We start from the raw sequence: 288358 nt of genomic DNA on the forward strand, positions 1-288358 counted from the left end.
GTTGATTCACTCATTGTAAGTTTAAAGAAAACAGACACTGCTCGAGATAACAGGAATGCTGTTTTACAGATACCTCAATAATTACTTCTTCAAATGACTTTCGGCATGCAGCTAGCATGGAGAGTGATATATGGTCTGATTGAACTCTAGCTTATCAGTAACTAGGCCCCTTTGGGGGATACAAGGGACATCTCTAATTCATCCTGAAACCTTGTAGAGTGACAATATATCGAGAGATCCTTCTCTAGCTCTAGCTAAGATAACATGCACATAGTGATAGCCCAGTCTGAGTAACTACCTCCTGACGTCTGCTAAGCTCATTAAAATCCCACATGCTAAACAAATTAAAATTCTTTCTCTATGCCATCAGTTTCTCCCATGTCTGGTCTTTGTGTCTTGGCCCAAATTCCCATCTACCATTGTGATGTAAAATTTCTCTTCCACACTCACTAAATTCTGTGCTCTCTCCTCTGATCTCCCCTCTTTCCCAATCTACTCAACTCATCCCAATCTCCTCGCTCTCCTCCATTCTCCCCATCCCCAAATCTCTTCTTCCACTTTGATCTTGTCTTTCCCTGCTCTGATCTCAACTTCACATGATCTCCCCACCTTGTTCAATCTTCTCATTCTCTCTCTTATTTCCATCCTCAGCATCCTTAATCTGCTCATCCTCTCTGAACAAGCATCACATGACAAGGATTTAATACAGAGATAATAAGAACTGCCGATGCTGGAATCAAAGATAACACAGTGTGGAGCTGGAGGATCGCAGCAGGTCAGGCAACATCAGAGGAGCAGGATAGCTGACATTTCGGGTTGGGACCCTTCTACAGAAATGGGGAGGGGGAAGGGATCTCTGAAACAAATAGACAGAGGAGGAGTGGGGCTGGGGAGGTTAGGTGGGATGCTGCTAGGTGAGTGCAGGTAGGCAGTGATAGAGATTGGTCAGTGAGGTGGGAGAAGTGGATAGGTGGAAAAAAAATGGACAGGTTGTGTCAGATCAAGGAGGTGGGGATGAGAGGGAAGGTTGGTTATGGGTTGAGGGGTGGGGAGATTTTGAAACTGGTAAACCCCACATTGGGTTGTAAGCGCCAAAGGCAGAATATGAGGTGCTGCTCCTCCAGTTTCCGGGTGATGTCATTGTGACACTGGAGGAGGGCCAGGATGGACATTCATTCAGGAAGTGGGAGGGTGAGTTGAAATGGTTTGCGACTGGCAGGTCTTGCCATTTGTTGCGAATAGAGCTCAGGTGCTCTACAAAGCAGTCTCCAAGCCTCCACTTAGTTTCCTCAATGTAGAGGAGGCCACATCGGGAGCACCGGATGCAGTAAACCACATTAGTGGATGTGCAGGTGAACATCTGTCTAATGTGGGAGGTGTTTTTGGTTCCTTGTATGGAAGTGAGTGAGGAGGTATAAGGGCAGGTGTAGCACATCCTGTGGCAGCAGGGGAAGGTGCCAGGGGTGGTAAGGCTCATGGGAAGTGTGGAGTGGATGAGGGAGTCGTGGAGAGAGCGGTCCCTACAAAAGGCAGATAGTGGTGGGGAGGGAAATATATCCTTGGTTGTGGGGTCAGATTGAAGGTGGCGAAGCGGCAGAGAATGATATGTTGAATCTGGAGGTTAGTGGGGTGATATGTGAAGACAAGGGGAATTCTGTCTTTGTTTTTGTTGTGGGGAGGGAGTGAGAGGGCAGAGGTGCGGGAAATGCAGGAGATGCGATTGAGGGCATTTTCGACCACTAAAGGATGAAAGTTGTGGTCCTTGAAATAAGAGAACGTCTGGGATGTTCAGGAGTGGAATGCCCCTTCTTCGGAGCAGACGTGGTGGAGGCAAAGGAATTGGGATTAGGTAATACTGTAGTTTTAAGGCTGGAGGCTCCAGCTAGGCATTTCTGCAGCAGCAACACCAAGTAGAATTAAGTTTAGGATTGACCCTCAGACTCAACACCTTCAATCACAGATGATTGTCTTTCAAAACATCCCCAATAATAACTTGCTCCAGGATATAGGAACACAGAAACATGAATAAGCTATTCATCACCTTAAGCTAATTCCACAATTCACTTTGGGCATCATTTAATTCCATCCTCCCAATCTGTGTTTACTGAACTCTGTCTTGACAGGTTTTGAGGGAAGACAATTCTACATTTCCAGGTCATTTTGCTTTCACTCTCTGAAGTACATTCCAGGGATATCCAAAGTGACAAAGTTCTCTCCTTCACTGGACCCTTAAAGAAATATCAATAATAAATACTCTGCTTGACATTGTTACTTGAAGGAGCACACCATCCTTGTTAAGTAGAGGTAACGGGAACTGCAGATGCAGGAGAATCCAAGATAACAAAGTGTGAAGCTGGATGAACACAGCAGGCCAAGCAGCATCTTAGGAGCACAAAAGCTGACTTTTTGGGCCTAGACCCTTTATCAGAGGGGTCTATGCCCAAAACGTCAGCTTTTGTGCTCCTAAGATGCTGCTTGGCCTGCTGTGTTCATCCTTTTTAAGTATATCTTGCATGTTTGTGTATTGTGTAATGCTAAAGTGATAGATCTTTCTGGGGTGAATGTGTAAGCAGTAGCACTCTTCATGTAAATCCCTGGACATCCGCTGCTGACGATTTTTAAATCAGAGTTTTGGGACCCCACATTTCAGCCTTTTCTGAATTTTATTGATTACAAACAGAAGAAACCAGGAATTGGGGATTTCAGTTTATCTATCTCGCTAGCCAGAACATCTGTTTCCACAAATATAAAGGCACTTCTCTCTCCAAAATTGTGGCTTATTTATCCACCTGTTCTTGTCTGTAATCTTTCAATTTCTCTCTTCATTTTTTGTAATGATCTTCCTGCTATACCATTGACTCACAAATAATAAGAAATTGATTTTCCACTAATCCTAGTTTATGCCCTCAAACCCTGAAATGGAGGTTGAGCATATAACCACCTGACTAAAGAAGTAACAATGCTCGTGACTAAACTGACATTTAAAGACAGTGTTAGCCATGGATCAGATGATAACACTCTTGCTTCTAAATTCAGGACTCACTCTAGAAGACAAGACAAAGACAGTCATTCTAGGTGCCATTTTTGTGGATGAGACTTTATTTCTCAGGTAAAGGATTTCATGAAATTATTTCAAAGAAGAGTAGCGGAGGTAATCTCTGGTGACCAGCATTCCCCGGTAATTTTCTTCCCAGCTGCAAGGACCTCCCAGGTCTGTGCAAGGCAGTAATTTCTGGAACCAATTACTGTGCATGGAACCTTGGAGTGACTGCACACAAAAGCAGCCATGCAACTTAGAGGGAACGTTGCTGGTGTCTTGTCCTCTGTTTGTCCCTCACTCAATATCACAGAAACAGATTATCTGGTCATGGTCACATTGGTGTTCGTGGAAATCTGCTGCGTTTCCTACACTATGATACATCACAACTATGACTACACTTCAAAAGGACATTGGCATGTACAAAGGTCGTGGAAAGTGCTATGTAAATGCAAGTCTTATTTCTTTTTAATTGACACACTATTGAAAAGAAAACCAATGTTATTTTAAGAAATGGCTATGTAGTCAAAAGTATGATGTATTGCTATTACCTGTGCTTGAGCTGAGTATCACAGACTAACAAGAAAAGAAACGAAAATCTGGGAGTTCATCTCATCATTGGAGCACTCCAACATAACATCTATTAATGGCACTTCAGTGTTTCTGTTACTATTTTGCATTCCTTTTGAGAAAGTGGTAAAGTATTCACCTGATTAATTTACTAACTATTTAGTAAGATGATTTTCTTTGCAACAGCCGTCAAACATTATTCCAAAAATTAATTTTTATTCATTTAGTTTTCTTTTGGAAAGCTGTTGGCTTCATTTCACTTTTTTTTCTCTTTGAGGGAATTGTTGCCAAATTTCAGCTGCTTTAAATGAGCTTCACGTTTACCATTTCTTTCTGTTGACACAGTGGAGGGACCAAAGACTTTATTCTCTGCAAAGAAAAATACATTGCACCAGAAGATATTTGACAGTAGGAAGGTCAAAAGATTTCTTTTTTCAAATTTGACCAACTCATCTTCTTAAGTGAGTTATTTTTAAAATCATGGGAAGTTCTTCAGAAAACATTGAGGATATAACTGATTCTAAGCAGCAAGCTGTGTTTTTGAGAAAGAAGGTTACCTTGTTTCGATCTGTGTCACTTTTAATTGGCACTATAATAGGCAGTGGAATATTTATTTCACCCAAAGGAGTTCTGATAAATTCTGGCAATGTTGGGATATCCCTGGTGATCTGGTTGGCTTGTGGGATTCTCTCGATGTTTGGTAAGTGCACATTTTTCTTAATGTTTGTGGAGATACAGCAGATTAACATCTCTGCTCTGTAGCACAAAATTTGGGCAAATATAGAACAATGAAGTCTCATTGGTTTAAAGTTAGGCTCTTCATAAATTGTTATATTTATTTTCTTACTTCCATATATTAACTGAAGTATTCACCCACTTACTTGTCAAAACACATTTAAAACCTGTGCATTCATATTTCGAGAAAAACATTTTGAAGCAAAGGCTTCCATGTATTGTCATAAACCTTTTGGAGTTAGTTATCAAAAGCACTAAATACAGTCAACGGTACTGCATATTTTCTCCATTATCACTGTCATGCAACCATTGAAATCACACGAAAGGAAGACAGAACAACAGCTGAAGACCCCACAGTGTTATAGCCTGTATCTGAGGAAAATTTAAAATATTTTAAAATGTGTTGAAAATAGAAATTACAATTTATAAAGCAGGCTTCAATAAACTGCTTAAAGTGTTGGGACACGAGATTCAGATCAGGATCTCTGCTGAGGAAAATTGTCTTTTGAAGGTGTCACTGAACAGTCACCTCCTATGTAACTCACATAGCAAAACAGCTGGAGATGGAAGCTCATCCCTTGCGAGTGCTGAAAATGACCAAATGTTCCCTTTCATGATACCACATAGCCTTTTGACTAATATGCCCATTTGCCACAAGTAGGTGATGCAGGTCCATTCAACAAATTTCATTTTATTCATAAAAGATAAAATATTCAGCTGCAAGATGAGCCTGGTGCTAGCATTCCTTTAAAGGCCAGGCATCCAGCTTGCAAATAAGGTTACTTTGAAGAATTTCTGCATTATAAAATCTCTATATATACTGCACGCTTTAATTTTGAGGTATTGTGGAGAATTCCAGAAATTAACAGGGAGCGCTGCTGCATTCTCACAATGATGGGCAGAGGATTTGGCTATCTGTTTGCACAAAGGCTGTAGCAGTTATTGAGTAGCATTGGCTGCGCCTTTGAGTTGGAAATATGATAGGGAAGTGGAGCAGAGGTGAAGGAAAGGACAAGCTATGTGCAATGCACTTGTTTGCACTTAAAGCTGGAGTCCTCTGTTGTCCTTCTCAGCGACAAAAGGATATCTGGCAGCCTTGCCAGTGCATCAAACACCTGAGAGGGCACATTCACCAGAGTTTTATTGTATCTATTGAGTTTCCCAACTTTACCTGTAAAATTTCTGTGTTTTTGTTTCAATGAGGCTGGGAACAAGTAACTCACGAATTCTCATTATTGTACCTAAAAATATGGGAGACAAGAGAGGAAATTACCAGAGCCCATAATTAAAGGTAAAGTGATTAAACCTTTGAAAATGCTAAGCTGATCAGAAAGAGCCAGCATGGATTTTTAAAGGGGAGTCCTGGCTGATTATTTTTGAAGAAATGACTAAAAGTACAGACAGGGAATGGATCTTATTTATATGGACTCCCAGAAGGTATTTATAAGAGACTGCTCCCTAAAGTTGAAACAATGAAATTTTAGACAAATTATTAACCAGCTTCAGAAACTGACTGAGTGCCAAGAAACAGTGAAGGGTTAATGAGCAGGTTTTATAATTGGCTTGCAAAAGAAGCTATACTTGGGCTAAAAAAAATCATGGTATTGATTAATTTCAATGGTGGGATAAAAAGAATCCATATACTCAAACTTGTTGATAAAACAAAGAAAGTTGGTTTTGTTGATGGAAATGTAAAATTGTAAAAATGGATCAATCGACAAAGTGAATGGGCAACAATGGTCACGTGGAATTCAAAATGGGCAAACTAAGGTCAGACAGTTTGGATAGAAGGCTAGGACAGAACACATTTTAAATAGTAAAAAAGCTAGAAACAGTGAACAATCCACTGAGACTTGAGAATCCATTTACTTAAACTATTAAGTATCATAAATGGGTGAAGAAGGTAATATAAAAGGGGAATAGATTGATATCCTTTGTATTGAGAGACCTTGAATATAACTCATGTTTCAGCTTTGCTTAACCCTGATTAGACCAGGGATGGGTCTCCTTCTCAGCGACAAAAGGATATCTGGCAGCCTTGCCAGTGCATCAAACACCTGATGCATGTGTTTGATGCACTGAGATATCGTGTAAGCCAACCTGAGCACCATATATTTGGATGGATATAATGATCATGGAAAAAATGAAATTTAGATTTATGAGAATGGTTACCAAGTGTTAACTTATAAGGATGACATTATACAAATAAGAATTGCATTCTGTTATCAGAAGATTAAGAGGTAATTTCATCTGAATTTTTTAACCATTAAGGGGAACTCTTACGATTACAGAGCATGGGATAAGCAGATATAACACAGGCCTCAGATCCAGATCTTTCAGGAGTGAATTTCGGAAACGCTTCTATACGCAAAGGCTGATTCATCTGTGAACATCAGTTGACGCTATTAACAATTGTTAGTTTTAAAACTGCGATCGCTAGATTGCTGTCATCCAAAGATAATATTTGATATGGGCTAAAGACCAGTTGAAAGAATTAGGTCACATATCAGGCCTTGATTTGATTGACCAACGCTCCTCCTGTCAGTATCTCTCAATTTAACCATTTAAATCCTGAAGACCAGGAAGGTATGGTCGTCCTTAATTGTCAGCTATGTCAGCCAACTACGCTACAAGGGAAGGAGTCTAAGATTTAGCTCTTATCATGGGGAATTTCAACTGGTACAAAGAGATATGGTCTAGCACAGTACATCAACACATTTTCACAGAGTGACACCACATGAGGATGCATCTATTATTCCTACACTTATTTTTGCATATGATCAGTTTTTAAAGGTTTACAATAAATTAGCTTGAATTGCTTTAGAGCGAATCCAGAGCAACAGAGTAAGATGACAGCCAATGCCCCTCACTACTCACTATATAGAAAATTTCTGGTTTGAATCAGAATTATTAGAAGAGGGAGACAGTTAAAAAGGGAAACAAAAATAGAAGTCGCTGGAAAAGCTCAGCAGATCTGGCAGCATCTGTGAAGAGAAATCAGAGTTAACGTTTCTGGTCCAGTGACCCTTCCTCAGAATCTCTTTGCCTCATTGGAGCATATCCTACCATGGGAAGAGTCGCAGAATGGCCTGTGATGAATAATCTTTTCTTCACCTTCCATGAAGGCATTTAGAGACTTAGAACAGAGACCTGATAAAGATGCACACACCTTTGGATATTTGGGAATAAATTGTATGTGGAAGTTTTAAGGAATTGAAAGAGGGAAAAAAAGGAAATAATTACATTCAACAGCAAATTGCAACTTCTGTCATAGAATGTGATAATACCATTTGCTGATGTCCTTTCAATTTACAATGCATCAGGAGCTCTGTCTTATGCAGAACTTGGAACAAGCATTAAGAAATCTGGTGGACACTATATCTATCTTATGGAGACTTTGGGACCACTTCCAGCCTTTGTGCGATTATGGTGTGAAATCATTGTAATCAGGTAAGATACCCCCAGGCAAGATAATGCTAATAATCTCATACTTTCTACCAAGTCAAACAATTAGGAGGCTAAACTGGAAATGGAAAAGAGGATTACAATGCACAATTGACCCACATATTACGTTAATGCAGACAGACAGCTAAAAGAAAAAGGCTAACTTCATGCTGTGTTTCCATTTCCATGATTGTGCCAACTGCAGCATTCCTTAGCTATGGACATCAGCAGTAGTCCCAAAATGAAGGCTTCATGACTGCTGTGAGAATATTGGGTATTAACCTAAATGATTTACTGTCTATGGTCACTCACCAGCTGGGCATTCAGGGAGTACAATCTCTTTCAGTTCTGCTGCAGGGCAGAGTTGACATGTGGCTCTCACAAAGCAGTCTGTTTTACAATCAATGCATCTTGGGGAAGCTTGCAATCCTAACAAATCTTAGCTATGCCTGCTTGTCTCTAGCAAGTTAGAATTAAATATAATTAACTCTCTTTAAATAAAGAGCACTTTAACCTTGGACAACAATGAACAAACAAATATGCATACAAATTGCACATATCTTCATCTCCAGCATAGAATGCTGCACTGATGTGAGACCTTCCAAACCTCTGAATCCACAAGTATTCACATGTGGCCACTTACCCACTGCAAAGCACGGACTCCAAACTTCAGAAAACCGTGTGTCAAGTTAGAGCTGACTCCCCTGTGCTCCTTATAAGACCATAAAACAGAGGAACAAGATTAGACCATTCAGCGATTCGAGTCTGCCATTCAATCATGGCTGATTTGTTTCTTAACCCCATTCTTCTACCCTCTTCCTGCACCGTTGATCCCCTTGCTAATCAAGAACCTATCATTGTCTTAAATACAGTCAGTGACTTGGCCTCCACAGCCTTCTGCAACAATCAGTTCCACACAATTAACCAGCCTCTGTCTGAAGAAATGCCTCCTCATTTCAGTTCTAAAGGGTCATCCTTCCTCTTTGAGGCTTTGCCGTCTAGTTCTAGACTCTCTTACTCATGGAAACATCTTTCTCCATGTCCACTCTATCTAGGCCTCTCAGTTTACGAAAATCTTACCAACATCCTTCACTTTGGCAACCCTCCTGGTGCCTATTGTCATCGCACCAACCATTTCTGTGCGAATGCAGATCAGGAGTTTTCTGTCCATCATCCCATCAAAGTCCTCATCCAAGTCCTCTACAGATGATCTCATGTGCAATTATATTTTCCATAAACTGAACTAGCTGTTGAATTTTCTCATCCTATGCCACTGTGTCCATGATTCACCCTGTGCTGATCTTGACTCAACACAACTCTGCTACATATGGTCAGTGTCAGTGTTTGAGCTGGTGGATATGAGGGGCGGATGGAGTTGGTGTTTCTCCCTCTAGGCTTTTAGCATCATGATCCATTGGCTGGATATCTGAAAGCAGAAATGTGACAGAGCAGTGTCAGAGTGAGGGTACGAATATAGCAGAAACATAATAAAAAAAATGCTTACAACAGTTGCAGCTTCTACATTAAAACAGAGAGTCCATTGATTTGGGAAAGACCATGATGCAGGACCATGAAATCATCCTTGATGACTTCAGCACTACTGTTGGCCACTGTACCATCGGAATGGCCACTCCATTATCCCTAGCACAATTTCTTTCAATAAGGTCAGCTCACACCAAACCTGTCCCCATCTGTCTACTTTTGTTACTATTTATGTTGGCAACATTGTCTACAAAGGAAACTGAAGTATATCAGTGAGCATGTTTCAATGTTTTTGGGAGATGTGCATGCTACTATTGAATAGCTGACTGCATGTGCCAGCTGTGAGACCTGAATGGGCAACTGGCAGAGATGCTAAGTATGTGAGGGTGAGGTGAAGTGTGTGAATGTCAGGTTTGAATCTTTTTGATATAGATTGTTAAGTGGGTAAAGGAAATATGGTGAAAGGAGCAGTGAGTGAGGCAAATTGGCAGGATTTGGAATGAAAGGATATATTCACTAACTTTGATCACTTGTGTAAGGATCAAATGTTAATAAAACTGCATTCAAACTCAATGCCAAACTGGTGGTACCAAACATAAGATTTAAGAGCAGAGAACATGCAAACTTCTCACACGACCTCCTGAGGGAACAGAAACTCCCTCCTCCAGGCCATCCTTGTATTAATATCTCATGGCCATTCTGTTGTAATGGGGCTTTTCCTGAAGGCCTAATATTGCTCTGCTGCAGCACAAATACACAGCCTATTAAAGAGATGTACAATTTGGCTTTAAATCGTGCTGCTGGCTTAAACAGTTCTAACAAAGTCTTATGTGGTGCTTCAATCATGGACCCAAATTCAGGAGCTAGCCCATAAGTCCCAACAGAAGTAGAATACACATAAATTATGCACTGTGGGACCATGTATGGATCACTGCACACAAATATTCTCTTGAACCCAACTGCCACAGCATTTTTAAAATTCATGAATGAGAGATGAACATTTAAGGTCCCTAATTTCCACTGAGAAAATGTTGGTAAACCATCTTCTTGAATTTCTGCATTGCATTTTTTTAAAGTCACTAATAGGATATGGATGTCATTGGCTGGGCCAACAATTACTGGCTAACCCTAGTCGTGCATGACTAAATGGTGGGGTGCTGCCTTCTTGAACCGTTGCCGTCCATTAGTTTTAAATAGACCCTCAATGCATTTAGGGAGGCAGTTCCAGGATTTTGCCCCAACAACATCGAAGGAACGGAGATTTGTTCCAAGTCAAGATGGTTAGTGGCTTTGGAGGGGAACTTGTCAATGGTGGTGTTTCCAGGTATCTGCTTCCCTTGTCCTATTAGGTGGAAGTGGCTCTGGGTTCAGAAGATGCATCCCTCTGGATGAAAATCTTTTTCTCAGATCCCTCTAAACTATTTACTCCTTCCCTTAAACATATGCCCTACAATCTGAGACACATCAGTCATGGGGAAGAGATTCTCATTATATAGTCTGTCTACACTTCTCATAATTTTGAATGCATCAATCATATTCCCCGACGGCCTTTTCCGCTCCAAGGAAAACAATCCTGGTGAATCTCCTCTGCACCCTTTCCAGTGTAATCATGTCTTTCCGATAGTGTGGTTACCAGAACAGCACACAGTATTCCATTTGTGGTCTAACTAATGTGTTATAAAGTTGTAACAAGATTTCCTTGTTTCAATATTCTATGCCCTGGCCAATGAAGGCAAGAACCCTGTATGCCTTCTTTACCGCCCTGTCTACCTGCGCTAATACCTTCAGGGACACAAGGACTTTTACACCAAAGTCCCCTTGTTTATTAGTACTCGCAAGAGATCTACCATTCATTGTTTGTTTCCTTCCCTGATTAGACCTCCCAAAATGCATCACCTCATAATTATGGGGATTAAATTCCATCTACCATATTCTGCCCTAATTACCAGCTGATCAATATCAGACAGTAGCCTGAGACCTATCAACAATACTACTAATTTTCAAGTCATCTGCAAACCTAGTAATTATACCATCTACATTCATATCCAAGTTGTCAATGTATATAACAAACAACAAAGGTCAAGATTTCCAATCACAAATAAATCTCTCCACTATCACCCTTTGCCTCCTATTTGTATTCAGTTTTGCATCTAATTTGGCACCTTGTCTTTGACCCCATGGATGCAGCTTTTGTACCAGCTTTCCATGTGGGACTGATCCACGTAAACCATATCATCTATGCTACTCTCATCAATATATTTAGTGATCTTTCCAAAATATTCAAGTAAATTAGTCAGAAAGGATGTCCCTCTAACAAATCTGTGCTGACTAACCCTGATCAATCCCAGCCTTTCCAATCCTGTCTGTCAGAATTTTTTTCCAATAATTTCCCCACTACTGATGTCAGACTAACATGTCTGTCAAGCCTAGCATAGCCTGTAAGCTATGAAATAAGGTATGGTGCACAAAAACAACTGGATTTTATTTGACTCTGTCTGTTAACATAGGCCAGCAGATTTAAATGACATGAGTAGTGCTCCATGGTTGAATTCACAAGGATTCCCTGTTCGCTAAGTTAGCATAAGGGCTGTAAAGAACCATGCAGGGTGGGTGGAGGTTATAAGGGGGCTGTTTGTGTGGGGAGAGGACTATAAATGAGTATGGAGAGAATGGGAGATGGAGATGGGTACAGTATTTGAATTGGCATCAATGTAGCATAGGAAGCATTGCGGAGCCGTGGTGTGTGACGGATGAGGGCTGAAGAGTTGATTTTGGTTTTATTGTTATATTTTTGTTAATCTTTCACACAGTGCCAGTTCACATTCAGGATTTCAGCTAAGCCACATCCACAACAGAAAGCCTCCATCCTTGTTCCATGGTCAGTGAGCCCAACTTCCAAGCAGCCCTACTTCTTGGGTCAGATTTGTGGAGCTAGGAGGAGTCCCATCTCTGTACATCTGATCTGGAAGTGAAAAATCCAGACCAGAGTAAATTTTTCAGATGACATGATAGTTATGTGTAGGCAGTTTGTGATTCCTTGCAGATGCAAAAAATTAATACTGCAGAAAATCCGTGACATCTTTTATTGTGAATGTTGGCTTGCATAAGGAAAGCGATGTAATGATTGCCTCTGGCAAAGAGAGCATTGGTGACCTATTTGCTGCGTCTGTGAATTACAGAGTGCGAGATGAACCGGGCTTTGTAGCACATTGAAATGACCTGAGGCAAAGACATTAAGGACAATGGTAACTGTCACTGCTGCAGGCAGTATATAGGTACAGAAAAGTAGATCATTTTTCAGGGGGCTTCAGAACTCACAATTCTGCATGCACTACTGCTGAGACAGAACCTCAAAACTTGCTACTGACCTGTACTCACTGGCATTCTGCATAGAATTCCTACAGTGTGGAAACAAGCCCTTTGGCCCAACAAGTCCACACTGACCCTCAGAGCATCCCACCCAGACCCATCCTCCTATAACCCACCTAAGCTATGCATCCCTAGACACTATGGGCAATCCACCTGGCCTGTATGTCTCTGGATTGTGGGAGAAAAGCGGAGCACCCGAAGGAAACCCGCACGGACACAGTGAGAATGTGCAAACTCCACACAGCCGCCCAATGGCGGAATCGAACCCGGGCCCCTGGTGCTGTGAGGCAGCAGTGCTAACCACAAAGCCACCTGCTACTGATCTGTAATCTCTGGCATTCTGCAAGCAGCAGCCCTCATACATTGCCTTCAAACTGACTGAAACACTGATCTGCTTTTCCACTTCCTATTTATGTGACCCAAACACAGCAAGGCTGTCAGGAACAAAAACAGAAGTTGCTGGAAGCTCACCGGGTCTGGCAGCATCTGTGAAGAAAAAATCAGGGTTAATGCCTTGGGTCCAGTGACCCTTCCTCAAACCTGTATCCTGCAGTTCTTTCAGTTTCTCTGCAGCAAGGATGTCACCCAGGTTCAGCTTTGAATGTTTATTCATAGAGTTTAAGAAAAGTAAAATCTGAAGAAGGAACTCTCCAAATTCACTATTCCTTTGTCATTTTCTTAAAAAAAAGGGCAAATCGCAATGAAATAAACAATGAGTGCTACCACTGTTAGAAACCTATTCACTAGGCTTCACTTAGCTGGGTCAGCATTGGGCAGATTTCCAACTTTTCAAACTAAAATAGCATCATGATTATAAAGGCCCAGGCTTGACTTAATTCATGAGGCAGACACCCCAGGTGACAAAAAGAGAGTATGGTTAAAGTGATGTCAGGCACATATTTTCTGGAACAGGATGAAAAGTCTGCTTTTCTGGCTTTAACTTCTGTGCTACCAATGTTGCATGATGGAAAGGGAAAATTCTCCATAACTTATTGCGCAATCTGTAAGTATACAATTTGTTGTGAATTTTGTTGTGTATGTAGATCTGTAGAGACAGATGAAAATCACATACTAAGAATGGCGTTCGTAAACATTAATTGTTGAAATGGATGAGTTGGAATTTCTAATGTATTTTTGTTGTGGTGTTTAATCTCCACAATTTCAGAAAGGCGTTCGATAAGGTTCCCCACAATAGGCTATTGTACAAAATGCAGAGGAATGGAATTGTGGGAGATATAGCAGTTTGGATCAGAAATTGGCTTGCTGAAAGAAGACAGAGGGCGGTAGTTGATGGGAAATGTTCATCCTGGAGACCAGTTACTAGTGGTGTACCGCAAGGGTCGGTGTTGGGTCCACTGCTGTTTGTCATTTTTATAAATGACCTGGATGAGGGCGTAGAAGGATGGGTTAGTAAATTTGCAGATGACACTAAGGTCGGTGGAGTTGTGGATAGTGACGAAGGATGCTGTAGGTTGCTGTAGAGAGACATAGATAAGCTGCAGAGCTGGGCTAAGAGGTGGCGAATGGAGTTTAATGCAGACAAGTGTGAGGTGGTGCACTTTGGTAGGAGTAACCGGAAGGCAAAGTACTGGGCTAATGGTAAGATTCTTAGCAGTATAGATGAGTAGAGACATCTCGGTGTCCATGTACACAGATCCTTGAAAGTTGCCACCCAGGTTGACAGGGCTGTTAAGAAGGCACACAGTGTTTTAGCTTTTGTTAAAAGAGGGATCGAGTTCCGGAACCAAGAGGTTATGCTGCAGCTGTACAAAACTCTGGTGCGGCCGCACTTGGAGTATTGTGTACAGTTCTGGTCACTGCATTACAAGAAGGATGTGGAAGCTTTGGAAAGGGTGCAGAGGAGATTTACTAGGATGTTGCCTGGTATGGAGGGAAGGTCTTACGAGGAAAGGCTAAGGGACTTGAGGCTGGTTTCGTTAGAGAGAAGAAGGTTGAGAGGTGACTTAATTGAGACATATAAAATATTCAGAGGGTTAGATAGGGTGGATAGGGAGAACCTTTGTCCTAGGATGGTGACGGTGAGCATGAGGGGGGATAGCTTTAAATTGAGGGGTGAAAGATATAGGACAGATGTCAGAGGTAGTTTCTTTACTCAGAGTAGTAAGGGAATGGAACGCTTTGCCTGCAACGGTAGTAGATTTGCCAACTTTAGGTACATTTAAGTCATCATTGGACAAGCATATGGACGTACATGGAATAGGGTAGGTTAGATGGGCTTGAGTTCGGTATGACAGGGCGGCACAACATCGAGGGCCAAAGGGCCTGTACTGTGCTGTAATGTTCTATGTTCTATGTTCTATGTTCTATTACTGAATGATGTTTCATATTATAATTTCAAGAAGAAATTAAATTAAAGGTTATGTAATTTTTATAAAAGTGCCAGTTGATCAGTCTGCTTCTCTCATAAACACACAGATACTCTGTGTAATCGAGGTAATGGGAACTGCAGACGCTGGAGAATCCAAGACAACAAAATGTGAGGCTGGATGAACACAGCAGGCCAAGCAGCATCTCAGGAGCACAAAAGCTGACGTTTCAGGCCTAGACCCTTCATCAGAGAGGGGGATGGGTTGAGGGTTCTGGAATAAATAGGGAGAGAGGGGGAGGCGGACCGAAGATGGAGAGAAAAGAAGATAGGTGGAGACAGTATAGGTGGGGAGGTAGGGAGGGGATAGGTCAGGCCAGGGAAGACGGACAGGTCAAGGAGGTGGGATGAGGTTAGTAGGTAGACGGGGGTGCGGCTTGAGGTTGGAGGAAGGGATGGGTGAGAGGAAGAACAGGTTAGGGAGGCGGAGACAGGTTGGACTGGTTTTGGGATGCAGTGGGTGGAGTGGAGGAGCTGGGCTGGTTGTGTGGTGCAGTGGGGGGAGGGGACGAACTGGGCTGGTTTAGGGATGTAGTTGGGGAAGGGGAGATTTTGAAACTGGTGAAGTCCACATTGATACCATTAGGCTGCAGGGTTCCCAGGCAGAATATGAGTTGCTGTTCCTGCAACCTTCGGGTGGCATCATTGTGGCACTGCAGGAGGCCCATGATGGACATGTCATCTAAAGAATGGGAGGGGGAGTGGAAATGGTTTGCGACTGGGAGGTGCAGTTGTTTGTTGCGAACTGAGCGGAGGTGTTCTGCAAAGCGGTCTCCAAGCCTCCGCTTGGTTTCCCCAATGTAGAGGAAACCACACCGGGTACAGTGGATGCAGTATACAACATTGGCAGATGTGCAGGTGAACCTCTGCTTAATGTGGAATGTCATCTTGGGGCCTGGGATAGGGGTGAGGGGGGAGGTGTGGAGGCAAGTGTAGCATTTCCTGCGGTTGCAGGGGAAGGTGCCGGGTGTGGTGGGGTTGGAGGGCAGTGTGGAGCGAACAAGGGAGTCCTACTTCCTACAGACTAAGGGGGTGGCCATGGGCACCCGCATGGGCCCCAGCTATGCCTGCCTCTTTGTAGGTTACATGGAACAGTCCCTCTTCCGCACCTACACAGGCCCCAAACACCACCTCTTCCTCCGGTACATTGATGACTGTATCGGTGCCGCCTCTTGCTCCCCAGAGGAGCTCGAACAGTTTATCCACTTCACCAACACCATCCACCCCAACCTTCAGTTCACCTGGGCCATCTCCAGCACATCCCTCACCTTCCTGGACCTCTCAGTCTCAATCTCAGGCAACCAGCTTATAACTGATGTCCATTTCAAGCCCACCGACTCCCACAGCTACCTAGAATACACCTCCTCCCACCCACCCTCCTGCAAAAATTCCATCCCCTATTACCAATTCCTCCGCCTCCGCCGCATCTGCTCCCATGACAAGACATTCCACTCCCGCACATCCCAGATGTCCAAATTCTTCAAGGACCACAACTTTTCCCCCACAGTGATCGAGAACGCCCTCGACCGCGTCTCCCGTATTTTCCGCAACACGTCTCTCACACCCCGCCCCCGCCACAACCGCCCAAAGAGGATCCCCCTCGTTCTTACACACCACCCCACCAACCTCCGGATACAACGCATCATCCTCCAACACTTCCGCAAACCTACAATCCGACCCCACCACCCAAGACCTTTTTCCATCCCCACCCCTGTCTGCTTTCCGGAGAGACCACGCTCTCCGTGACTCCCTTGTTCGCTCCACACTGCCCTCCAACCCCACCACACCCGGCACCTTCCCCTGCAACCGCAGGAAATGCTACACTTTCCCCCACACCTCCCCCCTCACCCCTATCCCAGGCCCCAAGATGACATTCCACATTAAGCAGAGGTTCACCTGCACATCTGCCAATGTGGTTTACTGCATCCACTGTACCCGGTGTGGCTTCCTCTACAATGGGGAAACCAAGCGGAGGCTTGGAGACCACTTTGCAGAACACCTCCGCTCAGTTCGCAACAAACTACTGTGCCTCCCAGTCGCAAACCATTTCCACTCCCCCTCCCATTCTTTAGATGAACCCTGCAGCCTAATGGTATCAATGTGGACTTCACCAGTTTCAAAATCTCCCCTTCCCCAACTACATCCCTAAACCAGCCCAGTTCGTCCCCTCCCCCCACTGCACCACACAACCAGCCCAGCTCCTCCACTCCACCCACTGCATCCCAAAACCAGTCCAACCTGTCTCCGCCTCCCTAACCTGTTCTTCCTCTCACCCATCCCTTCCTCCCACCCCAAGCCGCACCCCCATCTACCTACTAACCTCATCCCACCTCCTTGACCTGTCCGTCTTCCCTTGACTGACCTATCCCCTCCCTACCTCCCCACCTATACTCTCTCCACCTATTTTCTTTTCACTCCATCTTCGGTCCGCCTCCCCCTCTCTCCCTATTTATTCCAGAACCCTCACCCCATCCCCCTCTCTGATGAAGGGTCTAGGCCCGAAACGTCAGCTTTTGTGCTCCTGAGATGCTGCTTGGCCTGCTGTGTTCATCCAGCCTCACATTTTGTTGTCTTGGATACTCTGTGTAATGTTTACATTCATCTTCACAATAAAATGTTCCCCTTGTTTCTGAGCAGACCGGCAATCACTGCTGTTGTTGGCTTGTCATTTGGACGCTATATTGTTGAACCATTCTTTGCCCCTTGCCAAGCTCCAGTTTTGGCAGTAAAACTTCTCACAGCTGCAGGAATCTGTAAGTAACATTGTTTTATCTATCAGTCACGGAAACTTGATTTGTCTTGTGTCAGGTTAGCACTTGGGCCTGAAGTACTCATGTTTTTTGACATGTATATATTGTAATTTGAGTTGTGTGGTTGAGCAGGTCTTATCTCTACTGTTCGGATTTGGTAGGTTTATTGTTGAAATGTTGCTATGAGCTACAGAGAGTAGCACCTAGAGCATAAACATCCTATTTCTTTTCATTTATCTATTTTCAATTTAGAAGCAGAAGTGGGCCATTCAACCCCTGAAGCCTGCTCCGCCATTTGATAAGCTCAAGAGTAATCTGTTGTGGCTTCAACTCTACTTTCCAGTCTACAGACCTTTTGTCTTTCTTCTTTATTTTAATTAATTCATGGGTGTTGTTGGCTGACCAAGCATTTATTGCAAATCCTTGCTTGCCCTTGAGAATGGGTAGCAAGCTGCATCCTTGAAGTGCTCAAGCCCTTATTGCTGTAGATAGTCCCACAATGCAATCAGGGAGCGATTTCCAAGTTTTTGACCCAGCGACACTGAAGAAACAGTGATATTTTTCCAAGTCAAGATGCTGGCTGGCTTGGAGGGGATCTAGCAGATGGTGGCATTCCAATGTACCTGTTGCCTTTGTCCTTCTAGATGAAAGTGTTGTGGATGTAGAAGGTGCTGTTTAAGGATTTCTGGTGAATTTTTATGGTGCCTCTTATACATCATATACACTGCTGCTACTGAATATCTGTGGTAAAGGGAATTGATATTGATGGCTGTGCTGGATGGTGTCAAGCTTCTTGAGTGTTGTTGGAGCTACAGTCATCTCAGCAACTAGAGAGTATTACACTGACCTCTTAACTTACGCCTTATAAATTGTAGGCTGGCTTTGGGTAGTCAGGAGAAGAGTTACTCACTGCGTGCCTCCCAGCCTCTGATCTGATATTACATGATAGTACACGTAGGACTAGTCCAGTTCACTTTGTGGGCGAGAATAACACCCAGATCGTCCTTCTCTTTTCCTTCTTGATTTCGAAGTATTTTTGAAATGTTATTTGTATCTTCTACTGGCCCGATGTATCCACCACAATTTCCTTATTTCCCATTATTAATTTCCCACAATCTGCCTCTTGAGGAGCAATGTTCACTTATATTACACTATTTTTTTCTTTTTTAAATACCCGTAGAAACTCTTGCTATCTGTTTTATATTTCTAGATAGCTTTCTAATATTTTCTAATATATTCTCCCTCCTTACTTTGCTGAAAGTTTTTACTGAATTTTAGCATATCAGAAAGAGTTTGCTGTCTGGTTGGCTTTAGAATGTGTAGTTCTAAAACAATTGTCCACCACCTGGGTGAATTCCCAGCAATGATCTCATTTGGTCCACTGTGTGAGCAAGACCTCCCATCCCTTCCCCTACTGGTGGTAAAACTGAACTCCAAGTATTTTCTAAATTCTTTGGTTTTTAATTATGACATTTTAAAACTACTGCTGGTTTTATTCCCTGTCTTATACAAATGTGACAAAGATTTTCTTTTGCGTTTTGTATCCTGCAGCTTTGGTGGTGTATGTAAATTCCTGCAGCGTGAACTGGACTGCCCGCATTCAGGTCATTCTCACAATTTTGAAACTGCTGGCAATAGGTTTGATCATTGTTCCAGGGATGATGGCCTTGGCTGAAGGTATGAATACATGTAAAAAAACTTCTTTGAAAATCTTTTCATGTCATACATATACCACACAGAAGATGTCATTCAACTCATCTTTACATGTACTGGATCTCTGAAACAGCTATCAACAACTTCTCACATTCACCTATTAGTTTCACAATTCTTTAATTAACTTGTTCTATTTCAATGATACTCTCCCTTTCCCTTAAAAGTTACTGCGCAATTTGTTTCCATGACTGTTTAATGTAGGATATTCAATGACCAAACAAACCTCTCCAGAAACAAAATCTCCTTTTTTTTGTTCATTTGGTGACAATGTTAAAATTAAATGTTCCAGTTACTGGCTCACATATTATTATAAATAGCTTTTCCCAATTTATCAAAATGTTTCATTCTGTTGGACATCTCTATAAGATCTCTGCTTTACCTGCTGTTTCAATAAAAAATCTCCAACTTATTTGATCAAAAGGTATAGAGCTGGATGAACACAGCAGGCCAAGCAGCATCAGAGGAGCAGGAAGGCTGACGTTTCGAGCCTAGACCCGAAACTGAAGAAGGGTCTAGGCCCAAAATGTCAGCCTTCCTGCTCCTCTGATACTGCTTGGCCTGCTGTGTTCATCTAGTTCTGCACCTTGTTATCTCAGATTCTCCAGCATCTGCAGTTCCTGCTATTTCCAACTTCTTTAGCCTTTTCATATATTTTTATATTTGTTCTCTATCCTATCCTTAACATTATTCCAACAAAAACACAACCAAATCTGGATACACTATTCTATATTTGGTCTATTCAATATTTTGTATACGATTAATACTATCCCTTTGGCTATGTATTCCATTGCCTTAATTATAAAAAGTACTTTATGACATGATTTTTATTTACAATGTTTTCATTTTATCCTACAAGCTTTATGCAAAATAATTTTTATCTGAATCCTAAGTATCCTCTTCTAATAGGTTACCATTTATGGCATATCAACTGTGCTTATTAAACCTCCCTAAATGCACCATGATGCATTTCTTGGCAATTAATTTAATCTGACATTTATTTTATCAATCTACAAACCTGTTTGCTTTTCTTCCGTTTTTGATTTTGTTCTTTGTTCCTACTCTTTTTGTTAATTGCCAGTCTTTCTTCATCTTAATCTTAATTTCCTCTTAATCTTACCATTTTTTTTCCCTATATATTACCTCTATATGGCTTGATTGAATTTGTGAATTATTGGGTTTATATATGTTATATAATCTTTATGGAATTGTTTTATATAGAATCATAGAATCATTATGTTGGAATGCAGATTCACACTATTTGTGCACCTGGATATTTGGCTGTTGGTAGCCTTGATTCAAATGAATTTAAAAAATGCATCTTAGCACGGATGTTTCGTGAGGCAGGCCTAATTACAGGTCATTTATCCTTGTCTTAAGAGCCTGAGACATTTTGGTTGGGTCAATTTCTTTTTAATTCACTCGTAGGATGTGGGCACTGCTGGCTGGGACAGTACTTATTCCCTTTATAAGGTGATGGTGAGCTGCATTCTTGAATCATTGTAGATAGACAAGTAATTTTGTTAAAATGGAATTCCAGGATTTTTACCCAGCAACAGTGAAGGAACGTGAATAGGTTTCCAAGTCAGCATGGTGAGTGGCTTAGAGGCATGGTGTTCCCAGGTATACATTGCCTTTGTCCTTAATGATGGAAGTGGTTATTGGAAGTTTGGAAGGCTCTGTACAAGGAGACTTAGTGAATTTCTGCAGTGCATCATGGAAATGGTACACACTGTTCCTTCTGAGCAGTGGTTTGGAGCGACTGGATATTTGTGGAGGTGGTGTCAATCAAGTGGGCTGTTTGACCTGGATAGTGTTCTGCCTGTTTAATATTGTTGGAGCTATACCATTTAGGCAAGGAGGGAGTATTCCATTTTACTCCTTGCACATGATGGACATGCTTTGGGGAATCAGGCAGTGAGTTACTTGCTTCTGTGTTGCAAGTCTGTGACCATCTCTTATAGCCAATATAATTATATGGCTAGTCTAGTTCAGTTTCTGGTCAATGGCAACCCCCAGGTGTTGATAATGTGAGATTTTGTGATGGTAATGCCATTGAATGTCGAAGTGGTTAGGTTGTCTCTTGTTGGAGATGGTTATTGCCTGGCATTTATGTGGTTTGAAGGTTACTTACTAATTTTCAGTCCAAGCCTGGATATTCTTCAGGCCCTACTACATTTGAACATGTACTGCATCTCTATCTGTGGAGTCATGAATGGTGCTGAAAATTATGCAACCATCAGCAAACATCGCTATTTCTGATGTTAAGATTGAGGGGAGATCAGTGATAAAGCAGCTGTTGATGGTTGGACACTACCCTAAGGAAGTCCTGCAGAGATATCCTAGAGCTAAGATGTCTAATCTTTGACAACTACAACCATCTTCCTATATGCCAAGTATGAGAGCCTTCCCCTTATTGCCCATTGATTTCATCTTTGCTAGGGCTTCTTGATACCACACACAGTCAAATACAGCCTTGATGTCAAAGGCAGCTGCTCTCACCTCAGTGAGAGGGTCAATGACCGGGTAATTACACAGCAAGTGGTGATTGATAACACTATTGATGGCATCTTCTATCACTTTACTGATGACTGAGAAAATATTTTTGGCCCAGTAACTGACTGGGTTGGATTTGTCCTGCTTTTTGTGTACAGGATGAAGTGATTGAAGAGGTTAAGCTGACCACATCACATTGGTTATTGGATCATTGGGGCAGACTGTATTTTGTACTGTAATTGTATTCTCTTGGGTTCATGTCATCTGAAGTATGCATTATTTGTCTTTTTATGTATTGTAAATTAGTCTCAGTATGCATGGAAGTTAGTAGTAAAATAAAACAAAGAACTGCAGGTGCTGGAGATCTGAAACACACAGAAACAGAAAGCACTACAGAAACACAGCAGATTGGCAGAAATAATGGGAACTGCAGATGCTGGAGAATTCCAAGATAATAAAATGTGAGGCTGGATGAACACAGCAGGCCCAGCAGCATCTCAGGAGCACAAAAGCTGACGTTTCGGGCCTAGACTCTGATGAAGGGTCTAGGCCCGAAACGTCAGCTTTTGTGCTCCTGAGATGCTGTTTGGCCTGCTGTGTTCATCCAGCCTCACATTTTATTAGGTTGGCAGAATTTGTGGAAAGAAAAAAGTTAGCATTTCAAGATCAGAGACCCTTCATCAGAACTGCTCTGAAGAAGAGTCACTTTAGAGTCATAGAGTTTAGTGCAGCATAGAGTAATACAACTTGGTCCTTTGGCTCAAAGTGGCCCATGCTGACTGTGGTGCCCACTCAGCTAGTTCTAATTGTCTGGATTTTGTCCATGTCCCTCCAAACCTTTCCCATCCATGTACCTGTCCAAATGTTTTCTCAGATGTTGCTATTGTACCTGCCTCAACCACTTTTTCTGGCAGCCCATTCCATATGCACACCACTTTCTGCGTGAAGAAGTTGCCCCTCAGGTCCTTTTTAAATCTAACCCTTTTCACCTTAAACCCATGCCCTCTAGTTTTCAATTCCCCATCCCTAGGGAAAAGACTATAACCATTCATCGTATCTATCCCCCTAATGATTTTACATACTTCGATAAGGTCACCCTGCATTTTCTCATATTCCAAGGAATAAAGTCCTATCCTGGCCAACCTCATCCTATAACTCAGGTGTACTAGTCCTGGCAACATCCTCGTAAATCTTCTTTGCACACTTTCCGGTTTAACTGGCTTTCGTGTAATGGGGTGGCCAAAACTGCATGCAAAATTCCAAGTGCACCCTCACCAACAACTTATAAAACTGTAACATAACGTCCCATCTCTTATACTCAATATCTCAACCAATGGAGGCCAGCATGCTAAATGCCTTATTCACCATCCTGTCTACCTGTGATGCTGCTTTCAATGAACTATGTACTTGTAATCCTAGATCCCTCAGTTCCACAACACTCCTCAGGATCTTACTATTTACTGTATAAGTCCTATCTTGGTTTGACTTTCCAAAGTGCAACTTAATACCTCACATTTATCTGTCTTGAATTGCACTTGACAATCCTCAGCCCACTTCTCTATCTGATTAAGTACTTTTTGATAATCTTCTTTGCTATCAACAACACCTTCTAATTTTGTATCATCTGCAAACTTACTAATCATGCCTTAAACATTCACATCCAGATCATTTATGTAAATAACAAATAATGAAATTCCCTGCACCAACCCGTGTGGCAACCACTAGTCACTGCATTTGAAATAATAACATACTGAAACCATGGTGGATTTGTGAAGTATGGTCCCTGAATTCTTACAATAAATCATGAATTCAACAACAAAAAAGCATATAATCATAGAAAAACATGTGATCTGACTTGATTGTGTATTCATGTTAAACAGTGTCTTGAGATTATTAAGGTTAAAAATCTGATTCTACAATTGCCAGTTATTGTCTGCAGATAAAGTAATGAAATAAAATAGCACAGACAGCAATTCACAGATTAAAGCAGTGCAGGCAGATATTTGGTCTATTGAGCTGTGCTGACTCTTTTTAGGCTGTATTTCAATTTTAAGTTCTTTACTCATTGAACCAGCTCAGTTTTGCCATATAATTTTTACTTCTTGTGAGAATAGAACTGGCCCATTCCTTCATTTCCTCTTTCACCATTCACTATTGTTATATAATGTTTCATTTGTAAATTTTTTTCCTAATTTTAAACAAACTTCTCATTTCCTTTGCAATGGTGGTGCTTTTTGCTTTTTGATTACCTTTATTGCTTGTTACCTGTTCTTTTCAGGCCTTATGCCAAGTGTAATTACATGTACCTCATTATGTCTATCTACCTCTGTTCAATGTTACCTGCATTGATAGACCGAACTACAAGCATAATCAAACACACATAGCTTTCCATAATTTTTAGGGAACTTTTTTCTTCATTATATCAATAATTAAAGATTTTTCAAATATTGACATGACAAATTCCTAGTTGAGACATATTTGTGGTCTATAACACTTTAAAATCTGTGAATGTTCATCCTATGTTAAACTCAGTTTCTGTTCTTTACAGGGCACACTGAAAACTTCCAAAATGCTTTCGACAGTAATACAGTTACACTAGACAGAATTCCATTGGCTTTCTACTCAGGCATGTTTGCATATAGCGGCTGGTATGTAAGCAAATTGATAATATCCAACATGCACGATGGCGTAAGAGGAGATGCATGTTTACACACTTGGGCACTGCTCACTCCATTTGCTTTTCACTATTTTTAGCAGAGAGCTGAACTACAGAGTTCACCTTTATTTAACTGTCTAAAGTTATTTCAGTCAACAGTTCTGTTCAGTTGTTATGAAGTCGCAAAATCCCATTCTGCACTCATTTCAAAACACAAGAAACAATAGCTGTCTTTGTAGATTAATAGGCAGTTATAATTCAAGCCTGTGATCCAACTGAGTGGATGCTTTGAAGAAGGGACTCTACATTCCTCTGATTAACAATGAAAAGAAATATGATACAGAACAGTTGTTAGCAATATAGTATAATGTGGAAAAAGCAGGTTGAGCTTTAAAGATATGTGGTACTTAAATAAGATTGTGCGCATATTATATTTACAAAAAAACAGTGAATAAATTCAAAGGAAGTGAGGGAGGATGAGTGCGAGTGAGAAAAGTAAGTGAAGTGAGTGAAACTTATCGAGAGAAATAACAGTGTGAACTGAGAGGCTATGTGCAATGGGGAATGAGGGATGTGTGTAAAAGGCACACGAACAATTTCAGGGATACAAAGATCGATTATGTGAATAGATTGAGGAGTGCACATAAAGAATATAAAACTAGAGTGAGAGCTGCAGAAGTGATGTTCGAAAGGTTGAAAAATCAGCAAAAGATAAATAGAAAAAGGGAGAAATTGGTTGATAAAAGACAATGAAAATGTCTACAAGAATATAAAAGAGAAAAGTGTAACTAAAGGGAATATTGAACTCTTAAAGGATGCAACTGGAGATCGATAGCAGGAAATGACAGAAGCTTTGACTAAATATTTGCATCTATTTTCACAACAAAAGACAGGAAAAGCATTGCAAGATTTGTTGAAAATTAAGAGGCATAATGCTAGGAGGGACTCAAAACAATCACTATCACTGGAGAAAAAGTGATGGGGATGTTCACCAGACTTGAGACTAACAAGTCCTCTGGACCAAATGGTCTGCAACCTGTGTCTTGAAAGAAGTGGTGGGGAGACAATTGATGTATTGGTTGAAATCTTCCAAAATTACTGAACATCTTGAAAAATTCCAGCAGATTGGAAAGAAGAAATGCAGAAAACTGCACCACATAGCCAGTTAGCCTAACATCTGTCATTGCAAAATAATAGAATCCATCAGTAAGGCAGTAGTATGTCATTTAGAAAATCATAATGAAATCATGTGGAGTCAACATAGTTTTATAAAAGGGTGTTCCAAATTCTGCACCTAATTCAGATATTTGTACATTTATAAATTCTGTTCGACTAATGTCTCAGTTATTTCATGGTAAATATTGTGTATTTGGATTCCAGAATGCAATTTGATGAGGCACCACGTCAAATATTACTACACAATATAAGAGTTTATGGTGTCAAGATGATATTGTGTCATGAATAGAGAACTGACTAACAAATAGGAAGGATGAGTCAGAATGAATGGATCATCTTCAAGATTCCAGACTGTGATTGGTGGAGTACCCGCAGGGATCAGTAGTTGTGTCTCAATACTACCTATCACATGGACAAGGAGATTGACTGTATTGTACCTAAATTTGCTGACAATGTGAAGATAAGTAGGAGGCAAAGATTCTGCAAACATATTTAGCTAGGTCAAGTAAATGGTAAAACTTTTGGCACTTGGAATATAATATCGTAAAATGTGATGTTATCAACTTTGGTTGGAACAATAGAAAAGCATAATATTATTGAACAGGAGAGACTGCAAAACACTGCAGTATAAAGGGATTTACGTTCCCTTGCACATCAGTCACAAAATCTCAATAGTGAACCATGGAAAGTAATTAGGCAAATGGAATATTGCTTATTTTTTACAAGGAGCATGGAGTACAAAATTAGGGGAGTCTTGCTACAACAGTGCAAGGCATTGGTGACACCATATCTAAGGTGCTTGGTACTAAAATAACTCCACAGAGGCTGGCATCCCATCACCAAGTCACTCTTTATTTACACATGAAAAGTCTTTGACTCTGGTACTGCCTCTTCAGGATCAGTTCTCAGAATGTCATAATCTCTGATACTCCTGTTTATATTGTCAGGCAGGGCTCCCTGTTTGGACAGCCCCAATCAGGGAACTCCTTATCTAAGAGGTCCAGCTGGCTGAACTCATTACAATCACTATAGTTACTGTTTTAGTCATCTCACTGAAGGAGAAACATACTTACATTGTTGGCAATACAATGAAGATTCACTTAGCTGACTCCTGTGATAAATAGTATCAGAGATAATGGGAACTGCAGATGCTGGAGATTCCAAGATAATAAAATGTGAGGCTGGACGAACACAGCAGGCCAAGCAGCATCTCAGGAGCACAAAAGCTGACGTTTCGGGCCTAGACCCTTCATCAGAGAGGGGGATGGGGGGAGGGAACTGGAATAAATAGGGAGAGAGGGGGAGGCGGACCGAAGATGGAGAGTAAAGAAGATAGGTGGAGAGAGTGTAGGTGGGGAGGTAGGGAGGGGATAGGTCAGTCCAGGGAAGACGGACAGGTCAAGGAGGTGGGATGAGGTTAGTAGGTAGCGGGGGGTGCGGCTTGGGGTGGGAGGAAGGGATGGATGAGAGGAAGAACAGGTTAGGGAGGCAGAGACAGGTTGGACTGGTTTTGGGATGCAGTGGGTGGGGGGGAAGAGCTGGGCTGGTTGTGTGGTGCAGTGGGGGGAGGGGCGAACTGGGCTATCCCCTGGACTGACCTATCCCCTCCCTACCTCCCCACCTACACTCTCTCCACCTATCTTCTTTACTCTCCATCTTCGGTCCGCCTCCCCCTCTCTCCCTATTTATTCCAGTTCCCTCCCCCCATCCCCCTCTCTGATGAAGGGTCTAGGCCCGAAACGTCAGCTTTTGTGCTCCTGAGATGCTGCTTGGCCTGCTGTGTTCGTCCAGCCTCACATTTTATTATCCTGTGATAAATAGCTTGTCTACGAGGAAAAATTAAATAGGGTCTGGCCTATATTCATGACTTTGGAAGAGTAAAAGGTGATCTTATTGAAATTTCTAAAATAATGAGGGGATTTAATAGGATATACGTTGACGAGATATTTTCCTTCGTGAGAGATCTCCAACTAGGAAACGCGTTTCAAAATCAGGAACTTCTCTTTTAAATTGGAGATGAAGAGAAATTTTTTAAAAATTCATTCATGGGATATGGGTGTCACCAGCTGGAGGGGCATTTATTACACTTGTTGCCCTTGAAAAGGTGGTGGTGACTACTTCTAACCTTACAATGGATGGAGGAAGCAGCTGAAGATGGTTGGGGCCCAGGGTACTCTTTTGTTTGAGGGTCATTAGCATTAGGAATTCTTTTCCCTAGTGAGTAACAGAAGCTGGGTCATTGAATATGACCAAGGCCAAGTTATGGGTGACAGGAAGCAATCTGGAGTCAAGGCCACATCAGATCAGCAATGATATCACTGAATGGCAGTGCACACCTGATGCGCCAAAAAGCTCCTCCTCTTTCCCACATCCTTATGTGCTTATGAATGGAGTGAGGGTGTAAAATTATTGTCTGCAAATAGAGTGATTGAGTGCACATTCTTCGGTAAATTGAGTGTAGAATGTACAAGTGGTGTGTATGATTACATTGTAAGGTGTGTGAACTTTTTGGTGGGTGTCCAAGTGGCATGTGTGAATGTCATGAGGGGTCCATTTGATAGGCTACTTTGTTGGCTATGGAAAGAAGTAGCTAAAAAGATAGTGGACACTAGTAATCTTCAAAGAATCCTTAGAGTCAGGGGAAGTCCCAGGTCATGTAATGCCTTTAATGAAAAGGTGGGAGACAAGTGGGACAAACATTTGCCACTGACTATTATAAGTAAGGCAAATGCCAAGAACTACAGGGCAACTCCAGACTGATAGTGCTTATCTGAGAGCACTAAGGCCTTTTAAATATGACACAAATGCCAGGGATGCCAGTCAATTCTGGAATTTCCAGTGAGTGGTGAGTTGCTCTGGAAATGGTATATGGTAAGCTGGTATGAAAATAAGCTGTTATTTTCTGTACGAGGGCTCAAATGACTGACAGTGGAGAGTTTAGTAAGATATACTCACTCAGCCTCACAACAAGAGTCTCTCTGCCACACTTCTGATTTATTTCAGAGAATTGAGGTAAAGGGGGCATTTTCAGGCATGCTCACTTCTACATCATTCGGTGAAGGGACCACAATTACTTACAATATATTACTGACTTGGATGAGGAAAGTAAATGTACTTTAGCCAAGTTTACAGATGATAGAAAAATAGAGGGGGAATGGCAAGAGTTAAGGATGACACAGAGTCTTCAGAGAGACATAAGCATGTTAAGTGAGTGGGCAGTAACTTGGCAGATGGAATATAAGGTGGGAAAATGTGAGGTAATGTACTTTAGGAGGAAGAATAGAAGAGCTGTGTATTTTTAATGGAGAAAGACCGAAGAAAGCTAGAGAAGAGAGAGATATGGGAGTCTTTGTGCATAAATCACAAAACGAAACCAGCATCCAAGTCCAGGAGGTATGAGGGAAGGCAAATGGATTGTTGGCCTTTATATCAAAAGGTAATGCAATGTAAAAATAGGGAGGTTTGGCTAAAATTATACAAGGTACTAGTCAGATCAGGTCTGGAATACTGTCAATAGTTTTGATCCCCTTACCTAAGGAACAAATCACTGGCATTAGAGACAATCTAGGGAATTATCATCAGGTTAATCTCAGGTATGGAGGGATTTTGTTATGAGGAGAGGTTGAGTAGTTTGGAGTTTAGGATACTGACCTGATTGAAACATACTAGGTTCTGTAGGGTAACAGGGTAGACACTGTAAGGTTGTTTCCAACTGTGGAACAGTCTGCAGTCAAATGGCATTATCTCAAAATAAGGCTTCACTTAGTTAAGAGGGAAATGCTCCTGTGGAGTCCTTGAGTTTGAATCCAAGTGTATTGGAAATGCTTACCCATAAGGCTTCATAGAATGTGACAAGGTTGACCTTTTAGTCCCAATGGAACTGTGAACATTCTCAATGCCAGAATAGTTGAGAAGTGTTCGGTAACCTTTTACAAGAGTGGGAAAATGTTTTGAAAAATACCAATGCTAAAGTTTGTCACCCAGTGTAGATTTGTTCATGCACACATTAATGAGAAGTGACGCTGAAACGCCCACAATCTCAACTGAGTTTGTTGTAGCCAAGCATAAAGCCTTTGACACAAGATTTGAAACAAGTCCAAATTGATTGAGGCAAATTAACTGTAGTTGTAACTGAGCAATTATACATATGTGTAAAATTTGCTGACACTAAAAGAAAATTTCAATTAATTCAATTTGAATGGAAGTGACAACATTTCTTGAACCCATTTAATCAGTCATTAATGTAGAACCCTAACAGAGTTTTAAGAATGGCGTATTAATTAAAGCCTAACAAAAAAATAAAAATCTTAAAGTCATCTCCAGGTAGCAATCACGGTTCTTTTATGAAAACTATATTAAAACATATTGAAGAATATCCTTGTAAATAACTCTGTACAGCTAATATCTTTTTCAACCTTTGGTTGGAGATCGATGTTCTTTCGTAGCTATATCTTCAGCATGTCAGGTAAACATTGATTATTTTTATTAACATGTCCACATATTAATTAGGAATAAATGTTGACAATAATCTACCAGAACAAGATTCAATCATGTTTTTAAAGGCTAAACAATAGTGTACTAGTCCATTACATTTGACATGCAGGGCCGATCTTCCAGCCTCTATACAGTCAGAGAGCAGACATACCCCTAAAGATACACATAAAGATCCTTTTGATGTTCTGACATACTGACAATGAAGTTGTACAGGAAGTTACAAATTTCAATGGTTAATTTTTGTTTGAAAATTTAGAGGGCTCCAACTTACCTGAATAATTAATACGTTTGATAGGCCAAGAACAGTTCTAATCCCTGAGTGAGTACTGAACTGACCTTTGCAAACTAGCTTTTCTCAATCCTCTGTCCCACCAGTCCTCTAACCTCCTCCACCCCACATTTTGACATTCGCTTTCAGGGCTTTTAATGCCCTGATCCCCCCAACCCTCTGATTGCCCTAACCCTCCAAATCTCACCTCTGAACAGCCAATCAAGGCTCTCAATAGCCTTCCAAATCAATCCAATCCAACCTGACCAGGCAGCCTACTACCCTCCACCATACCCTGATACCAGACCTACTTATCTCACTTACATTCAGTCATTAATACACTGAAAAACAATGTAAATGTGCTAAAATTGCTTAGAATGTTGATGAATTTATGAACCAGTGCAATAGAATGTGGGTAAGGTTTGGACTTCCTCGATAATCCTACAGTAAAAAGAAGGATTCTAAAAACACGTATTGCCCATATTCCTGAAGAGGCCCAGTTCAAGAATCTGAACCAGAATTATGAAGCTCCATCATAGTTTTTTTATTCACTTGTGGGACATGCGTGTCCCTGGCTGGGCCAAAATTTATTGCTTTTCCTTACAAGTCTGTGGTGTGGAACTATCTAGAGTCTTTTGGAAATTCATACGTACCATATCAACAGCCTTGTGCTCATCAACATTCTCTGTTACCTCTTCAAAATGCTCCAATTTCTTTTAACAAAACCCTACTGATCCTTTTGAATTAATCCATATTTGTCTTTTTGACTAATAATTCTATTTGGATTATTTTAGTCCGATAAATGATTTTAATTTATTTGGTTTCTTCTATTTATTTTTTGTGGTTGAGAAGGTTCACAATGACAGGGGACTTGTTCCCCTGTGGAATGCTCCTCCTGCAATGTGTGGGAAATCAGAGTCACTTCCAGAGTCCACAAAGACTACACATGCAGGAAGTTTGTTTAGCTGCAGCTTCTCCTTGACCATATGGAGTGGCTAGAGCTGTGACTGAATCACTATGGAGCATCCATGAGGCTGAGGCTGCACATTTGGTGAGCTGGTTGCACCACAAGTAAGGGCTACTCTGGCAGAAATGAGTTGGTTGCCTGTCCAGAAGACTAGTAACCATGGGCAGGCAGTGCAGGAGTCACCTGTAGCTATTCCCCTTTGAAACAGAAGCACCATGTTGGACGCTGTTGGAGGAATGGCCTCTCAGAGTAAAGCACCAACAGCTAGGCTTTGGTACCATGGTTGGCTCTGCTGCATAGCAGAGGAGGAAAAAGGCAGAAAGCTTTGGTGATAGTGAACTTGAATGTAAGGAGAACTGACAGGTGGTTCTATGGCAGTGAACAAGACTCTCAAATCCCTACAGTATAGAGGCCATTTGGTCCATTGAGTCTGCACCAATCATCTGAATAGCATCCCACCCAGACCTACTTCCTACTCTAACCCTGTAACCCTGCATTTCCCATGGCTAACCCACCTAGCCTGCACATCCCTGGACACAATGGGGGAAATTAGCATGGTCAATCTATATAACTTCTATTTGGACTGTGGGAGGAAACCAGAACACCCAACAAAAATCCACACAGACATGGGGAGAATGTGCAAACTCCACATACACAGTCACCCAAGGCCGAAACCAAACCCGGGTCACTGGAGCTGTGAGGCAGTAGCGCTAAGCATTGTGCCGCCATGGAGGGTTGCATTTATAGTTGGCAGCCTGTGACCAGCAGTGTACCACAGGGCTTAGTGCAAGGACCCTTGGTGTTTGTTATGCACATTAATGGCTTGGATGTGAATGCAGAGTGTATAATTAGTAAGTCTGAAAATAACACAAAAGTTAGTGGTGCTGTTGATAGTGAGGAGGATGGTCTCAGGCTATAGCCTAATATTGATCAGCTAGCATATTGGGCAGAGTAATGACAGATGGAATCCAATCCTGACATATGCAAGGTTATAAATTTTGGGAGGTCAAATACAGAAAGGACACACCCAATGAATGGTCGTCTCCCGAGAGTACTAAGAAAAGAAGGTTTACAAGTCCCTGAAGGTGTCAGCACAGGCAGGGAGGGTGGTGAAGAAAGCATACAGGATGCTTGTATTCATTGGCCAGGATGGAGAATATCGGAGCAAGGAAGTCTCACTATAACTTTATAAAACATTAGTTATGCCATAGATGGTTACTGGTGGTCACACTATTGGAAGGATGTGAGAGCACTAGAGAGAGTGCAGAGGAGATTCACCAGGATGTTGCCTGGGATGAAAAATCTCTTTTATGAGGAGTGACTGGATATGCTGTGTTTGTTTTCCCTAGAACGGAACAGGCTGAGGGGAATCTGATTGAGGTATGTAAAATTATGAGGAGCATAAACAGAGCAGCTCATGAGAATCTCTTCATGGCAGATGTGGCTAAGACCAACGGGCATAAGTTTAAGATCAGAAACATGTGATTTAAAGAAGCCCTGAGAAAAGCAGTTTTCGCCCATTGAGTGGTATATGTTACATGCTGCCTGACCGGGTGGTAGTGACAGGTACTGTTGTAACATTTAAGAAGCATCTTTATTAGCAATTAAAATGCCAGGGCATATTAGTGCATCAATAGCAGGTAAATAATTTGGTGTTTGTTGGTATTGGTTTGGTGGGCTGGAGGGCCTATTTCTATGTGGTATGGCTGCCAATAATTCTTTCTAGTCATCAAAGTTAAACTAGTCTGCAATTGATGGACCTACTCTTTCTACAATCTTTTTTGAAAAAGAGTGTAATGTTTGTATTCACCAATCCTCTGGTATCACCCCTGGGCCAGGAAAGATTGAAAGATTACAGCCAGTACCACTACAATTTTTGTCCTCGCTTCCTTCAAATCCTTGGAAGCACCTCATTCAACCTCAGTGCCTTATCTACTTTTAGGTACTGATAGTTTTTTTTCCAAGACTTGCTCCTTAACAATGTTAAACCCTTCTAAGTAAACTGAGTTTCCTCCTCCGTTACCGTATGCCGGGAAGCATCAGCATCACAGATAAACGCAGGTGAAAAGTCTTCATTTAACACTACAGCCATATTCATTTTTAAGTCCCCTTTTTGGTCCATAATCAGTCCTCCTCCTCCTCTTACCAACTTTTTAATGCCCATATGCTCACAAAGGACTTTGAGATTTCTGTCAGGGTGGATTTCCCTTGCTACTGCTTCCTTGTTAATTTGAAACTTACTCTTCCAGTAACTCCATTATAAGACCAAGCTCCCGGTCTTTGATAAAAGATTAAACTGTTTATAGACAAGAGAAAAATAAAAGGATTCAAATCAACTGTCTCTCTCTCACTGGCCTTGGCAAGCTGGCTTAGGTCACTGCATATTCTGGTAGACCGTTTGGGGGTGTTGTTATGGACCAGGCCAAACCCCATCAAAATATATTTAAAAAGATAGCCTAGATCCTAAATGTTTCTTCTTTTGAAGGTGCTCCATTCCAAATGCAACTTGATTGGTCAAACTTCTTGACTTTACATAAAATGCACTTTATTTTCACAACAATTAAAATACAAACTAAATTTTTAAAAAATTGGCTTAATTGTAACTCTATCAAAATGTTTCACAAAACAATACATATTTAACTATTACTAATTAACCGTTCCAACATGGTTACATCCCATAAATGTAAGACAAATCCAGTAAAATAGATTGTCTCACATACAATTCTAGCAGCAGGAAGACAACTCCAGCTTTTAGCTATAACCGTGAGAGGAATAAGAGCTTCTACATCCAGCTTCAAGGCCCCAGCAACTGCAGAAAGCTAAAACTAAACTTCTTTGCTCAGTGGGAGTTTGACCCTGCTTCTAGTGCTTGAGCTTTAAAATTAAAAACCCCAAGACCTCACAAGTTGTTTACTTTATTGGCTTTGAGCAGACCTCAACTTTTCTTCATTAAAAAAACAGAATCAAAATACACCTCTTAAAGGCTTAGTATTGTCACAATGTATACAGTAACCATGTCTGAATGCTATTCAGTTAGTTTTGTCACCAGGAAATGATGCTCATTTTAGAAAATTCATCAATTTGTTTCTGAACTTGATTCACTCAGGGATCCAGAATCTCCTCAGCCTGTCGATATATGGTAATTTCGTAGCTTTCTTTCATATGGGGCATTGAGTTTTTCTCATCCTGTGAGCAATTTAGGTAATCCTTCACAAAATAAGTTATACTACTATGCTGTTCAACATTTTGAGCTTTTGAAGAAGGATGAAGGCAAAACATGTATTCTTGCTGAAGTGTCAGATTTCTTGATTATGAATCATATGTGCTTTCCCTGCAGTCTGATATCCTGGTGTTGCAGAGTTAATTGTAGCATGACTTTAGTTTTGAGAGCTATGCCACTTGAGCCATGGAGCTCTATCTCTGTTGGCTGTAATTTATGTTTCTTCAGCCATGATATTTACTGATAGGACGGGGACACTTGCCCCTATGTCAAGCTTAAAATTAATGAAACATCCATGAATATAAACAGGATAACAAAGTGTGGAGCTGGATGAACACAGCAGGCCAAGCAGCATCTCAGGAGCACAAAAGCTGACGTTTGGGGAGGGTCTGATGAAGGGTCGAGGCCCGAAACGTCAGCTTTTGTGCTCCTGAGATGCTGCTTGGCCTGCTGTGTTCATCCAGCTCCACACTTTGTTATCTTGGATTCTCCAGCATCTGCAGTTCCCATTATCAATGAATATAAACAGGTTCTGTCAAACTTGAATCGGTTTGATCACCAATTTCCCTTAGGAATCATTCAATATTTGACATTTTGCTGCTCTGACATTGGGCCTTAACTCTTACTTTTTCTTGAAATGAATTATATTTTTGTAGATGAAGCATTCTTGTGTCATAGCTGAGCACTACTCGAATTGTAAATCTTTCATGTTTCACAGAACTGATACTGACCCTGAGTATCTGCTGTTGGGCCGACACATCGTGTTGGCTTGTTGCATGTCTCTTTCAGATATTTATACTTCACTGGATAGGTTCTGTTATCTCCTGTGATAGGTTTGTCCTTCTCTCCACATTTGTCTGCGGTTCTTTCTAATTCCTGCTTCCACTACAATCTGAATACTTTCATCCTAAGTCAGATCTTCTTTGGAATGTAACAGATTTGATGAAGATTCATCAATAATTCCAATAATTCTGTCATTTTTACAGTCTGGTTACAAAGCTTCATAATCACACTTTTCCACTAATCTATAAAGATTAATCAATGAAATTATCTATGGATTCTCCTGGGTGATAATATCTTCAATGGATCATTGCTCTGTCAAAAACTTTGCCTATTCACAGATTAAAGTAATCAAAAGCTTATAAGCTCCTTCAAAAGTACCTGTGTCTATCACGTGCGACAATTTATAATGTCATCAGCTGAAGGTCCTATCGAATACAAAAAAGTAGTTGCTTGTTCATCATGTGATTTCGTAATTAAGTTTGCAGAAATTCTGTATCTTAAGACTTTTTCATCTCCAAGATATCCTGTGTTCCATATGGTTCATCACTGTTATTAAATCTTTCTAATGTGATTGCATATTCTTCTTACTTCAAAGTTTTTAAATTCTACAGTCTCTATATGCTGCTGCAATCTCTTCCCCTTGAAGACCTTTGCCTCTATAAACAGCAATGCTGAAATTGAAATTGTATTGTATTGCAAACTTGTTTTATTTTCCTTCTTGTAAAGCTCTCAATTCTGTTAAATAGCAATGCTGTATAACTTTACAGTTTACTGGGAATAGCGGTAGGGGGCAGCTTTCTGTATTTTGGAGTTGGCAAAATGGAGTTTTCCTACTTTTTACTCCTCTTCTATGATATCCTGAAATAAAGCCTTGACTTCAAGAAATGGGGGCACAAAACTTTCTGAGTGATCCCAGGATGATTGTTTGTCAAATATAAAGCTTGGATGTGCTGCAATTTTTTTTCTGTCATCTAGTCACTCCATAAATTGTTCAGTCAGCAGTTTACAACAATAGTGGATAACTGTCAACTCCCATACAATCCATTAGAGTTCTTGTGTGGCAGTTATAATGTCCCAACTTCCAGGCTAGAAGCTCCAGCTTCAAGTTTCACTCATGACATGATAGTCAAGAAGATGTGTGTCACAATGTGGCTAAACAATCTATAAACCCTCCAAATAACACATGGCTGATGTAAAGAACACAAGGGGTTCATGGTCAGCCAGATCCACATGGTAACTGCAGAGCAACAGTATTTTCATGTTAAAAGACACCACACACAGTTTCTCTGCATGATGGCAAGTGCCATCCTTAATTCATACATATCAATCCATACACGGCAAGGAAGGTTCATTTGGTAAAAAAAAAATCACTATGCATACAGAAATGATTATTTCAAGTCTTTTAAACAAATCAAAATAGTTAGAGACAAGCCTGAATTATAGTCATCGATGCACATTACCAATTGGAAAGGCTATAAATGGAGAGTGTGAACATATAAATAGTATAAAAATGAATCACATAGACAGTGTAAAGGACGTGTGAGTGGCATATGTTAACCTGGTAAAGAATATGTGACTGACATGAGTTAATATTGTGATCAGAGATAATGGGAACTGCAGACACTGGAGAATCCAAGATAACAAAGTGTGAAGCTGGATGAACACAGCAGGTCAAGCAGCTTTTGTGCTCTTGAGATGCTGCTTGGCCTGCTGTGTTCATCTAGCTTCACACTCTGTTATCTTGAGTTAATATTGTGCTTATCAGCAAGTGGAGGATACTGAATAGTTGTGCGAATGGCAAGGAATAATAATTGTAGGCTAATGCTTCTTTAAAATTACAATCAATTCTGAATTTCTTCTTACAGGTTTTACATGAACTTTGTCACAGAGGAGATAATTAACCCAGAAAGGTATGTATTGTAGTTGTGTTAATTCTCATCAACAAGTAAATAAATAATTTTATAATCCTTCAATCAGAATCAATAGATTTAAACTATATTCCATCATTTATTCTCACACTGCATGTTCTTTCAGAAAAATCATTAAACCAAGGTTCAATCTGCCTCAGTGAGAATAGAGATCACCGTCAAATTGTTGCAAGAAGGGTTAGAGATTTCAACAAGTACCTTGGCTAAAATTTCATCAACCATTGAACCTCAGTAAAAAACTATCACAGTTTCCCAAAGCAGTGGCGTTGACACTCAATTACCTTTCCATAAAAGAACAAATCATCATCAATTATACCGAGTAGATCAATCAGCAACAAACATATTTTCATGTACAAATCCACTGCAAACACAATAGTCTGACTAATAAACAACAAGATCCCCCTTGTCATCCCATCCATCACTAAATTTAGCATTCTCTTTAACCTGTTCCACTCATTCTTCACGAGGACAGGCACAGTCTGCTGCTGAAATGCCAGGTCCACCAGTTCCTTGAAGCAACACTCTGACGATAGTAACATCTCCTTTCAGAGCACATTTCACATGGTGTAACTGTAAAATCAGCTTGTCATATGAACAACAGAGCTGAACTCCAGAGGTTAGGTGTGAGTGAATGCCATTGGCATCAAGGTAGCATTTGACTGATTTCTAAAGAAGGGTCCAGACCTGAAACGTCAGCTTTCCTGCTCCTCTGATGCTGCTTGGCCTGCTGTGATCATCCAGCTTTATACCTTATTACCGCAGCATTTGACTGAGTGTGGCTTCAAGAAACTAGAGGAAAATTGAAGTCAATGGGAACCTGGGAATGTGAATTAAGGGAAATCCACTCACTTGAGTCATATACCTAGCACAGGAAAATGGTTGTAGTTGTTGGAGTCCAATCAACTCAGTCCTTGGACATCACTGCAGAAGTTTCTCAGGTAGTATTCTAGTCCCAAGCATCTACTAATGCTCCAGAAATGATGTCCCTTCCATTGTAAGGTCGGAAGTAGAGCTTTTTTGCAGGTGGCTGCACATTTTGACCCTTCAAAAGCTGTCCACTCCCAGAAGTCAAGAGTATGATAGAATACTGTCTGCAAGCCTGGATGGTGTTAGTTCTAACAATGCACAAGAAGCTTGATAATGTTCAGCACCCCATGTAACTGATACCTCAACCAATACCTGGTGCATATTGGCAGCAGTGTATGCTATATACAAGATGTACTGCAGCAACTATTTCAACAGCAACTTCCAAACTCATGATCTCCACCACCTTGAAAGACAAGGGCAGCAGATGAACGGGAACACCTGCAAGTTCACCTCCTAGGCACACATCAATCTACCTTGGAGTGGTATCACTGTTCCTTCATTGTCAACAAGGTTAATTACTTTTAAGTAGTTATGTTGTGAAATGTGCATGGCCAATGGTGAAAGTGAAGCACTAATGGTCTGTCTCAGAAAGAGATGAATGTTTGACAGATATTTTGTTGAAGATGCACTTTAAACAAATGAATGTTGATTCCATTTGCTTGTAATATATCAAAGCACCTGAAACAAAGCACCTGCTCACTTTATTTTCTTTATTTTATACTCCACGTATGATAGATTTTATCTGTTTAAAATTATTCCTGTCCCTTTTTAAATTGCCTTTTTTTCTGTGTTTGTATTGCATATTGTTTATTGAAAAATTGTGGTTAGATGACTTTTTTCAAAAATCTTGAAAGTTACCAAATCATAATATTAATAATGACAAAAGCTATTCAGACTGAACCTTCAATGACTCCTGCAGTAATATCTTATTATTCACTAAATGCTTTCAGGTATTTTGTCTCCATCACTATCCATAAGGCCGTCCCACATGTTGATCACTTTTGTATTTTAGGCATATAACCAGATCCACCACACCCTAATGCAATCTTCTGAAGTACCCAAAATCTTTACTCTTTCACAAATTTATTGTCTGAATTAGAAAGCAGTGTCCTTGAAGAAAATGCTGCTGATCTTATTACCAGCAAGTACAAGGCTATGAAACACAGAGGTCCCAATGTGGAGGTCACAAAACCCAGAGATAAATTCAATAGCAGATAGCTGCCTTTACTTCGTATTCCTTACTGCTTGTACTTAATAAAAATCTACCAGCTTAAAATTAACAATTGATCCAGCATCAGAAGACAGTTCCAAACTTCTGCCATCCTTTGAATGATGAAATGCATTAAAATCACACTCTCAAAAGTTCTGGTTTTGGTCTATGTCTCTGTTTCTAGAATCCCAGGCTGGCAAGAATAGTAAGATGGCAGCATGAAGTAGGTCACCTTCCTATTGCTGCACACTGCGCAAGCTAAGTACTTAATCTCAGAATGTAATTCTGTGCACATCTACTCTCACCATGCGATCACAAGGCTAAATATCATCAAACTGTCATTAGTCACCAATATCTTCAAATGAATTTAAGCAAAGTTAATTGCTAATCAGTTTCTGATTATACATCGTATTTTACAGGAATATTCCTCTGGCCACTATCTCCTCTCTACTCATTGTTACAAAACTCTACTTGCTTGTAAATGTGTCATACTACACAGTATTGACAGCAGATGAGGTGTTAGCATCTGGTGCAGTAGCTGTGGTAGGTAACCAAGAACATTCACTGTAATCTATTTTTCTTATAAATTTTTCCTCTTATTCACTTTTTATTGTGAACTTTGAACTCAGCTTGCTCGCGTATGTAATTATCAGAGAAATAAAGAAGCATTCCCATGTTAGATAGATGCATGAACTCTGTCACATGTCAGCTTGAAAGGCCTAGTTTTTATCTGGTGTATGAGGTACCAATGCTCTATCAGGCCTCAGAGGCCACAGGAGCAAGAATATCCAAATTGGTTCCTAGCCAGGTCCCCCCTAACATTATTGGCTGTCCCAATGTCGGCAGCAGGACATTCTGGAAGGAGGTTAGGACCCATCATTTCAAGTTAATTCATAAATCTTCTGCTGAACTCTCATCAGTCAACTTTCAGCTCTCTTTGCTCTAATGTGACAAAGAGCATTTTAAAAAGTGCATAAACTGAAAAAGCATTAACAAAAATCATAATTTGAGACAATATTTTCTTCCACATTATTGTCTCAAACAATTTCTGCAATCTCCCCTATCTTTGTATCCTCTTCCATATCATTTTATCTTCTGGATCTGTCCTCTTGTATGCCCTGTCCTCCCCTTCCTCACTTTTAATGAAAGATTCTTCAACTTTCTCGACAGCACACTTCAGAGCTCTATTCCTAAACCCATCTAAATTCAATATTAATGCAAGTTGTTGTTTGAAAGATGCTGGCTGAGCCACATGAGAATGTCACTGCTCCCACATGTCAGCTTTAATAAACAGTCCTACAACATTCAAAACTTGAACTGACTTTCTGCTTCTGTGCAAGTCAATTGTTTATAACTATATTATACTGTCCTTTCTATTATTGGTCAACATTGCAGTAAAACTGCATGGAGCAGTATCTGTTTCCAAATAATGAATTGAGTTTTTTTTTAATTAGACTTTTGGAGAGAGGACTCTGAAAAGCTTCACCCCAATGATTCAAATTCTTGTTTCACTGTCATGCCTTGGGGCAATAACTGGAGGTCTATTTGCTGTTTCCAGGTACGACTATGTATATGGAAAGTATATTTAACATTATAAAGTGCATCCTCGAAACCAGAAACAGAAGTAAAAACAAGACAACTAGTTGCTTCATTGTACCAACATGCCAAGTTTCATCAGTTCTTAGCTTGCTGGTTGGTTTAAGAAATAAATTCCTCCCCTTTCTCCATCAAAATTGATAAATGTTTCTCACAATAGACAAATTAACACAAAGAACCAATTGTACTGCAGTTTGAAATTAACCTAAAATTGACATGACAACCAAAGAAGAATATCTCCAGCTCTGATTCCCAAATGCACAAAATCCAAGCTGAGACAAATACCTTGAATACTTGGCACGAGCTGAATAATTTTAGTCCAGTGCGAAATATATTTTGAAAGCCATGATGATGTCAATTGCATCTCCTAGAAACTGTGTAGAGTATTTTAACAATGAGGAGAAAGTTCCTTCCATTTTTTCCTAACATTAAAGATTATTTACTGATGAGACAGGAGCTCTGACACAGCATCAAAGCACACTTGCTAAAACCCCTCACTACCAGCTAGACACAGACAGCCCACAACAACTACACATCACATCTTGTAAAACTGCAATCAATCATCACTGCAAGTAATAACATAAAATTTAGCATCTAAAAGAGGCGAATTTGAACTAGGGTGTTACATTGGCTACTTGATATGATTTGTTATTATTGGATACATCATTAATTGAAATTGAGTTTCAAATTCAACTTCCATAAAAGAATCGCTTCTAATATTTGACAGAAACAGGTCCATTGTTATATTTAATTATCAAACTTATGCCTGTTCTAGTAGTTGTTTGGATTCTTCAAGGATTTGTTGAGAAGAAGTGTAGATCCAATGAAAGCAAGTTGAATTGCAGTATGCTCCAAATGTAATCTATGGGACAAATATCTAAATTAACAAAACACATAGGCATGGGACAAAATTGCTTTCAGTAAATAAAAAAGAATCCAGGAACAAGTCGTAAGATGGATTTGTGTCAATAAGGGAAGTTATTGTTGGAAAGGATGTCTCAGAGAATCCTAATGAAGAGAATTAGAGAAGTGCTTGCCCGTGGAAATTCTATAACCAAATTAAAGTGATTGCATTGGGTTTACGTTACTGTTTTAATTTAAACTTGATATATATTTTATAGCTTAATTTAGAATCTGATAATATTTATCATTTCATTATCCAGATACAAAGTTAATACAAGAAGGGTCTGGGCAGAATTACTTTGGTATTGCAAGCTCATATTCCAGTTCACCAGGACAAAGGACTCATTCGGGGCAGTTATAACACTGAGCTTAAGAGAAATAAATGACCTAGTGTCTAAGGCAACAATTTATTTTCCATAATGATAGCAGATCAGGAACTGACCCTGAAATGGATGGGTGCAGACCACGCGCACAAAATCATTGATAATACCTGCTATTTTCTATATTGCAAAAGGATGTTCTTTGTGGCTTCAAGAGAAAAGCAATGGCCAATTCTCTTCTCAATGATCCACATTCAACGCCACACACCTCTTCCAGCTGTACTTTTAATGGTGAGTACAGAACACAGTCACTTCCCAGTAGAACTGGCTACTGTTTAAAGTGTGTATCAAACAAAACATTCTGCAATAAATACCATTGCTTACCATTTCCATCTTGAGCTCTTTGATGAACATGTTCCCAATTGACTGCCACCCTTGTACTGAGTGGCAGTGAATCTTGATTTGGGTGTTATAGAACTTTTTAGAAGGTAAACCCTGGAGTTATTAAATATGAGGAATTTCTTGAGTGTTATGGATGTTATTGCACTCATCCAGGCAAGTGGAACGTATTCCATCACACTCCTGACTTCTACCTTGCAGAAGGCTATCAGCGTACAAATCAGGGATTGAGCCATTCACCCCATAATACTGACTATGTTGCCATAATGTTCACACTGCTGGTTTATTTAAGTTTTTGGTCAGTGGTGACACCCTACAATGCTGACACTGAAGATTCAGTGATAGTAGTGCTCCATAATGTTATGAAAAGTTGGTTATACTCTTTTGCAGGAGATCTGGAATTTATATTGCAGACTTCTCACTTGCTAATTTGTTGCCCAAATCTGACACTATTCAGGTTGTGCTGTATACGAATATGGAAGCCCTCAGAAAACACATCATAGGATCCCTTTAGTGTGGAAAGAGGCCATTCGGCCCATCGAGCCTGCACTGACTTCCAAAGAGCATCCCACCTCAACTCAGCCCCCATTATATCCCTGCAACCCCACATTTACCATGGCTAATCCATCTGGCCTGGACATATTTGGTCAGTGGAAAGAAACTGGAGTACCCAGAAGAAACCCATGTGGGCAAAGGGAGAACATACAAACTCTACACAAGCAGTCACGTGAGGCTGGAATTTAACCTGGGTCCCTGCTACTGTGAGACGAAAGTGCTAACCACTGAGACACTGTGCTGTGCAATTCCAGAGAATTTCCGTCCAAAACCCATTGACTTCGATTATCCTTAACACTATTCACAGTCAATTGCAGCTTTGATGTCAAGGGCATTTATTCTTTTCTCAATGCTGGAGTTCAGTTCATGGGATCATAGAATCCCTATTGTGTGGAAACAGGCCCTTTGGCCCAAAAAGCTCACTGACCCTTAGAGAATCCCATCCAGACCCATGCCCCTATAACCCACCTAATCTACACATCCCTGAATACTATGGGCAACTTAGCATGGCCAATCCACCTAGCCTGCACATCTTTGGGCTGTGGGAGGAAACCGGTGCACCTGGAGGAAACCCTCGCAAACACGGGGAGAACGTGCAAACTCCATACAGAGTTGCTGGAGGGTGGAATTGAACCCAGTTCCCGGTCGCTGTGAGGCAGCAGTGCTAACCACTGAGTCACCATGCCATCCCTTTTTTTAACCTCGAGTTCTTTGTCCATGTTTGCACTGAAGCTTTGATGAAAGCTGGAACCAATTGGACAGAGCATTGCTATTTTGCTGCAACTTAATAGCACTATTGATAATAGCTTCTGATAGCTTGTGAAAGAATCCTGGAATGGTTACCGCATAAAAAGTGGCATTTCAGATCAATGTGTTTGTGCCAGTTCTGTGCAACTCACCTAGTCCTACTTTGTCCATCTATTCTCCATGCCCTGCGCTTCTTTAAAGAGTCAGAGAGTCATACAGCACAGAAACAAACCCTTTGGTCCAACTCATCCAATAATTGTCTATTTTTAAAAGTATTCCAGATTTTGCGGGATATGAAGATTTTTCCTCATGTTACCATTGCTTCTTTTGCCAATCACCTTTATCATTGCCTGGGCCATGAAACTTTCCACCAAAACGTTCTGACCAGATGCTTCATAATTTTGAATACCTCCCAAAAATTCATCTTAATTTTCTCTTCTCCAAGTAGAACAAGCTCAGGTTGTTCAATTTATACACCCATCTGACAATTCTCATTTCTGGAATCCTGTGAATCTTTCCTGGACTCTCTCTAAAGCCTTCACATTCTCCTAAAATGTGGTCCCCAAAGTTGAACACAATACTCAGGTTTATATGTCCTACTCTTTGTATTAAAATATTTAGTGCATTTTCTTGAATGTTAATAAACTGTCCCTGTGTCTTCCTCAGTATCCACTGATCATGTTGATGATTTTCATTGGTGATGTCAATGGTTTGCTGAACTTAAACAGCTTTCCTCGCTGGTTGTTTATCGGGCTTGTAACCCTTGGACTTATCCGACACCGTTACAAACGGCCAGATATACACCGTCCATTCAAGGTACAGTATAATAGGTTACTGATTAACCAAAAGGCAACACACTACCAAGATATTGGGTCTGGTAAGGAGTTCCTTTTCCTTCATTCTGTCTCAATGACTTGTCTGTTGAAAGCCCTGGCCTCCACTAAGTGGAGGTCAGTTTCTGATGTTTGTGTCATTTCTGCCCCTTTAAGGTACCACACTGGATTTTCCAGTAATGAGGCACCATTCTTGCTGTTCCAGAGATGGAAGTTCCTCCTTCCCTCAACCATCTTCCTTCTTTACAGAAGTTGCCAGGCACAATATGCTGCACTTGGATTTCCAGAAAGCATTTGACAAGATTCCACATGTTAAGTTTATTGCATAAAGTAGGAGCTCATCGTACAAGGGATGAAATGTTATCATGGATAGAAGACTGGGTGGCTAGTCAAAAACAGTAGGCATAAATTGATCCTTTCTTAATTGGCAGGATGTGACAAGGTGAGTTCAGAAGATGTCTGTATTGGGACCTCAGCTTTTCATAATTTATATCCATGACATAGATGAGGGTAATGAAGGCATGGAAGCTGAAGTTACAAATGACACATGGATAAGAAAATCTGTTTTGAAACGGACTTAAAAGAGATTGTAAACAAAAATAGAAATTCTTGGAAAAGCTCAGCAGGTTTGGCAGCATCTATGTAGAGAAATCAGAGTTAGCATTTCTGATCCAGTGACCCTTCCTCAGAACTCATGGTGGCTAGAAAAATGTCAGTTATTATGCAGAAGATAGGGTAGGGAGAGGGGGTAAGGAGTAAACAATAGGTGGGGATGGAGCCTAAAGGGAGAGAACAGTTGGACAGATGAAGGAATGGACAATGATCTGGCTAGGAGGGTGAATAGCTGTTGATGGAGATTGTTAGTGGCTAACAATGAGGTGTGTGTAAAAGCAGACTATGTGATAACAAGGCCTGGTGTGTGGGTGTGGAGACTAGTTCATAGGCGTGTTCAAGCCTATGCAGGGTACTGAAGTGGAAAATTAGGTGCTATTTTTCCAGTTTACGCTGAGCTTCGCTGGCACTGCAGCAAGCTGAAACAGAGATATTGGCCAGGGATGAGGGTGGCATGTTGAAGTGGCATGTGGTTAAAGACATTGTAGATGGATATAGATTAGTTGAGTGAACTGGAAAAGTTCTCATAGACGGTGAATAACATGGGAAATGTGAAATTGTTCACTTTGACAGGAAGGAAAAAGAGGACACTGTATTATTTATGTGGAGAATGACTGCAGAAGTCTAAGCTGCAGAGAAATCTAGGCAGTAGTGCACTAGTCTCAAAATGTTAGTACCCAGGTATAACAAAAAAGCTAACTGAATTTTCTCTTCTTTTGAGAGAAATTCAACACAAAAGTAAGGATGTTACACTTCAGTTATTTTGGCTTTTGTGGGTCTGATTTAAGGATATAAATATGTTGGAGGTAGTTCAGAGGAAATTTACTCGGCTGATACAATTTATTTATAAGGATATAGAATGAACAGTTTGTATTATAAGGATATAATTTGGGCAGAGGGGGTATTTGAGTATTTTAAAGGCAACAGTAGGTAGATTTCTTTCAGGAAATAGAATTAAAAGTATCTTTAGGGTAAGGGAATCTGGAATTGAAAACACAAAACGATTTGGCATGATCCTATTAAATGGTGCAGCAGGCCCAAGGAGTTGAATAATCTACTTCTGCCCCTAGTTTGTATTTTGTACTAATGAGCACTGAAGCAAGTAAGAAGCAGCAAGCTAAGTGGATGATCCACCTCAGCCTCCTTCAGTGGTTCCCAACATCATTGATGCCAGTCTTCAGACAATTTGATTCAAAGAAACAATCAGAATACTGCAAAGATTTCAGGCCATGGAAACATTCCAATAATAGTGCTGAAGATTTGTGCTCCAGAACTTGCCACTCCACTAGCCTAACTGCTCCAATATATCATGTTAGCGTCACTGAATCCAACCCTATCTAGATTCTTACAGTTATCGTTAACCAGAAACTCAACTTGCCATGTAAATACAGCAGCTACAAGAGCAGGTCAGAGGCCAGGAATACTTCAGTGAATAACTCAGCTCCTAGTTCCCCTGTCCACCACCTGTCCACCATCTATAATGCACGAGCCAGGAGTGTGATGAATACTGCCACTTGCCTAGATAGCTGCAGGCCCAACAATACTCAGGGGAGGTGATGACCCAGTGGTATTATCACTGGACTGTTAACCCAGAGACCCAGATAATGTCTGGGGACCCAGGTTCAAATCCCGCTAGGGGAAGCTGCCAATGATACAGCAGGAAACTGCCATCCTTACCTGGTCTGGCCAACACATGACTCCATAACCACAACAATGTGGTTGACTCTGAGCAATTAGGAATGGGCAATAAGTTCAGGCCCAGCCAGCGACGCCCATATCCCATGAATGAATAAAACAAAAGAAGCTTGACACATCAAGGACAAAGCATTCCACTTGATTCACACCATAACCACAAGCATCCACTCTTTCCAATCATCATCAGCAGTGTGTATCATCAACAAGATGCACTGCAGAAATTCATCAAATATCCTCATACAGCACCTTCCAAACCCACAACCATTTCCGTCTAGAAGGACAAGGCCAGCAGATATATGGGAACAACACCACCTGCAAGATCTCCTCCAAGCCATCCACCATCCTGACTTGGAAACATATTGTCATTCTTCACTGTCACTGGAATTCCCTCCCTAAGAGCATTGGGGGTCAACTTACAGTAATTAAACTGCAACAGTTCAAGAAGGCAATTCACCATCACCTTCTCAAGGGCAACTAGAGATTGACAATAAATGCCAGCCAGTCAGTGACGCCCAAAATCCAAGAGTGAATAAGATCAGAACTCTTGCCTCCTGGAACTTCATCCCAAAGAAGAGAGGTTGCCTTCCATACCTTTGAGTTTCTTTTGATTCCAGTGCACTTTGTTCCCATATCCTGCTAACTTGGACCGCTACAAATATTCATTCAGTCACTTCCATCTTACTAGCATATTCCTAGGCTTTGAGAAGACGGTAACCATTCATTCCAAATAGCACTAGACTCCATTGCTGTATCATCAGCAGTTTGCCATTTAAAACTTCATCCCAAAGAGAAGTTTTAGCACTTTTTCAAGAAACCAAATAGTGAGTGAAAACAGTTGAGACACAAAATATATTTCCTGTTAAATTGAAGCAGCAGCCGTTAAACATTGCTATCTTGGATTTTCCTGTGCTAACCAATTGCACAGCCCATTGGCCTCCTTGTGCACATTCTTCCAGGTCAGAAGCTGAACTAGTTTCACAAAACTGTATAACGTCAGTCTCCCTCATTGTCCGTATAGTATGTCTCTGATATGTTGAGCACTGCCACAGCATTTACTATCTCACGTGATAAAGGCCAATATTATCTACCAGAAAGGAAATCGTCAGGATACTATTTAATTGGAGTATATTAAATAAAATGTACATTTTATTATTTATATTTATTCATAAATTAGAAAACATTGGTTTGTTTTGAAGCATTTAAATTACACTGCTGTTAAAATTAACTGAAAATGAGCTGATTTTAAAATGTTTTAACTCCCCTTAGGTTCCAATAATCATTCCTGGAATCTTTACCGCAGTGTGCCTGTTTCTTGTAGCCATGTCCCTTTACTCTGACCCTATCAACACTGGGATTGGCTGTGCTTTAATGCTGTCTGGTGTGCCTGTCTATTACCTTATAGTATGTCGACCTCGAGGACCAGCCTGGTGGAGAAAAGCACTTTGTAAGTACAGGTGTAAAGTCATAGCTGTAAATTCATACCTCCTCATCTGGCTATTTTAATACACTTCCAACTGACCTCCCATGTGTTGTACTCTGTGAGCTCAAGGTAATCCAAATCTGTGTTGCCCTCGTCCTAATACACTCAACATCCCATTCAACCTTCACTTTTGTGCTTACTGATGTAAGTTGATTCCAAGTTAAGAAATGCATCAATTTTAAAATTCTCATCTTTGCTTCTAAAGCCCTCCATCGACACAGTCCTCCTTATCTCCATAATTTCTCCAACACCATAACTATCCAAGATATCTGCAATCCTTTAATTCTGCCTTCTTGCACATCTCTGATTTCAATCATTCTGTCATTAGTTCCAGCACTTTAAGCCAACTCGACCCCAAATTCTGCAATTCCATCCTTATAATTTTTCATTCTTATACTTCACTTTCTTCCTTGAAAATACTCACTAAAACCTAACATTTTGTCTAAACTTTGATCATCTACCCTGACATACTATTATGTGGCTCAGTGTCATATTTTGCGTTATAATGTCCCTCTGAAGTGTCTTCTGATTTTATGATGTTAAAAAAGAAATAAAAATACAAGTTTTTGCTGTGCAACAAAATCAAAATAAAAGAACTGAAGAACCTTATGAATACAGAGCAATGAGAAATGCATCTTAATAAACCTTAGTGTAAACATTGAAATAAATATGCTAGTTGAAGAGTTGCATCAGGAACAAAAACAAAGTTGCTGGAAAAGCTCAGCAGGTCTGGCAGCATCTGTGGAGGAGAAAACAGAGTTAACGTTTCAAGTCCTGTTCTAAGAAAGGGTTACTGGACCCAAAACATTAACTCTGTTTTCTCCTCTACAGATGCTGCCAGACCTGCTGAGCTTTTCCAGCAACTTTGCTTTTGTTTTTCATACAGAGGATATATGGAATGACTTGCCAGAGGAAGTGGTGGAGACTAGTACAATTACAACATTTAAAAGGCATCTGGTTGGCTATATGAATAGGAAGGGTTTAGAAATATGTGGGTCAAATGCTAGCAAAAGGGATTAGATTAATTTAGGATACCTTATCAGCATGGACAAGTTGGACCAAAGGGTCTGTTTCCATGCTGTACATCTCTGTGACTCTATGACTCTACTGTGGATGCTGGAGAGCTGAGGTACAAACAATAAGTGCTGGAGAAGCTCAGTAGATCTGGCAGCATCTGTGGAGAAAGAAACTAAGGCAATATTTTGAGTACAATATGATTTTTCTATTTTATCATCCATTTAATTTCCATGTGGTCAATCTGTATATATTTCGGCAGCTCCTTTTTTATGTTTTATCTCATACAAGAGGGTTTTTTTCTATTAACCTCCAGTAATTTCATCAAGGCTGTTTAGAATTTCTAATAGACAGATTGTTCAATCTGTTCAGGGTAGAACTTTTCATAGTTAATACTAAGAAATGAAAATCTCAAATGAAGCTAATTTACTTCATGCTTGACTTATCAAATATTTCTGCAGCAGTACTCGTAACAAAAATTCTCCTCAAATAGACATATTTAATTCTGGGAATTTTGTTTCAAATCTTCCACCAAATAATACTTACACTGCAGACACGTCATCATCTCCATTTATGGACTGAATATTACTACATGAGTTGGACTTCAAAAATAGCTGTTTCTGGAGAAATATCACAAGTTTGGCAGCTGAGTTGCTCCAGAAATTTCTATTTTTGTTTCAGATCTCCAGCATCCAGAGCTCTTTGTTTCATTTTTGAGTTGGGCTTCATCTCAGTCTCGCAAGAAATCCCAAGCACTTTGGTTTATACAATCTTTACAGAACATGGGGAGGGGTTGGGTCATGGAATCCGAGGAGTTAAAAGAGAGCAATTAATTTCATTTGTCATATCCAGTCCAGGTTAAAAATTCAGTACACTAAATGTAAAATACGTAGAAATAATGACTGTGGAGAACTTTGGACAAAATGTGGTTGGCTGTCAACACCCTCTGGGCAATAAGGGATGAGCAACGTTCACATCCCATGAATGAATAAACAAAAATCTCTTCTGTTCCTGTATTCCAAAGAAATTTGACTTTATTGAAAAATACCAGTAACAAAACCATTTAAGACAGCTTATGACAGCTTATATTTCCTGACCAGTTTAACAGCATTAGTCCATTAACATAAGTATCCAAATTACGTCAATTGAAAATATACTCCTGCATCCTGTTCAGGGTACATTCTATCTCCACTTTTCAGTTAAGAAGAACAAAATGCCTTGATTGTGACAAATGCAAGAATTTTAGATATGCCATGCCTCAGCCTTGACATTTTTTTCAGTGCATTAAAATAATCTGATCTTCTCAGTAAGTGGAAACCACTCACACTATCACACTTATTGACCATTCTTGTTGTTAGAGATGTACAACTGAGTGTCTTGAGCAGCCATTTCAGAGGATATTAGAGTTAGAGAATATTTAGTGAGCTTGGGATGAAGGTGATTTCAATAGGTTTGTGTGACTGAACTAATGTGTTTTCTTCGCACAATCTTGCAACTGTCAATGTAATTTATTTCCAATGTCAGATCATTACACTACCATATATCAGTAATCAATCAGATTATAATTAAAGAAACAATTGGGCCAATAAGTACTCCATTTGAAGGTTATCAACATGAAAAGAACAATCATTAATTTCAACATCCTGTTATGTTTATTTGGTGAGATTATCTTTAAATATGTTTTAATATATTTGACTCGCGCAAATTCTAGTTCTTCATTACTGGAATGTATCTACTTGCTTTACAGATATTTTCACTATCAAACTGCAGATTTTAATGGAGGTGGTGCAACAGGAAATTGCGACCTACTGAGAATCTGTGACAGAGGGCTTTCAAATCCTTCTGCACACTCATTATGGAATCACTACAAGAGTTCCTCATTAACGCATGTAACCTGAGAGATAGAATTTGATCATTATGTGATAAATGATCTCTCGTTAACACTATTACATAAAGTAATTTTGCTGTTAACTTCACTAGTTCAAATCTTTCGTGACTGATTATTTGAACTATACAATAGGGAGGCAGGTGCTGATTAAATTAGGCTTAGTTGTTAGGGATGAAGTATTATTAGCACATATCAACAAATTGGAGAGAAAGTAGTCAACAAAGAAATGTGTAACCTCAAAAAGAGAGGGAAATTGAAGCTTGTCAGTTCTCTTAGCATTGTCATGCAGAATGGATTGCTGTGAAGTACAATGATTGTTGGTACATATGCGAAATGATCAACTGATTAACAACATTTGGTGGCCCAAAAATTGAGGCTCCAATTTACATCAAAACATGAATTAAGTTTATTACTTAAGAGCAGAAGAGACCATTCTTTCTATCACACCCATTCTAACATGCTGTAATAGCAACTCTCCACATTCCACTCCCTACAGTTACACTGGAAGCCTGCAAATATTTTCTTTTCAAATAATTATCTAATTTTCTTCTCAATCCAAATTCCTCAATTTCATCTTCTTCCACCAGACTCTCGGGCAATGCATCCCAGATCCAAACCATTGGCTGTGTGATAAAGCTTTTGTATTGTTGTAAACAGCCATGTTCTTTTGAGGCTTTTCATTTTATAATGATCAAGACAATTGAGAAGAGCACCAATTTAAGGGAAAACCAACTTGTAAATGTATGAGGAAAAAATGCTGATTAATCACCAAATGGAGTCTAATTGCTAGAATGTGCCAGCTATAATGACTGCCAATCAACTGCCAAACTATCTGTAAGTTTTAAACCAGGCAGGTTGACTCTAATTGGGTAAGACATTACCCTGAGAAGTGACCAAGCAAATAGCTGTCATATATTTTGTTGAGTTGAAATTGCATACTTTTTTTTAATTCTTTCATGGGATGTGGGCTTCAATGAATTGTTCAGTATTTATTGCCATCTGTAGTTGTCCTTGAGAATGTAATGGTGAGCTGCTTTCTTGAACTCCTACAGTTCATTTGATGCAGGTATACCTACTATGCTGTTAGGGAAAGGTTCCAGGATTTCAATCCAACAATACTGAAGGAACAGCAGTACATTTCCAAGTCAGGATGGTGGATGGCTTTGAAGGGAAATTGGAGATGGTAGTGTTTTGTATTTGATGCTCTTGTCCTTCTACATTGAAGTAGTTATAGTTTTGCAAGTTGATACCTAAGGAGCCTTGGTGAATTTCTGCAGTGCTTCTTGTTGATGATGTACAGTGTTCCTACTGAGGGTTGGTAGTGGAGGGACTGAATGTTTGTGGATGCGGTGCCAATCTTGACACCTTGATGGTGTTAACCTTCTTCAGTGCTTTTGGAGCTGTACTAATCCAGACAGATGGAGAGTGTTCCATCACATTCCTGACTTGTGCCTTGTACAAGGTGGACAGGTGTTGGGAAGTTAGAAGGTGAATTACTCACTGCAAAATTTCTAGCATTTAACCCATTCTTATAAGCACAGTACTTGTCCAGCTAGATCAGTTCAGTTTTTGGTCAATGGTAATTCACAGGATGTTGATTGTGGAGAATCCAGAGATAGTTATGCCATTGAATATTAAGGGATGATGCTCCAGTTCTCTCTTGCTAGAGATGATGGTGTTCCCATCTATTTATTAGGGGATCAACAACTAAGGGGCATAGATTTAAAGTCAAGGGCAGTAGGTTTAGAAGGGATTCATGAAAGCATTTTTGCACCAGATGGATGATGGATATCTGGAAATTACTGCCTGAAAATGTGATTGAGTCAGGAATTATCATAACACTTAGGAAGGGTTTGTATCATCACAAGAATTGCTATAGCATACAAGGCAACAGGCCACATTTTGGAAAATAGGACTTGAGTAGGTAGGTGTTGATGATGAACCCCGCAGAATGGGCTGAAGGGCCTTTTTCCATGCTGTAAATCCATATGACGTGATGGTCATTGCTGATATCTGTGTGTGGCATGAATATTAAATCCACTTGTTGGACCAGCCCTGGATATTGTCCAGATCTTGTTGCATTTTACAATGGGCTGCTTCAGTGTCTGAGGAATCATGAATGGTGGCTGAACATTGTGCAATAATTGGTGAAAATCCCAACCACAGACCTTATGATGAAGGGAAGGTCATTAATGAAGCAGCTGAAGACGGCTGGGTCTAGCACATCACCCTGAGGAACTCCTGTATACTTGTCCCAGAGCTGAGATGACTGATCTCCACTAATCACAACAATCTTCCTTTGTGCCAGGTATAACTCCAAATAGTAGACAGCTTTCCTCCAGTTCCCACTGACACCAGTTTTAGTAGGGCTCATTGATGCCACACTCAATCAAATGCAGCCTTGATACCAAGAGCAGCCAATCAAACCTCACATACGAAATTCAGCTTTTTCATCCATGTTTAAACCAAGGTCCATGTTTGAACCAAGATTGCAATAATGTCCAGGAGCTGAGTGGTTCTGGTGAACCCAGACTGAGCTACTACAGCAGATGTAAAACTGCCACAAGCAAGTTGCTGATGTCAAATTGATCTAGTGATCTGCCTATTACACAAATGAGCATTGTGATATATGATTTTTGGCACCAGTGCCATGCCAGGTACATAGGCAATACATCTCAAACACTAATAGAACATATTAAACAGCCAGTCCCTGTTGTTTTCCGTAATTTGCAAGGAATTGGCAGTACCGACCAGCCTACATGTGGAATCCTGTAAGACATTATCCAACATTATACATGGCAGCGCAATTGGAAAATATTTGGTGGATAATCCTTAATCACACTGACAATCAATTCAAAAAAATTAATCAAAGCCTTACAGTTAGCTGTCAATTGTATTTAATCAGTGCATTCTCCATTGCCTCACCTCTACCAGTCACAGTTCACTTGCCAAACATCAACTCTCCTTTCATTCAGTATAAATGAAAAAAAAATGAATAAATTGAAGTCCTTGCGAATTATCCTGATGAATGCAGGATGAAAGGCCTTGACAAAATTGTATCTTCTTTCAGCAATAAAAGAGTTTTTCTTCCATATCCATGGGATAGATTTAATGGGATGCAGAAATTCCCACACCAAACCCTTCTAGCGACAGTGTCAAGATTACACACATCCCCACTTTAGTGGGTCTCTGCATGACTCAGAGCTATTAGTTGTCTTGAGGTAGAACAGCTGCCACAATTTGGGCAGGATGGCCTGCTGTTGAGCTCTGTTAACGAATTAAATGGCTAATCTCCAGCTTCTTAATTCCACAGGATTCTCAGAACTTCATTATCAGTCCATGTCCTGCAGCACTTCCCAAGATTCCTTTACCAACTGTCGCCTATTGATGGTCTTTGCCTAATCTCTCAGGCAAAGTCTTCCGGTTCCTGTAACTTTTTGTGATTCCTTAATTTATTTTAGTTAATTTTCTCCAAAATCATGGACCCTTCTTTAAGGACTGCCAACCAGATTTGGAAACAATGTAATCATGGAACAGCCGTCAATGATGTGTTGGACCCCTGTGTTATAGGCCTGTAGAGTCCCGTGACTCCCCATTTTCATGTATGCTTCCAAAAACCTGGATGGTCTGTTAATTGTTTAAAAAAAAATCAGTGGGCTGAATCTACATTGGGAAGCTAGACCTATTGGGAAATGGAGTTCTAGGCATCTGCCTGCAAACACATTCTGATACCATTTCACTTGCTATTTATATGACTATAGAAAACTTCTGTGTGCACTTGCATGTTAGTTTCCAGTCTTTTCCCATATTTGACTTTTTGCTTCTCCTTACTTTTCATTTCCTGTCAGAATCTTTAATGTATGAAGCCTGGTTCTCAACTGCATTATCCACCTAAGATACGTCATATGTGTTCTTTATCTGCTTCATCTTATTCTACATCCATTTTGGCATTCAGGGAACTCTGGGTTATTTGTCCTATATTCACTCCTCAGGAAAATGTACCTCAAATATACCTGATTTATCTTCTGTTTAAAAGAATCATTCAGTTATAGTTTTATTGTCTGGCCTTTGGCTTTTATTTATCTAGATAAGATCCATTCTTACTTCATTTAAGTTGGTCCACCCCCAATTCATTGGTTTAATTCTGGATCGCTCCTTGCTCTTTTCAAAGCCAATCTAAACTTTATGATGCTGTGACACTGCCCCTAAATGTTCCCCTGCTGGCAATTTGATCCATTTGTTCCAATTGAATTGGTAATATATTAATGTAGAAATTGTCTTGCTGGATTTCTAAAACTCATGTCCCTCTCTGCCAGTTAACAATCACTATCCCAGACAATAGTAGCATAATTACTGCTTCCCATTATAATGGCTCTATAACAATTGTACTTCTTTGTAATGTCCGTTCAAATGTGTACAACTATATCATTCCTATGTTTTGGAAGACAATTGAATACCTACAGTAATATTAGATACTTATATTGTTTCTTTGCTCTAACCAAATATATTCTGTCCATGATCACTCAAAGACATCCTCTATCTACAGTGCTGTCATCTTCTTTTTCAATACTGCTATCTCTCCACCTTTCTTCACTTCCCTACTTCCTGCCCTCTTTGAGCCTTGTCTCTGTTATCATCATGGCATCATATTTCCACATGGCTATCTTCAGCTGCAGGTGTAAACCTCACTATTCTTACTTAAAATACTCCACACATTCACATACAAGCATAACAATCCTAAGATAGATATTATTACATTCCCTCTTACTCTGATCCAACGTAATAAGTTACTATTTCCTATTCCAATACTATCTGTCTCTCTCAGTTGTGTAAAGATATTCTTCTATAGCATGACCTTCTGTTTGTTCATTTCTGTTCAGTTAAACCTACTTCAATAGCAAATTACAACAGGCCTGACCTCTTCAGGTCACATCCAAAACATATCCCAATGTCCCAGGCACCTAAAATGTTCCCTCCTCTACAATCTCTCCAACCACTTACTAATTTGCTGTGTCCTCTTATTTCTATACCCACTTGCAAATGGTAGTTGGAGTATTTACGAATCTGTAAATCTGGGAAACCATTTCTAAAGTGTCTTATTTTGTTTGAAATAGACCTTACTCTACATTTTTAAACTTGATAGATATGGCAGGTATCAGTCAATGCCAGAATAATTTTGTCACAAACTAGAACGTGCCATCAAAGTGGTTATTAAACATTAATACAGACAAACTGGAATGTTGATTTTGCATTTTCATTAAAATAAAATTGAGCATTACTGAAGTGTTTCCTTGCATTTTTGAGTCAATTCAAAACTGGTAGGTACAAGTAATTCCCAGGATATTTTGGGATAGAAAAGTGTCCAATAAATAAACCTGACCTTACGAACCACTTTAAAATTAAAAAGTCTTTCAATAGTTGTATACGTGTAATTCAGAAACGCATAAACGTACTTGTGTTCATGCTGGTGATGGAGGAAATGTCAATTGACAGGAAGAGGAATTTACACATTTCAATTTGGGAATACCAAGCTTCAAAATTGTCTGCATCCTTAAAACGATGACAACTCAGTAACAAACCAGGAAGTAGATTGATGGCCTATAGCTGCATTTAGAATTCAAAGGCTTTATTACAATTTTGTTAACTATTACTTGCAGGTTAGAATGTTGCAGCAGAATTTTTCTTCGTTTCTGCTCTGGATATGAATTGGGACTTACTGTTGTTAAATCCTAGCTATTTCATGTCATAACGTTACATAGGTACACTTCTCACCTTACACCAGTGCACAACACTCATTTTGTCTTTTCTCATTTGCTGGAATACACTAACAATCTCCTTCCTCTCCCCTTTAGGTTAGCCTGGTATTTGTTTCATAAGGCATTTGGCTTGTAAGGGCAACTTGGAAGCTTTGGGATAGTTCTGCCCACTGGTATACAAATTATTGTCTCTGCATGGAACGAGTCAGTTGTTCTAGCTTTTTGCTAGTTAGTCAATTCTACAGTTTATAGCTGTGTACAATAGATCTACTTACTATCTCTTATGAAACAACAGTGTCTCCTACCTAATGTTGATGTAGTTAACCTATCTAAAGTTAATGTACCCTGTTATCTTACTATTATATAATAAACTACAGCTTGTTACTCAAGCACATTCCTCTCCTGTCAAAGATTTATTAGTGCTTAGTCCTTCACAACTTCAATACTAGTACGCCCTGTAGACTAGTGTTGTAATAAGGGTTAATGGCAGCAAATCTACCAAAGAAGGTCCTAGCAGAAACATATGCCAAGTGTAGACATCACTTACAACAGAACACAACTCCACCTTGTTCATTTTTCAAACCTTCAACCACATATTTCTTAAATTTTCTCCTAGCTGTCCTTTCATCCTCTACTCTCTGTGAACTTCAGCTCAGCTGGATGCCCCTTGGTAAGGTGATGAAGGCTGTCTGGGAGGAGATGGGTGCAAGCATTACAACCTCCATCAATTCTAAACACCATGTACCACAAGACGTTTATCTACCTCACAAAGATGGCCAATGCAAGTAAAAGCTGCAGTGTCAATACATACATTCCTGACTGCAGTTATCACCAACACCACCACTGGGTGGTACATTGCATCCTCAAGCACTGCATGTTGCAGTGCTAGGTCAGTCCAAGCAACAGGGCAGGCATCATAGGGTGGAAACTCCAGAGTGTCTGTGGAAACTTCTACAAACTTCCTCTTGGTAGGACTTCATTCCACTTCAGAACTGTGAGTCCTGTGGTGAGAGAACAGTCCAATGCTGGATGTACACACCCTACCATAACTGAGGAATGTGGTGTTTGAAGTGCCAGATGTGTGTATTGCTCAAGTTTTTGCATGCTTTTTGTACTTGGCCATTGGAGATGCTTGAGCTAGATGGCACCTTCACAGATGTTCTTTTCTCCAGTTCAGGTGCCTTTAGGCAAGATATTCTCATGTGTTGGTGTTGATTTGCATTTCTCATGGAGACTTTGAGGCTATCTTTGAAGCATTTCCTCTGCCCTTTTGATAACTGTTTGCTGCACCCAAACTCAGATAAAAAAAGTTTGTTCAGGATGTCCGAATGAGGCACACAGGTGATGTGGCCCACTTAACACAGCTGACTGACCATATCTAGAGCTGTGTTGTTGGTCTGAGAGGGAACACGCACACTGGAGCAACTGTACTGCCAATGGATTTGTACATTTTTGCAGTAGCATCACTCATGATAATTCTTTAGGGACTTGCGATGTCTGCTACATACAGTCCATGTCTTCAACCATGAGTTTTATGCCAGGTTTGAGATCCTTGTCATTAAATACTCGGCTCCTCAAATGGCGAACACCACACTGGCACAAAAGGGCCAATGTTAAGTTTCCTCATTTGTACATGTCCACATAGAAGGGACCTTCCCAGCGTGTGAGAAGTGGTCCACATTGTCCAGAGTCTCAACGTAGATCTTGATAACCAAGGGATATTGTTGTCCAGTGGGAGGATGTTGGTAGAGGCAGATGTTGAAATTTGAATTCATCAAAAATATCAAATAAGCAACTAGCCAATGGTGACCATGTAATCACTGATGTAAAAATTGTCACTGAGGCCCATTACGGAAGGAGGTGTGCCATCCTTATCTGGTCTGGCCTACATGTATCTCCAGACTCACGGCAATGTGGTCAATGCAACTACTTTTTGAACAACCAGAGATGGACAAAAAAGTGCTGGCTGAGACAGCAATGGCCACATCTTGTGAACAAATTTTAAAAGACAGTTATTCAATTAGTGCCAAAGAGAGTCAGGCCACCAGAGATTTTTTAAAAAATGTATACCAAAGGAAGACATGACAAAATAATTACTTTCAAAAATTACCTTCCTCCAACAAAGTAAGGAGACCAATTATGGAAGGTTCAAGCATTCTGCTTACAGAGATGTATTCCCTTGCTTATCTGGTGAAAAAGGCAAGCCAATAAAGTTATTGAGAAGAACTGGAGCAAGTCAGGGCATTGGTTAAGGCATTTTTGGAATAGTGTGTTCATTTCTGGCCTCCCTGCTCCAGGAAGGATGTTGTGAAACTTGAAAGGATTCAGAAAAGATTCACAAGGATGTTGCCAGGGTTGAGGGGGTTGAGCTACAGGTAGAGGCTGAATATGCTGGGGTTGTTTTCCCTGGAGCATTGAAAACTGAGGTGGTGACCTTGTAGAGGTTTATAAAATCATGATGGGGATGGATAGGGTAAATAGTCAAGGTCGGTTCCCTGGGTTGGGAGAGTCCAAAACTAGAGGGCTTTGGTTTAAGGTGAGAAGGGAAAGATTTAAAGAGACCTAAGGACAACTTTTTCACACAGTGAGTGGTGCATGTATGGAATGAGCTGCCAGAGGAAGTGGCATAGGCTGGTACAATGACGACATTTAAAATGCATCTGGATGGGTATATGAATTGGAAGGGTTTAGAGGGATATGGGCCAAATGCTGGCAAATGGATCTAGATTAATTTAGGATATCTGGTTGGCATGGACGAGTTGGATCAGAAGCTGTACATCTCTATGACTCTATGAATCTGGGCCACTAATGCTGGAATGTGGTTTATGTTTTCTTGTTAATTAATAGAACATAGAACAGTATAGCACAGTACAGGCCCTTCGCCCCACAAGGTTGTGCCGAACTTTTACCTGAAACCTAAGGTCTATCTAACCTCCACCCCTACCTTTTACTATCATCCATTTGCCTATCTAATAGCTGCTTGAATGCCCCTAATGAGGCCGACTCCACTACCCTCTCCAGCAATGCATTCCACGCCCCTATCACTCTCTGAGTAAAGAACCTACCTCTGACGTCTCCCCTATATCTACCACCACTCACTTTAAAACTATGCTCCCTCATAACAGCTACCTCCACCCGAGGAAAACATCTCTCGCTGCCCACTCTATCTATACCCCTGATCATTTTGTACACCTCAATCAAGACACCTCTCATCCTTCATCATTATAAAAGGAAAAGCCCTAGCTCTCTCAACATTTCCTCGTACGACCTTCCCTCCATTCCAGACAACATCCTAGTAAATCTCCTCTGCACCTTTTCCAACACTTCCACATCTTTCCTGTAATGAGGCGACCAGAACTGGACACAATAGTCCAGATGTGACCTAACCAGGGTTTTGTATAACTTTGGTTTATACTTCATGTTAAAAGAGCATGTTGTGTTTAATATGGGCAGGTGAGGAGACAGTTGGGCAACCAGCTTGTGAGGTATCCATGGCGGAGGTTAGGGGGTGGGTTGGAGTTGGGGAATGGGGCATTCGGGACTTTTTGGAGAGTGTTGAGTGTCTGCGTGGGAGATGGCATGGATAAATCAGTCAGCTCTTTGCACTGGGGTGTCAGTGCTGTGGCTATGGAGATAGGAATGAGCAAGGGTGTTGGGTGGGGCAGGCTACAGTCCACCCAGAAGATTTGATAAGTTTGTTTTTTTCCAATTGTCCAGGAGTTACCGCAAATTTTAATGCTAGCAATTGGGTTCAGAACATCAGAAGCCTGCGAAGCTAATGGATCTACGACAAGGGTGCCTGGGTAATTGTCTATCAGAAATACAGATGTCCCGGGTAATTACCGTATAGTTCAGTAGCTTGGCAATTGTGAGAGCTCCTTACAGACATCTGCCAGGTGAACTCCTTGGTCTCAGTGATACCAGAGGAAACCCCAGCATCGTTACAGTGGAACACAGTGATTTGATTGGCCAGAAGTTTCAATCTTGCCAGGTCACAGTTCATTATTCATAGACACATTGCTCGAGGTACTGGAAAGGTAGGGGAGAGAATACGGAGGAAATGTTGGTGCGGGGGCTTATTTATCAAACTAATTTCGAAAAAAACAGATGTGTAAATCTCTCGGCAAGCTTCAGGGGCTGGGTGTAGCGTGGGAGACGTTAAATGCGGAAAAGGAGCGAGACCGACAGCATGCAGATGCGTGCGAGGTCTTCTGATTTTAATGTGAACAAATAGTATTAACTGCTGGCCCAATGTAAATTTATTAGAAAGATAAAACACCTCAAAAAGGAGAGCTCAGTTAAAAAACAAAATCAGCGATTTTGTGATGTAGTTGCAAAGGTTGTACTTTTGTGCGGCTTTTTGCCTGGGCTTAGTGCTGTCAGGGTCTCCTTCGGGGGAATTGTTTTACAGCCGTTAGGAACTAATAATAAATTGCTGATCCTTGCAAAACTGGAAATTGCTGCTAGAAACATGAGCGCAAGTATGTGCGAAACTGTGTCCGCCTCAGTAAATTGCAGAGCAGACACCAGTTAACGCACTCTGGAACTGCGGTTATACAATAAGATTTTACAGGCCAGCGACTATTTATTGGTTAATAAACATAACCACTAAATTGTTTCTCTGTGAGGAGTTTGTGGAGACCTTCTTGCTGTGTTTTTCTTTACTGTAAACAGGGGAGTGAGGTCTTATCATCCAACAGTGAAATTCGTCTGGATTCCCAATGGATACAAGTTTTTTTTGAAGTGGTCTGATTTCTTTTGAAGCAATAAAAACAAATTCGTCCCATATCTCTAAAAAAAATCTGTTGTTTAAAACGACCTGTTCTTTACGTGTCAAATATATTTGCACTTTCTGTTTTACATTTGGATAGTTGTGTTCAAGCCTTGATTACAGGTTACAGTGCAGCGACCTCCTGTATTTACCCATCTTTTTTGATCGGTTAAAGTATTACTACCATTCTCAGAGATTTGCTATGTGAGGCTGCTGAGAGGGTTATGGGAGGCCAATAAATCTCATGCCTCTGCAATGATAGGGTATGATGATGCTCTTTGAAACAACTTGAAAAGATTTTGGCTCTAAGATAATTCCAGTCTTGCCAGACTGCCTGAATCTACCCTCTGAATCAAACAGGTAGGCCACAGCACCTCCACACAGTAAAATGCCACGGGCAAAGTTTCTGCACTGGGTTCTGTTAATGATCTGCAGGAAAACTGCTTACTCGTTTGATTTTCAACTGCTTTCCAGACTTTGTGTTTGTTGATTTGCAACAAAACAATGCAGCTGGACAGTGTTTTCCTTGGAGAGAGATAATGGGAACTGCAGATGCTGGAGAATCCAAGATAATAAAATGTGAGGCTGGATGAACACAGCAGGCCAAGCAGCATCTCAGGAGCACAAAAGCTGACGTTTCGGGCCTAGACCCTTCATCAGAGAGTGGGATGGGGTGAGGGTTCTGGAATAAATAGGGAGAGAGGGGGAGGCGGACCGAAGATGGAGAGAAAAGAAGATAGGTGGAGAGAGTATAGGTGGGGAGGTAGGGAGGGGATAGGTCAGTCCAGGGAAGACGGACAGGTCAAGGAGGTGGGATGAGGTTAGTAGGTAGATGGGGGTGCGGCTTGGTGGGAGGAAGGGATGGGTGAGAGGAAGAACAGGTTAGGGAGGCAGAGACAGGTTGGACTGGTTTTGGGATGCAGTGGGTGGAGGGGAAGAGCTGGGCTGGTTGTGTGGTGCTTTCTTTGCTTGATTTTTGATAGCTAGGTGCAGTTTGATAAATCCAGTGGAAAGGAAGTTTGTCACGAAATTAGCATTTTGCATCGCTATTAGTGCTGTTTTGTTTTAAATGAGTGAAAATGTCCTTTAAAAAAGTACAGACCATTTCTTAATTGTGAAGTTGTCACTTGATTTTAAAAAAAATTAAAATATTTATAAATGTGCTTATTGATGTCTTTACTTCCAAAGCACCAGCTTAATTTTTATAGCTTCTTCTAGGCCCTCACCTTTGCCACTTAGAAAGATAAAGATAGCAGATATATGGGAAAAACACCACCTTCAAGATTCCTACAAGCCATACACCATCCTGACTTGGAACTATATCAGAGTCCTTCTCTGTCAATGGGTCAAGGCCTTGCAATTACCTCCCTAAGAGCACTGAAGGTGTCCACATTCCAAGGACTGTAATACGTCAAGAAAGCTGCTGTACCATCACCTTTGCAAGGGCAATTGGAGATGAACAGTAAATGTTGACCTAGCCAGCTTGCCACATCCTGTGCTCACCTCTTTAATTCAGTCACAATTGTCTGTAACTCCAAATGGAAGAAGACACCTCCTAGTGTAGCACATTCTCAGAGGTGCATTTAATTTGTCAGCCTCTTCTTTGTGCTCAAGTCTCCTCTTTCTTGTTCATCATTCAAGACAAAGATGACTATGTTCATCACCAAGGGAGGTGTTTGGTTCAGTTCCAGCGTGTACGTAGGTACATGCTAAGGCAGATTTGTACCCAGAAACTTTGGCTGTAAATAGGACAGGGTACCATAGACAACTGAGTTTTGGAGAAGTTGCTGGCTCAGATTCATTATGTTGTGTTTTCCCTCTGCTTTTGATATGCGCTTGTTCTGAAGGAGGCTATGCTGCTTTTATTTGGTGCACCTGGAAGTGAATATCGAAACACCTAAGTGATGCTTTCAGAGTGTCTTTGCAATTTTTCTTTGATATCAAGTCTCCAGTGTGGGACCTGACCCTGTGGCCTTTTAATTCAGACACAATGCAGTAATTGAGCCAACACTGTCACTAAGTCTTCAAGTTGCACTCAAGGGCAAGAAGCCAGTAATTTTGGATTTCAAGTTGTAACCTGAGTCTGCCCAATTCTCCACATACGATTACTTGTGGGAATGAAACCCCTCACCCTCTATGCAAATCAGAATAATGAAATCTCTTACTTTCACTTGACGTGTGGCTCACATTTCTTAACTACTAGCCTTGCCCTGGTGCTCTATCCTCTTTCAGCAGAAGTTGAAGCACAAGGAACTATTCCCATGTTTAAACACGTAACTGATACAAGGAGAAGACTGTGGAACTTCTGGGACAGCTCTCTGCTCTAGAAGAAGGTGAGGATGCCAACCTGTGGCCAGTCTCAGCACCTACACCTGACAATCCTGTGAAGCCACGAACACAACCTTCTGCCAACAGCTCCACCTGCCCCCTACTCAAGCTTCTTAATCCCAAAAGACAAAATGAGGTGGGAGGCTTAGAATGGATTATTTGGAGTTTCTGGATGCATCATTGCTGGAGATGTTCTGGTTTATGATTATTAAGTAAAGATGGAACCCAGTCTGGATAGCCCCATTGGCTGAATGATACAGCGGTGCAGAAGAAGCATCTGTTTTACTGTCAAAGGTAGTGTCTTCAACTGTACTACTGTTAAAGGTGATGGCTGTCACCTGCTGGAACACTGGAGAACCCAACACATTCAAACTGGCATGAGGGAATATCGGAGAAATATTGGAGAGGAACCTGGGGTCAGAGCTAAGACTGGGGAAGACTTGACATTACCTTCTCCTTCATGAACAAAAAGAAAGATGGGCAGGCAGAAGCAATGAATAGATGGTCTCAATCTTTGTACCAAGTGGCTCCAAGCACCCTATACCTGTTGGAGCTGGGAACTGAAGTGGCAGACGGAATTTTTTAAAGACTGGCAGTGATGTAGTAAAGACTTCAATGAACTTCATATACCCAGTGTCAAAGTTGACAGTGTGATTGCTTAATCATCGCATTGTGAAGTTATATAATAATTTATTTATGATGTCCTTTAACATATTTTAGCTCTTAGATTGGTAACCAAAATAATTCAGGAAGTATTTGAGTGATTTGATTGAGTTTTATATTTTGTAGATTCACACGTCTGCATCCCTATGGATTAGCCAGTGTTGAAACTTGTTGGTTCCAGTCAATTTAAGAAATACTGAGAAAGATGACTGGATGAAAACCCTATAAAAAACACACACACACAAATACATTTTCTTGTCTGAAGTAGGATGGAATTTGAAATGTATTTTACAGTGCAACGGGCCCCCACAGTTAGCAGAAGTGACTTTTACTAAGATTATGGTTAAAGCTGATGTGTAAACCTCAAGTTAAGTTGCCCTTTTAAGGACAAAAAAACTCTTCTGATGATGCCAAAAATATCCCTCCAAATCCAAGAATATCTACCCACCTTTAAATTGATTGGGAGTAGCAACAGAAATATCGGTAGATCTAACTCTGTTTTCCCATCCTCAGTGCCTGTGCTCAGTGGAGAATGCTGTGTAAGCATATTCCTCTCTTGGCCCATCCTTGTGCAGCTCACGGCTTCCTCATTGCTCGAAGACTTCTCTATGGTTTGTCAACAGTTCTTTCTACATGATTTTTTTTGTTTGCTGCTTTTGGCCTTCAGGAGATTTGGTTTTTTTTTGCAATTTGTAATTTACTATCTTTTATTTAAATTCTTTAATTCTAGCTGTAATTAAATAAAAACAAATTACTTTTGCATTTTTTATGAAGCCTTTTAAAGGTGAACCAATGTTATATTTTGGCATTTGCGGTCAGCATCAAGCTATATAACATGAATGGGTTAGGTGCAAAATTAAACTCTTTCCCCTCTGCCCCAGTGACTGTATCTCTGTTCCAAATTTAGGATACCTTGTTCATCATAATGTGCAAATTCCATTATTCCACTATTTATCCTTGTAACAGGCTGAAAGGGCAGTTTGTTGTTCATTTTGTGTTAAATGGCTGTGACTTGAATCCATGTTCTTTCAGATTAATCCCATGTAGGTTACTTACGGTAAACAGAAGAAGAAAGAAGATTATCATTTATGGACCAGATAACTTTTGGAGGTGAAAGAAATGTTTGCTAACCCCCAATAACTATTTAGGCAAATTAGCGGATTAACAAATTACCTGCAATTATCTGCTTAAAATACACCGATCAGACTGCAGCTGCTGTACACTCGACTTGAAGAAAAAATTTGTATTGATGTAGAATCGTCTCATACTTTCAGGACATCTTAAAAACATTTCACATACAATTAATGATTTTGAATGTGCTGCTTCTATAATGTAAGTCAGTTTGGGAAGCAATTTTTTTAAACACTAAAGTACTGAGGATGCTGTAAATCACAAACAAGAACAGAAATTGCTGGAAAAGCTCAATAGATCTGGTAGCATCTGTGGAGAGAAATTAGTGTTAATGTTTGGGGTTGGTTGACCCTTCCTCAGAACCAATTTTTGTACACTTTCACAAACAGCAAGTGGACAGTTAATGTGGTGGTCTTGGTGCGAAGGAATGTTGATCAGGATACGTGAGAACGCTTTCACTTTTTTGCATAGTGCTAAGAGATCTGTTACATCCACTTGAACAAGCAGATGTAGCTGCAGTTGAAGTCTGTTGAGAAGATGATGATAGATAGAGCTCTTAAAGATAGTGGAATCAAGGGTTATCAGGATAAGGCAGGAACAGGATACTGATTGTGGATGATCAGCCATGATCATAATGAATGGTGATGCTGGCTCGAAGGGCCGAATGGCCTAATCCAGCACCTATTGTCTATTGTCTATCTCCAATCACACAACACCCTTTCGAAAGGTACAACTAAGATTGTATGTGCAGATCATAAAGTGGCTACACTGGCTGAGCCAAGTTAACAACCAAATGAATCTGAATTGATCACTGAACCAGGGATGTCACACAGCCATAGAATGTGGAGATGAGTAGAAACCATGGGTCACTCTTTCCTGTCTCCCTGCTCTAGGCATTTCCTTCTGGGTACAAAGTTTGAGAGCCTTCTGTATGAGAGGGGAGTAATATAACTGTGACCTTTTATATATTAAAAAAATCAAAAGGAATTCAAATGAATAGCTCAATTTTTGTTTTTTGCAGATGGATTGGTTAAACTTCAGCTGGAGGTCTCTGAAGCAATAGCCACTAAGAAGGCTGTGGTGGCTTTGGAGAGTACAATCATCACCCATGGCATGCCATACCCTCACAACCTGAAGTATGTGGACTCTTTCAGTGCATTGAGTGGAGGGACGTTTGAGAGTTTACAGTTATAAAATTTATTTTCTTTATTCATTCATGAGATGAGGACATCGCTGGCCAGGCAGCATTTATTGCCCATCCCTAATTGCCTGGAGGGCAGTTAAGAGTTAACCACATTGCTGTGAGTCTGGAGTTACATGTAGGCCAGACCAGATAAGGACGGCAGTTTCCTTCCCTAAAAGACATTAGTGAACCAGATAGGCTCTTCCAACAATCGGCGATGGATTCACGGTCATCATTAAGTTCTTAATTCCGGATATTTGTTGAATTCAGATTCCACGATCTGCGTGGCGGGATTCAAATGCATGTCCGCAGAACATTACCTTGGTTCCCGGATTAACAGTCTAGCGATAATACAACTAGGCCATTCCCTCCCCAGGCAATGATCTGTCCTCTCCTTGGAAGGAAATTTTGGATTTGATATTATCAGCCGCTGCCAGGAATCAAATTACTTTTATTGAAATATATTCCAGTGATGCTGTGACTGTCAGGAGTGCTGGTAGAATGACTGACTGTTATATCAGAAAGACCTCTCTATAATTTGCAGAATATACTCCCTAAAGCATCACTAAAACCCTTGGAAAATTCAAAAATTCGATTTACCCAGTTACCACAAACTGCCAAGCCTGCCTCTCAGAGCTGGCACATCAACCATCCATTATAGGCCCTGTTTGATATTTTTATCACAGTGGGTTGGCACACCAAGCAGGATATGTTACAGACAGCTGATGGGCTATCTCTGACAGCTAAAATTAACCTGAAGGAATCTGCTAAATACAAATCACAAGATAAGATAGAAGCCAGGAAATTTCAACATTGGTGCAGCGATGCTGGAGCATGGCAACAGTGAGGTGGGGGTTCTCTGTTAGGTGCAATGTTTGAGGGTGTCACCGTGAGCCAGGACCACTATGAGGTGCAGTGGGGCAGAGTCACTGTGAGATGTAGTGATGGGCTGGTTACTCTGAGGCACAGTGTGGGAGGGATGACTGTGAGGTGGATGGGGTCACTGTGAGGTGCACTTAACATGAGGGCTCAGTCAAAGTGGGCATGTGTTCAGGAACAGGTTTCAGGTACAGAAAATGTGTGCAGATCATGGGAGTAAAGAGAGAAGGTTCAGTGGTAACCTATTGTGTGTATTGCAGTTGAAAGGAGTGGTGCTTGAGAGCCATTGAAGGAAGGGAGTAAGTGGTGGAGCAAATTTCAGAAGTGAATAACACCATTTCTAGAAGCTGGTGCTAAAATTGTAAAAAAGCCAAAATGTGATTCCTCAAAGTGGGAGGACACCTAAAGTGCCATGAACAGTCTTGGGCCCCTTATCTAAAGAAAGATATACTGACATTGAAAGCAGTCCAGAGAAGGTTCACTAGGTTGATCCTAGGTATGGAGGGAATTTCTTCAGTGGAGAATTTATTAGGTTGTGCCTGTACACATTGGAGTTTAGAAAAATAAGACATTACCGTGTTGAAACATAGAAGATTTTTAAGAGGGGAGGAAGGGCTAGCTGTGAATGTGATTTCTCTCTGTAGGAGAGTCCAGGATCAGAGAACATAATCTCAGAGTAAGGAATCATCCAACTAAAACAAATGAGGAGAAATTTCTTCTCTCAGAAGGTCGTGAAACTGTGCAATTATCTACTAAAGAGACCGGGTTTTTAATATTATTCAAAGTTGGGATTAACAGATCTTTAACAAGTAAGGGTTATCAGAAAAAGGCCAGAAAATTGTATTGATTATCAGATCAATCATGATTTCACTTATTGGCAGAGCAGATCTGATGTGCTGACTGGCCGCCTTCTGCTCCTGTATCTGTAGTCTTGTCGATTATTTTGGGTGGATGAAAATTGGCTGACTTAGAGATACTGTGTTAGCAAGAGTTAAATGGTTGTGAGCCCTGATTGGGTGTGTTCTCATCTGTGTAGTCATCCTCAGACTCAGTGGCATTGGTGCCTGCAACATGGGTGTCTCAACTGATTTCGGAGCATGGTTGAAAGAAGCATAGCTTCTGCTGATCAAGGGAGGGCCTTCCATCTCTTGTGGGGTAATTTGGAGATACTGGGCCGTGCATCTGTCAGAAGATCAAAATGATTGTGAGAGCCCATTGCTGAAACTAGCAAGGTTCCTCATGAACTCCTGAGACGTGAGAGAACTGTGGGATGCTCACGGATGATAAGACAGTGCTGCGGATTTACAGGAGAGTTACAGGGGATACCTCTGCACAGGGTGTATGATATGCTGGAGAGTCCATGATAGGTAGTCAAGCCTGATAAGAGGGTGGAGGAAATGATCTGAGGGCAAGGCAAAGGTGTTGGTCTGAGGTTGAAGTAGGGGTGACGGTGGGAAACTTGATAATAGGGGAGGTAGCCGGTAGAGCCATAGCTGTGTCAATGAGAGGTGATCTTGGCAGTCACCCTCCAGGATGGGATGATGGGGTAGATAGAGCCTAAAGTTCCCTGATCTTGGTATTGAGAGATTCTCCCTGGAGAGAAATACCTCTGGACAAGAGGGAGGGCTTCAAATCAATGTTAATGGATTGTTCCCTGCAGTTTGTCCATAAACTACTTCGGACAGGTATAATGAAGCACCAAGGCAACAAGGCCTCTGCTAGTCATGGTGCTGAGTGGGGAACTACTACGTGGCAACCCAGGAGCTACCACATAAATCTGCAGAGAGACTGGGAACAGGAAATCAGAGGGAAGATAATGTCCAGAACATAGACAAGGAGCAGAGGGAAGTGAATGTCAAGGGCAACAGAAGGTGTCATGTTTTGCCATGCCCTCCATGTACTGGCTGCTCCAATCTGTTGTTGAAAGTCATTGCAGCAACAAACCTCTTCACTGGTAACTCTTTCCAAGAACTCACTAAGGATGTGTGTGGAGAATCACAAGCTGCCACACTCAAATGCTCCCTGTTTATAGAGCACCTGAGCCAGACTGCCAGTGCCGTAGGATTTCTGTTTGCAAAGGGCATTTAGATGGAGGTGGCGCTGAGTCCTGTTAGGATCAACCAGCAGCATTCATCCTCACTTCGGTGTGTTGCTGGCATCGGAGTTCACAGATGCTGCCTGGAGTTGAAGTTGTAGGATACTCCATTGTTACTGCCAGTGGGTACCATTAATGTTCTATCCATAGGCCCCTATCATCCAGAACTAATCAGGAATGAGTTACTATGACCTCAGATGCACCCTACTGTTGCAGGAATTAGCAACAAAATAAAATGCAAAAACATATTTGGAAATGGAATTGAATATAGATTTTCTGGTGTATGTTAAATCTGTCCAGCGATTAAACGCAGATGCCACCTCTGTGTCTTTGGAATTACTTTGCCTTTCTTTTCCTAGCAGTGTGACTCAGTGCAGCTCCAATATCCAAAGCTGATTTGGAGGCAACCTGCAGACTACTAAGGTTTATCCTCTGTGATGGCTTTGGCCTCTTGTGGTCTGAGGCCTAGAGAGTTTTCGCCTGCACAGGTACTGATGCACTTCCCTCAGCCTGAATGGCTGGAGGTGATGGGGCCACTCATGGAGAGGACCTGGAAAGGCAGGGCCCCCATGAAGCATCCTGGGATGAACTCAACAGGGTGGTTTCTGGAACGCCTGATGGCACCTCCATGATCCTTTGCAAGGGGCACTCTAGATGGACTTTGAGCTTTCACCTCCCCCCCCCCCTCCCCCCTCACCTAGCCATTACTGGCTAATGTGATGGAGGTACAATTCAAGTGCATATCTGGCAACCATCATGTCTTCTGCTGGATTTGGGTCTGAAAGGCAGTTACCATCCTTCCCATTGGAGGCTTGCATGTTAGGACCTACACAACAGACACAATTTGGACAGACTCCTTCAGCTTTGGCTCAAGTCTGCACAGGGACTCTGGCAACTCTGCTAGATGTTCCTTCCTCCGGTTCTACATCGCCATCAGTTCTCCTATTCAAAGATGGCATGGGTTCTTTTTCCAAAGATATGACTGCTATCCCTGCTTCAAATGAGAGAGCTGGAGTGATGCTCTGAGCTCACAGGAGATGAATACCTTTCTGTCTGTCGTTTCAATGTTGGCCCTGCTCATTGATCTCATGAGATAACAACATGAACAATCCCACACCTCATTATTTGACTCAGCTGATCCCTGTAGCCACTTGTCTTACTCCGAGTGGAAGTGTTCCTGATCTGCAGTCCGTTACCGATAACCACCCCACAGATATTAACAATTCTGCCTATCCGTCACGAGACACACTTTGAACTGATGGTATTTCTAAAGGCCAGTGCAAACATCGTTTAGCTTAAGGTTATCTGATATTTATTTCAGTACTGCTAAAGAAGTTGAGCGGACAGTAAAAAATCATGGGGCGATTCCTGCAACAGTCGGCATCGTGAAAGGAAGGATTCATGTTGGATTATCAGACAATGACCTGCAGTATCTGGCAGAAAGCAAGGAAACACTCAAGGTATCTCGGAGAGATCTACCCTACATCCTCAGCAAGGTAAGACTGAGAAGATCAAAGCCAGTTTTTCCATTGCAAATATAAATGTTTGAATATTTGTACACTACATGATTTGAGTTTTGAATGAATCACTAAGGGTGGCCATTGGAGTAGTCCATTTCAACATATGACAAGGTTTCATTTTACTTTGTCATTTTATTCTGTTTTTTCTGTTCTCCCTGTTCCTTATGAATGCAGTTTGGTTTTCTGCTGAATTGTGAGGTGAACTTTCCTCCCAAATTTCTTTTTGTGTTGGTCACCTTGGACACTCTAGCTGCAGCTGGTCTTCCTTTCCTCCTTACCTCTGTGCGTAAACAACCTTCTCTTACAAGGTTTCCCATTGTTCAGTTATGCATTTATTTGCCAGTCTTTGACTGCAGTCTATCTGGGCCAGATTCCATTTCTCATTGAGTTTTGACAAATTTGATTTTCCCTTGTCTTTTTCCATAGCTGCTTTAAATCTAATCACACAATAGTGTTTTTCTTTCCCAGATGTTCTCCATTGAAACATACTCCACTCATCTTCAGTTTATTTCCCAGAATCAGAACCATCCCTGTTGGGACTAACAACCTCTACCCCCTTCTTCATTGTTACAAAATGGTCAGGCTGCTTATCTGACGTTTACTGGAATGAGCAGAAGTTCTCTCCAAATAAATACTGGGAACATTAAAGCCATTGTTTTTGATCCCTGTTTCAAACTTTGTTCCTGTCCCTGGCAGGCAGTGATGAAACCTTGGTTCCATACTTGACTCAAAGTTGAGCTCCTGATCGCATACCTGCACATCACAAAGACTGAATATTGTACCTCTGTAATGTATTGATTCTGCATATCCCAACTAATTTCCTGCTGAAATCTTCATTTGTGCCGTTGTAACTTTAGGATATTACTGGCCAGTCTCCTGCATTCAACCCCCTGTAAATTTGATATCATCCAAAACTGTTGCCTTTGTCCTTATTTGTCTTGAGTCTCATTCCCCAGTCACATCTGTACACGTTGATTTGGCTTACTTTTAAAATTCTCATCCTTGTTTTCAAATGTCTCCATGGTACCACTTTCCCTATCTGTAATGTCTTTCAGGCCCATAATCATCTAAGTCTGGCCTCTTGAGCATCTTCAGTTTCAATTACTGTAACTATTTCTTCAGTTGACAAGTACATAAATTTTGGAATTTCCTCCCTCGACCTTTTCAACTCTCTACCTCTCATTCTCCTTTAAGTGCTACTTGAGACCTACCTGTCTGAACAAGCTGAGATAACAAGGTGTAGAGCTGGATGAACACAGTAGGCCAAGCAGCATCAGAGCAGGAAAACTGATGTTTTGGGCCTAGACCCTTCAGCTTTCCTGCTCCTCTGATGCTGCTTGGCCTGCTGTGTTCATCCAGCTCTACACCTTGTTGTCTCAGATTCTCCAGCATCTGCAGTTCCTACTATCTCTGAACAATGTTTTGGTCATCTGCCATCTCTATTGTTGTAAATGGCTTGATGTTAGTTAGCTGGTTTTGTTAGCTTCTTGGGGTTTTTTATTGCATTAAAGTTGCTAAATCATGTTTCTAATACATATTGATCAACAAGGTTCTCTTGTACACATTTTGGGACTTTTCCCCTCCCTTTGCCCCTTTACATCGTTGTTTACTCAATCTATAGTAGGATAATCGCAGTCTCCCATATTATTAGTGTAACTTGTTGCAATATCATTCCTCTACCTCCCTACTGCTATTTTATCGCCTAACGGCCTATTGTTTAAGACAAACAGTAAAGTAGCTTTTTTTTCTTAATTTAACCAAATCAGTTCTCTCTTTGAACATTCAAGTTTGTCATCCCTTTCTGTTATACTCCAGAAGCCAGGTGCTGAAGGATAGAACTAGGGCCCAAGTTTTACACATTTTTTACCTGAACATTGAATCAAGGAAACATATATGACAAATATGTACTCTTCCAACAACCACAGTTCTAGCCTGTTCCTTTATGAAGCATATGTGAATCACCAGTTAATGCCAATCAGCCACAACATTACAAAGATACTTGGTATTCATTATTGCTTGGAAGACTTGGGTTTTGAGAATTGTGGCAAAATGGATTTACTTCAAGATTTGCGGACATACCTGAGGTGTTTTCTTTAAAAGAGGTCACTTGTGAACATGGAAATTTGTTTAACAAGGCTTCCTGTTTCACCTCCTTTATAGAATCATACAGTACACAAGAGTGCCTCACCCTATCAAGTCTGTACCATCAACTAGGCCATAATATTGAATGTTCTAACATTTCAAGTGTGCATCCCAGTACTTTCTTAAAGGTTGTGAGGTTACCAGCCTCGACCAGCTTCCCAGGCTGTGCATTCCAGACTCCCACTGTCTTCTGAATGAAAGATGTTTTTCTCATATCCGCTCTAAACCTCTTACCTTTCACCTTAACATTACATCCCCCATATTACTGACTCTTTGACTAAGGAAAATAACTGCTTTCAATTCTTGTCCATTCCCGTCCGTACCCAGCATAATCTTTATGCACCTCTGTTGGTTTCCCCACAACCTGGGTTGCACAGTGGCTCAGTGGTTACCACTGGTGCCTCACAGCAACAGAAAACTGCGTTCGACTCTAGCCTTGAGTGACTGACGACATAGAGTTTGCACGTTCTCCCCAGGTTTATGTGGTATTCTGCTGGGTTTCCTCTCACAGTTCAAATACGTGCAGGTTGGATGGATTGGCTGTGCTACTTTGCCCTGTTGTGTCCAGGCATGAGCAGGCAGAATTGGACTAGTTATGATAAATGTAGGGTTACAGGGATAGGAAGGGTCTGGGTTTGGGTGGGATGCTTGACAGAGGGGGGTACAGAATTGATGGGGTGAATGGCCTCTTTCCCCTCTGTTGGGATTCTATGATTGTCTGCTCCAAAGAAAACCAACCCGAGTTTATCCAGCCTCTCCTCATAGGTAAATTGTTCCATTCCTGTTAATATCCTGGTGAATCTCCTCAGCTCCCCCTCCAGTACAATTGCATCCTTCCTATGGTGCATCGACCAGACTGCACACAGTACACCAGCTGTAACACAGCCAAAGTCCTGTGCACCTCCAACATTACCTCCCTGCTGTTATAATCTGTGCCTCGACTAATAAAAACGAGTGTCACATTCACCTCCTGAACTACTCTGTTAACCTGTCCTGCCACCTTCTGTGATTTGTGGACAAATATCTTAAGATCCCTGTGTTCCTTTTGAGTTCCCTAGTTTACGGCCATTTGTTGAGTACTACCTTGTTTCTTTTTCCAAAGTGCATCAAGACACTCTTATCAGGATATAATTCCATCAGCCACCGATCCACCGACCTAACCAATCTGTTTATAGCCTACGGTAACCTAAGACCACCACCTTCGCTGTCAACTATCCAGTTCAGTTCAGAACAAGCTGAAACAAAAGGGTGTTTGCGAAGAAGCAGCTACTAAGCCAATCCACCTCAGCTCTAAAAGGAAACATTTCTTTTTGAGTTTGAGGCATACCTTTTTCTTTATTTTGAATGAGTAATTAAAAGCACGCCTCAACATTGTTTCTGAAGTTTTGTTGAGGAAATACAACCATACATGATTAATGATTTGACAATGTGCAAGAATATCAGAGCAATAGTTTTTGGAACATTTGGAACATGGCTTTTAAGAACTGGTTTTCTGAAAACAAGAAACACTTCAGCTAATATCTGAAGAAATCTACTTTTTCCCCATTATTTTCTTCCTGTGGGGAGAGTTGGGCGTGTGTATGCATGTAGCCACCTATGTTTTCTGGATGAGGATAACCATTTGTAAGTTTATATTGCCTGTCAATGTTAACTAAGTACTGTATTTTTATTAGATAAGTTTTGTTTCAATAAGACACTTCATCGACCAGATGACTTAATAAACTAAATTATAACTTCTTATTTATATCCTGAAATTGATAAGGTACTTAATTGAACTGGAAAAAGTACTCTGAAACCTATTATTCCACAGGGCACAAAGTAACAGTTGTAATGAATTAATGTACACTGAGTAAATTCCTTCTTTCTTTTATATTACAATTAGCATTAATACTTACAAACAAAATTTCAGAACAAAATAAAGCAAAAGTCACTACATCTGAATAAAGGATTACAGTGGTAGATGTCCTTCCTCTAGATTTCTTTTCTATAAAGCAACCAGCTGATGATTTAAATCCATCCATTTAATTTTACAAGTAGCTCACAAAGTTCCCATTGCACTTAGGTATGAGGAAAACACAGACAAAAGTACTAAAATATTTTTATTGACCAAGATTTTACTAAGATGTGTGTAAGTTTTGCCAGAATTGCCAAACATGTCAGGTAGTGGGAAAACCAACCCTTAATTAAATCTGCACCCTTAATTCTAACATTAGCTTTTAAAACACCATTTATAAAGTTGTAAGTAGAATTTGTAGAATTTAACAACATTTCCTAAGGCAGTACCTTTGGAATATCACAGCAGAAGTGGTAGTGGAAAAGTTGATTTGAATTTTCACAAGATATGGATTACATAAGGGAAATAATCAGATCAAGGTTGAAATTTTATTTCACACATATCCAAAGAATTTATGAGTAGTTTGCAAATAAAACAATTCATGTTTTCAGCTTATCATCTGCAATCACAAGGAACATTGGAAAGACGACATCAACCTTTAAAGACCGTGAATAGAGTCTATGGGTCAAGTATATCCCAATGATGGGTAAAGGAAATTTCTTAATACTGTTGGCCATTATGGATGCACCTAATTAATCCACAGGATTCCATCCTTTTGAACTGATGTGTGGCCATGAAGTGAGAAAATCTCCTATTAATTAAATAGAAATTTAAAAACCAAAACTCATACACTAAATGTGCCATGTTTTCAGGAAAAATTACCCAAAGCAGGTACCTTGGCCAAAAGGTACTTGAAAATCATTTAACGAACAATGAAAGCTATGACAAAAAGAAATGTCAAAGTTTAAAATTTTGTCACTGAAGACAATGTGTTAGAATTGGTACCTGCTTCCAGTGAACCAAAGAAACTCATTGATGTGAATTATGTAATGAGTACACAGCCAGGAGGAAATACCAGTGGGTGTGCCATGTTTCTATGTTAAAACAACACTACGATAGGAGAAATATCAGGATAAAACTCTAATTACAGCAGTGGGAAAAAGTAGGGAGTTAAATAAAAACAGCAGCTATATCAGAATTCAAAAAATACCAGTTCATCTTCCAGTATTTATATTGGATAATATTGAAGCACTTTAAACATTAGATGTAATCTAATGCTGTCTTCCAGAAAACTGTTGAGATGACTTACAAAAGCAATTATAGATTTGTAAACCACTTTTGTGTAAATAGACCAGGAAAACATCTTTGGACGCATGATGTTAATATAAGGGATGTGTCCTCACAAAGGAACATTCCCTCTACCAACAAAGTTGGCCCAAGTTAGGGATGAACTTGTGTAACCTCAGAAAGACCTTAACAATGTAACGTACCATTTGCAGTGAAAAATGCAACACAACTTCTCAGCAACGATCCAAAAAGGTCATTTACAGTGCCGTGTGCATTAACGATTTTGGTTGTGCTCAACCAAACATGTCTGTACAATAGACCATGGACAATAGGTGCAGGAGTAGGTCATTAGGCCCTTCAAGCCAGCACCACCATTCATTATGATCATGGCTGATCATCCACAATCAGTATCCTGTTCCTGCCTTATCCCCATAAGCCTTGATTCCACTATCTTTAAGAGCTCTATCCATCTCTTTCTTGAAAGTATCCAGAGAGATGGCCTCCACTGCCTTCTGGGGCAGAGCATTCCATATATCCACCACTCTCTGGGTGAAGAAATTTTTCCTCAACTCTGTTCTAAATGGCCTACCCCTTATTTTTAAACTGTGTCCTCTGGTTCTGGACTCACCCATCAGCGGAAACATGCTTCCTGCCTCCAGAGTGTCCAATCCCTTAATGATCTTATATGTCTCAATCAGATCCCCTCTCATCCTTCTAAACTCAAGAGTATACAAGCCTAGTCGCTCTAATCTTTCAACATATGATAGTCCCGCCATTCCGGGAATTGACCTCATGAACCTACGCTGCACTCCCTCAATAGCAAGAATGTCCTTCCTCAAATTTGGAGACCAAACTGCACACAATACTCCAGGTGCGGTCTCACCAGGGCCCTGTACAGCTGCAAAAGGATCTCTTTGCTCCTATACTCAATTCCTCTTGCTATGAAGGTCAGCATGCCATTAGCTTTCTTCACTGCCTGCTGTACCTGCATGCTTGCTTTCATTGACTGATGTACAAGAACATTTAGATCTCATTGTACTTCCCCTTTACCTAACTTGACTCCATTGAGATAGTAATCTGCCTTCCTGTTCTTGCCACCAAAGTGGATAACCACACATTTATCCACATTAAACCGCATCTGCCATGCATCTGTCCACTCACCTAGCCTGTCCAAGTCACCCTGTATTCTAATAACATCCTCCTCACATTTCACACTGCCACCCAGCTTTGTGTCATCAGCAAATTTGCTAATATTATTTTTAATGCCTTCGTCTATATCATGAATGTATATTGTAAACAGCTGTGGTCCCAGCACCGAACCTTGTGGTACCCCACTGGTCACCGCCTGCTATTCCAAAAGGGACCCGTTTATCACTACTCTTTGCTTCCTGTCAGCCGACCAATTTTCAATCCAAGCCAGTATTTTGCCCCCATTACCATGTGCCCTAATTTTGTTCACCAATATCCTATGCGGGACTTTATCAGAAGCTTTCTGAAAGTCCAGGTACACTACATCCACTGGTTCTCCCTTGTCCATCTTCATAGATACATCCTCAAAATATTCCAGAAGATTAGTCAAGCACGATTTCCCCTTCATAAATCCATGCTGACTCTGACCTATCCTGTTGCTGCTATCCAATTGGTTGTAATTTCATCTTTTATAATTGACTCCAGCATCTTTCCCACCACTGAAGTCAGGCTAACCGGTCTATAATTTCCTGTTTTCTCTCTCCCTCCTTTCTTGAAAAGTGGGTCAACATTAGCCACCCTCCAATCTGTAGGAACTGATCCTGAATATATAGAACGTTGGAAAATGATTACCAATGTGTCCACGATTTCTAGAGCCACCTCCTTAAGTACCCTGGGATGCAGACCATCAGGTCCCGGGGACTTATCTGCCTTCAGACCTAACAGTCTATCCAACACCATTTCCTGCCTAATATAAATTCCCTTTAGTTAGCCCATTACCCTAGGTCCTTCAGCCACTATTACATCTGGGATATTGCTTGTGTCTTCCCTAGTGAAGACAGATCCGAAGTACCTATTCAACTCATCTGCCATTTCCTTGTTCCCCATAATAAATTCACCCATTTCTGACTTCAAGGGCCCAATTTTAGTCTTAACCATTTTTTTTTCTTTTCACATACCTAAAAAAGCTTTTACTATCCTCCTTTATATTTTGGCCAGTTTTCCTTCATAGCTCATTTTTTCTCTGTGTATTGCCTTTTAGTTATCCGCTGTTGCTCTTTAAAAGCTTCCCAGTCCTCCGGCTTCCCACTCATCTTTGCTATGTTATACTTCTTCTCTTTTATCTTTATACAGTCCTTAACTTCCCTCGTCAGCCACGGCCGCCCCCGCCTCCCCTTAGGATCTTTCTTCCTCTTTGGTATGAACTGATCCTGCACCTTCTGCACTATATCCAGAAATACCTGCCATTGTTGTTCCACTGCCATCCCTGCTGGGGTATTGTACCACTGAACTTTGGCCAGCTCCTCCCTCATAGCTCCATAGTTCCCTTTGTTCAACTGCAATACTGACACTTCCGATTCTCCCTTCTCCCTCTCAAACTGCAGATTAAAACTTATCATATTATGGTCACTACCTCCTAATGGCTCCTTTACTTTGAGGTCCCTGATCAAATCCGGTTCGTTGCACAACACCAGATCCTGAATTGCCTCCTCCCTGGTAGGCTCCAGTACCAGCTGTTTACGAATCCATCTCAGAGGCATTCCACAAACTCCCTTTCTTGGGGTCCTGTACCATCCTGATTCTCCCAGTCTACCCGCAGGTTGAAATCTTCCATAATAACTGTAGTGATACCTTTGGGACAGGTCAATTTCAACTCCTGATTCAACTTACACCCTACCTCCTGACTACTGATTGGGGGCCTGTAGATAACTCCCATTAGGGTCTTTCTACCCTTAGAATTGCTCAGTTCTATCCATACTGACTCTACATCTCCTGATTCTATGTCCCCCCTCGCAACATAATTCCTCACCAACAGGGCCACCCCTTCCCCTCTGCCCGTCAGTCTGTCCTTTCGATAGCACGTATAGCCTTGAATATTCATTTCCCAGGCCCTGACCACTTGAAACCACGTCACAGTTAACCCCACAACATCATACTTGCCAATTTCCAACTGACCCTCAAGCTCATCCACCGTATTTCTTATGCTTCATGCATTCATATATAATATTTTTAATTTGTTATTCCCCTCACCCTTCCTGTCAATCCCTATTTCACTTGGCCATACTGTACGATCCCTTCTTGAGTTTTCTGCTCCATTGATTCTGTTGTCTTTCTTAACTTCTCTTATTCTCACTTTCCCTTTAATTTGATCCTTAAATTTCCAGTTTGTCTCCTCCCCCCCATTACTTAGTTTAAACACACCTGTGTTGCAGTGGCAAACCTGCCTGCCAGATGCTGGTCCCCCACCTATTAAGATCCTCTTGTACAATTTACCCTTACCCCAAAACATACCCCAGTGATCCAAGAATTTAAATCCTTGCTTCTGGCACCAGTTCCCCAGCCACACGTTCAAGCCCATTATCTCCCTGATCCTGCCTTCTCCAGCCCGAGGAACTGGAAGCAAACCGGAGATAACCACCCTGGAAGTCCTGCTTTTCAACCTTTTTCCGAGTTCTCTGAAGTCCCACTGTAGAATGCCCCTCCTTTTCTTCCCGACGTCATTAGTGCCGACATGCACCACCATTTCTGGTTCTTCACCTTCGTCCTTGAGGATTCCCTGCACTCTATCAGTGACGTCCTGGATCCTGGCACCAGGAAGGCAACCACCATCCTCAAATCCCGCCTGATGCCGCAGAAACCCCTTTCAGTCCCTCTCACAATGGAGTCCCCTAAGCAAGTGAATTGACAAGTTTGACTTTCAAAAGCAGTAGGACTAACAGAATGCAGATGCGTGCAAGGTCTTCTGATTTTTGTGTGAACAAATAGTATTAACTGGTGGTATTGTGCAAGTCTATCAGGGATATAAACCAATTCTGCTATATAAAAGGGAGCCGATAGAAAAAGCAATTTATGAGCGAGTACAACCGTTGCACCTTTTGATAGTGTTTTACAGTCCAACTTGTATTTATTGCAGTCACACCATTATTTTTTTCCCCGTGAAGAGCTCATTGAAATCTGCAGATCATGATGACTGTGCTTATTTTAAATAGGTGAATGGGGAGTTTGCATCCAGCAATAAAATTCCTCTGGGTTTCCAATGGGCATAAGCAATTAAATATCTGATTTCTGTTGAAGCAACAAAAAACAACATCGCCCCAGTCACTAAAATATATTTCAACTTGGGTTATATTAGCCCACTGCTGAAAGTGTCTGGCTTTTTGCATGTCCTGTCTATTTTCCTCTTCCCTTTGGTTGGATTGTTGTGGTCTAGTCTTGGATACAGTGCGGTACCGTCCTGTATTTTCCCATCTTTCTTGATTAGTTGAAAGATTGCTATGCTTCATTCTCAAGAGAGGTTTGATATGTGAGGGTTTTGGGAGGCCAGTAGATTTCAGATACCTCTGCAATGGAAGGATGTAATGGTGCTATATAGCACTTTAAAGAAAATTAACTCCTCACAGTATAAAACAGTGGTGTGTTTGCGGTGACAAGCTGGCCTGTAAAACAGTTGCATAAGGCGCAAAGGTTGTACTGTCCCTTATGAATTGATGTTTTTTATAGGGTCCCTTTTCTTTGCAGTGGAATTGTTTTTATATCACTGATAAACTTGTGTGACACCAGCAGTTCATTCTATTTTTTCAGATTTAAAATGGAGTATCTACCCTCTGAATCATTCAGGTTGGCGACTGTACCCACACACAGTAAAAAAAACCTGGCAGAGTGTGGTGCAATCAATGATCTTGCATGAAAATAACATCCCTTTTTTGCTTTTCTACTTTTGTACTTGTTGATTTGCAATAAAAAAAAACGCAGTTGTACAGTTATTTTCCTTGCTACGTGCTTGACTTTTGGTGGCTTGGTTCAGTTTGGTGAATACAGTGGAAAGGGAGTTTGTCACAGAAATGAGCAGTTAACATCACTGTGAAACCACCACCTGTGTGTAACCTTTGCTTTAAATGAGTGGAAATATCTTAAAAATGTGTTGAACCATTTGTCAATTACATTGGAGTGCAGTAGTCATTTGATCTAAAAACAAATTCAAAAGATCTTCATACTTGTAATGTGTGTGCTTAATTTTTAAAGTTTCTTTCAAAGATAAAACTGAAGAATTTGCAGCAATCTTCAGCCACCAGTACCAAGTGGATGATCCATCTCAGCCTCCTCCAGTGGTCCCCAATATCTCTAGTGCCAGTCTTCAGCCAATTTGTTTCACTCCATGTGATATCAAGAAATGGTTGGCGATACTGAATATTACAAGATCTATTGGCCCTGACGACAGTACTGAAGCCTTGTGCTCCAGAACTTGCACTCTCCTCGCCAAGCTGTTCAAATACAGTTACAAAACTGGCATCTACCCCTCAATGTGGAAGATTGTCCAGGTATGTTCTGTTCACACAAAGCAGGACAAATCTAAACCAACCAGTTGCTGCCCCATCTGTCTATTCTTGATCATCAGTAAAGTGATGGAAGGTGTCATCAACAGTACTACCAAGCAGCACCTGCTCAGCAGCAACTTGATCAGTGATGCCTAGTTTGGGTTCCTCCAGATCCAGCTAGTGTCTGACCTCATTACAGCCTTGATCCAAACATAGACAAAAGAGCTGAATACCAGAGGTGAAGTGAGGTGAAAGTGTCAGTCCTTGACATCAAGTCTGCATTTGACTGAATATGGCATCAACAGTGCAGGCAAAACTGAAATCAGTGGGTATCGGACGGCAAAATCTATGATGCATGGACTCAGACCTGGCACATGGGAAGATGGCTGTTTGTTGTTGGAGGTCAACCATCTCAGCCTTTACAGGATTTCCTAGGGGTGGTGTCCTAGGTCCAGCTATCTTCAGTCGCTTCATCAATGATCTTTTCTTCATCATAAGGTCAGAAGTGGAGATGTGTAATCATCAACAAACAGTGTTTAATACCAGTCCTCAGACACTAAAGCAGTCCATATCCAAATGCAACAGGGTCTGGACAATATCCAGACTTGGGTTGACAAGTGACAATTAACATTCACTGCTCACAAATACCAATCAATGAACATTTCCAATAAAAGACATTCTGACCACCATCCCTTGACATTCAATGTTAATACCATCACTGAATGATTACTATTAACATTCTGGAAGTTACCATTGACCAGAAACACTACTGGACTCACAATATAAACATAGTGGCTACAAGAGCAGGTCGAGGCTAGGAACAATGCAGCAACTAACTCCCCTCCTGACTCCCCAGAGCCTATCCACCATCTACGAAGCTCAAGTCAGGAGTGTGATGGGATACTCCTCACTTGGCTGGAAGAATGCAGTTCCAATAACATTCAGGAAGCTTGACATCATCCAAGACAACGCAGTCTGTTTGATTGGTATGACATGTACACCATCCATTCCCTTCACCACTGATGCTCAATAGCAGCAGTGTGTACTGCAGATGCACTGCAGAAATTCACCGAAGGTCGTTAGTACCTTCTGAACCCACAATCACTTCCAACTAGAAGGACAAGGGCAGTAGACACATGGGAACACCACTCTCTGTAATTCACCATCCTGAAATGGAATTATGTTGCTGTTCCTTCCCTGGCACTGGGTCAAAGGCTTGGGATTCCCTCCCTTAGGGCATTGTGGGTCAACCTACAGCACATGGACTGCAGTGGTTCAAGAAGACAGCTCACCACCACCTTCTCAAGGGCAACTAGGGACAGGTAATAAATGATGACCAGCCAATGATGCCCACATCCCAGGAACAAATTAAGAACAACCCACAAGCTCTGTCACCTAAAAGTACAAGGGCTGCAAATGCACGGGAGTACTACCACTAACAAGTTCCCCTCCACGACATACACCATTCCAACTTGTAACCACATCACTATTCTTCACTGTCATGGAGTCAAAATCCTGGTGCTCTCGCTTTCTCAGCAATGTGGGTCTACCTATGCCACAAAGAGTGTAGTCATTCAAGAAGGCAGCTCACCACCACCAATTATACACAGGTGGCAAATGTACAAATCATCCTGGCGGTTTGGCACCTTCTGGTGGATATGTAGAATATCCATCAGGGAGATTAACACTTGAAATGTAAATAAAAGGTCTAGTTCCTTCTTTTGATCACCTAAGAATGGGAATTTAAGAATGTAGTTATTCATTTGTTTTCATGTTTATTATGCCTTAAAGCTTTAATATCTAATCTTAGTACTTTGTCCCTGATCACTGGTTTTGCAATTGCTCAGTTTGATCTGTACTTATAACATTAGCTTTCCGTGAAGACCTAGTACAATTAACATTGCTTGAAATAAAAGAACACGCAGCAAATTGCCAAACCTAGGAAATATCATTCAAGGTATCAGCTGTTTGTTTAGTTTCTATATTTTCCTTCTGTATCTGTTACAGTTGTTCAGTTTCAGAAACACCTCTGGAATCAAGCAAAAAAGAATTTTGAACAAAACGTGGTCATATTTATTAGTCAGATAATTTGGATTTATCAGCTCTTCAGCCCATTCCTGATTTGCCCCTTGACTACTTGTACAGTTGTGATTTATGCAGTCTTATAGATTTAAAATTTATGTCAGTCCTTTTCCTATGTTCTGGTCTTGTGGCTGAAGCATCTTGGACAAAACATGCTCTGCCCACAAGACCAGAGATAAACGTAAGTATTTCACCTAAATGTGGGATCCGTATGTTTAAAAATAGCAACAGATCTTTCTAAACCGTACTTGAGCATTCATGTTCTCATTTCCTTCTGAAGGTACGTAAACTCCAGACCAGCTATTGTCCATTTGCCAATGTGAACATTGTTCTGAATTAGCTGTTAGTCTGCAGCCCTAAATTTGTCTCATTTCCTGGTGAAACATTCCTGCTACCAACTTTGACTTTGATTTGCTTTGATGTTGATTTTTTTTTCTCCCCTGCTGGTCTTGCTGCTCCTGATTTGGTTCCCGAATATCCTTTTAAGGGAGGAAGCTGCCGTCATTACCTGGTCTGGCCTGCATGTACTCCAGACCAACAGCAATGTGGTTGACTCTTAACTGCCCTCTGGGCAAATAGCTGCCTGGCCAGTGACGCCCACATGCTATGAATGAATTAAAAATAAGGATTCTGTTAGTGATGCTGGAAACTTGTGTTATCACTGCACATATTTTGTGGAGCCAATTGGAACTGAGTGGACCTGCAGCATTACCTGCTTCGCCTTGTGACTTGGATCAATGAGTTCAATATTAACAACTCTAAAGCTTTTTAATAAACTGTTGAAAGATAATTCTTAAGATAGTTTGGCTTGGTCAGCACATGCTGTGAGTAATTGATTGGTTTAAGTTTGCTTTGGTTTCAGCAAAAGATTAAATTAAATATACATTCCAGAGTATTGTGTGCGGTGATGCCAATATTGAAGCTTTGCTCCAGCAAGGTATCATATCTTACTTACATGCTTTGCAAAGTGTAGCAATATGTTGTTTAGGCATAGTAATGTTGATATTGTTTGTTTTCTATCAGGGCCTATCTGGTGGCACCACCGTTTCAGCTACTATGATGGTAGCACACAGAGTTGGAATTCCATTGTTTGTGACAGGAGGTATTGGAGGAGTACATCGTGATGGACAAAACTGTAAGAAATATGTAGATCTGCTTCAAATATCCCAAGGTCATACTCAGCAAGATCTTCAAAATATCATAAAGCAAATTTAATTGCTCTGCAAATAAACTGTGTAGATATGATAAGATCCAACCTAGGTCAGAGGAGAAAGAAAATATTACAAGGAGCTTAACCAATGAGAAATGTAGAGGAGAGGAGCAGGAGTAGGCTATTTGACTCCTCAAGTCGGTTGGGTTTTCAATATGATTGTGGCCTATCACCCAGCTCAATCCCCTAATCTACCTTCCCTTTATATCTGTTGATCACTTTAGCCACAACAGCTATGTCTGTCTCCTCCTTGAAAACACATCATGACTTCAGCCACTTTCCACAGGTCCACCACTCTCCAGGTGAAGAAGTTTCTCCTCATTCTCAGTCCTGAAAGGCTCACCCTTTATCCTTAAATTACAACCCCTGGCTCTGAACTCCCCACTGTCAGGAACATCCTTCCTGCATCTAACCTATCTAGTTCAGTTAGCACGTTATAGGTTGCTAAAATTCCCTCTCATTCTTAACTCCAATGAATACAATCCTGATCAACTCAATTTATCCTCATAACGTCAGCCCTGCCATCCCAGAAAACAATTTGGTAAAGATTTGCTGCACTCCCTTTATAGTGAGAATATCCTGCCTCCAATAAGGAGACCAAAACTGTGCACAATATTCCAGCTGTGCCCTCACCAATGCCCTGTATAATTGCAGCAAGGCATCCTTGTTCCCATACTCAAATCCACTTACAAATGAAAGTCAACATAATTTGCCTTCTTTACAGCCTGCTGCATTTGTGCACTTACTTTGAGCGATTAGTGCACAAGGAAATGGCAGTTAAAATACAAATGCGTTTACTCTAGGAGTTAACAGTTTAGATACCCTCAATTTGGGAGATGCTGTTACATAGGAAGAAACATAAGAGCAGATATATGCTGGTAGCTCCCTGAAATTGCTCTGCCATTTTAAATCAACTGTCTGAGCACCGTATTCTGCATGATCCTAATATCCCTTGACGTCATTTGAAACAACACGCCAGTAAGTCTTTCCTTTCAAGTTAATTAATGAGTGAACTTGTGGGGTAAAGATTTCCAAAGATTCACCACCCTCTAAGTGAAGATGTTCCTCGTCATCCTCATCCTAAATGGCTTGCCTTTTTATTCCAAGGTTTTCCTCCTTGGTTCCAGATCCCACAGCCAGGAGAAACATGATTTCTACATGTCTACCCTTTTTAGGAACTTTGCAAGTTCTATAAAATCTCTCATTTTGCTAAATTTCAGGCCCAGTCATTCTCAGTCTCTCCTCATTGGACAGTCCAACCAATCTGGTGGACCTCTCTCTGTGACAACGATCTGTCCTAAAGCAAGAGGACCAGTACTGCATGCAGAACTCCAGGGCTTGTCTTGCCAGTGTTATATGTAATTGAAGCAAGGCTCTTTGCTCCATTACACAAATCCTTTTGCAGTAAAGGCTAAAAAAAAATTGCTTTCCAAATTGATTGCTGCACCTGCAAATTCACCTTCAGTGGCTTATAAAGAAGGGCATTTAGGCTCTGATGAATGTCAACACTTGCCAACCTTCTATCATTCAAGGAATACTTTGCACCTTCTGTTCCTCTTCCCAAGGTGAGAACCTCACACAGACCCACATTATGTTCCATCTGCCCCTGAATTTTCTTTGTATCTCCCTCATAATTCATGTTCCCACTGAGTTTTGTGTAATCATCAAAGTTGCCACCACCCCCGATTCAAATCATTTATACATGTGTTGTTAAAACCTGAGCTCCAAGCACTGGCCCTAGAATTACCTGACTGGTGGCAGCTTGCTAAGCTGAGAACAAACCAGTTATTCCTACTGCCTGCCTGTTAACTCTCCTCAATCCATGTTGATATGTTGCTCTCAATTCCTTGAGCTTTAATTTTCTTCACTGACTTCCTGTGTGAACGTTATAAAAAAAACCTTCCAAAATCCAAATACACCACCACTGCCATCCCCCCTTATTAACTCAGCTAGAAACATTCTCATAAAAAATATTAGGCTTATCAAAATGATTCCCCTTCATAAATCCATGATGATTCTGTCTAATCAGACAATTGATGTCAGATAGATATTGAGAAATTAAGATAAAAGGTCTGTAATTTCATGGTTTCTCTCTCTCCTTTCTTAAACAATTTTGTTATATTTTCAACCCTCCAACCTGCAGATACCATTACAGAATTAATTGAATTCTGAAAGATTATTACTAATCCATCCACTATCTCTGTAGACATTGCTTTCAGCCCTCTGGGATGAAAGTCTTTGGGTTCTGGAGATTTGTCAACTTTTACTCTCACTAATTTCTCCTTTTTATTTACTAATGCTGAACTTTATTTTCGGTTTCATACACTCACCAGAACCTTGGATCTTAGTTATTTCAGGAAGCCCTCTTGTCATCCTCCATGAAGACAGTTATTGTGTTTATCATTGACAGCCATACAAAAGACATGAATTTAGTTTCTCTGCCATTTCCTACTATGAACATAGAAATTAGGTTTGGGATAAAAGTTCAGCACAACATCCTGGGCCAAAGGGCCTGTACTATGCTGTACTGTTCTATATTCTAACTCTCCTGCCTCTGTCTGTATAAACCTGAGTATGACTCTGCAAATCATTTCTTTTCTTACTTGCCTACAGGAACGTTTCCAACACATTTTTGAATTTCTTGCTATTTTACATTCATTTTCTAATCTCCTCATTGATTTCTTGGTCCTTCTTTTGCTGAATTCTAAAATTCTCCCAATCCTTAGTCTTATGTTTATGTGACAGATTTCTAAGTTGTCTCTTTTGATGCAGTAATATCTTTAACTTGCCTTTTAGCCATGGTTCTTTTGCTTTACCTATGGGGATTTTTTTCTCAAAGGAATACCTTTTCATTCTTTAAATAGTAGCCATTGCCAAGTATCATCAAACCTTTTAATGTGTTTTTCCAATCCACTGCAGCTAAATTCTTCCTTATAGCATCATAATTGCCTTTGTTTGAATTTAGGGCCTTAGTTTCAGTTTGATCTACATCTTTTTCAAATATAATGGAAATTCTATCAGACAATGGAACAAGATAATTCATTTATCCTTCCTCATCCCAAATATTAGATCTAAAATAGCCTGGGCTCTAATTGCTTAATATATTGCTCCAGAAAATTACATTAAACCTATTGCAAGAGTTCTTCCTCCACAGCGCAGGTGTCAGTTTGATTTAGATTACATGTATATGGGATATTTGCATTTCCGTTTCTATGCGCATCTCTCATTTCCAGATTTAGACTCTGTCCTCCAAAAATACTACTGTTTAAAGGCTTGTAAACAACACTTAGGAATTTTGGCTGCCTTTGCTGATTTTTTGCTACATCCAAAAATATTCTATATTTTATTCTTTCAATTGTAAGAGCAGACCTCCAAATACATTGATCCCATCCTTTATGATCACCTCTACCCCACCTCCTTTTCCATTTTGCCTATCCTTCCTAAATGCTGAATATCCTTTTAATATTCAGTTTCCAGTGTGCTGGATAGAGTGCTTTTGATCATGCCTTCTCAACACTCTTCAATAATTTGACCCAGGTTAATTCAAGGAACAGTTTCTGCTGTTTTCCACTTTCATGAGTAGCTTTTCTACTTTCCCTGCTTGTGTTTTATATCTATCTGAATGCCCTCTGGCTTTTGCTACATACTGTTATGAACTATTGCTCTCTGCAATATCCAAATGGAAAATCCAGGGATCACTGTAACACATGCCTGAGATTCCTAGATAATTTGCCTGCCTGGCTGCCTGGTTTTAGAATAGAGGCAGGCCACTTTGTTAAGTGTGCCATCTCTGTAGTTCTCAGCTTTACAAATGCACCACAGTAACTTCAGCTGCCACTTGAGTTCTAAAACCTTGAACTGATGTTTTTTTTCTGGCTGGAGACCCCTTCCACTTGAGATTGTTTTGACCACATGGAGTGCTAACATGGCACAGCATTGGTATTCCATGAAGCTGAACTGCCCTGTTGTGCCTTAAATTTATTTTCAGATTACCTATTTACATTAGAGACTAGAGTTTAGGGACACACTTAATCCAGGAAAGGGTGTTTCCATTTGAATATCTCATTCCAGGAGAAGGTATTTCGGTGTGGATCCTCCCAATCTGGGAGAGCATGACATTACAGATAATCTCTATCCAGATACAGAGGAACAAAAAGAGAATGTTGGATACCGAAATAGATCGGGGACATGGGATTATGTCGTTACTCATGTTGGGAATAAGCACCCACATTAAGTACAACTTTAAGTACATTTAAGTCGTCACTGGACAGGCATATGGGTGTACATGGAATAGTGTAGGTTAGATGGGCTTCAGATCGGTATGACAGGTCGCCACAACATCGAAGGCCAAAGGGCCTGTACTGTGCTGTAATGTTCTATGTTCTATGAACTGATTGGGAGCAATGTACCATCAATTGACCACTCAAGGTACAACTGCACTTCCAGAAATGTTACTGAGTTTCTGGCTTAAAACACCTTTAGGCAGCATGTGTGTGTAAGGAAGCAGCTATTGTATGTTAAATATTTTTAAGATTAATATATCTTTTTAAACATTTTTCCATGAGATGTGCAGCAGGAGTGTTGGAGTAAATGCTCCTAGCCTGATATGATATTTTTAAAAAACGTTTACAGCAATGGACATAAGCGCAGATCTGACTGAACTGGGACGCACTCCTGTTACAGTGGTTTCAGCAGGAGTCAAATCCATCCTGGACATTGGACGAACATTGGAATATTTGGTAATTATGGCTCATAGGTTGTCATTTGTACAGAAATATTATCCCTTCACAGCTGTCTTAGTCTGATTGATGAACCTGTTTTTCATCCTTTGTGAAATATATTTGGTTCATTCTCAAATTGATTTAGAAAAAGTGTAAATCTACATTGGAAACAACGAATAACTTAACATGCATTAGAATTTTAGAGCAACCTCCGTCAAAGCTGGTATTGGAACTTGAATTTATGCTCGTGCAATATATGGGTTGGTGCATGTTGTTGGATCTTTTAGATGAGAAGGCTTTATTTTGGTCTGGATTTGGAGTACATAATACAGGAAGCAATTTAGAAACAAAACAATGATTATTTGTATTGCATATCTAACATTAATTGGCCAGCAAACTATTACTGGCTTTTGATCTGATTCCATGCAACACAAAGTAGGGTTCAGCACTTATTGAAGTAAAGTTTTCACTAAGTTATGTAGCACCATCACACTAACGTTGATACAAAATAGAAATATGAATGGATCAATTCCTCATTTGTTCCAAGCCGTTGTGTACAAATAAGTTAGAGCTCCTTAAACACATTGCTGGACCTGTAGTGTCATGGGCTATAAGGTTAGTGACTCTCTCTTCAACTAACTTGCCTTTTTTATAACCATCTGGACAGGTAGCAAGTGGCCACTTTGTTCTCATTTGTCCCTCTTGCATTATTCAAATGCCTTTCTCCCTTTCTCACATTCATGAATATTTTGTCCCCCTTTTCATTTTCCTCTGATCCACATTTCTCCCTCTTTCCTTTACGTTCTGTGCTAACATATGAACAACATCGAATGATACCCAGCCTCATTGAAATAGCTCTATAAGTGATACAAGATGAAAATGATGTCTCAGCAGTGTTTTATTACTTGATAAATTGAACATTCTTCTGGTTGCTATAGGAGACGCATGGGGTTTGTGTGGCCACATTTGGAAAGACACGTGACTTCCCAGCATTCTTTGTTCCGAAAAGTGGTTTTCAATCTCCTTGCAATGTCGCTGATGAAGAGGAAGCAGCCCAACTTATTGGTCAGTTCTAACTGCTTAATTTTTCCTTTGATTACAGTGTAATAGATGGCATCTTGTAAATAATTCTTGTATATCTGTACTTCACCCACTGGTTTCAGAGCTCCATATACAGGGGGTCAAGAAATGCCATAACTTTGAGGCACTGATTACAACAGTTTCACATTGTTGTTCCAGATCAGAATTGTTTAATCTCTCAAGTAAGTGCATCTCACAATGAACCGTATAAAAGAAAAATTTGTTTTGTATTTGCTTCTGCTGTCCTCCACCAATGGAGTAATGCCTGACTTCAGTCCAAGCTATCATAAGAAATCAGTGTAAATTGAATGGAAATGGTTTGGGAGGAAGCAGGATGACTAGGCCTCGGGTTGAACAAAGCATACGTTAACCAACTGTGCTTAGGTTGGGAAATGAATGTAGCCATAGAACATTTTAGCCTGAGCTGTACTCAAGTTTGTTAAAGTTAATGTAAATTTGATTTTAACCATTGTTGCCTTATGACAGTGTGTTAGTGACATCAAGCAATTCATAGAAACTCTACAGATTAGAAGCAGGCCATTCAGCCCATTCAAGTCACACTGTCTGTCTGAAGAGCATTCCACCCAGACCAACCCCACTATCCTATCCCTGTAACCCTGCATTTTCCATGACTAACCCAACTTCCCTGGACACTGCAGGCAATTTAGCATGGCCAATCCACCAAACCTGCACATGTTTGGACTGTAGGAGGAAACTGGAGCACAAGGCAGAAACCCACGCAGACACAGGGAGAATTTGCAAGTTCCACACAGACAGTTTCCCAAGGCTGGGATCGAACCTGGGTGCCCAGCACTGTGAGGCAGCAGTGCTAACCGCTGAGCTGATTAGATATAATCTGTTTTTAAATACAGTGAAAGGGAACCATCTCAGAAGAACTGACAGTAATATCAACAAATGGAATGATCTTAATCTGAATCAAATGTTCAAATGGCTATTTACAGATGAAAGATTTAACAGAGTTTCAAGAGCCAGCCATAGCTTTACTGCCATGGTGGTGGGGTCACTAGAAGTGACTGGATAATAAAGTGTAAGTATTTGTTGTTTAATTTTAATAGCCTCTGCCCATAGATTTGGCCATGACAGTGGTGTGTTGATCGCTGTCCCTATTCCAGAGGAGCAGGCAGCATCAAGCCTGATTATCAACAACGCAATCCAGCAGGCTGTGGAAGAAGCAAGGTATGAAACACAAGAATAACACGTTGGTAATAAATCTACCAAGTGGTGTTGTTTTGAGAGTGATGTGCATGGGGATTTCTCCCATTTAATCTGTTTAGAAAACACCGTGGGAACACCTGAAAACAGGATTAAGGAGTGCTCCTTCTATTTATCATTTACATTAGGCATGAATTTGCAGCAAGCAATTATGAAGTTCATCTGCTAAGTTTCGTCTTTCTGTATCGGGATATGAATGTGGAGCAATAATGTCACTCAAACATTAATGAATGTTAGAAACCCAGGTAAATGTGGAGAAGAAGGGTTTGAATCCCAACCTGGCAAATGGCGAAATTTCAAATTAGTAAAAATCTGTCCAATGGTAATCATGTCAACATTGTCAATTGTTGTCGAGCCCATCTGGTTCACTAGTGTCCTTTTAGGGAGGAAATCTGACATCCTTGCACAGTTTTGTTTAGGTGTGACTGCAGATATACAGTAATGTGTCTGACTTTTAACTTGGGATTGCCGATAAATGTTGACCTCACCAGCAATGCCCACATCCCATAAACAAGTAGAAACAAACTTTGCCTGCTTGGGTCTGGTTAATCAACAAGTCAGGTGCAGGAATGTTAGGTTGCCAATCCTGCCAGATGTCATGATTAAACCTCTGTCTGAGAGATGATGGTTTGTTTGCATCAGTTTTGGCTGCCTATTCTTAACAAAAGTCAGGCTAAATTCCTCTCTTAGTATCTCCTCTTATAAGCAATAAAATTAAGAGGACCAGTTTCATATTCAACCTTATGTTTCAAGGTGGAAAGCCTCCAGTTACTGAAATTATTTTTTTCCTTTACGGGATGAGGGTGTCTCTGGCCAGGCAGCATTTACTGCCCATCCCTAATTGCCCAGAGGGCAGTTGAGAGTCAACCACATTTCTGTGGGTCTGGAGTCACATGTAGGCCAGACCAAGTAAGGATGGCAGTTTCCTTCCCTAAAGGGCATTAGTGAACCAGACAGGTTTCCCCCTGACAATCAACAGTGGATTCGTGGTCATCATTAGATTCTTAATTCCAAATATTTACTGAATTCAAATTCCACCATCTGCCGTGGCGGGATTCGAACCCAGAATGTTTAATAGTCCAATGATAATACCACTGCCTCCCCATTGAATTGAGTTGAATCACAAACAGATCCTGTTGAAGTGTTCAACAGGTCAGGTACTTTCCAAACTACATCTATTGGAGACTATTTTTCTAATCTAATTTGTTTCATTAAGCACGTTATTTGTAATGTCTTCATCTTTGAAGAGGTCAAATTGCACAATTCAACTCTGTATTATATAGGACAGATACTGTACGATTATTACTGAAAGAGCCAAAGCTTTTGAGTGATAGAAAGGGTGGTGAAAGGGGAAATTCCTGGTAAAGGGGTATGTCACAGCTGTACTGAGGGAGGACACATCAGAGGAATTGGGCAGCAAGGCAACTTGGATAGAAGTCAGGAATAGGAAAGGTGAAATCACAATGCTGGGGGTATACTACAAGCCTCCCAATGGCCAGTGGGAGATAGAGGAGAGACTATGTAGACAGATTTTGGAAAGATGTAAAAATAGCAGCGTTGTTGTTGTGTTGGGTGATTTTAACTTCTCCCTGTATTGAATGGGACTCACTTGGTGCTAGAGGCTTTGAGGGGGCAGAATTAGTAAGGGTATTCAGGAGGGCTTCTTGATACAATATATAAACTGTTGAAACAGGGAAGGGGTTATACTGGTTCAGAGATAGTAGGAACTGCAGATGCTGGAGAATCTGAGATGAGTGTGGAGCTGGATGAACACAGCTGGCTGAGCAGCATCAGAAGAAGGGTCTAGGCCTGAAGCGTCAGCTTGCCTGCTCCTCTGATGCTGCTAGGCCTGCTGTGTTCTTCCAGCTCTACACCTTGTTATATCAGGAGTTATACCTGACCTAGTTTTGGGAAAGCCAACCCAGAAGCGTGAAGTTTCAGTGGGGGAGCACTTTGGGAGCAGTGAGGATAACACTGTGTGTTTTAACATGCTCATGGACAACAGCAGTCTTTGTGTAAAGGTGTTAAATTGGGGGAAGGCGAACTACAACAATATTTGGTAGGGATTGGAGAATTTTGATTGGATGCGGCCTTTTGATCCACATCAGACATGTGGGAATATTTTGAATGGCAGTTGATAAGAGTTCAGGAGCAGCACATTCCTGCGAGAATGAAGGATAGGTACGGCAAGTTACATGAACCTTGGATGATCAGGGATGTTATAGCCTTGGCCGAAAAGGAAAAGGTAGCTTCTGTAAGGTCTAGGAGGTTGGGCTCTGATGAAGCCCTTGAAGTATTTAAGTCGGAAGGAACTTAAACAAGGAAGTAGAACGGCTAAAAGGGGTCATGAGAATTCATTAGCAAACAGGATTAAGGAGAATCCCTAGGTTTCTTATATAAGAAGCAGGAGGGTAGCCTGGGAAAGAGTTGGTCCACTTGAGGACAAAGGAGGGAATCGATGTGAGGAGCCAGAAGACATAAGTAAGTCCTAAATGAATACTTTGTGTCAGTATACAACAAAGGGAAGGAGTTGTTGGAGATGATCTCAGGGAAGAGAATGTCAAGTTTCTAAGCCAAGTTGCTGTTTAAAAGTAAGAGGTGTTGTGCATCTTAAAAGTAAGTCCCTGGGTCCTTGGTATCTATCTCAGAATATTGAGGGAGGCAAGAGAACAAATTGCTGTAGCATTGGCAGACATCTTTGTATCTTCTTTGGCCATAGGTAAAGCCCCAGACGACTGGAGAATAGCCAATGTTGTCCCACTCTTTCAGAAGGGGTAACAGGAATAATTCTGGAAATTACAGGCCTGTGAGTTTCATGTTACTGGTAGGGAAATTATTAGAAAAGATTCTCAGGGACATGATTTATATGCATTTAGAAGCGAATGGATTTATCAGCAATGGACAGCATGGTTTTGCACAGGGGAGTTCATACCTCACTGATTTGATTGAGCTTTTTCAGGATGTGATGAAGTTGATTGAGGGAAAAGCAGTTGATGTCGTCCACATGGATGTCAGTAAAGCCTTTGACAAGGTTCCTCATGGCGGACTGGTACAAAAGGTGAAGTCATGTGGTATCGGGGTAAAATTGATACAGAACTGTCTTGGTCATAGGAGACAGATGGTAGGGGTGGAAGAATGCTTTTTGGAATAGAGGGCTGTGACTAGTCGTGTTCCACAGGGATCACCACTGGGACCTCTGCTGTTTGTGATCTACATGAATGATTTAGAGGGAAATGTTGCTGGTCTAATTAGTAAGTTTGCGGATGATACAAAGATTGATGGAGTTACAGACAGAGAGGAGGATTGTCAGAGGATGCAGCAGGATATAAATCAGTTGAGGCATGGGTCGAAAAATGGCAGACGGAGCTTAATCCGGACAAATGTGAGGTTATGAATTTTAGAAGGGCAAGTACAGGCAGAAATTATACAGGGAATAGCAGAACACTCAGGGTGATATAGAACATAGAAAAGTACAGCACAGTACAGACCCTTCGGCCCACGATGTTGTGCCGTGGAATAATCCTAATCCAAAAGTAAAATAACCTAACCTACATTCCCCTCAATTCACTGCTGTCCATGTGCATGTCCAGCAGTCGCTTAAACGTCACTAATGACTCCGCTTCCACGACTACCACTGGTAAACTATTCCATGCACTCACAACTCTCTGGGTGAAAAACCTCCCTCTGACGTCTCCTCTATACCTTCCTCCTAACACCTTAAAGCTATGACCCCTTGTGGCAGTCAGTCGTGCCCTGGGGAAAAGTCTCTGCCTATTGACTCTATCCATGCCTCTCATTACCTTGTACACCTCGATCAGGTTACCTCTCTTCCTCCTTCTCTCCAGAGAGAAAAGTCCGAGCTCAGTCAACCTCTCCTTGTAAGACAAGCCCTCCAGTCCAGGCAGCATCCTGGTAAACCTCCTTTGCACCCTCTCCAAAGCCTCCACATCTTTCCGATAATAGGGCGACCAGAACTGGACACAATATTCCAAGTGTGGTCTCACCAGGGTTTTGTAGAGCTGCAGCATAACCCCGCGGCTCTAAAACTCGATCCCCCATTAATGAAAGCCAAAACACCATATGCTTTCTTAACAACCTTATCCACCTGTTTGGCAACTTTGAGGGAGCTATGCACTTGAACACCTAGATCCCGCTGCTCCTCCACACTGCTGAGAATCCTGCCTTTAATCCTATAATCAGCATTTAAGTTCAGCCTTCCAAAATGCATCACTTCGCATTTATCCAGATTGAACTCCATCTGCCATTTCTCAGCCCAGCTCTGCATACTGTCAATGTCTCGCTGAAGCCTGTAATAGCCCTCGATACTATCAACAGCACCTCCAACCTTTGTGTCATCAGCAAACATACTAACCCACCCCTCAACCTCCTCATCCAAGTCATTTATAAAAACTACAAAGAGCAGAGGCCCAAGAACAGAGCCCTGCGGGACACCACTCAGCACTGACCTCCGGGCAGAATACTTACCATCTACAACCACTCTCTGCCTCCTGTCAGCCAACCAATTCTGAATCCAGACAGCCAAATCACCCTGTATCCCATACCTCCTGACTTTATGAATGAGCCTGCCGTGGGTATCCTTATCAAATGCCTTGCTGAAGTCCGCACGCAAGAGAGTATGTGTGTGTGTGTGTGTGTGTGTGAGAGCGAGAGAGAGAGAGAGTGTGTGTGTGTGTGTGAGATGGAGTATAATCGGGTCAAATGTGAGGTTTTGGAAGGTCAAGTCCAGGTGGCAATTATACAGTGAATGGCCGAACCCATAGGAGTATTGATATGCAGAGGGATCTGGGTGTGCGGGTCCACAGATCACTGAAACTAGCAGCGTGGGTAGCTGAGGTGTTGAAAAAGGCCTGTTGAATGCTTGTCTTCATTGGAAGGGGCATTGAGTATAAGGATAGACCAGTTATGCTGCAGCTTTATAGAACGTTAGTTCGGCCACACTTGGAATATTACTTAGAGTTAAGGTTTCCAACACAACTAGAAAGATGTGGATGCTTTGGACATACAGAAAAGATTTATCAGGATGTTGTCTGGTGTTGGGGGTTTTAGCTATGAAGAAAGGTTGGATAGACTGTCTTTGTTTTCATTAGAACACAGAAGGTTGAGGGCTGACCAAATAGAAGTTCATAAGATTGTGAATGTCACGGATAGAGTGGAAAGTACAAGACTTTTTCCCAGGGTGAAGGGGTCACTTACTAGGGGACACAGGTTCAAATGCAAGGGTGGGGGAAGTTTAAAAGAGATGTGTGACAGAGGTTTTTCACACAAAGGGTTGTGAGTGCCTGGAACGTGCTGCCAGAGGATGTGATGAAAGCAGACACAATAGCAACATTCCAGAAGTAGCTGGATGAATACATAAACAGGAAGGGAATAGAGAGACATACATCCTGTAAGTGAAGACAGTTTTCGTACGGGCAGGCAAAATGTTTTGGGGTAGGCTTGAAGGACCTCTCTGTGGCCAAAGACGATGCAAAGATGTCTGTCAATGCTCCAACAATTTGTTCTTGTGCTGTATTGTTCTTGTTATTTTGATTTTGCATTCGTCGAGACTAATCCAAGAATACCAAATTTCAAGCAAGTGCAACTATTTCTACTTGACAAGAAAAGGGTGCACATTGATAGGCTAAGGCTCTGTTTTCTCATTATGTGCTGATTGTAAATAATGAGTTACACGAGCAGCATAAATTTCCATTCTCACATCCCCAGGGAAGGTCTTTGACCCTTAAATCCCAGGCAGCTAACTGTTAAATGTATTCATATAGTTTACTCATTCGCTTGTTCTTTTTGAATTTTCTCAGCTTGCAGGGTTAGAAAATGTTCTTTTTCCTCACTGTTGACTCATTAGTGAGTAAGTCTTGCATCAGAACCCCAATATCTCTCAGCCTCTGCAACTTAAAAGATATGCTGGCATATTAATATGTGGCCCTTGTTCTGACCAACGTGTTTGGATGCTTCTGATCTTGGGACAACTGATTGATTGTAACTGAGCTTTTTTGATTCTCCGCCATTAGGAATGAAAGTATTCTGAGCAAGGAAGTTACTCCCTTCATACTAAACAGAATTCATGAGCTCACCAAAGGAATTTCATTGACTACAAGTATCCTTCATATTTTGAATCAATATCCTTCTAGAAGCATGTCTTATACAGGATTTAAATTTCACTCAAATGTTCAAAAATATGAGGACACAAGAATTAAGGAGGACCAGATACACAACTTGAAGATTTGCAAGATTAAGTTCAACCTTAGATGAGCTTTTATGGTCATCTCTGTCAGGTAGTCACCTGGCAGAAACATGGGTGATGTTAGAAACTTACAATAGTTAAAATTCAAATAGATTTGGAAAAAATATCTTATGGATTAGAAGTGAAAGCATAAATCCCCATATACTGGTGCCAACATATTGAATGCATTTTTAGCTTCAGCAGCAACGGTAGAAGTAAGGGGGTTTACTTATTGGAAGCTTTTAACGACAGATATCCATTGTCTGATCTTCACAGTTCTTCAGTAACCAAATACAGGGCTGAGACCTCTTTGTATTAGACTGAATGAGGGCTTGGATTTGGTGAAATAAATGATACAGAGACTCTGGAGTTACATGACTGACTCAAACTGTTTAATCTTTTGTCAGTAAGTACAGAAATGTCAACTTGTATCACTTAATAGGGAAATAATTTGACCATGTGATCAATTTACCTGGATCAGCTGGATCAGCCCCATTTCAGTATTGCTAGCTTCGAATTATATCCCCTCAAAATTCTTTACCCTTTATTGTGCATTAAGAAACTACTAACCAGAATTAGCTTTACAAGTAAAATCTCTATCATTAATATGCAATTTAGAATTGGATTCCGTCATTGTTACGTTGAAATGAGCATAGAGAGAATTTCATCTGCCCATTTATAGGTACGATATGAGTCTAGGTCCTCTTGATAAAGGGAACTGCTATACCTTTTGCATGTTACTTGATCTCAATCAACATTGGAATAGGAGCAATGATAGAAGGATACGCAATGAAGTGGGTACTGTTTTCAGGAAGCCAGTCCCACCATGCACCGTCACCATGGGTTGAATTCATGGGGCCTGAGGAGAGAGTGGGATTTCAAGGAAAACATAGTCTTCAGGTTTTGAGAGGGATTAGAGGTGACATTCTTACAGGGTTTGCCCCAGGGCAGACCTTCACCCTGCTGGCAATTTTAGTGTCTATCCACCGTGTGTATTATAGGAGTTGCCTTGGGGATGGGCCAGCCACCTTATATATTTTATTTCTCTCTCCCCTAATGAAAAATGTCCAACATGTCCAGCAGAGGGTCAGAAAATCCAGCCCCAAATTTCTACTGTTTAGAGGGGAGTCAGTCATACCAGCAAAAAAGTCAAGACATGATGTTTGATTTACTGCCCACTGATTAAAAATTGTGAATATCTTGGACCTTTTCCTTTACACTAAAGAAATGTCGCTACAATTTTCCTGTTAGTGTGAAGGACAAGGTTGGTAGGTGTGGGGAATGCTGGATGATTGGAGAACTTGAGGCTCAGAAAGAGGCATATGTCAGGTATAGACAGCTCAGATTGAGTGGATCCCTAGAGGAATATAAGGGCAGTAGGAATATATTTTACAAGGAAAGTCAGCAGGTCAAAAAGTTGGCATGAGCGAGTTTTGGCAAATGAGGTTAGGAGAATACAAAACAATTCTACAAATATATTAAGGGCAGCAGAGTAACTAGGGAGACAACAGGGTCACTTAAAGATCACCAAGGCCATCCGTGTGGAACTGCAGGAGATGGGGGAGATACTAAACAAGTATTTAATGTGGAGAAAGACATGCAAGCTAGAGAACTTGGGGAAATAAATAATGACATTTTGAAAAGTGTCCATATTGCAGAAGAGGTAGTGCTGGACGCCTTAAAACGCATAATGGTGGATAAATCCCCAAGGCCTGGTCAAGTGTACCCTAGAATTCTGTGTAAAGCTAGGGAAGTGATTGCTGGGCCCTTGCTGAGATATTTGTATCATCAGTAGCCACAGGTGAGCTGCTGGAAGACTGGAAGTTGGTTAATGTGGTGCCAATATTTAAGAAGGGTGGTGAGGGAAAGCCAGGGAACTATAGACCTGTGAACCTGACATCAGAGGTGGGTAAGTTGTTGGAGGGGATCCTGAGGGATAGGATTTACACAAATTTGGAAAGGCAATGACTGATTAGGGATAGTTAACATGGCTTTGTGCACAGGAAATCGTGTCTCACAAATATGGTGGAGTGTTTTGAAGAAGTCACAAAGAAGATTGAATGAAGGCAGAGCAGTAAACATTGTCTGTATGGACTTCAGCAAGGTTCTGCATGATAGACTAGTTAGCAAGGTTAGACCATATGGAATCCAGGAGAAGCCTAGCCAATGGGATAGAAAATTGGCATGAAGGTAGGAGACAGAGGGTGGTGGTGGCTAGTTGTTCTTTTGGACAGGAGGCCTGTGACCAGTGGTGTGCCACAAGGATTTGTGCTGGGTCCACTGCTTTTCATCATTTATGTAAAAGCGCTGGATGTAATTATAGGAAGTATGGTTAGTAATTTTGCAGGTGTTTGCAAACTTAGTGGTGTAGTGGACAGTGGAGAAGATTACCTCAGAGTACAATAGGATCTTGATCTGATGGGTCAGTCGGCTGAAGAGTGTCACATGGAGTATAATTTAGATAAATGTGAGGTGTTACATTTCGGTAAGGCAAATGGGAGCAGGACTTATACACTTAATGGGAAATGTTACTGAACAAAGAGACCTGGGGATGCAGATTCATAGTTCCTTGAAAGTGGAGTTGTGGATTTTTCAGGATGATAAAGAAGGCATTTGGCATGTTTGCCTTCATTGGTCAGTGCTTATAATATAAGAGTTGGGATGTCATGTTGTGGCCATTTGGATATTGGTGAGGCCACCTTTACAATATTGCTTTCACTTCTGCTCTCCCTACTGTGATGTTGTTGAACTTGAAAGGGTTCAGAAAAGATTTACAAGGATGTTGTTGGGATTGAAGGGTTTGAGCTATAGGGAGAGGCTGAATAGGTTGGGGTGTCAGAAGTTTACACAATCATGAGGGGCATGGATAGCATGAATTGCCAAGGTCTTTTCCCCTGGGGCAGTGAAGTACAAAACTAGACGGCATAGTTTTAAGGTGAGAGGGGAAAAATTTAAAAGGGACCTGAGGGGCAATATTTTCATGCAGAGGCTGGTGTGTGTCTAGAATGAGCTGCCGGAGGAAGTGGTCGAGGCAGGTACAATTATAACATTTAAACGTAGGTATATGAATGGGAAGGATTTGGAGACATATGGGCCAATTGTTGGCAAATTGGAATCGATCAGTTTCAGGTATCTAGTTGGCATGGAGAAGTTGGATCAAAGGGTCTCTTTTTATGCTTTGTAACTTTATGATTCTATCTCTTACAGATGCAGTATTTTGCTATTGTGTAGGTCAATGAGGTCAACAGTGTCCTTATGGATTATTGTAAATTTTTTGACAAGATTCCTCATGGAAGCGAAGAGCAAGAAGCAAGTTGGATCCAAACTTCATTAGCTGAGGCATGGAATTTAAGAACAGGAAGGTTATGCTGTAGCTGATAAAAAGAAGAAATGAATTACTTCATATTGTTATATGTAGGTTTGCTCACTGCAATACACAACGGATGTAATTGCATTAGAGAGAGAAAGCAGAGGAGTTTCAAAACAGTGTTGTCAGGATAATATGAATTTCTTTAAGTATATTAAAAAGGAAAAGAATAAGTGAGTGTTAGCTGTTAGAGAGTGAGAATGGTAGATGGAAGAGTAGGTGCAGAAACCTTATTTTTTTAAAAATGAAATAAATGTACAGTTGAATGCTATAACCCACAAGACTACAGATGTAGAGCCTGAGTTTAAGCTGAATTGGCCTTTTTCCTGGCATGCATGTGTGGGTCAAACAGTCTACTTCTGTGCCACAAAATTGTATCAGAAATAATGGGAACTGTAGATGCTGGAGAATCCAAGATAACAAAGTATGAAGCTGGATGGACACAGCAGGCCAAGCAGCATCTTAGTGCTCCTGAGATGCTGCTTGACCTGCTGTGTTCATCCAGCTTCACACTTTGTTATCTACTTCTGTGCCACAATGTTTGAGTTAAGCTGTAATTGAGAGCAGAGATTCTAATAGTTTTATTTTCCCTTCACAGAGTAATTCTTTGTGATCTGCAGACTTCCTGCAAATGCAGTTTGCATTTTGTTGATTAATATAAATTGATGATCTTCATCCGTCTTCCTTTTATTGTCTTGTTGCCTATTCATAAGCATTTATTTTATACAACGTGGCAATTTGCAAGAGCTGGCAGTGAGCCTCCAGTGGAAAGCAGATGGTCAGGTCTGTAAGTGTGGGCTTGTGAGATTATGAACTGCGTTGTGACTTTTGACTTGACTATGGAGTGAGGGGATTTCTCACCACTTCCTTTACCTCCCTGTGGACAGCAACTTAGGTTGAATCATAATAGAACTTTGGAGGATTAGGTTTGGTGAGCCATATTTTTAAATACCAGCATTTGATTCACTTCCAACCCTTAACTCTGAAAAAGATATTGCTCTCATCAAGAACAATGCAAAAGTGGGTAGTCGCATCGCATGTGCCCTCAGCAGGCAGTGTCGTCACAACTACAGTACTCTGTCACAACCATCGAGGTTAAAGCAAAACGCCCGTGCACAGCCGGTAAGTTGTAGTCATACTATGTCATTTTCTCCTAACACAAGGCAATGCTGCGGGAAACATTTGTGGCATCCGTCAGTCTCGAGAGACCATGGATCTGCGCCTGGAGAGTTTTGATTCAGCTCCTGGTGATAGTGCAGCGAATGTTGTGGCTGTACAGGCCCACACGGGAGTGACAGTCTCGGTTGCAGCGACTGCATATGAAGACATTCTCCTCCAGCGTTGCCGTGTTGCTATCTTTCCATCAAGCGCGCTTTTCCTCTGCGGCAAGCCTCAGTTTCTCCTCTCCTCGCTCCAGCCCCCTGCGTAGTTCCCGTCTCCAGCGGGAGTGATCGCTTGCAACGTCTTCCCATCTCTCGACGTCTAGGTCCATTGACTTATGTCCTTTTTGCAGACGTCTTTGAAACGGAGATGAGGTTGTTCTTGTTCTCGTGCTCTCTTGCCGATGGCCACTTCCCCATACAGCACATCTTTCGGGATCCTCCCGTCTGGCATACGATGTACGTGACCCAACCAGTGAAGGCGGCGTTGTTGGAGAAGGGTGAAGAGGCTGGGTACCTGGGCGCAGTGAGGACTTTGGTGTTGGTGACTCAGTCGGCCCACTTGGTATCCAGAATGTGTCTCAGGCTGCGAAGGTGGAAAGCATTGAGACCCCGCTCTTGTATGGAGTGGAGGTTCCAGGTTTTGCTGCCGTAAAGCAATGTGCTGAGGACGCACGCCCTGTAGACTGCAAACTTGGTGTTCGTAGTCAGCTTTTTGTTCTCCCAGACTCTCTCGGTCAGCCTGGCGAATATGGAGGCTGCTCGTCTGATCCGCCTGTTGATCTCGGAGTCCAGGGAGAGGCTGTCTGTGATGGTGGAGCCGAGGTTTGTGAATTCATGAACTACCTCCAGCTGGTAGTTGTTGATGGTGATGAGGAGGGGGGTGCTCAATGCCTTGACCCAGCACGTTGGTCTTTAGGCTAATGGTCAGGCCGAATTCCTGGCAGGCTCTTGAGAGGTTGCCCATATGGTGCTGCAGTTGCTCTTCAGAGTGTGCTGCCAATGCTGCATCGTCTGCAAACAACATGTCTCTAATGAGTACCTCACACACCTTGGATTTTGCCCTCAGCCGGGACAGACTGAACCACCGTCCGTACGATCTGGTGTGGCGGCAGACACCATCAGTTGATGTTCTAAACGCGCGTTTCAGCATGACTGCGAAGAAGATGCCGAACAGGGTGGGGGCGAGCACACAGTCCTGCGCAACACCGCTGCGGATGCTGAAAGCCTCCGAAGAAGAGCTGTCAAATTGAACGATGCCTTTCATATCCGCGTGAAACGATTGGACTATTCTGAGGAGTCTCGGAGGAGAGCCAGTCCTGGCGAGGATTTTGAACAAGCCGTCTCTGCTCACAAGGTCGAATGCCTTCGTGAGGTCGATGAAAGTGACATAGCGTGGTTGTCTTTGCTCTCGGCATTTCTCTTGTAGCTGTGGGCGGGCGAAGATCATGTTGACTGTGGAGCGTTCTGACCTGAATCCACACTGGGATTCAGGGTATACTGTTTTGGCGATTTTCTGTAATCTGTTCAGGACCACGCGGGCAAAGACCTTCCCAACGATGCTCAGCAGCGAGATTCCTCTGTAGTTGTTACAGTCGCTTCCGTCCCCTTTGTTCTTATAGAGGGTGACAATGTTGCACTCTCTCAGGTCTCGCAGCACCATTCTCTCCTCCCAGCACTGGCACACTAGTTCCAACAGGGTGGCTGAGCAGAACTCCCATTGCACACTTGATGACCTCTGGTGGGTGGCCATCCAACCCTGGTGCCTTCCCAGTGGGTAAGCTGTCAGTGGCTCTGCTCAGCTCGTCAGCAGTCGGCAATGCATCCAGCTCCTCCATGACCGGTAGGCATTCCACGATGTCTAACGCATTGTCTGAGATGCCATTTTCCCTGGAGTAGAGTTCGGAGTAAAGCTCCACCCATCTCTCCATCTGCTTGCTTTTGTCTTTGATGATCTCGCCTGTCCTAGATTTTAGTGGAGCTGTCTTGCTCCGGGTTAGACCAATGGCTTTCTTGATCCCCTCATACATTCCACGTATGTTGCCTGTGTCAAATGATAACTGGATGCTTTCGCATAGTTGTAGCCAGTAGTCATTTGCACGGTGCCTGGCTGTTTTCTGTGCGTTGTTTCTTGCTGTCCTCAGCACTTGCAGCATTACCTGGGTAGGTTGGCGTTTGTGTTTCACCAATGCAGTGGGAAACATAATAATATCACAAAAAAACAAGTCACTAGCTTGAAGCACTCAATAGCCATTAAAATTGTCCACATCGTCCTGTTTCATGAGTGATGGAGAAAATATAATTTGTAACACTGAGCCTGCCTCCTCCTGCAGAATGAAGAGGAAGGCAAGAGGCCTTCTTCCCTTTGATATAGTCTGGATCACATGGTACCAGTGTGACCCACCTTTCCTTTTCAAGTGAGCTTTAAGTCAAAAACTTCAGGTTCAAAAACTGTATGAGTGGTTTGTAGATTGTCCTGCAGAGCTCAGGCCAGAAACTGTCATCAGTTGTCATGGAACATACTTCCAGAAAAGGTATGTGCAAGATGAAGAGATTTTTAGTCTAATCTTCTCCCACAGCACTGAAGGAAATGCTTGGAAAGAATCTGTTCTATGTCTTGGATTCATGAAAGGCAAGAATGATGATGTTCTCCAGTAATAGACACAGTGAGCTTCATCAAACATTCTGTGTCAGGAGTACAGCAGAGCCCAGAACGTCCTGTTAAGCTCATTCCAGGAATCTCCACATGTCACTTTATGGAATAATCCATGTTTTCATTTATGGGGAAGGATGTCAAATTGTAAACAGAATCAATCCTGTCTCCACAGAGCCTAAAGAGTAAACTCAACTTATTATTGTCAATGATTACTGTTGGATTCACCTCCTCTGCCCATGCAGAACTGCAGAGATAGAGGCCTAAGAACACATCATGTCCCAGCTCTCTCAACTCCAACAGGGAGATCAAACGAAGATTAATCCTCCTATAGATTTCCAAAGTATCAAGTCATAAAACCCCTATATATTAAACATTTATTTATGCACAAGGGTTGTCCATTGGTAAATCAGGTAATTGTCAAAATATTACGTTGCAAAATTAGATGCCACTTACAGAAAAGCACTAAAAAAATGCACTGGCCACGATGATGGTATTGCCAAAGAGAGTACATGTTGATTGTAATCCCTTTGAAAAGATAGCTTGTGTGACTTTGTAATTGACCATTGTAAAAATAACATAATTAGAAGCTTATTAAGACATGAAATTATTTTGGATCCAAAGAAGCAGTTTAATCTTCTGACTTTGAATATTTGAATTCCTTTACATATGCTGTGGACCAGTAATATATTTCCTTTTCTCATTTTGCCGATGATGTGAGACAGAAAAACTGCCCAATCTGATTAATTAAGTAAGCGCTTGTGGCGGATAGGAGACTAGATGTTTTTGCTGTTTTACAGAGAAAATTTTTTAAAATCTCTAAAATGCTGAGTTTTTCAAATGGCCTGTAGTGCCGGGATGATGCTGTTTACTGTCACTCTGACAACAAATTTAACATTAAATAAAATGTCAAAAACAACGGAAGAGAAAATGCCACTCTTCTTAAACTGAAACTTGACAACAATTGTTCTTATAGAGTACTTTTATATGTGATTGTGTATCTCCCTAATTGCCTGTTCCTCTTTTTTCATGTGCATCCGCAGGTTGTAATTGGTGGCTGCAATGTTGATTTCATTGCAAAGGCAAAAGGAGGTGATCTGGTGGTACGTGATCACAGCATATTTTGTTTCTTTACTTGTCGTTCATTCTCTCCTGTCCATCATGGTATCATATACACCCAGCTTTTTTTTTCCGTGTTTCCCCACCCCTCATCCCCTATATTGTAGAAGGTCACAGATCAGAAGCATTAACTCTGTTTCTGTTTTCAGTGATTCTATCTGACATATTGAGTATTTTCTGCTTTGGTTCCTGGTTTTCGTAATTTCACCGCTATCTCTTTGTAACTTTGTAAATAAAAAGGGATAGGGAGTTAGGTGGACCAATTGACTTGTTTGAAGTGAGTATTGAAGGAATCTGGCACTGTCAGAAATGTCAACCTTTGGAGGAACCTTTAAACTGAACCATCTGAAAAGAAAAGACCACACGGTACTATGAGTAAGAGCAGGATATTTCTTTCCACTATTAGTTAATCTCTAGTCCTCAGCCAACCTTCTGCCCACTGCTCCTAGCTCTTTCACAAAGCAAAACACCTCTCTGCATCTATACTGTCAAGCCAGCTAAGAAACTTGTGTATCTCAACGGGTCACTTCTCCTCCTCCTAAACTCCAGTGAGTAAAAGCCCAACCTTCTAAAGCTCTCCTTGTAAGGAAATGGTTAAATGCCCGGATAAACCTTCTCTGGACTGCCTGCAATGCTATTACATACACCCTCCTTAAGGGGACCAAAACTGTTTGCAGCATTCCAGCTGTAGCATGATGAGTGCCTTGAGCAGGTCCGGTAGTATCTCACGGTTTTCACATTCCATTCCCTTTGAGATAAAAGCCAACATCTAATTTGCCTTCCTAACACGTGCTGAACTTGGATGCTAACTTTTTGTAATTAACTCACTCTGACCTGCCGTCTTATCCATTTAAATAAGATTCAGTTCCACTATTCTTGCTGCCAAAATGCACAACTTCACATTTTCCTACATTATATTCTATCTGCCAAGTTTTTCCCACTCACTTAACTTGTCTGTATCCCTCTGTAGACTCTTGTTCTGTTATTCTCACAACTTGTCTTCCACTTATTTTGTGTCATCTCCAAACTTGGTGATAATACATTCACTTTTGTCATCCAAATCATTTATTTTCTCTATAAATAATTGTGGCCCCTGCACTGTTTCCTGTGACACTCCACTGGTTAAGGGTGCCATCCTGAAAATGCCCCACTTTATTCCAACTGTCTTTAATTTATTAGCCAATCCTCTGTACATATGAATATACTATCCCGACACCATTGAGTCTCAGCTTATTAAGTCGACCTGATGTGTGGTACCTTACCCAATACCTCTTGGAAATCATGAATTGTATATTACATCCACTGCCTCCACTCTATCTACCCTGCTCATTACCTCCTTAAAGACTGTAGTAAATTTGTCAGCAAGGGCTTGTCGTTAATGTCAGGCAACAGAGCCACCAAGTAGCCAGGGTGATTAAAACAGCGCTTGAATCCACACAACTACAGTAAATTTTGGAGAAGGCACCAGTGGTTCTGACATAGAGTGTTCTTTTTTGAATAGAAATCCATATTCAAAATCAAAAGAGTTACTGAGAATCATTGCTCAGCAAGTAAAAACTTTCTGCATTCCAAACTGTGTTTCTCTGTAGGGCCCAGTGCTATTAGTGGAGGACATGAGATGAGATGGTCAGTCTCAATTCTTATATGCCTTTTAAAATGCAGTTCCTTCATTGTTACAAATACAAGTGCCTCTGAATAAAGTGCTGTTTTAATCACTCTGGCCACATGGTGACCCTGTTGCCTGACAAGGACGATATGGTCACGCTGATGAGTAAGTGACAACCAGCAGGAATGCAAATTTAATTTTGTTTCAGCATGGAGCAAAAACTCATTCTAAATGTCGTCACTGGTTCCAGGGCCTACAATAGATAAGAAATTGAGAGCACAGACATCTCAGGGAACTACTAAACTACCAACATAAGGAAGAGTCAGGGATGGCAGAAAAATCAAGAATCGGATGAAAATACAGAAATTTGTGGGCCAGTTAGAGAGAGGCTCATTCAGATTTTCAGCTGGGAGGTGGAGTGAATGTAGGCTTACTCAGTATTCGGAATGAGGGAGGGGGCAAGTGCGGGATCACTGTTCGGACTGAGGGAGGGGGAGAGTGCAGGCTCACCGTTCGGACTGAGGGGGGGGTGAGTGCGGGCTCACCGTTCGGACTGAGGGAGGGGGTGAGTGCGGGCTCACTGTTTGGACTGAGGGAGGGGCTGAGTGCGGGCTCACTGTTCGGACTGAGGGACAGGGTGAGTGCGGGCACACTGTTCGGACTGAGGGAGGGGGTGACTGGAGGCTCACTGTTCGGACTGAGGGAGGGGGTGAGTGCAGACTCATTGTTTGGACTGAGGGAGGGGGTGAGTGCGGGCACACTGTTCGGACTGAGGGAGGGGGTGAGTGCAGACTCATTGTTTGGACTGAGGGAGGGGGTGAGTGCGGACTCACTGTTCGGACTGAGGAAGGGGGTGAGTGCAGACTCACTGTTCGGACTGTGGGAGGGGGCAAATGTGGGCTCACTGTTGAGACTGAGGGATGGGGCGAGTGCGGGCTCACTGTTCGGACTGAGGCAGGGGGCAAATGCGGGCTCACTGTTGGGACTGAGGGAGGGGGCGAGTGCAGACTCACTGTTCAGACTGAGGGAGGGGGTGATTGCGGGCCCACTGTTCAGACTGAGGGAGTGGGTGAGTGCGGGCTCACTGTTCGGACTGAGGGAGGGTGTGACTGTGGCCTCACTGTTCAGACTGTGGGAGGGGGTGAGTGCGGACTCACTGTTGGGACAGAGGGACGGGTTGAGTGCGGGCTCACTGTTCGGACTGAGGGAGGGGTTGAGTGCGGGCTCACTGTTCGGACTGAGGGAGGGGGTGAGTGCGGACTCACTGTTCGGACAGAGGGACAGGTTGAGTGCGGGCTCACTGTACGGACTGAGGGAGGAGGTGAGTGCGGGCTCACTGTTTGGACTGAAGGAAGGGGTGAGTTCGGGCCCACTGTTCGGACTGAGTGAGGGGGTGAGTGCAGACTCACTGTTTGAATTGAGGGAGGGGGCAAATGCGAGATTCCTGTTCAAACTGAGGGTGGGGGCAAATGCGGGCTCACTGTTCGAACTGAGGGAGGGGGTGAGTGCAGACTCACTGTTCGGACTGAGGGAGGGGGCATATGCGGGCTCACTGTTCCGACTGAGGGAGGGGGTGAGTGCTGGCTTACTGTTCGGACTGAGGGAGGGGTGAGTGCAGACTCACTGTTCGGACTAAGGGAGGGGGAAAATGCGGGCTCACTGTTTGGACTGAGGAAGGGGGTGAGTGCAGACTCACTGTTCGAACTGAGGGAGGGGGCAATTGCAGGCTCACTGTTCGGACTGAGGTAGAGGGTGAGTGCAGGCTCACTGTTCGGACTGAGGGAGGGGGTGACTGTGGCCTCACTGTTCAGACTGTGGGAGGGGGTGAGTGCGGACTCACTGTTGGGACAGAGGGAGGGGGTGAGTGCGGACTCACTGTTCAGACAGAGGGCCAGGTTGAGTGCGGGCTCACTGTTCGGACTGAGGGAGTGGGTGAGTGCGGGCTCACTGTACGGACTGAGGGAGGGTGCGAATGCGGGCTCACTGTTCAGACTGAGGGAGGGGGCAAATGCGGGCTCACTCTTCAGACTGAGGGAGCGGGGGAGTGCGGGCTCACTTCGGACTGAGGGAGGGAGCGAGTGCGGACTCACTGTTCGGACTGAAGGAGGGGGTGAGTTCAGGCTCACTGTTCGGACTGAGGGAGGAGGTGAGTGCAGACTCTCTGTTCGGACTGAGGGAGGGGACAAGTGCAGACTCACTGTTCGGACTGAGGGAGGGGGTGAGTGCAGACTCTCTGTTCGGACTGAGGGAGGAGGTGAGTGTGGGCTCACTGTTCGGACTGAAGGAGGGGGTGAGTTCAGGCTCACTGTTCGGACTGAGGGAGGAGGTGAGTGTGGGCTCACTGTTCGGACTGAGGGAGGGGGTGAGTGCAGACTCTCTCTTCGGACTGAGGGAGGGGACAAGTGCAGACTCACTGTTCGGACTGAGGGAGGGGGTGAGTGCAGACTCTCTGTTCGGACTGAGGGAGGGGACGAGTGCAGGCTCACTGTTCGGACTGAGGGAGAGAATGAGTGCAGACTCACTGTTCGGACTGAGGGAGGGGGTGAGTGCGGGCTCACTGTTCGGGACTGAGGGAGGGGGCGAGTGCAGGCTCACTGTTCCAACCGAGGAAGGGGGCGAGTGCAGACTCACTGTTCGGTCTGAGGGAGGGGGCAAATGCGGGCTCACTGTTTGGTCTGAGGGAGTGGTTGTATGCAGGCTCACTGTTCGGACTGAGGGAGGGGGTGAGTGCCGGCTCACTGTTCGGACTGAGGGAGGGGGTGAGTGCAGGCTCACTTTTCGGACTGAGGGAGGGGGCGAATGCAGGCTCACTCAGTATCTCTCAGTTAAGTCCTGAAAATGTGGTACCTGAATGTGCTGGCGCCCCGAGGTAGGTAAGAAAGTACGATGTGAAAAGGACATAACAAAAGGAATTTTTTGACAGACGAATTAAGGGAATCGGGAAAATATTGTCAGATCTGGTGCAATGTGGGTAAGGCTAAGTAGAGTAGGTGACTTTCGCAGGAAGAATTTTTTCATAAAAACAGAATATGACTTAAGTGGAAAGTAGCTGCAGAATCAAATGAGGCACAAAATGTTTATACGCAGTACATCAAGAAATTAAGGTGAACGGAATGCTCTCCCTTAAAGCAAGAGGAATTGTTTATAAAGAATGTTGTACTTTGGTGATGCAGGACATTTGTGGGACCACATCTTGAATACTGTGTGCAGTTTTGGTCACTTTATTCGAGGAAGACATAAATATTTCCAAGGTGGTTCTGAGCAGGTTTATTGAATTAATACTTGGAATGAGTAGATTGTCTTATTAGCAATGTTGGACTGATTGGGTGTGGTTCCTGTGGAGTTTCGAAGAATTGAGGGGATGACTTTATTGAAGCGTATAAGATCCTGAATGACAAGTTGGATGTGGAAACATGTCTCCTTTTGTGGATAAGTCCTGAATTAGAGAGCTCTGTTTCAAATCTAGGGGTTGCCCTTTTAGGTAAGCAACAGGGAGAATGTTTGGTTTTTTTTCTGAGGTTTGTGTGACTTTGTGCCCCAGAAGGCATTTGAGGCAATGTCCTGAAAAATTTTACGACACTGGCAGTTTTGTGTTCAGTAAAGGAATCGAAGATTATTGACAGCCGATGAAAATGTACAATTTGAAACACTAACAGATCAGCAATTATGTTATTGAGTGGCAGAGCTGGTTTAAGGGGCTGAATGGTCTACTGAACTCCTTATTCACATGTTTGTAATTGTAAAGTTGGGCTCCATCATATCCGTACTTTCCTCACAGTTGAGATTGTTACCGCTAAACCATATCTGACACTTAAATAAAATGTGTAGACTTTGATGTGACATCTACTATTTCACAACAATCTGCTTGTTGTTTCTTTATTGTAGTTCACTGGATCCACAAACCGTGGTACTGTACGCCAGTCAATAGGGGGAGTTGGCAGAAACCTTGCAGGTACACTTTTCTCATCTCTTGATCCTTTTATATTGAATGATGAAGGAATAATTGACAGCAAAAAATGCAGCAATCTACAGGACATCATTTCTTTATGCCCCTGTGGTAATGTTAAAAGAGACATTACCTCCTTATACCGCTATTGGATGACATTGTCCATCAGATGCTGTTGCGAATAAAGTGAACACAGGTCACCTGCTTTTGAGGTTCTGGAGGAATATTGAGTAGGACATTAGAAAATAATGCTTTTACAGAATCACAGAATTAATATAGCACAGAGGGAAGTCTTTTAGCCTGTATTTGCTGACTTTCCATTGGACTAATTTCCCTAATGCTACTCGAGTGTCTTCTCATTGTCTCTGCACATTCTGATTCTTCAGATAACAATCCAGTGTCCAGTTGGATATCTTGATTTATCCTGCCTCCACTATATTCTCAGGCAGTACAATTCAAGTCATAACCACTCTCTGCATGCAAATGTTTTTTCCACATTTTGCCTTTACTTCTGGTTCTTGATCCTTCCATCAATGAGAATATTTCTCCTTGTTTACTCTGACTAGACCTTTCATAGTTTTGAAGACTTCCATCGAATATCCTCTCAAACATCTCTCTTTCAAGGAACATCACCCTAACCTCTCCAATCTAGCAATGTAACAGTAATTCTTCCTGTGAATCTCTTCTGTACTACTAATGCCGTCTTACCTTTCCTACGGTCTGATGCTCAAAACTGACACAAGAATCTATTGAGGCTGAACCGATGTTCTGTACAATGTTATGGTCAGATGAAGTGTAGTAGACTTACTTTCTCATTCCTTGCTTTCATTACTTTTTGCCAACACAACAATGCTTTTAAAAAGGATATGCTCGCCAATTTAGTTGATGATTAACTGTTTACAAGCTGTAACCATGAATCTCAGGCATTCAAGTTTTCTTTAAGGTTTTAACAAAGGCAGTTGTATTTATTATACTTAACACAATTTAAATTTTAAAAAAATTTAACTGCATTGACTTTCTCAGACACATGCATTTAAGGGTACATAACATGCACACGCAAACATATATTGCAAGTTGGAAGAATAGATTAAGCAATATTTTAAAGTCCAGTAAAAGCTGATAGTTTATGATGCATCAATATATACCAGTGCTATATGTTTGTATGCATTTTGCTTGATGACTTGGATGGTTTCAGGCTGAGCTTGATCTTCAACCCAGATTTGGCATCAAGATGATTTATGTGTTGATGGATGATTTATCTTTTCTGTTGGAAATAACAACTGGAAGGTTGAAACTTCAGTGTACAGTTTCTCAGATGATAGGCACGGATCTTGTCTATAGGAACAATACAGAGAAAGAAACAGTGCCTCAAGTTCACGGCCCTACTTCTTCGGCATCTCTTCTGCTCTGTCCTGTGACCTGGAGGAAAGCAATTTCTTAAAAACAAAAGAGGATTAGTTGATTCATGATATGGTCCCTTCTTGCACTTTACCACTTATAAGAAGATAGTCACTGCTAGTTGATTGTACATCCATGGTATACATGATTTGGATTATGACTGGATGAGTTCCTTCATTGGCTGAAGTTCATCGTTTGAAATGATTGGATCTAATGCTCAACCTGTACTCAGTTGAATACACGTGTTTTTTTTGGATGGTTCTGTCAATAAGTCGGGATTGCTCATTTACACTTCTGCAAGATGATTATATCTGAATTTTTTGGACAGTTCTCTCCAGCTTACTGACTGAAGTTTGTGAGATACAGCAATGCAAATGTCTAGTCATCTTAGAAGCTGTTAATTCTATTTACTCTATGTTATTTCACCCTTTTAAAGCTCAACCAGTGGTTTTCAGTTCAGTTAGTACATAGACACTTCAGTTTAGGTCTTTTTATTTTTTGGGGCATGTGGATGAAGGATACTCAACCATTAGAGCAACGCTGCACACTTTTTCAGTCCCCTTCACTGTTATGCCTGAAAAGTCTACATCCAGTTATATGGAGCTGTTATTCTTGCCCCTCATTAAGCCACATTTCAGTTTTGCACTCTGAATTTGCCCTCAGGTTCCTATCCCCTGAGTTTAAAACTTGTGAGGATGTTTGTTCCAGTCCTGTTCAGGTGTACACTTTATGGCTCATACAGGACTTGCCTTCAGCCCAACCCCCCCCAACCCAACGATTTCACTTTTGTCCTACTGTATACCTCTACACTCAACATGATCTTTATACTCACCATTTTACCATCACAACCTGAGCCATCCACTATGGGGCTGTGAAAGAATGTTGGTCCTTCCGATTTCTGTCATTTCATAGAAGAACCATAGAATCCCCACTGTGTGGAAGCAGGCCATTTGGCTAATCGAGTCTACACTGACCCTCTGAACAGCACCCCACCCAGACCTAACCCCCTCCCCTAACCCTGTAACCCTTCATTTCCCTTGGCTAATCCAACTAGCCTACATATCCCTGGGCACTGTGAGCAATTTAGCATGGCTGTGCACATCTTTGGACAATGGGAGGAAACCAGAGAACCTGGTGGAAACCCACACAGACACAGGGAGAATGTGCAAACTCCACACAAATAGACGCCCAAGGTTGAAACTAAGTCTGGGTCCCTGGTGCTGTGGTGTATCAGTGCTGACCACTGAACCACCATCCTGATGGAATTCCCTGCCTCTGCCCCACATCTTTTTGTGGCATTGCCACTGAGATCAGGTTATCATGGTTTGAGTATTTCCATTGTGAACTCACGTTTTACCTCTCGGTTGCCTATTTTGAAGGGTTTCAATGCAGCCGGCACTTACTGGCCTCACCACAGAAATACAGGAAATCTGAATGACTGAGTTCAGTTCATGACTGCCTTTTCTATTGATTTGTTATCAGCTACATTGAGATTGATAAATGGCATGGACTGTTTGGTAGGGTTGGCAGGTCTGGCAGTTTGATTGGTTCATTAATGTGTGCCACTTGCAATACAAGAAAAATAGTATAATGGAAGTGTTTTACAATTTTTTTCTATAAAATAAATGTGTGCTTATCTTAACTTTAATAATAGTAGTAATGCCTTCTGATTGGGATTATTTAATGCTGGTGAGTCAGGAATCACAAATGAAATATTCTCTCTGTTAGTTTCATTGTTTATACTTCTCTTTCTCTCAGACAGAAGAATTTTACATTCATTGCAGTTTTAATCCTCGAGGACAGTTTGTAAACATTTAAGGGAAACACCAGATTAGTAATGAAAGACTGCCATCCAGTACATTTACTGCTTGATCAGATCCTTTCAAGTGATTTTGTAGATCCAGAAAATGACCTGTTTCATCTATCAATTTTGCCACAGGTTGGGTAAAGAGAGAGCTAATTGCGCAGTTACTATTGTCTGTATTACTTCGTCTGTTTCAGACTGTCTCAGTCGCTTGGGGTTGAATCCACTGTTCATCTCCGCCATTGGAAAGGATACCAGTGGAGAAGCAGTTCTTCGTTTTTGCAGTCATATGGTAGGCCTTCATGTGTTAGCTCAGAGCAGGAATTCATTTCTAAATGTAACTTAATATATATATTACTGACCTAGGATGCTTTCCAAAGCATTTTTTAAAAATGTATCAACACCTTCCCTTTCCTGAGGAACAAGCATGCTTTAGTAAGGAAAACCTCCCTGGGGATTCTGTTCTGAAACTCTCCACTAGATGGAATGTATGCACAGGCAGGTGGGGTTTGAATTCTAGCTTTTTGTTAGTAGGAGGATGTCAAACCCCTCTGATAATTAAAACCAAAATTAAACAGCACTTCTCACGTAAGTTTTAATTAAAGATCTAGGACAATAATCCTGATGTCTGTTTAAGTCTGCTGGGAACTTTCATACCCCAAATCTGCTGAAATCTACGCAAATCCATTCAGATCCTGTAAACAAACAAGCCAGGCCCCAGACTCGAGCCCCCAGTCTGTTACAGTGGGGATGGCTAAATGAAATGAACTCCTCATAGTCACTCTACAATCAACAAGTAACAATTTATTTATGTAACTCTAATGGTGAACAAATTAACAGACCAAGTAGCAAAGCAAACAATTACCTCATAACTACTAACTAATTCCAAACAGAACAAAATTCTAACGGCATGCTTATCCAATAAATACAAGTCCAACCTAGATAAACCAAAGTAATAAGAAAAATAACACAAAACTCAGACTTGCAAAACTAGAGTTGGTATGTGTCTTCACAATGTTCTGTTCCTTTTTTGCCTTTCTTCAGTCAGGAATTCTTACTTTGTCCAATCCTCGTGTCAGGAATATTAGCTAAGATTACGATTGCACCTCATAGATGGTGCTTAATCAGAGAGCTTTAAGATTTCTGTCAGAACCAGAGTTTTAATCTTCCAATGGTAGTTTGCCCTCAAACTGATTTTCAAAAGCCGTCTTCTGATATACCCTTGATGACCTGTCAATTTTCTTATAATAGGATTGATTCTAAGTTGTCAACATCATCAGATTTAAATTTGATTGGGTTTTAGTATCTAGGGCATGGTTTAAATTTATTCACTGATATTCAAGCTATCAATGAATATCAGGTTGCCTTAACATCAAAACAAGCCTCGGTTACCAACTACATGTCAAATTGATACATATGTTTCAATTTAAGAACTGTCTACACATCTGCAGCTGCTTGCAGACATTCTATCTCCAACTTGGAAAAACACATCACCTCTTAAAGGGACCACACACTCTCCCCCACCACCCGCATCATTTTTAGAAATAAATTCTAACATCCTGCCTTTTAATTCACATGTACTGTACCCAACTTCGCAACACTTTACGTATGCTGAGAAGAACCAGGCATTAGCTTGAAATTTCTTCACGTCAGCATGGGTAGAACGAAATGTGGGAGAGGTGCTGACCTGAAACTACATCCTCATGCTCCTACAAACTTAGTATGCATTCCTCCCATTTCATGGCCTTACTGGAAGCTCTTAGGGGCATGTCAGCCTTTGGCTGTAATGTCTTATTACTAACTGACATCTAGGTCAATTTCGTCCAGCTGGGAAGAACTGCCCTGTGATTAATAGCTTTTGCTCTGAATCAAGGAAGATCCAAGATACCACAGTCCATTCCTGTGTGTTTATTACAGTCAGCCCCACAAGCTTGCTCAACTCTTCAGTAAGCTCATAGGTCTTCTGATTGTAGCCTTACCTCCTCTTTCCCACCTGCTCCATTGTAACCTCTTAGTTCCTGTCAGTCAAAAGTCTGCTCAACTTTAATTACACTCAAGCCTCTACTGTTCACTGGGGAAGAGAATTCTAAAGACTAACAATCCTCAGAGATGAAATTCCTCATCAGCTCTGATTTAAAGTGAAGAACCCTTATTTTGGAATTCTGCTGTCTGGTTCTAAAGGACCCCTTGAAGGGGAACATCCTCTCAGCACCACACCTTGTCAACCCCCGTCAAAATTCTGTATTTTTCAATACGATCACCTCTCATTTTTCTAAGCTATGATGAGAATAAGTTGTAGACTCATAGAATTATACCGCACATGAATAGACCCTTTGGTCCAAATTGTCTGTGCCGACCAGATATCCTAAACTGATCTAGTCCCATTTCTTAGCATCTGGCCCATATCTCTCTTAAACCCTTAATTGTCATTTACCCATTCATATGCCTTGTTAAATGTTGTAATTATACCAGCCTCCATCATCTCCTCTGGTAGCTCGTTCCATACATGCACCACCCTCTGCATGAAAAAGTTGCCCCTTAGATCCCTTTTAAATCTTTCCTCTCTCATCTTAAACCTATATCCTATAGTTTTGGACTCCACTACTGTAGGGAAATACCTTGACTATTCACCACATCCATGCCCTTTTGTAAGGTTCTGGGAAGATGGGTTTGTATCTTACTATGGAGATGACACAAAAATAAGTGGAGGGACGGGTAGTATTGAGGAGGCAGGGAGGCTACAGAATGACTTAGACAAGTTAGAAGAAAGGGCAAAGAATTAGCAGTTGGAATATAATGTGGGAAGGTGAGATCAAGCACTATGGTAGGAAGAATGGACTATTTTATAAATGGGGAGAAAATTCAGAAATCTGAAGTGCAAAGGGACTAGTCCAGGATTCTGTTAGGGTAAACTTGCAGGTGGAGTCGATAGTTAGGAAGGCAAATTGATCTTTAACTCGTCATTGTCTACAGGAATAGTGCCAGACGACTGGAGGATAGCAAATGTGGTTCCCCTGTTCAAGAAGGGGAGTAGAGACAACCCTGGTAATTATAGACCAGTGAGCCTTACCTCAGTTGTTGGTAAAGTGTTGGAAAAGATTGTAAGACATTGGATTTATAATCACCTAGAAAAGAATAAATTGATTAGGGATAGTCAGCACGGTTTTGTGAAGGGAAGGTCGTGCCTCACAAACCTTATTGAGTTCTTTGAGAAGGTGACCAAACAGGTAGATGAGAGTAAACCGGTTGATGTGGTGTATATGGATTTCAGCAAGGCATTCGATAAGGTTCCCCACAATAGGCTATTGTACAAAATGCAGAGGAATGGAATTGTGGGAGATATAGCAGTTTGGATCAGAAATTGGCTTGCTGACAGAAGACAGAGGGTGGTAGTTGATGGGAAATGTTCATCCTGGAGACCAGTTACTAGTGTGTACCGCAAGGGTCGGTGTTGGGTCCACTGCTGTTTGTCATTTTTATAAATGACCTGGATGAGGGCATAGAAGGATGGGTTAGTAAATTTGCAGACGACACTAAGGTTGGTGGAGTTGTGGATAGTGACAAAGGATTCTGTAGGTTACAGAGAGACATAGATAAGCTGCAGAGTTGGGCTGAGAGGTGGCAAATACAGTTTAATGCAGACAAGTGTGAGGTGATGCACTTTGGTAGGAGTAACCAGAATGCAAAGTACTGGGCTAATGGTAAGATTCTTGGTAGTGTAGATGAGCAGAGAGATCTCGGTGTCCATGTACACAGATCCTTGAAAGTTGCCACCCAGGTTGACAGGGCTGTTAAGAAGGCATGCAGTGTTTTAGCTTTTATTAATAGAGGGATCGAGTTCCGGAACCAAGAGGTTATGCTGCAGCTGTACAAAACTCTGGTGCGGCCGCACTTGGAGTATTGCGTACAGTTCTGGTCACCGCATTACAAAAAGGATGTGGAAGCTTTGGAAAGGGTGCAGAGGAGATTTACTAGGATGTTGCCTGGTATGGAGGGAAGGTCTTACGAGGAAAGGCTGAGGGACTTGAGGCTGTTTTCGTTAGAGAGAAGAAGGTTGAGAGGTGACTTAATTGAGACATATAAAATAATCAGAGGGTTAGATCGGGTGGATAGGGAGAGCCTTTTTCCTAGGATGGTGATGGCAAGCATGAGGGGGGGGCATAGCTTTAAATTGAGGGGTGAAAGATATAGGACAGATGTCAGAGGTAGTTTCTTTACTCAGAGAGTAGTAAGGGAATGGAACGCTTTGCCTGTAATGGTAGTAGATTCGCCAACTTTAAGTACATTTAAGTCATAATTGGACAAGCATATGGACGTACATGGAATAGTGTAGGTTAGATGGGCTTCAGATTGGTATGACAGGTCGGCACAACATCGAGGGCCGAAGGGCCTGTACTGTGCTGTACTGTTCTATGTTCAAATGCAATGTTGGCATTTATTTCAAGAGGACTAGAATATAAATGCAGAGATGTACTTCTGAGGCTTTATAACACTCTGGTCAAACCACATTTGGAGTATTGTGTGCAGTTTTGTGCCCCTTACTTCAGCAAGGATGTACTGGCCATGGAGCAGGTCCAGCAGAGGTTCACATACGAGGAATGCGAGGATTCTAGGTCTATGCTTGTTGAAGTTTAGAAGGATGAGGGGGGATCTAGTTGAAATTTACAGAATACTGAACTGCCTGGACAGAGTGGAAGATGTTTTCATTGGTAGGAGAGACTAGAGCCTGAGGGCACAGCCTTAGAGTAAAGGGAATATCCTTAGAATGAAGATAAGGAGAAATTTCTTCAGCCAGAGGGAGTGTTGAATCTATGGAATTCATTGCCACAGAAGGTTGTGGAGGCCAGGCTATTGAGTATATTTAAGACAGACAGATAGGTTATTGATTGCCAAGTGGATCAAGGGTTACAGGGAGAAAGCAGGAGAATGAGGTTGAGAAACTTCACAGCCATGACTGAATGGCAGAGCAGATTCAATGGGCCAAATGGCCTAATTTCTGTTCTTATGTCTATTGCTCTTAGTGCAGTTAATAAATTTGCAATTTAAAGATAGTCTAATGGTGACCATGAAACTATTATTGATTGACCTTTTAAAAGAAATAGGCCCATCTGATTGAGTGATATCCTTCAGGGAAGGAAATCTGCTGTCCTCACCTACTCTGCTGTATGTGTGACTCCAGACCTGCAGCAGAATGAAACAGTTTAACAAATGACTCAGTTGTATCAACCGCTACAAAGTCTAATCATACCTTCCCTAACAGCATTGTAGGTGCACATAGGCTGCAGCAGTTTAAGAAGTCAACTAACCAACACCTTCTCAAGCATCATTGGAGAGGACAATAAATGCTGGCCTAGCCAGCACAATCCACATCTTCTGAGCAAGTATTTTTGGAAACGCTCATCCTAGGAATCACCATAGTGAACCTTCCCTGAACTGCTTTCCTTGGGAGTTTGTATTTTTCTAAAGAAGTTGCTCAAAACTATCTAATGGAGTAGTTCTCTCCAAATTTTTATACTCAGTCCTTCTAGCAAAGAGACCAATATTCCTTTTGCCGCTCTAATTACTGTGCATGCTGATGTGTTGTCATTCATGCATGAAACTCCAGGCCCTTTGCTGCCATATTTCTGCCATTTCAATAATGGAATAAATTTGGCTTTTCTGTTCTCCCTGCCAAAGTGGAATGCCTCATATTTTCCCACATTATATTCCATCTACCAAATTTTTGCACATTCACTTACCCCACATACACCCTTTGCAAACTCTGTATCCTACTTGTAACTTACTTTCCAGTCTCTTTGTGTTGTCAGTAATTTGGGTGCTGTACAGTTGGCTCCTTTGTCCAGGTCCTTATTATAGACAGTAAATAGTTGAGGTTCTAGTACAGATCCCTGAAGCACTCCACTAGCTACAGTTTGCCAACCTGAAAACAGACCCACTTGTCTTGACTCTGTTTCCTGTTAATTAACTAATCCCATCTCAATGCAAATGTATCATCTCCACAAGTTGGAAAGGTTGTTGTTTAGATAATTTCTGTTAGTTCAATTTGTTTGTGCACATTGTAAAATTAAAGGTCTTGAATTAACCACTTCAAGCAGCTGCTTCAGATTTTATTGCAAATTCCCATCAGGCAACACAAGAACACAAAGTCAATGTATCATACCAAATTCTATTAAGAAAAATAAAAGTATACATCTAACATCTAAGGACTGTCAAACTGGCTAACAAAAAAAAATACAAAAGTTGGTTATCCCATAATGAAAATGCAGGACCGACTTTGAGCTAAATGGCCAGTACAGAACCCAGATTGATTACTGGAAATCTTTCCTTGCTTGACACCAGCCACCTCCAGTTTTTGTGCTGACTGGTATCTGACTCACCAATGAAAGTAACCAACAAGAATTGGCCCTGAAAACTAGGTTAATTCAAATCGACATAATCCTGTCCTGAGACAGGAATATACTGTCCAGCTGTCTACAGATAAACCATATACTCAAACAAAAGTTCTGAGAACCTGCTCATACTCAATTTGGGATTAAATACTCCTCGTGAACCCCCCCCCCCCCCCAATTAAAAGTTAGTGGTGAAATCCAATTTGTTAATAGTGAGGGAATGGTCAGTTTGCTTGGATCTGTCTACGTCTGCTGATTGCCTTAAAGATGAGACATTATTGTGTTTTAGGGTCTTGACTTTATCTTTAAAATGAACAAACCTTTATCCATGCTTGTGTTTATGAAATGAAGACTCAAGGGCAGCGCTGTTGATAAGACTCTTGAGATGTCTTATTCTTTGCTTTCCCACATGTTCTACAATCCTTTTAAAAGCATGGGCAGTTAATATAATTAAATTAAGTTGATCAAGATAACAGCTTTTGTTAACTATTGATTGTTAATCACTTCTTCATTTACAATGGAATGATCAACTAAAGGTTACTAGTTGTTTGCTATTTACAATCCTAATGGTTAGTGTTCTGAAAGTGTGTTAGTGTGCTGTACTGTGAAAACTTATGTGGCTTCTTTGTTAGAGTAGTGGACTGTCTAACCTCAAAATAGCTCAGTTAAGCAAATATAAAATTCTAAAACTCAAGTTTGCTGACATCCCCAGCATCATATTCTCTTCTCTTGTGTAGTAATCTTTTATTTAACACCTTATGTTTGTGAAAATTCAGAGAGAGATAAATAAGGATGGGAAGCTACAAGTGCAGATCACCAGGTGGAAATGTCGTAAAAATGGTAATCATTCTCAAAACATGGCAGCACAGGGTACTAAATATTCCTGGATACATGGTGATCAGCAAAGGTGGGAAAGGAAAGAAAGGAATGGTAGCATCATATTAAGGAGAAATATCACAGGCTGGAGAGAGTAGATGTTCTGAAAGAATCCAGGATATATCTTGCGTGAGAGCTAGCAAATAAATGCAAGTTGATGTTTTTGGTTTCCGTGGTACCACTGCATTTGGTTATGGCAGAACAGCACACATAACTGACTCTGTTTTGTATGGTGCTATTAGATTACTCTCAGATTAAGATACTGTCTTCCCTCTTCCTAGGATACTGGTGCAGTGGCAGTGTTACCAAGACATAGCACAGCAGTGTACTGTGCAGTGATTGCAGCAAATGGAGAACTAAGCCTGGGCATTGGAGACATGGACATTCACCAGCAAATAACAGAACAGTATGTAAGGGAAACCCAGATCTGTCATCCATAGTTCTCTGTCCCTTACCAAACTAGCTGTGGTAACCTTTAAATTTCAGAAATTGTACACATCAGAAGAGGAATTAAACCAATCTGTTTCTTCCTCAAATGCTTTCTTGGCAACTGCATGACATGGTTTAGATTCATACAAAGCTGAAGGCCCCATCTTTGTTCTATGATGTACACTTTCCATTTAAATTAATGGGCTGTTGAAATGGATTAGATGTAAAATAGCAGTCTGATTGAAACCAACCCCTATTCCTGTCGTTTGGATTAGGTTAACTATGGCATTACTATACATGAATTACTGGCCTAACATCAGTCAAGACAAACCCAGAAACCAATAATAGAATTTCTGTGAGATAACAACTCTACCAGCTCACTTCTCCCTAGTTTGTTCTCCTGGCTCCCACTATTCTGATCTCTGTGTTTCTGGTCTGCTTGTTATTTGCTAGGTTTCTAAATTCAAGAAGCAACTCCAGTTAGCCTCATTTGTGTGTCTAGATGGAAATATTCCTGCATCGACTATCAATTATGTCTGCAGTGTTGCAAAAGAACATGGAACACCAGGTAATGGACTGCACCAAGCACATAACTGAAAGTGTTACATCAATGAGTTAGGAATTCAAACCAAACAAAATCGGAGCTATCAGAGATAATGGGACCTGCAGATGCTGGAGAATCTGAGATAACAAAGTGTGGAGCTGGATGAACGCAGCAGGCCAAGCAGCATCTCAGGAGCACAAAAGCTGACGTTTCAGGCCTAGACCCTTCATCAGAAAATTCCCTTTTCTGATGAAGGGTCCAGGCCCGAAACATCAGCTTTTGTGCTCCTAAGATGCTGCTTGGCCTGCTGTGTTCATCCAGCTCCACACTTTGTTAAAATAGGAGCTATAGACTAGTTCATGATTACACAACATTGTACAGTCCCGCTGTTCAATTAGTTAAGTTACTGCGTTTCCAAGTTAATTTGCCCTGAGTCAGTACAGTACCTCACCCCTTGTCAATTGTAACAGTGTGAGTGCTACAGCAGGCACTCTGGACATCAGCAGGCCCATAGCAGGGACACTTTGTGGTGTTGGCAAGACAGTGGCGACATGAGGAGCCAGAGTCTCCTGGGGAATCAGCATCATCATTGCTGTATCCAGAGCAAGAGTCCTTGAGCCCAATCTTGTAGAGACCTTGCAGAAGCCCTGGAGCCATGTTTGGAACCCTGGCTGATGAAGATGAACTCTATTTAAGGACTTTCTTCTTATAACTTAAAACGGCACTGGATTGTGGCAACAAAATGCTTTTCACTGTATCTCACCAGATATATATCAAAATAAAAATTATTCATTCATGCATTCATTTCAAGGAAATCTTTGGTGTCTTGCGATGCATCTAGTTGCTGAGAGCACAATATTTTTCCATCGCTGGTTCCAACAAAGCAGCAACAGCAGTGATAGTCGTGTCACTTCTGCACAGAAAAGCTAACATTCTAACAGAAAAAGTATGTAAATGTTGCTAAAACAATGGAATGTTAAACAAACTTCCAACAACTTTTTATATGCATTGTCTTGTCTGCAGTGTTGTTTGAACCAACACACTGTCTCGCAGCTTGCAAACCGTTCGAGTCAGACAGTTGGAAAGCTCTGACATACACATCACCCAATCTGCAGGAATTACGGGCAATGAATGAGGCTCTTGGACTACCAGTGCCAACAGGTGAGCATTTCTAATGTATTTATTTTGCAGCAAATTTCAAAGGTTTGAGTCAACATGGGTAAAAGACAGAGTTTCGACTGTCAGGTGGTTTCAGGTGGGAGCAAGTCTAAAGCCTCAAAAAATAATGCCAGTACAGAAACCTATCGCAATCACACCTACTTCAAGGTTTAATTCCTACAGGTTTGCTATTAAACTGTGGGGCTGCTGAGTAAGTAACAGAAGTATTGAAATTCCCAGTTAACTGTCAATTTAACCCAACATTCTGACTTTTAAGCTGGTGTAGTAGTTCCTCAAGCTGCAGTCAACCAGGTGCATGTGAAGAGGATAGTCTTTCCCCAACAAAACTGGGAAGGCTTCAAGCTTAGAAAGTAAATAACTACAATTGACAGAGCCTGGTGCTCGCAGAGCTTGTACTGAGAGTGTGCAGTCACTTCTTGACAGTGATTTTCAACATTTTGGAAGAAAGCTCGCTTGTCTTAGACTTCACTCACCTTCGTCTTCACTTCCCTGCTATCGGCCTTCGCTGCGGGATTGCAGCAGCTTGTGCACCTGTAGTTTGCAGCTCTATTGAGAAATAACAACATCAGTGACACCAATACCAGCAATATCTGCCTTTTCCTCAGTCATGTGTTGCTCCAAAGGGCAGAGGGAAAGCAGGCTGAACCCCCAGCACTGTGTCTACAAGCAGAGGATTTCCCATTACTCCCCTTTACTGTCACAAACTTATTCTTTCATTATTATATTTATATTGTGTATTATATGTTTGATTTAATACTGAGACTCTATTTTGTTTCTTCAGAAAAAGGTATTTTCTCCTCCACCTGTCCATTGCTCTTTCTGATACAACTCAACTTTCTCTACTGATGCTTCTGGTAAAGAATGGCTGACTTCAGGTCCAGTCAGCAAATCATCTTGTGGGGAGTGACCTCATAAAGATACACCTTTTATGGGAGAGACTGCTTCTAGTTGACCTCCAGCAGCAAAGCTGCAATCAGAAACTGTGTGTATGTATTTGTTTGTGTGTATGTGTGTATACACACATTCATTCCATGCTGTAGTGACACACCAGCTCTATAAACTGATTTGTCACTGCACTGGGAGTTGGATTGTATTGTGAAACAAGGAGGAGGATGGCATGAGGGCATCTCAATATAAACAATGGATGATATTTATCACTTTCTAGTGAGGCACATGTACTGGCTTATATTTTAGATTAGATTAGATTGGAAACAGGCCCTTTGGCCCAACAAGTCCACACTGCCCCTTGATATATCCCACCCAAACCTATCCCCCTATAACCCACACACCCCTGAATACTATGGGCGATTTAGCATGGCCAAACCACATAGCCTGCACATTTTTGGACTATGGGAGGAAACTGGAGCACCCGGAGGAAACTTATGCAGATGTGGGGAGAATGTGCAAACTCCACACAGACAGTCGCCCGAGGCTGGAATTGAACCCGGGTCCCGGGTCCCTGGTGCTGTGAGGCTGCAGTGCTAACCACTGAGCCACCGTGCTGCCCCCCTGTTATACAAACATTTATGTGTATCTTCATCTTTGCTCATGACTGGAGAGTTAATATTCTGAATGTGCGATCCATGGACGATCAATCAGGCCTTATACTGAGCACTGGAAATGTCTATCCCATTTTTAGGACTTTAAATCCTAAACATTTGGACAATGTAATAAATCTGTTACTTTGTTATGTTTATGAATAACTTGCATTTGAATTGTACAAATTTATCAGAGTTGGTGGCAGGAAACAAAATTAATTAAATTCATTATTTTGTTCCAGCAGTGTGGATGCAGTGAGTCTGTTAGATGTGATGCTCCGTTAGTATGAGTGCACATAGCTATCAGCCATTTGTTGGATTGATGCACTGCTGGACTCAGCATTCACTCGTAATGTGAGCTTTCCTTCAGTGTCTGCAAGGTTATCTTCCTCCTTTTCTCAATTGCACAGAGTTACCCACGCTGTTGGATGATGTCATTGGTGTTGCTCTGGACATGTCACGGCCGCTGTTGAAACACTTGCAATGTGTGATTGTGACTCTGGGTCACCAAGGTGTACTCCTATGCAGCAGAAATGAAGAAGGAACTATTTTTCTTCAGCCAAAGAAAGCTCCTAAGGTATGCAATTAAATTGAATTGTTCATTCATTAACTTGTAGCCTACCTGAATGTTTGTTTATTCATTCACAAAGTGTTGACATTAATTCTGGTTCCTTCTCAAACATTGCACACATTGTTTTGCCAACAAGGTGATCAGCAACCTGCTCCAAGGTTATCAGTTGCAGTTGAGTGGTGTCTGAGGTGTGAGTGACTGCTGAGTTAAGACACAATTCAGGTAATCCAAATATAGAGCATCCATGTGTTGTCATAAACCAATAATTTCCCACACAGTGGCCCCTTAAAATTTGTTACACCATTGGCTACTGCTGCACAATTGAAATGAGGTGTTGCCTTGTAAATGCATAAGTTAAGATATAAAGCAAGCCTTCAGCCCAGCCACTCTGTTAAGATTTCCTTTCACACAACTGAATCACTTAAATTTACTCAATATGTTGCCACGTACACAATCCCTGTTCCTCCATCGATCTATCCCTTAGTTTTAGATATTCACAAGTTTTAACTAGAGCACTAGCCCTGGAAAGCTGTTGCACAGTCTCAATTCTGGGTGAAGAAGTTTCTTTTGCCATGTAAATACTTTCCATTTATTCCTATAATTATTAACCATCAATCTTGCCCGTTCAGCTATTCTGCTTCGATCTGCAATGCCACATCCTTTCATTATCATGAACTCCTCTGTTGTACGATCCATCATTTTTGCTTGTCTGTTGAAAAATGATCCAGCCTTTCATGTTTTTCTTCATACTTCCCTTACCTGGCAACTTCTTGGTCAGTCTGCAATATACTCCAGTGTAGAATGAAGATTCTGTCAAAGTTTCATGTTGGCTTATTGTTAATTCCACGTTGGGATGAAACCTACCTGGCACATGTTTTGGTATCATCTACAAATTTCAACACAAACCCCTCCCATCCCCTCTCTAAATCATTGCTGAGAGTGTAAGTGACAGGGGCAGGAGTAAACTGAACACCCTTTTGAGCTTGCTTGGCTATTCAAAACAATTGGATTAATTTAGACCTTCAACTCTGCTTTCCTGGCTATTCCTCCTATTCACTGTTTGTCTAGGTCAACCTTCAATGATGGCACGTCCTGAACATTCTGGTTACATAAATTAAATAGAAATGTTCTCAGAACTTAACCATCAAGAGCACCCATTTTGTCTTGAAAACTGCCTTATTTCTACTTGAGATAACAAAGTGTAGAGCTGGATGAACACAGCAGGCCAAGCAGCATCATAGGAGTAGGAAAGCTGATGTTTCGGGCCTGGACCCTTCTTCAGAAATGGGGGAGGGGAAGGAGGTTCTGAAATAAATAGGGAGAGAGGGGGGGTGAATCTACCCATTAACTATTCAGTTTGATATCCTGCTAATTCCATTCACTTTAAGATACACTGTAGCTTAACAGCTGGAATACAACAAAACATTCAGGACCATCATTCTAGTCTGGTTAGCCTCTCCAACAATTGAATCTCTGTCATTATTGTGTTTCCCCCCATATTGCTGAGCTCTCCATCAGGGGCTCCATGTTAACACCATATTTGATAAACACACCTAGTTTCTTAATTTTCCTAGTTTCAGATTCATTTGAAAGCATAAATTTTCTTGAGAAATCTGCTTTTATTGTCCATTTCCTACCCCAGTTTCCTCCTGTATCACCATGCTCCCTAATTTTCAATTGTGTGCTTACTGTCAGATTTTCATTCTTGAATTTGTCCAAAAACATGATGTGATAGTAACTGACCTAATAGGAACTGCAGATGCTGGAGAATCCAAGATAACAAGGTATAAAGCTGGATGAACATAGCAGGCCAAGCAGCATCTCACGAGCAGGAAAGCTGACATTTTGGGCCTCGACCCTTCATCAGAAAGGGGAAGGGGGTTCTGAAATAAATAGGGAGAGAGGGGGAGGCGGATGGAAGATGGATAGAGGAGAAGAAAGGTGGAGAGGAGACAGACAGGTCAAAGAGGCGGGGATGGAGCCAGTAAAGGTGAGTGTAGGTGGGAAGGTAGGGAGGAGATAGGTCAGTCCAGGGAGGACGGACAGGTCAAGGGGGTGGGTTGAGGTTAGTATGCAGGAAATGGGAGTGCGGCTTGAGAGGGGATAGGTGAGAGGAAGAACAGGTTAGGGAGGCAGGGACGAGCTGGGCTGGTTTTGGGATGCAGTAGGGGGAGAAGAGATGTTGAAGCGTGTGAAATCCACATTGATACCATTGGGCTGCAGGGTTCCCAAGCGGAATATGAGTTACTGTTCCTGCAACCTTTGGATGGCATCGTTGTGGCACTGCAGGAGGCCCATGATGGACGTGTCGTCTGAGGAATGGGAGGGAGTTGAAATGGTTCGCGACTGGGAGGTGCAGTTATTTATTGCGAACCGAGCGGAGGTGTTCTGCAAAGTGGTCCCCAAGCCTCCACTTGGTTTCCCCAATGTAGAGGAGGCCCCAACGGGTACAATGGATACAGTATACCACATTGGCAGATGTGCAGGTGAACATCTGCTTGATGTGGAAAATCTCCTTGGGGCCTGGAATGCGGGTGAGGGGGGAGGTGTAGGGGCTGCTGCACTTGCTGCAGTTGCAGGGAAAATTGCCAGGTGTGGTGGGGCTGGAGGAGAGTGTGCAGCGGACAAGGGAGTCACGGAGAGAGTGGCCCCTCCGGAAAGCAGACAAGAGTGGGTCTTCGGTGATGGGGTCGGATTTCAGATGGCGGAAGTGTCGGAGGATGATGCGTTGGATCCAGAGGTTGGTGGGGACCGCAACTTACTCCGCAGTGGTCCAGAACGCCCTCAACTGTGCCTCCCTCACACCCCCTCCCCACAATAACAACCAAAAAAGAATCCCCCTCGTCCTCACGTACCACCCCACCAACCTCTGGATCCAACGCTTCATCCTCCAACACTTCCGCCAAACGCAATCCGATCCCACCACCAAAGACATTTTTCTATCCCCACCCTTGTCTGCTTTCCAGAGGGACCACTCTCTCTGTGACTCCTTTGTCCATTTCACACTCCCCTCCAACCCCACCACACCCAGCACTTACCCCTGCAACCGCAGGAAGTGCTAGACTTGCCCCCACACCTCCTCCCTCACCCCCATCCCAGGCCCCAAAAATACTTTCCACATCAAGCAGACGTTCACCTGCACATCTGCTAATGTGGTATACTGCATCCGCTGTACCTGTTGGGGCCTCCTCAATATCAGGGAAACCAAGCGGAGGCTTGGGGACCACTTTGCAGAACACCTACGCTCGGTTTGCAATAAACAACTGCAACTCACAGTTGCGAACCATTTCAACTCCCCCTCCCATTCCTCAGACAACTTGTCCGTCCTGGACCTCCTGCAGTGCCACAACAATGCAATCGAAGGTTGCAGGAACAGCAACTCATATTCCGCTTGGGAATCCTTGAGCCAAATGGTATCAATGTGGACTTCACAAGCTTCAAAATCTCCCCTCCCCCGACCGCATCCCAAAACCAGCCCGGCTTGTCCCTGTCTCCCTAACCTGTTCTTCCTCCCACCTATCTCCTCCTCCCACCTCAAGCCACACCCTCATTTCCTACCTACTAACCTCATCCCACCCCCTTAATCTGTCCGTCCTTCCTGGATTGACCAACCTCCTCCCAGCTTCCCACCGACACTCACCTCTGCTGGCTCCATCCCCGCCTCTTTGACTTGTCTGTCCCCTCTCCACGTTTCTTCTCCTCTATCCATCTTCAATCCACCTCCCCCTCTCTCCCTATTTATTTCGGAACCCTCTTCCCCTCCCCCATTTCTGATGAAGGGTCTAAACCCAAAACATCAGCTTTCCTGCTCATGAGATGCTGCTTGGCCTGCTGTGTTCATCCAGCTGTACACCATGTTAAAGTAACTGTTAGCCAGTGAGTTACCTACACGAGGTAGAGAAAAGAATGTGACACACCTTCAGCACACTGACATCTCTGGAACCAAGAATGACCTGGGCAACCCAATCTCCAGTCTACCTTTTTCTGGGGTGAAGTGCTAACCTTCTGATTGACACCCAGCTTCGTGTCAGCTGCAAGTTTGGAGAAGTACCATTTAATTCCTTCGTCCAAATCATTAAAGTATATTGTGAACAGCTGGGGTCCCAGCAATGAACCCTGTGGTACCCCACTTATCACTTCCTGCCACTCTGAAAAGGACCCCTTTATTCCAACTCTGATTTCTGTCTAGGTGTAGAGCTGCATGAACACAGCAAGCTAGGCATCATCTTAGGAGCAGGAAAGCTGACGTTTCGGGCCTATACCCTTCATCTCTGGGCCCGAGATGTCAGCTTTTCTGCTCCTAGGATGCTGCTTGGCCTGGTGTGTTAATCCAGATGTACGCCTTGTTATCTCAGATTCCCTAGCATCTGCAGCTCCTGTTATCTCTGACTTCTGTCTGTCAGGCAACTCTCTACCCTTGTCAACACATTACCTCCAATACCGTGAGCTTTAATTTGGCTTACCAATCTCTTGCGTGGAACCTTGTCAAAAGCCTTTTGAAAGTCCAGGCACACAACATCTACTGATTCATTCTTGTCTATGCAACAGGTCACATCCTCAAAAAATTCCAGAAGATTTATCAGGCATGATTTCCCTTAAGTGAATCTGTGCTGACTAGGACCAATTCTGCCAATGCTTTCCAAATGCTCAATTATTACATCCTTAATAATTGATTGCTGCGTGTTCCCCACCATTGACGTCAGGCTAAACAGCCTTTAATTCTCATTTTCTGTTCCTTTTTTAAAGAGTGCCATATCTAATGGCATTTGCCCTCTTACGTTTAGGTTTGTATTGTTTTTTTGTGGTGAATTGCTGAAAACAGGAGCTGATAGCACATAGTGAAAGAAATGAGGCGTCTGTGACCTGATTTGAAGTACCCTATCAGATTGGAAATGATTGTGAAATGGACAATACAAAAAACTGGAAGGAAGTGTGGATTGATTGCTACGTCATATATAAAAACATGAAGAGAAAGGAAAATTGACTTAGAAAAATACTAAGAAAAATATTAAAATTCTAGATTTTATTTATTTCCAACATCCAACAAGTAATACCTTAAGTAATGAGACTAAATCCTTGTACAATTAACGCTCAGGGCCAGAGACGTTAGTTGTCAGTATTTAACATTTGACATATCATTAGAATAATTTCTTACAGGCAATACAGGTTCACTGAAATATTTGCAAGCTTTAAATGGCTCCAAGACGGACTATTTGTATCACTTCATTACAGGTCTTACTCTGGAAAATTTAGTCAATATCTGTTGCTTAACAGCGACTTCATGTTGTTTGTTCCATTTTGAAATGGGCATTTTTTGGAAGCTAACAATGAAGCTACCCTCCATGGACAATAGCTTTTCAAACTCTGGTTTTAATGATACATCTGCCTTACCTAAAGTTGCTACAGCATTTTCATATTTAAAAAAAAAAGCACTGTTACTCTTGCTTATACATTCATGGCCAAACTACAGATCATTATGCATATTCTTTAAACTTAATTGGTGGTATGGCCGACACTGAGAGGCAAATGTAATTCCTCTCTTCAAGAAAGGAAATAGGGAAATCCCCGGCAATTATAGACCGGTAAGTCTCACGTCTGTCGTCTGCAAGTTGTTAGAAAGGATTCTGAGGGATAAGATTTATGACCATCTGGAAGAGCATGGCTTGATCAAATACAGTCAACACGGCTTTGTGAGGGGTAGGTCATGCCTTACAAACCTTATCGAGTTTTTTGAGGATGTGACTAGAAAGGTTGATGAGGGTCGAGCTGTGGATGTGGTGTATATGGACTTCAGTAAGGCATTTGATAAGGTTCCCCATGGTAGGCTCATTCAGAAGGTCAGGAGGAATGGGATACAGGGGAACTTAGCTGCTCGGATACAGAATTGGCTGGCCAACAGAAGACAGCGAGTGGTAGTAGAAGGAAAATATTCTGCCTGGAAGTCAGTGGTGAGTGGAGTTCCACAGGGCTCTGTCCTAGGGCCTCTACTGTTTGTAATTTTTATTAATGACTTGGACGAGGGAATTGAAGGATGGGTCAGCAAGTTTACAGACGACACAAAGGTCGGAGGTGTCGTTGACAGTGTAGAGGGCTGTTGTAGGCTGCAGCGGGACATTGACAGGATGCAGAGATGGGCTGAGAGGTGGCAGATGGAGTTCAACCTGGATAAATGCGAGGTGATGCATTTTGGAAGGTCGAATTTGAAAGCTGAGTACAGGATTAAGGATAGGATTCTTGGCAGCATGGAGGAACAGAGGGATCTTGGTGTGCAGATACATAGATCCCTTAAAATGGCCACCCAAGTGGACAGGGTTGTTAAGAAAGCATATGGTGTTTTGGCTTTCATTAACAGGGGGATTGAGTTTAAGAGTCGTGAGATCTTGATGTAGCTCTATAAAACTTTGGTTAGACCGCACTTGGAATACTGCGTCCAGTTCTGGTCGCCCTATTATAGGAAAGATGTAGATGCTTTGGAGAGGGTTCAGAGGAGGTTTACCAGGATGCTGCCTGGACTGGAGGGCTTATCTTATGAAGAGAGGTTGACTGAGCTCGGTCTCTTTTCATTGGAGAAAAGGAGGAGGAGAGGGGACCTAATTGAGGTATACAAGATAATGAGAGGCATAGATAGAGTTGGTAGCCAGAGACTATTTCCCAGGGCAGAAATGGCTAGCACGAGGGGTCATAGTTTTAAGCTGGTTGGTGGAAAGTATCGAGGGGATGTCAGAGGCAGGTTCTTTACGCAGAGAGTTGTGAGAGCATGGAATGCGTTGCCAGCAGCAGTTGTGGAAGCAAGGTCATTGGGGTCATTTAAGAGACTGCTGGACATGTATATGGTCACAGACATTTGAGGGTGCATACATGAGGATCAATGGTCGGCACAACATTGTGGGCTGAAGGGCCTGTTCTGTGCTGTACTGTTCTATGTTCTATGTTCTATGTTCTATAACAGCATGATTAAGACAATTTCTGTATGTTTTTCACCCATGTTCCAATACCCATACCATGGTCTACCTGTGCTCTAACCGGTGGTGACACTGCAATGAAATGTTTTTATTTTGTCCAGACTGTACCTGGTAAGGTTTGTGCTATACATTACCCAGCAATTGCTGTTAAACCTGAAGAAATACTGAACGTATCTGGAGCTGGTGACAGGTAAGGCACCATAGCCATCTGATGTGTTTCTGATAACTGTCTGGACTCTGTCAATGCACAGTGATACGCATCTTCCCAGTTCAAGAAATGTTCTCAATTTGGCTGTCACATTTGGATGTTTTGTTCTGGATAGAATTTTTCCAGTCAACACTGATTCTAGACAAGGTGAATCTGTGAGGTACTCTTTTGGAACGTCACTGTGTAGATATTGGGTACAAATTCACAAGTTTCTACTTGTAACCTGCAAACTCAACCAAGTTAATAGACAGCACAAATATCATAGATTGCATGCAAGTCAACTTTGCTCTAATGGAAGACATCATTTTGCTAAAATGCAGTTACACAAGGAGGCCTAACATCTGTAATTCAAACTTCAGGTGTGTGCCTCAACAAGTTTTTCAAAAATCGTCTTCACACCCAACATAATGGGTGGATAATTGAAAAAGAGTAACTTTCACAATAAAGTGGAGATATGTGTGCTGACCCACTTGCTGATCTGTCTGTGGTAATCATGGGATCTTTCCGGTGCACAAATTGTCATCGGATTGCTCAGAAAATGTCGAATTTCTACTTCAGTGAATTGCGAGGAAGATGAGTTGTGGTGGAGGGGCAGTTATGGAACTGAAAGAACCACATCTGATCCAGAGTGAAATATTTGTGATGATGCCATTGCCAGCTAAGATCGTTCAGAATAAATTCCATTGACTCTTTTCATCAGAGGCCAAAGACAGTGACTTTAACAGGTCTTTGAATTTTTTGATAGTGGCTAACAATATCTCTATAGAATTAATTCATTCAGCAAACCATGCTTCATAAATATAAATTACCGTCCACATTTCAAAATGGTGACCACCCATACCAACAATTCAGATTTAATGCACTATGAAGGCTTTTTGGACCTTTTCATGGTGACTTCTGTGCTCTAATCGATGATAGTTATGTGCTCAGCTAGTTAAAATAGCTGAGCTTGACAGAGAAAAATCTTTTGGGTTGAACTCACAGCTGAGTGCTGAGTAGACAGAGCTCCTGGTTGCTATCCAGTGATCACCTATTGAAAGTTTATAAGTTTGTACATCAGCGACGATATATTTGGGTCCTGTAAGCCAGTCAGTGTGGGAACATTTACTGAATACCGAGGCCCATAAATTAATAATGGGCATGTCAGTGAGGTCTGGCAGGTGAGTGTTTCTTATGGAACTACACCTCAGCAAGAAGTCAACTTCATCTTGGAGGGTGTGGAATCTGTGCAAACAGTTAGTATGAAAGAGTTTTGAGGGACTAGTCATGTTGGAAGAGTGGAAATGATAATTGGGTTACAATTTAAGCCATGACTGAATTATATATCATCATACTTCAGGCTGTGGCACATCTTTCATTTATCTTACTATAAACATTCTGACCCGAACAGTCACTCAAGCAGCACACTTGAAATTCTACTTATCGAGTCATGTGATAGAGGATGTGGAATTCTCCATGAGTATTGTCCAAGAAGCCTGGTTACAACCAGACTGTGTGAAGTCAAGGTTCGAAGTTTTGTCATTTGTAGGAGCATGTACAGAAGTATTGGAAATAATGCACCTCAAAGAAGGTGACAAATCCCTCAACCAGCCCTCTAATCTCACTTCATTCTGTGGTAGTTACAGCTATCATCTTCCCACCCTAACCACACTAAAGTAACGATTTGGAAAGGATTAGTTCAAAGAAACAAGGGATTTCCTTTGATTATACAGATTAGCATAGAACTTGTGAACGAAGAAAACATGTGAAGGGTAATGTTGATAGAAACAAAATGAACTGAAAGACATTGAATGGGTTATTTACCTCCACTACCATAAATGTAAAATAAAAGTCAATCCCAGATTTTATCTTTTCCAATTTCTGTATTAGTTGTTTCAAATAAGAAATCCACAGTCATTTCTGGTAGAAAGAGAACAATTTGAAGTAGCCGACCTCGCGTGCGTGCAATGGTGACTATATTCTGCAACTTGTTCTTTCATGTTTCTCGCGTTCTCCCTATCAGCAATGAAATTGCACAGTGTTCTACCCACTCTGATCATGGACCGCCAACCCACCCTCGAAAGGAATCTTCCTCCTACTCAATTTATTGGGGAGTGCCCGTCCGTCTGTTCGCGGCCACCTTAAACACAAAATCTCTTTGTAGTGCATTCAATCCTATCTCCACTCCAATCCCTGAAAATGTATTTTTCTATTTAAAATGATTTCTTTGTGCTTTTGTTGCTTCTTCAACCCTGTTCTTGTTTGGTCTGGTAATTATGGTTGCAGTGTTGGAATGATCACCAGTTTTGTTTGTTGGAGGTTTACAGCTAACATCCTGCAGACCTGCTTTAACTCAGAGCTTCTCTTTTCCTGTAATTTACCTGAAGATTTAGATATGATGGCCATGTGTTGAACTACAATGTTGGAACAGACTTTTATCATAGTTCAAAATTGTGCAAAATGGTTAAACTAGATCACCTTGGCATTCAAGAATACCAGGTGAGAACTGGAGAGGTGTATTCATCAGGGATAATGGGAACTGCAGATGCTGGAGAATCCAAGATAACAAAGTGTGGAGCTGGATGAACACAGCAGGCCCAGCAGCATCTCAGGAGCACAAAAGCTGACGTTTCGGGCCTAGATCCTTCATCAGAAAATCTGATGAAGAGTCTAGGCCCAAAACATCAGGTTTATTCATCAGTTACTTTCATAAGTTCAGTTGGAGTCAAATCCATTGTGAGGATTTTAAAACATTTTAGAAAATCATTGTGCTTTTATGAAAGGGAAGTAATATTTGAAAAATGTATGTGTTTTTGAGGATGGGTAGAATGGATAAACCGAACTTCCAAATGGCATATAATACAAAAGGTCATATGCCTGATGTGGGGTCATGGAGTTAGGGTAAGAGTAAAAAAAGGGGTATTTTAACTTGGAGGGCTATCAATATTGAAGTGGTGAAAGGATCAGCACAAGGCATTCTATTTATGACCTATGTTCATGCTGAGGGATATGCAAAGCAAGAAGGCAAGTGGAGAACAATGATCAGTCATGATCATACTGAATGATGTGCTCATTCGCTCCATTTCTTTTCTCCTGATCTCTTTCATCCTCATCTCCTCACCACTATTCTGCAGCTTTTGACACAGTCTAACACACCATACTCCTCTAATTTCTTCTGTCTGTTGAGTTTGGTTCCAATTTGTTATACCGTCATTTCTCCTCACTGGCTCAACTTCTCACTCCCACACGTTAAGACTTCTAGGACTCCAATGATATGTCCTTGACCAACTTTTCCACCTCCACCACACTTTCTACATGCTGCCACTCAGTGACTTCTTCTGTCAGGATGAGCTGCTACAAATACATTGACAAGACCTGGCCCTACAATTGTACTGCATTCTTGTGAATGCCTTTGTGTTGTCAGACTGCTTCTGTAACAAGCAGTCTTAAATAATCTGTTTAAACACAATTGAGCCCACAACCATTATGTTCAGTCTTTACCATAAGCCTTTGCCAGCGATTTCCAGCTCCTGATTTGGGTTAAATCAATTTGCAAGATCAGCAACCTAAGTGAGCTTGAGACCCATAAAACCCCAAGGTGAAAGCTGCCTTACCTTCATGTTTTGCTATATTACCCAATCCTTCCCTACATGTTGCTGAAGCTATCATCCATGGATCTGATTTAGCTATTTCAGTGTTCATCTGGCTGGCCTCCACACTCAGCAAACTTCACAAGTAAAATGAGGTGCTAGTTTTCAGCAGCAGCAAAATTTTTGTCAAAACCTGTTCTGGCTGGGACACTTAAATGAAGATATTTATACACTTTTAAACACAGCAAAAAAGGCACTATTTTCTCTTTCTACCTGCTTTTGCTGACTTGGGTTGAACATCCCTTCAACACATGTTCAAAATACCTCTGGCCTGCTTTGGACTGCAGATGTTCAGTGAGTGCAGACACTAATGGAAGATGACCCATTTGGGTGCTTTAACTTCATTGGATTCCAATTAACATTGATCAGGGTCCTGCCCATTTCCACAATGACCTGTGGCCTTCTAAGTCATGGTCAGAGAGTGTACCATACAAAAGCAGTAAATTTGCATGTAAATTGAAGTTATTTTGGTTTTGTTTTAAAGTGCAGACAGGTATATGAGAATCACTGTAACTAGCACACCTAATACTTAATCAGGGAGAGGCTAGCAGGGCAGTGTAAATGAAGCTTCACCAATTCTCTAACTCAAATTGTTAATTACTTGGAAATATTTGATGGTGCAGTTGGATATAAAGAAGGTTCCATCCATCAACATCATAATTCCTTAACATTCATAATTGCATTCAAACTCAAGGGAGGAAAATTTGCATTGCTACAATCAATTATAGTCAATCAATAGCATTCACAAGCAATCTTACTCTTGCCACTCGACTAGTGCAATGTAAGCCAAGAGCCCAGGGAGCTTAGAATCTGTAGTTTTTGTTTGTGCGCCTGAGGGTTGGTGTCGTTCATCTGCTTTTTGAGAAAGAGAGATATTCCTATATCCTATGCAATTCTTCTCCATAAGCTCAAACCTGGCAGCAGTTCAGAGCGAATTTACTCTGGATTAAATGAAGCTGTACAGTTAAGCCAACTCACAAAAACAGCGTCATGAGGATCTATCTAAATTGTTTGAATTGTAGATAATTGAATGGAATAAAACATTCTCAAAAATTAATCAACATCCCAGTAGAATTCCTTCATATATACAGCCCCTGGTTACGTACAGTTGATCAATTTACAGCCATTATAAAATCATACCATCCCAGGAGCTGTTCCACATATTAAGCAAAGGAACGTTAAACAAATTGTGCATTTATTTAATTGATATCTAAATTTTTGATAAGTGATAAGTTTTGTGTTTAATTCACATTAAGTGGAATCAAGTATTTGAAAGTAATTGGAGTTTCTCTTTATAAAGTATGTTAGTATTTCCCATGAAGAATCCTGTTCGGACTATGCCCTTCCCATTCTGTCCCCCAGTCTCTCTTTTCAGCCTTTTCCTCAATTCTCTCTCAAAACCTTTTTGATTCCTCCTTACTCACCACAGTCAAGTTTTTATTTTATTATCTGTCATTATGGCAATAGCAACAGATCTTTGCTTTGTTTAAGCCTGCAGATTATGTTAAATGCTCATATCCACCTAAGCACATTCATTGGATGTTAATAGCTCTACAGTTTCAAAAATATGACTTACACATATGTTTGTTAAATCCTGAGGCAACATCTCAGATTAGCTTCCACAATTCTGCATGTTGTAATTTTTTTTAACAGATCTTTGTATTGATGATCAGCTGCAATTTTCATATTTCTTAACTTTGAAATTAAAAATTATTTTCACAAAATAAAGGTGAAAACAGGTTCTGATATTTTTTCATCATCATCTTCCAGCCCTATAGTATCAAATTGGATTTATTTTTAAGAATTAAAGACGAAACCTTTTGTTCTTGAAAGCCCATTTCTCCTATTTAAAAATAAATTGAGGTTCCTGCCAAGTGAGGGCTTCCATAAAACCCTATCTACTGCATCTTTACCACCTGCAAGTCAATGACCTCATTGTTCTTTGAAACCATCTTTCACATTCCTCTATTGCTTCCCCTTTCTCATTGCGCATTTAAGCCAAATATCTAGCTGGTTTTCCTCCAGTCATAGCCTTAAATTCCCATGTCCCTCAGGTTTCCCTCCCACTTCCTATGTCTTCTCCAAGTTCACTGTCTCACAAAGACTCTCAATGTTTATCTTAACACTCCCTCTCTGCTTTCATTTCATTCTTTATGGTACAGAAACCCTCGTCTATGCATTGCAATGTCCAAATGCTGCTATTCCAGTGCATTCTTGGCCAGTCTTAGATCTTCCAAATCTCTAAAATGGCTTGAAGGATGAACTAGCCTTTTAATTACCATTAGTGCCAATTTCCAGCTTTTAAGACAATAAATATAAACTCAATTCAGTGTGTGCATCAGAGTGACTAACATTATGTTGAATATCAATGTCTGAAAGCCATGTTGCTCCTTATATTCCCAGGACAGGTTAGAAGGAATTTGCAGAAAAGTTATAGTTGAGATAAGCATATAAAGGGAAGCAATACTGTGGTGCAGCTTGAACTTGAAATTTACCCTGTGTAACAATAAGTTCCCTGATCCAATATATTGTGGAATGAGACTAGAACTGTTTCTGATTTGAATCTTCCATGGAAAAAGCTGATGAAAGCTTAACAGGGAGGTCAAGAAACAATTCAATCAAGGAATTCTTCACAGTTGCAGAGCAGAGGTCTAATGGTAAAAAAAAACAATTTGGAAAAGGGAAAAGAACAGGAAGGGAAATTAGAAACATAGGTTGCAAACCTTACGTTGATAAAATGAATGGGTAGAGGTAGCTGCTGCATTAACTGGACTGTTGGGGGGGCATATAATTTAATGATACAGATAAAATTAATATGTATTTAAGTAAATTGAAAAGGTAACAATGAAGCAGAGTTGTATAATACTGTTTAATGTTTTCAAATTCATATTAATGTAATGCTAGGGTTTCCAGTTTTCTGTTTTTATGGGAGTGTAAATTGAAGCATGCGCTACATGGTGCTAAATTGTTTGGAACTATATACTGGAGTGAAAATTAGCATTTTGACAGGTCATTTGAAGATATTAATCTAATTAAGCAAAATTTGGTGGCTATACAACTTTTCCCAAAAATATGAGGTAAACTGCTTCAGGTAGATTGATATAGCAAATATTTTCGGAGAAGCACCGAATGAATTATGTTATAATTCCTGTAGAGGCTGATACTTTAAAAAGAAATTTGAACTTCCCATTTGTAGCTAACAGGATCACATAACAAGATTCCAAATTTTAAAGATTTCTACTGTGACAAAAAATGAAAAGCACTGTTACTAAATACTGTCTTTGGAGGCAAAAAGCTTTATAGCACAAACATAACATTCCTCCTTTATTTCTTCTAGTACAGCTTAAAATGTCCTTCATGCAATCTTTACACATTCAATTCTCCCATAGTCAATCGAAAGTAATTCTTAGTTTCAACGGGTTTGCTTCTGTTCTTCCCCTTTCTCAGCCTGGGAACTTTTAATCTCAGAAATATCTTCTACAACAAGGCTCTGTCCAATCTGCTTTCCAACTCCACTCCCAGATATTCTTCCTCTAGTAAAAGCGAGGTGAATCTTTCTGACTTGTTGAACTCCTTATGAATTCAGTTCTGGTCTCTTTCTACAATAGATTGGATCAGGAAACTTATCCTCACTCAGGGTAAATTTCAAGTTCAAACTGTGCCACAATATTGCTTCCCTTTATGTGCTTATCTCTCCGTTTTCATGGACATTTTCAAAATACAGATTTTCCTTCATCCTACAGTTGTAGTGACAAACAAAACCAAAAAATTATATCAATAATGTGGTGAATCTCAAGTAATCTGTAAGGAATGCGCTCAAGCTAAATAGTGCACGCTCTTTAAAAGCTTTCTTATTTTTGCATTATGAATTGACCACTTTTTTTCCAATGGTTCACATTAAGTCATTGAGAGATGTTCAAAATGCTTAGATCGCTATTGTGAACAAATTCCTATTCTGTACATTATAAAAATGATATGGAGACATTGAAGTACGTACTAGAATAATACCAAATATAATAGGTGATTAGCCACAGCTTTTTTCTATGGAGGGGAAAGACTGAAGAGTGACCATGTAAAGGTTTATTATGTGAAGGTTTGATATAATGGACATTGGGATATTTTTACTTGCGGAAAAGACCAGAACCTGGTGGCGTAAGTATAAAATAGGTCATAAATCCAGTGGAGAATTCAGGAGAAATGTAATTATTCAGAGTGTGGTTAGACTGTGAGCTCACTACCATGGGGCAGCCAGCGTAGATGCATTTCAGGGGAAGTAGCTAATTATACAAGGGAGAATGCATGAGGGCAGGGATTATGAAACCAGAAATTGAACCTGTGGCTGAAGGTGTTTAAGCACCTTGCTGCTTTGGCAACAAATAATAATATCGCATTTTAGATTGTGAAGGAAGGAAGAAGCCCACTGTGATTTTTACAATACCTCTCACTGGGTTCAAATTATAGCATGAAAAGGTGGATGATTATCTCTCATTCCTCTTCACTAGCTCAGTGATACAGCATTCGTGGCATTGACTATTGTAAATGTTCACTTGAACAATGGAATTAAACTACTTTATTCTGTAACACTGCTCACAGCATTAATGAAGAAAACCTAGGCTTACCTTCCATCTGCTGAACAGCCACCAAAAGCTCAGCATTTCATCTAAACCTCTTGCTCCTTTCCTTGCATTCATAAATTGCATTTACCCTCCTTCCATGTTCCATTTTCTCCAATCTGTAGAAATCCAGTGGTTTCTGATCTTCAAGCTGATTCTTTTTACGTGATATTTTTAAAACTCTTTCCACATAAAATCTCATGTTTCCAATGGTTTTTGTATCCACTTCTGATCAAAGAAAAGTTCTTTTGACAGAATTCTTTGAAGAAATACCTGAAATAAATGGCAATAATTATGAATCACATAAGCAGCTTTTGGTACCTCTTTTGGTTATTATCAGTGGAATGATATTGTGATCCAGCAGTGCCATTGTTATGGGGTGAGTTGATTTAGTGCTGGACAAGTCAGATCCCTGACAGGAAACTGGCTAAATCGAACTTTTTAAATATTTGTTACTGAAATGATTTTTTACCATGAGACATGCATTGTTACAAACTTTGTTTTATAACAATAAAACAACAATTTATTAACAATAAAAATGAAGATAAAAAAGGTAAAAACAACCCTGTATGTTTAACTCAGAATTTTAAATCCAAATCTGCAGTGAACAGTTTTAAAATGAATAGATCTAAATCTCAAAGTTTCATGGCAATGGCTGTATGATTAAAACTGAGAACACGTAAAACCTTTAAACTATTAGCACTGCTGGCTTCATCTGTTTATTAAAAGGGTCATGTTTCTTAACCTGCTCATATCTTTAAGCTTCCTCATATACCTCTATCATATTTAGTCATACAGTCATACAGCACAGACCCTTCAGTCCAACCAATCCATGCCAACCATAATACCAAAACAAACTAGTCTCACCTGCCTGTGCTTGGCCCATATCCTGCCAAACATTTCTTGATTGCATTTATCACCTCATCTTGGTTTTACTCCGTTTGCCTTTTACTAAGATTCCATATTTATCTATTTACTACAAGAGGTATATACTTTGAAAGGTAGCTGGTTCATTCAGTTCTAACTTGCTCTGACCTTTAATATGTAACATATCCAAAAGCTGAGTATAACTATCAGAGGGAATGTTAAGTTGATCTCAGCATCCTGAGATCAGTATCCCATTACTATTGATATCTAGTATTCCTTGCTGAAATAGAATCTCTGTGGTCTTAACCCATAGACTTGACTAAATGCACACCAGGCCACATTCCACATTCTACCATCTCGATCCATAAGACCATCAAAAACTGTGCCCTTAATTGCACCAAATCTAAGTCACGCATCAAACGACATCATGATTTTAAATTTCTTATCCTTTTCAAATCTCTAGTTAGCTTTATTGCTCCTTATCTCTGTAATCTCCTCTGTCCCTATAGCCCTCTGAGGTTTGAAGAATTAATTGATGGGACATGGCACTTATTGGCCATCCCTAGTTGCCCTTGAGAAGGTGGTGATGAGCTGCCTCCTTGAAATGCTGCGGTGCTGGTGCTGCAGGTAGGCACAATACTGTTGCCAAGGGAATTTCAGAATTTTAACCCTGTGGCAATGAAGAAACATTGATCTGTTTCCAGTTCACGATGGCGAGTGGCTTGGAGGGGAACTTATAGATGGTGGCATTCTGAAGTATCTTCTGTACTTCCAGATAGTTGTAACACTAGGTTTGGAAAGTGCTGTCTCAGGACCCTGGATTGGAGTCGAACCTGACACAAAGGAAGATGGCTGTGCTTATTGGAAGTCAATCTTTTCAGCTCCAGGACACACTCTGCAGGAGTTTCTCAAGATAAGCATCCTAGGCCCAGCCAGCTTCAACAGTTGTACTTTTGTTTCTGACCTCTTGGTCACCCTCAATTTGCATTGCTTTCCGTTGATGACCATGCCTTAATCTGCCTGGAGCCTAAGTTCTGGAATCCCTTCCTTATACCTCCTCTTCTCACCTTCCTTCTTTTTAGGTGCTTCTTGCAATCTGCTTCTTTGATCTAACTTTGGCTACCTTCCCTAATATAACCTTGTGTGATTTGGCATCATATTTTGCTTTGTAATATTCCTGTGAAGTGCCTTATGATGTTTTATTATTATAAAGATGTAGTATAAATACAAGGTGTTATTGTCACATCCTGCCCTGTTTTTCTGGCCAAATAGACTGTAAATTCCTGCTGTCTAACCTGGTTCATTAAGATTAAGCTACTTCAGCGAGATATTGAATACTTGCCCGGAGCCTCGTGAATCATATCTCCAAGAACTGCTACCTCAAGGACAGGAGAGTAGAGTTAACAAATGTTGATAAGATTCGATACACTTTTGATACTGTTCACTGAGGAAATGAATTTTATTTAATATGTTAACTGCTGCAAAGATTTTTCTGTGTGTCGGAGATGAGTTAAGAAAGTGGAAGCAAATGCTGCCTGCCCTCAGGAAACAGACTGCCTTTATTTACTGGTGATTTTTGGATCCCTTTTATGTATTGGTAAATGCCTAGATACAGAATAGTAAATTAAAAACCCCATCACAGTGTCCTTAACTACCAGTGTAATAGCTGATATAATCATTGTACACACACTGATGTCATATTTTCCTACAATTTCAGCTCTAACAGTGCTGCATGTGCAGTCTTGCAAAGATCACAGCACCCCCCCCCGAAAAAAATTAGAGCAAGAATTTACAAAATTCTGAGAAGTACATTTCTTGGCTTTCATTCTTCAATTTCTGTGTTATAATTTTAAAACAACATAGATCTAGCTGCTTCAGTTATACTCTTGAGCAGGTTTTGTTTGATATAAGAATGTTTTAGCAATTAAATAATACAGAAGTAAGCAGGAAATAATTTAAACACTTGTTCATATAGAAGTTAAAAATTTTATAGCATATGCATTATCGTGAAGTTAGTACAGTACTTGTCCATTAAAAGGCAGGATGTTTAAATTTATTTGTGAAATGATAGTGGGGGATGAGGGTGTGGTTTCTTTAAAAGATGGCTGCAGGCAACAGCAGATGCACGGTGTTCTTGAAATTGAAACACTGTTTCAAAGGCTATACTGTTAGCAGGCAAAGCAGTATTTTTATCAAGACAACAGGTTTTTGAATTTAGTTAATTAATTAAACCAGGCCATAGATACCAAAGCCCAATTAAAGTTAAATCTGATAGTTTTGACAATCTCAGACCAATCCTATTGTAAGAAATTAATAGATCATCAAAGGTATAAAAGAAGAGGGTGTTTGCAAATCAGTGTGAGAGCAAACTGCTATCTGCTGGGAGAATAGCTCTCAACAGCCATCAGCTCTGAATAAAGAGAATACCACTGGCTCTCAAAGAAATCTCCAAACTCTCAGAGTAAGCACCATCTAAATAAAGGTGCTACAGCACTCTTAGCTAATATTCCTGGCACACGAATTTGTCAGAGGAAGGTGGTCCTCACTGGAGGACAGCAGAGAAGGCAAAGAACATTCCAGAAGACTTTCCTGGCTGTAATTTGGACAGATTAAGTTTTAATTCTTTTTATTAATTTGGTTTATACAAATTGTTACTTGTGTCTGTTGGAACACCATACCATTAGAATTTTGTTTTATTTGGGAATTGTTGGTATTAAGGGGGAATTGTTCAGTTTGTTAGTAGTTCTGTTAATTTGTTAGAGTTAGATAAATAAATTGTTACTTGTTGCATATAAAGTGAGTATCAGGGATTTATTTTGTTTAACCACACCTTTATAACAGATTGGGGCTGGGAGGCACGTTATACCATTTTCACACTTCCATAACAGATTATGAGGTGAACATAGAACATTACAGCACAGTACAGGCCCTTCGGCCCTCGATGTTGTGCCGACCTGTCATACCAATCTGAAGCCCATCTAACCTACACTATTCCATGTACGTCCATATGCTTGTCCAATGACGACTTAAATGTACCTAAAGTTGGCGAATCTACTACCGTTGCAGGCAAAGCGTTCCATTCCCTTACTACTCTCTCAGTAAAGAAACTACCTCTGACATCTGTCCTATATCTTTCACCCCTCAATTTAAAGCTATGCCCCCTCGTGCTCGCCGTCACCATCCTAGGAAAAAGGCTCTCCCTATCCACCCTATCTAACCCTCTGATTATTTTATATGTCTCAATTAAGTCACCTGTCAACCTTCTTCTCTCTAATGAAAACTGCCTCATGTCCCTCAGCCTTTCCTCGTAAGACCTTCCCTCCATACCAGGCAACATCCAAGTAAATCTCCTCTGCACCCTTTCCAAAGCTTCCACATCCTTCTTATAATGCGGTGACCAGAACTGTACACAATACTCCAAGTGCGGCCGCACCAGAGTTTTGTACAGCTGCAGCATAACCTCTTGGTTCCAGAACTCGATCCCTCTATTAATAAAAGCTAAAACACTGTATGCCTTCTTAACAGCCCTGTCAACCTGGGTGGCAACTTTCAAGGATCTGTGTACATGGACACCGAGATCTCTCTGCTCATCGACACTACCAAGAATCTTACCATTAGCCCAGTAGTTTGCCTTCCGGTTACTCCTACCAAAGTGCATCACCTCACACTTGTCTGCATTAAACTCCATTGTGGTTTATACAAATTGGTATGACAGGTCGGCACAACATCAAGGGCCGAGGTGAGGCCAGCTTCCCTGAGTGTTTTGCTTTTAATTATCAGAGAGGTATCACCTCCCCTTTGTAACATTATCCAGGAGTTGAAAAGACTACCTCAGATTGAAAATACGAGTACCAGTGTAATAGGGTTTTTTGATGCATTACCCATTGCTAACCATGTTCATAAGGGTTGGGAAAGAGCAGTCCTCTGATTCTGCCCAGTCCCTAATTGACACCGATTAAAGTGCTCATTAAAAATTTGTTTATGTGAGAATTTTGGGATTTGCACAGAGGAATGGAGGATGCTTACACTGGGACTTACCATTTGGAGGGAGATGGGTATATGCATGGGTGCCAGTCATGGGCACCCCCCAGGAATTAGTTGTACCCCATAAGAGTCAAAAACACAGAGATAGCCACATCCATTGATAGTCAAGTGCCTTTGGCCCACTATATATGACAAAGGGAGTGAGCAGTAACCACACTGGCAAGTGCAGAGGGTTGATGCCTTCCTTATGTTGGGAAGCACAAGACTAGGAGGGTCTAAACCCGAAACATCAGCTTTTGTGCTCCTGAGATGCTGCTTGGCCTGCTGTGTTCATCCAGCTCCACATTTTGTTATCTTGGATCCTCCAGCATCTGCAGTTCCCATTATCACAAGATTAAGGGCAATTGGGTGGTCAGTGTCAGGCAGTAGCTGGCAATTGGGGCACGACTTGTAAATTCCAGTTCCAGTGATGAGGATTGACGGGCATGAAAGGCAGAAAGGGTTTGGCCCAGTATCTGGAAAGAATACATTACTTTTTCCAGGCAATGACGTTTGACAGGTGAAAAGTAACAAGTTATTCTCCTGAAAGCCTGTGGACATGCAGCTTTTTCGGTTAATAGGAGCTTATGTTTTCCTGAGGTGCCAGATACTAAAACCTTTCAAGAGTCGATGGATTTAGTTTAGGGAATACGTGAAGGAGCCCAGGCCTCCTCTAATTCTGAGATCCTATCAGTTTTACCGGGCAGTTCAAAAACCAGGGAAATCTTTGTCAGGATATTTTTGAGGTTAAGATGACTGCCAGAGGTTTTTTTTTTAAGTTTAACCCCAATAAGATGCCGAGAAACCATTTGGTATGTTCAATTAATAATGTAACCATTCAAAAGTGACTACTAGTTAAAGCCCAAGTGATGTTCAAGCAGGCACTACAACTGGACTCAACACCTTTACCACCTGAAGAAGAAGATGAATTTCTTCTGAGAAGCTCCAGGCAAAAAAGGTGGGCTGAGGTCCAGTAGACAATGCCTTTATCCGAGGTTGAGTCAGAGGAACTGGACCCAGTGCAAAATTGTCCCAGGAGTGGCTACAAGAACAGGCCTACATCCCCAGAATGGATGGGGGTCGTGCATTTGGTGGGAGAGAGGGATGTAGTGATTGTAACGAAGTCAATTAGGCAGATCTCAAAGAAGATGAGTTCCTTGATTGGGGCTGTTAACCTGGTCCAATCAGGGAGCCCTGGCTGACAGATAAATATAAACAGGAGTGTCAGAGGTTTTGTTCAGTCTGAGAGCTGCCTCTGAGGAAGCCACAATCGGTATCAAATATAATATTCGTGTAAATAATTTGTGTGAATTTGCAAAAATAACTGAATCTCTCCAGTTCATAATTCAGACAGTACTGGCCAAAATGTGTTTATTAAATTATTTTCTCACTTTTCTGGACTGTTGTAAATATATATCCATCACCATAGTTATGTAAATGGACATCTTGCATAAATCTTATGAGAAATAATGTTCTAACAAACAATATCTATGAATTGACTCACTTTTTGGAATCAGACTGAGAGGTTGTTGCAGTACTACCCCCACCCCCCCACCACCACCAATTATTCTTCTTCTGCAACTTGAGCGATAGTTGTAGAATGACTACTATTGTTCTCAGGCCAACCATGCTTTTTGTATCCCCTTGTGTCCCGTTGGTGGTGTAAAAGAGCTACTTAAATGGCCTCTATTCAGTGGCCATAGGTTCAAGGTCCTCCCATCACCTATCAGCAGCTTCTTTGGTCCTGGGAAATGGCCACTCTAGGTCTACCAAAGGTTCTCATGTGCAACCACAACACATGCTCAAATGTAAATAAGAAATATAGCAAATCGTATTTTATTTGCCATTTTTTATCCACCTGTTTTCAAAATGGTAAGTACAGATTACCATAATTACTGTTTGGGAAAAAAAATTCCATTATGCCAAGACAAAGACTGAATCAATATAGCCAACTGTGACAGCTAGGAGACAGGAAACAGAACAGGTTGATGGAGAGTAGGGAAGAAAAATGATATAAAGCCTAATAGTCTTCATTGTTACATGGCCTGAAGAGACCAGGAAAGGAAATACAGTGGGAAATAAACAGAAAGTATTGTACCTTCAAAAGTACATATTTCCATGACATGGTATTAATCCAGTGGCACCAGCTGAAATTGTTCCTCCCAATATGAAATTCCCCATAATAGCTAGGATTTTCCATTATCATAGCCACTTTTAGAACAAAGTGCTTGTCCTTTTACTTTGATATCAAAGAGTAAATGAGTCACAGATTTAATAGATAAAACATTTACCCAAAAACTGGGACCAGTGTCAACAATCATTTGTGTCTCCACCCTATTAGGTTATGCAGTCAAGTTAATATATTTTTCTCTTATTTGGAATTCAAGGCACCCAGTAGTTCTCAGTGGATCTGAATTTCTGATAAACAAAATGTGCCATTGTTACACTAATTGTTTTTAGAAACTTTCTCTTTTTCTCTTTCTAATTTCACTCACAATCCAATTATTGCCTTGACTCCCTCCCCGAAAAAAAGGCATTAGTCTCGCGTATAGAGACTGCGCAGTGAAGCCACACTGCTATTAGACAGGAAGGTTTGAGACTTTAATTCTGCACTGGTGAATGAATAACTCTATGTTCCAAGTAAGGATGTTGTGCAGTTGAGAGGAATGCGCAAGTGGTGCTGTTCTTTTGCACTAGCTGCTGGATTAGATTGCAGGTTTAGATAGTGCTGTTGGAGAAACCTTAGTGAGTTATGACGGTGCATATACTGCTGCCTCAATGCATGACGATTTTTGAATGTTGAGATTCAGGCAAATGGAAAATATTCTATCACCGTCCCATCCATACCGAGTAAATGGTGGTCAAATTTTAGGAAGTTAGAAGCTGGTTCAGTTAGGCTTCTGGTCAATGGTTACCCCAAGAGTGTTGATAGCGGGGAATTCAGTGATGGTAGTATTGTAATTTTCACTGCTGCTTTTAGGTCAACCTCCCTTCAAACATCAAAACAAAGTGTTGGAGAAACTCAGCAGGGCTGGCAGCATCAGTGGACAGAAAAATAAAAGAGTACAAAAGTCTTGAAACATTGGGCCAAATCTTATGACTTTTTAGTATAAGTGTCAGGCTCATCAGCAAAGTCTAACGAAATTTCTCACTGTATCTTAGCAAACTGAACAATTAATGACCTGCCAAACCTCTTTGGCACCCTTTTCACAATATTCTGGACCTATCTTACAAAGCGCCATTCCCGGGAAAAACTAGCTACTGCCGGGATACCCCTCAATTGACTGGCATTGTGGGCACCTATGCCATCTTTAAAAGACCACTGCACCTGACCATGCAGTTTTGGTGTGGAGCTGTCCTGCACAGTTCCTGACATTTACCACAGGCACAGCAACAATGGGAAAATTGGCACCACACTTTGCAGACAGAGATCTAGATGTCCTACTGAACAAAGTGGTGCAGATATGAGACGTCCTGTTTCCCCTGTGATATGCAACATCTTCCCTCACTCGCTCTCACCCACTCCAGCTCCTGACAGCACCAAATCTGCATGTGCTCAGTGCTGCCAACTCACTCGCTCACTCAGGTCACCCCAGCTCCACCTCCACCTTTCATTTCAGGAGTAAAACAGGGCAGAAAGTGTCAGTACTGATGGGCTGTCTCATTCAGCTCCTTACCTGTTGCGTGACGAGGATCCTGACTCTGACTGCCTGAGCAGCTGATCTTCTGTGTCCAAGACTCTGGACTGGTATCGGGCTGCCCTTGACTTCCTCTGGCAGGACCCCCTGAGTAAAGGCTAGCTCCCTGTTATGAAACAGCCCTGAGATGCAGCCTGGTCCAGACCATGAGATGGGTGGGGTCCCAGAACACTCAATATCGTTGCTGCAGCGTTACTATGATAATTGTTGTTGAGCTCTGAAATGCTGAAGTATCCTATAAGTGAATCAGGGATGTGCCAAAAGGGTGTTTAGAGGCTGGCATGTGTGGAGTGTGACTGTCCATGGATGTGGAGTGTGTGTTTCGGTGCCCATGGAGCATGCTCATGTTGCCTGGTGTCCAGCATGGAGGTCCTTTGGATCAGGGTGAACTGAAGTTGCCAGGTTACCTGCTCTGACGTTCATGTTGAGAATTCCCGGGGTCTAGCTTGTTCAGAGCGAATGGTAGGAAAGGAAGCTACATATTAATGAGGCAAGAACAAGTAATAATCCCCATTAATCCTCACCAGACTTCTCGTACAGTTCTGCCAGATTTCTTGCCATTGCCCACATTGTTCAGGTTCCTACACATTTCCACCCATTAATTCTGATTGGTTCTGCAAAGATTCAACCAGACCAGCAATTTTACCAGTACATCGTGTTTTCATTTCGGATCTGCAGTATTTTCTTTTTATTTTAAAAAACACAGTGGTTTTATAGGAGAACAGGAAATGGAAGTTGTTTCTCTCTTCTGTGAGCTTTCCTTACACCAAAAAGCTTGCTCTTAATATGCAAGTGACCTTGTAAAGAGCTAATGGGAAGCAATAAATATGAGGGAAGTGGGACTCATTAGATTTTTGCTGTGTCCCTCTTGGGACTCCCCTCCCACTCCCAATAAGAGAAACTATCCTCCCACTCTGTCAGAAGAAAACAGACCTTGATGATATTTAGCAGTAATGAGTATGTCATGTTCACCCCTGTGCTCCAACATACACTACTGCCATTTAATCATACTCACTATGCCTTTTCTGTTGCAGCCTAACACATTATTGGACCATATTTTGTCAATTCCTGAATGCTTTTGACCATTTTGGCTACCTTCAGTATTCTTCGGTATCTCTGCATCTGTAATGTACTTCTCATGTCCTGCGTTAGCCTTTGCCTTTCATTTTAGAGTCACCTAGGCTTCCCTGTTAATAGAGATAATGGGAACTGCAGATGCTGGAGATTCCAAGATAATAAAATGTGAGGCTGGATGAACACAGCAGGCCAAGCAGCATCTCAGGAGCATATTCCCTGTTAATAGTTGGCTTGCTATATTATTCCATTTCTAAAACACAAGCCTTTGGAAAATTCCCACACTAGAAGAGATAACGTTTGAAAAATCCTCATTGTCCATTTCAAGGAATGACGGTCCAGGTCAGTAAACTACTCCATCTGCCAATAACCCACTAAGTGGGATGCCGCAGTCCATTAGCAAAGCTACAACCAAACTGCTCATTTTGTTTCAAAAGGCTGCTGGGGATTTTTTGGAACGTTGTTACGAATAATGTTGTGCTTTTCTTTTAACAGCCTTGCTGCTGGAATTATAGCAGGCATTCTGACACAACAAGAGACCCACACCTGCATCAGGATGGGCTTACTGGCTGCCAGCTACTCACTCAAGTCACAGGAAGCCATCTCCACATCAATCAGCACAGATAGTGTGAACCCACGGCAGGTCATTGACAGAGTATGGCAGCAACCAATATACCATTACGAGAACAAAGCATCCACCAACAAGGAACAATAATTTCCCAAAGACTTGACGTGCTAATTTTGGGATTGATTAAAAATAGCAGGATATTAAATTTGTCCAGAATTGGAACAATATTTCACATTACAGTTCTGAAAAATGACGTAATATGGAGGAAACGGTTGACAGTTGAACTGAAATTAGGATTAAAGTTTTGCAAAGTTAGCTCAAAGAATCTCCACTAAATTATAATTCTAATCACACCATTAAACTGCCTAGAGTTTTAACAGTAACTGATCATGCATTACTAACTATGTCAGCATCAGGAATGGAGGAGTGCCCAGGAGGGAATACTGTTCTACTGCTCTCAGTGATTGAGGCCAAAGTACGTTGGGAGTTACATTCAACCTGGGCAGTATGGAGACAATCATTTTTTTAATAAAAAAAGTCATTTGATTTTTGTCCTCTTTGAACCAATAGGTTGAAAATTGAACTGGAGTTGTCAGTTTACACCAAATTCTGGTCATAACTAAGAGATAATGGGAACTGCAGATGCTGGAGAATTCCAAGATAATAAAATATGAGGCTGGATGAACACAGCAGGCCAAGCAGCATCTCAGGAGCACAAAAGCTGACGTTTCGGGCCTGGACCCTTCATCAGAGCCCAGAGGGAGGAGGGTAACTTCTTCAAGTTAGGCATCCCTGGAAGAGGCTTCGCAGTGAGGTTAAAATAGTATCAGAGATAATGGGAACTGCAGATGCTGCAGAATTCCAAGATAATAAAATGTGAGGCTGGATGAACACAGCAGGCCAAGCAGCAGAGGCCTCTGATGAAGGGTCCAGGCCTGAAACGTCAGCTTTTGTGCTCCTGAGATGCTGCTTGGCCTGCTGTGTTCATCCAGCCTCACATTTTATTATCTGGTCATAACTAAGTTGAACAAATTCAATTTTGAAACAGAGTAATGTCCAGAAGTTTCCTTTCCCAGTCTTGAAACCCTTAATATTAATGAACACAAATTTATTTCAAGACACAGTGTAACTAATTTACTTGACTTCACTTGAATTTTTTTAGTTATTAACGAAGAGCATTACCATAATTAACAGATGGAAAAGGTTACAGCCCACCAGTGAGATACAGTAAATAATATTGTGCATGAGACTTAGTAAATAACCCAACAATTCAGTATCTCTTTGACATTGCTGCATAGTGGATGGCATCATTTTCGTGGAGTATTATGTTCAATAGTATTATGCTGACTCTGTGTTGAGTAGGTTTCATTTGTAGATTTAGATGATAGTTACATTCTTTAACTTTCCATCAGTTCAGAGTTTACATCATTCAACCCTGTCCATTCTTTGACCAATGCATACTATTGAAGTCCATCCAATTTATTCAGAGTCCAGCACCTAAATGTATGCAATCTTAACATATTCTTTAAAAAAATGACTAAATCTTCGTCTTCTTTAAAACTTTGTGGATCAATGATAATGTTATTATTTACAATATTTTAGATATACATGAAACATTTCTATATCACTTGCCCAACTAATTACCATGCCCTTTGATTTTGAAGCTCTGCTGTTCACCTAATTTTAACTCAGGTTAATGAGTTCAGCCTGGGCAACTAAGTTCACACTCACTTAGCCTGCCAGTACAGGGTCAAAGAGTCTGTGGCTTCAGACATTAGTTGATCACAAAATCCTAATCTAGCTCCACTCCACTCTCATCCAGCTGGGTGGCACTGCACGTGCCCTGTTTTAATCATATCCAAGATAGGCACAGAATTGTCAATGACATAACTGAGGCTTGCACCAATAATTGTGCCCCACTATTCCATAACCCATCAAAAATGTTAAGAATCGTTGTGAGACCACCAAGTCTGACTGATTGCTACTAAGGACAAACAGTTCACACCAGTTATTGTCAGAAACAGTTAAAATAACTAATTGTAATGCTTAATTTTAACAAGAGGAGAGAAAAGAATGCAATTATAATCTATAACAATGCACCTTAAACAATATTCTCTCAAAACCCCAAACACAGAAGCATGATTAAGAGAGACAAAAAATTAGTGGTTTGACATATATATGATGGGTTGGAAAAGAGTATAGAATCCCTACAGTGTGGAAACAGGCCCTTTGGCCCAACTAGTCCACACCAAACCTCAGAACATCCCACCCAGACCCACCCCTGAACACTACAGGCAATTTAGCATGGCCAATCCACCTAGCGTGCACACCTTTGGACTGTGGGAGGAAGTTGGAGCACCCAGAGGAAACCCACACAGACACAGGGAGAATGTACAAACTCCACACAGACAGTTGCCTGAGGGTGGAATAGAACCCAGCTCCCTGGTGCTGTGAGGCTGCAGTGCTAACTACCAAGCCACAATGCCACCCCTATAGACAGACTAAACAGAATTCTGAAGATCAAAAGTCCAGGCTACAAGGTGAAAAGCTATTTTCTTACAATCCTTTTGAATTTAACAAAAATGACATGCTGTTATCTGTAAAGTGATTGTCTTTCTTTGAATTTATGATTGATCTGAAGGCAGCAAAGACTCAAAATGTATAGAAAGTGTGATATTTAATTGTCCATTGCTCTAACTGACAAAACTGGCTTGGTCCTCCTGAAAGAGTCAGACGTGACAATGCCCCACCAAGTTAGAAAGCTATCCCACAGACTAGCATTGTCAGGTGTGATTCCGTGAGAATGACTATGTCCCAAATGCTGGTATCACTATTTCTGGACATGTCCTGTCCCACTGATGGGACAGGCCCGATAGGCCACACAATCGTATACATTTGAGAGAAAATTGCTGTGGAAATCCTCAACATTGCTTTTGAGCTCAAAAGCAAACATGCTATTTATCCCCTGTCACCCCAGGACCCTACGTCCAGCTGATAAACCCAATTCTCCTCCACTTTGGCAGAATGCAATGACCAGTAAGAGCACAGGATATTCCGTAGATGGAGTCTTCAATCTCCAACATCTAAAGTGGCTCGGTATCACAACTACTAAGTTGGCCAAGTCCTTAAGGACATAGCTCCATCTCTGACAGCAGTGGTAGGAGTGACCACCACGCAGTCCTAGTAAAGTTGAAGTCCTGTCTTCACATTCAAGAAGCCCTCCATTGTGCTGTGCGGTATTACCACTTTGCCAACTGGGATAAACTTTGAACAGATCTAGAAGCTTAAGATAGGATTTTATGAGATGCTGTGAGCCATCAGCTGCAGAATTATATGTAACTACTACCTATAATCTCTTGGCCCAAAATACATACCACTTAACCATGACCATCAAAGTGAAAGATCATCCCTAGTTCAATGAAGAACAGGGTGGCGGTTGGAAGCTGCCAGGGACAGCCTTGGCCAATCTAAAAATGAGGTCTCAACTTGGTGAAGCTGCTTGAAGCCACAGGACTGCTTCTGTACCAAGCAACATACGATAGACATGTGATCCCACAACCAACAGCTCCATTCTAAGCTCTGCAATCCTGCCACAACAAGTCATGAATTGTGGTGAACAATTAACTCAGTGGAGAAGGATGCTCCACAAATGTCTCCATTCTGAATAAGAGGGGAGTCTGTTGTATTAGTACAAAACAGGTTGTGTGCATTTGCATCCATCTTCAGCCAGAGGAAACACCAAATGGATGATACACCCCAATCCCCAGCAGCACAGATGTTTGTCTTCAACCAATTCAGACCATTTCATGTGATAATCAAGAAATTATTGTAGGCATTGAGTACTGCAAAGGCCAAGGGACCTAACAACATTCCACCAATGGTCCTGAAAACTGGTGTTCCGGAACTTTCCATGCCCCCAGCCATTCCAGAACTGGCACTTACCAGCAATATGAAAGATTGCACAGGAACATCCAGTGTCAAGCTCAATAGGACGACTTCAGAGCATTCCCAAAAAATAATCAATCATTCTGGACTCAAAATGTGAACTCTGTTTCTCTGTCCACAGACACTGCCTGAACTATTCAATTTCTTGAGCATTTTCTGTGTTTTGTTTCAGATGACCAGCATCCCTAGTATTTTGCTTTTCGTCAATTTGATTATAACTGTGTGACTATGTTACATTTTCCTGATGCGTAGCCACATACACTGATTTTTTTTTGTTAAATAAACCTAGAGAAGAATTTCCTGCTATGTTTAACATAATTTCAACATGTAATTGAGCATGTAGATTAAAGAACAGGAGAATGAGACATAAGCCATTTACACCAACAACCCAACTCCCCAAATCTGACCCACAGTTTACTAGCAACAACATATATTAAAGAGCCAGCAGTCTAACTGATGTGAGGTTTGTTTCTTTAACAAGCTTTAAAATCAATCAATGTGGATATGTCATGATACACCTCCAGAGCAGGTGGGAGGCTACCACCATGTGACAAGACCCCAGTTTACAGTCTTTGTACTCACAGTAATGAAGACTGATCATTACAGGGTGCAGTAATTGTCAAAATCAGCTGAAACAATGTCAAAACTCAATAGTGTAGCATTGCTGGAAATGCAAGCTCCACTATTCCTGAAGTTTTCAGATTCAATCAAATATCCTCAGTCTACATCACTAACAAATCCAAGTTAATAGATTTTAAATTGAGATTTAGTGAATGTTGTCATTTATACCTTGCTGAATTCGGGATGCTCCAAGTCCTATGTCACTGGCGTCACACTGCAGTTGACATCATCAGTTACATTGTAGTATGTCAGCTGTGGTATAGCTGTCACTGCTTGATTTTAGTGAATGCTGCTTGTTATTCTGTGCCCCCATACTACTGCACATCCTTGGCCACGAGCTGACAACAAATTAAGCAAAAATTTTACCAATTAGTTGACGAATCCAGCAAATTGTTGCATTGCTTTCATCTTTTTGGTCAAAAAGATAGGTTTTAAGGAGTCTCTTAAAAGAAGAAAGTGAGGTAGAGTACTGGGGAGACGTACAGAGGGTATTCCAGAGTCTAGCGAGAAGACAACTTAAGGTACCACCACCAATGGCAGAATTTGAGGGCACTAAAGAGGCCAGAATTTGAGGTGTCCAAATATCGCAGCAGATTGGTGGCTGGAGGAGATCACAAAGATGGGACAGAGTTGAGGCTATGAAGGAATTCTAAAACAAAACACACAGAAAAATTGTATCTTTTAAAAAATAATCATTTTAAGATGCTTTTTAACCAAGAACCAATGTAGATCAACAAAGGATGACGGGGGGCAATTGTTAGTGAGTGTTTCAATAGAGGAGGCAGATTTTTGGATGGTCTCAAGATGACAGAAAGTAGAACATGGGAGACCAGCTAAAAATATATCAGAACTGTTCAGTCCAGAAGTAAGAAAGTGAGGGTTTGGAAGCAGATGAACTGAGCTGGGGAGAAGTTGGATAACATGACACAGATGGGAATAAGTAATCTTACTGATGCCACAGATGAGGTTACAAACTGAGCTTGGGTTAAATATGGCATCAAGATTGAAAACAGACTGGTGTGGGTGGGGTGTCTGAAAACAATGGTTTCGGCCTTATTTATTGGGAGGGCACTTTGGATGTCAGATAAGCAGTTGTATAGTTTCGCGAAGTGGAGGAGTCAAGAAAGGTGATGGTCAGGTAGAATCGGGAATCATCAGTATACCTGGAAAAACAAATTTTGAAATGATATCATCAAGGGGCAGCATAAAGATGAAAGACAGAAAACACATTTGAATTGTATAACTAATCAAAACAAAAACAGTTTTCTCTGTTCTCTTCTGGTACGCTTATGATTCTTCCTTCATCAACTTTGTAAATACAATGGCATAAAAAAAGTGTTTTTGTTATCTTTATTCCCAATGAAAAACCTACTTCATTCCTGAGATAATAGGAACTGCAGATGCTGGAGAATTCAAGATAACAAGGTGTGGTGCTGGATGAACACAGCAGGCCAAGCAGCATCAGAGGAGCGGGAAAGCTGCTGTTTCGGGCCTAGACCCTTCATCAGAAATGGGGGAGGGGAAGGGGGTTCTGAAATAAATAGGGAAAGAGGGGAAGGCGGATTGAAGATGGATAGAGGAGAAGATAGGTGGAGAGACAGACAAGTCAAAGAGGTGGGGATGGAGCCAGTAAAGCTTTGTGTAGGTGGGGAGGTAGGGAGAGGCTAGGTCAGTCGAGGGAGGACGGATAGGGTCAGGGGCAGGCAGGATGAGGTTAGTAGGTAGGAAATGGGGGTGCGGTTTGAGGTGGGAGGAGGGGATAGGTGAGAGGAAGAACAGGTTAGGGAGGTGGGGACAAGCTGGGCTGGTTTTGGGATGCGGTTGGGGGAGGGGAGATTTTGAAGCTTGTGAAATCCACATTGATACCATTGGGCTGCAGGGTTCCCAAGCGGAACATCAGTTGCTGTTCCTGCAACCTTCGGGTGGCATCGTTGTGGCACTGCAGGAGGCCCAGGATGGACATGCCATCTGAGGAGTGGGAGGGGGAGTTGAAATGGTTCGCGACCAGGAGGTGTAGTTGTTCATTGCGAACTAGGTGTATGTGTTCTGCAAAGCGATCCCTAAGCCCCCGCTTGGTTTCCCCAATGTAGAGGAGGCCATACGGGTACAGCGGATGCAGTATACCACATTAGGAAATGTGCAGGTGAACATCTGCTTGATGTGAAAAGTCTTCTTGAGGCCTGGGATGGGGATGAGGGAGGAGGTGTAGCACTTCCTGCGGTTGCAGGGAAAGTGCCGGGTGTGGTGGGGCTGAAGGGAAGTGTAGAGCGGACAAGGGAATCACGGAGAGAGTGGTCCCTCCGGCAAGCAGACAAGGGTGGGGAGGGAAAAGTGTCTTTGGTGGTGGGGTCGGATTGCAGATAGTGGAAGTGTGGGAGGATGAAGTGTTGGATCCGGAGGTTGGTGGGTTGTTATGTGAGGACGAGGTTTCTTTGGTGTTGCGATAGGGTTAGGATTAGCGTTAGGGTTATTGTTGGTCCCATCTGTTGGGTTGGATTTGTCATTAATCTCAAGTTAGTGCACATGAGCATGAGTTGATCCTGAAAATATAGGCAAAACTTAGAGGACCCCATTTTATCTTGAATCTTCTGTTCTTACCGTTCTGCTGTTTCAGTGTGCCACCTGGTGTCTGGTTCAAAAGCTATAGAAGCTTTGTATAAAGAGCAAACGAATGTGGAGCTAACTTGACACAGTCACAAGAGTGTACTTAGATGCTAATAAACAGGTGACATTTTGTTTCTCTGAGAATGGTACTAAATCTATAAGGAACATAATGGATAATTCTGTAATTTCTCAATGTGGTACCTGTAATGTGGTAAGTACGCTGACCTCTGAAGTCAAGGGCTACATCAATTTCATAATTGTACGACAGTAGGAATGGAATAAATGCAACTTGTTTAGATCCATCCAGGGCACACATTTTCCCCACCAATATACTCTGTATTGTATCATGCTGGGATACATTGAACATATTCTTATATAGTATTCCACTGTATTTAAACAAAAACAGAAATTGCTGGGAAGACATGGCAGGTCTGGCAGCATGTGTGGACAGAAAGTGTCCACCATTTGGTTCCAGCGAACCTTCTGGAGAAAAGTTAACTCTGATTTCTCTCCACAGATGTTACCAGACCTGCTGTGTTTTCCCTGCAATTTCTGTTTTCATTTCTGATTTCCAGCATCCTTAGTTATTTACGATTTTTATGTCCATTATATTTAAGTATGTTTTCAGGGCATAATATCCTCTGTGTATGGTAGATCTGTATTCCACATATATATTGGTTCTAAATAGTTTACAGTTTAAGTGTCATCTTTACGTTGTGAGAATCGAATTCTATTGAGAATTCTATGAGAATTATATTTTGTACACTCTTATATTAAATAGCTATTCACAACACAAGTTACAGGAAAATCAGTCAGCAAAGACAATACAAGCACCAGCCTTTACAAATTTTTCAAAGAAAAAGTCAACCTTTGCCAACATTGACATTTCTCCACTAAATGAAACTAATTTTAGATTAATTTCAACAGCCAAACTTTTATAAATATTAGACAATAGACAATAGGTGCTGGAGTAGACCATTCGGCCCTTCAAGCCAGCACGACCATTCATGGCTGATCATCCACAATCAGTATCCTGTTCCTGCCTTATCCCCATAAACCTTGATTCCACTATCTTTAAGAGCTCTGTCTATCTCTTTCTTGAAAGCATCCAGAGAGTTGGCCTCCACTGCCTTCTGGGGCAGAACATTCCATATATCCACCACTCTCTGGATGAAGAAGTTTTCCTCAACTCTGTTCTAAATGGCCTACCCCTTATTTTTAAACTGTGTCCTCTAGTCCTGGACTCACCCATCAGCGGAAACATGCTTCCTGCCTCCGCAGTGTCCAATCTCTTAATAATCTTATACGTCTCAATCAGATCCCCTCTCATCCTTGTAAACTCAAGAGTATAAAAGCCCAGTCGCTCCAATCTTTCAACATATGATAGTCCCGCCATTCCAGGAATTGACCTTGTGAACCTATGCTGCACTCCCTCAATAGCAAGAATGTCCTTCCTCAAATTTGGAGACCAAAACTGCACACAATACTCCAGGTGTGGTCTCACCAGGGCCCTGTACAGCTGCAGAAGGACCTCTTTGCTCCTATACTCAATTCCTCTTGTGATGAAGGCCAGCACGCTATTAGCTTTCTTCACTACCTGCTGTACCTGCATGCTTGCTTTCATTGACTGATGTCCAAGAACACCTAGATCTCGTTGTGCTTCCCCTTTACCTAACTTGACTCCATTGAGATAGTAATCTGCCTTCCTGTTCTTGCCACCAAAGTGGATAACCACACATTTATCCACATTAAACTGCATCTGCCATGCATCCATCCACTCACCTAGCCTGTCCAAGTCACCCTGTATTCTAATAACATCCTCCTCACATTTCATACTGCCACCCAACTTTGTGTCATCAGCAAATTTGCTAATATTATTTCCAATGCCTCCGTCTATATCATTAATGTATATCATAAACAGCTGCGGTCCCAGCACTGAACCTTGTGGTACCCCACTGGTCACTGCCTGCCATTCCGAAAGGGACCCGTTTATCACTACACTTTGCTTCCTGTCAGCCAGCCAATTTTCAATCCAACTCAGTATTTTGCCCCCAATACCATGTGCCCTAATTTTGCTCACCAATCTCCTATGCGGGACTTTATCAAAGGCTTTCTGAAAGTCCAGGTACACTACATCCACTGGCTCTCCCTTATCCATCTTCATAGATACATCCTCAAAAAATTCCAGAAGATTAGTCAAGCACAATTTCCCCTTCGTAAATCCATGCTGACTCTGACCTGTTCTGTTACTGTTATCCAAATGAGTCGTAATTTCATCTTTCATAATTGACTCCAGCATCTTTCCCACCACTGACGTCAGGCTAACTGGTCTGTAATTTCCTGTTTTCTCTCTCCCTCCTTTCTTGAAAAGTGGGACAACATTTGTCGCCCTCCAATCCGCAGGAACTGATCCTGAATCTATAGAACCTTGGAAAATAATTACCAACACGTCCACAATTTCTAGAGCCACCTCCTTAAGCATCCTGGGATGTAGACCATCAGGTCCCGGGGACTTATCAGCCTTCAGACCTAACAGTCTATCCAACACCATTTCCTGCCTGATATAAATACCCTTCAGTTCGTCCATTGCCCTAGGTCCTTCAGCCACTATTACATCTGGGATATTGCTTGCGTCTTCCCTAGTGAAGACAGATCCAAAGTACCTATTCAATTCTTCTGCCATTTCCTTGTTCCCCGTAATAAATTCACCCGTTTCTGACTTCAAGGGCCCGATTTTAGTCGTAACCATTTTTTTCTTTTCACATACCTAAAAAAGCTTTTACTATCCTCCTTTATATGTTGGCCAGTTTTCCTTCATAGCTCATTTTTTCTCTGTGTATTGCCTTTTTAGTTATCCGCTGTTGCTCTTTAAAAGCTTCCCAGTCCTCCGGCTTCCCACTCATCTTTGCTATGTTATACTTCTCTTTTATCTTTATACAGTCCTTAACTTCCCTCGTCAGCCACGGCCGCCCCTGACTCCTCTTAGCATCTTTCTTCCTCTTTGGAATGAACTGATCCTGCACCTTCTGCATTATATCCAGAAATACCTGCCATTGTTGTTCCACTGCCATCCCTGCTAGGGTATTGTACCGCTGAACTTTGGCCAGCTCCTCCCTCATAGCTCCATAGTTCCCTTTGTTCAACTGCAATACTGGCACTTCCGATTCTCCCTTCTCCCTCTCAAACTGCAGATTAAAACTTATCATATTATGGTCACTGCCTCCTAATGGCTCCTTTACTTTGAGGTCCCTGATCAAATCCGGTTCAGTGCACAACACCAGATCCAGAATTGCCTCCTCCCTGGTTGGCTCCAGTACAAGCTGTTCTAAGAATCCATCTCGGAGGCACTCCACAAACGGTCATATGGCCCATCACATTGATACTGGCTCTCATAAAGCAATCCAGTCAGACCTGTTTCCCTAATTATCCCCATAACCTGGGAAGTTTATTACCTTCAATTATCTATCAGTCCTTTTCAAAATTATTGATCGCCTCTGCCTTCACCACCTTTATAGGCAGCAAGTTTCACATCACTATCACTTGCTATGTAAAAGGCTTTTCCTCACACCCCACCCTGGATCTGTGGTCTAAAACATTGTTTCTATGTCTCCTAGTTCTTGTACCATCAGATCAGCTAATGGGACTTTCTTTATCTACCAGGGTTCTTGAAGTTTCTGAAGATAATAATAATTGCACCTATCCAAAATATTCTACTTTCTCATATGGTTGAATGGCAACTGAAAAGGCATCTTCTGATATATTGTAAGAGGAATGCATCCAATAGATTGTCAATAATATTCATCAAATACATCAGCAAATCCTTGAGTTCTTCACATTACTTCCCCATCTAGGATTGACCAAATCTGAATACCTTTTGATGCTCCAGAGACTATATTTGACTTGCCAAACTGATTTACTGTAGCCAATTCAGATTATATGTTGTTCTACAAACATGTGAGATTTATTTATACCTTGCAAACCATCTGTGATTTATATGATGTTATATTCGAATTGGGCCGGAGGAAAGCTCTCTGCTCAATTAATATCCTGGAGCTCTGCCAGTGTTTGGAAGATGCTTTTGGAGTGGGATCCAAAGCTGCTTAGCTCAGAAAGGGGCTGCTGCTACCACCTTGTGTAACAGAGGATGGGGGATTCCTGGGGGCTAGAAATCCCAGTCAACACTCGCAGAATTGGGACAGTGTCACTCACTATCGCAATGAAAGGTTTGGTGGGATTTTTTTCTCTGTGATACAGACACTTTGTAACTTCTCACATGAACCGATGGCTGGGCACAGGCACCGCACTGGACATGGCAATTTAAACTTGAAAATCGCCCCTGGAGCTTTCCCTTGAGCCCCTCAAAGAGTTTATTGGCCAGTTCCCCTAGCCTCATCCTCTCTTTGCAAGTATCTTTCAGGTCAAGGATATCATTGCCCTATCTTCTTAAGTCTGTTACAAGATATTTGTTCTCAACCAAACCTTTGGGTCAATTAAGGAGATATTGCTGACAGCTTCCAGACTGTGGCACTTATGGTGTGTTAACCAAACGTGATTCTCAGAGCTACTTTTTGCGATGAGTTGCAGATTTAAATGGCTGGTCCAGAGCCAGTGTGAATTGGAACTAATTCCCAACTAATTACAAATTATAAATTGTAGGCCTGGTCATTCTAAACATGCAGGGGCCTTCTCGTGAATATTAACAAAGAAGGCCCACACGGAAAAGGACTTTTTAAATATTAAAATTGGTTTTCAAATAAATGATTTTTTTAAACAGTCATTGATTTCTTAACTGTTGTAATATTTATCGTACTCTTTTTAAACATATATTTTAATTGTTTTAATGTAAGTTCCTCTTTAAACAAGTCCGATGTATCTTATTGAAAAGTCAGTTTGAAATCTTTTAGAACTCTGTGAAGTCTTATTTAATAAAAAAAAGCCTTTATCGTGATTTAGCAGATTTTTTTTTAAAATGCTGCCCTCACATTTTAAAACGATTTATCTCAGTTTTTCAATACATATATGAAAATGGCTCTGCTCAAAATTACATAACTTTTTTAAAAAGAAAGCTTGCATTTTTATTTTTGTAAGGTGAATTTATGTTTGATAAATCTGGTTTCATCCTTCGTCCCAATATCATCTAAATGAACGGCCTGGTTTTACAACTGCAATGGGGCACTGGCAATATGCTGCTACTCTACGCGATGACAAAGTGTGAAGCTGGATGAACACAGCAGGCCAAGCAGCATCTTAGGAGCACAAAATCTCTAAGCGACTCGTTGTATCCAAAAAAGAAACAGAAGCGAGGGATGGAAAATTCTGAACGCTTTGGATGGAAAATTCTGAACGCTTTAAAAGCATTAACCGATTTCCCAATTCACGAAGGAAACTTTATACACAGCAGTAATATTGAAGACTTTTCAGTGCCTGCACTGAAGCAGGGAAAGGCTTTTAAACTTTCTCCTGCTTCTGTTTCGCACAGGTAGTTATACCAACGGTGATCGATTACTCACTCAAATACATATCAATTTTGTTAAATTTAAAAATCACCCACATTTTAAAATTGAATAAAACATTGATTGTCCAATTTCTAGTCTGACACGATTGATCTATCCCAAGTGTAAGTGATTCTCCCACACGGTCCTCACATCACCTCCAGCTTTCTGCCTACAAACTAACTTCATGATAATCGGATGTCAGGGCGAATTGCTCCCACATTTTAGAGGCTGAGAGATTGGTGACCTGGTCTGGCTTTATAAACTTGGAAGATTAACAAATTCAATTTCTACCACTATATCCTGCAAGTGATTCAAAGGCAAATCTGAAATGACAAGCAGAAGTTGGTTTGACCGCCCTCCCACAGGCCGGGTGCATTACTTTGGGGCGCAAACCGATTCGAGTTATTCAGTCCAAGAAGGTTTGATCAAACATCTTTTTGAAAGGACACCAAAGAAAGTGCGAACAAAAGCTGAAACGAACATTGCCCATGATGGCCTGCGTTTAGACACATTCTGAGGGACCTTTCTGAGGAGGTACACGCCCAATCCATGAATGGAAAATTTGAGCACGAAATTATTACTACATCACAAAAGGATCTCGATGGGCATGTCAAATTGGATTATGTCAAATGGGATTATGTTTCAAACATGTTGCAAAACACTTACCTAATGATACACGGCTATGTTGAGCCCGTTAGGAAGCCACATATACTAGGGACAGCTTGTTTGTGTCGGGAAGATCCCAGGTAAGGCTCAGGTTGGCCTATTAGGGGATGACTAACACTGGGAGGAGCGAGCCTTTCAGATATATCAGGGACAGCACCTCAACCATCACTGCAGACCAAAGCTGCAAGAGCTTCAAAGTTCTTATTCCCATTTGATTCAGTAAAAAAGTGTTCTTGAGATCGTTTTTCTGATTCTGAAGATGACCAGCGTCAGATTGCACTCATGCATGTTGACGCTCATTCTCCTAACCTCCATCGCATTGACGGTGGGCTCCCATTTCAAGCCGCCGGCTGCAGGCGACCAGCAACCAGCCCAATCACCCCCGCCTGCTACCCAGAAGCGGCTTAGGGTGAGCACTGAGCCGACCCAAGGAAGGAGCAGCACGACCAGGACCAGTGAGGAGAGAGAGACCATCAACCATGAACATCAGACAGAACACCAGCAGAGAGTCCTCGCCTACCTGAAGGGCCATGGCAGGTTCAACTCAGACACGGTAACAACCACATTCGCAAAATACCCGGTTTACTTCTGGTGTGATTTCGAATTAAACAGAGATATTTACATCATACAACTAACATAATTCAGTGAAACAACATAATTCATTGATATTTTGCTATGTGTTCTTATACAATGTAACTTACACTGAGATTTGTCTCTTTTTCTTTTGTTTGTAGTGATTTAAAGTAATTTTCTCTTCTTTCTGCTCCCGGTAGAGCCAAGAAGATGTAAGACTTTGAGGGTCTTCTCTGAAGGAGAGCCCTTGCATCATTTTTAACGTGGGGTTTAGGGATTGCATCAGTTTGGAAACCCTAGAGATCTCAACTCCAGGCCTGGGATGAGATAAATGACAACAAGTAATGTCTAAAAATAGAGCTGGTTTTCCTTCATCTTCACGTTAAAAGTGGTATATTTGCTCTGTGTTGTCCCTGGGTGTAAATAGTTTTGGCCATATTGACACAATTACACCCTGGAGGTGTTAGTTCAACATTTTACATTTAATGCAAGGCTACTTTCAGGTAATGTAAGAGCAACAGCAGTGAGATCCAAACTTACAATTTATTTTAGAGCAGTTTGCGCTTTTTCCTTTCTTCAATAGTCATGTAGATTTTAAGATCTGGCAATCTTACAGAAACTTGCATAATTTTAATTGCATCGTCCAAGGCACACAAATAAATCGACAGAATATCCTGAGTCAGGTAACACAGTTTGGCTCAGGATTCTGAAAAATGAGGCAAAGCTATTCAATTTAAATCAAAGCATTGAGATTATTCTTTACAGGGTGGAACAACAGGATGGAATAAGGAACAAAGAGAACTAGAAATATATTGCTGTAAGTAACAATTCAAAAAGTACATAAACTAATTACTGAGATATATTTTAAAGGAATAGAATACAAAAAGGAAGACGTAATGGAATTTTCCAGTTGCCCTGCAGGTTATCCATGGCACTGGTTGTATGGCAGCTCCCTCTGGGCGTCTTATAGAACCTTGATCAGCCAAGGGTTTGTCAACCTTTTTGATTCTGAGCACTTCCCAAAGACTAGAAAAAGTCACCAATCCTCAGCATAATTTAAAAATAGCTATGCAATTACTTGTGTTGTTCTTCTTTTCTTAATAGGACTTAAAGTTGATTGCATAATCTCCAAAGTAGTGCCGAGGTTGCTGCATATTGAGAGTGATTGGAAATCTTTGTGTCTTGCCAGCACCGTAAAGGTTATCTTAATAAGATCTTATATTAGCAAGATCCTTATTGATGCTCAGTTTAGTGGATTTTGGTACACTGCTGTTTCATGCCTGATTAAATTAAGATAAGCAATTAGGGAAGTAATAGGGAGATAATGTAGCAATGTTGAGCATTCAGCAAGGTGCAGGATTTGGCATTTTTAATCAAAAACTTGATGCCAGGATCAAATGTGAGCCCCAACCTAGCCGGGTAAAATGTTAACCACAATCACCAACACCGATTTTGACTTGCGTGGTAAATTAGTAACCAGAGGACACATTCAACATTCATTAAAAAGCGGGTGCAAGCCCCTCAAGCTGGAGGACAACTATGAGGCCCACCAGCCCAGAATGGGAGGAGTTGCAGCCTGTCATTGGAGGCAAGGAAGGGGAAAACACCTGTATTTGAGGCACCCCAGCAACACTTTAAAAATATCCGAACTATAAAGCGGTCACTGCTGCATAGCAGCTATTGCGGAGTCACTGGGGCTTCCTTCCCTTCCCAACATCACAATGAGTGCCTCTATGCCCCAGGGACTGCAACAGTTTAAGAAGGATATTCATTCCCAGCTTTTTCAGGACAATTAAAAGATGCGCAATAAATGCTGGCCTACGTAGTAAAGAACACAGCCATGAACAAATTTAAAAATCAATATCGAGAGTTCACCCAGAATGTACAGGAATTCAGCAGATCTGGCAGTATCTGAGGGGACAGAAACATAGCTAACATCTTGAGTCCAGTACGACTCTTGGTAGTTTTACAAATTACTTGAGTCTTTTCAAGGGAGATATAGAGTTAACATTTTGAGTCTGATGTGACTTCTTCAGACTGAATTTTTATTCGAATATTTAAATGGCTTCTCACCATTTAAATATATATCGCCTCCTACAGTGGCGATAAATCCTAGAGTCAAGAAAGATCTCAGGTTCAATCTATCTAATATGCGAATTTGAGCTCTAGTGAAGATGCTATAACTATATCTGTGATCAGTATTCTAGGTTAAGAAAAGAAAAATTGAGTTCCTGCTTTTAATCACTATGCATTGTTCATATATGGGGAGAGACCTGTTATCCTAGGCACAAGGACACTGTGGTGCTGGAATGCATCTTTATAGTCCAGTCAATTAAACTTCAAACTATGTGTGCTTTTACCATGTTCCTACAGAGCACCTGTGCAGACATTGAAACCAGATCCTGCAACAGAATCTCAGAATGTCGCGGTTGCCTTGGACTCTATACATGCAACATCTCATTGGCAAAGTGTGAACTCAAAGGCGTTTCGAAAAAAACAGGTAAAAAGTACCTTTCTTAGCAGGCTCCGAGAATTCTCCATTCTCTTGGATAAGTCTGTCAAACTAGAGTCTTATTGAAGAAGAAAGAAAATATAGTGAGGAAATGTGAAATGACCTGAGGGACAGCTTAAAGGAAATATGAAAAAAGTTGGTATTTTTGATAAATTTGTGCACTAATTCCCTCCAATACGTTAAAAATCATAGTTGTGCATCTACAGAGATAGAAAGCTTCAGCAAGATGTAAGTGTCGCAGAGCTCAGAGATTCCAAGTTGCTCAATAAGCTTTTTTTCAGTGAGAAGGTTTGATTGCTAAGTAATGGTCAGTTAGCTGATCTCTGCAGGTTTATGAATGAGGAGTATAATTAACACAATGTCTCCAAATTAAGCATGGGAAAGAAAAAATGTCAGTTAGCGTGCATGAACCTAAATGGGACCCTGGCTTAAAGAATATTAGTGTGGATATGTCGTTAAGGTGGAATGCTTTTGTCTTTGAGCCATTCCACTGCCTACTAATGTGTTGACACTCAGTGTCAAAACACTTTAGTAACTGCATGTTTGTCAAATATTGATCCCAGCTGATGTTATTACTGGACATGTCCGATTCCAGACTGAAATCTAGCTTCATTGATCATTTTTTTTTGGTTTTAATGAGGTGGTCTCTCACTGAAACATAAACGTGCAATTTTGTAGATTTGGTTATATCAATGAAACAGAAGTTTATAATGCAAAAGAAATGAAGGTAAAATAGAACAAACCAGTATAACATCTGTTTAAAAACTTTGAAACACACAGTAAAAATGAAATCCTATGAATCTCAACATCGTCTCATCACAGTATTCAAACACCAGAGAGAATGCCCTATTCTATCCCACACAGATTTTGACTTTGCTGTGATTTCAATTCCTGATCATGAGAATCTGACAACCTCTCCCTGTTCTTCAGATAACTGAGTCTAGATTTTTTCAGCTGCACATAACTCATCCAGAGTTTTAATTAAACCCTAGATAATAAAATGTGAGGCTGGATGAACACAGCAGGCCAAGCAGCATCTCAGGAGCACAAAAGCTGACGTTTCGGGCCTAGACCCTTCATCAGAGAGGGGGATGGGGAGAGGGAACTGGAATAAATAGGGAGAGAGGGGGAGGCGGACCGAAGATGGAGAGTAAAGAAGATAGGTGGAGAGAGTGTAGATGGGGAGGTAGGGAGGGGATAGGTCGGTCCAGGGAAGATGGACAGGTCAAGGAGGTGGGATGAGGTTAGTAGGTAGCTGGGGGTGCGGCTTGGGGTGGGAGGAAGGGATGGGTGAGAGGAAGAACCGGTTAGGGAGGCAGAGACAGGTTGGACTAGTTTTGGGATGCAGTGGGTGGGGGGGCAGAGCTGGGCTGGTTGTGTGGTGCAGTGGGGGGAGGGGACGAACTGGGCTGGTTTAGGGATGCAGTAGGGGAAGGGGAGATTTTGAAACTGGTGAAGTCCACATTGATACCATATGGCTGCAGGGTTCCCAGGCGGAATATGAGTTGCTGTTCCTGCAACCTTCGGGTGGCATCATTGTGGCACTGCAGGAGGCCCATGATGGACATGTCATCTAAAGAATGGGAGGGGGAGTGGAAATGGTTTGCGACTGGGAGGTGCAGTTGTTTGTTGCGAACTGAGCGGAGGTGTTCTGCAAAGCAGTCCCCAAGCCTCCGCTTGGTTTCCCCAATGTAGAGGAAGCCGCACCGGGTACAGTGGATGCAATATACCACATTGGCAGATGTGCAGGTGAACCTCTGCTTAATGTGGAATGTCATTTTGGGGCCTGGGATGGGGGTGAGGGAGGAGGTGTGGGGACAGGTGTAGCATTTCCTGCGGTTGCAGGGGAAGGTGCCGGGTGTGGTGGGGTTGGAGGGCAGTGTGGAGCGAACAAGGGAGTCACGGAGAGAGTGGTCTCTCCGGAAAGCTGACAGGGGAGGGGATGGAAAAATGTCTTGGGTGGTGGCGTCGGATTGTAAATGGCGGAAGTGTTGGAGGATAATGCGTTGTATCCGGAGGTTGGTAGGGTGGTGTGTGAGAACGAGGGGGATCCTCTTGGGGCGGTTGTGGCGGGGGCGGGGTGTGAGGGATGTGTTGCGGGAAATACGGGAGACGCGGTCAAGGGCGTTCTCGATCACTGTGGGGGGAAAGTTGCGGTCCTTAAAGAACTTGGACATCTGGGATGTGTGGGAGTGGAATGTCTTATCGTGGGAGCAGATGCGGCGGAGGCGGAGGAATTGGGAATAGGGGATGGAATTTTTGCAGGAGGGTGGGTGGGAGGAGGTGTATTCTAGGTAGCTGTGGGAGTCGGTGGGCTTGAAATGGACATCAGTTACAAGCTGGTTGCCTGAGATGGAGACTGAGAGGTCCAGGAAGGTGAGGGATGTGCTGGAGATGGCCCAGGTGAACTGAAGGTTGGGGTGGAAGGTGTTGGTGAAGTGGATGAACTGTTTGAGCTCCTCTGGGGAGCAAGAGGCGGCGCCGATACAGTCATCAATGTACCGGAGGAAGAGGTGGGGTTTGGGGCCTGTGTAGGTGCGGAAGAGGGACTGTTCCATGTAACCCACAAAGAGGCAGGCATAGCTGGGGCCCATGCGGGTGCCCATGGCCACCCCCTTAGTCTGTAGGAAGTGGGAGGAGTCAAAAGAGAAGTTGTTGGGTGTGAGGACGAGTTCAGCTAGGCGGATGAGAGTGTCGGTGGAGGGGGACTGGTCGGGCCTGCGGGATAGGAAGAAGCGGAGGGCCTTGAGGCCATCTCCATGCGGAATGCAGGTGTACAGGGACTGGACGTCCATGGTGAATATGAGGTGTTGGGGGCCAGGGAATTGGAAGTCCTGGAGGAGGTGGAGGGCATGGATGGTGTCACGGATGTAGGTGGGGAGTTCCTGGACCAAAGGGGAGAGAATGGAGTCCAGATAGGTGGAGATGAGTTCAGTGGGGCAGGAGCAGGCTGAGACGATGGGTCGACCAGGGCAGGCAGGTTTGTGGATTTTGGGAAGGAGGTAGAAACGGGCCGTGCGGGGTTGGAGAACAATGAGGTTGGAGGCTGTGGGTGGGAGGTCCCCTGTGGTGATGAGGTCGTGAATGGTGTTGGAGATGATGGTTTGGTGCTCGGGTGTGGGGCCATGATCGAGGAGGCGGTAGGAGGTGGTGTCGGAGAGTTGGCGTCTGGCCTCAGCGATCACTCTCTCCACTCTTTCCGTGACTCCCTTGTTCGCTCCACACTGCCCTCCAACTCCACCACACCCGGCACCTTACCCTGCAACCGCAGGAAATGCTACACCTGTCCCCACACCTCCTCCCTCACCCCCATCCCAGGCCCCAAAATGACATTCCACATTAAGCAGAGGTTCACCTGCACATCTGCCAATGTGGTATACTGCATCCACTGTACCCGGTGCGGCTTCCTCTACATTGGGGAAACCAAGCGGAGGCTTGGGGACTGCTTTGCAGAGTACCTCCGCTCAGTTCGCAACAAACAACTGCACCTCCCAGTCGCAAACCATTTCCACTCCCCCTCCCATTCTCTAGATGACATGTCCATCATGGGCCTCCTGCAGTGCCACAATGATGCCACCCGAAGGTTGCAGAAACAGCAACTCATATTCCGCCTGGGAACCCTGCAGCCTAATGGTATCAATGTGGACTTCACCAGTTTCAAAATCTCCCCTTCCCCCACCGCATCCCTAAACCAGCCCAGTTCGTCCCCTCCCCCCACTGCACCACACAACCAGCCCAGCTCTTCCCCCCCACCCACTGCATCCCAAAACCAGTCCAACCTGTCTCTGCCTCCCTAACCGGTTCTTCCTCTCACCCATCCCTTCCTCCCACCCCAAGCCGCACCCCCAGCTACCTACTAACCTCATCCCACCTCCTTGACCTGTCTGTCTTCCCTGGACCGACCTATCCCCTCCCTACCTCCCCACCTACACTCTCTCCACCTATCTTCTTTACTCTCCATCTTCAGTCCGCCTCCCCCTCTCTCCCTATTTATTCCAGTTCCCTCTCCCCATCCCCCTCTCTGATGAAGGGTCTAGGCCCGAAACATCAGCTTTTGTGCTCCTGAGATGCTGCTTGGCCTGCTGTGTTCATCCAGCCTCACATTTTATTATCTTGGAATTCTCCAGCATCTGCAGTTCCCATTATTTCTTTTAATTAAACCCTTCTGGTTTTCAACTTTTAAAATCCTTACACTAAGATAACTTATTTTTAACACTTCAAAACTATCTTCTCACTTTCTCAGGAGCATTTGCTCTACACATTCAACTACAGTAAGTTCTGCAGCACTTTTCAAACTGAAACTGAAATAACCTTTTTTTTAAACCAGTTATGGGGGTTATCTCTAAGCCTAAAGAAAATTCCAGAATCTAATATCTGAAAACTTAATGCACTACCCTGTTTACTTTGTTCGCCCATAGCTTTTCCAATTTAAACGAATTCCCATTGGCCTCCAAAATTACCTCCCTCAAACTATTTTTAAAAATCCCACGGTTAAAGAAATTCTTACAAGTTAACTAATAACTCCCTTCAGATACCTTTATACCACTATTCAAATTCAAAAATCTAAACTCAAAAATTAAATAATATTAAAATCTATATAAATCACACATCTTACAGTGCACCATACATGTTTAACTAAGTCTTTCTTCATCTCTCTGCCAGATGGATTTATTCAGAACACCCTGCAACACTGGACAGCTGAAATGTCTGAATAAGCTTCAACAATTCAATTTAAGGCTGTGTTTGGTCTAGGGAAAGAAATTGAATGGGTTGTTTGTAAGACATTGCAGCCCAATGTTTACATTGACAATATTAAGTCTAAGTTTCTAATTTTTAATTCTGGAAGACTATTATGAAAGGAAAGACTGCTAAAAAAAAACACTAAACTCACGTTACAGAGCTTCCGTAGAATGAGCTATGTCTGAATTAATGGTCCTGCAAAAGCACATTTTTATGAATTGCAAGTGTACTTGAAAATATATTTAGCTGTACATTTTCAAAATAGAGGACCTTAAAACTTAGTATTGAACATGTATCCGTTTAAATGGACAAAATAAAAAAAGTGCAGCCATTTTTCTGTGTTGGATTGTGGAATGTCTGCACTTCATCACACAGTGAATAATGAATATCTGGAAGGACAGCTCAGAATATTGCCAGAAAGCATGGAATGAGAGAAAGTAATTGAGACAACCAACTTCTAGAGAATATGTACAATCTGCTTCCATTTACAGACTTCTGCCTACTTAAATCATTAAACTTTGAGTGTTGTTTAAGCTGCATTCATCCAAGCAAGTGGGGCGTATTCCATCACGCTGCTGAGTTGTGCCTTGTAGGTGGTAGACAGGCTCTGGGGAATCAGAGATAAGTTATTCTGACCAGCTTCTGACCAGCTCTTCCATAGAAACCCTACAATGTGGAAACAAGCTCTTTGGCCCAACAAGTTCACAGGACCCTCAGAACTTCCCACCCAGACCCATTCCTCAAACCCACCTAATCTACACATCCCTGAACATTATGGGAAATTTAGTATGGCCAATCCATCTAGCCTGCTTATCTTTGGACTGTGGGAGGAAACCAGAGCAAGAAAAGGAAATCCATGCAGACACAGGGAGAACATGCAAACTCCACACAGACAGCCTGAGGGGGAATCGAACCCAGGCCCCTGGCACTGTAAGGCAGCAGTGCTAAACACTGAGCCGCCCTCATAGCCACTTTATTTATATCATGAGTCTAGTTGAGTTTCTGGTCAATGGTAATCTCCAGGATGTTGATAGTGGGGATATACTGATGGTAATGCCATTGAATGTGAAGAAGCTGTTGTTAGATTATTTCTTATGGCACATGGTCACTGCCTGGCATTTGTGTGGTGCAAATGTTTCTTATCACTTTTTGGCAAGGATGGAAAAGACAGTCCCTTGGAATTAAAATGGGTCAATACCAGGGAATTCCCGCAGGCTTTTTGGAAAGGTTAAGGGCAGAAAAATTCCTTTCTGCTCCTGTCTATGATTGCCGGAGGTGGTACAGTTGGAGACCATACATGAAGACAATATGAGCTACCTAGACACAGTAGGGATTGCTATGCCCTGGCTCAACACTTGGAATTACCAAACTGACCCTGATGAATCTTCTGAAAGAGGTCTGCACAGAGACCTCATGAAACCACAAAGCTCTCACCACATTCTGAATGATCACCAATAATGCTAATATGACAACACATACTCTAAAATAATATCATACTGCATCATCCACAATTAACAGTACTGGATTCCTGCTGGCAATTTTGGCTAACTGGCAAATCTCATTGTATTCAATAAAGTTACCAGTGGTCTTGCGAGCAGATTCAATCTTAAATAATGGCCATAACATGTGGTGTGGAAATTTTTCACACATCTAATTTGATGCAAGTGCTTCTTTTTGTATTGCTGTTCAGTTTCTGTGACAGGTCTTGAGCATGAGAGACAAGGGCTTGGAAGTTCCCTAATGGTTTTCATCTTCTGCATGTTCTCTGTTGACTGAGCAGGATGGCACCAAAATGTTGTTACTGTTGTTTCTGAAAATTCACACTAGTCATTAATGTTATGCCACATTATAATAATGATCTCAAGATTCCCCCATGTACTCTTCTGTGATGTTGTTCTTTAGTGAATCCATGAATTAGAATCCCACCATGTGGCATATAGTACCTTCTATACCTACTAGTATGGAAGACGTCATATTCAGAAATTCTTCAGTGTAGATGGGATCCCAACAGCACATCATTGAAACAATAATATCCAAAAGGAGCTGTGAAGATGTTTAGAAAAAATTGCCAGAATCTACATTTGTGCCCAACTTGGTGAAAACTGCACTGTTTATGAGTTTAGCTAGGTAGGATGCCTTTCAGAGGGTCAGTGTGGTCTTGACGGACTAAATGTCCAGCTTCCACACAGACAGCTTCTATGATTCTATTAGGGGAGGTAGTGGTATAGTGGTAACGTCACTGGACTAGTACTCCAGAAGCTCAAGCTCGTGTCCTGCAGACATGTGTTCAAATTCAATTCAATTGTTAAAATATCTGGAATTAAAAACGGTATCTTCCTGGTGACTTTGTCATTGCTGATAGTCATAAAAACACACCCGACTGACATATGCCCCTAAGGTATGAATATTTGCCATCCTTACCCAATCTATATGTGACTTCAGAGATAAACGAAACATTTGGCCCAGTGGGCTACAAGGAGGAAAGAGGCAACTGACCAAATTATGGGCAAAGAAATCCGATAAGCTTTTTGCAAATCTCTCAAATCAACAATGTAACTACTTGTAGGTCTGACCATATAAAAAATACATTAGAAATTAAAACCACTGTTCCAAAGAGATATTGAAATGTGAGGCTGGATGAACACAGCAGGCCCAGCAGCATCTCAGGAGCACAAAAGCTGACATTTCGGGCCTAGACCCTTCATCAGAGAGGGGAATAGGGTGAGGGTTCTGGAAGAAATAGGGAGAGAGGGGGAGGCGGACCGAAGATGGAGAAAAGAAGATAGGTGGATAGGAGAGTATAGGTGGGGAGGTAGGGAGGGGATAGGTCAGTCCAGGGAAGACGGACAGGTCAAGGAGGTGGGATGAGGTTAGTATGTAGGAGATGGAGGTGCGGCTTGGGGTGGGAGGAAGGGATGGGTGAGAGGAAGAACAGGTTAGGGAGGCAGAGACAGGTTGGACTGGTTTTGGGATGCAGTGGGTGGAGGGGAAGAGCTGGGCTGGTTGTGTGGTGCAGTGGGGGGAGGGGATGAACTGGGCTGGTTTTGGGATGCGGTGGGGGAAGGGAGATTTTGAAACTGGTGAAGTCCACATTGATTGGGCTGCAGGGTTCCCAAGAGGAATAGGAGTTGCTGTTCCTGCAACCTTCGGGTGGCATCATTGTGGCACTGCAGGAGGCACATCCCCTTCCAAAGAGATATGTTGTTTTTGTACCATATGAGATTTATTCCCCCAAACAATGTACAGCAGATCAGTTGGCACCAAACTGGCTAAACATGGGTCACACTAGTAACATAGAAAAATAGGAGTAGGAGTAGGCCATTTAGCCCCTCCAGCCTGCTCCACCATTCAAGTAGATCATGACTGATCTTCAACCTTAACACAATTCTCTTACATTATCCCCTTGACATCTTTCTCATTGAGGAATCTACCAATCTCTGTCACAAATACAGTCAAATAACTGAATCTTCACTGCCCTCTGGAGCACAGAACTCCAAAGATTCACCAGTGAGGAAATTCCTAATCTCATTCCTAAATGGCCTATCCCACAGTCTGAGATGGCTTCCCCTCATTGAAGACATCCTTCCTCAGCAGGTTAGTCTGTTGAGCCCTGTATGAATTCTGAATGCTTCAATGAGATTGCATTCTTCTGGATCGTTTAGGCCCCCTTTTCTCAACCTCTCCTCATTGAATAATCCTATCAACTCATGGATTGAAGTGGTAGGCCTCAGTGCATTCTCTCAATGGCAAGTTTTGGTAAGGGAACACTCCAGATATGGTCTTGCAAAAATGCTGTATAAATGCAGCAAGATCTCTTTACTCCTGTACTTGAATCTTTTTGCAATAAAGATAAGTTACCTTTTGCCTTCCTATTTTCTATTCAAATCCAATTTTATTACAGTTGCATAATTAATAATGACATTAAAACTTTGAGATGAACTGCAACATGGTGGGGGTTGGGGAAGGTGGGAACAGATCAGAAGTCCAATCACAGGGATACTACTTCCCTCAGTCATCCACTGGATTTAACTGTGGATTCCCCAAAGGTTGGGAATCCTGGTTTCTATTGTTGTATAACAACAACAATAGAACAACAATACTGATATTGTATTTAAAGGAGAGATAGCCTAATGGTATTATCACTGGATTGTTAATCCAGAGGCCCAGGTCATGTTGTGGGGAACCTGGTTCAAACCTAGTAGATGGTGGAATTTGAATTCAGTAAAAGTCTGGAATTAAGAGTCTAAAGACAATGAGGAATCAATTGCTGATTCTCAAAAGGGGGAAAAATAAAATCCCATCTGGATCAGTAATATACTTTAGGGAAAGAAACTGCCATCCTTACCTGATTTGGCCAACATGCAACTCCAGCACCATAGCAAAGTGGTTGACTCTTAACTACAATAAATGGTCACCCAGGCAGCAATGCCCTCATCATCCCAAGAAGGAATGAAAAAAGTTAATGTGCCAACCTACCTCCTTAATTCAGTTTGGGCACCTGTACTCAAATACCACAAAGTCACAACAGCTCAACATGACTCCATTAAAACCATATGTGGGAGAGTTGGGTTAGCACTGGGATTTAGACTTATTTACACTTTAAGCTCTGACCAGATTCTAACTCACATTTCAGGGTTTAAAATCACCCCAATTATTTTCTTCTTTTAGCAGTGACTACTGGTTTGCATTCTACAGTGATACACTGCACAAGGTCTGCAACAGAGGGTTTTTTTAAATAAAAGAGAACATTTTCTTCCTATATTCAAAGAATTATGACTAAGTTACATATTTTGATGTAACTGAAAAGTTCTTACAACTTAAAATTTGACAGATGGAGTATCAAACAGCAGATTCTCAAACAACTGCACACCATCAATTCCAATGTCTATTTTCTCTAAATTCAAATATACTCATATGGATATATTATTAAATCGTAACTTAACATTTTATCTTACTGTACAACTATCTTTGGGAACAATCTTGTTGATTTACAGGTCGCAGTGCCCTACCTATTAAATGAAGGCTCCTGAATCAGCATTTTTTAAATTGAGGAGCAAGCAAAAATTGCATATGTTTGAATATTGCATACAGTTCTGTCACCACCCCACAGAAGGATGTGGACGCTTTGGAGAGGGTACAGAAAAGGTTCACCAGAATGGTGTGTGATATGGGGGATTTTAACCATGAAGATGGGTTGGATAGACTGGGCTAACAAGGTGTAGAGCTGCATGAACACAGCAGGCCAAGCAGCAGCAGAGGAGCAGGAAAGCTGACGTTTCTGGCCTAGACTCTTTTTCAGAAATGGGGGGAGGGGAGGGGGATTCTGAAATAAATAGGGAGAGAGGGGAAGGCATATAGAAGATGGATAAAGGAGAAGATAGGTGGAGAGGAGACAGACAGGTCAAAGAGGCAGGGATGGAGCCAGTAAAGGTGAGCGTAGGTGGGGAGTTAGGGAGGGGATAGGTCAGTCAGGGAGGACGGACAGGTCAATGGAGTGGGATGAGGTTAGTAGGTAGGAGATTGGGGCGGAGCTTGAGGTGGGAGGAAGGACAGGTTAGGGAGGCAGGGACAAGCTGGGTGGTTTTGGGATGCGGTTGGGGGAGGGGATATTTTGAAGCTTGTGAAATTGATACCATTGGGCTGCAAGGTTCCCAAGCGGAATATGAGTTGCTGTTCCTACAACCTTCGGGTGGCATCATTGTGGCACTGCAGGAGGCCCAGGATGGACATGTCGTCTGAGGAATGGGAGGGGGAGTTGAAATGGTTTGTGTCTGGGAGGTGCAGTTGTTTGTTGCGAACTGAGCGTAGGTGTTCCGAGACTGGGTTTGTTTTCACTGGAATGCAGGAGGCTTCTTTCCCCCTAGGATAGAGGGATCAATTACTCAAGGACACCGGTTCAAGATGTGGGAGTTTACAGAGATGTGCAAGACACATTTTTCACACAAAGGGTGGTGAGTACCTGGAACATGTTGCCAGAGGAGGTGGTGGAAGCAGACACAATAGCAGCATTCGAGAAGCACCTGGATGAATACATTAATAGGAAGAACATAGAGGGATGTGGATCCTGTAAGTGAAAACAGTTTTAACACTGAAGGGCAAAAATGTCAGCATGGGCTTGGAGAGCCAAAGGGCCTGCTCCTGTGCAGTATTGTTCTTTGTTCCTGTTCAAAGCTACTATTTCAACTTTACTTTCAGATGCTCCTCCTGCTCAACATAAGCAGATTTTTTAAAGCGTGTGCATGAGTGAAGACTACAGGTAGAAGTGTGACATGCGAGATGTATGCATCAACGCATCTGAAATACCATATAATGCTCTAACTTGTATTAAATGAAAGAACATTACATTCCAGTAATAGACATAACTGCCTCTGTTGTCAGAAATAAACGGAAATCAAGGAGTTGACTGGACTGAGCGATAGAGGTCAAGGAACAGAGAATGTATTTTGTACAACACATGAATCAAAATCAAAGTTTAAAATTCACTTCACTAATGTTGCAATTTCTGAGCTCAAGCTACTAAAGATGGGTGCACCTGCAACTGCCCTGAAAAAGAAAAGATTATTGGAACACAATAGAGAGGGTTACAGATAGACAGTACAGAGATTATATTGTTGTTTTAAAAGATCTAGTAATTCAATGTCATTAATGTATTTCTCCATTTAACTTTAACTTTATTTTTGATTATTTTTCCAAAAGTCAACTTACTTGAATGCATAAATATGTACCAACTGTGATTTGTTGGTTTTGTGCAAGTGTTAAGATGCTATGAATGAGTTAATAATACAGTTTAAACAAGCTGAATTTTAAGTCATATTTCCAGTCTTTCAGATGTTGACTGGTCAGGAAGGGTTCAAAAGGTTTATCTGATATCCTGTGAGCCTTAAGAAGTTCCTGTATTTCCAACCAACGCATACTTACAAAACTGCTGTGCAGGAAATAGTGCACAGTCATCGCAGATGCAGGTGTTAGAAGCATATTATAAAATAATAGACAAAACCAATAAAACAAATTACATTACTCCGATCATAGTGCAATTTTCATTACAAGATGGATGACAAATGGCGCATTCTTCAAGATCACAAACTTTAATGTTAAAACAAAGTCAAATTGAAAAGCGATATCAGCTAGATGGTACATTGGTGATGTGAGCAGCCGGTGTGTGTTTGGGAACTATGTCATTACATTCATAGACAACAGACAATTGAGACAAGCATTTACCATTTGTTAGAAACTTTTTAGAACATTAGAAATTTCAATTACCGAGGAAAATAATCCAAAATGTTGCTGGGGAAACGCTCATACAATGCCATCTGGTGGCCAGATTGTGTAACTACATGTAGCAGGCTCTCATTAGAAATGTGAAAATATGTTGTTAGAACCAAACGGCTAGCCCAAAAACATGACAGAGAGTAAACAGGTAAGTTCTGTGGACAGGGTACGCGTGCATATAAATCTCTGTTAAGAAGTAAGTGGGTATGTGGATAGATAAACAACACCGCTTACAAACTACCACACTTGCAATACTACGTATGAGAAAATATAGGTGGTGAGTTGGATCAACTGGCTGAATGAATGATTGTGATGCAGAGTGACACTAACAGTGTAGGTTCAATTCTTGTCCCACATGAGGTCGCCATAAAAAGATTCTGCTTTCTCAACCTCACCCCTCTGCTGAAGCATGGTGGTTCTCAAATTCAACTCACCAGTTGTCTCTCTCCAAGGAGAGAATAGCCTATGGTTCTCTGGGACTAGGGAAACTTGCATTTCATTTCATCAAGGGAACTTAGAATATTTAACATGACATTACACAAATGCATCAATCATCTGAACCAAGATTAATGATCGCAACTTCAATTGGGAATCTTCTAAAATAAACTTAAAAATAAAACATAGACATGTTGTCAGGATTTCACTGAGGTTTAAAAGAGTAGAAAGGGCAGATGAGATAAGCCAATATGCATTTTAAGAGCCTGGATATTCTAAGAGGAAGGGAAGCCTGGCATGTAGCTCATATCCTGACTTGTTCTCTCACTTCATTGCTCATTCACTCAGGTTTATGAAATGCTGAGCAAAATAAATAGTTTTCAGCAGGGGGAGGAGATGGTGTTCATTGCGAGAGCAATTTAGTACAACAAAACAACACATAACATCACAACAGAATTACTTTTCTTACTAAGTTGAGTGATCACTTAGAACACCAGCTAAAATACTATAATCCTACCACACCTGAGCAAACCCTATTCCAAGTTATCTTGACAATAATGCTGCTTAGTTTTCATAGAATCCCTACAGTGTGGAAAAAGGCCCTTTGGCCCAACAAGTCCACACCAAACCACAGAGCAATCCCACCCAGACCCATCCCCCTATAATCCACCTAATCTACACTTCCCTGAACACTACAGGCAATTTGGCATGGCCAATCCACCTAACCTGCACATCTTTGGACTGTGGGAGGAAACCAGAGCACCCTGAGGAAACCACACAGACACAGGGAGAATGTGCAAACTCCACACAGACAGTTGCCAGAGGCTGGAATCAAACCCAGGTCCCTGGCGCAGGGAGGCAGCCGTGCTAACCGCTGTGCGCCCTTTTGTTGTATATGGATTCCTCTGTTGGTTTTCTTTGTTTTGACCCATAGCAGATTTTGATAGGTACATTTGTATTCTCTCAAATTTCCACTATTTTAGCCATGCATACTGTTAAACAATTCAAATTTGCAGTGATAGAATGTGTTAACCAAGCTGACCTCATGCCTCTAAGTATTTTTGATGCTTTTCTCTGGTGAAACCAGATTATGTGATGTTAGTATGCAAAGCATAAATTGTCCTGATTTTAACTCAAGGTCTACGTGTGTAAGCCAAGCAGTAAGCACATTTTGCAGCTTGAGGGGAATATGGAGAGATGCTAACTCCTGAACTTCAGTTATCTATCCAAAACTGGTCTCCAGGTCAAACCTGATAGGAACTATTAGGTAGATAATCAGCGGGAAGTGAGATTTAAAGCAGTAGGAGACAGCCACTAGGGACATAGGAAGCAGCTCCCAACAATAAGCGGTGATGTGGAGAAAGCCTGGCACAGATGGGCCAATGTTTCCTTGAGGTCTTGGTTCCTGATCCACAAGGAAAATATTACTCTTTCTTCTTATAACGTAACTTTTCATCCTGCTGCTGCCTAGCAACCAGATTTTACTGCAAGGTTTAGCTCTAAGTGCAGCCTGGAGTTAAAAATCACATTCTAGTGTATCTTGAACCTCAAATTTTGCACATTTATCAGTTCTTGAGCTGCCTGCAACCAGTTCCCAAACTCGGAAGTTAAAATGATGATTATTGGACCATGACTCACAACTCCTTTCCTAACAGTGTTGTGCGTACACCTATCCCACAAGAACTGGAGCAGCTCAAGACGTCTAGTCATCACCACCTTCTGAATGAATGAGCAATAAATGCTCAACAATTTAAAAAAAAAGGGAGATTGGCTTCTACCCACATCTCAAGCCACACAGGGATTGTTCTCATCGGTTAAAGCATTTAAAAATTGTATTTAGTTTGCTTGAATGGCACAGAACAGAAAGTGCTGGAGAAACTCAGTTAGTTGAGCAATATTCATACAGAAAGAAACAAAGTTAATATTTTGAGTCCAAACACTCTATTGTGTGTGTCTCTTCACAGATGCTGCCAGATCTGCTCAATTCCTTCAACACTTTGTTTTTATTTCAGATTGAGCTTTGAGGTGTCTTACTTTTCTTTTGCTTTTACTTCTGTGGTATATTCTATTGGATGGAGGTATCAATCCAAACAGATTAATACCTACATCAAAATCATGGGCAAATCATTTTACATCAATACCAAAAAAATATACTTTCACAAAGTAAATGTTCTGACTAGAAATGATGATTATCTTCTTCATATTTATGTAATAGTTCTTTTTCATATTATAGTTCAAGGCAACAGTGTTGCCAGGATCATCACAGTAATTTTGTATAGTACAGGAAAAACTACAACAAATATCCCCTTAGACAATCAATGCAGATAGTTATCAGCAACAGTCATATATTCAATTTCATTGTTATATTATTAAAGTTTAGAAAATGTAAGTGTGGCCCAGCACTTTTCCCAAAAAAATTTAAATATCCAAAGCAAAAATATTTGAAAAACATTATCTCTAATATTCAAAGTTGATAATAAAAAATCTCCACCACCAGGGTGAAGGAATCAGCAGATATGCTGCTTGGTCTAAGACCAGCTTGGACGATCCAGCACGGCACATGGAACTATTCATGGTTTATAAATCTTTGAGTAATTGCCACGCTCAGCATGACAGCCAGTAGAATTCCAAACAGCCACTTCAGGTTGGCATTCTCGATGGACAAGGCAGTGGTCTGTAAAATAAAGAGGGGGGGGAGAAAAAAAGTCTGTAGTTACTAAACCATCTGCTGTATGCTACAGCCTCTGGTGTTAGGCTTATGCAGCAGGTATTTAATAGAACAACAGTGAGCAGTTCCTCTACTTAAATTTCAATTTGGTTTTCAGTTAAACAGGGTAGGAAGCAATACTTCTACTTTTTGGAAGTAAAGAAATAGGAGTAGGTAATGCAAAAGATATGCGAATATGAGCAAAGAGTGGTCATAACACAAACCGTAAACACGGATACAAATGTTGAAAAGCAGACGGAATAACCGTGATGGAAAGGCATTTGATAGTTTTTAAAAAAGCTAATCTCAACAAGTTGAAAGGGAATAAATCGAGGAAAATTGGAAAGAAAACTTAAATTTGTTAGGACATGAAATGCTGCATTTATGGTAAAGATTGCAGAAATTGATGAAGAAGAAAGCTCTAATTTATTGCAATGACAGAAGTTCTTTCTGTAAAGGCTTCATGAAAACAAGATTTGATTATTTATCTGATTGTTATTTGTTATGTCTTTAGTGTGAGCAAATAGTCTAGCAGTACAGACTGCTGCATGTCTCCATAACAGTGAATAAATTTCACTGGCTGTGAAGTACTATAGAATGTTCAAAGGCTATGAGAGGTCCAAGTTCTATTTTCTTTTGGTGATATTAGTGAGAGCTATAGGTATGTGACTGGTAAACCAGAAAAATTGGCATTTATTGTAGAAGAAATATTCTATTCTTTTGCCTCTACGATTATATTAATATTGTTAAACACCGTAATTAGATGCAGGGCTCATTTCAACTTTGCAGTCTTCCATCGTTTTCCTGCCCAAATGCCTTATGTAATTTACACATATACACAAAGTCTGGATGTAGTGTACATTACCTGACACAACATTTAGTGTAATTATGGTGATTAAAACTTAGTAGTACAGGATCATAAATGCACTAATAAAACAGAACCATCAACAGAAATGGAGCTAAGTTCCATAGACACCTCGGAGAAGGTCATTGTGAAGTGTGGGAAAAGAATTGGAAAAATTAATAATTGAATAGGCCTCAGGATTTCAACATCAGTATCCACAACACAACTGTTGATTTTACACTTATGAACAAATGCTGTTAAAACAGCAGAGGCTTCCCTTTTAATGTGTTGAGTTACATTAACTCAATAATGATCAAATAATTTCCATGTAAATTTGTTTTGACAAAATAATAAGACTGTTTTCAGTTCTCATTTGGAACATATTTTATTTTTCTTGCCTTTAATTATAAAAGATAATTTGGGTATTGGTCACAGAGAAAGATGTTTAAATGACTTGACACAGCAGATAGCACATTCAGACTAATGTGAAGTTGAGTGAGATAATAGACTCTGGGATGAAAAGCAATTATGGAAGTTCCTTGAATGTGTAGTCAAGCAGACACCACGTTACTCTTCTAGAATTTAAACCATGTAGCTTTTCCAAATCTGCTGTTTCCCTTTCAAACACAATTGCCCCTTCCTCAAATTATATATATTCTGAAGTTCGAGATCAACACGCCTTCAGCAATGCTGATTAAACATTTGTGTTCATCAGGATTTCTTCAAATCCACACCTTCCAAATTCAACTAAAATTAACGTTTTCTGCATAAATTTGCAACTCAGTGTCTTCTGGCTCTGTTTCTTTCCGAATTTCTCAACTTAAAGTAGCTGATAAAGACAAAAGGCAATGAGATGAAAAGTTTTGAAAGAATCTCCTTACAATGTGACATAAATCCACACAGATTAACATATTCCCACCACACCACATTGCATACTTACCCAGGCTCCCTGTTCAACAATCCATTGGGCAATTTGGTTCTTTGCAATAAACTTTGCAACAGATTTTGTAGCTTTGCCGGAACACCCCGTAACTGCTCTCTGATAGACATAAGTCACCATTTTGTAGCCAAGGCTCAGCAGAGCAATTGTTTGGCTCCAATTGATTCCACTGTCATATAATCTGTGTTGTCGAAAATTGATACACTTAACACAAAAAACTTGTTACATGTGGATTAGCTAGCACATTACATGTTTAAAACAATCATATCAACAGTGATATTATTTTTTTAAAACCAGTTTACATAATCTGCTTTTAATATTTTTACATCTCCTAATTGAAAACTAACACAATATTCATTTTAGATAACAAGGTGTGGAGCCGGATGAACACGGCAGGCCAAGCAGCATCTGTTCATCCAGCTCCACACCTTGTTATCTCGGATTCTCCAGCATCTGCAGTTCCTGTTATCTCTGATACAATATTCATTTTCTTAATTTTTCAAAGTTTACTTTAATCTTTCATTTGCTTCCTTCCATTGACCAGATTCTTTTATTCTTTCACTCAGTCTCCCCATTTCTTAATTGTTCTGAAATGATATCTAAAGATTCATTTGGTCACCTTCTCTGCAAAGTCAATTCTCAAACAAAAGACCAGGTAAGTGTTACAATTCCTAAGGAAACCAAGAACTTGAAAAAAAATCAAACTACACAAAACAAAGGAAATCACTAGACAAGATTCAACTTCTGAAATTTTTTAATGTTAAACTCAAACAGAAATCACAATAAATTAAAAATGAACTGACAAAAAAAAATTACATTCAACAGAAACCATGAATTATACGTTAAACAATTGGATCCAGAGAGAGAAACATCACAAGTTTGTCAGGAAGCCCTGTTAGCACACATGATCCTATGTGCCATACCAAAATGCCTCAACTCTACAGTCCTCTGGCTATAACACAGGTGTTACTCTTTGTAACACAAAATTTGATCATCATGAGTCCCCGACAATACCTTCACTCCAAACTTCTAGGAAAACAATTACCACTAAAAAGGCACATTTCTGCCGAAGCTCCTTCTCTATCCACAACAGTCTTGATGGCATAATTTCCCCAGAGGTCCCTTCGTCCAAACACTAACACCTCAGTATACATTGTGATCATCTCTGATTGGAAAAAAACAAACATTCAGTTCCTCAGATGTACGGTGCCTCATAAAGCTCTAAGTCTCTACATCATCTGACACTTGCAGAAAACAGATCCCAGAGAACACTGTATTTCTTTTCTACTCTACAAATATGTTTATCTCACAACCCAAGGTCACAGTCCAGGCCATAGCTATGTCCTTTATCTGGTTCTCATGTTTCGCAGAAACCTGTACCAGAGGCTGCTTCTCAGAATTTTGATGTCATAGCCAGGATATTTTCTGGATAATTCTACCCAACCACAAGGAAACATGGAGACTGGAGTTTCTGCTTAAATTAGAGAATGTAGTAGAGGAGCTGAAACCATTTTATAACAATAAGCTCCACTTGGTAGCATAGACATAGAGATGTACAACACAGAAACAGACACTTTGTGAAGTTAGCATTGGAACTATTTTGCTGAGTGACCTGCATACCAGAATTTACAACAATTAAAGTTCATATAAACCACTGCTACTTATTAGATTTGTATGGCAAATATTGACAACATAATTCAAAACTTACCTTCCAGCACTTCTACGAAAGGACTGATATCCAAGTTCAGATGGGAGAGAAAGGTATGCCTGCACACCTTGAAATTCCCTGTTCTTTTGATGATTAAGTTCATCTCCAATGATTGCCAGCTGACGTCCTATTTCCATAATGGAGCTATGAAGGTAACATCCAATGTCACTGTTAAAAGACTGCTGGATTCATTTTATACTATATTAACTAAAATAAGAATCTTTACATTCTCATGACCAGAAGCAAAACACATCAACAATTTCTATTTAGCTTCCTCCATTTTTCCACTTCTATTTACTGTCCTTCTATGGCTACTGGCCCACCACCACAGTTAAACCTCAAACAACTCAATCTTTGCCCGTGCTGGCATTTTAGCCCCTCAATAACATGGGAACAGTTAACAGAACATTTTATCTAAAAACTGAACAGCATGACACACAGCCATACAGATATACAGCCTTCAGACCAATTCGTCAATGCTAACCAGATACCCTTAATAAATCTAGTCCTATTTGCCAGCATTTCACCAATATCCCTCTAAACCCTTCCTATTCATATGCCCATCCAGATGCTTTTTAAAATGTTGTAATTGTACCAGCCTCCACCACTTCCTCTGACAGCTCATTCCATACACGCCCCATTCTTTGTGTGAAAAGGTTGCCCCTCAGATCCCTTTCAAAATCTTTCCCCTCTCACCTTAAACCTATGCCCTCTAGTTTTGGACTCCCATATTCCAGGGAAAAATCCTTGTCTATTTGTCCAATCCATGCCCCACATGATTTTATAAACCTCTATAAAGGTCACCCCTCAGCCTCTGATGCTTCAGGGAAAATAACCCAGCCTAGTTCTGCCTCTCCCTATAGCTCAAATCCTCCAACCCTGGCAATATCTTTGAAAATCTTTTCTGAACCCTTTCAAGTTTCACAACATCCTTTCTATAGGAGGGAGACCTGAACTGAACATAGTATTCCAAAAGTTGCCTTAACAATGTCCTGTACAGCTGCAACATGACCCCCCCATGCCTATACACAATGCACTAACCAATAAAGGCAAGCATACCAAACACCACCTTCACTATCCTATCTGTCTGCCACGCCACTTTCAAAGAACGATGAACCTGCACTTCAAGGTCTCTTTGTTCAGTAATACTCCAAGACTTAACATGAAGTGTACAAGTCCTGCCCAGATTTATCTTTCCAAAATGCAGTGCTCACATTCCAATCTGAAAAGCAAACCTACACCACAACCCTCTGTATTCTAACTCAAACCAGTTCTGCATCCAAATGGCTACTTCTCCATACATTCCATCTGATCCAAACTTGATAACCAGTCTACCATAAAGAACCTGGTCAAATGCTTTACTGAAGACCATATAGATCACGCCCACCACTCTGCCCTCATCAATTCTCTTCACTATTTCTTCAAAAAAGTCAAGTTCATGAGAAACAAGTTCCCACACAAAAAGCCATGTTGACTATCCCTAATCAGTCCTTGCCTTTCCAAATATATGTAAATCCTTTCACTCAGGATTTCCTCCAACAACCTGCCCACCACCGATGTCAGGCTTACTGGTCTACAGTTCCCTGGCTTTTCCTTACCACCTTGTCTTAAATAGTGGCACCACATTAGCCAATGTCTTCCAGCACCTCACCTTTGGCTATCATTGATCTCCGCAATGGGTGCAGTAATCACTTCCCTAGCTTCACAGAGTTCCATGTTACACTCGATCAGATCCTGGGCATTTATCTATCTTTCTGCATTTTAAGACGTCCAGCACTTCATCCTCTGTGATATGGATATTTTTCAAGATGTTGCTATTCATTTCCCCATGTTCTCTATCTTCCATATCCTCCTCCACAGTAAACACTGATGCAAAATAGTTGTTTAGTAGCTCCGCCATCTCCTACTGTTCCACACAAAGGTGGCCTTGCTGAATCTTAAGGGGCCCTATTCTCTCCCTAGTTATTATTTTGTCCTTAATGCATTTGGATTCTTCTTAACCCTATTTCCCAAAGCTGTCTCATGTCACGTTTTTGCTCTCCTGATTTCCATCAATTGTACTCCTACTGCCTTTGTATTTTTTCCTCGGGATTCACTTGATTTCTGCTGTCTATACCTGACATATGCTTCCTTCTTATTCTTGACCAAAACCTCAATTTCTCTAGTCATCCAGCATTCCCTACATCTACCAGCATTGCTCTTCACTCTAACAGGAACATACTGTCACTGGACTCGCATCCTCATCTTTGAAGGCATCCCATTTTCCAGCTGTCCCTTTACCTGTGAACATCTACCCCCAATCAACTTCTGAAACCTCTTGCCTAATATCATCAAAATTGGCCTTCCTCCAATTTAGAACTTTAACTTTGATATCCAGTCTATCCTTTTCCATCACCAATTTAAAACTTATAGAATTAAAGGTCACTGGCCCTAAAGTGCTCCCCACTGATACCTCAGTCACCTGCCTTGCCCTATTGCTGACCTCCTCTAGAGGTACATCCACATACTGAATCAGAAAAATTTCTTGTACACATTAAAATTCCTCCTCATTCAATCTCAAGTTCCACACTTACTCATAGGCAAGGAAAGGATTTCTACCTCATTTGTCTATCTATACTTCTACATCCAAAGCACTGAAGTTTGTGTCATGTCCAAAACTATCAATACCTTTTAGATGCTTGTGCAGTCTGTATTGGAATTGATGATCACTAAATATTTTTAAAAATATGTTAAAACGTTCTCAAGGATGGTGATATTGTGGGGCAACTTTAACTAACAACACATTGTTTTAAAAGGAGGTTGAGAAGCTAAAGATTTGACTCAGAAACCCAACTAACCTCAACTGCAAACAGTTTTAACAGGTGGTTTGAGAGATAGCTGATTATCCTACTCGAGGAGGGGAGCTGTTACTCATTAAGTATATCAAAAGGCAACATTCCTTAATTTTTGCAGTAATTCTATCCTTAAACGTAGTTGGCCTGTTTCCCTGGTCCTCAGGATACCTGGCAGGTGAAAGAAGCAAGAAGCACTGAATACACAAGCCTGTACAGCACTGCCTGTGGGCCGGAAGAAGGAGAAGGAATGGGTCTTCCAGGTCCTGAGGAACTAATCAGCAAAGTGTGTGCTCCAGTCTGCAACTGGACCTGCTCATCCATCACCACTAATGGCTACTGCCACCCTCACACCAGGCCTAGCAACCACCTAACCTCTTGTGTAGGAAAATCCACCTTCTTCCCCATTATCCCTACTACACTGAACTAGGACAGCCTGCTCGCGCCCAAGCTCAGTTTCATCCTTGTGCCACAGTATCTCCAGCTAACATGCAGCCAGCCTGTCAATAAGATTGACGTTGGACCCAAAACCTACGGAAAAAATATGTTTATTGTTGTCCTGCAGTTAAAAACTGCAGGAAGTTCGGGAAATCTGTGCTTTTGTGGCTCCCAAGCTCAAAACAACCTTTTTTTAAATTTTTCAAGCAACCTTGTTCAGAGCTGCTATTACACATCTCTGGAGGAAATGGAATTTGAACTGGAGCCTCCTGGTCTAGAAGTAGCGACACTACCATTGTGTCGCAACAGTCCTCAAAACAGTTCTCTTCTTTTGCAATAAAAACCAAAAGAACTGCGGATGCTGAAAATCAGGAACAAAAACTGAAATTGCTGCATAAGCTCAGCAGGTCTGGCAGCATCTATGAAGAAAAGTTCAGAGTTAATGTTTTGGGTCTGGTGACCCTTCCACAGGACTCTGAGGAAGGGTCACCAGATCCAAAACGTTAACTCTGATCTTTTCTTCACAGATGCTGCCAGATCTGCTCAGTTTCACTGATTTTTATTTCAGATTTCCAGCATCTGCAGTTCTTTGTTTTACTTTACTTCTACATTTGTTCTTTTCCACCAGAATTGGTGCTGTATCTTCATAAGTGTAATTCTACAGCCATTTATTAAATAATTCTGTTATGTCCATATTGTATCCATTTTAATTGTTGTTATGATTGCTCAACTAGAAATACAAAATGATTGTTGCTAGTGGAAATGGAATGAATACAGATCTGAGATATTAATAATTACAGTATTTAAGAACTAGCCCTGTATCTCTAAACATTATATTAAAATAGTTTTGTAATTAAGAATTGAATCACATATATACCTGGGACTTGTCTGGTTTGTGGTTACTGGCAAATCAGGCACAATCATTCCATTTTCTATATTCTCTTCCATCTCACTCTGATTTTGGTAATACACAGTATTCTGAAAGAGATTCTCTGCTTCATTCACCTTGCCATGCTCTGTGAGGAAAATAAAATAAGCAAAAACTGATCAATTCAGGTGGAAACGTTAAATAATGGGTGAGTATGTCAATGCGCAACTACTATCTTGTAACTATTTTATATGTCACCATGCCTTTAATGTACTGAAGGTGATCTTCTACACCTAAATAATAAGACCAGGCACTGAAAAGTTTGCATGTTACTGGAACAAACAAACCCATATAAACATGTAGTGTTATCTCATTAGTTATTTTTCGTTAACTCACTGACTGGATTGGACCTAATGGTTGGTGCTCAAGTTAATTCAGGGAACGGGTAAATGAAACAAGTTCAGATTTTTAGAGGATTACCATATGACCCATTTCAATTTTTGTCAGGTAGCTAAAAATCTTTGATCCAAAAACCTGATTGATGGATGTTACAAAAACATCAAGACATAGCCACAAATACATAATGTAATTGAGAGTCGGATTGCACTGTTTGGCAAACCAAAACACCCACAATAGGACAGCCACAGAGTCGGAGATGACAAAGGTTGATGTGTCTCCAAAACCTAAAAGAAAGTTTAATAGCCTCAAGTAGAAGAACCTCCCACACCCATCATTATTTGACAAGCAACCAATTCATCTCTCTGCTTCCTGCTGGGAAACCTTCCTTGCATCAGGAATATGACATCTGAACACAGCTCTTTGCTCACCACCCCAGGCCTAGAAACATTTCATTGTTGCCTCCCCAGGTGTATTCTTCAATTTAACATTTGGCCTGTTCACACCGGTCCCGGATTCCCTGCAGCCAGTACTGTAAAAGCCCACATAAAGACGGTGAAATTGTACGTGCAATGAAAAGCCAGTGCTGTTTGTTCTCTGCTAAAAGATGAAATCCAGGTCATAATTCCAAATGATACTTTGATTTGGTGGGTGCTGAGAGGGTCTTTTTCCTTAATTGACTACGGCCAGGGACATAGTTTAAAATACATTAAAATTTAAGTCAGCGATGACATTTCTTTTCCTCTAAGAAAACTGTTAGTGTGTGGACTTCTCTTCCCCAGACAGCAGTAGAGGCTCCAGGGCTGAATGGTAAACTCCATGTCAGGTGATGTTACAGACAAATCACAATACATGATACAAGAGGCTGGCATCATCCGGTCTAAAAGTGATAAATGGCTTCTGACTATCAGAAGAAGGGTCAGTCCACTGCTCACATTCCTTAACAGCAGTGTATAGGATCCACAGTAGAAATTTGCCAAACATCGTTAGACAGCACCTTCAAAACACTTGCCCACCCCACCTCCATCTCAGAGGAAAAGGGCAGCAGATATCTGAGAACACCACCTGCAAGTTTCCATTAAAGCCAATCAACATCCTGACTTGGAAATGTATCATTGTTCCTTCATGGTCACTGGGTCAAAATTCTGGAATGCCCTCCCTAACAACACCCCAGGTCTACCAGTGCAGTCCATTTGCTGTGGTTCAAGATTCTCAAGAGCAATTCAGGACAGGCAATAAACATTGGTCTAGCCTGCAATGCTCACAAATAAAAGGAAAATGTTATTTTTGGGATATTAGAATACAAGTTGCATACATTCTATAGATTGTACAAAATTAGAACATCACTACAATCAAGTTTATGGATCAAAAGGTGGAATCTCGTGTCTTTATTCCCTTAGTAAGAACCTGGGATCCCACTTTGTCAACATAAAATTAAGGTTTAGGCCCAAATGAAGATTGTAAAAACATTTATTTGTATAGACCAGAATTATAATATTGTATTGGTATATATTATTCCAAATTAAAACAAGAGGTGAGAGATCGCTCAGTGACTTAAGAGGCCAACCTGAACCAAATCACCCAAGACCTATTGCCATGGCAAAGGCTTTTACTCCCCTTGATGTGGAAGATGATTCCTGAAAAGTGAAACTGGATGAAAGCTTCAGTTTTTTAATAATTACATTATGGACACAATTTGGGAGATGCAGCTCGTTGCACATGCTGTTTGCCATTCCCTCTGCTTCAGAACATTATAAATGTACACACAGTCAGTGCTCTCCTGAAGTCAAAGCCATCGTGGGCGCTCTGCTAGCAAATGGATGGGGGCACAAGATTGAAGAAGCCATCACAGATCATGTGCGGAACCCGCAGCAATGCACAGGACAAGCAGCAACTTTCACTCAAAGCAAACATCTGGCAACAGTAGCTCGACATGCTCTAAAAGTCATCAACTCAGTAGAGAAACTGAATCGGAAAGGACAGGCATCTTGCTCTAATCAACACTCACGCCAGGAATAACATTTCCCAAGGAGGGAACATTACCCCAAAATCATTTGAAATACAACTGACCTTTAGGAAATCTGGCAGCAACACCTTTCCTTCCAGTCAATCGCATGATATACAAGCATAAAAGAAATTTCAGGCAAGTAAAGACTACCTGGTTTATCACACCTGCATCCCATTATCGCTGTTTGTAGCATCCTGATTAAAAAGTTCTTAGCCACAAGCAATCATGAAACCTAAAATCTTCTAGCCAATCCTCCAACATGACTCGAGTACGTACCGGCTGTACTAAATCACTAGCCCATGACAGTCACCAGATTTTATAGGCCACTTTTCATTCATTCAAAAGGGATAGTACAAGAGATGTGGAGAATGATCCAACCTAAGGGACTAGCAGACCTTTACTTCAGCTGCTGTGATCTACGACTCTTTTATGTTTCAACCAAAATATAAAAAGATCCCCTTCCATTCCAGGTCAGTATGTCGGTTTAATGGTTAGCACTACTGCCTTACAGCACTAGGGACCTGGTTTCAATTCCAGCCTCAGATGTCAGTGTGCGTTCCCTCCAGGTGCTCTGGTTTCCTTTCACAGTCCAAAGATGTGCAGGTTAAGTGAATTGTCAGGGGAAATTCATGGTTATAGAGCTGTACGGCACGAAAACAGACCCTTCTGTCCATGCCAACCAGATATCCTAAATGAATCCAATCCGATTTAGCCCACATTCTTGTAAACCCTTCCTATTCATATCCCCATCCAGATGCATTTTAAATGTTGTAATTATACTAGCCTCCACCACTTCCTCCAGCAGGTCATTCCATCCATGCACCACCCTCTGCCTGAAAAAGCTGCCTCTCAGGTCCCTTTTAAATCTTTCCCGATTCACCCTTAACCTATGCCCTCTAGTTTTGGACTCCCACAACCCAAGGAAAAGACGTTCTATATTTATCCTATCTGTGCCCCTCATGATTTTATAAACCTGTATAAGATCATCCCTCAACCTCCAATGATAAAATAGCAGCAGCCTATTCAGCCTCTCCCTATAGCTCAAACCCTCCAACTCTGGCAATATCCTTGCAAATCCTTTCTGAACTCTTTCAAGTGTCACAATATTCTTCCTATTGGCATGCACACGATACTCCAAAAGTGGCCTAACCAATGTCCTGAACAGCTCCAACATGACCACCCAACACCTATACTCAAACGCAGTGACCAATAAAGGCCTCTTCGCTATCCTATCCAAGAGTCTACTTTTATGGAACTATGAACCCGCACTCCAGCAACAACTCACCAGTACCTTATGATTAAGAGTATGAGTCCTGCTCTGATTTGCGTTTCCAAAATGCAGCACCTCACTTTTATTTAAATTATACTTCATCTGCCATTCCTTGGTCCACTGGCCCATACGATCAAGGTGTCACTGTACTCTGAGGGAGCTTCTTTGCTGTCCAGTACACCTTCCAATTTTGGTGTCATCTTCAAACTTACTAACCATACCTCCTGTGTTTACATCCAAGTCACTTAAAATGACAAAAAGCAGTGGACTCAGCACCAATCCTTGTGGCACATCCACTGGTCACAGGAATAGAGCAGGTGGTAGGGTGAGAGCGGGATGTTCTTCAGAGGTCAGTGAGGACTCGATAAGACAAATGGCCTATTTCCACACAGTAGGGGTTCTAGGGTTTATTGTAACCTGGCTTACTCACACAAGAGACAATGTTGAATCGCTCAGCGGAATATAAACAGAACAAGGCCTGAGATAACAAGGTGCAGAGCTGGATGAACACAGCAGGTCAGCAGCATCAGAGGAGCAGGAAGGCTGACGTTTCGGGCCTAGACCCTTATTCAGAAACAAGGCCTACTGGAATTTGCATAACAAACCTTTTCCCTCCAGGCAACAGCAACGACAACAGATGCAAAGACAAAGGAGCATACATTTTATGTTTAATGAAAAGCAGTACAGCCTCAATTATAAGGCCAACTGCCATTTTTCTTATCGTTTCTTTATATGTTGTCATTTGTATTTGTAAAGTTCCATCCCACACAGAGAAACTACTGTGCCATTCACAATGAGCTTAGTGACCAGCTGGGATCGACATGTACTTAATCAGCTAAGAGGGCAGGTGGTGGGGACCCTTCTCGTTTCCCCACCTCCAACTTGATCCAGTTCATGGCAGAAAAGTTGGAAAACCAGACAATTCCCATGCCAAGTGAGGCACTTAAGTGAGCAGTTAGGGAAATTAATCTATATGGGGCTGTTTACCAGCTCTGAGGGGGATCCCTTGTTCAAAGGCACTCTGTCTAATTGGGGGATCCGATATCAGCAAAGGGGAGCTAACAAGAACTAAGCACCTGCCCTTGCTCCTCACTCCCTAACAAATGACTCCCCCAAACAAGCACCTTGCAAACTACTGCCTATCATCACCCATGTTTGTGCTGAATACTGCACTTTGGGTGATCATCCTTCCAACAACAGCCAGTGGGACTGCTATTCATTCTTGGAATTACAGATTTTTCATAGCACAGGAGTCCAATCAGCCCAGCATGCCTGTACAGACTGGGAAACAAGCATTATGACTTAGTGCCAGTCACCTGCATTTCCCAGTACAATACTATTTGAAAATGAGCAATCCTCCAATGCCCTCAGAAACACTTAACTGACTGTACTTCTACTATATTTTGTGGAAGTGCATTTCAGACATACCACTCATTGTGAGATGGATCTTTTACTTAGGTCACATTTGCTATGTTTGCAAATCACTTTAAAATTTGTGCCCTTTTGTCAACAGGAATGGGTTCTCCCTATCTACTCTACTCAGACGTCTCAAGATTTTGAAAACTTTTATCATATGTCCTCTTAGCCAGATGCCCAAGGAGAATAGGCCAAATTCCTCCAATCTATCTTCATAACTGAGGTTTCTCTGATTCTCTGGAATCATTTCTGTTATTCTCTTCATCCTGTAGTGTGGCAACCAGAATTGTACACAATACTCCAGCCAAGGTCTAATAAATGCAATGTGTATGTTCAGCGAAACCTTTTCGTTCTTCTACTCTGTGCCCCTATTTAAAAGTTACGTAGTGATATTATCACTACAATAAGAATTCGGAGATTCAGATAATGTTTTGGGGACTCGGGTTCAAATCCCAGGCAGATGATGAAATTTGAATTAAATATAAATCTGGGATTTATTGAAGTAATTATCAGGAAAATCCTATCTGGTTCACTAATGACCTTTAGGGAAGGAAACTGCCACCTTCAACTCATCTGAATATATTGACACCTAACTGTCCTCTGAAAAAGCCACTCAATAACAATTGCTAGCAAGTCTCAGAAAGAATGATACGAGAAGGGCTTCGTGGCATTCATGTATACACTAGAAAGCTGCCCTCAACATTGATTGTGGACCCATGAATTTTCATGGCATTAGGTCAAATTGGGCAAGAAAATATCCTGATGCTGACTACATATCACACCACCTCCCACCTCAGCTGATGTGTGTTACGACACAGAGGCAACAAGCCTAACTAAATAAGACTAGATATGCAATGTAATGAAAGTAAAATACCTGCTGACCCTCAAAGGTTGCTCAGTTGTTCAGAATTTAAACAGAATTTACAAATAACCAATCTTGCACCAAGTTTATAATTTAAACAAAAAATTAACAGTTTATTATTAAATAATGTAACTTCAGAAGAACATAGATAAACATTAATTAGATCACCTGGTAGTTATGATTTAAATCCAATCTTCTTTGATCATTAACCTCTATTCTCTAACTGATAGACACAGTTGAGGGATTGTTTTATTTTTAAAAAAATATCATAAGTTGCTCAATGGCAAAAGATCAAAACGTAAGTTCATGACCATATCTGTAATCATGGCCACCAAAGTCCCTGTGGAGATGAAATCTCACCTTTACTTCATATCACATTGTTCATCACTATCACCATGCTAAAATGGGGTAGACTTCAAACAGATCTATCTATTCAACACTAGACAACCATGAGGTGCTATGAGCAGCAGAATCGTACTCCAACACAATCTACAGCCTCATGCCTGCTATGTGCCATTCTAACGTAGCTATCAAGGCAGGGGATCAATGAAGAATGCAGGAGAGTACAGTAAAGACTATGGGTCCTGACAATATTCCAGCAATAGTACTGAAGACATGTGCACCAAAACCTGCCTCACTCCTAGCCAAACTGTTTCAGTACAGCTATGATATTGGCATCTGCCTGGCAACGTGGAAAAGCAGGATTAATCCAACCCAGCAAGTTATCTTTCCATCAATCTATTGTTAATCACCAGTGAAAGAGATGGATCATGGTAGATGTCATCATCACAGTAACAGTCATCAGCTACCAAGCTATATTTTCTCAGCCATAACTTGTTCACTAATGCCCAGTTTGGGTTCCACTCAGGCCACAGCTCCTGAGCTCATTACAGCCTTAGTTCAAACATTGACAAGGGAGCTGGATTCAAGAGGTGAGGTGAGAGACTGCCCTTGACATCAAAGCTGCATGTGACCTAGGAAAACTAGAGTCAATGGGTATCAAGGGGCAAACTCTCCAGTGGCTAGAGTCATACTTGGCACAAAAGGAAGATAGTTGTGGTTGTTGGAGGACAGTCATCTTAGCTCCATGATAATGCTACAGGAGTTCTTCAGGGTAGTGTCCAAAGACTAGCCACCTTCAGCTACTTATCAAAGCCTTCCCTCCATCATAAGGTCAGAAGTAGGGATGTTCACCAATAGCTGCACAATGCTCGGCATCATTTCTGGCTCATCAAACAGTGAAGCAATCCATGTCCAAATGCAGCAGGGCCTGGACAATTCCAGACTTAGGCTGAAAACTCGCAAGTAATATTTGTGGAATACAAATGCCAGGCAATGATCATGACCAACAGGAGAGAATCTGAGCATCACTCCTTGACATTCAGTGGCATTATCACCACTATCAATATCCTAGCGCTTATCATTGACCTGAAACTGACCTGACTAGCCATAACAACACAGTGGCTACAAATGCAGGTCAGAAGCTAGGAATCTTGCACTGCATCATTCACCTCCTGACTCCCCAGAGTTTGTCCACCATCTACCAGGCACAAGTCAGCGGTGTGAAGGAATACTTTGCAGATGGAGGAGGAATGCAGCTGTAAACAATGCACAAGAATCTTGACATCATTCAGGGCACAGTAGGCGGCTTAGCTGGTACCATATCTAGAAGGTACACCTCAGAAATTCAATAAGGGCCTTTAGACAGCACCTTCCAAATTTAAGACCACTACCATTAATAGGACAAGTGTAGCAGATACATAAAAACACACTGACCTACAAGTTCTCCTCCAAGCCACTCACCACCCTGATTTGGAAAATATATCACTGTTTCTTCATTGTTGTTAGTTTTACATCCTGGAATCTGTTGTCAGGTTGGGTCCAACATCAGGGCCTGAATCAGAATCATGTCATATTGGGTCAATGAAGGTCGGCTAAGATCCAGCTGGGTTTGACGTTGGAGAGGGGGTTGGGTCAGGACCAGGGAGGTCAGGTCAGCTCTTGGTGTAAGAGTGTAAGCAATTGGGAGAGGTACAGTTGGGAGAGTGAGCTAAGTATGGGGCCTGTTGAACAGTTACACAGGAGTTAGGAAATGGTAGACTATTTTATACACAGTCTGAGTAACTCTTTTGCTCAATTTCATGAGAAACCTTCAAAGTCTCAAATTTAAAAGGGAGACTTTTGGAGGGGTCCAGAAGTAGAGGATTCGTGCAGGGAAAAATTCAATTTCCCAAGCAATTCCTTTGGAGTGTGCTCCAATGGAGATTCTGCAGATTGCTCATGTGCAACTCTACTTTGGATTAATGGCTGTCAGACCATTGGAAAACCTGTGCCTATGTTCCAGTGACTGTCGGTTATTGTCACCTAGGAACCTGGTGCTCTCAAACCTCTCAAAAGCGCTCGGTTGATGCAGTTGGGGGCGTAATCTCCTCCCTTCTTCCTGAAGTCAATGATCAGTTCAATTATTTTGCTGACATTGAGACAGAGGTTGCTATCATTGCTCCACGCCACCAAACCCTCTATCTCCTTTCTGTATTCTGATTCATTGCTGTTCAATATCCATCCTACCACGGTGGTGTTGTCAGCAAATAGTAGATGGTGTTCATTTGGAATTTGGTTACATAGTCATGGGGGTACAGGGAGTACAGTGGGGACAGAGAACCCATCCTTGGGGGGCTCCAGTGTTGAAGATTATCATGGTGGATGTGCAGTTGTCTATGTTCACTGATTACGGTCTGTTGGTCAAGAAGCTGAGGATCCAGTTGCAGACAGTGGAGCTGTGATCTAGGTCTCAGAGTTTTGAGATTATGTTGAAGGTGAAGCTGGAGTCAGTGAGTTGGAATCTAATGTAGGCATCCTTGTTATCCAGATGTTCCAAGTGTGAGTGCAGAGCTAGGGAAATAGCATCTGCTGTGGACCTGTTACATTCATGGGCAAATTGCATGGGATCAAAGCAGGCTAGGATGCAAGTTGATGCAAGTCATGACCAGCCTCTCAAAGCACTTCATGATTACGGAGAGCACAGCCTTTGGGTGGTAGTCATTAGGGTAACTTGCATGTGCTTTCTTTGGTACTGGAATAATGGTGGTCTTTTTGAAGCATGTAGTCGCCAAGCTCCTTTTCTTCACCAATATCTTTGAATGTTTGAGTGGCAATCTTTCCCATCAGCCCATAGCTGAATTACTGCAATCAGGCTTCAGCCAAAATGATTCATATCAAATGACATCCTAAGAGACTATTATTAAGGCAAACTATCCATTTTTGTCCTTCATAACTTGTCTCTGGTCATTCTCACAGGTGACCACACCATTTTCTTTCAATGGCTCTCCACTATTGTCTGGCCATGAACTCATTTGGTTCCATTCTTATGTATTTAATCACATGCAATGGCTTCTCTTTGTGGTCCATCTGAGGGTCCTGCAATGACTTTTCCTCAAGATCTGGCCTATTGAACATTCCTGACCTTCTTAGCCAACAACGCCAACCATACCTTCACCGGCCCAGGTTCTAAATTCTGGAATTCATAAACTTCTCTACTCTCCTATTTTTTTTGATCTTTAAGGCAACCTTTTAAACACAATTTCTTATCAAGCTTTTGGTCCTTAGCTCTAATGTCTTCTTACATGGTTTAGTGTCAAAACCTGCTTTGAAATGCGTTGGGGCATTGTATTTATGCATGATATTTCATGTAAAACAGAGATAGTAAGAACTGCAGACACTGGAGTCAGAAATAACACAGTGTGGAGCTGGAGGACCACAGCAGGCCAAGCAGTATCAGAGGAGCAGGAAAGTTGACGTTTTGAGTCAGGACCCTTCTTCAGAAACAGGGAGTTGGAAGAGGACTTAGAAATAAATACAGCGGAGGGGTGTGGCTGAAGAAGGTAAGTGCAATGGTGATAGGTGAGTGCAGGTAGGAAGTGGTGTGGATTGGTCAGTGAGGTGGGCAGGGCAGATAGACAGGAGAGAAGAAGATGAACAGGTTGTGTCAGGTCAAGGATGCAGGACGGGGGGGGGGGGGGGGGGGGGGGGTTGGTCATGGGATGAGGCTGGGGGTGAAACTGGTAAAATCCACATTTAGGCCATCCCACCTACTTTCTCCAGCCCCGTCCCTCCTCTCTATTTATTTCTCAGCTCCCTTCTCCCTCCCCATTTCTGAAGAAGGGTCCCAACCCGAAATGGCAACTTTCCTGCTCCTCTGATACTGCCAGGCCTGCTGTGTTCCTCCAGCTTCACACTGTGTTATACATAAATACAGGTTGTTTTTGTTATAAACCATGTGCCTTGGCTGTAGGTAACGAATTAGTTTGTAAAACAGCAATTTCTGCTGACATTGCCATCCATGGTAGAAACACATGCAAAGGCCACAGTAAGTTGACCTTCAAATAATATTTGCATGAATAACAATGGAACCCAGCCATACAGCATTCCCTTCGGGTGCTGCAGAAGATTTCCTCAATGCTGTGAGTATAAAAATTTAGAGGTGTCATTATAATGAGGCTACTTGTTTGTATTATATGGATAAATTATTTCCTGGGATATTTTTGATGACTTTTGAAATGACAAATTAATTGCTCAAATCTCTCTTCATAACAATGGAGGAGATGTCTTGCAAAGTATATTATTTGAACTTCCTTTACGTCCCAGGCATTTGGTTTTGTTTAAAAGTTAGTGTACCAGTCAATGCAAATAGAAGAGTAAAACAAATGTTAAACAAATCCTGGCACCAAGCAGGTTTTGCAAGTCCAAGGATTACATGCGCTAATTCCCGATCTAAAACAGATTATATCATTGCATATTACAGTAAACACTGCTCTTTATAAAACAAAAGGTCATCCACCTGAAACACTGGGCAGAATTTTACCAGCCCTGAGGTGGCGTGCCTGGAGGCAGACCTGCTGATACAATAGCAGGAAACTATGCTGACCCAGTGGCGGGCTGTGGTGTAGACTGGCTGCCCAATGGAGGTTGGCACCTGATTTTATACAAATAGGCTGATAGTGCCCATCTCTGCAGGGTGCTGCTGCCATTAACAGTATTCCTACATACAGGCCAAAAATGCAGATTAGTGGCCTATGGTCTGTCAGCAGTACAAAGTGCCTGCCATAAAGGGAATGAATGAACTTGTTAACACCAAACACAATGCCCAATCCTTCTTTTTCCACTTGGGCATACTTTTCCTCCATCTTCATTAGTGTCCTTGACGTGAACGCAACAGACCTTTCCTCACCATTTGTTAAGATGTATGACAGTACAGGGATCATAAGGCAAGACATTACACACTGACCGCAGTGGGAACTTTGGGTAAAATGAGTCAACACTTCTGGCCTTTTCAGGGCTTTTCTCACCTCTTGGTAAGCCTCCTCACATTATTGGATCCATTTCCCAACAGCAATGCAGGGGTTTTATCCATCTTCTTGGGAACCTTGTGGAGTCCCTCACCATTAATTACATGGAGACTGAGGTTTATAGGGGTTATAAACCTCCAGAGGCTTATAGAGGTTTATAAAACTATGAGGGACATGAATGGGGTAAATAGGCAAGGTTGTTTCCCTGGAATGGGGGAGTCCAAAACTAGAGAACATAACTTTAAGATGAGGGGGAAAAGATATAGAAGTGATCTAAAAGGCAACTTTTTCATGCAGAGGGTGGAAGTACTCTATGGGATCTTTACAAAACTCGCATTTCTCCCTTTTTACTTGTAGGCGGCTGAGATTCCTTTGTGACCCCCATCTGCGAGTTGGTTTGGGACAGATCCATTTTGGAGAATTTCTTTCCCCTACCCAGTCTACTGAACATGTCTTCGATGAGTGGAGGTGGATATTGATCTGCACTCAGGGCTAGGTTGACTGTGACCTTAAAGTTTCCACAAATCCTCACCACACTATCTTTTTTAAGACTGTAACGATTGGACTGGCCCATTCACTGGTGGTTACTGGCTCCAATACTCCCAGGTTCACCAGGTGTCCCAGTTCCAACTTCACTTTAGACTGGATGGAAAATGGTACTGGACACACCATCAGACTCCTTGGGTGGGCCTCCCATTCCAAAACAAGTTTAATTTCTACTTCTTTCATTTTTTCCAGGGTTCCATTGAACACATCTTTACACTTGCCCAAAATCTCTTGCAAACTTGTTTAAGTCCACCAGCTTGGTAGCCACGCCCCAATTTAATTTTAATTTCTGTCACCAGAGGCAGTTCAATATACTGGTTCTTTAGCTGTACTTTTACCAGTACATAGCTATTCAGTGGCACCACTTGTTCCATGTATGTCCATAGTGTAATCTCAGCAGGCTTCACTGGCAATGTCTTTAACTTTTCTGTATGTATTGATTTGAGAATCAGAGACACGACTGCACCAGTATCCATTTCTATCCAAATTGTCTCCTATTTTGGGAAGAAATAGTCAGTTTCACCCGATATCGATCGGATGTTTAACTGAAACTCTGCTGACTCTGAGCTTCTGCTTCTCCTGCAGACCCAGCTGACTGCTGGTCTACTCCCTGGCTGGTAGCATGCACCGTATGCCTCGCTCTCTGAATTAGCTCCTTTAAACAGCCCTTCTCTTGTTTGAGTTGTACTGGCGATTTCATGCAATATGCTCACTCACTTACACCTGCAGCACTGGACTTAAGAGTCCAACTTGCTGACTCCTCGCAGCCACTCTTGCCACATCAACACCATTCAATGGTTGGTACCGCATTTTTACAGACTTTCCACTACTTGATGCACCCAGACGTTATCAACCAATGGGGTTGCCCCAGTGCTAGCCACCTCCATCGAGGTAACAATTTTGTAAGCTTCCTGAAATCCAGGCCTTTCCTTATTAGTAGCTTCTGTTGGGTGGTTTCATGTCAGGCACCACAAATCAAATTGTGCCACAAGGCTTCTTGGAGAAACCCTCCAAATTCACAATATTCTGCTAACCTCTTTAAGGCAGCTACTAGTTGGGCGATGGACTCGCCTTTGTGCTGTACATGTTTGTAAAACAGAAACATCCCATGATCAGAGGCTTTGGTGCAAAATAACTTGCCACCGCTCCAAACTGGCCCACCATTTTAATTCCCCGTCACTGGAGTCTAGAAGACATTCATAGCCCAAGTCCTCTCAGTCAATTTTCTCTGCATTTGCTGCTCCCCCACTGACTGTGTTAGTATAGCATTCTTCCCCAGCATCGCCCAAGTGCCCTCACAACCACTCTTCACCATGATTTTGGTAGAATCCTAGGTGAATACTCCCCTATTCAGCCATTGGCTGTAGCTAGAGTCTCCTCATGACCGCCAGTCTCAGCTCGTTCCCTCGTGCATATCATTCTTCCTTGGCGTTGACCATTGACCGAGTCCTCTCACACCCACTTCCCTCAAAGTTACCTCCATAATCCTTCACCGTTTTCGAAGACCAGGCAACATCCTTCCTCCCAACAAAACAAAAAATGGCATTTACACAGTCTGTGCGCTGGATCCTACACTCTTCGCCAGTTCTTAGAATTGTGGTTCTTTAGAACCATAAATAGAATGAGGTAGACAGAGAGTAAACTTGAAAGGAGAACACTTTATTATTAGTCTCTCAGCCCCACAGTTGATTCTTAGACTGCCTCCTCTAGCTCTTGACTCCAAGCCATCTGACTGACTCTCTAAAAGGGGCGGCACACACCTAATGACATACATAACAGGCCCAAATGTTTTAGAGTCACCATCACTTTGCTATGGGAGAGCAGCCTCAAGTCACATGGACAGGCTACCAGCTGAATGTAGACAGCCTCTCTGCAGCAGCCCAAGGGGTCAGAGTCTTTGACCCTAAGAGGGGAAAATGTGCAGGGAAGGTAGTCCCCAAAAGCCCCAACAATCTCCTGTGAGCACTTTCCCTTCTGAACCTCAGTCCTGTTTAAAAAAAAAGGAGTTTCTGGATCCTGTCAGATTGTTCCCTTTTCAGACTGTAAAAGACAATGGCAGAATGGTGGTCTAACCGAACTAAAGGTCTAGCTGCTTTGGCTATGGGGACATGGGTCAAGTCCTACCACCAAATTCAAATTATACTAGGTACACCTAATAAAACTAGAATTGAATACTACCTTCACAGTCACCATGACTGAGACCATCACATTTATTGGTGAACTAATTGCCTTTCTGCAATCAGAGATAATGGGAACTGCAGATGCTGGAGATTCCAAGATAATAAAATGTGAGGCTGGATGAACACAGCAGGCCAAGCAGCATCTCAGGAGCACAAAAGCTGACGTTTCGGGCCTAGACCCTTCATCAGAGAGGGGGATGGGGGGAGGGAACTGGAATAAATAGGGAGAGAGGGGGAGGCGGACCGAAGATGGAGAGCAAAGAAGATAGGTGGAGAGGGTGTAGGTGGGGAGGTAGGGAGGGGATAGGTCAGTCCAGGGAAGACGGACAGGTCAAGGAGGTGGGATGAGGTTAGTAGGTAGCTGGGGGTGCGGCTGGGGGTGGGAGGAAGGGATGGGTGAGAGGAAGAACCGGTTAGGGAGGCAGAGACAGGTTGGACTGGTTTTGGGATGCAGTGGGTGGGGGGGAAGAGCTGGGCTGGTTGTGTGGTGCAGTGGGGGGAGGGGATGAACTGGGCTGGTTTAGGGATGCAGTGGGGGAAGGGGAGATTTTGAAACTGGTGAAGTCCACATTGATACCATATGGCTGCAGGGTTCCCAGGCGGAATATGAGTTGCTGTTCCTGCAACCTTCGGGTGGCATCATTGTGGCAGTGCAGGAGGCCCATGATGGACATGTCATCAAGAGAATGGGAGGGGGAGTGGAAATGGTTTGCGACTGGGAGGTGCAGTTGTTTGTTGCGAACTGAGCGGAGGTGTTCTGCAAAGCGGTCCCCAAGCCTCCGCTTGGTTTCCCCAATGTAGAGAAAGCCGCACCGGGTACAGTGGCTGCAGTATACCACATTGGCAGATGTGCAGGTGAACCTCTGCTTAATGTGGAATGTCATCTTGGGGCCTGGGATGGGGGTGAGGGAGGAGGTGTGGGGACAAGTGTAGCATTTCCTGCGGTTGCAGGGGAAGGTGCCGGGTGTGGTGGGGTTGGAGGGCAGTGTGGAGCGAACAAGGGAGTCACGGAGAGAGTGGTCTCTCCGGAAAGCAGACAGGGATGGGGATGGAAAAATGTCTTGGGTGGTGGGGTCGGATTGTAAATGGCGGAAGTGTCGGAGGATAATGCGTTGTATCCGGAGGTTGGTAGGGTGGTGTGTGAGAACGAGGGGGATCCTCTTGGGGCGGTTGTGGCGGGGGCGGGGTGTGAGGGATGTGTCGCGGGAAATGCGGGAGACGCGGTCAACGGCGTTCTCAATCACCGTGGGGGGGAAGTTGCGGTCCTTAAAGAACTTGGACATCTGGGATGTGCGGGAGTGGAATGTCTTATCGTGGGAGCAGATGCGGCGGAGGCGGAGGAATTGGGAATAGGGGATGGAGTTTTTGCAGGAGGGTGGGTGGGAGGAGGTGTATTCTAGGTAGCTGTGGGAGTCGGTGGGCTTGAAATGGACATCAGTTACAAGCTGGTTGCCTGAGATGGAGACTGAGAGGTCCAGGAAGGTGAGGGATGTGCTGGAGATGGCCCAGGTGAACTGAAGGTTGGGGTGGAAGGTGTTGGTGAAGTGGATGAACTGTTCGAGCTCCTCTGGGGAGCAAGAGGCGGCGCCGATACAGTCATCAATGTACCGGAGGAAGAGGTGGGGTTTGGGGCCTGTGTAGGTGCGGAAGATGGACTGTTCCACGTAACCTACAAAGAGGCAGGCATAGCTGGGGCCCATGCGGGTGCCCATGGCCACCCCCTTAGTCTGTAGGAAGTGGGAGGAGTCAAAAGAGAAGTTGTTGAGTGTGAGGACGAGTTCCGCTAGGCGGATGAGAGTGTCGGTGGAGGGGGCCTGGTCGGGCCTGCGGGACAGGAAGAAGCGGAGGGCCTTGAGGCCATCTCCATGCGGAATGCAGGTGTACAGGGACTGGACGTCCATGGTGAATATGAGGTGTTGGGGGCCAGGGAATTGGAAGTCCTGGAGGAGGTGGAGGGCGTGGGTGGTGTCACGGACATAGGTGGGGAGTTCCTGGACCAAAGGGGAGAAAATGGAGTCCAGATAGGTGGAGATGAGTTCGGTGGGGCAGGAGCAGGCTGAGACGATGGGTCGACCAGGGCAGGCAGGTTTGTGGATTTTGGGAAGGAGATAGAAACGGGCCGTGCGGGGTTGGGGAACAATGAGGTTGGAGGCTGTGGGTGGGAGGTGAATGCTACACTTGTCCCCACACCTCCTCCCTCACCCCCATCCCAGGCCCCAAGATGACATTACACATTAAGCAGAGGTTCACCTGCACATCTGCCAATGTGGTATACTGCATCCACTGTACCCGGTGCGGCTTTCTCTACATTGGGGAAACCAAGCGGAGACTTGGGGTCCGCTTTGCAGAACACCTCCGCTCAGTTCGCAACAAACAACTGCACCTCCCAGTCGCAAACCATTTCCACTCCCCCTCCCATTCTCTTGATGACATGTCCATCATGGGCCTCCTGCACTGCCACAATGATGCCACCCGAAGGTTGCAGGAACAGCAACTCATATTCCGCCTGGGAACCCTGCAGCCATATGGTATCAATGTGGACTTCACCAGTTTCAAAATCTCCCCTTCCCCCACTGCATCCCTAAACCAGCCCAGTTCATCCCCTCCCCCCACTGCACCACACAACCAGCCCAGCTCTTCCCCCCCACCCACTGCATCCCAAAACCAGTCCAACCTGTCTCTGCCTCCCTAACCGGTTCTTCCTCTCACCCATCCCTTCCTCCCACCCCCAGCCGCACCCCCAGCTACCTACTAACCTCATCCCACCTCCTTGACCTGTCCGTCTTCCCTGGACTGACCTATCCCCTCCCTACCTCCCCACCTACACCCTCTCCACCTATCTTCTTTGCTCTCCATCTTCGGTCCGCCTCCCCCTCTCTCCCTATTTATTCCAGTTCCCTCCCCCCATCCCCCTCTCTGATGAAGGGTCTAGGCCCGAAACGTCAGCTTTTGTGCTCCTGAGATGCTGCTTGGCCTGCTGTGTTCATCCAGCCTCACATTTTATTGCCTTTCTGCAATGTCCTTTTGGGGAGGAAATCTGCCCTTCTTACCTGATATGGCCAGATATGACTCTACACTGACAGTTTTGAGCTTAACTCTTAACTTGCTACTGAATTGAACTAGCAAGTCACTTAATTCAAGGGCAATGACTGATGTGTAACAAATGCTGCCGCTGCCAGTGACACAATCATTTAAAAATTAAACAAAACACTCATTAGAAGAATGTCTCATTGCCAGAAGTTTCAATCAGGCATCAAGACTCTAGAGGCAACAAAAGGCACTCCCAGTCATTTCCTTCCTGCTTGCCCAAAGTTTCATTACCTGTGCACGCTGCCCATGAGATAAGGACAAGACCATTTCATTCCATGACACAAAAACAAAATAATGCAAACATTGCAAGTCTGAAATAAAAACAGAAAATATTGGAAGCACTCAGCGGATCAGGCAGCATCTCTTGCACGAAAAAGTACAGTTGACTAGATTGTGGTTTTGATGAAAGGTCATCAACCTGAAACATTACTGCTTTTCTCAGATGTTCTCTGACCTGCTGAGTATTAAGTAGAATAGAGTCAGAGAATGACGACAGCATGAAAAGGAGGTTATTTGATCAGTTAAGTCTATGCTGGCCATTTGAAAAAGCAATTCAGCTAGTGCTATTCGTCAGCCTCTCCCCCAAGTCTTGGGAATCATATCTTCAGAAAATGAAACGATTCTATTTTGAAAATCTTGATTAACCCAACCTCCATCACATACATAGACAGCTCATTACAGATTCTAATCACTTACAACATGAAAAGTATTTTCTTCATATTATCACTACTTCTGTTGCCTGTCAGCTTAAATCTGTATTCTCTGGTTTTCAATCTGACCACAAATGGGGAAAAAAGAATTCTCCCTATTTAATCTGTCCAGACCCTGGACAGGACCATTTAAATGCCACTACCAAGTCTTCTCAACCCCAAGGAAAACAGCTCTCCAAACTACCAACTTAACTGAAATTCTTCAATGTTAAAATCATTCTTTGAACTTTTTCTGTACCCTTGCTAATACTTTCACTTCTTTCACAAGGTGTGGTGCCTACAACTGTGATTCTGGTAAAATGGAATATTGAACAATGTTTTGTAGAAGTTTAAAACAGCCTCCTTGCTTTTATATTCTATGCCACTATTAAAGCAGCCCAGGATACTGTGTGCTTTATATACAGACCCCTACTCCATATTAACCTCTCAGTTGTACGCATTGTGAACTAGTGACTGCGAGTATCAAAACAAGTGATGGTGCTTGTTTATCAATAGTATGGAGGCTCTCACTGTTCCTCTTGAACATGCTACTGCTGGCTGGTTGGTAGTTTGTACAAATTGGAAAACAATAAAACCCAAGAGAAGGTCGGTTGAGGGAGGATGGGGGGGATGTGCAAAAGAAATTCATGGTCACAGCATCTGTAACTCGATCATCATGCCACAGCGTGATGAAGTAGGAGTTGGGAAGAACCAAAAATGACATATTGTTATCATAAATGGTCGGTGCAACTCCAGATGCCACATATCCTGTTGTGATACCGCCACCTGATCAATTTTCTCCTCTAATATCTATACTGCTCAGTTTCCCAACATACAGCTAGAAGCATTTTACAAGTGACTTGTATTCACATTATGATGGAATGAAAAATTGTATAAAAGTGCAGGTTTGCTGTTTATTGGCACGGGAAATAAGACATTGCTTTGCTCTGGAAGCAATGTCTTATTTCCCGTGCCAATAAACAGCAAACCTGCACAATCTGATAAGTAAAACTGATGAAATGATTTTTGGATTCACACAAAGATGGTTTGTTAGAAGAAGAGATATGCAAAAATAGGAAACACTAAATTATCTTCCAATCAGCGAGCCATAAATTTGAGTTTCAACGACATACTTTACTACCTCAAGCCAGACAGAAAGTCACTGACTGTCACTGACTGTGTCTGCACGAATTGTGTAATAGTCTATGGCCTGGACTTTCCACTACTGTTATTATAGGGATACTTGATGAAGAGAACCTTTCAAAAGAAGCAAAGAAAAGAGGAAGATTTACTTTCTTAATATGCAAAGAATGTTTCCATGTCATGTTTTTAAAAATTGTAAAAAAAAAGTGAAATTCCATACATTAAAGATACTTCAGCCAATTTCTACGTAAGCAATCTTACACAGAAGAAAATCAAGGATAGAACGGCCAGAAGACTTTGAACAAAAGCAAAGTTGCTGGAAAAGCTCAGCAGGTCTGGTAGCACCTGTGGAGGAGAAAACAGAGTTAACGTTTCAGGTCCAGTGACCCTTCCACAGAACCCAAAACATTAACTCTGTTTTCCCCTCCACAGATGCTGCCAGACCTGCTGAGCTTTTCCAGCAACTTTTACAGATTACAGAGTATTAGACTCAAAAATGTTATCTCCAAATCAGATTGCTAATCGTTAATGGTAAATGTTAATTGACATGATAATAAGCAATTGAAGTGGAACAGTGTACAAAAACAGGCCTGTTTTGGCTGGGGGGCAGGCTGCATGATCTTGATTGTCTGTGGGAACCACTTCCATGTACACTTAACAGGGAGCCACCTGGAGATGATTTTGCACAATGGAATGTCAGGAAAAGTACTGAAAATACTACAAAGTGGTGATCCAGCACATAACCAGAATAATATTAATATCAGCAACTTTGTCCCACGAATGGGACATTCCCCATTGGACTGGAACTCGTGAGACTGAGACATTCTCCATCAGACCGGGTAGAGAGACCGCAGTCAAGAAATCTGAAATAAAGCTCCAAGTGCCAGCCATCACCCAGGAGTCCCTAACACACAGTAAACAATGAAACTCACTTAGTGAATGTGTCCAAAGTAATTTAAAATAATAGATTCATTCATTACTATGCATGATATTTAATACATATAGAAAAAGTAAGCTAAGCTCATAAATTTGCTTCATATCTAAACACACATCTTCTTGTACTGATTTTGACCAATCCTTAAAGAGCCTATTAGGTGCTTTCAGCTTAACAATACAGGCTCTGGAAGAGGTAGCTCAGTTGACAGTGGATACCAGAGTCATGATATGCCAGATCCTCAAAATTACAAGTTAGGAAGTGTTACCCAGGAACACTTCTTCCTTAAACAGGAAGAAAAGAAACAAGGAACAACTGGCCAGTTTGACTGATGTCAGTCAGTCATTGGGACATCCTGGAATCCATTATTCGGGAAGTCTTAAATGTAGTTCAGAAAATCATAGTACGGCTGGAGTCAACATGGTTTTAGGAAGAGAAAACTGTGTTTCATGAATTTATTAGAGGTTTCTGAAGGAGCTGGTAAATGTAGTATACTAGGCTTTCCATAAGAAATTCACTATGGTATCAGATAAAATGGTATATGCAAAATAAGACATTTGTGGTCATATTAGCATGCCTGAAGCACTGATTAAAATAAACAGAAATGAGAAAATAGCAATAAATCAGGAATTTTCAAGTTGGCAGTCATTTACAATCTTGTTTGATAACTTTAACAAAGGAACTTATCCAAGTTTGCTGATGATACATAGTTAGATGAAAATGCAACCTGTAACGAAAGATTTCAGTGATATAAACAGGCTAAATGAGTGGACAACATGGTGGTAATAGATGGAAAATAATATGGGAAAGTGAGAGGCTATACATTTTGGTGGTAAGAATAGAAAAGGAAAATATTTTTTAAAAGGTATGAAGTTTTGGAGACAGACCTGTATCAACCTCAATGACTTTCCTTTTGTGTGATGAAGATGACCTGCATGGATCATCACTGTTTCCTGTTGCCATGATGTTGTGCTTCTGTTATAAAAAGGAAACCAAGTTTGTCTTAAGTAAAAATGCTTCATTAGAAAGCAGTGCAAGTACATTTTTTGTAAGTACCCAGTTGCCAAAGCTTTCTAAATTTTCAGTTATTCTTCCCTTTCTAGAACTGCATTCTATGTGTAAAATTCAATTTCAATGAAAACAGTCAAGAATTTCCTTATCTGCTAAACATCCTGAAAGAGCATTCCCTTTTGCCAAACTCCACAACCCCACCATATTCCCATTGGATTTAAATACTCGAAAGGTTGAAATCCAGGAGGTTATAGTTCCAGTGGCCTCCAGCACTGATAATTAACATAGACAAATAAATGACTGAACAGCCTGATCTTCTAATTGGAAGATAGACTTTCCAGCAAGCTACCAGGAAAGATACAATACAGGATGCTTTGGAAGTCCTGACACCAGAATTGCTGGGAAATGTAAAGTTTTGTTGGGCAAGTGTGACGCATCTAGAATCCACTGAAACAGATTACAACAATGAACATGAGTCACAGACTTGAGGTTTTCAACACACTCACCTGCAAAATGACTCAAGGAAGTTGGAAACACAAACACTGTGTCTAACTCTGAGATAACTATACAAGTAACATCACCACCCTCAACCTTCAATTCAACCCGAAGCTCGACCATCAACCCACCAGACAGAACCACACCCCACCATCTGACCCACGTTACCCATTCACCTAACAATCTACTGCACTGTACCCCCTCAATCAGCTGCCTGCCATCCGTCCCTACTGCCACCATCCTGCCACCTTGCTCCAAGCCTTTCCCTCACCTACCCACACCCTGCCCACCTGCCCCAAACCCTCCTTCCCACTTATCGCTGCTCCATAGATTCCCAAAATGCTTTTGGGCCCTTTAGACCCATAAATGCAGTAGTTACCGGTATTTAAAAAAAAGGGTGCACTTGTACCCCAACAGTGATCCTGCATTGCACTGGAAGGCTCCCAGATCAGGTACTGCTCCACAAGTCTCAAGAATCTTGGAAGTTCAGGCCAGAAACATGGAATACCAAGGTACAATAAGAAAATTATAGCAACCCAACTTCGATCACCTAAGATTTGGTCCTAGGTATTTCTGGTATCTGTCTACCTGCAATTGCTCAAACCATGCCTGCTTACAAGTGTAAGATTTGGCTAAGCCCTCTCCACTCATAATCCAAATCCTGTGAACTGTCTGAATTGGGGAGGCAATTTGGTAAAACATCTAACTGCCTGTCCATAATTCAGAAACACACATGTACTATTATGAAGCCCAATATGCCTCCACTTAGTGTACTGGCCTCCACTTACGTCTCAGGTCCCTTTCCTGCCATTATTTACCATTGTTAGAGTTATGTTGTTTGCTACCTGCATTGGGAGACTAACATAAGCCTCCTTACTCAAAGAATTTCATGACCTCAATGTGTTGAGCACTCCCATTCAGGTTTTGTTATATATATACTTGACTGTTTCAGTGTTTTGTGGTTAGCCTCCCATAAACCAGAGCTGATCAAAATTCCGACTACACTTAATTGTCATAATTGTCAATATTCCATTACCCTGGGCTCACTAATCAGCAATAAGGTGTTACCAAAGTGGGAACCAATCTTAAAATTCTCAAATTTACAAATTCTCTGACTTTACCCCTTCTCATCTTTATAATCTTCTTTAACCCCACAACCCCCAAGATCTTTGTGCACCTCCAAATCTGGTTTCCTTGCACTTCCCTTATTTTAATCTCCTGACCATTGATGGCTGTGTTTACAGTTACCACAACCTTAAAAACTCATATTTCCTACGTTAACCTTCTATCATCTTCTATGATCCTTCTAAAATATCTTTGCACTCGTCCTACTACATCATACCATTCAGTGTCAAATTCTTTGTAGTACCTTGGAATCTCTTACAATGTGAAATGCTAAAATACAAGTTGCTGTGGTTCTTTAAGCTCCACTCAACAAAATATACAATTCAGATTGATATTGTAGTGCAAAATTGCACGGACCTTCATTCTCAGGGATACAGTTATTTAACCCATCTACTCATTTCAGTGGTTCAAGAGATCCAACAGTACCAAGTAAAGGATTCTCTGTAATCCCGCAGTCTTGATCAACCTGTCTCCAGTAATCAATAGCATCATGAACACAGTCATTGGAAATCCTTCACAACTGAAGCACTTTAGTTCCTAATAAAAACCAAAATAACTGCAAACCCAAAATATTAACTCTGGCTTTTTCTTCACAGATGTTGCCATACCTGCTGAGCTTTTCCAGCAACTTTGTTTTTTGTTTACTTTAGTTCCATGATATCCTATTTTCAAACCTAATTTGAATGTGCAAGCGCACAGTGATCCCAAGCACTTGTGCCCTTGTCTGTCTAGTTGTTAATAGTCATAGTTGCTATTCAAAGTGCCTAGGTGAGCTGCTGCAGTACACCTTGTAGACAATAGGCACTGCTGTCATTGTGCATTTGTGATGAAGGGAGAGGCCATTCAAAGTGATGGTGAGGTGCTAATCCAGTATACTGCTTCGTCCTGGATGTAATCAAACTTCGAGTGTTGTCAGAGCTGCACGTCTCCAGGCATGTGGAGAGTGTTCTATTACACTCCTGACTTGGCCTTATAGATGGTGGACAGGCTTTGAGGGACAGCTGATGAGTTATTGGCTGCGGACTTCCCAGCCTCTGACTTGCTTTAGCAGCCACAGTATTTATATCACTAGTCCAGTTCAGTTCCTGATTACTGGTAACACCCAGGATGCTGCTAATGGGGTATTCATTGGAGACAATCCGATTATCAGCCCACAAATGGACTTTGTTCAGGAGTTGCTGTAAATAACATGAGCTGCTTCAGAATCTGAGAAGTTGTGCAAGGTACTGAATATTATACAATAATCTGCAAATATCTTCACTTCTGAACAGATGATGGAGGGAAGGTTATTGATTTTTTTGAATTCATTCATTGTATGTCACTGAATTGCAAAGCTGCCCTTGAGAAGGTGATAGTGAGCAGCCTTCTTCATCCACTCCTGTCCATGTGCATTGGGTTGACCCATAATCCCCTTAGGGAGAGAATGCCAGGATTTTGACACAGTGAGTGAATGAACAGCAGTATATTTCCAAGTCAGAATGTTTAATGACTTGGAGGGGAACTTGCAGGTGGTGGTGTTCCCATGTATTTGCTGTCCTTGTCCTTCTAGATGGAAGTGGTCATAGGTCTGATGATTGATGAAGCAGCTGAAGATGATTAGGGCTACGACATGGTTCTGAGGAAATAAGGACTCGTGTGTGATTGTGGCAGTGCCTCTACCCCTGAACAGGAGGCCCAGGTTTAAGTCCTACTCTCCCCATAAATGTGAAATAACATCCTGAACACGTTGTAAAAAAATACATACCCTGGGGAATTGAGGGGCCTTATTGTGTAGTGGTTGTGTCCCCAATTCTGAGCCAGGTGGTCTGGGTTCAACATTTAATTGCAGTACTGATCAGGTTGATTAGAAAGTATTGAGGGAACTTCATCAATTGTGATACACTTGTGTAGCTCAGTTGATAGAGCATCAGACTTTTAATCTGATGATGCAGGGTTCAAGACCTGGTCCAGGTGCTGTTTTGGCCTCAGTTTGTGCTATTCACTTACAATGATAATTAAACAAAGAAACTGCATCTCTGAGACGTTTGCTCAATTCATAAACAAGTTACCTGAGGAAATAGGTCTCTTCTGGTGCAGGTGGCAGTGTCCCCACCTCTGAGCCAGAAGGCCTGGGTTCAAGTTTCACTTGCTTCAGAGGTATGACACAACATTTCTAAACAGGTTGAGATTTTAAAAAAGTACCCTGAGGAATTTCAGCAGTGAAATCCTGCAACTAATATGGTTGATCTCCAACACTTCAATCGTCATCCTTTGAGCTAGGCATGATTCCAACCAGTGAAGAGCTATTTTCCCTGAATCTCATTTTGCTAAGGTTTTTTAATGCCATATCCAGTGAAATGCTGCCTTGATTTAAAAACACAGTCACTCTCACCTCAGTTCTAAAGTTCACCTCTTTTGTCCATGTTTGAACCAAGGTTATAAAAAGTTCAGGAGCAAAGCGTCAGAACCCAGACTGAGTGACAGTGAAAAGGTGAAACTACAAATCACTAACTTTGTTGATGGTTGAGAGTCGAGCAGTAATTGGCCAGGTTGTATTTGTCCTGCTTTTTGTCCTTTATTAAAGGCAAGAAGAACTACTTGGGAGAGAATACAGCTCTTTAAAGATCGACAAGGTTGTCTATGTGTGGAACCACAGGAGATGGGAGAGATACTAAACAAAATATTTCAGTATTTTCTATGGAGAAACATGTGGAAGGAGGGAACTCTGGGAAATAAATACTGATGTCTTGAAAACAGTCAACATTTCAGAAGAGGTGGTGCTGGAAGTATTAAAAGCCAAAAAGTAGTTAAATCAAGTTTATCTTAGAATATTGTAGGAAACTAGAGAGAAAATTGCAGGGCCCCTAGCAGAATTATTAGTATCATCTGTAGCCTCAGGAGGACTGGAAAGTGGCTAATCATAGAATCCCTACAATGTGGAAACAGGCCCTTCAGCCCAACAAGTCCACGCCAAACCACAGAGCATCTCCCCCAGGCCCATTCCCCAATAATCTACACATCCCTGAACACAATGGGCAATTTAGCATGGCCAATCCACCTAACCTGCACATCTTTGGACTGTGGGAGGAAACCCATACAGACACAGGGAGAATGTGCAAACTCACTGTGCCGTATCTTTATTTAAGAAAGGTTGCGAAGGGAAGCCTAGGAACTATAGACCCCAGTGAGTCTGATGTCAGTGTTGAAGGGGATTCTGAGAGAGAGGATTTACATGCATTTTGAGAGACAAGGACTGATTAGGAATAGTCAGCATGGCTTTGTGCATGGGAAACTGTCTCACAAATGAGTTTTTTTTGAGGATGTGACCAAGAAAATAGATGAGGGCAGAGTGGTAGACATTGTCTACATGGACTTTAGTAAGGCCTTCACAAAGTTCTTTACGGTAGACTGGTTAGTAAAGTCAGATCACATAGGATTCAGGGAGAACTTGCCAACTGGATGCAAAATAGGCCGATGGTAGGAGACAGAGGGTGGTGGAGGAGGGTTGTTTTTCAGGCTGAAGGCCTGTGACCAGCTGTGTTCCACTGGGATCAATTTTGGGCCCCACTGTTGCTTGTCATTTATATAAACAATTTGGATGAGAGAATATAGGAAGCATGATTAGTAATTTTGCAAATGACATCAAAATTGGTGATATGGTAGACAGTGAAGAAGGTTATCTAAGATAACAAATTGATTTTGATCACATGAGCCAACGGGCCTGGGAGTGGCAGATAGAGAATTTAATTGAGATAAATGCAAGGTGTTACATTTTGGTAAGACAAACAAGGGCAGGACTTACACAATTAATGGTAGGGCCCTGGACAGGATTGTAGAACAGACAGGCCTAGAGGTTCAGGTACATAGCTCATTGAAAGTTGCATGATAGGAAGACAGAGTGGTAAAGATGATGTCTGGCATGCTTGCCTTCATTGCTCAGTCCACTCAGTTTGGGAGTTGGCACATGTTGCATTTGTACAGATGTTGGTGAGGCTACTTTCAGTGTACCATGCACAGTTCTGGTTGCCTTGCTATAGGAAGGACATTACTAAATTGGAGAGAATGCAGAGGAGATTCACAAAGATGTTACCAGGACTGGAGGGTTTCAGCAATAAGGAGATGCTGGATAAGCTGGGACATTTTTCCACTGGAGCACAGGAGATTGAGGGGTGACCTTACAGAGGTTCATAAAATCATGATGGATGTTGATAAGGTGAAGTGTTTTTTTTCCTAGGTTTGGTGATTTCAAAGCTGAAGGGCATAATTTTAAGGTGACAGCAGAAAGATTTAAAAGGGACATGAGGGGCAATGTTTTCACAGAGTTTGTAAACTGAATAAACTACCAGAGGAAATGGTTGATGCAGATACAGTTAAAATGTTTAAAAGACGTTTGTTCAGGTACACAAAGTGGAAAGATTTAGAAGGATATGGGCCAAGTACAGGCAAATGGGGCTAGTTTAGTTTGGGAACCTTGGTCGACATTGATGAGTAGGACCAAAGGGTCTATTTCCGTGCCGCGTGACTATGACTCTATTTGGTTGTTTATTGCCCATCCTTAATTGCCCTTGAGAAGGTGATGAAGTACTACCTTCTTGAAACATTGCAGTCTATCTGCTGGTGGTAGACCCGAGGGATACGGTCCCAGGATTTTGATAAACTGATTCTGAGGAACAGCCTCAAAATGAAGGGATAACCCTCTAGAAGTGAGATACAGAGGAATTTCTTCAACCAGAGTGTGGTTAATCTGTGGAACTCATTTCCACAGAAGGCCGTGCAGGTCACACCATTGAGTGTATTTAAGACAGAGATTAGCCAGGTTCTTGATTGCTAAGAGGCTCAAGAGTTATGGGGAGAAGGCAGGAGAATAGGGTTGAGAAATCAGCCGTGATTGAATGGTGGAGCTGACTTAATGGGCCAAATTGCCTAATGCTGCTCCTATATTTTACAGTGTTATATTTCCATGTCAGTATGGTGAGTGGCATGGAGGGGAACTCGCAAGTGGTGTGGGTTTCAATATATCTGCTGCCGTTGTCTTTCGAGATGGTAACTGTCACGGGTTTAGAAAATGCTGTCTAAAGAGTTGGCAGCTTTCTACAGGACATTTTGTAGATGGTATACAATGCTGTTAGTAAACGTTGGTAGTGGGCGGAGTAGGTGCTTGTTAATGTCATGTCAATTAAGCCAGTTGCTTTGTTCTGGACGGTGTCAAGCTTCATGAGTGTTGCTGGAGGTGCACTCATTTAGTGAGAATCATTCCATCACACTCCTGATATGTGCATTGTTGGTAATGGACAAGCTTTAGGGAGTCAAGAGGTAAGTCACTCTGACATGCTCTTGTAGCCACAGCATTTATATGGTTAGTCCAGTTTAGTTTCTGGTCAGTGGTATTCCCCAACAAGTTGATAGTGAGGAACTGAGTGACGGTATAGGGTGTCAAGGGGTGATGATTAGATTATCTCTTATGGATAGTCAATGCCTGGCCCTGTGTAGTATGAACGTTACTTGTCAGCCCAAACCTAGATATTGCCTAGTTCTTGCTATATGTGGAATTGGACTGCTTCAGTATTGAGGAGTTATGAATGGTGCTGAACACTGAAATCAGAAAACATCCCACTTGTGACCTTATTGTGGAGACATAGTCGTTGATAAAGTCACTGAATATGGTTGGGTCTCAGACACCACTGCAAGAAAGTCCTACAGAGATACTCCAGAGCTGATATGATTGATCTTCAACAGCTACAACCACCTTCCTCTGTGCCGGATAGGACTCCAATGAATTGGAGGGTTTTTCTCCTTGATGCCCATTGACTCCAGTTTTGCTCGGATTCCTTAATGTCATGTTCGGTCAAATGCAGCCTTGATGTCAAGGGTGATCAGTCTCGTCTCAAGTCTGGAATTCAGCTCTTTTGTCCATGTTGAGCCAAGGCTATGAGGTCAGCAGCTGAGTGGGCCAAACAGTGTGTCATTCACCAGGTTATTGCTAAGCAAGTGCCACCTGATAACACTGTTGATTGCATTTTCCATCACTTTACTGATGATCAAGAGTAGATTGGTGGGGTGGTAATTGGTCAGGTTGGACTTACATAGAAATATAGAAAGTAAGAGCAGAAACAGATCATAAAACTTCCTGAGCTTGCCCAGCTATTCAATATAATTACAGCTGATTATCCAACTCAATACTCTAATTCCCCCAGATCCTGTAACCCTTTAGCCACAAGAACTATTTCTACCTTGGTCTGGAAAACATCATGTTTTGCCCTCAAACACTTTCTGTGGTGGTGAATTCCACAGGTTCACCATTTTCTGGGTGAAGCCATTTCTCTTCATCTCAGTCCTAAGAGGTTAATTCCCTTATCCTTAAACTATGACCCCTGGTTCTGGATTGTCCCACCATTGCAGGAAGGATGTTCTCATCCGACCTGTTAAAATTTTACAGATTTCCATGAATACCCAATCATCATTCTTTTAAACTCCAATGAATACAAATCTAACTAAGTCCATCTATCTTCCTCAGTCAATCCTGCCATCCCAGGAATCAATTTTACAGCAAGAACATCCTTCCTCAGATAACGGGACCAAAACTGCACAGGAGTATTCCAGATGTGGCCTCACCAATGCAGCAAAGCATCCTTGTTCCTGTATTTGAATCCTCTCACTACGAAGGTCAACATTATTGGCCCTCTTTCTGCTGCCTGCTGCATCAACAAAGAGGATTGTTGAAGGCACAGTAGTGTAAGTGACCTATATGGACTTCAGTAAGGCACTTGACAAGTTTCCACATGGTAGACTGGTTAGCAAGTCTAGATCACATGGAATACAGGGAAAACGCTCTTTGGATGCAGAACTGGCTCAAAGGTAAAAGACAGAGGATGGTGGTGGAGGTTTGCTTTTCAGACTGGAAGCTTGTGACCAGTGATGTGCCACAACGATTGGTGCTGGGTCCACTGCATTTTGTCATTTATATAAATGATTTGGATGTAAACATTGGAGGTATGTTTGATACATTTGCAGTTAACAGCAAATTTGGTGGTGTAGTGCACAACCAAGGAGATTGCCTCAGAGTAGAATGGGACCTCGATCAGATGACCCTTCGGGCCAAGGAGTGGCAGATGGAGCTTATTCTAGATAAATGTGAGGTGCTGCATTTTGGAAAGGCAAATCAGGGCAGGACTTATACAATTAATGGTAGAGGTCCTGGTGAGTGTTGTTGAACAAACAGACCTTAGAGTGCAGGTTTGTAGTTCCTTGAAAGTGGAGTCACAAGTAGATAAGCTGGTGAGGTATATGTATAGGAAGGGTTTAGAGGGACATGGGCCAAATTCTGGCAAATGGGACTAGATTAATTGAGGATAACACGTCGGCATAGGCCATGCGGTAGAGCTCTATGACTATGTGCACACTTACTTTCAGTGGATTGATACACGAGGACACCCAGGTCTCATTGAATATTCTTCCATCTCAACTTTCAGCCATTCAAATAATAATCTGCCTTTTATTTTTGCTATCAAAGTGGATAACGTCACAATTTTTCCATCGAGTTGAGAAGATTTGTAGCTCAAGTTGAGGTTCTGGATGGGAGTTTGCTCGCTGAGCTGGAAGGTTAGTTTTCAGACGTTTCATCACAATTCTAGGTAACATCATCAGTGAGCCTCCAACGAAGCGCTGGTGTTATGTCCCGCTTTCTATTTATCTGTTTAGGTTTCCTTGGGTTGCTGATGTCATTTCCTGCATTGGTGATGTCATTTCCTGTTCTTTTTCTCAGAGGATGGTAGATTGGCTCCAAATCAATGTGTTTGTTGATGGAGTTCCGGTTGGAATGCCATACTTCTCGGAATTCTCGTGCGTGTCGCTGTTTGGCTTGTCCTAGGATGGATGTGTTGTCTCAATCAAAGTGGTGTCCTTCCTCATCTGTATGTACGGACACGAGTGATAGTGGGTCATGTCGTTTTGTGGCTAGTTGACGTTCATGTATCCTGGTGGCTAGCTTTCTGCCTGTTTGTCCAATGTAGTGTTTGTCACAGTTCTTGCAAGGTATTTTGTAGATGACATTTGTTTTGCTTGTTGTCTGTATAGGGTCTTTTAAGTTCATTTGCTGCTGTTTTAACGTGTTGGTGGGTTTGTGGGCTACCCTGATGCCAAGAGGTCTGAGTAGTCTGGCAGTCATTTCGGAAATGTCTTTGATGTGGGGGAGAGTGGTTATGGTTTCTGGGCCTGTTTTGTCTGTTTGTTTGGGTTTGTTGCTGAGAAATCAGCGGACTGTGTTCATAGGGTACCCATTCTTTCCGAATACGCTGTATAGGTGATTTTCTTCTGCTCTTCATAGTTCCTCTGTGCTGCAGTGTGTGGTGGCTCATTGGAATAATGTTCTAATGCAGCTTCATTTGTGGGTGTTGGGATGGTTGCTCCTGCAGTTCAGTATTTGGTCCGTATGTGTTGTTTTCCTGTAGACGCTGGTTTGAAGTTCCCCGTTGGCTGTTCGCTCTGCTGTGACATCTCGGAATGGCAACTTGTTGTTGTTTTCCTCCTCTTTTGTGAATGTTATGCCAGTAAGGGTATTATTGATGGTCTTGAATGTTTCCTCTAATTTGTTTTGTTTAGTGATGACAAAGGTGTCATCCACGTAGCGGACCCAAAGTTTGGGTTGGATGATTGGCAGAGCTGTTTGTTCGAGTCTCTGCATTACTGCCTCTGCTAAGAACCCTGATATCGGAGATCCCATGGGTGTACCGTTGGTTTGTCCGTAGGTTTTGTTATTGAAAGTGAAGTGGGTGGTGAGGCATAGGTCCACTCGCTTCCTGATGTTGTCCTTGCTGATGATGTTGGTGGTGTCTGGTGTATGTGTCTTTGGTTCTTCTAATAGTGTAGTCAGTGTTTCTTTGGCCAGGTTGATGTTGATGGATGTGAACAGGGCTGTTACGTCAAAGGAGACCATTATTTCATCCTCTTCTATCTTGGTGTTTTTGATGGTGTTCAGGAATTCTTGGGTGGAGCGAATGGAGTGGCGGGAGTCTTCTACTAAGTGTTTTAGTCTTTGGTGTAGTTCCTTGGCTAATCTGTAGGTTGGTGTTCCAGGTAGCGACACTATGGGTCTGAGGGGGGCTCCTGGTTTGTGAATTTTTGGTAGTCCGTAGAAGCGTGGTGTGTTGGATCCATCTGGTTTCATTTTTTGTAAGTCTCTCTTGTTTAATTCTCCAGATTTTTAAAGTTTTTTTGACTAAGGCTGTGATTTGGTTCTCTAGTTGTGGGGTCGGGTCTATCGCCACCTGTTGGTAAGTGTCAGTATCTGCAAGCAGTGCGTTCGCTTTCTCAATGTAGTCTGTTCGGTTTAAAATGACTGTCAAGCGTCCTTTGTCTGCAGGTAGGATTATGAAGTTTTTATCTTTGAGTCCTTTTAGGGCTTTCCTTTCTTGTGTATTGAGTGTGTTTTCTTCCTTTTTCCTGCTTAATGTTGGTGCGACTGTTTGTCTGATGGTTTGCTGGGTTTCTTCCGCGAGTTTGTTGTCTTTCAGTGTTGTTTCTAACGCTGCTAAGAAATCTTTCTTGTCCGCATCCCAGAAGTTGTAATTTAATCCTCTTACTAAGACGGCTTTTTCAGTATCTGTTAATGGTTGGTCAGATAAGTTTTTTATCCATGCTTCTGTGCTGTCTGTGTTGTTATTTTGTGTGAATTTGTCTAGTTTTTTCTGCAGGTCTAGTTTTCTCGTTTTCTGTGTTTGCCGTTGTCTGATGTCTATGGCTCGTTGTACTGTGTCTGTCCATTCATGGTTTGTCGCGTTAGTAAGTAAAGTTTTTTGGCGCGAAATTTCCTGGTTGTATTTACGGAGTCTGTTGTGGGCATCATTGATCATTTCTCTAAGCATGAGAGAAGAACTACAGGAGCAACCATCCCAACACCCACAAACGAAGCTGCATTAGAACATTATTCCAATGAGCCACCACACACTGCAGCACAGAGGAACTACAAAGAGCAGAAGAAAATCACCTATACAGCGTATTCAGAAAGAATGGGTACCCTATGAACACAGTCCGCTGATTTCTCAGCAACAAACCCAAACAAACAGACAAAACGGGCCCAGAAACCATAACCACTCTCCCCTACATCAAAGACATTCCCGAAATGACTGCCAGACTACTTGGACCGCTTGGCATCAGGTAGACCACAAAAATTTTTTTCCATGTTATACTGCATCCGAGTTGTCCTACCTTTTTGTGTGCCAGACATACATGAGCAATTTTCCACTTTGTTGTCAGCTGGAACAGCTCAACTTGGGAAACAGCTAGTTCTGTAGCACAACTCTTCAGTATATTGCTAGAATATTGTCAGGGCCTACAGAAGGCAATGATGTAGTGGTAATATCACTGGTCTAGGCTGCACTGGTAATTGACGAAGCCCTGTGTTCATGGGACATAGCAGATGGTGAGATTTGAATCTAATAAGCTTAATGAAAAAAATGGAATTTTAAAGAAGCTAGCAGTACGGGCAAACATGTGAACACTTGATTGTTGTAAAAGCCCATCTGGTTCACAAATACCGTATGTCAGCTTTATATTTGACCCTCAACCACTCTCAGGGCAATTAGGGATGAGCTATAAATGCTGACACTCACATCTTGTGAACAAGTTTAAACAAAAACCTCGGCAGCATTCAGGGTCTTCAGCTATTTCTTGATTTCTCGCAAAGTGATTCGATTGGTTGAAAATAGGAAACATTGGCAGTCAGCTGAGATGGATCATCCACTCAGCACTTCTGACAGAGAATAGGAGGATGCTGTCATCAATGGTTGCTGTACTCCACGTTCCACCCCACTGGCATGACCAGAGAAATGGGTGTCCCAATAATGACCACCACCATCTCCCACCTCAGGTGTGCCGCTGTGTGTTATATGTTATAAAACTGAGGAGGAGGATTGGGGTTGAGGAGGAGGACTGGAGTGCGTGTCAGTGCATGGAATACAATATTTGTCACTGCATTGGTTGCATACCTGATAGTGCGGGTGAGAGGTCTGGAGCAACACAAACTGCGTGAGGGTACACTGATGCATATGAATCTTCAGGATGAGATGTTCCCAATTCAGCATACCACATGAAATAGCAGAGGCCGGTGGCACAAATAGTAGGAAGTGGCATTTGAAAACACTTTTGTGTAAAATCACCAAACTTTCTGCCACGCTGCATCCAAGGACCAACTCCTGGTCCTGACCTCCAGAGCCAGTTACTCCCATTTTCTTTTAAACATGTAGCTACAGGACAACTTGGTGCTCTGCCTTTTGGACCTCTGTCCTTTTTTTCTAACTTCTCCACTAAAGCCTCCAACGCAATGTTGGAAAACCTGACAAAGCATAATAGAATATACAACTGATTTATGGTACTTTGACATGAACAAAGCAAGGAGAACAATTCATTGATGAGGGAAATATATAAAAATAAAGACCGGTACTGCATGAAAGAGCTGTAGTCATAGACGGTAAATAAACATTGGTTACAGTACTGAAGGGAGTTAGAGAGATTATTCCAGGATAAGGGCAAACCAGAAATATGAGCAACCAAGAGCAGTGCTAATGTAGCAATAGAGAACAGACCATAAGGGTGCATGTGTGGATACCCGCAGAGCAGAGATAAAAAAGTGTATCCAAGCAAAGTCAGCCACTTCCCAGGCTGTGCCTTTTCTTCCCCTCCCTCCCCAGGTAATATTCACCAATATCTGCTTTAACCACTATGCACTTCCCTGTTAAAAAATGTAGGCTAGCTATCTGGAGTAAAGGCCATCTTTCGCTGGTGTTATCCAAATTGAGTTTAGGTTCCCTGCTAAATGTGCACCCAATAAACAGTGGAGGTAGCATGACTGCTCACAACAATCATTCAAATGAGCAGGTAGCAAGTATCTGTCATGCTGCCTGCATTAAAGAGGTGCTGATACATCATACTTTCCTGGACCTGTTTTCTGAGGAGGCTATCAAATTTACTCCCTTTTCCTTTAAAAATCTCAGCTGAACGTGAATTTTCTTTCGGAGCTTTCTGATTTGAGCCTATTAGTCCTTAGTTTAAAACTGATCAAAACTAACAGTGAAACAAACAGTAAAATGGGAAAAACTTTTCCTCATGTTTATAGGCATGACTGTAGAGATGATATGCAATGTTTGAAGAAAATTCAGCCGTCACCCCTAGATATTTAAAGAACAATGGTTCTAACAGGTGCCTCATCACTCTATGCCCCTTACCCCTTGCCACAGCCACCCAAACCCCACAGCCAATCCTCACCACAGCCTCCCCCTCATACCTCACTGACATCCTTCGACATACCCACTAAACCCCCAGTACAGCACCTGCCATTTGTCATCCGTGAGCTACACCCCCTCCAACTCACCATCCAGCCTCCTGTTTCACTCAACTACCCACCACCGACTTCCTGTTTACCAAGTATACTTTATTCACTACCCCTCCGAACTCTCCCCACTCTACCCACCTGTGGGGGGGGGGGCAAGGTAGCCTGGTAAAGGTGAGAGTAAGAAAGGGGCGGTGAACAAGAATGGGATCGGCCGAATTACGGACAGTCTTAGACTTGGCCATATCGCGACGAGGTTAGGATTCAGCGACAAACATGCAGAATCGAGATAAGAAGCCGCCGTCCTCCCCTCATCTTCATTAGCTGCCCCACCCCGCCATAAAATCCCACCTCATCGAATGAAACAGCGCACCGCACTTCACCGATAACTTTCTCTTTGTTCACAACGCGGAAAAACAACAGCGCGCCACACCTTTCCCAAACCAAGAGCCCACACTCTCCAACAAATTGATTCTTACCTTTTCAAAGTCAGGATAGCGACAGCCGCCCTGTAGGAACAATTTAAACAAAAAAAAATCACATTCTATTCAATCATAATGGACAGATTAGTTTAGGTCTGGTGTGTAGAAAGCTGGCCATACTCACAGCAGCGTCACTCGGAGAAAGGCGCGGGCTTCTGGCCTCCAGCCTGCACCTGGAGCTGTGCACCTGAGCAAACACTGATGTCACCTCCCATCCTCCTCAGGGCAGCACCAGCCGGTGCTCACTGCTCGTCTAAAATACTGTCACCGTCTTGTCAACTCACCGAACACAGACATCCATTCAGTAACTCTACAATGCTTTCATTTATCCCATCAGCCGCCACCACGTTAGCAGAGCAGGCTTGCTGCACAATATGGCCGATTCCTCCTTCTAGTTCTCACATTATTCTTTAAATGACCACGTTTCTGGCCTTTGTTTCTCCCTGCCTAGTTTCGTTGGAGTCAAAGCAGCTAAACAGAATGGCATAGGATGAGTGAATTATGACTGCTGGCAGGCAACCAAATACAGGCACTTGCATAATGCACAGTGGAATTTCTCACAGCTGAGAAATAAACTGGGTTAGTAACAGGCAGCAGGCAATGTATTCCAAATACAGTCATGAGAAATAGCAGTAGCTGTTGTCATGTGACCTATGCACGCTGTCTTAATAAGATCATAGTTCATCTTCTACCTCAGCTCCATGTTACCGCACTGTTCCTGTATCATTTATTTGGTCGCCACTTATCTATTAACCTCCATGTTAAGTAGACTCATCAACGGAGTGTCCATAGCCCCATGGGGTAGCAAGTTCTAAAATTCACGATGCTTTAATTGAATAATTTTTTCTTATCCCAGTTCTGAATAACTGATCCATTATCTCAGAATGTGACCCAATGCTTTAAGCTTCCCGGGCAGGAAAACATTCTTTTTCAAACGTGCACAGAAAATTCCGGAGAAACTGATCGGGCCTGGCAGCATATATGCAGAGAGAAACAGAATTAAACTTTTGAGCCAGTATGACTCTTCTTCAAAACTTGTTTTTGAAACAGTTTTTTCAATATCCGTGTTAGCATCAGCTATGTAAACCCCACTCCTCATTTAATAGCAATAGGTTTTAGATTTTAAAAAAGATGCTGGATTATCAAGAAGGTATGCCGTTGACCTAGTGAAGTTTGTAAGAATTAAGCAAGACAGATTATTGAAATAAACACAAGGATTAATTTTATTGCTGGAAAAGCATTAACAATGTTAAAGATGTATAAATAACGCTTACTTCCTACTAATATGTGCAAATATACAAACTCTCTGACTATGCAAAAAAGTAATTTTGTGGATTAGCTTATGTTAAACTTGGACAAGTAAAACACATATTGAAAAGGTAAATGTAATAAAGATTCACTCCAGCCTCTGTCTCTTTGCTGAAGCAGTTACTTTTCAGTCACAGCTGGTAGATACTCTTTTCTTCTGAAATCCTGTTGCAGAAAATTCAATGGCTTTTTAGTACAGTCACTACTTGCTGTTGCAGGCATTTTTCAGCAAAGCAGAATATAGACGTGGATGAAATACTGCAGAAAGAGAGAGCTGCTCCCCATGGCAGCCTCTCTCCTCATTCCCAATTTCAGCATCCACACAAAAATTCAAAAACACAACTTTTCTCCTTCTGTATATTCCAAAAACTATGGACCATAGCTCATGTCTAACTCAGCTTCCCTTTCACAGCTAAGGTGATTAGTTCATCCAATGTCCCAACCATTAACTTGTGAATTAACCATCCTTCATCGTAATAAGCAAAGAAGTGTTCACATTTCCAGATGTGTCATTGTGTCTGTTGGCGTCTTTGTAATCTTTGCATATCTGTAGAATTAGGCCTCATTGGTGCAAATTAGTGTTTGCAGATACTTCAAATCAATGTTCTTTGCTTACCAAAAGTATTTTTTTTCATTCTTCATACACCAACTGATAAAATTACAGATTAATAGCATATTTTCATAACACGTGACAAGTTCCTTAAGAAATGTATATGCTTCAATTGGATTAGCTACCATTGTTGTGAACTCAGGAAGGTATAGGCCTCGTATACTTAATCTCTCCTCATAAGACAATGCCAAGGACCAGTAGTGAACGTCTGTTCCACTCCCTCTTGTTTAAATATTTTCTTTGTTAGGTAAGAAAACTTGGCCACGGTAAGACTTCTGTATACCAGTCCCTTTGTAACAATTACTCACCTTTGTAATTGATTACCGTTATTATGATTCAAGTACAAGGGCATTCAGGATCCCTTGAATTGAGACATTTCTAAGTCTCACCACAACATATTCTACTTTTTTACTTTTTCTGCCAAAGTAAATAACATCGCACTTCACCAGATAATGTTCAATTTGTCATATTCACAACCATTCACCATGCCAGTCTACTGTCTATTAATTCATAATAATTCTGAATGTTAGAATTTAATTTGGATATATAATGTTTGTGATTTAGAATCATCTTTTTTGGTGACAATATTATTATTGCTTATGTTTGTTTTGGTTTGAGTTTGTACGCTAAAGACATTTTTGTGTTTCATTTCAACCCTGGAATCTTGCTCCTTGTTTTCTTACATTTGGTTCATCCACACATTCTGCTCTTTAAAAAATTATGGCTATCAGGTTAGATCATACCAAAGATCTGGCTTTTCCAGTATTCTCAGAATGGAAAGCATGATCAAGATGTGTTACAGCCCATGTTTCATGTTGATTATTATAGAAGTGCTTGGAATATTCAAAGCCATATTTGTGAAAATGAATTCTGTCATTTTGATCAAAATTTGTGAAAATGATGGATACTAGCCCTAACACTTAACCAATAAAACAGCGAGATGTTAAAAAGTGGTGCAAACTGAGTGATTCGGGATTTTCCACTCACAGGCACAGACGTTTTGAAAAAAATGTGTATATGTGCACATACAATGTCTTCTGTCTGTTGCAAAATTGCTGTATATTCAGTCATAAGTATATCACATTGAGCACTTTAGATTCAAACTAAAAATGTTCCAGCAGTAGTTTAGATTGCAGTTTCAAAAAGAAACATACAATGAAACTAAAATATGACAATTAATAGTCAGACAACTGCAATATATCATGTAAAGAAGCTGAGCACAATCCATCAAAAAGGCTCAATATCAAAACCTAAAATCTTGGCGGTCCTGCAGCTTCTGCGCAGTTGGCTTCTCCCAGCCTCAGCGTTACCGGTTGCTAGGGAGCAATCTAATGTACAAAAGAAAACAAGTCGACTCCGGTAAACAGGTGGTTAGAAAATTAATGAGATTGCCACATTTGCAGAGCTCTCGCCCAGGTAAGGTTTGCCTGAATGGTTGCACAGCAAATTATCAGCCGGACACATGTGCCTTTGGAATCTGAGAGTGTGTAGAAAGCAACATTTTTCTTCCGAAACAAGACCGCAAGATTGATCCGTGCCATAGAGGAAGGAGGGGAGAGAAGGGGAATGACAAACAAATAGAAGGACATGATTGGAAGAAAAAGAAATTAAAATCCTTTGCAACGAGTATTTTCGGCCAAAAATATCCGTCGAACTGGTGCAGTCGAACACTACACTTTAAAAATCAAAAAGACTGCTGATGCTGTGAATCAGAAACAAAAACAAAAATTGCTGGAAAAGCTCAGCAGGTAGGAGATGATCTGTGGAGAGAAATCAGAATGAACGTTTCGGGTCCGGTGACTGTTCCTCACAACGAAAGATTCTGACGAAAGGTCACTCGATCTGAAACGTTAACACTGTACATATTTACCGACTGCATCCAAACTACTAATGGGTCTGAGCACCAGACTGGGCAATCAGTGATAATGGTAGGATTACAATCAAGATGAGAAATGAAACGAATAATGGTAGGGTCAGTTTTGTATGGTGCCCTGTTTATAAAACAGGATGGGGGGTACTTAGTTGTTATTAGATTAGATTCCATTCCCTACAGTTTGGAAACAGGCCCTTTGGCCCAACAAATCCACACTGCGCCTTGCAGCATCCCACCCAGACCAATCCCCCTATAACCCACACACCCCTGAACACTATGGGCAATTTAGCATGGCCAATCCACCTGCCCTGCACATCTTTGGACTGTGGGAGGTAACCGGAACGCCCAGTAGAAACCCATGCAAACATGGGGAGAATGTGCAAACTCTGCACAGACAGTTGCCTGAGGCTGGAATTGAACCCAGGTCCCTGGTGCTATGGGGCTGCAGATTTAACCGTGCCACCCTGTTGTAATTTAAGAACATGTCAAAGCACTCCACAATCAATGTTCTGAGGGGCAGTCACTGTTGCCATGTTGGAATGCAGCAGCCAAATAGTACAGGCAGTACAGTACCACAAATACTATGTCCCCAATCATTGGAGACTTGGAGACCAGACATACACCGAAAGAGAAGGGACCCATCTCCCAACGCACTGACTCCATGTGATTACCCAGGAAGTTTCAGCTTTTATTGGACAATTCTTCGGATGCCTGAGACCCTGTGCGAATGTCTTTGACTTCAGTTTCGGCTTGGGAAGAGATCTGACAATTCGCTGAATAATTACCCAGGAACCATTCCAACTGCTGGTTAACTAAACAATTAACTCCACCCCCACTGATTCCTCCAATTCCCCTGACCCTCCCACCTCATGCACCTTCAAAACTCCTCAATCTCTGAGCTCTTCACTCCAAATCCTTGGCCCCTGTTTCAGCCTCACCACCCTGCCACTCTACCATTTTAACCATCTGGCACCCTATCGATCCTGCTACTACCCATTTACCTCATCTCCCTCATTCACAAACAAGTCTGAAAACCTATATAAGTATCCAAAAGATTTTTAGTGTGTTTTGCGAATGAAAACTGACCATATTATGATAGCTACTGCTGTGAAAAAGGAGCATAACTTGGCTACTAGAAAGCACTGCACTATCACATGGGATTAGCCTAGACCAGCATCATGGTCGGCATAGGTAAGGTGGGTTGAAGAGCCTGTACCTGCGCTGTACTATTCCATGTTCAATTGTCTAATTAATAATGGAAATGACAAATGAATTAAACAGATATTTTGCATCAATCTTCGTTGCAGAGAACATAAGCAACATTCCAAAAACAGCAGTAAATCTTGTGATTGCAATCCTTATCTGTTCTGGCCTACATGTGACTCCAAACCCACAGCAATGTGGTTGAATCTTAGCAGTCCTCTGGGCAATTAAGAATGGGCAATAAATGCTGTTGCCTAGCCAGTGACACCCTCATCCCGGGAATGAAATAAAAAGAAATGGAGGGGAGGAAGTAACTCAGGAAATGCAACATCACTAGCAAAGGAGTACTGAGTAAGTTGTTGGGTCTGTGGACTGACATGTGTTTAAGTCATGATGAAAATGTGAAAATGTTAAAATAAGTGGTGAGTGAGATTGGTGATGCATTGCCTTAAATTTTCAAAACTTCTTTGATTAGGAAATGGTTCCATGACGTTAGAAGGTAGGAAATATAACTCCTTTATTCAAAAAGGGAGAGATACAGATAGCAAGAAACTAAAGCCAGTAAGATTAACGTCTGCCATAAAAGGTATGTTTGAAGCTACTCTTAAAGAAGTTATAGCATGCACTTGGTTAAGTTCGGAGTAATCAATCAGAGCCAAAATGGTTTAGTGGAAGGGAAATCAAATGTGACCAATCTAGTGAAGTTCTTTGAGGAGGTAATAAATGCTGTTGATGAAGGAGAACCAGTTGATGTAGTGACCTGAGATTTTCATAAGGCATTTCATAAGATGCTTCATCAATCATATGGGAGAAAATAAAAGCTCTTGGTGTAGGGGTAGCATATTGGCATGTATAGAAAATTGGCTGGGCTAACAGGAAACAGAGAATAAGCATAAATGGGTCTTTTTCAGGTTTGTAAGATAAAACAAGTTTTGTGCCCAAAGGGCTTGGTACTGGGACATCACCTGTTACAGTTTATCTAACTGTCTCAGATAAATGGGCAAAGATACAAGTACCAAATTTGCTGATGGTCAGCAAGTAAGTTGTGAAGATGAAGTAAAGAGGCTACCAAAAGACATGGGTAGGTTAAGTGAGTAGGCAAAGATGTAAAGATGTGGCAAAGATCATAATATTGGGAAGTAGAAAATAGTCCTTTTTTTGCAGCAAGCATAAAAAATAAGAATTTAATTGAAATGGTGAGAGAGCCTTTCCAAAATGCAGGGCCTCTGGTTATCCTGGCTTATAAATTGAATGCAAGTGCAATAAGGAATTATAAATGCTAATCAAATATTATCATTTATTACTAGGTGAAATGAATACAAAAAATAAGGAAGTTGTGTTCCAGTTATACAGAGCAGTAGTGAGTCAATATCAGGAGTACTCTGCACAGTATTTGTCACTTTATTTAAAGAAGAATGTAAATGAGGCAGTTCAGAGAAAATTTGCTAGCCTACTAACTGGAAGGGTCGCACAAGCAAGTTTAATTTCAATTTTAATTATATTAAATATCCAGTTATAAATAAATTATAAAATAATGAAATCCGATGCTTATAAAAATAAATAGGTCATAAGGTCAGAAGTGTGAATGTTCACCAATGATGACAAATGTTCAGCACTGTTCGCACGACTCCTCAGATACAGAAGTAGCCCATAATCAAATGCAACAAGATCTGGACAATACCCACGCTTGGTCTGACAAGTGGCAAGTAACATTCCCACTGCACAGATGCCAGACAATGACCATCTCCAACAAGAGACAATTTACCCACCACCCCTTGATGTTCAATGGTGTGATGATCACTGAATTCCACCCCACCCCCACCCCGTATCGACATCTTTAGGGTTACCATTGACCAGAAACTCAACTGGGCTCAGTGGTTAGCACTTTTGCCTCACAGCACCAGGGACCTGGGTTCAGTTCCAGCTTTGGGGAACTGTCTGTGTGGAGTTTGCATATTCTCCCTGTGTATGTGTGGGTTCCCTCTGGGTGCTCTGGTTTCCCCCCACAGTCCAAAGTTGTGCAGGTTAAGTGGATTGGCCATGCTAAATTGCCCATATTGTCTAGAATGGGAAACGCAGAGATCCAGTCACGGGTGGGTTGGAGTGGATGCTCTTCGGAGGATTGGTGTGTACCCAATAGGCCAAATGGCCTGTTTCCACTGTAGGGATTCTGTGAATATAAACACAGTTGCTACAAGTGCAGAGCCTAGGAATATTGCGTTGAATAACTCATATCCTGACTGCTCAAAGCCTGCATGCCATCAACAAGGCACGAGTCAGGAGAGTGATGAAATACTACCCCTTGTCGAGATGAGTGCAGCTCCAACAATACTCAGAAGGCTTGAGACCATCAAGGACAAAGCCGTCCACTTGATTTGCACTACATCCACAAATGTCCATTCCCTCAATCACCACTGCTGAGTAGCAGCAGTGTGTACTATCAATGAGATGCACTGCAGAAATTCACCAAAGATCCTTAGACAGCACCTTCCAAACCCAGGATCACGTCCATCTAGAAGGACAAAGGCAGCAGAAACAAAGGAACACCACTGCCACCTGCAAGTTTCCTTCCAAGCCACTTACCACCCTGACTTGGAATTAAATCACTGTTCTTCACTATTGCTGAGTCAAAATTCTGGAATTCCCTTCCTAAGGGGAATTTGAGTCAACCTACAGCATGTGGACTACAGCAGTTCAAAAAGGCAGCTCACCACCATGTTCTCAAGGGCAACTAGAGGTGGGAAATAAATGCTGGTCAGCCAGTGACGTCCATGTTCCACAGATGAATTAAGTAAAATATTTCAGTGCTACAGCAGGGGTTTGTTAATAATTAAAACTTAAAGCTCAATCAATAATTCACTTATGCCTTGATATACTATCCCTGGCATTATAAGCTTTGTTTAGTGACTAGTTACCACAACTTCATACCCATAATTTGTTTTAATGATGACTCAGTTGTTGCAAAATTGATAATACAAAGCTTGAGTAGCAGCATGTCAAATCTGGTGTCGCCCTCTGTACTTCCACTTTTAACTACATGTGCAGTTGCTTTCCAGTTTGTCCCATAACAATGATGAGTGCTGTTGGCCTTGGTATTATTTTCATCTCAAAGTCCACAGCAACCTATTTTATTGATTTTGACTGACGTAAACATGGTTAGGACACTAGGGTGAACTTACATACTCTTGAGGTTGTTGATTTATTTGTCGAGCTGGTAGATTGGTTTGCAGATGTTTTGTCACTATACTAGGTAACATCATCAGTGCACCTCCAACTAAGCGTTGTTGGTCAGTCTTGCTTGTATTTATATGGTCTGGTCTGATGTGGTGGTAGGCCTCACTTCCAATTCCGCTTCATAGTGATTGGTATATGGGATCTGTTTCCACACGTTTGTTGATTAAGTTCCAGGTTGAATACCAGGCCTCTAGGAAATCCTGTGCTTGTTTTTGGTTGGCTTGTCCTAGGATAGTTACGTTGTCCTAGTCAAATTTGTCCGAGTGTGTGGAAACAAGTGGTAGCCGGTTGCGTCTCCTGTTAGCTAGTTGATGCTCATGTGCCGTGAAAGCTAGCTTTCTCCTGGTCTGTATGACATTGCGTTTGTGGCAGTCCTTACATGGAATTTTATACGTAACATTGGTTCTGTTAGTTGTGGGTATGGGATCCTTTGTTCTTGTCAGTAGTTATCATAGTGTAGCCTTGGATTTGTGTGCTACCACCATTCCTAGTGGTTGGAGTAGTCTGGTGGCCATCTCTGATAGGTTCTTGATGTATGATAGGGTGACTAGTGTATTTGGGCGTGCTGTGTCTACCTTGTTGTTGTCTGCTGTGTAAGTACCGGCTGACTGCGCTTTTCAGATAGCCATTGTTTTTAAAGATGATGTGGAGGTGTTCTTCCCCGGTTTTGCACAGTTCCAAGGTGCTGTGGTGTGTTATGACTGTTCTGAACAGAGTTCTGATGCAGGTCCATTTGTGGGTGTTTGGGTTGGTGTTGTTGTTAAGTAATTGGTCCGTATGGGTAGCCTTTCTGTATACACTGGTCTGGAACTCACTGTTGGCCCTTTGTTCAACCATTATGTCCAGGAATGGGAGTCAGTTGTTGTTCTCCTCTTCCCCGGTGCATTTGATACTGGTGAGGATGTTGTTGATGAGTTGGTGGGTTCCCTTTAGTTTTCTTTCTCTCGTAAATACATGAGTCTCCTAGTATTGAATTTTGTTTATCATTTCATGAAAACAGTAGGATATCGTTCCCTTGGTCCTACAGTGAAGCGTCAGCCTGCATTATATGTATACTTCTCTGCAGTGGACAGTGGACACCCCAGTAAGAATGCTATGAAGATTCTCTACTATAAGATATACCCTATATAAGATACATAGGCTAATGGCAAAACCTGTTTCTATCACCATTTTCAGTTATTCATTCTGGACATATGTTCATCATGAGCAAAACTGGAATTTTTTGCTTTTAGAACATAGAACATAGAACATCGAACAGTACAGCACAGTGCAGACCCTTCGGCCCACGATGTTGTGCCAACCTATTATCCTATTAAGATCAAACCACCCTGCATACCCTACATTTTACTATTCTCCATGTGCCAATCCAAGAGTCACTTAAAAATCTCCAATGTATCTGACTCCACTGCCACTGCTGATAGCGCAATCCGCACGCCCAGCACTCTGATTTGTCCTTGAGGAAGTGGCATTTACCTTCTCATTGAGCAGTTTAGTACAATTGTGGGGCTTGCTGGTCCACGTCAGAGGAGAGTTAAATGCCAACCTTGCTAATATGAAACAGGAGTCTCATGTAGTTCAGACAGCTTTTATTTCCAGAGCTTCAAAACTGAATTATAATACAGAAACACCCATGATGGGATTTGGAACATATTCATATTCTTTAATTAATCTAAAACAAAAGCATAAGTACAATAGAATATTAAGAAATAACAAAAATCTATAAATTTAACATGAAAATTTTGCAATAAGTATTTAAGGTTTGTACAGTTTTTGACATCTTTTTGTGTTGTCATGTGAGTATATTTTCATGTCTTTCATTAACAGGGTTAACTGAATCTGCAACAGTTCATATTCACCAGAAAGATCATGACAGGAAAAGTGAAATGGGCAACAGACATTGACAAGTCTGTGCTTTTAAATAACTTCGAGAAAAGAGATTGGATCCGGGTATCAACAAGTGAAGACTGGAATTTTTATTGGTGAGTAAACTGTTGAATAGTAAATCAATCAGTTCTGATTTGATGACTGAAGATACAGACATCGGAATTATGAATCAAAATCATTAGTACCAGAATTCTTTGAAGGCACTTACTTTATGACTTTTGTTACGTAGTGTCCATCTAGCAGAATTTTTAAGACCAGATGGTGAAGAAGGGTATCTGGAGCAAATTGTGTGCTATATTTGGTTGATTGTTCAGTTTTTCAGGATGTTCTGAAAGCTGCTGTAAAATTCTTCTTGAATTGTAAAACCCATATGTCTTTTGACAATGGAGCTTCATAAGGTTAGGAGACGAAAGGGAATTGTACACTGAAGATAATTTTTAGTTCAACTTTTCTAAAGGCTAAGCAAGCTGTGCTAGAAGGATGGTAAAGTGCTGGCAAAAGCCAACAGATGGCAAATATGAGGGCTATGAACAGATTTTGAGAATACACAGCAGTGTGGTACAGCTCCCAAAGCCTTTCATCGCTGAGTTGAAAGTACGATATTGTTACTTGAGATGGTTGGTAAGGAAAATGTATTTGAAACTGTAGAAGACTATTCTTGGAAGAACAATAATAGAGCATGTCCAGTAGAAGGTGGCAGTAAGTTTCAGTATGTAGTCTATCTCACTGTAAATCCTTCAAATATTTATGTCAAGAAGTATTACCTTTCACTTTTACTCACACCTACTGCTGACAGAGCCTTACAGCTCTTTCATTGCATGTTGTATTGTTACGGACTGAAAGGTGGACACTGCACTTTTGAAAAGCAACATGGAATATGAACCAACGCAGTATCCTCCGACACTTCCGCCATTTACAATCCGACCCCACCACCCAAGACATTTTTCCATCCCCACCCCTGTCTGCTTTCCGGAGAGACCACTCTCTCCGTGACTCCCTTGTTCGTTCCACACTGCCGTCCAACCCCACCACACCCGGCACCTTCCCCTGCAACCGCAGGAAATGCTACACTTGTCCCCACACCTCCTCCCTCACCCCCATCCCAGGCCCCAAGATGACATTCCACATTAAGCAGAGGTTCACCTGCACATCTGCCAATGTGGTATACTGCATCCACTGTACCCGGTGCGGCTTTCTCTACATTGGGGAAACCAAGCGGAGGCTTGGGGACCGCTTTGCAGAACACCTCCGCTCAGTTCGCAACAAACAACTGCACCTCCCAGTCACAAACCATTTCCACTCCCCCTCCCATTCTCTTGATGACATGTCCATCATGGGCCTCCTGCACTGCCACAATGATGCCACCCGAAGGTTGCAGGAACAGCAACTCATATTCCGCCTGGGAACCCTGCAGCCATATGGTATCAATGTGGACTTCACCAGTTTCAAAATCTCCCCTTCCCCCACTGCATCCCTAAACCAGCCCAGTTCATCCCCTCCCCCCACTGCACCACACAACCAGCCCAGCTCTTCCCCCCCACCCACTGCATCCCAAAACCAGTCCAACCTGTCTCTGCCTCCCTAACCGGTTCTTCCTCTCACCCATCCCTTCCTCCCACCCCAAGCCGCACCCCCAGCTACCTACTAACCTCATCCCACCTCCTTGACCTGTCCGTCTTCCCCGGACTGACCTATCCCCTCCCTACCTCCCCACCTACACCCTCTCCACCTATCTTCTTTACTCTCCATCTTCGGTCCGCCTCCCCCTCTCTCCCTATTTATTCCAGTTCCCTCCCCCCATCCCCCTCTCTGATGAAGGGTCTAGGCCCGAAACGTCAGCTTTTGTGCTCCTGAGATGCTGCTTGGCCTGCTGTGTTCATCCAGCCTCACATTTTATTATCATGGAATATGAACACTTCACATTCACAGAATGAATTTGAATAGAATCAAGTGATCTATTTTGTAATTTCTGGGTAGATGGATGCAAATGTGCCTGAACATATCTCAAGGAAATTGCTTAAAGTACAAATGGCTTTCCCAGGTACTAATTGAGTACTCCTCACTATTCAGTAGTAGAGATTTAAAATAACAATGGCTGCTAGATTTGCTAGCCTACAAATATGGAATTTCAAATAAAATCACCAGAGAGAATAATTAGATCTAGAATCTTGATATCAAGTATGTATTGTCCATTACATTGGCTTCCACCCATTACATGGGCAAAGGAGTACATCAATAGTGTTATTGGGTGGCTGAAACTGGCTGGAAAGGGAATAAATATCTTTTTTAATACACAGGGACTGTCCAACAAGTCAGTCTGGGACACAAAGACTTAAAAAGAAGGTACCTCTTGCTCAGCATAATAAAAGATTTTGCTTCTCATACCACCTTAGCCAGATAAGGACGGGGGTGACCAATTATTTTACTGGCAAAGTTGTATTTCTTTATACCAGGAACTTGATTTCAATTTTTCCTGAAACAGCAGAAACTTGCAATCTCCATTGTTTCCAGGGAACCATGAAATAATCTTCCAAGCCCAGATCATTTCAATGACCATCTTAAGGACTATGTAAAAAAGTGACTGGTTTCTTTTTACTCTGTTGCTTGTCTAAGTGCACGTTAGATCAGTCACTATAGTCTTCTTGTTTGTGAATGTCTGTTTATTTTTGAAGTGAATGTTTGTTCTGGCTATTGTGAAAAATAAAAATTTAATCTTTCTTTTAACTCAAACTTACAAGAAAGCTGGTGCATGTCTGTTCTTCAAATTTACAGGACTAAAAGAGCTAAAACTCTGTCTGCATAATTACATCTTGTTGTAGCCAGCCAAGAGCTAAGAAAAGTGGAAAAACTACCTCTCAGAAATAGTAGGGACTGGAGATGCTGGAGAATGTGAGACAACAAGGTGTAGAGTTGAATGAACACAGCAGGCCAAGCAGTATCAGAGGAGCAGGAAAGCTGACGTTTCGGGTCTGGACCCTTCTTCAGAAATGGGGGGAGGGGAAGGTGTTCTGAAATAAATTGGGAGAGAGGGGAAGGTGGATAGAAGATGGATAAAGGAGAAGATAGGTGGAGAGGAGACAGACAGGTCAAAGAGGTGGGGATGGAGCCAGTAAAGGTGAGTGCCGGTGGGGAGATAGGGAGGGGATAGGTCAGTCCAGGGAGGACGGACAGGCCAATGGGGCGGGATGAGGTTAGTAGGTAAGAGATGGGGGTGGGGCTTGAGGTGGGAGGAGAGGATAGGTGGGAGGAAGAACAGGTTAGGGAGGCGGGCATGAGCTGGGCTGGTTTTGGGATGTGGTAGGGGGAGGGGAGATTTTGAAGCTTGTGAAGTTCACATTGATACTATTGGGCTGCAGGGTTCCCAAGTGAAATATGAGTTGCTGTTCCTGCAACCTTTGGGTGGCATCATTGTGGCACTGCAGGAGGCCTAGGGTGGACATGTTGTCTGAGGAATGGGAGGGGAAGTTGAAATGATTAGCAACTGGGAGGTGCAGTTGTTTAGTGCGAACCGAGCGTAAGGGTTCTGCAAAGCGGTGAGGCTTGGGACTTCACAAGTTTCAAAATCTCCCCTCCCCCTACTCCATCCCAAAACCAGCCCAGCTCATGCCCGCCTCCCTAACCTGTTCTTCCTCCCACCTATCCCCTCCTCCCACCTCAAGCACCACACCCATCTCCTACCTACTACCCTCATCCTGCCCCCTTGACCTGTCCGTCCTCCTGGACTGACCTATCTCTTTCATAACTCCCCACCTACACTCACCTTTTCTGGCTCCATCCCTGCCTCTTTGACCTGTCTGTCTCCTCTCCACTTACCTTCTCATTCATCCATCTTCTATCTGCCTCCCCATCTCTCCCTATTTATTTCAGAACCCCCTTCCCCTCCCCCATTTCTGAAGAAGGGTCTAGGCCCAAAACATCAGCCTTTCCTGCTAAACTATCTCTCATATCTTCCAATCCATAATAACAGTGTATAACAGTTTCGTATACATTCAAGATGCAGCTTACTGCCAAGGATTTCAGAATTTTAATCTTTTCAAAGATTATTATAATAAAATTAATTTAAAACACCTGGCCAACTAAGACTTTGTACTTTCCAGCAAATTTCACTGTTACTACTTCCTGCAGAACACATTATATCTGCAGACTTAGCACATAGCTTTTACTGAATTTGTGCTTCTTCAACTGACAACATCCTGCAAGTCAGGCTCTGCTCTAAGACTACAAAACAAACAATGCTAGGGAGTTTATTTAAACTGAAGAATTGAGAATCAAACAAAATTAAAGCCTTATGACATCTTTGCAAATAAGGACATGGAGAAAATAGGGAAGGATCAACCTAGAAATCTTCCCAGGTTCAAGATTACCATCTAACCGTCTTACCATTATAACATCTTGCTTACTTCTCCCTCATAGTCATGTAGATTTACAAGAAAAACAAACAACCTGTAGAATAGTATCTTCTGATGCTTTTTGGACCCTGCAGTCTAACAGTAAAACATTTATGAGAATGGGCAAACAGTTTGACAGCACTTGTAATGACCAAGAGCTAAGACCCACTGTTAGTAAGTAGAGCCTAGCTAGCTACAGATGATAATTGCAGATAGAGTTTATCAACAACATGAATTCATCCATTCAGGGAGATCCTGATGTCCTCCAATTGAAGCAATTGTAGTATCTTAAATTATTCTCAGGCTTTCAACTCCATTGGCATATTAATATGTTTATGCCAGAAAGCAATCATACTTGCTGTAAAGAAGAATATCACATATCAGCCTTTAAGCTACTTTTTACAATGTTCCCAGTTCTATTTCTGCCTTTAATTTGAAAGAAAAATTTTTTTAAAACGTTAAGACAAAGGAGCCAAAGCCACTCAGCCCATTAAGGCCACTGTGCTATTCGCTTTTGATTCAATAATGGCTGATAATCCTCAACTTCACTTTTCTCCCTTTCCATCTAACCATTGATTCCCTTACTGATTAAACATTTGTCTGTCTCAGCCTTGAATATACCTAACAACTCACTCTTGACAGCCCTGTACTGTAAAGAATTCCACAGAGTCACTATCTTCTGAGAGTAGAAATACCTTCTCATCTTTGTCGTAAATGTGTGATTCCTTGTTCTGAAATTATGCCTTTTGGTTCCAGGCTTTTCCACGAGAAGAAATACCTTCTTGCATCTAGCTGTCAAGTATCCTAACAGTCTTGTATGATTCAATGAGGTTGCTTCTCATTCTCTCAAATTGTGGGTTAACTGTGACTGCACAGTTAACAATCTTATATTCCACTCTCAGAAACACCCTCAGAGGCACTCATGACACTATTCAGTTCGGTTATACTTTCTCTGACTTATTTTCCATTGCTTTAACTTTGTAGTTCTACAGGCTTTTTGCATTGGTTAACATGTTTAATGATGAATCTACTAAGAATCTTAGATTTCTTTCAACCTCATTTTAGCTACTTCAATATGATTTGTGAAATGCACACTGTTGCTGTGTACTTTGTTAATCTACTTGTTACCATGTTTGCTTAGTCTGTTCTTATTGGTTTTGGGAATGTATTTCATCTGCAAGCTTAGCAAGACACCTTTAGAAGTACTGTCAATGAACTGCTGTGAAACAGCCTTCCCCAATTTATTTGTTTTAGATGTTTCATTTGATGTCTTCTATTTCTTGGACAACAATGCATGATGAATACTCAAAATCAAAATAAGCATTTCCATTTAGAGCTTTCCTGAAGTATGGCTCAAGACGTATTATAAAACAAAGAACTGGGGACGTTAGAAATCTGAACTAAAGCAGAAATTGCTGGAAAAACGCAGCATGTCTGGCAGCATCTGTGGAAGATACATCAAGATGGATTCATGCATTAGACATATTTGTTCTGACTGTAAAGTACTTCATTTTGCTAGTTTGTATTAGAGGATTTGAAGCATCTCTTAGAAGCATGTTCTATTTTCACATATTCTTCATGGAAAATATTGACCTTGTTGTAGCCAATGTTTCAGCTCTGTTGACTAAAGTTACCTTTGAGCCAGTCCCTTCACTAATTACTACAATGCCAGAGTGTGGAAATATGGTTTATGCCATACTGGCAGCAGTGAAAAAGTACTGCAGCTTTGATGCCAGCTGATCTTGCCGATATTGCTATTATCTTCTTTACTGTGGTGACACTTTAACTTGCTTGCCTGCCAACTACATAGCTTTCCTGTCTTGTTGCTCAGTGATAACATGCTTGCTTCTGAGTTAGAAGATCGTGGGTTCAGTTTCCACTTTTGGGCCTGTACCATCAAACCTAGTCTGGCAGCCCAGTGTACAGCTGTCCCAATTCCCTGCAAATACCTCAGACTTACCACCGTATGGATAACCTCGTCTTCTTCAGGACTGCCTGTAGTCCCAGCAGAGGCCACCATGTTATAAAGCAGACAGTCAATTAAGGTGGAACTTTGTTTTCCCAGATGAGAGGGGGAGATAGTCTTGATCTTAGGCAGTTAACATCCCACGGAGAAGTAAATGGTTGTAGGGCAGCCAGGATTGGTGTTGATGCTTTCCCTACCAATGCCTTGGATGGTGGGATGGGAAACCATGTCATTCAAAAAATCCTGTCCCTATTTCAAATGAGATGCTAACCAAGAACCACTTGGTCTTCTCAGATACATATATGCAAAAAAAGTGGCATTATTTCAAGTCCTGCAACTGAATTTTCTTACCTTAGTCCTTCAAAAATGACTATGCAGTAGCACCAGGGATGGTGTTTGCACGTAACACAATCATACTATCAAGCTAAAAATATGTTCTTTTTATCATGTAATCTGGTATATGAACTTCAGTGATGTGTAACGCCAGGAATGTAAGATGTACATCCCAAAAATTGGTGGAATGCATCAACAACATGGTCCTTCAGCTATTTGCAACAGGCAAGGTACTGTCTGTGCAAACCAGGCCATGCTTGCAGAACCGAAAACAGATCAGATGTGATTCCATAATTAGGCAATATTTACTAAGTATTTCTGTGTATGAGATTATGTTGACATCCAGTTTAAAATTATCAGTTGGCTCTCAGTGTGAAGCCCTTGCTTTTGAAACAAAATATAAAATGAAAATATTTTACATAAATTGCCAAAAATAATTTTAAAATGTTACTGCAAAGCTAGACAATTAAAGTAAATACTAAAAAGCCTTGACACTTGAAAGGCTCCATTTTCCATGAAGCACAAAGTACAAGTACATTGTAAACAGATGGAAATCACGCTGTGCTTGATCTAAATGCACTACAGTGTTTCATCGAAACCTGTGCTTAGTTGGGTAATGATACTTTCGATCAATTCAAATGCTTAGCTGAGATTCCATGCAAAAGTGACAAAGATCCAGCAATAAGGATCTGCAATAGATTATCAATCGCCAATTATTCATTCCACTCCTGTGATGCTGGCCATATAGTAGGCTGGAAAACATACCTTAAAACTTTCTTTATTTACCCTTAGCTCTATTGAAAGGGATTTATCTAGGTGAGCCTGGAGAGCCATATTCCAACACATAGATTTGAAGCACGTCAGTAGTGTTTCCCATATGGTTCTGCAGCTTTATTTCCTGAATCTTAAGATTCAGTACAATTCTCACAGAGTATCTTAATAGCAAAGGACAGGACTGACAATCCTGTGAATAAGTGGATGACAATAAAGGTCTATAAACAAAAAAATAATTGGAAGTCATGTATCGGCTGTGAAGGTTTTTGTGCTTTGTTTGTGTTTTGTTTCACCGGTAGTTTTTTAAATATATTTTATTGTTGCATTTGGTTGGCTCCCAGAGCTGGTTTGTTGTTCCACAGACATTTCATTACCATGCTTGGTAACATCATCAGCGCAGCCTCTGATGAAGCGCCGGTGTGTTTTCCCGCCTGGTTTTTAAACCAGATTGAGCTGGATTACCTCACTTCTGGTTTTCCTTCGCAATGGTACAACAAGGGTACACAAACACCAATTGTCTACAAAAAGACGTGACCAACACTCACTCACCTCCTTCCACATGGACAAGGAGACCTATTAATTCGATTGGGACAACACCAAGATCCTGGGACAGATAAAGCAGAGACAGGCACAGGAATTCCTAGAAGCCTGGCACTCCACAAAGAAAGCCATCAACAAACACATAGAACTCGACACCATATATACTCCATTGCGAAGGAAAACCGGAAGCGAGGTAATCCAGCTCAATGTAGTCTAGAGTTTAAAAACCAGGCAGGAAAATGCAATGGCGTTTCATCAGAGACTGCTCTGATGACGTTACCCAGCAGGGTAATGAGATTTCTTTGGAGCAACAAAGAACCAGCTCTTGGAGCAACCAATGACAGCATCCACAACCTGAGCTACTAATCTACCCCAAAACCTTACATTTTAATGTATCAGGTGACCATGGAGGTCATGCTTTGGAGGATTGTTATTTACAGGAAAGATGTTATGAGGGTGGCTAACTTATAAGAAATAAATTAAGGGGCACTTTGGCCTAACGGAGGTTAGGGTAGAGTAGTGGGGTGAAGAGTGGTGGTCAGTGAGTGAGAGTCAGGGTGGTAGAAAGAGGGATTCCAGCATCTCACTAAGAGAAGGAACTTGCATGTATGCTATCGGCATGGCAGTGTCACTGTCTGCCGTTTCATTTGTTTTTCTCCTTGAATTCGCTGGTTGGGCCCCAGAGCACTTTCGCAAGAGGGAAAAAGATGCAAAGACAGTAGCATATTAGTTAGTTTCCTTCCTTCTCCTCTACTGCATACACAATTATTAGCCCCTTCTGCTGCATGGACACACAGTAAGTATCCCCCAACCTCCACCAAATATACAATAATTAGCCTCTTCTCACTCCATTCCCACAATCAGTAATTAGCACCTCCTCCAACTGTCACATACAGATTAATTAGTCCCCATACATGTAGTAGTTAGCCTCCTCTCTCACACACACAGTAAACAACCCCCTCTTTTTCAGTTACCCCAGATACACACAAAAATTAGCAACCCCTCAGCCACACAGTGAAATTAGCACCTACTCCCTCACAAACACAGTATTTAGCCCCTCACTCCATGCACACAATATTTTGTCCATATTTCTTTATTAATGTCCCATAGGGAAAGATATCTGCATCAGTACCTCATCTTGTTTGCATGTGACTCCAGAGCCACAGTAATGTGGCCATCTCTTAAATGTCCTCTGACCTGGCCAAGAAGTAGCTCAGCTGTGTCAAATCACTATTAAGTCAAAATGCAATGGACCAACTAGCATCAACCTCGACAATGGAATTGACAAAGGCAAACCTCGCTCTATCAAAGCTGCAAAGTACTCTTTTGGACAATTATTTAGAGAAAAATAACATGCAGGATCGAGTTGGAGAGCCCAACTGTCTCTGCAGTGTCCTGGGTGGAAACTGCCAAGAGGCCTGTATGTGGTTCTTCCCAGTACCACCCTGTTTCCTAGTGTCTCAGCCTCTGAGCTAATGTAGGGCGTAGGAGGAAGCTTCTCTCTGATGCTTCCTCTGAGACTTCGATACTCTTATCCGCAGATAGTCAAAAGGAAGGTTCTCCCACAGCTAGCGTCTACTCAACAGATATTTTCAGGAGACTTGTGAGATCTATAAGCCAAAAGAGAGACTTGTTGTGGCAAGTGGTGTGCAATGACAGAGAGTAACAGCCAGGTTGAAGGGAAAGTGAAATTCACATGAAAATGATGCACGTTTGTTTGGAGGGACATGGATGTCTCGGCATCCCTGCTGGAGTAGTCCAGCCTTCCCCTCTCCATAAAGAGGATGTGGACACAGATGTTGGGCACCCAACACCACCACCACCAGCCCTCCAAACCCCACCACCCACAATGTGGGCTGTCTCTGCCCTTTTATGGGCTGCCTTCTTCTGAATTGAGGAAAAGATGAGTTAGATAACAGTGAGTGACAGTTTTTTATTCTTAGTGCATGCAAAGGAAAGGTGGGGAAATGCTTCAGAGGACTAAGGGGGTAATGCAGAGGACAAGGAAGGTCAGTGGTGTGGGAGGGTGAGGGTGAAGAACAGATGAGGGAATCTGTTACTGGCAACAGTAAGGGTTGTAGGTATGAGCCTTGGGAGGTGTTTAGCAGCAGCACCAATAAATTGACTACAAGCTGGCAGAGGGAAGAATGTGGCACTTACCCTGAAGAAGCAAAGAAGGACATTGACCTTCTTTCTACACCGTTGGCTGTTCCTCTGCACCATGCAAACGGCATTGACCTGAGTGGCAACCTTAGACCAAACTGGCAGGGTCTGGTGGCACAGTGTGCTCTGCCAGTCATTCAAGAGGAGGACTCCTCTCCTCTGTACCACCCCATATATTAGCATCTCCAGACCCCTGGTACCATCTTCGCCTTATCTGCCGTGTTCTGATTCTGACCATCAGCAAGCAGATCAGCTTTTGAATGTCAGGACTTGTCCGCATGCAGTGCAACGTTTTTAAAATGGTGCAGGCATAAGCAATGCTGGTATATGGACCAATATTGACTGAGTGGAGAGTGGTAAGATGGAACAGAATTTGGACGTTAGAAACATCACAAGGGCACAGTAAGTAATTAACATGGTCACTTTAGTAAACCAGGGCAAGGGAAGCTCACTAGGCCTCAGGATGCTAAACCCTCCAAAAAACTTGATGCAGTTCAAACTTAACTTCAAGAAAGCATAAAATTTAGCTCTGAATACGTTTCACATGCAGAGTAGTACGATTACAGATGACTTCACCTATACTGTGCAAATGTTCAATTAACATGTTTGCCACATGAAGGGCCTCACATCACTCACAAGTACAGTGCGCACCCTCACGCAGAAAAAAAAGACTCACTGTGCCCACTGTTAGTATGATCACAATCTGCATGAGAATGGAAGGCAGTGCAAGTCATGTTTGGCAAAGTGAGTCATGGGCTGAGCCTGGTAACTAAACACCATACCCCCATCAAACTTTCACATTTCTTTTTTCCTTGCAATCTCTGTTGACCCCCTCAATACTATGCTTCCACATGTTCCCTCCCAGCTCTTTCATTTAAGCCTTAATCTGCCAACAATACCCACTGAGCCCTAGCCCTACAACTCAGTCATCCCACCCATCGTGCTACACTGAGTCTCTATCAAAGCCAGGCTGGATGTGACCATTGACACCCGCCGCACCACCCCTGCCCATCCCTCACCTCCCCGCCCCCAGCAGCCCACGTCCCTAGTGCACTGTTATCTTTACACGTTGAGTTGTCTCCTCCAATCACACTTATTTTCGCCTCTGCATCCCAGGTCGATAGGTTGATGCCTGTAATGCCCAGAATTGATTCCCCCCCAACTTCCCTACCTCAGCATTGGCCCTTGACAGCCTCCCTTGAATTTTATTCAGACCCCAGAAGTTACTGGGACCCACTTCGCTGACCAACTTGGATGGACAGCTGCACCTGATGAGTCCTTGCACCTGTGACTGATCTCTGTGCAGCTCCTCAACTAACTGAATCACTGGACTGGATCTGCAGGACTGAGCATTGCTGACTGCCCAGAATATTGTGAAATGGAACCCCTGAATCTGACCACCAAAATCACCCAACTGACAGTGTCCAAGCCCCTGCACTAAGATGGGATGCTGCATGTGTATGTTCACACTGACTGAAGGTTGTCTCCCTGAATCTGACTGAGGACTACTCCCTTTAAGTTATGGCCACTTGGCTGAAACACACAGAGTTACTTTACTGTGCAAGCTACTGGCACATGCTGGAGGTGATCAATAATAATATAACACGGTGCCATACAGCAACATGTCCACCTCCTTGATTGATCACTGCTTTTAACCATAATAAGCTGCCTGGTTTCGAATCTGTGCCAAACAGCAAGGCAAGCCAAAACTATTGTGCGCCTTTAGTTTTGACTGTGGTGACAAAGTGCATTAACTTAAGGCAAGGCAGAAATGCTGTGAGTAGTCAAACAAATGGAAAGTGAATGAGCACCATGAGTGTAGTTCTGAAATGGACCCGGGTCAAATAAATAAGGTGGTGCTTGTCCACGTGCACAAAGTGTCATTGCAGCAGCATTACAATGAAATGTGTTGGTGCATTCCAAAGTGCAATATTGAAGTGGAGAAGTGTATTCTGAGTGTGTTGAAGAAGTGCCATGATGATGCGGTGAGACTGGTGACGTTCTACTGCCATGTTGTGTTGGATTGGGAATGCAGGTAGCTGCTGTCCATGGAGCTTGCCATAACCTGTTGGGTTTGCTATTCAAGGTGAAGGCCTGAAGGAACAAGCGGTGAGCTGGAGTTACAAAGTACGCACTCCAATGCTTTGGTAGTAATATTGTCCTGATGAGTGCAAGAGGAAACATTTTTGATAAAATGAGTCTTTTTAGCAATACTGAAGTCCTGTCGTACAAAATGATTATTTGTAGTTAACTTTACCAAAAAAAAACCCATCAGAGAAATTCAGGGGGCTAAAACCTGACAAATACGTAGGACTGATGGTATACATCCTATTGTTCTCAAACAGATTACTGCAAAAACAATGAATCCACTGACTCCAATTTTTCAAAATTCCTTAGATTTTGAAATAGTCCCATGAAATTTGAAGTTAGCAAGTGGAACACCTTTTCAAGGAAGAAGGGAGAGAGAAAACAGAAAAATGTAGGTCAGTTTGCCTGTCATCAGTAATCAGGAAAGTAGAAGAATTTGTCATCAAGTTAGTCTTAACAAATACATTCTTACAGACAGGTTTAAGAGAGAACTAAATCTAAATTCCCTCCCTATTGTCTATAATCTATCCGTGCTTGCAGGGAACCCCAGAGTGTGTAGTCATGTGACGATCTGCAGTTTTGAGAAAGTGCATTTACAGGAGAAAGAAAGGTGGACGTAATAATTGGAACAAGGTCAGCCAGGTGGATCTCACAGAATATAAATTTCCTGATTGCAGCGGTCAATCTGGTCCAATCAGGGGGTCCTGGCTAACGATCAAAACAGGAGTGTCAGACATCCTGTTCAGGCTGACAGTTGGCTCTAAGGGAGATGGATCAGTATCCTCTGTGAAGTTATTTTGGTGGCGATGAAAGAAAACACACTCCTGAAGAAATCTGCTCGCAGCCGTCTTTGAGTTGGAGTAATATCTTCTGGCATGTTGTCATTGTTTGGGAAGCTTGACTTGTTTGACCCTGATGTTGAAGACTGGGCCCAATATATGGTGTGTATGTGGGTTATAGGGGGACGAGTCTGGGTGGGATGCTTCAATGGGCGGTGTGGACTTGTTGGGCTGAAGGGCCTGTTTCCACACTGTAAGGAATCTAATCTAATATGGAAAGAATCTAATCTAATCTAATGTGAATCATTTCACCATCTAGTTTCTATCCAGCAGGTGGCAGAATAGAAATTGCATACGCATGAGGCAAAATTGGGCAATAAAGAGGTATAAATGTAGGCAAATGGGCCTCGTGTCACTATCCAGTGAAATTCTTGTTTTACCATTCAAAATCTGAATGGAGACTCAGACTGTTTTCTTGTGAGATTGAAAGCTCAGGTCAAATTTGATTCAGCTCCATTATTCCTTGCATTGCTTCATTAAATCCAAGGCTGTTGCAGAACCATGTACAATGAGAACGAGCATTGTGGGCTGAAAAGAATTTTAGATAACTGGTGCTTCAGGATTTCAGATTTCCAACTTGGAAAGCAGGACAAATGGTGCCCAGGGGAGAATTTGTACAGGCCATGTACTAAATATTAAAGATTTGAGGTAATCTGATAAAATATAGGATGGTTGATCATGACAGGGCAGATCCAGCCTAGCAATCACATGATCCAACACAAAGGATCACATGATGCTAGCCCAAGGATCTGGTTCATTTTAAGTTTTAAGTACCTTTCCAGCATTGTACATTGGTAGCAAATTCTAAAAGCTACAGTTGTAGTTTATCACCCTAGCTCTCCCCATGCCTCAGCCCTGAGGCAAGATCCTGGATGTACTGCATATTTTGAGAAACATGAATAACTGTTTTTAAAAGAATATACAAAAATCAAAAAGAATTTGGGTCCAACACTGATGCTCGCTGAGTTGATGCCTATCAACTCACTGGGCAATTGAACTCAGAGTCCTGAGGCATACCATGCATTTAGTGTGCTCACTGCTCCCCAGTATGCCAGCATATGTGCAAGGCTCATCAGGGCCACCCACGCCGCCCTTTTTCAAATTGGGTTTGATCAAGCTTCCAATCATGCAGTTGGTGTACCTGTGCTGTGCTTATTAACTGGTACTGTAAGACAGAGCTTTTAAAAAAAGATTTTGAATGTTTTATGTGAAAATTTTAATCATGAGCTTCTATTCACATGTTGGGTAATCTTTCTTTTGCAGCGTGTTCTTTTCTCTGAGAGGAAAAATCCTGATATGAGAAACATAGGCAAAATGTTGCTGGAACCAGGACTGTGATGTAGGGGAATGGGGCAGGGAGGGTTGCCGCTGGTAAAATTGCATAGGTCCACATTGGGCCATCTCCCTGATTAGAGACAGGATGAAGGTCGTGAGAGGTCCATTGCAGGAGAGAGTTCATTAGGCTTTCCGATCAATGCTTTCAGATTTTGGGTCCGTCAGTGATGTGCAGAGTGGTGGAGATGTGGATTCAGCCACAAGGAGTGGCAATGCAACAATCAGGAAGTTGCAACAGCTTGGCCATTGGGCATGGTTCCAGAGGCTGCAGCTGGGCAAGAGGGCACCTCGTGGTTGCAGAAGACACTGCCCATGTTAAAGGGTCTACTATCAGAGACTCAGCTTCATGGAGATGTCTGAACACCGACGTCTGCAAAGACTGCATCGCTCGAGGAAGGTGATGATGGAGATGTGTGGCATGCTAGAACAGACGTTGACAGCAATGAAACATGGTACACACCTAATGCCCATTGTATTAAAGGTGACGTTGATATTGCCTTCAGCCTATCTTCCTCAGCCCTCTCAGACCTCACATGTACCATTATGTAACAGAAAGATGGCGTAGCTGATACAAACCCTTTCTTTTGTAGCTTCTACCTACCTGAATGCAGTACACGTGCCTTTTAAATGATGTTTCACAGTGAGCTATACCCTATCAACCATTTTACAATGATAGAGTATTCACGGCTTTATAACAATTATCTATTTATAACATGAACATGATTTCAAAAGTGCAGTCTATTATTATTCCAAAGAATGTAATATGATTTGTTTTTGTTTGTTAGAGTCAGGAATATCAAGATTTTTATCCACTTTGTCAGAATGTCAAGCATTTCAAAATTAGAAGCAAATGTAGTGTTCTATCTGGACAATATATCTTCTGTATTTTATGGGGATGATACTGCAGTGATTATGCTATCCAGAAGCCTGGGCTACTATTCCTGTAGGGCATAAGTTCAAATTCCCACCTGGAAACTTGGGAACTTAAATTCCATTTTCAACAGATGAGAATTTGGAATGTTGCAAAACCATCAGGTTCACTGAAACCTCTATGAGAGCTTTGAGACTGCAGTGAATCAATAAGAAGGTCCATCACCATCTTATTAGGTCAGTCAGAGAGGAGCAATTAATATTATCTTTTCCAGTCCCTGTTATATTCTGATAATGAGAAATAAACCTCAAGTATCATTGTAAATTTTACATGTCTCACAGCAGCTAATTCACTGGCTTTAGACTGTACTTAACTTTGGGTATTTTATGTTGCACATTTTAAAATTTATATTTCCTGACAGTAACTGAAATTCTATTAATCAATTTCCTGGCCTTTTGTTTAAAATGCAGGATGAGTGTGCAAACTATCCGGAATGTATTCAGTGTTGAAAATGGCTACCGTCTTTCAGATGATCAGATTGTAAACCACTTCCCCAACCATTACGAGCTGACCAGGAAGGACTTGATGATTAAGAACATAAAGCGTTATCGCAAAGAACTCGAAAAAGAGGGCAGTCCTCTCGCAGAAAAGGATGAAAATGGCAAATATGTTTATCTAGGTATCTGAGTTGTTATGTTTGTTCCATAGTCATGTAGGACCAAAGTAGCAAAATATTATAACTTAATTAACAAAATATATAAAACAATTTTTTAAAAAGTTTTTCATGGGTTTCGTGGGAGCACTGGCTAGGCAAGCATTTATTTCTGTCTGTATACGTACTGAAGTAGGTGCTGCTGAGCTGCCCTTTTAAAAAAGCACAATTCTTGGTGTTGAAGGACACTCACAGTGCTGTTAAGAAGGGTGTCCAACATTTTTCTCCAGTGAACTTGAAAAAGAGGGAGTGAGGAAATATATTTCCAAGTCAAGATGGTGTGTGGCATGGAGGAGAACTTGCAGATGATGGTGTTCCCATGCACTTACTGCTTTTGTCCTTCTACGCAGAGGTTGTGAATTTGAAAGGGACTATGAGATGAGCATTGATGAGTTACTACTGCACATTTTATAGACAGTATGCATTACTAGCAAAAGGAGTGAATGTTGAAGATGTTTAGTGTGCCAATCAAGCAGGCTGCTCTGTCCTAGATGGCATCAAACTTCTTGAGCTGTACTCATCCAGGCAAGGGGAGAATATCCCATCATAATTCTGACCTGTGCCTCGTAGATAGTGAATAGACTCTGGGGAGACCCGAGGTGACATAACTGCTGTAGAATTCCAAGCCCCTGACTCGCTCTCATAGCCACCATATTTATATTGCGAGTCCAATTCAGCTTCTTTTCAATGGTAATCCCCAGAAAGTTGATAGAAGGGGATTCCTCAGTGGTAAAGCCATCAAAGTCAACAGGCAATAGTTAGATTCTGTTTTGCTGGAGATCGTCATTACCTGGTATCTACCTGGCATGAACATTACTTGCCACTTATCATCACAAGGCTGGATGATGTCCAGGTCATCTGCAGATGTACATGGACTGCTTCAGTATCTGTGAAGTCATGAATGGTGCTGAACATTGTGCAACCATCGGTGAACATCATCACTTCTGACTTTCTGACAGAGGGAAAGCCATCAATGAAGCGACTGAAGATGATTGGGTCAAGGATGCTGCCAGCAGGGAGTTTTTTTCCCTGATTTTATATCGTATCTGTTCCAAATTATAAAAATTGAAACATTTTAAGATGAATACTCAATGAAAGTGTTACAGCTGCTAAAATCCAATGTAGAAAGCATCAACAATGTGCAGTGCATTAACCAAAATCAACAGAAACATCAACGAATATAAACCTTGACCTCCACAAATGTTACACACTGCAGTGACTATCAAACTTTAAAAAGTGAAATACTGCATTATCTGTCGTTCCTGCAGATCTTATAACCTGTTCTATTTAGTTCACAGTCCTGACTGTCTTGTAGCCATGTTGGATTAATTGCTATCAGGTCATTCCCAAAGGTCCTGACAAAACATGGCAAGGTAGATGCTGAAACAATGTGTCACTTTTGAGAGATACCCTAACTAGGGGACATGGGCTTTCCACTTAAACTGGAGATAAAGAGAAATCTTTTCTGTCAAAGGTTTATTGGATCAATGGAACTCTAGAGAGCAGTAGAGGCAGTATCATTGAATATTTTTAGGACAGTGGTGGATAGATTCTTCGCTAACAAGGATATTGAGGTTAGGCAGGAAGATGGAGTTAAGGACACAATGATACCAGCTATAACCTTACTGAATGGGAACAGGCTTAAAGTTGCTGAATGGCTTACTTTGCTCCTAATTTGTATATACAAATGTACAGTTTGTTTTTCCCTCACAAACTTTCTCCCCTCCTTTCCTGAAGGTGTTAGGTTATAGTTCCATGAACAAAGATTCCTGAGTGGCCATTCGTCATGTGTTAAGTTTTGGCAGTGAGTGGAAATTGGATTGTAGAGCATCCAGCTGTCACCTGCTACCTCTGCATGTATGCTTTCTCCCAGCAAACAATGATTGATTTTTCCTAATTCTTATCTGAGCCCGAATTAGTGTGGCACAGTGGCTCACTAGTTAGTGCTGCTGCCTCGTGGTATCAAGGACCTAGGTTCAATTCCACCCTCAGGCAACTGTCTATGTGGAGTTTGCACATTCTCCCTGTGTCTATGCAGGTTTCTGCCATCAGGGAACAACAGTTATAATTCTACCCAACATCATAATAAAGGAGCCAATCTAACCTAGTTTGATGAAGTATATGAGGGAGCTGCATGATTGGGTTTTCTGGATGGTGATTTGTGGAGTCTGGCTAATCATTTTTGCACTTCTGCAGTTAGTTTGCGGAACTGCACTTTTTGGGAAAAATATCGTGTTTTTTAGTGATGATCTAGTTTGACACTGCAGATGTGCTAGTCAATCTTTATGGTCAATAGCTGTTTCATATTCTGTTATGCAAATTCCATATTCTGTTATGCTTAAAATGAATCTCCGCATCAAGTGGCTTAATCTAGAATTTATCAAGCTTATACAAAATCAATGGCCTGGAAACTGAGCTCCAAAGCATCTGAAATGTTAAAATAGCTTGCTTTCGACATTCTTAACCATGCTCATGGGAGCAAGGGGGAATGACTTCGTTCTGAACTCAGTGCTGCGAGAGGAAGCGACAAGTTTAAAAAGAAACAAAAACAGAAATTTCTGGTAAAGCTTAGCAGGTCTGGCAGCATCTGTGGAGAGAAAGGAGAATTAACGTTTCAAGTCCAATAACTCTTCTTCATTACTGGTTGTAGCAAGGATAAAGCTAAAGACGGGGTGGTGAGAGGGGGAAGGAGTAAACGATAGGTGGAGATGGGAGCCAAGAGAGAGATAGAGGAACAGTTGGGCAGACTAAGGAATTGGATGAAGATCAGCCTGGGGGAATGAATAACTGCTAATAGGGACTATTAGTGGCTGACAATAGGTTGTTTGTGGTGGCAGCCCTTGTGATGACAAGGCCTGGTGTGTGTGGGTTTGGTTAAGGACCTGGGAGAAGGTTGTCAAGCCCTAAAGTTGTTGAACTCAATATTGAATTCAGAAGGCTGCAGGGTTCCCAACTGGGAAATGACATGCTGTTCCTTTAGCTTGCACTGAGCTTTGTTGCAGCACTGCAGCAAGCCTGAAACAGATGTTGGTCAGGAAACAAGGTGATGAGTTGAAGTGGCAGGCAACAGGAAAATCAGGTTCATTTTTACAGACAGAACATATGTGTTCTGCAAAGCAGTTGCCTACTCTGTGCTTCATCTGCCCAGTATATAAAAGAGCACAATATGAGCAATGAAAAACGTAAACTACATTGAGCGAAGTGTGGGTAAATTGCTGTTTCACCTGGAAGCTGTGTCTGAGGCTTTGGGTAGTGAGGAGGGAGGAAGTAAATGGGCAGGTATTGCACGTAGCGATTACAAGGGAAGGTGCTGTGGGGTTGTCCGTGTCCACTTATCATTTACTCCTTCAGCCCTTCCCACCCCATCTTCAGCATATACATCAATCTTTTCCAGGCTACAGTCAGTTCTCAAGAAGGGTCACTGGAGCCGAAATGTTCATTCTGCATTCTCTCAACAGATGCTGAATTTTTGTTGAATTTTTCAAGCAATTTCTGTTTTTGTATCTGATTTTCATCATCTACGGTTCTTTGTTTTTTCTAAGTTTAAAAGGAACATGGAGAGCAGGGAGTGACTTCATTTTGAATACAGCGCTGAGAATGGAGGCAACATGTTAAAAGAGAGCAGAGATTGAGGAATGGTTTCATTCTGAACCAAGAGAGGAGAACTGTGATAAAATCCAATTGATAGCACAGGAAATCTATCATTTAGTTGATAGAAGTTGCTGCTGGGAGAAAAGTCTAAGTAGTTTAAAACTAAAATAAAAGTATCATGTATGAAGAAGTAACAGCTACTTTGCTATCAGGAAATACGTCAAAACAAATTACAATAGCAAAATAAAACTGAAGAAAATGAGATTAACATAGTGAAGTAAGGTTCTAAAACTTGGCCTATATTCTCTAGGGTTTTAAAAAATGAGAGGTGGCTTCATTGAAACCTACAAATATTTAAAGAGTTAGACATCATAGATGTAAGTAAGATGATTCCCCTATCTGGAGAGCCCAGAGCACAAGTTAAAAATAAGGGGAATGCCATTTCGGACCAACATAAGGAGAAAATCTTTACTTAGAGGTTGGTGAATCTTTGGAATTCTCTATGTCAGACGGATGTGAAAGCTCAGTTTTTGAGCCTATTTAAAGTAGTGGTTGTTAATTTTTTTATTCTCAATGGCCTAAAGGCTTATGGGAATAGTATGGGTAAAAGGCATCAAAGTGTTCGATCAGCCATCGTTGTATTAAAAATGGCAGAGTAGGCTCAATAGACTGAATGCCCACTCCCCTATTTCCTATGATCCTACATGGCAATTTACAAGTGGAATTGCCTGCTATATTGCTATGGAGCCAGTACATATGCCAGGATCACACATTGGCAATCTTTATCGGAGATAATGTTTTAGAAATGGAAAGGAACCATTAAGACCATAAATGACTATATAAATGTGTGTATGTAAGACCTTTCCTTGTTTCCTTTTTCACTTTCTTTTCCTAGTTTAGTATCACTGGATCTAGCACTGCCTCCTTCCAAGTTTGATTAAAAGCGTACTGATCCAGAAAAGCAGTCAGAAACAGTGTAGAAATTCCTATTGTTCTTCGCCATTATATTATTTTTACCCCAAACTGTTTTTGGCTAAGTAAAGCAATCGTATCTTTTGCTCTTGATCTTTCATGTGTGACATTTAGCAGGGCGGCATGTTGGCTCAGTGTTTAGCACTGCAGCCTCACAGCACCAGGGACCCGGGTTCAATTCCAGCCTCGGGTAACTGTCTGTGTGGAGTTTACACATGCTCCCTGTGTCTGCGTGGGTTTCCTCCGGGTGCTCCCGTTTCCTCCCACAGTCCAAAGATGTGCAGGCTAGGTGGATTGGCCATGCTAAATTGCCCATAGTGTTCATGGGTGTGTGGGTTATAGGGGGATGGGTCTTGGTGGGATGCTGCAAGGGGCGGTGTGGACTTGTTGGGCTGAAGGGCCTGTTTCCACACTGTAGGGAATCGAATCTAATCTAAGTCTGACAACATTAATAAGCCATTTCAAGAAAACCTTAATCCACATAATCTTAGCAAATAGACTTTAAAAGCATGTAAATTTATGAAGTTAGTGTTTTGAAATGCAAATTTAAACAGATGAACACAATTTATAAGAAGAATGCTATTTGCATTGCATTTTATGTTTGCAATAAATCTTTGGAACAAATGATTCCAAACTCTACTTTCCTCTAACATCACCAATTGCTTTACAGCTAGGATTTATTATTGATGAATGCACATACTACAGTAAAGTTGGATTTACACATGATTTTCATATCTTTCATTTAAAAGACCAAGCTAGTCAAATTCCAACTTATGTCTTACTAGCTGGAAATTATAGTCACTGCAACCACTTAGAAGTTGTAAAATGTTTTGTTTTGTTTAGCTAATTTGTTATCATATTTTCAGAGGCATAAATGTTTTAACCACAATTTGTTGTTTATTTATTCATTTTGTCACATGAATGAACAATATAGAGATAAATAACACCTTTGGTGTTCACACAGAACATGTGGCATCACATTGTTCATCGGTACGCCTGGCCCAATGTTCAGTTCAAGTGACTTGAATAGAACTTAATGTCATATAGTAGTTATAAAGAAGCAGCCAATGGAATATTGCCTTGTTACATTATCAACAATGTAAAATTACATGCCTGCAACATTTTCAAAACACATTGTATAGAATCATTATAGTAACTTGTATATTATGAGAGCAAACACAATAATTAGATTTTACAACTTCTTTTACATTTTTTCCTTGCATTACAGCAAAAAATGCTGGCAATATTCATCAATTAGCAAATGTAAAGCAAAATTCCAAATTATTGAATTTGAGTTGCGCTGGGGACTTTAAACAAAATAATGATTTGAAAGTTAGAGATCTTGAAAGTTATAGAAAGGTCAGGTCAGGTGCTGATATGGAAACAAACTGTAGATAAGTAGGGTGTGATAGGAAGGGATAGATCGTACAAACATAAGAGCACCCCAGTGGGTCCACCTTCTCCAGAAGTGTGTCATAACATCTTTGAACAGGTTGATGAGAAAACATCTAAGATTGCCCTGAAAAATGTAGTCCAGTATGGGAAAAATGGCTTCAAGATAACAGAGGGAGAGGAGAGTTCAAGTAAAGGATGATGTAAAAATCAAGATAAAGTTCAAGGTAACGGGAAAGTGTGGATAGTTAGGGAGAAAAACATGGACTCAAAGCCCACCTTGACACTTTGTGGAATTTAAATTCAATCGAAATGACCACGACGTCTTCATTGATTTTTATAAAAATTGGTTCACTAATGCCCTTTAGGGAAGTTAATTGCTTACATGTAGTAGTAGTGGGGGGTAGCATAGGTGGGGGAATAGGTGTTGTTATCTGTAGCAAAGACAGCGTCCTGCAAGCTGTGTTGTCTATCTGGTTCGGGGCATTTTTCTTTCGGCTGGAGAGGAACTTGGAGCAGGAATGGAAGAATCCGGTTGTCGTGATCCATGTAAGTAACAATGATATAAGCAGGAGCAGAAAGAGGTTCTGCTGAAGGGTTACAAGTATCTCTTGGAGCTAAATTAGAAACATGAACAACAGAGGTAATAATCTCTAAAGTGCTACCTGAGCCACATGCAAATTGATGTAGGATAAATAAGTTTAGAGAAATAAATGCATGGCTCAAATATTGGTGTGGCAGAAATGGGATGGGTTGCAATTTATTGAGCACTGGCACCAGGAAAGATGGCGTTGTCCATTGGGAAGGGCTTCATTTGAAACATGCTGGGATTTGTATCCTGGTGAATCATGTAATTGGAGTTGCAGATAGGTCTTTAAACCAATTAGTGAGGGAGACTCAGTTGAAGCAAAAGAAAACAGATGTGCAGGGTTGTGAAAAGCTGAAGCATGAGTAGAGCAGAAGTGTGGGGTGAGTAGAAGGTATATGCAGATGAGTGCAGCAGAAATTAGAACCAAAGTAAATAATATTGGTTTGAAGTCAAAGCTTGAAGTTCTTTATCTGAGTGCACACAGACGATAGATGAGTTGATGGCAGAAATAGATATAAATGAATATAATTTGATAGCTATTATGGAGATGTGATTAAAGGGTTAGCACAACAAGAACCTCAATATTTAAGGAAATAGAAAGAACTGCGGGTGTTGGAAATCAGAAACAAAAACAGGAATTGCTGAAAAACCTCAGCACGCCTGAAGAAGCCTCACTGGACATGAAATGTTAATCCTGATTTTTGTCCACAGATGCTACCAGACCTGCTGAGTTTCTCTAGCAATTTCTGTTTGTGTGTCAATATTCAAGGATGGTTGACCATTCAAAAGACTGCCCAAAAAGGATAAGGAGGTGGGTAGCTTGTTAGTAAAGGAAGGTAGCAAAGTGGTGAGCAGTAAGATGGGTGCTTTAGATCATGGTGTGGAATCAGCTTTGGTAGTAATATTGTCCTGATGAGTGCAAGAGGAAACATTTTTGATAAAATGAGTCTTTTTAGCAATACTGAAGTCCTGTCGTACAAAATGATTATTTGTAGTTAACTTTCACCAAAAAAAATCCATCAGAGAAATTCAAAGGACTAAAACCTGACAAATACGTAGGACTGATGGTATACATCCTATTGTTCTCAAACAGATTACTGCAAAAACAATGAATCCACTGACTCCAATTTTTCAAAATTCCTTAGATTTTGAAATAGTCCCATGAAATTTGAAGTTAGGAAGTGGAACACCTCTTCAAGGAAGAAGGGAGAGAGAAAACAGAAAAATGTAGGTCAGTTAGCCTGTCATCAGTAATCAGGAAAGTAGAAGAATTTGTTATCAAGTTAGTCTTAACGAATACATTCTTACAGACAGGTTTAAGAGAGAACTAAATCTAAATTCCCTCCCTATTGTCTATAATCTATCCGTGCTTGCAGGGAACCCCAGAGTGTGTAGTCATGTGACGATTTGCAGTTTTGAGAAAGTGCATTTACAGGAGAAAGAAAGGTGTTCGTAATAATTGTAACAAGGTCAGCCAGGTGGATCTCACAGAATATAAATTTCCTGATTGCAGCTGTCAATCTGGTCCAATCAGGGGGTCCTGGCTAACAGATCAAAACAGGAGTGTCAGACATCCTGTTCAGGCTGACAGTTGGCTCTAAGGGAGATGGATCAGTATCCTCTGTGAAGTTATTTTGGTGGCGATGAAAGAAAAGCACACTCCTGAAGAAATCTGCTCGCAGCCGTCTTTGAGTTGGAGTAATATCTTCTGGCATGTTGTCATTGTTTGGGAAGCTTGACTTGTTTGACCCTGATGTTGAAGACTGGGCCCAATATATGGGGTGTGTGTGGGTTATAGGGGGACGAGTCTGGGTGGGATGCTTCAAGGGGCGGTGTGGACTTGTTGGGCCGAAGGGCCTGTTTCTACACTGTAAGGAATCTAATCTAATATGGAAAGAAAATATTATTTTTTTCTGGGCAAACAACATTGGGGCAAATGAAAAATGACAAGTAATTCTCCTGTGGATCTGCAGCTTTGTCAGTCATTTGGAGGCTATTTTCCCTGAGGCACCAAGTTCTAAAACCTTTCAAGAGTTGACAGATTTAGTAAGGAATATTATGACCCCAACCCTCCTCTAATTCTGAAATGTAATTGGTTTTATGCAGCAACTCTAAGACCAGGGCAATCAATTCGGAATTTCTGACTAGGTTAAGACAACTAGCAGAGGCATATGGCTTTGGTTTGACCCTTAATAAGATACTGAGAGACTGCTTGGCATGTGGGATGAATGGTGTAACCATCCAAAACCGCCTACTAGCTGAAGCCCAACTGAACTTCAAACAGGCACTACAACTGGCTTTATCATTGGAAAATGCAGTAAGTGGAGGGTATGAGTTGCAGGGTATTTCAATGGAAATGGACACACTTGTCAGTCCAACTGAGCCTGGGGAATAACATTTGAATGATGCCAAATGCATAGCCTTATTCAGGACATGTCTTGATCAGAGGGATTCTAGGTCAACCACAGCCAGATCCAAAACAAAGCCAAGCCTTGGTCGAACAGTTAAAATTTTCTTTGGGATCTGAGCCAGTTAGCCATTTAGTTGCTGCCAGTATGTGGACTCGAGAGAGTAAAAGAGACCTGCTAACCTAAATTGAGTGAGTGAACTTATAGGCTGGTATCCAAGAGAGCGCACACTTTGGAAAGTCAATGTGCATCTGGTTTGGAACAGTTAGCAATATCCAAACCAGAGCCAGTAAAAATAAGCATCTGGTTAAGAGATCACCGAGTTCTAATGGAGGTCGATACTGTCACAGCTGTTTCAGTGATCGTAGACCAGTCTTTAACAAAATTCGCTCTGGACTCTAACCCGTAAGGTTGCACAAGACCTCATCCAGACTGAGAATCTATACTGGGGATCCCCTACAGATAAAGGGTACAAATTTGTTTCTAATCTGTTATGAGAAGCAACTGGTTCAGTTACCATTGACTGTAGTGAAAGGCTCAGGCCCAAGCTTGATGAATTGTTAGAGCTCACAGTACTGCCAGAAGGTGGTACTACAGGGTTTTAATTTTCTTGTTCGTGCATGCAAACCAGTTAGGTCCTATCACTCTTCCAAAAAATGATCATTCTCAGATCTTCCACTTTCTAACCCTAATACAGTGCAATAAAACACCCAAATTTAAAATAGGTGAATCCATTTAGGAAGTACAACAAGTGGAAATATTTGAATTTCAAGTGATGGAAATTGAAGTTAACTGCAGAGATCTGCCACTTTGCATTAAATAGAATGATGCATGCATCAACAACTTTGGTTCTAATTTTAGAAATGTTTATTTGAAACTGTAATTTCCTATTGTGTAAACATTTAGTAACTGAAATTGGTTAGACAGGATACTTTTCTTTGTAGGTTTATAATCTCTGGCTACTCTAGGGGTTTAAAGTATTTATGGAACAGCAGCTGTTCATCTTGTTTTCTGTTCATAGAAGGAAACTCAGCTGTTCAATATTGTCTGATGCCAAGAAAAAAGGTTACCAAAGCTAAATATAAATGAACAATGCCCTACAGACGTGTTGTCAAAATGTACTTTTTTTTGTTTTCATTCCTTTCCATTTTTAACTAATTTAAAATTTTATGATTTTCTCGGGCTTTCTAATAGTGTAACATTAAGGTTACTTGTAGCTTCTCACAACTTCCTTCCCTAACATTAACTAACATAGAAACAAGCAGGACCATGGATTTAACTTGGATCGTTACAACTGCATGACACAGTGGCTATGCATTGAGGCTCCAAAGTGCCATTTGTGTTGGTGCTAAATGAATCTGGAAGTGCCTAAAATGACAGCCCATTCACTCTGGCTACCTCTGGTGCAGCATTACCTTCAGAAGGGATTGTGAAACCTGCAAGCTGAGTATATTGCACCGTTGATAAGTTCCTAATGCTGATCTGACACCCAGCCCAGCTGATCTTGTTAATACCTTCCTCTAATACTCTCAGCCTGAACTGAACTACTTAAGGCCTGCTGCCCCCTCCCTCTCCACCCCACACCCTCCAAAGGCATCAGTAGGTCACTTAAGGTTGGCTGTATCTGACTGCTTTTATTGCTGCACAGTTAGTGGAAGTGCTAAATGTAGAGTTGTTTGAAAAGCTCTCAAAATATTTGAGGTCAGAAGGGAGTGACTCTGGACTTTGAAGTTCAGGGGACTTTGAAGGCTTCTGTACAGAAAGGCTGCTATCCCTCCAGTGGCTGTCGCTGTGGCCCCCAATTTCTTTACCTCAGGATCCTTTCTGACTGAAACCAAGGACATTACCAAATCTCAGGGTTCATTGTGCATCACTGCATGAGGGAGGTCACAGAGGTCCTGCAAACGTGGAGAGGGACTTCATTTTCTTCACTCTAATTGAAGAAATGAAGGAGCAGGTACAGATATGTGCTTTTGCCAATGTAGACAGAAAGGTGTAGGAAGCCAGCAACTGTATGCATACACCCTCTGTTAACATACTATTTGTTTGGGGAAATGCAATCATACTGGTTGGATTGCCTGGTTCATATGACCCCTCCCTCTGTGGGAAGCAAATTTGTATAAAATATGCGGCAGGCCTAAACACAGCATTTGAAACACAGAGTTAGCAATGATACAACTGAAAATCTGAATTTTCAGAGCTGTTAAGAAGCCAGCTCCTGAAAGAAACATCAAGAAAGAGGTTTCAATAACTTTGAATTAAAGTGAGTAAAAATGATGACACATTTTGCACATCCAACTGCTGTTAAAATGAAAGGAGATATGAGACAGAATTGAAATTGCTTTCGCTTTCAGTGGCAAAACTACAAAATAGCATTTGCTACTGGGGAAAGAGTGCTACAAGCTACATTGCAACCTAGATCTCATTGAAGAGCAGAAAAGCCAGATTGCAGAGAATTTAAGAGAACAAAGTGTGGAGCTGGATGAACACAGCAGGCCAAGCAGCACCTCAGGAGCACAAAAGCTGACGTTTCGGGCCTAGACCCTTCATCAGAGAGGGGGATGGGGAAAGGGTTCTGGAATAAATAGGGAGAGAGGGGGAGGCGGACCGAAGATGGAGAGAAAAGAAGATAGGTAGAGGGGAGAGTCAGGACATGGTCGAGCAGTTTCAAGGCTGAAGAGATTATGTATGCAGAGAATTTGTAGGCTTTGAAAACACACTTTGACCCCCATAACAATGTCACTTAGTGTTTAATATCAGAGCTGAAGGAGAGAGAGAGACAATTGGTCAGGATGTGATTTAGATGGATCCTTTGAGTTGAATCAAGATGATCTCATCAGAGTTGAAAGTATGCTAGGCATAATAGATCCTAAAATGGCAGCATATCTTCTGAAAGAGAAGAAATATACTCTTAAGAACACTATTGCTGTGTCAATCATCAGCTAAAAGTTACCAGAAGATGAGAGATATTCCAGGCAACTGAGAACAATATTTGGTGAAAAGGAATAAATGTTCGCAGAGCAGACAGCAGGAAGATCAAAGCTGGAGAGATGTCAACTGATGGGTCTGACAAATAATACAACATAATACAACATGTAGTTGTTGTGATGTCCAGAAGTGATACATGGTTTCTGGCAGTTAGATTGATGACTGCAAAAGGAGAGCATGGATTAATAGTGAAGTATCAAATGGATACCAGTGATTCATAGAATATAATGGGTTTCATAGACCTGTTTGAAGTGGCTCAAGGTGGTGATTCAAAAGTGAAGCTCTCAAAGTGAGGTTTAGGCTGTATGAAGGACCGATAATCATGCCAAATGGAAAATTAGGCTGAGAGCTCAATGGAATAAGAAGAATTAAGATCCAGAGTTCCAGAAAGTAAATGTTAAGCAACTGAAGTAAGTCTAAAGCTTGGTATGAGAATTCTAAATGTGCCAGAAGTTGTTTGCAGCTCTTTGCGGGTCACTAAGCCATTGACTGCTGAACAAATCCTAAAAGATTACAAATTTTTTTTTTAACATTTAACATTTTAACAAGTTGGATATCTTCCTGGTGAATATCACTTCAAAGTAGATAAGACTGTGAGACCAACTCAGCATCTGCTCAAGAGCCTAAAGTCTGTCTGAAAGACAAGTTACAAGAATTAAAAAAGAAGGGAATAATCAAGAAATTGGCAACTTTTGCAGACTAGATAAGCAATGTGGTACAGTGAAAATATCTGGAAATCTGAGGCAAAAACGGCGTTGGAGAAATGCAGCAGGGTGTGACAGAGAAACAAAAATAGGCTTCAATTCCAGTCACCCTTCACCAGAACTGAAAGCAGTTGGGAAACGATGGTATTTATGCTGATGATGAGGTTGGGGTTGGGGTGAGTTGGGGGTTGGGCATGGAGTGAGTCAAATAGAATATTTCCTCACTGCTTTTAGTTCTGAAGCAGGGTCATTGGACTTGACACATGAATACTACAAGATGTAGATGTGAGGCTTATGCCAGGGCAAGTGTGCAGGCTAGCTTTAGGAAACTGTAACTCCTTTGTCATACACTTACCTGTCTACATCATCTTGATTGGATGTGGAGTAACACTATGCTATTATCCCATATCCAAAAGACTAGCACAATCCTACTTTTAGTCCTGTATATTTAATCATAAAATTACTGTGTTTTCACACCAGTAATGACAAAAAAGCTTTTTCCCTAAATCAATACCTCAAAGTACATTTCTGATCCTTAAGCCTCGAGTTGAAACTTTTGCAACAATATGGTTGATGTTGTTCTACCTAGTTGTTTGATGTAAGTTGTTGCACGGTTATTTTACACCTGGATTTAATGTTGCATAAGTTGCATGCTACAAGTGTTCATTTTTATCTTCAAAGATTTTGTTCCTGTTACATTCATGCTACCGGCAGATTATAACATGTTTGTGGAGGAATTTAGGAGGAATCCAAACAGCACCTGGATCATGAAACCTTGCGGAAAGGCTCAAGGGAAGGGAATATTTCTCATCAACAAACTCTCACAAATTAAAAAATGGTCTCGTGACAACAAAGCCTCTAAGTGAGTATAGAAATAAATGTAACTCTGATAGTTAATCAGCTTTGTGGAACTTAGGGAGAAGTATTGATTGAAATATATCAAAATAAGATGCAGCAGCTTCGGCGCATTCACATTCCGGGAGTTGCGCTTGCAACGCATTGAAATAGCTTAGAGCAATCTGTTTAGGATATACTTGCTGGCAGAACAGCTGGGCCTGGGAAATGAGAAACATTTCAGCCTGGAATGTTGAAATTTTGTCCATCAACTACTGGAGATAGAAGATAATTTTACAAAAACATTGTTTGGCTTTTCTTTTTCTCCAGAGACAATGTTAGACTTCTCATAGACTATACAGAACTATGAGATCTTGGGATATCTCTCCGCACCCAGGGTGACAGGAACATTGAACCGTTAATGGGATTCTCAATAGACAAAGAGTTCCTTGACATTATAATGAAAAAGAAACAAGAGTGGGAGAGGATGGTGGAAAGAGAGGATAGTGGAAAAAGATGTTAAATGCCACATGAAAAGCATAAAGCCTTCAATGTTTTATCATCCCATGCCTTGCTAAGGAATTTATAGAGACACATGGCCTAAAAGGCTTAATGAAAATTCATGTTTGAAGAAGTTTAGTAAGAACACAATAGGGAACCTGAATTAGCTACAACACAATGACTTGCATCTACAGTTGTTTGTTTGTACTTCCCATTGTTCTTGTGGTTCTGCCAATTACATTTCCCTTCAATTTCTACCAAAAAAGTTGCTTGCAGCCATTGATAGCTATTTGCTCTGCACCATTTCTAACCCAACAAAGTGAAATTGTTTCTCCCCATTTACCTTTACAATAAAAGCTAATATGTTTATATATCTCTGTCTGATTGTCTCAAACTTTTTTGTTCTAATGAAAAGGCCCCCTTTTCTCCAATATGCCCCCATAACTAAAAGATGTCATTCTGATATTTGTTTGTTAGAGTCTTCCCATGGCTTTGGAATGATTCCTTAATTAAGGTGGCCAAATGGCTCAATGATCCTGATACTGCTCTCTTTTCTTTGCCCAGTGACCCAATAGATAAACTGCCCATTTTATAGGCTGTGTTACTGGTATGGCTCAGTCACTTTCTAGAATGGGTATGCACTTGGAAATGGTAACAGAAACTTCAAAGAACTGAAAATGGAGAATTGCAGATACAATGCTCAAAGTTTTGCTGAAGTCCTTTAAAGTAAATGTCAGATTTATCTTTTTAATCCCCTTCACTTACTTTGTGGCCTCTTCAGCCTCTCCAGTTGAGGGGATTATAGATGTAAGGCCCACCACTAGTATCTTAGGGCGTTCATTTCTTTGATGTTCATTTCTTTTCCAGTTTTCTGACTACCCCTTCCAAGGAAACTTATGTCATCTCCCTCTACATAGACAATCCATTACTAATTGGTGGGAAGAAATTTGACCTCCGTTTCTATGTGCTAGTGACCTCAATTCGTCCATTAAAATGTTACATGTAAGTTCAATTGATTTCAAACCTTAATAACTTTATGTTTGGATGATATTGCAGCTTATTTGCTTTGAGCCACAGATGCGTCTACAGAGGGCACCTCTATAGAACACAGACAATGATGACATATTTACTTCGTATAAATCTGTTGCTAATGTTGAGCTACAGATATCTAATAATGCAAAATAGTAGTAATCTCAAGTATAGAAACTTAGGGAATTAATTCTAATTCTATCTCAAACCCTTTGAAGTGGTGAATGGGAGGACTAACCTTAACTGCTTGATCACAGCCAAGTGAACTGTATGAATAGGTCATCAGAGGTCAAAGGCAATTTAAAGATACCATTCTTAAGTGGGATTCTCGTGAGCAAGAAGAGGCAGAAGTGCTTCCTTGGGCAAAAACTAATAACTGTGTCTACAGCACCTGGAGCAAAGTATTAGAATGTAACTTCAACTTCGCACTTGTGAATCTCAGCCAGGTATTCTTTTTATGTTTTCTGTTGATACCAAAGATCGCAGGGGTAACAAGCTTGACTTCTTTCCTATGTGGTTCCAGACTTTCTACTTGATCATTGTTTTGTGCGTTGGAAATTTATCTTTTAAAATATTTTTTCTAGGTATAAACTGGGTTTTTGTCGCTTCTGCACTGTCAAATACACTCCAAGTACCAATGAACTAGACAACATGTTTGTGCATCTTACAAATGTAGCCATACAGAAACATGGGGTAAGATCTGGTTGCAATAAAAAGAAGAATCACAATGCAAGTCCTTTGGGAGCATTCTGGGTCATGTGTGTGAACTTCCTGCTCAACTAGATTTAAGACAGTTGTCAGAGGCAGGTTCTTTACTCAGAGAGTGGTAAGGGTGTAGAACACCCTGCCTGCAAATGTAGTTAACTCAGCCACATTAGGGGCATTTAAACAGTCCTTGGACAAGCAGATGGATGATGATGGGATAGTGTAGGGGGATGGGCTTAGATTAGTTCACAGGTCGGCGCAACATTGAGGGCCAAAGGGCCTGTTCTGCGCTGCATTGTTCTATGTTCTATGTTCTAACTCTCAATGTTGCAGAAAATCTTCCAGTGGCAGTTTTGATCCATGCCAAAATCAGAAGCTGTTGAGCAAGTGATCTGGATTATCCTAGAAAAGTCAGGAAACTTGCACGGTGGACTTTTTTTTACATTTCTTATACATTAAAAGAAGCAAAAGTCTGTTCCCGTTGGTCCCGGGAGAACTGCACGACAAATCTTGGTTAAGCCCGAAGACCATCCATTAACCACTATTCAATTTCCTGTCACTTGACCAAACCATAATTAACATTCCATGAATTTCATCTTTCCTTTTCTTGGAGATCACTAATCAGCATTGGCTTCCAGTATCTGCTGTTGACAGAATGGATTTTAAGTCGTGCAAATTAACAAAGAACAAAGAAAATTACAGCACAGGCACAGGACCTTCAGCCCTCCAAGCCTGCACCGATTCAGATCCTCTATCTAAACCTGTTGCCTATTTTCCGAGGATCCATATCCCTCGGCTCTCTACCCATTCATGTATCTATCTAGATACATCTTAAATGACACTAGCATGCCTGCCTCTACCACCTCCGCTGGCAATGTGTTCCAGGCACACACCGCCCTCTGCATAAAGAAAGCATATGGTGTTTTGGCTTTCATTAACAGGGGGATTGAGTTTAAGAGTCGTGAGATCTTGTTGCAGCTCTATAAAACTTTGGTTAGACCGCACTTGGAATACTGTGTCCAGTTCTGGGCGCCCTATTATGGGAAAGATGTGGATGCTTTGGAGAGGGTTCAGAGGAGGTTTACCAGGATGCTGCCTGGACTGGAGGGCTTATCTTATGAAGAGAGGTTGGCTGAGCTCGGTCTCTTTTCATTGGAGAAAAGGAGGAGGAGAGGGGACCTAATTGAGGTATACAAGATAATGAGAGGCATAGATAGAGTTGATAGCCAGAGACTATTTCCCAGGGCAGAAATGGCTAGCACGAGGGGTCATAGTTTTAAGCTGGTTGGTGGAAAGTATAGAGGGGATGTCAGAGGCAGGTTCTTTACGCAGAGAGTTGTGAGAGCATGGAATGCGTTGCCAGCAGCAGTTGTGGAAGCAAGGTCATTGGGGTCATTTAAGAGACTGCTGGACATGTATACGGTCACAGAAATTTGAGGGTGCATACATGAGGATCAATGGTCGGCACAACATTGTGGGCTGAAGGGCCTGTTCTGTGCTGTACTGTTCTATGTTCTATGTTCTAAGACTGTAGTATAACATTAAATGGAGAGTAAAGAATAACTTTATATCAGTGGTGTCCCACAACTGAACCCTTGACCTAGCAAAAAGCCCAGAAGTTCTCCACAGGCAAGGAGACAAATTTGTATAGTCTCAATTGACTGGAATGAGGACTGCAGATTGGTCATTAAAAATAATAAGCTAATTTGCTAAGTCCCATCTTAACTATCAAGGTTATATCCTAGGAACGCTGCCCACTTTTTAAAAAAAATCATCCAAGGACATGGGATAACACAGTGTGGAGCTGGATGAACACAATGGGCCAGGCAGCATCAGAGGAGCAGGAAAGCTGATGTTTTGGGTTGGAACCCTTCTTCAGAAACTCCCAACCTGAAACGTTAGCTTTTCTGCTCCTCTGATGCTGCGTGACCTGCTGTGTTCCTCCAGCTCCACACTGTGTTATCTCAGACTCCAGCATCAATGGCTCTTACTATCTCATTCAGGGACATGGGCTTTGCTGGCTGAGTCAGCATTTGTTACCCATCTGTAGTTGCGAAGATAGTGGTGAGCTGCCTTCTTGAGCCACTGAGTCTACTCAGCTCTGGGACATTTCTGTAGGAGTTCCTTTGAGTCGGCTTCTATGCCCAACCATCTTCATATCTTTCATCAAAGACCTTCCCTATGTTACACCAGTATTCCATCACACTTTTGACTTGTGTCATGTACATGATGGCCAAGCTTTTGGAAGTCAAGAGTTATTTTCTGCACCATTCCAAGCCACTGATCTATTCTCATACCTATATATTTCAATGGCTAGTCCAGATAAGTTTCTGGTCAATGGTTTTTGATAATGGCGGTTTCAGTGATGATACTGTCATTGAATGTCAAGTGACAACGGTTAGATTCTTTCTTGTTAGAGGTGGCCATTGCCCGCATGTGTGCTGAGAATATTACTTACCACTTGTCGGACTATGCCTGGATATTGTCTGCACTTGACATGGACTGCTCCAGTATCTGAGGAGTCATGAATGGTGCTGTATGTTATGCAATCGATAATGAGCATCCCCCTTTCTGACCTTATGATGGAGAGTAGATCTTTGATGAAGTAGCTGAAGATGGATGGATCTAGGATACTATACTGAAGAATTCCTGTGGAGATGTCCTAGGGCTGGGATGATTGACCTCCAAGAACCTTTGTGCTAAGTATGAGTCCAACTAGTGGTGATTATTCCCCCGATTCCCACTGACTATAGTTTTACTAGATCTCCTGAATTCCCCACGGACTACGCAGCTCAAGAAGGCAGCTCACCACACCTTCTCAAGGGCAACTAGGGGCATGCAATAAATGTTGACCAGCCAGCAACATCCATATCTCATAGTGGGTTTTCTAATACATTCAGTCAGTCAAATACCATCTTGATGTCAAGGGCGGACACTCTTATCTCATCTCACCAGTGGAGTTCAGCTGTTTTATTCATGTTTAAATCAAGATTGTAATGAGTTCAGGAGCTGTGTGGGACTAGCAGAACACAAACTGAACATCCATGAGCAGGCTATTGCTATTGCAAATTCTGCTTGATAATATTTGATGTTATCTCACTTCACTGATGATCGAGAATAGAATTGTGAGTCAGTAATTTGCAGTGTAGAATGTGTCTTGTTTTTGTGTACAGGCTATACCAAGGTAATTTTTCACATTGTTGGGCAGATGCCAATGTACTTGAACAGTTTGGCTATGGCACAGCAAATTCTGGAACAGAAGTCTTCAGCACTATTGCCAGAATGTTGTCATGGTCTGTACCTTTGCAGTATCCTGTGTCCTTTCATTACTTGATATCACGTGAACTGAATCAAATCAGTTGAAGAATGGCTGTCTGTGACGCTGTGGCTGTCTTGAAGGGGCCAAGATGGATGTCATCCACTTGGCCCTTCTGGCTGAAAATTGTTGCAAATGCTTCTGCCCCATATTTTGCACTGGTGTACAGAGCTTTCCCAGTCATCGAGGAGTGGATATTTAAGGAGCTTCCTACTCTAGTGAGTTTTTTAATTGCCCACTACCATTTATGATTGATGGATATAGCAAGACTGCTGAACTTAGTTCTGATCCATTGCTTATGGGATCACTTAGCCCTGTCAATCACATACTTCTCATGCCTTTTGTCAGATAAGTATTCCTGTGTTGTACCTTCAGCAGGTTGACACCTCATATTTAAATATGTCTGGCGCTGCTCCTGGCATACCCTGCTGCTCTCTTCATTGAATCAGAGATGATCCCATGGCTTGATGCTAATGATAGAGTTGGGGGGGGAGTATGCAGGTTGTGGTTGAAGTTGCAGATTGTGCTTGAATGCAGTTCTGCTGTTGCTGATGGCCCACAGCACCTTGTGGATGCTCAACCCGGAGTTGTTAAATTTGCTGCACGTCTATTCTATGCTGAAAGTGCTTTACAAAATGACAGAACGTATCCTCAAAGGGAGATGGAATTTCGTCTCTCGGGAACTGTGCAGTGGTAACTCCGACTGATACCGTCATGGACAGAAGCAGATTTTTGTAGGTGAGATCATATATGTTTTACCCTCTTATTGGCTGATTCATCACCTACAACAGACCCAGTCTAACAGTTATTTTCTTTAGGTCTTGACCAGCTTGGTCATTACTGTCGAGTCACACTTTGAGATGGACATTGCAGTTTTCCATCCCGAGTATATTTGGCATCCTTTCCAAGCTCTGCGATTCCTCCAATTGGTGCACACATGCTTATGTTTATGGAACTAGCTCATGTGCCAGGATAAATTGTAAGCCTCCAGCCACAGCACAAACTCAAGCTTTTCAATTTCTCTCCATTTCCCCTTATGTTGTGTTCTTGAGTCAGAATTTTTCTTTGAGCTGAGGAAGCTGCTTTAAACATCTTCCAAAACTAATTTAGTCACATCTCAAAAATAGTAACATGGAGCAACTGCCTTTAAATCCTACTTCATACACTGGAATAAGCAGAATTGGTTTGCTGCAGGTCATGATGAGATCAGGGATGCATCAGATCACATGTTTTAAATTCCATTGTGATACCCAAAATTCTTCTGTGAATTTTGTTTTCATGCAAGTGAGGAGCATGCATACCGGAGGACAGGATTGACTTCCAATCTTTGGTCTGATATAAGATGCAGTATAGATTAGAAAAAATATAAATTTCCCCTAATCTCTGATGACCATTACTGCTTCACAGTAAAATTTCCTTTACCCATTCCACCATTGTTGGGTTCTGTGAACACAATTATCAATTGTAATGGGTAATTTTATCAGAGAAATTAATGGGTTTTGCAAACTACTTTGAAATGTTATCATGACCAATAACAAAATTGTCTAAAATATGTGCTTCCTTCTATTTTTAAAGGATGACTACAATCCCATTCATGGTGGAAAATGGAGTGTAGCAAATTTGAAACTCTATTTGGAGAGCACACAAGGAAAGAAGGTTACTGATAAACTTTTTGATGAAATCCATTGGATGATTGTACAATCACTCAAAGCTGTAGCTGTGAGTATAACTTTGGGACTTGGTGCCTACCCAGTAGAGGAAAATGGTGTGAGAAGACAATGAAAAGGATACTGGAATGTAATCAAATCTGAGGAATGTAACCAAATCTGGAGGAATTTAACTCCCAAAGAGTGGGTCAATTTTAGTCGGGTGACGTTTGAATATTTTTTAAAGATTAAACTTGAATGTACTCAGCTTCTAATTCAATAACACCTGATTCAGATAGAGGCAAGACAAGGGCAGGAAATCAAGCCACAGTCTGTCTCATGCAGATATACACACAGTGCCATTAGAGAGGAGTCCCAGGTATTTTATGCTCAGCCTGGTGAGTTGTGGTTCTAGCAAGTCACTGTTAGTGAACAACATTTGGAAGAATCGCTGGGGGTAGCAAGAGCTTAGAATGTATTCTGGAAAGGAGAATTCAATATCCATCTCCAAGAGTTGTTCAGTACCACAACTATTGACTAAGCTAGCTGAAATTTTAGGATATTGTCTTATTGTAATTATGGAGCCCTGTATTAATTGGAATAACTTTATTGTCCTTTTCCCAAAGCCAAATGGTGACATGAGACTTAAAAGCTCTGTGTTTTTCTGCTTCTATATGCCATTGTTGGAGACAGAATCTATTGCACTGCCATAACATCACTCAATTTCATCTCACTGCCATTCTGCTTGTTTCTCCAAGTGTGTTAAAACATAGCTTCTTCCATCTTGAAATTTCTTTCTATTAATGGTGAAATTGGTCTTCAAAAAATATTGTTGTCTTTAAAATGCACATTGTGATAATCTTCAGAGAAAAGGCACTGTCACCAGTCATATCTGGTGTGACAACCCATGTCTATTATGAGATAACCTGATACTTCTTCCTATAAATAGTTCACAAAAAGAAGTCAAAGTATCCTTTCTCCCTTGAGTAATCGATGAATCCTTGAATCCCTAAAATATAACTAAATCCAATGCCAGTCAATGTTTTGAGTGTTTCTAAACATTTTTCACAAAAGTACTTCATGCCTCCATCCTCGGGCTTCCTAGCCTTTTTTTAATTAACTATTAATTGTTGTATGGTGAAGCGATCTCCAATTAATGGGAAGGCTTGCATCAAAGACAGAAAATATCTCATGTGTGAATTGTTACCTGCATTCTTGCCTAGTCATTCATGTGACATTTAATCTTATTATTTTTATTTTGCAGCCAGTCATGATCAATGATAAACACTGCTTTGAATGTTATGGCTATGATATAATAATTGATAGCAGACTGAAACCTTGGCTTATTGAGGTAAATAACATTGGATAACTGAAGATTGATAGTGTATTTACACTATTCAATGATTTATAACTGCTTTATTAGCTGATCAATTAGTTTGCTGAGAAAAAAAGGACATTGAATCATAATGCTGCATATTATGTTATGAACCAAACTTGTTTCTACTCCACAATCAGAATCACAGTGGTCTCTGACTTGTTTGAGAATCCAAATCACCTTATTAGGAGGAGTTTAGATTAGATTCCCTACAGTGTGAAAACAGGCCCTTTGGCCCAACAAGTCCACACCGCCCCTTGAAGCATCTCACCCAGACCCATCCCCCTATAACCCACACACCCCTGAACACTACGGGCAATTTAGCATGGCCGATCCACCTAGCCGGCACATCTTCAGACTGTGGGATGAAACTGGAGCACCCAGAGGAAACCCACGCAGACACGGGGAGAATGTGCAAACTCCAAACAGACAGTCGCCCGAGGCTGGAATCGAACCTGGGTCCCTGGTGCTGTGAGGCTGCAGTGCTAACCAATGAGCCACCGTGCCGCCCATTAAAGTTTAGAATTTAAAGGAGAAGCAAGACAGGGCACAAGTGGACCTTACGACTTGCCCCTTTTGTCAGTCTCATTCTGATCCCTGGGTTGATTAGCATTACAGGAGGCTAAGAAACCCTTTCCCTTGGCCCCATCTGTTCTGACATGAGGCATGTTTGGGAAGGGAGAGCAAATGGAACTCAGTGGCTTTATGAATTGGATTGAGGTTCGACATATCCAGGTCCCAACTTTGTTTTATCCCTATCTGCTAGACTTTGGCTGACTTAGGCACTAGAGTGCATTACTGGGGTGATGAAAATACAAACGTGCTAGTGAAGTGCTACACTATATTTATCAATTAAATGTTAAATGAGTTTCCATACATCTGGGCAGGCGGAAGAAAAAGATCTTGTGGGAGAATTTGTAAAGAGCCATTTTTGGGCATTAACTGTACCTTCATGTCCAAATTAGCAGAAAATGCATCAAAGCAGTCTGAGAGCATCAATAATGTCAAGATTCAACTACTTTGCATGCTTTCAGTCATGTGTGGTACCCACATACAAGTGTCATGCCAGCCAGGGCATGGTGACTAGAAGCATTCTTACTACTGTTATTTGTTTTGGGACTTTCATAGAGACTAAATTGGTGGTGCTACAAATACATTGTAACTACTTTGAAAAATAATGAGGCATCATTTCACATAAAAAATAGTATTGAAAATACAGGATTTACATTTAAAAGAGAGGGTATGTGTCTAAATATGGTGCAGGAGCAGAGGGATAAGGTTTAAATGTGCACAGATCATTGAATGTTGAGACAGCAATTAGAAAAGCACACAGTATCCTCGGACTCCTGAAGTGCAGTAGTAAATTCTCTACCTCTGAGTCACAAGAACTTGGTTCAAGTTCCACCTGCTCCAGAGGTGTGGGATACCATCTCTGAACAGGTTGTTTAGCAAAAACTTACAGAACTCTTGGCTTTAATTATTGGTATAGAGTACAAAACCAAAGAGGTGATGTTGATTCAACTTTTTAGACTTCAGCTGGAGTAATATTACAGTTCTAGATGCCACATTATAGGAATTGTCACATTGTGGGGGACAGTGCAAAGTGATTTACAAGAATAATCGGGTCCAGGGATGAGAAACTTCAGTTATGGAGAAAGATTAAAGAGGTTGGAATTGTGTTCCTGGTGGAGCAGAAGGATAAGAACACATATGATAGAGGTTTTCAAAATCATGAGCGGGCTGTATAGAGTAGATATGAGAAACTGTTCCTGCTTGTGTAACAATTAAGAGTGAGAGGGTATAGTTTTAAAGTGATATGCAAAATGTGCATGGGTATTGTGAGAAAAAAATGTTTTCATTCAAACAGTAATTGGGGAATGGGATGCACTGCCATTGTGATGCACTGCCACTGTGATGAAGGTAGGTTCAATTGGGGTATTCAAGAGGGCATTGGACAATTATTTGGATAAAAATAAGATGTAGGCATACGGGGGAACAAAACAAGATATTGTCACTTGGTAATTATGCTCATTCAAAAAGCTGGCATTGGGACAATGGGCCAAATGACCTCTTTCTGTGCTGTAAGATCTCTGGGTAATACATCATTGTTATCCATGCATCTACACTCTGATATGAGTTATGCTCAGAAGAAGTGAAGTAGAGAAGAGGAGGGGGAGAAGAGAGAGTAAACTGTGGTAGCAGTGTATTAACAGCAGCCTTAATGGAAAAGCACATATCCGTTTGAAAGATGTGTCGAGTCTGATGTGCCAGGACAGCAATATTTGGAATTTTGGTAATTAGTAATCACTTCTGTCATCTTCCCTGATTATTTGAAAACCTTGCCCCACCCCTCCCCCTCCAAAGCAAAGTCCATACAGCTGACCACAAACCTGAGCTGTGCTTACCCACAGTGACACATCACTCACACTGTTCAATATCCCCACACCAGTGAACAGAATTTACTTATCCTTTCATGGTATGTGAATGTCCATGGCAATGCCAGTATTTGTTGACCATCCCTAACTATTATCGAACTGTGTGGCTGGCACATAAAGTACTGTATATAATTATTGTCTCCTTATTTAAGGAGGAATAAATGTCCGTAGAAGCAATTCAGAGAAGGTTTGGGAAGCAGATTTCTAGGATAAAAGGAGGAAAAGCAAGCAGGTTGGGCATTTACATTTTGGTTCTTAAAAGAATAAAAGGTGTGAGCGAGCCAGACCAAATCAGACTCGTTAGCACAGATTCACAACACGGAGAAATTAAATTATATAGTGCTATGACTCTGATCTTCAAAATTGCTCAATTGTCCCTAACCAGACTTTACAAATAAATAATCTTGGACATTAACTTATCAATAATGTAACTTTAGCAGGATGCAGATTAACTAACAATAGCTATAATCGAAACCCAATCTATTTTGCTGGCCAACCTGCACTCTCACACCAAAGGATGGATAAACAATGTTAAAGGATAAATTTGTTAAAACAGTAAAAGAACCATAAGTTGCCAGTTCAGTAACAATTTCAATGATGAATACCAAGTCCTCATAAACTCCAATGGGTTTTATTACAGGCAGGTAGGGTTGTAACTCGTCTGAAAGCTGAAATCACCAGTCAATGCAAACCGATTTGGCAGACGTCAGGAGACATTTCTTTATTTCTTATAGAGTGGGGTTCTTTTCTCAGGACTTTCAACAAATTGATAACCAGAGAATAACTACAGAAAGTAAAACCAAACAACCTGGCTCAGCAGCTTCCAAAGCAGCACTCTGCCTCCTGCGCAAAAACCCAGTCAAAAATCAGTTCATCCTTTTATTTCCCCTCCTTTTTCAACATTCCCTATAGCTTCCTGGCTGGTACCGATTTTCCCTTGATTGACCAATTTAGTATCCAAGCAGCTGCCAGTTCCTGAGCAAAACAACATTTTGGGCCAGTTTGTCTATAATGTTCTTACAGCAGTACTTTACCTGCATTATCTTTCCAGGCCAGATCCCACAGCAACCTTCAGTTACTTTTTTCTCCTGTTTAAAAAAAAATCAGCTGCTGGTCAAAGTTCAACATTCAGTTTTCAACTGCAACTCACAGTTCCAAACCAAAAATGAGAAAAGTAATGCTGGTCTCAACATCAAGATGGATCCAAAAATACCAATTCAAAGCGAGCAACAGTTTTTGCTGAATGATAAACAAGGTGCAGATTGGTTAGCAAATGGATTGTATTTAACTTGCTGCTATGGAGATTGCACCTTGGAACAGTTATCTCAAGGATTTTGGTTAAATTCTAAAAAGGGATGTTGACTTTAATTGTGTCATGGGAAATGAAAGGTGCAAGATGAAAAGCTTCTGCGGCATGTCTTTTTCTTCAGCAGTGCTCAAATTCTGTATCACCAAATAACTGTTTCTATAAGATTCTTGAAAGGCTTAACAAGATAGCTGCTGAGAGGATGCTTCCCCTTGTGGAGGAATCAGGAACTCAGGGGGCACAGTTTAAAACTAATAGATTTCCCTTAAAGAGAAAGTGGGAACTGCAGATGCTGGAGAACCTGAGATAACAAGGTGTAGGGCTGGATGAACACAGCAGGCCAAGAGGCATCTTAGGAGCAGGAAAGCTGATGTTTTGGGCCTAGACCCTTCTTCAGAAAACACCCTTCATTTTCTGAAGAAGAGCCTAGGCCCAAAACGTCAGCCTTCCTGCTCCTCCGATTCTACTTGGCCTGCTGTGTTCATCCACCTCTACACCTTGTTATCTCAGATGCCCCTTTAAGATGGGGATGAAGAAGAATTTCTTCCCCAGAATGCAGGGGAGACTAAATTATTGAGTATATTCAAGGTTGAGTTTGAACACTTTTTTTTGTTGACAAGCGAATCAAAGGCTGTCAGGGACAGGCAGGAAAGTGCAATTAAGGCTACAATCAGATCAGCCATGAATTTACTAAATGTTGGAAAAGGCTTAACATGTCATATGACCTATTCCTAGTCATAGTTTTTGATGATCTTTTGCCTGTCTTGTGGTTGCATTTGCCTAACCGAATGCTGCTACATAATGTTATCCCAATGGCCGCAACATGGTTGGTGGAAGGCTGCTGACGTTACTGGAGGAGATTGCACAGAGATTTATAGAATGACCTTGAACTGCTACTCCCTGGAGTTAGTGCCTCGGCAAGCCTTGTAATTTACTGTCACACAGATTGAGGAATCCTTACAAGCACTTTATCCACAGGCATGATGGCAGCAGTCCAAGCCTGCATGGTACAATGTGGGCTTGCATGGCAATAAGCGTGGATGAGCTTCGACTACAGTGGGACAATGTGCGGAATTTAGTCTAGGAGACACGAGTCTTATTGGCAGGATTCCTGAGCTGGAAAGAAAGTGCTGGTCAACTGCAACATGCATGGTCAGCCCATCCCCAGAGAAAGGCTCTTTTGCTGCTCTCATTGATAATTGTGCTTCCAGTCCCTTGAGATCACTCATTTCATGCATCAAACATTGCAATCCCCATTAAAAACTAAAGGCTGTGTTATATTTTTGGAAAGAATAAAGCTTCAGTCTTGTTCCATACTAGGGGTGCAGTAGGATTGCAGTAATCCCTTCAGCAGTACTCCAGCCCTCTCTCTGATCTGTGTACTCCAGCATTAGAAATTCTATGTATTGCAGTTCATTGACAGCGAGCAGCTCAGATATTGGCGCAACTACTTTAGAGAGTAGTGTGGACAAACATCATCTGGTAAGCCATTGGTGCAAGTAAATTCCAAATGCACAAATTGCATGACATCATTGCATTTCCAACAGTACCGTCACCTGCTCTGTATTATCAATATTCTTTGAATTGACTGTGCTTCAATACTATTCATGATGTAAGTCCTGCAGGCCTCTTAAACAACTGTAGACATTTGATATCACTCCTCCGTTCCACCTCTTGAAGGCCTTCAGTGCCACATCAAAAAACTTGGGAGGCATTTCTCTGGCCTGTTCTTTCATTGACATTTATACCCTCCAAAGAAAAATTTTGCAAAAAAAGTTCTATCACCTGCTGCACCTTCCATTTAAGTGTGCAGTCTAGTTCTAAAAAAGGCAGGGTAGCTTTAATTTGCGTTAGAATCATAGAATCCGTTCAGTATGGAAACAGTTCATTTGGCCCATTGGTTCCACACCGATCCTCTGAAGAGCAGCCCACCCAAACCACCCCCATACCCTATCCCTGTAACCCTGCACTTCCCGTGGTTAATCCACCGAGCCTACACTTCCCTGGGCACTCTGGGCAATTTAACAAGACCAGTCCATCTTTGGACAGTGGGAGGAAACATGTGGAAAACACACACACATACAAAATCAAACTTTAGCTTTGAGCAGGAAGCTTGAAGTGTCCTTGTTTCCTAAATCACCTGAATCAAGTACGATCTCATAATTCATCACATTTCCCATGCCCAGTTTAGTCTTGTATGTTGCAAATAGTTTTATTCTTGTAAATTGGTTTCTTTCCCGATATAGGTGAATGCTTCTCCTTCACTGGCATCCAGCACAGCTAATGACCGGATCATGAAATACAATCTCATCAATGACACGTTAAATATTGTTGTCCCTAATGGCGAGATCCCAGATTGTAAACTGAGCAAAACTCCATCCAAAGAAGCTCTCGGAAATTATGTCATCCTGTAAGTTATTCACAAATAAAAATCTAAAATGTTGGAGTTCTTATGTGAAAATTTTAATGAAATAATCACTGCCACAAAACTTTTCAAGAGAAAATACAGAATAGGCAAGTGAATTGAATTGTATCATTTACTGTCACGTGTATTTAAAGTAAAAATATAGTGAAAGTGTGTACCTTTGCCATATATACATGGCACCATTCACATTAACTTAGAATAAGATAAGAAAGGAAAGATGAGTCCAACTTTCCTTTCCACTGCTGCCATCCTGCTCAGGGCTTTCCAGCTCTCGCCATGCCGCAGTCAGCATCCCGACTCTGGGCTGCCTCATTGTCCCAATCTCACTGCCGCTGCCTCACCAGCCCGCTCTAGCCGCTGTCCCTCCAGCCTACACTCAATTCGACGTCGCTGCAGGACACAACCCGTATATTCAGCGATAATGGGAACTGCAGATGCTGGAGAATTCCAAGATAATAAAATGTGAGGCTGCATGAACACAGCAGGCCAAGCAGCATCTCAGGAGCACAAAAGCTGACGTTTCGGGCCTAGACCCTTCATCAGAGAGGGGGATGGGGAGAGGGAACTGGAATAAATAGGGAGAGAGGGGGAGGCGGACCGAAGATGGAGAGTAAAGAAGATAGGTGGAGAGAGTATAGGTGGGGAGGTAGGGAGGGGATAGGTCAGTCCAGGGAAGACGGACAGGTCAAGGAGGTGGGAAGACGGCGGAAAAACTGCTCTATGTCCAAACGTGTTGCTTCAGGACATGGTCGAGCAGTTTCAAGGCCAAAGAGATTACAAGAGAGTTGTAATGGGAGAGAGATACCCTGAGGTTGGTCCGGAAGGAGGAGGGTAACTTCTTCAGGTTAGGCATCCCTGGAAGAGGCTTCACAGTGAGATATTCCAGTTCCCTCTCCCCATCCCCCTCTCTGATGAAGGGTCTAGGCCCGAAACGTCAGCTTTTGTGCTCCTGAGATGCTGCTTGGCCTGCTGTGTTCATCCAGCCTCACATTTTATTATCTTGGAATTCTCCAGCATCTGCAGTTCCCATTATCTCTGACACTATTTTAACCTCACTGTGAAGCCTCTTCCAGGGATGCCTAACCTGAAGAAGTTACCCTCCGGACCAACCTCAGGGAATCTCTCTCCCATTGCAACTCTCTTGTAATCTCTTCGGCCTTGAAACTGCTCGACCATGTCCTGAAGCAACACGTTTGGACATAGAGCAGTTTTTCCGCCGTCTTCCCACCTCCTTGACCTGTCCGTCTTCCCTGGACTGACCTATCCCCTCCCTACCTCCCCACCTATACTCTCTCCACCTATCTTCTTTACTCTCCATCTTCGGTCCGCCTCCCCCTCTCTCCCTATTTATTCCAGGTCCCTCTCCCCATCACCCTCTCTGATGAAGGGTCTAGGCCCGAAACATCAGCTTTTGTGCTCCTGAGATGCTGCTTGGCCTGCTGTGTTCATCCAGCCTCATATTTTATTACCGTATATTCAGCTTCAGCCGGCCAAGCAGCATCAGAGGAGCAGGAAAGTTTGACGTTTCGGGTTGGGGCTCTTCTTCAGGATATTTTTTTTTCCCTGAAGAAGGGTCCCGACCCGAAACGTCAAACTTTCCTGCTCCTCTGATGCTGCTTGGCCTGGTGTGTTCATCCAGCTTCACACCGTGTTATCTCAGATTCTCCAGCATCGGCACTTCCCACTATCTCTGTTCAGCTTCAGCCACTTAGTTCCTGGTCATGACCCAGCTCCTTCCTGACTCCTTAGGTAGGTAGTTAAAAGGGGGGCGTGGTATTAAAATTACTACAGAGCGAGAGAGAAGAAGGGAGAAAAAGAAAGGAAGAACTAAGAAAGAAAGAGAGGGAGAACTGGCGAGCAGAGTGGAGCTCTGAATGGAGCAACTGACTTTGCCACCACCTCGAATTGTCATTTATACACTCTGAGATAGCGCTTGAAAATCCAAGCCAGTTCTATTTAATTTTTGTTGAACATTCTTTGTACACAATTCAAATATTGCCTTGCTTAATAGATGTTGGGGAAAGCTTTTACAAGAAAATCTGACTTGATGTTGAAAAAGTGAAGATGGTGGCATACTTGGCATGCCATTAGACTGGTAATCTAGGTCTCTTGAATGCACTCAGCTGGAGTATACATTGTACTCATCTTAAAGTTATTTGTTCCTGATGCTTAGTTAAATCATTTTCTTAGATGCTTCTTGCCTGTGGTTGTTTCCATTATGACTGGGTCCCAAAATGCTCACAGAACGCCCCTTGAAATGCTGATTCCAGTGTGTACTTCCACTAAGTTACTTCAGGTTTCTCAGTCAATGTCAAAAATCAGGTACTTTGCACTTGTCTTCCTGACACTGTAATAGTTTTCATTGGGTCTGGGTTGAAGGGAGTCTTCCTTTTTGGTAAGCCACCTCCCTGTAGCAAATCAGCAACATCTTGAGGTGGATTTGCATTTTATAAGCATTTACCTTGTCTCAGTTAAATTTGCAACAGTTCCAACCAGTTGAAAGTTTAAAAAAGTAATTGCTTCAAATAAAGGAATATAACCTTGTAACATTCTTATATTGTTCCAATCAAGATGTGTAATGATAATAATATTATGGCCATATCCAGTTCAAATTTGCATAAATTAGCGTGAGACAACATTGAATTGGATCCATCACTGACCGGTGCCTGTTAGGAATTCAATGATTGCCAACAGGCATTGACAGAACATCGATTTTTGATTGTCATTCAAGAAATGTTAACACTGACTAGCACTGAGATTAATCTAGAACAACAGACATTTTACATTTAACTTGTACTTATACAGCATTGTTAATAGAGAACAACAAAGTACTTCACAAAGGAGAACATTTATTCCAAATGGCAGTGGGAGAAAAGTTGGGAAGATTGACCAGAGATATTATCAAAAGGGCCAAAATAATCAAAAATCTGAAAGAGGGAAAAGGAATGCACAAGAGGCCAGAACAAAGGACATGGACTTATATGCAGGACTGTAGGAGATTGCACAGATAGGAAGGAACAATGATGGGATTCGTAAATCAAGACAGACATTTGAATTCAAGAGTTTGTGAAAGGAAACCAAGGGATTAAGGCAGTGCAAAACAATGTGTTGTAGATTATGCAGATAAAACTTGGGGAGATGAGAGGAAAAGTATCTGAGTGTTATGGAATGAAGGTTTAAGACTGTAAGATCACAAGACCATTAGAAATAGGAACAGGAATAGGCTGATCAGCCCACAAGTCTGCTCTGCCATTCAGTAAGCTCATGGCTGGTCCAACGTTCCTCTCGTCTACTATCCTGCCATTTCTCAGCCCTTGATTCCCTTACTGTCCACAAATCTATCTATCTCAGCCATAAACACACACAAGGATTCTGCTCCCACAACTCTCTGTGGCAAGGACTTCCAAGGTCTCACAACCCTCTGAGAGAAGAAATTCCTCATCTCAGTCTTAAACTGGCACCCCGTTATTCTGAGACAATGCTCCCTGTTCTAAACTTTCCCATGAGGGCAAACATCCTCTCAGCAGGTACTCTGTCAAGCCCCTTAAGAATCCAAATGTTTCAATGAGATCACCTCATTCTTTTTAAACTCCAGTGAGTTTACCTTTGCTCATAAGACAATCGCTCCATCCCAGGGATCATCCTAGTGAACTGCCTCCAATAAAATTATATCTTTCCATAAATAAGAGAACAACTTCTGATAGTTGTGGTTTCACCAGCACCTTGTACAGTTGCAGTAAGACTTCCCTAGTCTTATAGCCCAACCCCCTTGAATTAAGGGCCAACATTCCATAGCCTACCTGATTTCCTGCTGCACCATGTACTAGCTTTCTGTATTTCATGTATAAGTATTCCCAAGTTCCTTTGTGTTGCAGCTTTCTGCAGTTTTTCTCCATTTAATTAATTCTGTGTTCCTTAGTTATCCCTTCTAAAATGAACAACTTCATATTTTCCCACATTATATTCCATTCATTAACTTTTTTCCTAATCACTTAACCCTTTAATAACTCACTGTAAACCGTTTGTATCCCTCTCACAGACTGCCTTTCCACCTATTTTTGTGTTGTCTGAAAATTTGGCTAAGTATGTTCACTCCTTTCCTCCAAGTCATTGATATATATTAAAAACAGTTGTGATCCCTGCAGAGCCCCACTAGTCACAGGTCACCAACCTGAAAAAAAACCTCTTATCCCCATTTGTTGCTTTGTGGCCGTTAGCCAATTCTCTATCCATGCGAATATATTGTCTCCAGCACCATTGATTCTTATTTTATGACTTAACCTTTGTGAGAAATCTTGTTGAACACCTTCTGGAAGTCAAAGTACAACACAGCTCCTGCTTGTTCTTTATCCTCTCTGGTTGAGACTTCCTTGAAAAACTCTAATAAATTAATCAAACATAATTTTGCTTTCATCAAATTATGCTGACTCTGCTTGATTAGATAATTACTTTCCAACTGTGTTGCTATTACCTCCTTAATAGATTCTTCCAACAATAGACTTTAGACTAATTCACCTATAGTTACCTGATTTTTGTCTCCTTTATAAATAGGGATATCACATTAGCAGTTTTCCAATCCTCTGATCCTTCTCCAGAATTCAATGCTTTTTGAAAAAGTGCAACCAATGCATCTATTATCTCTGTAGTTATCTCTTTGGATCCTAGCCATCAAGGCCAGGAGACCTATCTGCCATTAGCCCAAATAGTTTGTCTAATACAACTTCTCTAGTGAAGGTGTTGGTGCTCAATTCCTCCCCGGGATTCTTTAGTATTAACAGGATGTTCAAAATACCTTACATTGTAAAGACTGATGCAATTCTGTTTAACTCCTCTGCCATTTCCTTGTTCCAAAGAACTGTTTCCCTAACTTGTTTTATAAGGCCAGGAGTTGCTGGAAAAGCTGAGCAAACCTGACAGCATCTGTGAAGAAAAGATCAGAGGTAATATTTCGGTGGAAGGGTCACCGGACCCAAAATACAAAGAACAAAGAACAAAGAAAATTACAGCACAGGAACAGGCCCTTCGGCCCTCCAAGCCTGTGCCGATCAAGATCCTCTGTCTAACCTGTCAACTATTTTCTAACGGTCTGTGTCCATTTGCTCCCTGTCCATCCATGTACCTGTCCAAATATATCTTAAAAGACGCTAATGTGTCTGCGTCTACCACCTCTGCTGGCAACGTGTTCCAGGCACCTACCACCTTCTGTGTAAAGAACTTTCCACGCATATCTCCCCTAAACTTTCCTCCTCTCACTTTGAACTCATGACCCCTAGTAATTGAGTCCCTCACTCTGGGAAAAAGCTTTTTCCTATTCACCCTGTCTATACCCCTCATGATTTTGTAGACCTCAATCAGGTCCCCCCTCAATCTCTGTCTTACTAATGAAAATAATCTTAATCTACTCAACCTCTCTTCATAGCTAGAAATGTTAACTCTGCTTTCTTTTCACAGATGCTGCCAGACTTGCTGAGCTTTTCCAGCAACTTCTCTTTTTGTTCCTGACTTACAGCATCCGCAGTTCTTTTGGTTTTCATTTTATAAGGACCCAATGTTCACCCTGACCTTTGCCTTAAATGGAAGGTTCAGTTTCAGTTGGTATGACGAAAGTGTAGAAATCAACAGTATTGGTGGAGGTAGAAATAGACATCTTGGTACGGATAACTTGTGGGATTTGAAATTCAAGGTCAAATAGGACACTGAGGGTGCACAAAGCTGACTTCAACCTGAACCAGAGAAGGATCAGAGTCATGCTGACAATTTATGTAATCCAAAGCAAAATTGTGTTTGACTAATTTTTTAGATTTTTTCAAGGAAATCTCAACCAGAGTTTAGAACATAGAACAGTACAGCACAGAACAGTCCCTTCAGCCCACGATGTTGTGCCGACCATTGATCCTCATGTATGCACCCTCAAATTTCTGTGACCATATGCATGTCCAGCAGTCTCTTAAGTGTCCCCAATGACCTTGCTTCCACAACTGCTGCTGGCAACACATTCCATGGTCTCACAACTCTGTGTGTAAAGAACCCATCTCTGACATCCCCTCTATACTTTCCTCCA

The 288358-nt window shown here is 41.6% G+C and overlaps 4 protein-coding genes across 10 annotated transcripts in view; 3 read left to right on the top strand and 1 right to left on the bottom strand.

Annotated features, from left to right (window-relative positions):
- Positions 1-3962: 3962 nt before the first annotated feature.
- LOC125460669 (cystine/glutamate transporter-like) lies at positions 3963-57735 on the top strand. Of its 3 annotated transcripts, XM_048548358.2 has the most exons (12): positions 3963-4307; positions 7666-7792; positions 17661-17776; positions 19325-19450; positions 24528-24627; positions 37409-37453; positions 39968-40091; positions 41003-41106; positions 42562-42658; positions 44735-44884; positions 48475-48652; positions 51450-57735. In XM_048548358.2, exons 1-12 carry the CDS (start codon positions 4088-4090, stop codon positions 51512-51514), a joined length of 1452 nt encoding a protein of 483 aa, XP_048404315.1. In that variant the 5' UTR covers positions 3963-4087; the 3' UTR covers positions 51515-57735. The 3 variants fall into 3 exon arrangements, with proteins under 3 accessions (XP_048404315.1, XP_048404316.1, XP_059508378.1); XM_048548359.2 differs by lacking the exon at positions 44735-44884; XM_059652395.1 differs by lacking the exons at positions 48475-48652; positions 51450-57735 and adding an exon at positions 45058-46188.
- Positions 57736-65640: 7905 nt separating this feature from the next.
- On the top strand, positions 65641-154100 carry zgc:136858 (uncharacterized protein LOC678543 homolog). The gene is given in 19 exon segments (XM_059652239.1): positions 65641-65719; positions 67261-67375; positions 71718-71892; positions 85789-85900; positions 90608-90714; positions 91635-91761; positions 92853-92973; positions 99039-99124; positions 103609-103739; positions 107474-107533; positions 113041-113107; positions 116501-116595; positions 123850-123978; positions 124451-124565; positions 125565-125702; positions 127669-127835; positions 134893-134981; positions 153399-153594; positions 153596-154100. Coding segments are annotated over 19 exon segments (2148 nt in total). The 3' UTR covers positions 153635-154100.
- Positions 154101-181611: 27511 nt separating this feature from the next.
- Positions 181612-228156, bottom strand: LOC125461005 (bcl-2 homologous antagonist/killer-like). Its single transcript, XM_048549272.2, has 7 exons — positions 228085-228156; positions 227958-227987; positions 213434-213521; positions 192677-192815; positions 188531-188674; positions 186823-187003; positions 181612-185005 (listed from the first exon to the last, which is right to left on the bottom strand). Exons 3-7 carry the CDS (start codon positions 213507-213509, stop codon positions 184898-184900), a joined length of 648 nt encoding a protein of 215 aa, XP_048405229.1. The 5' UTR covers positions 213510-213521; positions 227958-227987; positions 228085-228156; the 3' UTR covers positions 181612-184897.
- Positions 224481-288358, top strand: part of LOC125460677 (polyglutamylase complex subunit TTLL1-like) — a 70465-nt gene continuing 6587 nt past the window's right edge. Inside the window, exons 1-10 of one of the 5 annotated variants that reach the window (XM_059652396.1) lie at positions 224481-224514; positions 238013-238167; positions 253840-254048; positions 267407-267587; positions 268928-269062; positions 269674-269782; positions 274686-274829; positions 276021-276107; positions 282119-282282; positions 284488-284619. In XM_059652396.1, coding sequence (XP_059508379.1) covers positions 238055-238167; positions 253840-254048; positions 267407-267587; positions 268928-269062; positions 269674-269782; positions 274686-274829; positions 276021-276107; positions 282119-282282; positions 284488-284619 — 1274 coding nt within the window. In that variant the 5' untranslated portion in view covers positions 224481-224514; positions 238013-238054. Of the gene's footprint in view, positions 224515-231207; positions 231295-231321; positions 231627-238012; positions 238168-253839; positions 254049-267406; positions 267588-268927; positions 269063-269673; positions 269783-274685; positions 274830-276020; positions 276108-282118; positions 282283-284487; positions 284620-288358 lie in introns of those variants that run through there. The other 4 variants (XM_048548366.2, XM_048548367.2, XM_048548368.2 and 1 more) reach the window with 4 other exon arrangements.

The sequence above is a fragment of the Stegostoma tigrinum genome, chromosome 18 (genome assembly GCF_030684315.1).
Source record: "Stegostoma tigrinum isolate sSteTig4 chromosome 18, sSteTig4.hap1, whole genome shotgun sequence".
Classification (NCBI taxonomy): domain Eukaryota; kingdom Metazoa; phylum Chordata; class Chondrichthyes; order Orectolobiformes; family Stegostomatidae; genus Stegostoma; species Stegostoma tigrinum.

Excerpts from the sequence above, each read along its gene's own strand:
- LOC125461005 (XM_048549272.2), bottom strand. The coding sequence starts at position 213,509 with ATGGCAACAGGAAACAGTGATGATCCATGCAGGTCATCTTCATCACAC. Across the intron at positions 192,816-213,433 it reads AGTCATTGAGGTTGATACAG|AGCATGGCAAGGTGAATGAA; the intron begins GTCTGTCTCCAA and ends TTTTCCTCACAG. Across the intron at positions 185,006-186,822 it reads TTGTTGAACAGGGAGCCTGG|ACCACTGCCTTGTCCATCGA; the intron begins GTAAGTATGCAA and ends TTTATTTTACAG.
- LOC125460669 (XM_048548358.2), top strand. The coding sequence starts at position 4,088 with ATGGGAAGTTCTTCAGAAAACATTGAGGATATAACTGATTCTAAGCAG. Across the intron at positions 7,793-17,660 it reads TGTGAAATCATTGTAATCAG|ACCGGCAATCACTGCTGTTG; the intron begins GTAAGATACCCC and ends GTTTCTGAGCAG. Across the intron at positions 48,653-51,449 it reads CTGGTGGAGAAAAGCACTTT|ATATTTTCACTATCAAACTG; the intron begins GTAAGTACAGGT and ends CTTGCTTTACAG.